The 288358-nt window shown below is 43.4% G+C and overlaps 7 protein-coding genes, 1 non-coding gene and 1 pseudogene across 18 annotated transcripts; 3 read left to right on the top strand and 6 right to left on the bottom strand.

The window, feature by feature from the left end:
• Positions 1–18624: 18624 nt before the first annotated feature.
• hsd11b2 (hydroxysteroid (11-beta) dehydrogenase 2) lies at positions 18625–45715 on the top strand. Its single transcript, XM_086297691.1, has 5 exons — positions 18625–19141; positions 35771–35983; positions 38902–39087; positions 40180–40317; positions 42788–45715. Exons 1-5 carry the CDS (start codon positions 18862–18864, stop codon positions 43189–43191), a joined length of 1221 nt encoding a protein of 406 aa, XP_086153817.1. The 5' UTR covers positions 18625–18861; the 3' UTR covers positions 43192–45715.
• Positions 45716–59510: 13795 nt separating this feature from the next.
• Positions 59511–59582, bottom strand: trnaq-cug (transfer RNA glutamine (anticodon CUG)). Its single transcript has one exon. It is a non-coding gene; the product is annotated as a tRNA-Gln (tRNA).
• Positions 59583–62525: 2943 nt separating this feature from the next.
• On the bottom strand, positions 62526–70440 carry LOC147338522 (calcium and integrin-binding family member 2-like). 3 transcript variants are annotated; one of them, XR_015130128.1, is made up of 7 exons: positions 70280–70440; positions 67805–68101; positions 67502–67536; positions 66023–66134; positions 65751–65898; positions 63758–65148; positions 62526–63216 (listed from the first exon to the last, which is right to left on the bottom strand). XR_015130128.1 is itself a non-coding variant. In XM_086298156.1 (7 exons), the coding sequence occupies exons 2-7, from the start codon at positions 67853–67855 to the stop codon at positions 63195–63197; spliced, it is 564 nt and encodes a 187-aa protein (XP_086154282.1). In that variant the 5' UTR covers positions 67856–68101; positions 70280–70439; the 3' UTR covers positions 62526–63194. The 3 variants fall into 3 exon arrangements, 2 of the variants coding, with proteins under 2 accessions (XP_086154282.1, XP_086154156.1); XM_086298156.1 differs by having other exon boundaries at positions 64953–65148; positions 70280–70439; XM_086298030.1 differs by having other exon boundaries at positions 62526–65148.
• LOC147338521 (isocitrate dehydrogenase [NAD] subunit alpha, mitochondrial-like) lies at positions 69090–77756 on the top strand. The gene is made up of 11 exons (XM_086297742.1): positions 69090–69230; positions 70354–70419; positions 70599–70682; positions 71272–71386; positions 71478–71665; positions 74104–74237; positions 74908–75010; positions 75304–75368; positions 75453–75537; positions 76314–76466; positions 77312–77756. Exons 1-11 carry the CDS (start codon positions 69204–69206, stop codon positions 77393–77395), a joined length of 1104 nt encoding a protein of 367 aa, XP_086153868.1. The 5' UTR covers positions 69090–69203; the 3' UTR covers positions 77396–77756.
• Positions 77757–79807: 2051 nt separating this feature from the next.
• On the top strand, positions 79808–94958 carry LOC147338520 (ras-related protein Rab-8B). The gene is made up of 8 exons (XM_086297907.1): positions 79808–80109; positions 88408–88468; positions 88604–88664; positions 89211–89288; positions 90653–90742; positions 91019–91084; positions 91169–91219; positions 91440–94958. The coding sequence occupies exons 1-8, from the start codon at positions 79986–79988 to the stop codon at positions 91527–91529; spliced, it is 621 nt and encodes a 206-aa protein (XP_086154033.1). The 5' UTR covers positions 79808–79985; the 3' UTR covers positions 91530–94958.
• Positions 94959–95427: 469 nt separating this feature from the next.
• On the bottom strand, positions 95428–177100 carry plekhg4 (pleckstrin homology and RhoGEF domain containing G4). Its single transcript, XM_086297586.1, has 26 exons — positions 177097–177100; positions 176838–176855; positions 129541–129623; positions 120520–120717; positions 115993–118873; positions 112326–112493; positions 112019–112142; positions 111849–111942; positions 110535–110621; positions 110334–110450; positions 109684–109782; positions 108687–108974; positions 107683–107805; positions 107374–107565; positions 99319–100208; positions 98991–99240; positions 98752–98841; positions 98436–98660; positions 97541–97711; positions 97277–97457; positions 97087–97203; positions 96859–97000; positions 96687–96787; positions 96409–96563; positions 96202–96260; positions 95428–95695 (listed from the first exon to the last, which is right to left on the bottom strand). The coding sequence occupies exons 1-25, from the start codon at positions 177098–177100 to the stop codon at positions 96213–96215; spliced, it is 6846 nt and encodes a 2281-aa protein (XP_086153712.1). The 3' UTR covers positions 95428–95695; positions 96202–96212.
• Positions 177101–179186: 2086 nt separating this feature from the next.
• slc9a5 (solute carrier family 9 member A5) lies at positions 179187–199941 on the bottom strand. Of its 2 annotated transcripts, none has more exons than XM_086297537.1 (16): positions 199394–199941; positions 196122–196424; positions 195003–195166; positions 192758–192836; positions 192506–192683; positions 192068–192288; positions 191457–191659; positions 189716–189805; positions 189565–189635; positions 189344–189470; positions 187056–187147; positions 186780–186906; positions 186434–186583; positions 184632–184701; positions 184341–184466; positions 179187–183572 (listed from the first exon to the last, which is right to left on the bottom strand). In XM_086297537.1, exons 1-16 carry the CDS (start codon positions 199746–199748, stop codon positions 182956–182958), a joined length of 2973 nt encoding a protein of 990 aa, XP_086153663.1. In that variant the 5' UTR covers positions 199749–199941; the 3' UTR covers positions 179187–182955. The 2 variants fall into 2 exon arrangements, with proteins under 2 accessions (XP_086153663.1, XP_086153716.1); XM_086297590.1 differs by lacking the exon at positions 199394–199941 and adding an exon at positions 196519–196779.
• A 2808-nt stretch (positions 199942–202749) lies between these two features.
• On the bottom strand, positions 202750–254960 carry fhod1 (formin homology 2 domain containing 1). 7 transcript variants are annotated; one of them, XM_086296693.1, is made up of 28 exons: positions 254734–254960; positions 243127–243233; positions 240315–240379; positions 225372–225439; positions 222818–222923; positions 221824–221918; positions 221637–221748; positions 221354–221448; positions 221133–221276; positions 220153–220622; positions 218714–218821; positions 218062–218151; positions 217264–217290; positions 216755–216805; positions 214104–214261; positions 213892–213948; positions 213647–213784; positions 213359–213525; positions 212110–212709; positions 211474–211629; positions 211192–211374; positions 210926–211045; positions 209038–209199; positions 208768–208958; positions 208439–208631; positions 207595–207772; positions 206666–206842; positions 202750–205177 (listed from the first exon to the last, which is right to left on the bottom strand). In XM_086296693.1, the coding sequence occupies exons 1-28, from the start codon at positions 254902–254904 to the stop codon at positions 205092–205094; spliced, it is 4275 nt and encodes a 1424-aa protein (XP_086152819.1). In that variant the 5' UTR covers positions 254905–254960; the 3' UTR covers positions 202750–205091. The 7 variants fall into 7 exon arrangements, with proteins under 7 accessions (XP_086152819.1, XP_086152907.1, XP_086153081.1 ...); XM_086296781.1 differs by lacking the exon at positions 217264–217290; XM_086296955.1 differs by lacking the exon at positions 218714–218821.
• A 3420-nt stretch (positions 254961–258380) lies between these two features.
• Positions 258381–264659, bottom strand: LOC147338516 (protein NLRC3-like; annotated as a pseudogene). Its single transcript, XR_015130035.1, has 6 exons — positions 264449–264659; positions 262558–264340; positions 261537–261710; positions 260687–260860; positions 258826–259151; positions 258381–258606 (listed from the first exon to the last, which is right to left on the bottom strand). The product of XR_015130035.1 is annotated as a protein NLRC3-like (transcript).
• Positions 264660–288358: the final 23699 nt, after the last annotated feature.

Below are 288358 nucleotides of genomic sequence, written 5' to 3'. Positions count from 1 at the left end.
AATAAAATCAGCTTGGGAAAAGGAATTAGGGTCAGACATTCATAATGATATCTGGACTAAAGGGCTACGTTATGTTAATTCCTGCTCTATCAACGCCCGACATAGATTCATTCAGTTTAAAATTTTGCACAGATTGCACTACTCGAAGACCAGATTACATCGGATATTTCCTGAAACGTCACCCATCTGTGATAAATGTCAATGTGCAGAAGCTGATCTGCTTCACAGTTTTGTAATGTGTACCAAATTACAAAGTTTTTGGGCTTCAGTTTTTTCTTTTTTTTTCCAAACTTTTTGATGTGCAGTTAGACCCCGACCCCATTTTGATTTTTATTGGACTATCGGGACAATCTAAAAAACTTAAGAGCACACAGATTCCCCTCCTGTCCTATGGCCTGATGTGTGCAAAGAGACTGACTCTCCTCCTATGGAAGGGAAAAGAAGTGCCCTCCTTTAAAGTCTGGATTTCAGTACTGACAGATCATCTGGAGAGGATCCACCACATTATAAATGACAAACTGGAGGACTTCGATCAGATTTGGAGGCCGCTCATTGAGCACCTGGAAACTATGAACAAATGAGAGCTATTATGTGGACTTCATCATTGCTTAAAATAAGCTGATAGCACTCTGGGATAAGGGAAGGGTGTAGGGAGGAGGGGTTTGTTTGTTTGTTTGTTTGTTTGTTTGTTTGTTTGTTTGTTTGTTTGGTTGGTTGGTTGGTTGGTTGGTTGGTTGGTTGGTTGGTTGGTTGGTTGTTTGTTTGGTTGTTTTTTTGACCGCCCTTTTTGGTGCGTTTTGTTTTTTCCTGTTTTTGTTTTTGGGTTGGGGTTTTTTTTTTGTTGTTCACTTTGTTTTTCCCCTTTTCTTGATGACAAAACTGTAAAAAGGAAGCAATGTCAGTCTATGGGACAATTTGTGATTGTTATTTGTGCTTCACAATAAAAATATTTGAAGACGAAAAAAAACTGTCTGTGGGAAGAGACAAATTATATCAGGAAGAAACAAACTGGAGACAAAGAAAGGTGTTTACACTCGTAGTTTATCCAGTTTTGCATGTCTTGAGGCTTTTGGGGGGGGGGGGGGGGTGTAGGAGAACAACATGTTCTTGATCTTTGGTAGGATATCCTTTGAGAAGAAACTGCTTTTGCTAATTTTTCTGATTCTGGTTCAAAGATGAGCACTGTATTGCACAAGTAAGCTTTTTTATTGGGGGAGGCGACCAGCAAAGTGTTAAACAGTTTGTCTGATATACCATGACAAACATATTTCTACACAGCAAAATCTCCAGTGTTAAATTAACACTAGAGAGTGTCTATATGGGTCCACACCTCTGAGTGTTAAATTAACACTTTTGACAGTGTTATATGTTTAAAAGTAACCTAGTCAGTTTTGAAGATTAATAATGGCTAACACTGAGCAGTGCTGGTATTCTAACACTGGAAAATAACTCAAAATGTTAGAAATATTCCAGTGTTAGAAAATCAGCACTGCTCAGTGTTAGTCTTTGTTAATCTTCAAAACTGACTAGGTTACTTTTAAACATATAACACTGTCAAAAGTGTTAATTTAACACTCAACAGTGTTGTATTTAACACTCAGAGGTGTGGACCCATATAGACACTCTCTAGTGTTAATTTAACACTGGAGATTTTGCTGTGTAGATATGAGAGCTACACTATCCTAAGTGAGATGGATCAGAGCAGGTTTTTACCAGAATCTTTCAATTAATCATGTTACACAAGATCCCAACATGATGCAAACTTGTGCCAAAGACTTCAAAGGCACCAGAAGGTTTGGCAACTCAGCCCTATGGGAAACCCCTTGATTGCCTCTGAGTGGTCCAGATGTCGGGTGAACAATGTTTCACAAAAACTTTGGGAGACCTTTTATTTCTTTCTCTTTTCATTTTTATTTTTTTGTGCTTCCAGAATAAAAGTTGAAGCTCTAAGCATAATATTTTGTGCATAATTTATAGAAAAAAGCAGAATCGTGTGACGCTGTATGCATGCACATGAAAATACATGAGGATTTGGGAGGTTAAATCCCAAGTCATGATCTGATTGTGTAAACTGAATTTAATTGGCTTGTGTGTTATGTAAAAACAAAAACAGCTAGGGGAATGCTCACATGCCGATCAAAGGCTGAGAGTGGTTGCTCCGATTGCAGCTCTTTGAGACCTCATCCAGCGAGCCTGTTATCAGTGAAAAGACAGAAAAGTTCCTCTGTGCTCACACGAGGTGGTGCCATCGATAATGGTGACAATAGGAGCTGCTGATCTGGTTGCAGCATCGCAGACTTGTGGGACTGGGACAAAGACGCAGGAAAGTACAGAAAAGCAGCTGGGAACAGAAAAAATGGAAAAACGGACCGAGCGTTAGTGAAGAAGAAAACTGCCAGAAACAAAGAGCATTATTAAATTCAAGCAACATAAAAATAGGGGCTCACATCATCATATTTAAGCACTTTAAATGTGACAAAAGCATGGAGAAAATGTACTTGAACACAGCCACTGTGACTTCAGAATATTTTTACCTTTATGCTGATTGCAAGCTTGATTTTCTGGAGCCACAGTTTACCATATTTGGACACGAGGGTGGTGTGGGAAGCTATCACTTAACAGATACATGCTAATGAGACATCCAGTTTCATCAGATGCTTGCTGTGTCTCCCCATTATGCTCAACGTGGCTGTAGCAGAGGCACAGTCAAGAGACACTGGTTTGTGATCCTTTGTGTTCTGTTTTTGTTTTTTTTCTACTCACGTTGTAGGTTTCAGTGCCTAAAACTATATAATTAGGGTTAGAAAAAGATAAGAGCTTAGGTAATGATGCTCACTGGAAAGCAACAACCTGGGAGTTGCTCTCTCGGAACTGAGAGTACCTGAGAGCACGGCCCCAACTTTAATCTTTAACTAAATCCAAACCGATGATCATGAAGGGGGAAATCAACAAAGATCAACATTGTGTGGTGTTTTACTCTTTCTTTGAAGCCAGCCTCAGTTTCACACTTGTTTTAATGCCCAACTTCCTACACACCTTTATGTCTGTTAGAACATTAAAGCATTTCTCAAAGTCTCCCAGCGTCTCATTTAGGAGTCCACAAACAGGGATTTATGTGGTTCATACACTGAGTCATAACTGTGGTTAAGAAAGATGGTAGTTTGAGTAACACCAGAGCTTCCTCGTTTGCTCACTTTTCCCTGTAAAATCACAGCAACAAACCACACAGTGACCTGATTGTAAGATGACCCTCGTTTCTAACATCTGTTTTAGAGCAAAATGAAGGAAATAGTTTGACTCCTGCATATAATCATTAATAATCTCTGGATCACGTCCTCTCCTTCCAAGCTCATTGCCTGTGACAGCTGTAATTCTTCTGCTTCGTTTTTGCAGCTGTTCTTTACAGAAAATCCTTATCTGTCATAAAATGAAAGAAAATACAGAGAAGCTAACACCGATACATTACAAACTGAGTAATTTAAATACTTTTAATTTGAAAGCAGAAAACTCCCACCAATGCCTGTGAATTATATACTTATGTACTTGTATTTTTTCATACAAGCCATAAAGGAGCCATTTCCAGCTTTTGGCTTGACAAGGATTCAGCAATGCTTTGACAAAGTGTTGAAAATACTGTCTTGATTTAGAAAAAAAAAAAAAAAAAAAAAAAAAAAAGAAAATACTGTCTTGAAACAGACTGAAAATAGTGAGGTTAGGTAAGAGTTAGTTAAATTCTGCATTTGCAGGTTGGAGCACAGTTGGAAGGTTGTTGGAGGATAAGTCACCTGACCTTTAATACCAGTGCCCCAAGTTCAAGTCACATTGCAGTTTTTTCATAAATCCTTCTCTTGTTTTTTTAAATATGTTACTAATTACAAATGTCCCACTTGGTTATGTTTAGCCATTAAAAACTGCTTGGTTCAAGTGAGGCATGAAAAGCTCTTGAAGAGGTTTACAAAAGTATTCTGTCTTGGATTGTGTGTCTTTTTTAAAATATCTGTTTGGGCAACTTCTGTAATGGTTAAGAGTAATTCTTGGTCTTTAGATTCTTTGGGATGTGTTGTTATTTAAGATGCTGGTATCAGTAAAACAGTGTGTAGTGAAGAAATAAATATCATCTTCAATTTGAGCCAGTGAGTAAAATGCTTTATGATGTCCAGCAGCTCTCTTTGGTCTCAGTGTCCCATTTCAGCATTAGATCGTTCCTCTAATCTCCCAAGCATTTGTTTTATCACCCTGTTTAATCAAGATCTAATCTTCTGGAAGAGTCTGGAGCTCTGAAACTCTCCGATCGACGTACACCATAACAGCCAGCCGCGCCTAGGCCTGTATTTAGGCAGTTGTCCAAAATTAAATTGGATTCTAGGAACTGCTGACCGGCTGAAGACCTGAAGTTTTTTGTTTTTGGCAGCCTGGTCTTGGCCAGAAAATGGCAGGCTGTACTGGGTTTCTTTTATTCACAGAGAGTTCGAGGCATGTTTGGCACAACAAGCTACAATCAGACCCAGCTCGACCAGGCGGAGGAAAGCCGTTTTTTCTGGAAGTCTACTGTGGAACAAGTGCACTGTGGGACAGACAGAACTTTATTGCATAAGAGAAGATTTTTATCTAATTACACTCCAAGAACAATTTTTGTAGCCCCATGCTGCTCAGGCGAACTTTAGGTTAACCTTCAACTGGGAATCTCAAAGGAAACAAAGAACCAAAACTGGATGGGAACCCTATGAATATGAAGCTACTGATCAGGAGATTATTTCCATTTGATGAATGTTTAAATGTCTGGACCCAGACCCAGCCTCACTCTGTGGGGCTGTGTATTCACATCATGCGGTACCTAAAGAGCTTCATGGCTTTGACATCATCGTCACCAAAGTGATGAAGGCAGGTGCCGGTCATTTCAACACACTTATCAAGTGCTAACAACACAAAACAGAAACACACAAGTGGTAGTTACAGGCCAACTAGTGGATGTAGTGCAGCTTTCAATAGTTAAACACTGAGATATATCTGTTTGATAGAGCACAAAGCTAAAAACACTCCAAATTACTTAAAAGTTCACATGAATTTGTCTCTCGTGCAGCAGCAACAAGCCCCATGGATGATCTTCCTACAATGATACAACAATAAGACACAGCAGGTACGTCTCAGGTGAAATTATGAATTGTACCATTATCCCTGAAACTAAAGCTGCAGAGGGGGATCTTAGCAGAACAGGGAGCAGCTCACTGACAGAATTATGGAATAAAACCACCCAATTCATCAGATTTTTTTCAAATGAATATGACTCCATGATTTGCTTTTTTGTTGTTGTTTTAAATTATTTGTTTGGGAGTGTGAACATATTGTACCAGCTGCTTCACTTTAGCTGTCTCTAGACTTCAGTCTCTCAGCTAGGTGTGCCTGACCAGCACTGAAGTTGGTCTAATGGGGGCGTGTGGTATTTCAAAGCAATGAAACGGTGCACAACAGCGCAGCTTTGACTCCTGCATAATCTACAAAGGAATCTGTGTGTGTTTAAAATAAAAACAAACCAAAGTGTCCTCAAACAAATAAAACTCAACTAAAATTAACTCAAAGATAATCAAACTTGTCATGCTTGACTGCCTCCAACTGTGTCAAAGGCAACAAGCAATAGGTGGCTGAAGGTGAGGCTTGCAACAAACTTGCACAAAGGCAAATAGAGAGATAGCCGAATATGTTTTGGGTTTTTAAAAATGTTAGCAGTTAGCTCGCAAGCTTTCTGACTTAACTTGATTGATTTTTGCAGGAAATTCGAGAGTTAAAAACAGAAATAAGGAGCTTTTTTAATATTGTAAAATATATGGATGAAAATAAGAAAGCAGAATAAAATAACAGGATAAAAACAAAGTTTAATTGTGGTCAGACGTTTACATTCATTCATCATGACCATGAATGTCAATATTTTTAAAGATTTTAATGTGTTCTTTGAACTGTTGTATTTCCATAAATATGTACAATAAATTTGTACATTTACTTAATCTTTTAGTTAATGGTGCTAAATATTCCACATTGTCTATTAACTTGACAAGTCCAGTGTTTATTAACTTCTCGTTAATAAGCAACTGAAAATACCAAGATTACCAGTTCCAACAATTACACATAAGTACAAATTATTTTGATGTGTCACTAGTTCGCCAAGGTCAAACTGTCACCATTAGATGTAAGACAATTTGTTAGCATGTTCGAGAACAACTCAGGAACCACCAAGGCTCAAGTCTGCTATGAACGTGAACCCGCTAGTTTTATATCTCCATGGACTGAGAGGGTGCCAGCCAAGGAAGAAACCCCCTGTTTAAAAGTCAACACTTTCAAGCATGACTGAAATTTGCAGCTGTCCACATGGACAAGTCAAATGCTTTCTTGAGACAAGTTTGATTGTCATGTGAGACAAAGACTGAGCTGTCTGGCCACAATGATAAGAGGTTTGTTTGGAGGAGTAAAGATACCGTATCAGTTGTCAAGCATGATGGTGGTAGAGTCATGCTCTGGGGTTGTTTTGCTGCCAGAGGTGCTGGTACATTGTACAAAGTGGATGGAATAATGAGATCACCTCCTAATTCTTCCATTTCACTTCAGATCAACAGCTAGGTGGTTGAAATTTGGACACAGTTGGGAGTTTCAGCAATAAATCCAAAAACGTTCCCAAAGCTCTGTCCTCAGTTTGTCTTCCCGTTCTTAAGGATGTTTTCTTGACAGCCACGTTTCCACTGAGACCCTTTATGATGGCACTTCAGTGGATGGATCGACTGAAGGGCTAGATATACAGTTGCAGTCAGAAGTTCACATACACTCATCATCAACGTGAATGTTATGACAGTTTGGGGGTTTACGTGGTTTATTTGAACTGGTTTTTGGTTTTTCTTGGTGGAGTGATTGTACAGATGTACAATATGATTTTACATCATACTGCAAAATGACTTTAAAAAACAAACTTCACAGAAAAAGTATGAAAATATCAACTTTAAGGTGTATAAACACTCTCACCGTGGACACTGGTATATATTATACAGTTGTGGGAAAAATAAAGTACACCCTCGTTTTTATTGTAAGGTTTTATATACCAGGATGTAACTAAGGACCTGGCCACCTCAAAGTCACTGAGTCCACCTTGAACTTCAGCTGTCAGACAGCTAAAGCTGGGACCAAACTGGGTCATGCCATAGGGCAATGACCCCAGGCACAGCATAAAATCTCCAACGGAATGGCAGAAAAAGAAGAGAATCAATGTGCTGCAATTACTAGGGGTGCAACGATACACAAAATTCACGGTTCGGTTCAGTTCGATACTTTGGTGTCACGGTTCGATATTTTTTCGATACAAAAAAAAGTTCATGCTTTTTTAATTTGTCATTTATTAAAATTATAAATATATATTTTAACTCAAAAGTACAGTTTTAAAATTTAATGTTGCTGAAACAACAAAGGGATAAAAACATAAATCTATCTGATCGAGAAATCGCTCATCTTTGGAAAAGAGAGTTTACTACAGAGAAATGTCTCTTTCCAAAATAAAAGCTATACTATATGCTTCTTCTGGGCTATATTCTCAGCAGCATATTAAACATATCAGGTCCCCATAAGGAGAATCATGTGCTAACGGCTGTCTAAATGACTCGGGTAAAGTTTGTAGCATGCGTGCTTGTTGTTTTTTTCTGCTTCCACTTGTCTTTGCACGAGGATGATGTCGGAGTAAATGTGCAGTCATATTCGTTGTGTTCCCACTAGTGCTGTCAGCGTTAATCTCATTAAAATGACTTTAATGCCATAACGTGGCAAATCTCCATTAATGAGCTACCGCGGATCGTCCCGTGCGTGGGGCTGGACGGCGTCAACACGTTAACAAGCTAACTGCGCTAATGCACTAGTTCCCACCCATGTAATTGAGCATTGTGTGGCACATCCGACATACTGTTTTACTTTTGTCCATGACGCGCTTACCTTCAGGGTCATACGTCACATGAAGACCAAAATAGGTCCAAACGCCAGATCTGAATGAGGGTGGGAGAGGTTCAATTTGCCATGTTGCAACGAGCTTAGCTTCTGTCTCGCTAGCTTGCGCTGCGCTCATTAGATCTGTGCTCGACAGTGCAGCCTAGGCGGAGTAGTCGAACGCAGATCCACTGAGCTCTCAACACAGACAGCATCGTCAGAAGAAAAGTTGATAAAATAAATTAAAAATGTTGTATTGTTCGATACATATGCGCACCGAACCGAAAGCACTGTATCGAACGGTTCAATATCGATACAAGTATTGTTGCACCCCTAGCAATTACCCAGTCAAAGTCCAGACTGCAACTTGATTGAAATGCTTTGCCAGGACCTTCAGAGAGTTGTGCATAAACAAAAGCCTGCAAACCTCAATGAACCCAAGCCTGCTGTAAAGAAGAGTGGACTAAAATTCCTCCACAACAAGAGGAGACAGATAAAGTCACAGAGAAAAGCATTACTTGAGAGTTATTGCTACTGAAGTCGGTTACAGTGCAAAAATTTTGATCATGGGTTATCATTAGTTTCACAAACTCTAATAAGGACTAGATTATTTTCTAGTAATTGACAGAGGGTGAACTCTCTTTTCACTATGATGTTTGCCTCTTTCGGTTCTGTTTTGGACAGCTGGAAGCTCAGTGGTGCAGCGCTGAGAATTTAACATTACAGTTACTCAACTCCTCATTGCAGCGACAGGCTTTCATTATATTTGGGGTTTAAAACCTCGTGTGTGTTGAGTTTTACAGCACACCATATATGATTTAACATGACATGATCTATGGGTAGAGTTTGAGCTCAACATGAAGCATTTGAGAGGACGACTTAAAAAGATTTTGACTCAGTGTGAATTCAACCAACAAGCCTTGGTAATATTAGTGCCTTGCTTTGTGCACAGTAACCTTCCCCTGACCCAAAAGCCCTTTGAATCAGTGTTGATGTCTCAAGAAAGAGGTTGGTTCAGAATGTCCAGATTATACGAATACTTTTCAGGGAAAGATTATGATTTGCAGGATTCGTGGCTTGGAGGCGTTGTGTTTTTGTAGGAACAGCACAGTCAGTGGGGGTTTGGAGCCACTGCTGAAGAACAACATGCAGCGGAACTAAAGCTGAATGAATCTGATTCATTTGGGAACAATAAACAATTGAGAGTGCTCTGATGATGGAGAGGTTATCAGGACTCAGCTGAGCGAGAAGAGAACAGCACGTGAAGACAAAGTGTTCTGACAGAGAAAAAAAGAAAATGGGGATTCCCTTTTGTCAAGCATGTCAGTCACACACAGGGAAACAACTGTTATTCTCATTAATCCCAAAGATATTTAGGTTTTTAAGAGAGTAATGACCAGCAAATATCAGCCCAGCTTTAAATATTATCTGTTTATAACAGTGAATGCTATAATTACAATATTAAAATAATAAAAACCAAACCAAACAATAAGAACTGGAGAATATTTCAGGAAAGAGTGAAAGTGGGGTTTTTTCCTAATGTCACCTGGATGCTGACTCTTCGTTAAAGTGGAACATCATGGGAGTTCTGGCTGTTCCACCTTCAGTTACCAATTTACTTGCCGTCCCTGAACAGAGCTGACGGGCCCCTGAGGACATCAGATAAAAGTGACTTCAAGATCGCACGTGACATGATAGATGATAGTGGCCTCTGGAAGGAATGTTTTACTGGAGGTCGGTCATAAAAAATTACTCCTAGGAGAGATTTTGGATCTCAGTGACATCTGGGCCGAGTACACACTGAGGGCCGAGACTTTAGCTTAGATTATGTGCATCTGCGCATTTACCGACTATGTAACCTGTGACACTGATTGTAATTGCACTTTATATTTCCAAATTTGTAACGCACTGGGGTTTGCTACGGCTTGTGAAGGTTATATTGTCAGTTTGAATATAAAACCTTGTCTTGTCCTGATGTGTGATTCCAGACGTGAGCTGGACCTGAGGTGGGAAGTAACAAACACTTCTTTACTGTAGTTAAGTACAATTTTCAGGTATCTGTACTTTACTTGAGTAAGTTTTTTTCTGACTACTTTTTACTTTTACTCCCTACATTTTTAAACAAACATCTGTACTTTTCATCTGTACTTTTAAACTGATTTCATTCTAAACAGAAATACATGTCTGCCAGTGCTGTTCATTTATTAATTATGACGTGTGATTCTTTTCCCCACACTGAACTGTTATAACCAGGTTAGTTTTCCCCACCTGCTGAATCCACTTTAACCCCTGGATGTAATTTTTCTTCACATTCTAGCTGAGTATAATAAAAATGTAAAAAAGTTAGACTAACGTTTTTATTCCTGTCTACTGATAATATTTTATCATTGTGTTAACACAGCCCAAGGTTCAGTTAGCTTTGCACAAAAACAGAAACGTCCTCCAAACAGCTACTATTTACTTTCTTACTTTGAGTACATTTCAGGGCCTGTACTTTTTTACTTTTACTTGAGTAAAGACGTTGAATCAGTACTTCAACTTTTACTGGAGTAGTTTTGAACAGTAGAATTTGTACTTCTACTTGAGTATACAGGGAGTGCAGAATTATTAGGCAAATGAGTATTTTGTCCACATCATCCTCTTCATGCATGTTGTCTTACTCCAAGCTGTATAGGCTCGAAAGCCTACTACCAATTAAGCATATTAGGTGATGTGCATCTCTGTAATGAGAAGGGGTGTGGTCTAATGACATCAACACCCTATATCAGGTGTGCATAATTATTAGGCAACGTCCTTTCCTTTGGCAAAATGGGTCAAAAGAAGGACTTGACAGGCTCAGAAAAGTCAAAAATAGTGAGATATCTTGCAGAGGGATGCAGCAGTCTCAAAATTGCAAAGCTTCTGAAGCGTGATCATCAAACAATCAAGCGTTTCATTCAAAATAGTCAACAGGGTCGCAAGAAGCGTGTGGAAAAACCAAGGCGCCAAATAACTGCCCATGAACTGAGAAAAGTCAAGCGTGCAGCTGCCAAGATGCCACTTGCCACCAGTTCGGCCATATTTCAGAGCTGCAACATCACTGGAGTGCCCAAAAGCACAAGGTGTGCAATACTCAGAGACATGGCCAAGGTAAGAAAGGCTGAAAGACGACCACCACTGAACAAGACACACAAGCTGAAACGTCAAGACTGGGCCAAGAAATATCTCAAGACTGATTTTTCTAAGGTTTTATGGACTGATGAAATGAGAGTGAGTCTTGATGGGCCAGATGGATGGGCCCGTGGCTGGATTGGTAAAGGGCAGAGAGCTCCAGTCCGACTCAGACGCCAGCAAGGTGGAGGTGGAGTACTGGTTTGGGCTGGTATCATCAAAGATGAGCTTGTGGGGCCTTTTCGGGTTGAGGATGGAGTCAAGCTCAACTCCCAGTCCTACTGCCAGTTTCTGGAAGACACCTTCTTCAAGCAGTGGTACAGGAAGAAGTCTGCATCCTTCAAGAAAACATGATTTTAATGCAGGACAATGCTCCATCACACGCGTCCAAGTACTCCACAGCGTGGCTGCAAGAAAGGGTATAAAAGAAGAGAAACTAATGACATGGCCTCCTTGTTCACCTGATCTGAACCCCATTGAGAACCTGTGGTCCATCATCAAATGTGAGATTTACAAGGAGGGAAAACAGTACACCTCTCTGAACAGTGTCTGGGAGGCTGTGGTTGCTGCTGCACGCAATGTTGATGGTGAACAGATCAAAACACTGACAGAATCCATGGATGGCAGGCTTTTGAGTGTCCTTGCAAAGAAAGGTGGCTATATTGGTCGCTGATTTGTTTTTGTTTTGTTTTTGAATGTCAGAAATGTTTATTTGTGAATGTGGAGATGTTATATTGGTTTCACTGGTAAAAATAAATAATTGAAATGGGTATATATTTGTTTTTTGTTAAGTTGCCTAATAATTATGCACAGTAATAGTCACCTGCACACACAGATATCCCCCTAAAATAGCTCAAACTAAAACCAAACTAAAAACTACTTCCAAAAACATTCAGCTTTGATATTAATGAGTTTTTTGGGTTCATTGAGAACATGGTTGTTGTTCAATAATAAAATTATTCCTCAAAAATACAACTTGCCTAATAATTCTGCACTCCCTGTAGAATGTCTGTACTTTTTGCCAACTCTGCCAAAAAGGCAGTAAAAGAGCTGATGATCCTCTCAAATGTGCATCCTTAGCCAACATAAAGGACAAGTTAGCCACCTTAATGTGATAAAAGAAAGACTGTGCTGTACTCCAGTACATCTGCCTACAGCAGGATACCTTCACTGTTTTCACTATTTATCTTGAAAACTGTTTAGATTCCTACTCACAACTGCTGCTCAGCAGATATCGACCCACATCATGGATCAATTCGCCAGATCAGGAACATGCAGCTGTGAATGCAGAGAAGAATCAGTACAAATGGGGGAGAGAAAAAGACACAAAGTTAAAGGTCACAGATTCTGCTAATTTTTTTCTTGGCCTCTACTAGAGTAACCTTGCTTGGTTCCCAGTTCAGGATAACCTTTATAATATATTTTATAGCCTCTCAGTTTATTCTGTCTTGTGGCCTCCTGCTTGGGACGTGCTCAGGATGCCTGTCTCACCTAAAACTTGGACTAAAATCTGTGACATGTCTGTTTCCATCTAATATATAAGTTAGTTGCAAGCATTAAGAAACATAATCACAGAGAAAATTGTTAAGTTTAGTTCTTTAATGCTCACCACTACCCACACAGTGGATATTCATCAGCAATAAGTCACTGTGGTGTCTGGGCAGCTGTCAGTGCTTTAGAGATTACATTTCTAATTCAGTAGATCGTCTTCTCTAGTAGAGCTCTGTTGCAGTGTGGTGGTAGATATACCACCACACTGTTGTTTTGAGCCTGAACATGAGGCTTCGTGGCCAGAAAGACACCAGACTGATCCTTTAAAGCTGCAGTGAGGTAGTGCGATCAGTTTAAGTAGTGGCTCGACCCCTGCAAGAACGTGTTATCCTCCAAACTGAAGTTTAGTCTGACTTAACAACTGATCACTGTCAAACATCCCGTGAGATTTTTCAAAGATCGTCAAGTTTTTTTGTTTGTTTGGTGTTTTCCTTTGGTAAAGTACAGTACATATCACTCTTTGGGTTTCAGTTCTGACATCAATTTAGCTTTTAATTTACATTTATAAACAGTGACCAGCACCTGGAAAATAAAGTCTTTTAATAGATAGCTTTAAAATGTTACTGGAAGCCCATAAAAAAGCGTCCATCAGCAGACCATCGGATTGGTTCCAGCACTGCCCCTAATTAGGAGCTGGGTCCTACCCAAGAGTTTGTGCTCGCCCTAGCATGTCCAGGCTCCAGTTTTTGCAAAGCTTCTTGTGACAATTTTAACTGTTGATGGTGCCTTACACAACACAAAGTAAATAGAACTAAACAGATAGGAGGAACAAACTGCAGCTTCACCAAGGTGACCCGACATCCTCTTATCTGTCGGTCAAGTTCCTGCAGTGCCTCTCCTGTCTTTAATCTTGCAGGTTGCAGGACATCCAGTTGAAACCGGCGGTCACGGTGTGAGTGGAAAAGCTGATCTGCAACACGTGGAGAAAGGCTCCTCGGCCCCTCCGGGGTGTGATACGTGTCAAACAGCACTGAGATTAAGGGAAGGGGGTTAGAGCTGCAGTGTGACCGTGCAGCTCAGCAGGCATGTTCGCAGCGGCGGGTAATCGTGTCAGACAGGTGACAAGACTTGCTGTGAACTGTTGACCTGAACCCGATGCTGCTCACGCCAAAGTCACAGAGGAGAAGGAGAAAAGAAGCAGGAACAGGGTTATTAGTGCTGAGACAATGGGCCTCGCTCTCAAACAGTGTGTACGACTGCTTTTCCTTACCTCAATCTGTTGCAGTACGCTGCAACCAAAGTTAGAGCTACCTTAGCAGCTTCCATATTTGTACCCAGAATGATTCATGTTTGGATATTTTACAAAATGGTAACATTTATGTTACAGTTTTTCAAAGCAACAATAAAAAATGCTTGTGAGTTTAAGTAAACAGCAATGAAGAAAGGTTTCATGCATTTACCACAGTGATCATAGCTCACATTTAAATGTTTGTCATATAAAATTAATATTCAGAGAACAATCAATTCTTGTTGGATTTTATCGCTTCCCCTCTGGTTTCAGAGAAACATCCCACATCTGGGTGTTTTTTTCTGTTCTCGTGGGGAGTTTCTCAACTCATGCTGACACATTAGGTGCTTTTTGTCCTCCAACCTCCTTCCTTCTTTTTCGTTGGTCTCTAATTCTCTTTTTGATGTCAAACCTTCTTTTGTTGATCTGAGCCACAGTCCCAGGGGGCAGGCAGCCTTCACCACCTTGATTATTCCAGCACTGGACTACTTCTGGCTTCAGCTTTTGTTTGACACTGATTTTTCAGACTTTTTCAGAACACATCAAATACATCACAGCTGTCACAGTGATGCACACACTAAGGTAAATGAATTTACTCAAACAGAGAAATGAGCTTGGACTGACTGCTAACGCTGGACACATACAACCAACAAATACATTTTCGATTAAAAATCATACTCGGTGTGTACCTTTAATTAATCTCGCTTAATCTACAGTTTTGTGTGTGAACAAGGTAAGAATATTTCACATCAGTGTCTCTGAACTAACCTTTTGTGCTTAAAGGTCCACAGGGACCTTTGCCCTATGTCCAGGGAAGACATAAGGAACACTGGAAAGATTTATTTACATTTTGGCTGAGGTGTAGTCATGTTTGAGAAGAATGCAGCTCATGAAGAGCAGTTTGCTCAATCCTCCTAATCCTGAATGTCCTCTCAGCCTGTCACAGTACTTTGTTTAGTCCCTGATTAATTTGGCCCACAGCAATTGAACTCTGAAGGTTTTAATACCAAAAGCAAACAAAAGCAACTCTCAAAACATTAGCTGTCCACAATACAGAGTACAGCATGTTAATACTTGCTGAGATTTGAAAGCTCCAAAAAGTCCAAAGTGCAGCGTTCAGTGGAACAGCAACGGGTCTGCTTTGTGGTCTCAGTTCACCGTTACCCGCCTGTGCACAGATCAAAAGTCTACTGACTGCCTCTGAAGTCATCTGATACACCAGTCTTGAATGAAGTCTTGGTTTTCAAGTATATAAGCACTTAAAAAGAGAACAGCAGACTAATCCTGAGTCACCCTCTCTGCGCGCAGGACTTGATGAGATGCTGGAAAGCTTCCTCTGAGAGTCTGCTCAGGGTCCACATGATTCATCATCTCTTTCGTGCACATCGACGGTTTGCTCTGTTACTTCACAGTAAGGAGTTCCTGGGTTCAAAGCTGAGCTGTGTAAAGTTTTCATGACCTCCATCTGTGTAAGATGTTATCAAAAACATGCTAAATGCCCTTGACGTTTTGAGCTGCCCCCCTACAGATGCCAACCTACGCTTCCATCCATCTTTGTTCTTAACTGCTTGTTCCATTTGGGGGAGGATGGAGCGATCCCAGCATGTCCGACATTGAGTGGGACTATGATGGTTTGGCTTTGACCATAGGACAAATGTGTTTTATCTGAGTACCACTTCTCTTCTCTCAGGTGTTGTGTCAGTTAGCCGTCTTCAGGTTTTTTCTTTTTGAGCTGTTAACTTTTGTAAATTAGAGCCAAATGAAATGTGGGACATAGGATAGAATCCAATACAGTCCTGCATGAAGTGGAAAAGCTAACGATCCTAACTTAGAGTTGCAGGGGGGCTGAAAGCTAATCCAGCTGTAATAGGATGAGATGTGGGCTGCACCTGTCCACCATGGGGCCGACGCAAAGTCAGACACACTCACTCTGACATCACAGGCTCAGGGAGGAATACGAACTTCACACAGAGATGGAAATGCTGACCGAGGGGCTTCTAGCTGTCAGGCGACTGCACTGAAAAACTGAAACTCTTTAGAAACAGCCTGGATGTTATCAGAAGGTTTCTCGTAAACATGATGTGCAGAGGCAGGTCTGTTCCCTGCAGCACTTTTATGGTGAGAAACATGAAAGACCACCTAAGGCCAGCAGCACCTGCTGTTTGTGGAGAAAGTAAATTTACTGTTGACTTTTCCATAAATTCTTGGAAGCAGCAGCTCACCTGAGATGACGCGTGCCATCGTGCTGTCTTTAAAACGTTTACAGGTCCAACAGGTTCTGGAAGAATACAATAATAAGCTTTATTTATAAAGATCACAAAGTGATTTACAGCATGTCCAGATAAAACAAATCAGCACAATAAAACCTGATAAAAATCAAACTTCTAAAGGCGTGGAAAACAAATAACCAAATTTCCCATCATCCTGTTCTCATATCAAATTCGTCTTCCTGAATTCTAGCTAATATTGTGATAAATAACCAAAACAAAACAAGTCTGATCGTAGAAATGTTACACAAGAATTTAAAAAGTGGCTACTCAGCATGTTAGATGTGAACACACGTGGGTTCAGAGAAGACCTAAACCGCTTTGATCAGATTAAAAGAAAAAGCAAAGACAAACCTAGAGCTCCGAGACCAGCCCCGTCTCGTACAAATAACAAACCAAATTATTTGATGTCTTTCAGCAACACATTTATTCCTGTGTGTGCATGTTCAGTCCTTGAATGAGGTCCCTTGGCTGCAGCCCTGACACTGATGTGTAATTTACAGTTGTAGAAATAATGGATGAATTCATGTCAGCGTCCATCAGAGTACTTTCTTGGAAATGTATCACTTCTTTTTCAGAAATCATGAGCACAGTTGTCTGGAAATTAGTGTTACCCAATGCAATATACAAATGAAATCAATGACAGCATAAAAAGGGAAGCTTGATGGAAAAGAGAACAAAGTTAGTGTGAGCCGAAATAGTAAATTATGTAGAATTTGGCTCTTTGGAGCCAAAACAGAAGGAAATAAAAGAAAAGCTTCAGCATGCACTCTTTAGTGATGTTAGCTAAACAGCAAAAATTGCAACTTGTACTTTCCAGTTCTTATTCTATAAGTAATTTGGCCTCACTGGCCAGATTTAAACTGTGAGAATTTAGACTTTAGAGTAAACCCTGAAAAGACGTCATCAAATCCAGCTTGTCACTTCTTTTAATGTTCAAGCCTCTCGCCCCTGCAGTCAAAGCTCATCCCAGCTGTGTGTGGACTTGTTCTCCGAGTGTGCGATGGGATTTTCTGGCTTCTCCTGCTGTCAAAAACATACCAGGTTAACGCTCCTGTCAAAGTGGCGTCCTCACTCTGAGCCATCCTCAGATCAGCGGCTCTGAGTGCTTCTGCATTTTTTCAAATGATATAGGTTAAAGGCTTGGTTGGAGTTAGACAAAGGACAAAATACACTTTATTTTCTTTCAGCTCATCATTAAGAGCCAAACGTCAAACAAATGCAACGGCGCAAGAGTTAAGGGGTCGGCATTTGGCTGTTGCTCAACAGCTGTTAATCAGAGAACAGCCCAGCTCCTCTCTTTGTCCCTGGCTGGGAGTGTCAAGCACCAAATTGAAATGAGTCGAGAAAGTTGTTTCTGAGCCAAGTTTCAGTCAGAAGAAAGCCCAACAGTTCCAAGTCTCCTTTGTCTGGTCAATCTCAGCCGGCGCAACTGGAGCAGGTCGCGTTAACTGTTCGATGAGCAAACGTCGACCCATAAAAAGGAATATCCTGCATCCATTACTCAAAGGTATATAGGCATCATTACAGTGCAAATACAAATACAGCGATGCAAAGAACTTAAAGGAGACGAGAGAGGTGCAGGGGGGTGCTGGTGCTTGTTTGAAGGTTTCGATTTTTAAAAAAGAAAATGTGTTTTTTGCATGATGTGCGGCAGTGTGACAAAGTAACTCCAACTGGAGCTTTTGTGTTGACCTTTAAGAGTGCAGTGCAGTCGTTATTGACGTCACTAAATTCGATTCATCAATACACTAATCGGTAATCTGTCTCAGTCTTCTGATGAGCTCCATGTGGCGCTGTAATGACCTCATACAAATTTCAACATAAAGTTCAAGCACAAAAGTTCATTCTTAAACCACTGAGCCCAACATAAGGTCTGCTTACTGGTTTTTCCTGAACACCGGGCGCTCAGAGCTCTGGAATTGGGATTTTATTTGTTTGTCTTTTTTTTAAACAGTGAATGAGATTTTAATGCAAGCTGTCAGTCGAACAAAGGACTCAGTCTGTCCGCTGAGTGAAAACCTTGTATCTCCACTTCTGGCAGCTTTCCTGCTTTCAGATCAGCTGCTGCACAAGTCAAAGTCACATTCTGACCTGTGAAACTCATAAAAACATTATCAGTAGAAACAGAGAAGTCATATAAGACATGACGTTTCCCGCGCCGTGTGTGTGTGTGTCAGGTTTGTGCTTTGTTTTTATTTTTATGTTAATATTGCATAAAAACTTTGATAAATGATCAGGTAATTCACACTCATGATTGTTCTTGAGCCAAACTTGCTCTCTCAGTGTGTGTGTGTGTGTGTGTGTGTGTGTGTGTGTGTGTGTGTGTGTGTGTGTGTGTGTGTGTGTGTGTGTGTGTGTGTGTGTGTGTGTGCACGCGCGTGTGTGGGCTGCAGATTAGATGCAGGGCTACAGCCTTTAGTCCCTCCTCCTTCCCCTGCAGATCTCTATATATACAGTGAGTGAGAGAAGCAGCCGAAGAGCTCTGTACCGGCTGCTCGTCAGAACACAGAGTGTGAGAGGGAGTGTGTACAGCAGAGAGGGAGAGCAACAAATAGACACACACTCAGACTGAGTTACTATCTGACAGAGGGGACAGCACGCTCTTGTTTCTTTAAACTTCAAACTTGCAGCTGCAGGAAAGAAGGACAGACAGGTAAAAATTAGGCAGACAGGTAGAACAGGTGAAAAAGCCACTCATACTCTCCTTCAGTGATGGAAGACTACACTCTCCCCTTCTGGATTTACCTGGCCATTGTGACTGTGTTCATCGGCGGAGCCATGAAGAAGATCTTGGCGTCCCACCTGAACACCACCTCCACCGTGGTGGCCTGGCTGGGGGCCACCGTGCTGGTGGAGAGGCTGTGGGCGTTCTGCCTACCGGCCATGCTGCTCCCGGTGCTATTTGGCATCACCTTCTGCATCTACTATGCAACCAAGACCAGCCAGCCACGAGCCATGCTGCCTGCCCACGGCAAAGCCGTAATCATCACAGGTAAGAGGAGGCACTGCCCACTCATTCGGGTGTTTTATCGACACTAGAAATCAGACGTTTGTGTATTTATTCTGGGTTGGGTCTTATTTTCACAACAGTGTGTGTATGCAGTCTTTTTAGTTGTTGTCAGTTGTGCACTTTAGGTGAAATCCTCCTAATTTCTCCTCAATGATAAGGGTTTCTGTCAGATTTAGGATCCTGGGTGTCGGGAAGATGGGGAACTGGTTGCTCCAAAAGCATGAAAACCAACAATCTTTGCTTGAAAACAAGCAAACTTTGTAAATTTCTGAAAAGTGCATCATCAGATTTTGCTCAAACTTGTTTTGAGTTTATCAACGTATCTATCAGCAGGAGCATGTAATTTAAGATATGCTTATTTTACCCCGAGAAAAATCTGTCCTGAAATTACAGTACATCGGTGTTCTCTGTCTAAAATAAACCTCAAGCTGGCAGGAATCCCAAAGCTTATAAAGATCCCTGATCCTGTAATTTGCAGTTAGAATTTCATGCAAGCATGCAAAAGCAGAGCAGAAAAATATTAAATGCAGCCTTAAAACTTAATATTATACTGTTTTCAACAGAGCCTCTGAGGGGAAGGGTAGAGGCGAGCAGGCTTTCAGAGGTGAAAAGGAGAAGTTTTGTAATCTTTAGTGTGACTGTAAATGATCACAGACGTGGTGAGGTCCCGGTGTACTGAGCCCTCTTTAAAAACCATTCGAATCACCGCTCGGATCAAGGAGGTGATCTGATCCCAAAGGAAAACAGTGTGTGTTGGCTCTCTGTTTGTGTGTGTGACAGGGAATAAACTTTATGCACAATGGGCGCCTGCAGGGAGGGGGTGGGGGAGTGTGGTGGTCAAATGGGATTTCCCTTCACAATAAAAGTCAGCGTATAAGGGAAACGTCAGCGGTGTGTTTGCTGATCACAGATGACTGTTTTTGCTGCGCTCTCTGTTATCTGAGCACTGTGGAGTGAGTCTAATAGAAGACTTATATTCATGGGTTTGTGTGTGTGTGTGTGTGTGTGTGTGTGTGTGTGTGTGTGTGGGCTGACCTCCGTCTCCATGCAGCCTTAATCACACTTTTGTTGCCTGACATCCAGCTGGCCCAGGTCTCTTTGTGTCATAGTTAACGAGATAATCAGATCTACAGATTAATGCGTCACTTTAATCACACCACGCTTTGCTTTTGTGTAACTGTACTCTCCTGTAATCTCCGTAGAAGCACACATATAGTGGAAACTTTCCCAAACTGCTCCTCAGGTAACCCTGAAAGGTAGGAAACAGCCGTTACTGTGGAGACAGAAAGACGCTCAGCCGTTGTGTTAAATTACCTGTTGCTTCCCTGTAAATGTCAAACACAGATCACATTAAAAAATATAATGAAATCTGCCTTGATCTACTGAGAGGGTGTTCATTGTTATTCATTAGTCCTTACCTGTTGTTTTCTTAATTTATTACTTGTTTAGTTCTCCTAGCTTCACATTTGGAGAAGTTAAGCTCAGAAAATAGGCGCGAAGTTTCTTAATTTGGAGCCCAAGTTCTATCGACCAATCACATCCGAGCAGATAAAAAGTGCGTGTGGAGAAAAAACAAGAGGTCACATTTGCAATTTCATAACAGTGACAATGGTAAGTCTCGATAGCAGCCAGTGACATTCACTGCCATCCATCTAATTTCTTTCTAAATAATTATAGGGTGTGTTTATTTTTTATAGCTCACTTGATTAGATTCTATCAAGGCATAAAGTTAAAGGTGTGTCTCTTCTAAGTGCCTGCTGAGCTTTCTTAATATTTGACTGACTGTGTTGGAGCCTATGGAGAATTTTAATGCAGTTATCCCCTGGCTTACATAATAACCTGACACTCCAGCCTCTGGCAGTCACTTTTGGCTGCAAACACTTAAGCTTCAAAACCAGACTTCACAGTGGCTACGGTCACTTTTTACAAACAGCTACTGTAATGATAATTTCCCATGACACACAGTTTCTGAGATTTTTTGACATATAAAAAACAGGCTATTACCAACGCACATATTTCCTGTAAGGCAGCACGGTGGTTAGCACTGTTGCCGCACAGCAAGAAGGTCCTGAGTTCAATTCCACCATCAGGCCGGGGTCTTTCTGTGTGGACTTTGCATGTGTTTGTGTGGGTTCCCTCCGGGTACTCCGGCTTCCTCCCACCGTCCAAAGACATGCAGCTTGTGGGGATAGGTTAATTGGATAATTGCCACTAGGTGTGAATGTCAGTGCGAATGGTTGTCTGTCCCTGTGTGTTGGCCCTGCGACAGACTGGCGACCTGTCCAGGGTGTACCCCGCCTCTCACCCTATGACAGCTGGGATAGGCTCCAGCGCCCCCCGCGACCCTGAAAAGGACAAGCGGAAGCGAATGGATGGATGGATGTTTCCTGTAAGCTGCGCACGATCAAAAACCCAAATACTGGAGCAATTACATAAATACACACAGGTAAAATGCGTCTTGGGAGGTTTTCTGTGTATTTTTCAAACAAATAAAAGTTATGTTAATTATTATCATCCCAAACAAAGTGAAATGTCATTCAGCTGCACAGGATTGGCCCGTATTTCCTGTTATATTTTCTTGCTTTGTGGGGATGTCAGTTTGTTTGCAAACACCTTTACACTTTGAACAAAGGTGTGGTCCAGATCTCTGCCACTCACCTCCCACACAGGAAGGAGTGCTCCTTTGAACGGGAGGAAAAAAATCTAGGTTAAACAAATAAAGCCGTTCACGTTCACGCATTAAACTGCACCGGCACCAGTGAGTATAACACATCACACAGCATCCATCAAGCAGCAGACAGATGTTAGAAAAACAGATGTTAGCCATAAACTGGTCTCGGTGTCAGTCAGTCCACTTCTCTCGTTAAGAGTGAAATGTCTGGATGAACTGGCACAACGTTTGTCTCCAGTATTACTTACCCTACAGGCACAAATGATGGTAGGATACTGGAGGAGCAGAAGTCTGCATGAACAAACTCAAATGAGACGACACCTTTAGGGTGAAAGGATGATGGGGTATTAAACAGCAATAGCAGGAGCAATGAGATGAACTAAAACAATACTCTGACTACTCACCAAAAGACTACCTCTAATAGCAATGAAACAGCCAAAACTCTTAAACCAATTAGTTGGTCTGTGGATTTAATAGATCAATGAATAAAATATTACGTGTTCCTCTAACAGCTAAAAAGTCAGATTCTCACGTCTGTACTAGTCTGATTGTACACATCCGCCATGGCACAGATTCAAAGTAATCCCAAACCAGAACAAACATATCCTGCAGACTAAGCGGTCTGACACCGGAGCTGTAGGGCTTCAGGAGATGGTCTGTTGACATGGCAAGACATAAATCCCTAAGACACACACGAGCATGCATGAAGATCACCACAGCACACATGGCCTTTACAAGATACAGCCTCACATCTTTGCACACCAACCACGTTATCCTACTATCAAGTACTTCACGCAGATACGGTGCGGAGCTTTATTTGAGATCTGATTACAGCCTGAAAGCTCTCTCACTTACGTGGCCCTTTGAACATTGGCTTCAACCCAGTGGAAGGGGAAATATCTACGAGGAGATTTAAAGCTGGTCCAGATCCCAGATCTCAACCAACAGATCGTTCTTAATTGGCTCTGCCGAAAACTGTTAGGGTCAACGTTTGGTCATTTTGGAAATAAGAGCAGAGGGTGGAACAAAAGGCTGCAGTAAACCTCTTAGAAAGCAAGTTGATTTGTTCTAAACAGAGCCACATTCTTCAAAGGATGAGGGCTGAAGTCACAGGGCTCGGTGACTGGGCAGCGCTGCAGGTTGATGTCCTGCCAACGTGTTAAGGAAACCTCTCAGAGCCTTTAGACTCTTTCAGAGGGAGGGAAGGGAGTCATGGTCAGAACTGCTGATGACGGACACCTTAAGATGGTAAGTTGATGAGAATCTAAGGTTTTCTAAAACGCCTGCAGTAGTCTCCTGCAGGAGATGGCCTAGACCAGGGGTGGGCAATTCCAGGCGTCGAGGGCCGGTACCCGGCAGGTTTTAGATCTCACCTTGGGTCAACACACCTGAATCACATGATTCATTCGTTACCAGGCCTCTAGAGAACTTCAGGACATGTTGAGGAGCTAATTTAGCCATTTAAATCAGCTGTGTTGGTTCAAGGACACATCTAAAATCTGCAGGGACAGCGGCCCTCGTGGCCTGGAGTTGCCCACCCCTGGCCTAGACAAATCCCAGTCCTCTACTAAGTCCAAAGCACCATCTTGCCAGAAGCCCACCAAAATGTAATGGTTTCTTTCATTGCTCGGGCTTCGTCTCTCCAAGTCTGATGAAATTTGATCCTGTTGACAGACAAACACAGCTAAAAACAAACTTGGTTCTGTTAGACACATTTGTATCAGAAGCATGAATGTCTAAACTACACATTTCATCAAACCACTTTCTCCACGTTGAAACAGCTGCGTTCAGTAACTAACAATCAAAATATTTCTGTAGCAAAACCTACATTACATCTATAATCCCTTAACTGTGAGTAATCAGATTTTCTTCCTTCTACTTATTCGATCTCAAATCAAATCAAATCAAATCACTTTTTATTGTCACATCACATGTGCAGGCACACTGGCACAGCACATGCGAGTGAAATTCTTGTGTGCGAGCCCCACAAGCAACAGAGATGTGCAAACACAACAACACAAACGAGCAAAATACAAGAATGGCCAACCTGAAACTAATAAATATATGTACAATATATAATAGTGTATGCATTTCTGGATGTGTATACTAAATATTTTCCTACGTGTGTGTGTGTGTGTGTGTGTGTGTGTGTGTGTGTGTGTGTATACACATTTTTACAAATTAAATAGTAAAAAAATAAAATAAAATAATAATAATAATAATAATAATAATAAAATATATAAAATATACAGAGTTGAATATGTGCAAAACAAGTGGCATTTATATACAGTGTGGAGTGCATAATGTTGAATGTTGATCTTTGCTCTTTTGTATGCCCGTCTTCTTTCATCATTTTATTCATGTTTTTCTCTCTCGTTCTCTGTATTTACTCAATTGTGCTCCATTTTCCTTCATTGTTTTCCATTTCTACATTTTACTTCCTTGTTTCATAGTGCTGTTTCCCTTTTTTGGAATATTTTTCACTTTCCTTTCCCATTTGACTCGTGCACTTTCTTATGCTTCCACCCCTCGTTTCTCCTCCCTCATCTCAGTCACTCGGTTCAACAGAAAGTTCATCAGAGTTCACCTTTTCATAAACGCAGACTCAGAGTTCACCTCATGTCGTAGTCAAGAGTTTTAAAAGTTTTAAAAACTGTTTGCAGCTGCATCCGGGGTGAAGTCTTGTGTAATACGCCTCTGCTTATTAACAGTCTAGAAACCGAGGCTTTGTTATTCAAAGGTTTGATTCTGCAAGCTTTGCAGTCTTGACCTCTGCTTACAGTTGGACAATTGCATTGATGAAGCAATGGCAACCTTCATCATGTCCTCACGTCGAGTTCACGCACAGAAAACTTTTCTTTCACGCAGTCAGGCAAATAATAGCAGGATATTAGAAAACATTGCTCAATGTTTGCACCAAAAGCATTTTGTTCATAAAAACACCACAGAAGGCAAGGAGTGAAAAAACCGTGTTCACTGATTCCACATCAACAGGAACAGTAAGTGAAACGTGGAGTCTCATTGTCAGCTTGGTCAGCAGAAACCTGTGATCCAACCAAAATGTCTTCAAACCCAGAAAGCTAAATCATAGATTTAAACTGTAGTGCAGTTTCCAGACAAATTCAATTTCTCAAGCTGAATCTTGATAAGATGACATGGAATATTTTCATTTGTAAACATGCAACCCTAGAATTTCATCTTGGATCCTTAAAACCTCTCTGTGAATCATAACAGAAGTATGCTTTAGACCTTTTAGTCCAAAAAGTCTAAAAGAAGATTGGAAACCACTGCATTCTCCCAAATGGTCCATAGAACTTCATAAAATACCCTTAAACATCTCTACAACCTCTGCGGAGACACCAATCATATTTCTCGTTTGCTCGTCCTAGAAGCTCCTGTGAGTTTCTTGAACTCTCGTGGTTACATTCCTGGGTTATTCCCTGTGTTAACGATGAAGTTCTCTGAACACAGATATTAGGTGTGAATGTGATATTACGACAGTTCTGATCACTTCCAGGTGTATCTCACAGCTGATTTATAGACCCCCATGACCTTCCAAGTCCAGCAAAAGGGAGAAATAGAAATCCTCAGACACATTTCTTTCACACCTCTTTAAACTTTTTCATAAAGCTCTAAACACTAAGCGATGGCTCACATTTCGTAGTTCAGCACAAACATTGGCTGTCACCCTTTTTCACTAACAGTGTTGTAACATCACAATCCTGACTTTTTCATCCCACATCTGTAACTTTTTGGGGTCATTTTTTAACCTCGTTTGATTGATGGCAGTCTTTGTATCCTATAACGTTTTCTGTCTGCAGGGTGTTATATTAACCAAAGGAGATTCCCCAGTACAGGAAAAATTGCCTTGGTAATCAAAGAAAAACGTTTTTCTTTCCCTTTTCCCCTTGATTAAAAGGGGAAAACAGTTGGAGGGTTTTTGGGGGGGTTTGTTTCTTTTTACAAAGACATATTATTACTTCTCTCCAAACCACAGGGTTAAGTTTAGGATTGCGAGCTGGTGTTGGGGTCTTCACTGATGATCACTTAGACCTCAGACTTCATGAGTGATTCGTGGTATTTTTGTCTTTTTCTTGGGAAGAACATTTGCCACACACTGTGCAAGTTTAATATCAACAAATTAAAATTTTAGTGGTTTTATGTGAGTTAGCTCTCCTGTCGGTGGCAGTTTCTGCATGTGCGGATGGAGCTGATGAATGCAGTTATTTAGGTCTCTACAAAGTGTCTTTTCGACCTTATTCATATTTGTTCTTCTCTGTCTCTGCACACATTGTTTTCTTAACCTCAGGAGCCTCTCAGAGCCTCAGCCATAAATTGCAGCGCTGCTCCCCTTTAGACCTGGAGCCTCTTTTCTGCAATACCGCAGTCACATATTCACCTCAAAACCTCTGACCACAAACACAAACATTTTTTTATTCCTACGTATTCGTTTTTGCCCTGATCATATCTCAAACGGTGTCACTACCTTGACGTATGAATCATGACAAAGCAAACCAAACAAACCATCTCAAATACGTTTTCCACCACAGCATGGTGCAACAAACAACAGGACTTATTGTTTCTGTAAATGTGGTTTCTCCTGTCGCTGTCCTTTAGCCATCAACCAAGAATCTGCAGCTCCCGGGGAACCTGAAGATGAATAGGATCATACGACGATTTGAGCGGACATATCAAATTAATTGTGTTATGTAAGGGGAAGGGGATCAGGGTCAGGCAAACTTGTTTGTTCTTTGATGTGGCTAACACAGAAAGTGTTAAGCTGGGCTCAGCTTTTTCAGCACTGTGATGACGTGGTGAATTTTTCATTAGTCAGGCTTCCGCGTCTGCAGTCACACACTCGGTATACCGAGGATAGACCAGCGCATTAACAGGCGTGCTTTTCTTCTCTGCTCTTTGAGATGAAAATGCTCTTTAGGGGGGAAAACAAATTGGATGAATTCAGAATTTCACCAAAAAACAACAAAGATGAAGTACTTTAAATCTGCACACAGTATAGTTCCTTTTGAGACCCTCGGCTGTGTGTGGTGGCCCTTTGACTCAAGACTCAAGAGCTGGTCTCCTGGCCTTATGTCAATTTTGTTTGAGTCTGAGAGCTAAAAGACATCACAGCATGAAACCGGCTCCCCCTCCCCACATTCCCCTCTGTTATCAGATATCAAGCTGCTCACAATAACAAAGCACAGCTCAAAATATCCTGGCAGTTGAACAGCAAGTGGAACTCAGCAGAAAGCGTTTGCAGCTATGAATCAGGTGTTTCTGCAGCGTGGAGCAGAGCTGAGGTATTTATTTCACTCTCACTCAGCGGCTTTTTTCTCAGGACGTGACTCTGGAAATCCTCCAAGGACACGGATAGAAACAACTTGCCAACGCCTCGACACTCTCGCCAGCAGAGCTCTTTCAGACACCCGCTGCACAAAAGAACAAACAGAACAGCGAGTACCGCTGTGGATCAGGTTGTAGGACCAGGACTTCTGGGAAACTGGGCGAGCTGCGGGGTACGTGACAGATCCCCACGGTGGCTGTTTCTGAGGGACACTGCAGTCCTGCTGGAGGAACATATGTGGGTGTGTGAACACAACGGCTCTGCGGTTGGTTCCTCATAAAGTTTGAGGAAAAATAACAGCTCGCTCCACTGATCAGGGAATGAAGGAATTCAGGAATCTGTTAATTATTATTGACTAATTACTTAGTTTAAAAATGCAGTGAAACAGTTCCAAGAGCGTCTGAGACCGCATGCCTCTGCCAAGGCTGAAAACTCCTTTCACACCATGCATGTGTTAATGCCTAATCTTAGCCCAGATAACAGTAAGATTATTGTGTAATGATTAGGTTCACGCATTAACAAAGAACTTTGTGTTTGAGTCGATCTTTTGTCAGATTCTGTTCGAAATGAAAACTCTGCATTTGTGAGCTACACCTGAAGGACTGGATGGAGGAAGTGCAGAGTGCAATGCTGTGACACCAGAAACCAGGTTCACACCCAGACTCTTGCCTGTGGCTGAGCCAACAAAAGCTCTTTTGTGCAGGTTTAGGTACTTTTCAGGACCTGAAACAGGATCTGAGCAGAACCAGGAAGCCGTCATAATGCTGCAGGTAGTACAGGTGGAGCCTGGAGTCAGGAACAGACTGTCAGACACAAGACATGAAAACTTATCCCTAACCTGGCAGCGGTGTCTCACACGTGTTTCTCTGTAAGCGTCTGAGTGGTCATTTTGCCTGTTTTGTAATGTTTTGTGTTTCCAACAAGAACAGTTAACAGATGAAGGTTCTGGTTCGGGGGCCATGAGCTGCGTGACTAGAGTCCCAGATTAGATATTGTGCTAGAACACTGTGTGATATTTTGCTGAAAGTATCATGTATTTATAACATAGGTATATATGATTTATATAAAGCAACTTTTTGGAGTCAAAGTCACATAAACCAAAACCAGTGTTTGCTTTCTTTTTTTCTTCAGAGGCAAAGACAAGTGCATCTCGTTTTCTTTTTCGTTGGCTCTGCAGCTTGACGTTAACAGTAAAAGAGAGATACTCCCATACAGCTTATGACAAAATTTGATCCGAAGTGATTGATGGCCCTAATCTTTTTTTTTTTTTTTTTTTTTTTTTTTTTTTTTTCTAAATGACATCAGAAACAGCAGTATGCGACATTACGTGATGGCAGAGCTTCAGTTCATCCTTTGTCATTTTTTTTTTTTTTTTTTTTTTTTTTAATAAATAGGACAGGGGGAATGAATGAGAGAGAGAGGGGGAGAGAAAGAAAGAAAACCAAAGGGGAGAAGAGATGGTGAGAAGGGGGGGGAAGAGAGACAAAAAAAAAAAAAAAAAACTCCTGGGTCACCTGTATGGAGAAAAAAAACAAACAAACAAACAAACAAAAACAAACAGAGGAGACAGCAAACAACAAAGAGCAACATAATAATAGAGAAAACAAAGCACCATCACAATAAACTAGCTAGTCATAGATATCAGTATTTACTAAGTAATAAACGATATTGTGCAGCACGCAAGATAGACAGCGCACAGTGTGCTTTGAGGCAGCAGCCAAGAAAGCTTTAGTCCGCGTCTGTGAATACCCATGTGTGCATACCTGTGTGGATCAGCATGCTTGCATTCCAAAGGTTTCTCCATGTAATGATCTGCTAGGGAGTGTGGGGGGGCCACAGCCCCGTCCTCCAGGGTGTGAAGCAGGTGTGGAGGAGATCAAAACTCCAGACATCCAGAGGCCCCCAGAACACAAGAGACCATGGAAGACCAACAGAGGGGCAGCCGCGCCACTGTCCCAGTAAGAGCTGAGGAGAGTCCCAGATGAGGGCTCGCCCAGCAGCCGCGGAGCAGAAGTCAGGGGGAGTTGCAGTGACGCGCCCGTGAGCTCCGCCGGCCCCCAGCTGCGCCTGAGTGACCGAGCCCTAGGCCGAGAGGCCGGGGGCACCCCACCTCCAAAGGGGCCCGAGCGAGCCCCAGGCCCCAGGCCCCGACAAGCGGCCGCCAAGGAGTGAGCCGGTGTGTACCCGGACGCCCACCCCCAGACACAAAGAACCACCAACACACCGACACCTGAGGGAGTCCGCCACCGGCAGGGGAAGTGGTGGTGGGTGGAGATAGGCCTCCAAACCTTGGAGGGCCTGAGGTGTCCCCAGAGAGGTGGCGTCTGATACCCAACCTGACATATAGACACAGACATACAGGCACACACAGACACAAACATCCATTCCCACCCTCATGCTCTCATATGCACTCACTCCACACTCAACCAACGTGGAGACAGACATAAAGAGACGCTGTACACACAATCACACTCCCCAAGCGTACTCTACAAACCGGGTCTAGGTACCCTTGCCCCTGGAGGGGGGAATTGCACCCAGACCCAGGTGGTGTTACCCTTTTCCCTGCGGTGGGGAGAGGCAGACCACCCCGACTCCGCAGCAGCAGGGAGGCCCCACACCCCAGACCGCAGTCGGACGGCCAACTCCTCCTACTAGCCCTCCCGCTCCAGCAGGCCGCAGAGAATGGGGGTGGGAGAAGACTCCAAACCTCCCTCCACCCGCTCATTGTAGTGTTGATGCATATGTGTTCTAAGGTGCAATTAAAACCCAGGAGGGCATGGAGCTACCTGCCAGAGAGCAGCAGGTAAGCGCTGGCCCTAATCATAACCTTTTGACCTCCCCCCTCCGGAAGCGCGCCATCTGTCGCTAAGCGTGTCGAATTGCATCCTGAGAAGGGAGGGGGGAAACCTCCGGAAGCGCGCCATCTGTTGTTGGGGAAAAAAAAGTTTTTAGAGGGAGGGAGTGCAGCGGGGGAGGAGAATAAAAAAGCAGAGAGGTGGAGTCCGTCACAATTTCTAAGGCACAGACGCAAGATGGATTTCCTTCTGCAGCCCAGCAGCGTTCCTGTGTCCGATGAGATCTGCTCTCCCAAAGAAGAAGGCTTTGAATATGACATATTCAAATACAGCATATTTACTATGGAAGGCCTCGATCCGGACCTTATGACCCTACCGGAAATACTCCGGAAGTGTCTAGTCATTTTCAGACCTGATGCGTCATGTTCCCTAAGCATGAGGGGAGGGGTATGGTTCCTGAAGCACAGCGGTGATGCAGCAGATGATTCTGTGATGTATAGAGAGACAGAGCGGCAGTTAGTTTTCCGCAAACTCATAGTTTGAATTCTGTTTCGATATTATGACAATTTTCTCTGTTTTTTACAATAGCGGATGTAATTTTACTTTCTTAAGCTGCACCGGCGTTTGTAATGGGAATAAAGAGTGACTTCCTGTAGAGATTTCAATAGTATTTTATTTTCCTATAATACAGACGCTGTAAAAATCCTTTAAGATACACCATAGCTTGTGATGAAAAGAAGAACTTTCTATCCGCTTGTAACCTACAGGCTGCCTATGTGTAAAAAATGAATAAATATCCCTTAGTGAATACTACTTTTCCTTTTGAGAGACTGAAAAACAAACCATAATTGCCGCGACAGGCGATCTTGTTTCACACACACACACACACACACACACACACACACACACACACACACACACACACACACACACACACACACCGCGGGTCAAGGAGGAGTGAGACAGCAGATATCAGTTTTTTCTCAATGCTTATAACCTATAACGCGCCCCCCAAAAAATATTATTATTATTATTAAAACATCTATATGAGGTAGCTTTTGCACAGCCTGCTCCTTGGTAGAGTTTTTTTCTTCATTACTTTTACAATGGGTTTTCTCAATAGACAGAAAATGATGACGCTGAGGAGTCAACAGCCGATATTATCATTGCTTGTAACCCGGTAAATAATTTCGTACATCTCCCTATAAAATAAGCCTTAGTGGAAAAAAGCTCATATTCGAATAAGTTTATTCCCCTCTGTGGGGAAAGAGTTTTTTTCCTCAGAGTCAACCATGAGGCGAGTTTTGTCAACAGGAGACGAGCAAGAATAACTGTTGCCCATAAAGTAAAACAAATATCCGCCTCAAAGTCGTATTTTTTTTATTTTTTTTTCTCTAAATGACATCAGAAACAGCAGTATGCGACATTACGTGATGGCAGAGCTTCAGTTCATCCTTTGTCATTTTTTTTTTTTTTTTTTTAACAAATAGGACAGGGGGAATGAATGAGAGAAAGAGGGGGAGAGAAAGAAAGAAAACCAAAGGGGAGAAGAGACGGTGAGAAGGGGGGGGAAGAGAGAGAAAAAAAAAAAAAAAGAACTCCTGGGTCACCTCCACTTTTGATAAAGATCACGCCACCTGTTTATTTCTAAAGAAATTAAGCATCTTTATTAAGCTCTTATTTATAAAAGTCTACACAATAATAGACACCGTGTGCTCTGTGACATTACAGTCTTCTACTTCTGCTTCCATCGGTTTGCATTTTAAACTCCCGGCCTTTCAGTTTGTTATGAACGACTTTATATCACAAAATGTTAGAAATATAAAGTGAACCATGCGACTTTTTTTTTTATTTTCTGTTTGATGGAAGGACTTAAGACACGAGTTATTTAAACAATTCTAAATGACAGTGTGATGGCCATAGCACTTTATGTGGGCCAAATGTGTTAAGGATAATGTTTATCAATGTAAAATTGCAAAGAACTTGTGGATAGATTATAACATTTTGTAAACAGTTACCTCAGAAGCTGTACTGGTAGATCTATGTATGTAAGGTAAAACTATCCACAGTACTTCCACTTAAGTAGCTAAACACATAAAGTCACCCTTACCAATAATCCGCTGCTCCTTGAAAAAGTAGCGCAAACAGACAACTGACTGAGCAATGATAAGTAGAGCTACCCGAGGCCGAGACTCAAGCAGAAGAAATTAAAAGTTGTTGTTTTTGTGGCTCGAAAAATTAAAGAAAGTATGTTTAATAATTCAACAAGACCCGCACCTTCAACACATGTACATTCAAATTCTGGTACAGGCTCAACATTGCTGCTGTTCAATAGTTTTTATCCGTTCGAAAAAAGTCATTTTACGGCTTTAATGTTTCCAGCTGATAAGGAGAATGAGTGCATTTCAAATGAGCGTCCGAAGGCTTTAAACATCTGCTTTGTCTGTAACGACAGTATCAAACTACAGAGCATTGTTTTTACTAAAATTCAACATTTTCAGATGAAAATTTGGCTGCTTTTTGTTTTTCCACTGTAACACCCACCTCATCGCCATTTTTAGGATATTCTTGGTGATCCCATTTTTTTCATATTTATGCTTTTGGCACTGAGGGTATCTAATACGCATGTTGTCGCTGTGTTTTGTACTACCAGCTGCGAGGGCTCTGCTTTTGCTTTGAGCAGTCTGTTTTTATTTTGTCTCGTGACTGTGTGTGTGTGGTTTTTTTTTTTTTTTTTTTTTTTTTCTTTTTCAAACGAGATCCTCGTCAGTTTGATTTTGTTACCACAAACTTTGTGTGAAGTTCACAACAGAGGTAAAGAGATTTAAACACCCCAGTTTAAGGAGGCAGGCAGGGGTTGGACCACCTGCACAGGACGGGTGAAGCAGAGAGTGTCGGGGGAGATGTGCAACAGAAGCAGAGGGAACATTTTACAAGATGATAAATGGCACATTTAGGTGATTAAGGATTTGTTGACAAGATTAAAAGACACGTCCGTCAGAGTTCAACAACATTACAGTTTGATTAAATAAAAAGTTTTTAAACTACACAAGGGTCATTTTCTCCTCTGATAGTAAGCATATTAAACATGTCAAGAAAGAAAGAGTATAAAGAAAATAGTAAATGTGTGTCTAATTAAACTCTTCCTGTGAACCTTATATCATCCTTTAATATGTTTGGTGTTACAAACTTGAAGAAGCACAGAAAAGATCATCAGACATGAATCTAATCAGTTTTCAGCCTTCATTCATATTGAAAAGTTGAAATCTTCCCTGCTAGACCCAAGTGCAGCGTTTAACACCGTCGGCCAGAACATTTTATTACAGCTATTATTAAATGGAGAGTCCTCTTCACACACTGAGGTTAATTAAGAAGCTCCACAGGCTTCTGTGCAAAGACCAGTTTTGTTTACATTATACGCGCTTTAGAAGGCATAGCATAGCATACATTTTCACTGCTATGCATATGATACCCACTTTTATTGGTTAAACTGCCGGGATGTCTTAGACGCATAATGAGCTTTAATTTTCTGCTTCTAAGTTCAGATAGAACTAAGGTTATTGTAACGGGGCGTAAAAATCTTAGAAACACTGTGGCTAACAAGATCCTTACTCTGGATGGCATCGCCTTGAGCCGCCTGTTGTAGTGATTTGGCACATTATAAGTAAAATTGAAACATACAATCCCATAGCACAACATCAACATTTATTTATATACAAAAATAAAAATGCTTTTTCAGAAAAGAATTGTAACTTCACAATTCATCACCGATTACGTGGGTACATTTTTTTTTTTTTTTAAATGCACTATATGTAGAATACATTGTTTGGTAAAATGCTGGTTACACGTTCTAAGAATGAAAAAATCAGTCTGTCAGAGAAAAAATTAGCAGCCCCCTTTGTAAAACTCTGCGACCAACCGTAGCTGTCTGATTTTCACCATGTCCAACCCTACCAGATTGTGGTATGCCTCGGCGATGGCGTCAAAGACTTTCCTTTCCGATTTCAGTTCGTGCAAGAGAGTTTCCGCCACCATGCAGACTTTGACGTCGTCCATTTTGATGTGGCGAGCAATCAGCAGCCGATGAATGGATGGAATGAAACGAGGGGTGAGGAGTCTTTTTCTGATGCTGTAATAATTTTCAGCGTAAAAGTCATCCTCCAACACTCGCGAACACTCGTGCTGTTTCTGGTGGGGTTGATCGGACATACAACCGTTGCATGTGTCAGTGAGGTACTTGTTGATTACGAGGTTGACAAGATGATACACAGCAGTTTTCACGATATCGATGAACAAAGAAGATGCCCAACCGTCAAGCTCGTCCGCTTGCTGCTGCTTTTCCAAGGGTCGATAGTAACCGGACGTGTCAGGTAATATTGTGCCCTCGTCCGCAGAACTTTCCTCCTCCTCCACAGGGTGGCGCAGGGCTGTAGAGGCCATACTTCTCTCTGTTTTTGAGCTAAAAAATAAATAAATAAATAAAGGTTTGAAGGAATGAGACAGCGGTCTTCTTTTTAAATAACAGAAGAGGGCGTGGTCTGGAAGTGGGTTGATCTTAAAGGGTGCGGGTAGGTGTGGCAGCTATTTTCAAAAACCGTAGAGTTGGCCACTGCGTCTCTAGCAGCTGTAACTTTGGAAAAGAACAGTAATTCCCATCTGTTGGGCTTGAAATTCTCCATGAAAATGGCATCTTCCAGCCCTTCTGCTCAATCAACCATCAGAGTGACAGAACTCGGTACATATTTGGTACTTGGTACCAGGGATACTGAGCAATCTTTAGTCTCTGAAGATTGTGAGATTCATAATGTTCCCGATGATGCTGACATCGTGCTTTAAATGTAGTTCTCCTGTGCTGACTGAAACGTGCATGTTTACAGCATTTAACGTGCAAGAAACTAGTCTTGCACAGTGGGATAATGGAGTGACAGGGTTCATCACAGTTGAAAACAGCTGTCCGTGTGCACAGGCCATCCTGAGATCCTAAAAAGATTTTCAGATTTTCAGAAGAAAGAACACGTTGCTCTTAGCAATACTGTCTAGAACATTTCTTGCTCCACCTCTTCTTCAACCCTGTCTGTTCCCTGCACGACTCCAGCCAGACATACAAAAAACCACAAAAGAAATCCTACTGAGTCCACATCACACACATGCACACGCAGCCTCACACACAAGAACACAAATACCATAAAACATCCATGCACGCATGCACGTACGAACTATTTACTCAATCCTGCAAGAGGAGTGTAGGATTTAAATGTATGTATGTAATTTAAATTTGTATAAGCTGTAGATGTTTTGTTTTGTTTTTTTTGGTTTGTGGCGACGACTACACGACAAAAAAAAAGTTGTATGAGTCAGTGGAGGGGGCCCTCCGTGTTCTGGTTACCAGCACCGACCTTTGCAGTGAGCAGCTTCGGTTACGTGCAGCCCGAGTTTTTTCACCCGCGCTGAGGACAAAAGAAAAAAAAAAAAAAAAGAAGTTCTGTAAACTTGCATCTCCGATAGTTCCCTCACAATAAAAGCATCAAGCTGAATCACCATTTCAAAGCTTTTAACTTGAAGTAAGAAACGCCGGAAATGTCTCGTCGGCATTCACAATAGCGCTGAGACGTAAACAGTCCTTCACAATTCGACACGCTTAGCGACAGATGGCGCGCTTCCGGAGGGGGGAGGGGGGAGGTCAAAAGGTTATGATTAGGGCCATCAATCACTTCGGATCAAATTTTGTCATAAGCTGTATGGGAGTATCTCTCTAGTAAAGAGACATGAACTTGAAAAAAATGCTCGCTCTGTCCCTGCAGGCTGCGACTCTGGCTTTGGGAATGCAACGGCTAAACATCTGGACTCCCTGGGCTTTGAAGTGTTCGCCACAGTGTTGGATCTGAATGGAGACGGAGCCAAGGAGCTGCAGAGGACCTGCTCACACCGCCTCACCCTCCTCCAGGTGGACATCACCCAGCCACAACAAGTGCAACAGGCCTTGCTGGACACCAAAGCCAAACTGGGGCTCAAAGGTAAAGACGAACTGCTTTTTCTGAGTCTGTTCATACCAGACAAACCAGCTAGGATTAGGCTTAATGGATTTAATGGAGCTACCGCCACATTTATCAAGTGTTTCAGGGTCACAAGTTAGGATGATCGCGTGTTCTTATGACTGCGGTTTGAGATGTAACATTTAAATCTCAGCACGAGTTTGACATCTGAAATGGCTCGTGTAGTCTTCTCCAAACTGTACTCTGTTTTAGAAGTAGATCCAAAGAAAACAGGAATGATGCCAAGTTTTACTTTTAATATATTTTATATGGTTCAAAGTATGTTTGACAAAGGACAGATTATTTATTGAACTTAAAAGCTGAAATAAAACTTTTGAACCCCATAAAAAGAACAAATCTCTGCAGTCCAGATGTCGATAGAGCATAAAAAATAATCTCTGAGTATCTTTCTGGATTTCGTTTGAAATGTTCTGACGAAATCGTCAGCAGCTTCAAGTACATCTTCACCTGTTGACCTGTTATCATCAAAAGTCTTGGGTATTAAAAAAATACAAAGAACTAAACTTCAAAGCGGCTCCATCAACATTAGCAACACTAAATTAGTGACATCTTGACTGCAGGGAGCTGAGTGATTATGAATGAAGTCACCGGGCAGTTAAGGGTTAAACAAAACTGGAACAGGAAGGAGTTCAGAAAAACAACAGCAATCTGCAGGGAACAGGTGTATGTGGGGTTTACCGCAGCGAGGTGGCCTGTCAGTTAACTTGTGACTTGACACGCCGGTGTGATAAAGTTTAATCACCTGCTGAGCTTCTGGTGAACTTCACAAGATCAAGGTTCGAAGGGAGAGAGATTTATGAGCACCGGTAAATGCTGGACTGCTCCTTTAAATGGTCGGCTGATTCTGCACAGCGTGCTGGTTCAGAGCGTGCAGCGATGCACAGGAATGTGTGGTGGAGTTTGTCCAACAGCCTTCTAGGAAATCACAGTGGCAGAGGAGGCGCTCAGGCAGCAAAACCACTGCAAATGGCTCGGACTGCTTTGCGAGTGGAGGACTGTTCGAGAGGTGTCGTGCAGGTGTCTCATATTTCACACACAGATATCAGAGTGTTGATTCAGTCTGTGATTGGCTCAGCCCTGCAGCACCCACTGGCTTTGTAATTAGACATCTTAGACCGCTGGCTTCATGTCCCAGTCATTTAAGGATACACACAGTGTGTGTGCGTGTGTGGATGTAATAAAATATCTGGAAGGAAAGGTCACTTAAACACACGCTGGAACTGCGCGTGTGGTTTATGTCCTTGCATGAGTGTGCACTTTTTTACTCGTGTTGTTGGGACATGGATTTGGCCACAGTCACACTGTAAGGATTCGCCTCCCTGCGAGACATAAATCATGAAACTGTTGTGTGGTTTGCTTGGAGATTTCTAAGAGCGGATTCAGAAAAAGATTCAGAAAGAATCCCCTCTTGCTTTATTTTAATTGAAGATCAATCGAGTTGTAGTTTTTCCATAAAATTTCCCAGCTATGAGAAAATAAAAACATACTTTTAGAAAATCCTGCAAATCTATTAAATGTCTCATTTAGAAACGAATTCTTTGTTCTGGCACCAAACGCCCATCTGCTGCATTCTGTTTGCTTGAATTGCCATTAAGATGTCCTGAAGCTCATTGGACAAAGTTTAGAAGGCTACACACCTGATTATGCAATAAAACATTGATAAGCAGAGATTATGGTGAGGATAAAACACTCTATTTAAAGCCTCAAGTGTTCCCAGAAGCCAAAGAAAAGAAAGCTGGAGTGCCTCTTCATAGATCTGGCTATCAGACAAAACTAGTGATTGAGCAAGATAGTCCTTGACCAGGGAGGGAACCCAAAGATCACTCCAAGAGAGGGCTCTGTGGGGATGTCTGCCTTACATAAGGACTCTTAGAGTGGTAATAAGTGTTCATTAATAACCACAAAGACACATTAAGGTTGCCTTTCACAATAAAATTCTTTACTGCAGCTTATTTCAAGCAGCTTCGGTTTTACAATTTTAGTTTTATCCGAAGGTCACCTCCAGTTCCAGTTCACAGAACATGAACTGCTGCCTTCTGGTTTGGAAACTTTATGTTTGACCTTTTTACCGCTGACCCAGAGTCAAAGTTTGGCCTGTTGTTTGCCTGCTTATCATTCATCAGCTCAGACCTAAACAAAGTTCCCACAGCGGCCCCCGAAACAAACACTGTGATTCTGGGACAGCCGCTTCAGATGAGGACGAGTGAGGCTTATTTACACCAGCAGAGCGAGAGAGAGAGTTGTTGGTGTACTACAGCTGAATGTGTTGGCAGTCTGAGGGTCTGCGGAACAAATGTTACATAAAAGTTCTGAGAAAACACACCAGGCCTCCACATGTTCGCTGTGAATCCAAGAGATCAATCAAAAGTACTCAGACTCTCACCACAGAAGAAACATGGTCCATCATTAGAAAAGTAATGACTTATTTATTCAAATATACCCAAATTCTTCAAAAGTAAGGTACAGAAGATGATTTAAATTTTAAAGTTCTGTCAGTCAGCTCGATAATTAAAACTAAAACAATTAGAATGGTTCACATTATTTCACAGTATTTGTGCGCAAATATGTGTGTAAAATACAAAATAGCATCAAATACTTGGAGTGCAATTACCTTAAGTTTCACTTAAGTAGCAAGAAATAATACTAAAGTCAAACTCTTTATTCATTTGAATACCAAAGGTCAGCATCTACTAAAAAAGATTTTTCACAATCAAATCCGAAACGCTGTAATTAATTAAATGTATCCTGTCATGTCAGTAACTATTAAATTCGCCTTTTTGTTGTCCTCTGGCCATCTGTTTTACCATTAGTGCTTTCATGTGTCTGTGTCAACACACCACATTTCCTAACCTCTGCCGTGCGTTGGTTTGTCTTTGCAGGTCTGTGGGCTTTGGTGAATAACGCCGGCGTGTGTGTGAACTTCGGAGAAGTCGAGCTGTCGCTGATGTCCAACTACCGTGGGTGCATGGAGGTCAATTTCTTCGGCACGCTGAGCATCACCAAGGCCTTCTTGCCGCTGCTGCGACAGACCAAGGGACGCATTGTGACCATCTCCAGTCCCGCCGGTGTGTGTCTGAGACGTTCACACACACACACATACAAAGATGCTGTGATAAATCTTACGTGAGTGCTCCAAAGTGAGTGAGCCACACTTAAACTGTTGCCTTCAAACAGCCAAAGCAAACAAACAGCGCTGCTGCCGGCCGTTTGTCCAACTCGACTCTGTCATCATGCCAAAACACCACAGTGCAACCAAATCAATCAGAAAGGTTCATCCCCAGGTGCAGTTAATGAGCTCAGCAGCTTCCACTGACATCTGCTGTTGGTTAGACTGTAAGACAGAGTTTAACATTTTCTCTGTATGTGGTGAGGTGGAAAGGGAACAGTTCATGCTCTGGGCCCTAAAAACACTAAACACATCTGCAGAAGATATATATCGTCCTCTTTCTTAGACTCACATTGTTACATCTAACACAGAAATGAATAACCAGGATATCCAAGAGTGGACTTAATGAGACTAATATATGCTGTTATAACAAAGCTAATTTGGCTACTGTGCCTACGGAAGAAATGTTATAGTTAATTTTGACCATAATGTACAAATTTATTTAAGAATTTCTTCCCTGATCAGCTTTTTGCATTTTGTTGATTCAGTTTAATAAAAATTCCACTAGTTACATTTTCTTAGTTTAGTTTTTTATGTCAAATTTTTAGTCCAGTTGGATCCAGCAAAGTGAACTGATGTGGTTCTTTGACCACAACTCAGAAGCAAGACCCACTTTTTTCATTTTTTCATCTGGTAGATCTGTAACTTGAATCACAAGTTACTTTGATGGTTTGTTTATTATGTCTTATGAGCACTGTTGTGAGAAAGGCTGGAGGGTTTTCTGAATTAGTACCTGAGTAAGTGCAGGCGTTGCGCACCAGTGGATGAATACTCTGACAAATTAACCTGCGTAAGTTAGTTCAAGTGAAGGTTTAAAAAACAGGAAGGAAAGAAAGCACTTTAGGGCTCATTTGGTCTGGTTCTGTGGGTGAAGGCAGCTGCACAGCAGCAGAACAAACAAAGAAGAAAATGACCAATTCTTTTGTAGAGTATTTAGCCTTAATCTTACTACATGAAAGAGGTCATGCTGACGCTTTACCCGTGCTTCTAGGTGACCAGCCATTTCCCTGCCTGGCAGCATATGGAGCATCTAAAGCAGCTCTGAACCTCATCACTGAGACTCTGAGACATGAGCTGGAGCCCTGGGGAGTCCAAGTGTCCACCATCCTGCCATCCTCATACAGGACAGGTACCAGTACCAAACAGTACCCTGGACACCTCAACTCACCACAGTTTACAGAGGAATGAGCAGAGATTTGAGGTCAAACAGAGTAGTTGGGTCATTGGCTGCATTCAGTCAATTAAAAACCTGCATGAATGATTTATGTCATGCTGGTATTCGGACCTACTAAGGCACAATAGTCAACGGAAACAAATTGTTATTTTTATATGAAATGTGATAAGATGTAGGAGTTCCACAAGGCTCAATCAACGGTCATCCAATATTTTCATTTTCCAGTTAGAAGCTTTAATCAAACGAAATAAATCTGTTGTTACTGCATTATAAAACTAGACACGGGAAACTAAAAGAAACTTTATTTGACACTTTTTTAAGTTAAACTGTAGTATTTTTAATAGCTTCGTTTAATGGTACCAACCAGAGAATTAGATTTATTCACTGTTTTCAAAACCAACTCGTACTATTCACATCACTTCATATTCTTATCAAATAATTTTCTGTAATATTGACAGACCAAGAAATCTGTAAAAAACTAAAGTAAAAAATTTTTAAAAACTGTTCCACATTCTGGTTCAAAAAGTAAAAGTGATGAGTGGAATATGAAAACATTTGTTTGGCTGCCAAACCTTCCAGAGAAGATGACAAGTTGTGACGAAGGGCTCGCTAAGCGCTGAGGTGAGATGTAGAAATAAGCTTAAGATTTTTATTAATTCGGATCCATCGGGAATAAACTGCACTCCTCATCCTGCAGGAGTTGTACACTGTGGTTTGGCCTCATGTCAAACACAATGACAGCCCTCCTGCTGAGGAAAGTACGCTCGTGATGAGAAACACATGTGTGATGGACCATCTGTTTTCACACACGCACACACTCAGCGCTGACTTGGGATTTCGAAACTCTTCGGGGATGGATGGATATGATTAGAGGGAGGGAGGGAGCATGCCTCAGTAATTCACTTTGTCCTGCAGTTGCTGTGCTCAGGAGACAGATCAACATAACAACTCAACAACCTGATTATGTTGAAATGTAGAGACAATATCTAACTCACAATCACGGGCCAGTGATGGAGTAAGTACTTGCATAATTTACTTTAGGAAAATTAGCAGTAACGCATTAAAGTACTGACAATAAAAAAGTCCCTGAAGTATTAAAAGTTCTGACTGTGCAATAGAGTATATTATACTATCAGTGCATTATTCTCTTCTGACTCAGAGTCTGTTGTAACCTGAGATGCAAAATTGCAGAAACTGGGAGAAAATAAACACCTGAGCATCAACCAATAGACGCATTGCTCCATGCAATTAAATTACGCTTTCTAATCTTTAGCAGTCTTAATGACTTTGTAAAGGGATCTAATTCAATGTTATGTCAAAGCTATTTATCATTTTTTCATAAACATTTAAAAAGCATGAAATATCTAATTTTCTTCCTATGCTTCTATAAGAAATTGACAAATCTTAAATAAATTGTTTGGCAGTAGCAAAAAGCAAGTTGCAACTTGTACATAATCATCAGCATAGAAAGTGCATTTTGGAAAATAAAAATTAAATACTTAAATGCTGCTAGTAGGACTGTTAATATTGATCTAAACCACACAAACGCTGATTATTTTTTTCATTATTTATATGATTTGAAAAACAGTGTGATTATCTGTCTCAAAGGCCTTTACAAACCAGTGAAGACTGCAGTAAAAGAAAGTTAGTCTCCTCCAGGAAAACCCCTCGTTAATAGCTTACCAGTGTTTGCCAGGCAGTGATGGGATCAGCTTTAACCCTAAACTCTAAATTACTTTTGTACACTTTATTATCACACATTAGAGTGAAATGTGTTTCTTATTGGTCTGAAGGTAAAAGAAAATCTTTAAACAGTGAAAAAAGCTTTTAAAAGTCCACTTGCACTCAGCTGTAATAAAAACAGGTTGTAATGTTTACCACTGCAGTGTGACCAAAACTATTCTAGTCCTCCTGGGTCCTCACAAAAACAATAAAAGCAAACAGCAGCTTCAAACAGGAAAACGTAGGACAGCAAAAGAACCACAGAGAGGAGTTCCCATCACGCCGGCTGTGGTGATGACAGGGATGTAAACACCGAGCTGGCTCACTTTCCATCTGTTTACTCTTTAATCCTGAAGAAACAGGTTTGCATTTAAGCTTCTTATCCCACTCTTCAACTTGAACTTTCCAAGACCTGCTGACACCATGTTCAACAGTTAAACAGCCAGTCCGCAGCTGAGTCAAGGCTCACACTGAGGCAGTGAAGTGTCAAAAGCTGCTGATTCTGTGCAGGCAGCTACAGCCGTCCCTTTTGTTGAAATTAAACCTGCATGTGAAGCAGAGATGCTGATTCTAAACCTAAAAAACTACACACCGAAGGCCTAAAATGGATTTTCACTTTAAATGTCGAAGTTAAAAAGCAAGCAATATTGGGGTTTGGTGTCATTGATGTTGCTATGGTAACACTGCCCTCTTCTGTCTGCAGCTCAGTCCAGTAACTCCGCCTACTGGGAGAAACAGCACAAGCATCTGCTGCAGAATCTGTCCCCGGCGTTGCTTGAGGACTACGGTGAGGAGTACGTGACCGAGACCAAGGATCTGTTCCAGACCTTTGCCAAACACACCACCACCAACCTCCAGCCTGTTGTTGACACCATCGTGCAGGCGCTGCTGGCTCCGCAGCCTCAGCCGCGTTACTTTGCAGGCTCTGGCTTGAGCCTCATGTACTTCCTCCACACCTACTTTCCTTACAGCATGAGCAACAACTTTCTGAAGAAAAGGTTTTTGAAGAAGAATGTGATCCCGCGCGCTCTGAGGAAGCAGTCAGCCTTTGATCTGAACCTCAGCCTTCATAACAACAACAATGAGGAGAAGCTACAGCAGATGTGAGACAGTCAACACAGAGGGTATTATCCTGCAGATAGAGGACCACTTCTGTAACACACTCATAGAGCTGTCGTTTTATGTTTTTTAAAATGTTGAAGGGAACATTGAGATGCACCAAAATGGTTTCTGTTTGTCTCTGTAATGTCTGGCCTGCATGGGGAGGTCAGGGGGTGGGGTTCGGCAGATGCAACCACAGGCCAATCACGGGACACCTTCACCTCTGCCAGCTGTACTGAATAAACACCGGAAGGATCACACTGATGTCATGTGCCTTTATCACATAGAAAGCAGCTTTGCAGGTGGAAGCAAACACTACAGCAGCTCATTAAACCAACACCAGCACAGCCATACAAAAATATCGTTTGCAGAAAGATATCAATTTTTATCACCTACATCATATTAAATTATTTAGCTTCATAATCATAATAAAAAGTTAATTTTCTATCAACCCATCAACAGTCAGTGTGATTCTTAGATTGAGACTAAGCTAGATGACATAAAATCTACTGACTCAGCACGACTCGTCCCGTGTTGAATCAAATTATATGCCTGATTCAAAGACTGCAGATTATTATAAATTCTCAAAAACCCCAGCAACAACAGTTTTCTTGCTGTCTAAAGGAGCTTTTACTGACTATCGCTCTGGAGTTTAACAAATCAAACACTGGTCTGGTCCATCTCCGGATGTCAGGTCTGGCCCCACACTGATTCGACTGATGCTGCTACCTGAACCTGATGTTCAGCCAAAATTAACGCACAAAAAAAAGAGCCAAATCTGACATTTGTGTCCGGGCCAGAGCAACATCACAGCTGAGTCAAGCCACCTGTGAGCATCTTAAAGCAGCAAGTTACAAAGTCAAAGTTAAAAATCTAAGGGAAACCTCAGATCTGTAACTCAAATCTCGTCCGGCCAGCTCCACGTTTATATTCAGTACAGAAACTGGTAGAATGAGAACACACCTGCTGAATACTGTGTCTTTGCTCAACAGAGTCAACTGACAACAAGTCAGAGGCCCTTATTAGAAGCAGATTTCATTATTTGCAGGCCCTCATTTATGGTTCCTGATGTTCCATCGTCTCTAAGTCGCCTCTGTCAGTGCGCCCCAGGGTGGCTGTGGTTATAATGTAGCTTGCCATCACCAGTGTGCGAATGTGTGTGTGAATGGGTGGATGACTGGATATGTAAAGCGCTTTGGGGTCCTTAGGGACTAGTAAGGCGCTATATAAATACAGGCCATTTACCATTTACCATCTAAGTCATAAACACTTTTTAGTGAGGCACAAAGAACTGCGTCACAGTAAATTCATTACATACATGAATCGTTAGTCATGGCACAGTCAGGAATCATTTGGGATTTTTGCATTAAATAACAGCGTGTAGAAATACTGAATGAAACTTTTGTCTAATTTTTGCTAAAATCTTTGGCCTTCTGTGAAAAAACAAAAGAAAAAAGGAGTAAAAAGGGAACAAACAGTGAAATGAGCTGCTGCAGTGCTGCGTCCATCCACCTGCATCAGAGAGAAACATATTCTTCTTCAGGTATTTAAAGACTTTACTTACACTTGTGATCTCTGGGGTCCGGGTATTTTCTGCAGGAAGCAAATTGAGGCAAAATAATTTCAAAACAAAATCACGCTTTCAGTTTGACGTATTTTGGTTTCATTTTATATGCAAAACCAAAACACAGTGACTTTATTATCTGATTTTGGCTTGAGAAGTTTGCTCATCAACGCCAAACATGGTTATCAGACTTCCTGTTTGCATTTCGCCTTCGAAATAAAAGCACAACTAACTCTGGTGATGAATGTAGATAGTTGAGCTTAAACTTAATTTTGATCTTTTTAGCCTCTGAAATCCAGATGATCCAGCTACATTTTGGTTCTTGACAGTGAGCCACAGACACGTTTCTGTTATTCTCATGGAAACTAGAAAGAAACATGCTGTTTTCTCGCAGGACAGCCTGCTGGTTTCTCTCACTAAATGCCGACTTCATCTTCAGGATCTTTGTTTCTTCACCCTGTGTCGTCATTGTCTCTTTGATTAAATGTATAAACATGGATCAATAAATCATGTAGCAGTTTTTTTCTGCTGTTGTAAATGCAACAATTCAAACCTCAAAACTTTATACAACACATGTACAGAGCAGATATGGTATTATATGCTGGGGTGTTGCTATGAGTCATGCAGACACTACATAGCTAAAAAACAAACTTTTGTGCACATGTTCAGGGTGTTGTGTTTCTGTGGTTGGAAACAGCCTGTCTCTCATCAGACTCACCTCCAAAAACATCCCCGAGTTTTTTCATTTTGTGTTTTTTGTTCTGTCTATTTGTGTGTTTGTTTTGTTTCTCAGCCCATTTCGAATCAAACTATTTATGGCATCTTTTCTTTTATCACCATTCAAATTGTGACTTTGTTTCTTTTTATAAAAAAATTTTAAGAAAACTAAAAATAAAAAAAACATGATGTAAAACGTTCACTTGGTTGATTCTGTAATAGAAATAAAGTTGGCTTTTCAGACTTCTACCTTTGCGGCGATTTGTGAATTTGTGTAGAAATATGAAGATATCCCCTCTAGAACAGTACACAGTGGTCCCTCCCTATATCACGACGGTGCAATTTTCTCTGTTTTTTTGGTTAGGTTTGGGAGTTGTTGTTTTTTTTACAGCGCATTGTGCTCTGCGTCCTGATTGGCTGTAGACCATTTTCAATCAATCTCGTGCTGTGTCTCCTGTACAGTACAGAATGCGTTCAGCTTGTCAAATTTACATAAATCTTTGCCAGCAGAAGACAACAAACATAACGGTGTCGACGTCAAAGGATTATAAGGCACATTAAGCGAAACAAAACTGTCAGATAATTCAAACTTAACTTCCTCTACTTCCATACCATTAATAATAATGGATTGGATTTATATAGCGCGTTTCAAGGCACCCAAAGCGCTTTACAATGCCACTATTCATTCACTCTCACATTCACACACTGGTGGAGGCAGCTACAGTTGTAGCCACAGCTGCCCTGGGGCAGACTGACAGAAGCGAGGCTGCCATATCGGTGTGTTGGTGGTTCTTTGTGTCTGGGGGTGGGCGTCCGGGTACACACCGGCTCACTCCTTGGCGGCCGCTTGTCGGGGCCTGGGGCCTGGGGCCTGGGGCTCGCTCGGGCCCCTTTGGAGGTGGGGTGCCCCCGGCCTCTCGGCCTGGGGCTCGGTCACTCAGGCACAGCTGGGGGCCGGCGGAGCTCACGGGCGCGTCACTGCAACTCCCCCTGACTTCTGCTCCGCGGCTGCTGGGCGAGCCCTCATCTGAGACTCTCCTCAGCTCTTACTGGAACAGTGGCGCGGCTGCCCCTCTGTTGGTCTTCCATGGTCTCTTGTGTTCTGGGGGCCTCTGGATGTCTGGAGTTTTGATCTCCTCCATACCCACTTCACACCCTGGAGGACGGGGCTGTGGCCCCCCCACACTCCCTAGCAGATCATTACATGGAGAAACCTTTGGAATGCAAGCATGCTGATCCACACAGGTATGCACACATGGGTATTCACAGACGCGGACTAAAGCTTTCTTGGCTGCTACCTCAAAGCACACTGTGCGCTGTCTATCTTGCGTGCTGCACAATATCGTTTATTATTTAGTAAATATTGATATCTATGACTAGCTAGTTTATTGTGATGGTGCTTTGTTTTCTCTATTATTATGTTGCTCTTTGTTGTTTGCTGTCTCCTCTGTTTGTTTTTTTTGTTTGTTTGTTTTTTTCTCCATACAGGTGACCCAGGAGTTTTTTTTTTCTCTCTCTCTTCCCCCCCCCCCTTCTCACCGTCTCTTCTCCCCTTTGGTTTTCTTTCTTTCTCTCCCCCTCTTTCTCTCATTCATTCCCCCTGTCCTATTTATTAAAAAAAAAAAAAAAAAAAAAAAAATGACAAAGGATGAACTGAAGCTCTGCCATCACGTAATGTCGCATACTGCTGTTTCTGATGTCATTTAGAAAAAAAAAAAAAAAAAAAGGAAGCGAGGCTGCCATATCGCACCATCGGCCAACACCAGTAGGCGGTAGGGTGAAGTGTCTTGCCCAAGGACACAACGACCAGGACAGAGAGCTCGGGGATCGAACCGGCGACCTTCCGGGTACAGATACGCTTCCCAACCCCCTGAGCCACGGTTGCCCCATTGATTCATTAATGTTGAATTCTCTTGCAGCTGATCTATTCCCATGTTCTGGACCTGAAAACAGGGTTTTTCTACGAAGGTTTGATCTTTGAGAGTTTAAACAAGAAAGAAAAGTGTGGAAATGTCGATGCCTGTCTAAGAAAAGTGTATAAAGTGTGTAGAGAGGGGTTTTACAGCCTTAAAACATCTATAATAATTGTAAAAAAAATAAAGTTCCCTACTTCACCTATCGCGGGTTATTTTTAGAACGTAACACTCGCGATAAACGAGGGACCGCTGTATATAAAAAGTGCAACTTAGAGTGACTTGTTGTGGTTTTCACTCTGTACACTACCACAGTAGACCTGACTGAAGTGCAGACTTATAGCTTCAACTCAAGAGTTTGACAAAAGTATTGCATGAACTGTTGTCTCTCATTTTAAAGCCTCAAAATTAATTGGACAACTGGCTGACAGGCAGGTTCATGGCCAGGTGAGGTCTGTTCACTCATTATTTCATGACAAATTAAGGAGATAAATATCTAGAGTTTATTTCAAGTTGAACTTCATATCAGTGATGCACGTGTAGGAGGCCATCATTAGGCTGACAAACCTAAATAAAGCTATCAGAGAGATAGCAAAAAAATGTAGGAGTGTTCAAATCAACAGTCTGATACATTCCTAAAAAGAAGGAGTGCAGGAAACTCAACAACACCAAAAGTCCTCAGATGTACATGGGGATGTACAATAGCTGATAATGGGCCCAAGACATTTCTTATGAGACTAACAGTCTTAGTCGCTAAAAATGATAATGTCAAGTTTGTCATGGTTTAGTTTGAGAAAGTTCAAAGACATCCAGCAATTAATATTGTTAAGAAAATCTGAACCTTTCTGCAATGTGCTATCAGCACATGGTTTTAGACAGAGGTAGAACTGTGTATCATCTGCATAAGAGTGATAGGAAATTTGGTGTTTCTGAAAAATAGAGCCTAATGGGAGCATGTATAAGGAGAATAAGACGGGGCCCAGAATAGAGCCCTGAGGTATTCCACAAGTAAGTGTAGCAGGGGAAGAGTTTTGTTGCCCTGCATCAAGGAGTTCTGCTCTCTAAGTAAGAGGCAAACCATTTTAGAGCAGAACCTTGGATGCCGACGCACGTCTTCAAACGGTTTCATAGGATTGTGTGATCAACAGTGCTGCACTCAGGTCTAAAAGAATTAAAACAGTACTTTTCCAGAGTCAGCAGGGTAAAGGTCCTTTCGCACATAAAAATTAGATGTAAAGGATTTGTAAACAGCTGAATTCTGTCATTATTAACATTTTACACAACCTCCTAATTTTTTTTCATCCATGGTGAAAGATCTACCGTGACATCAAACGAACCCTGGTACGTGTTTGACGGCGCTGACAGTAATATTTGTCTATATTCTGTCCCCTGCGTGCGTGGTTCTGGTACACGAAGTGACAGATAGCTAAACATATGCCGTAAGCACTGAAAGCGTTGAATGATGAGTCAGGCGTGAAAGTAAAGTTGAGGGCTGTTTACTTGTTTGTCTTCATCAACGTACAACTTACAGTGATTTCCCAGAACTTGTGAAACTACAAAAAATACAAAAAGAAATATGCTCAATAAAGAATTATGTATTTGCTTCACATAGCGAACAGATCTAGGCATTTATATATACATCTCTCCAAATATGCATAAAATCAATAAAATATACAACACTCACTACTTATAAAGATGAAACACAATTCAAACTTACAAACAAAGCTTCTCCATGGCATAACACAGGTGGATGCTTAAGGATTAAACAGGGAGACTTCTGGTACGCCTCATTGTGCTAATCCTAATACTAGAATGGCTTCCTGCATTACCCCACTCATGTGACTGTAAACATCCAATAGGAAACTCTTCCTGTATCACCCCACTCATGTGACTCTAAACATCCAATAGGAATACAAGCCAAACCACATAAAAATTCACTTGACCGCAGTCTCCAAGCTAACCACTAGGAGATGCTAAAATTCTCAATGTGCACATAACATTACACTCCCCGCCTGGTATTGAACACAATACCACTATCAATTTCTTAGCAGTTCAATCAGCTAAAGAAAACAGCACATTGACTGTCCATGGTAGATAATCAGATAGACAAAAGTACCACTACTTCGGTTACTGGTCTAAAGAAGGTCTTAATGGTACCTCCTTTCGTGACCCTCAGGTCTAGTTTCCTGACCTTTCCATCGCTGTCTGGGTAAGCCTTGGTGACAAGAGCCATTGGCCACTGATTTCTTTTTACCTGAGGGTCTTTGAGCAACACCAAGTCCCCTTCCTTGACATTGGGCTGACTATTTTGCCACTTGCTTCGATTTTGAAGAGTAGAGAGATATTCTCGCCTCCATCTCTCCCAAAATGTATTAGCCAAGTGCTGAACACGTTTCCACTGCTGACGATACATATCTGTAGCTTCAAATGATCCTGGAGGAGCAAGAGGGGTGCAGACCTTCTGTGTCAAGATCATTGCTGGAGTCAGAAGAAACGGTGAATCTGGATCACTTGAGATGGGAGCAAGAGGCCTTGCATTTATTATCGCTCCTACTTCAGCCATAAGGGTCGAAAGCACTTCATGAGTGAGATGCGAGGGACTGATCTGAGAAAGCATAGAGTCAAGAATCCGTCTCGAAACCCCAATCATTCTTTCCCATACTCCTCCCATATGGGAAGAATGAGGTGGGTTGAACAGCCATGTGCATCCTTCCTCACTGAGGTACCTTGAGATATCGGTTTCATCCCGTAGGAGAATTTGAAGTTCTCTGCAAGCCCCCTTAAAGTTTGTGCCACAGTCAGAGCGGATCATCTTCACAGGACCACGCATAGCAAAGAACCGCCGTAGAGCATTAATGAAGCTCGATGTGTCCATTGACTCTATGAGCTCGATATGTACAGCACGAACACTTAAACACATGAAGAGTACTGCCCACCTTTTAGAGTTTGCGGCACCACCTCGGGTGCGACGGGTGGAGACATTCCAGGGACCGAATACATCCAGGCCCACATTTGTAAATGGAGGTTCAGTGCTAAGACGATCAGGTGGAAGATTTGCCATCTTTTGCTCTGCGGGTCTACCACGAAGTCTGTTGCATGTAACACACTTGTGCAGGTTTCTGGAGATACATTTCTTTGCCCCTACAATCCAGATGCCAGCCGTGCGGATAGCTCCCTCAGTAAAAACTCTGCCTTGATGGTGAACCCGCTCATGGTAGTAGTTTACAAGTAGAGTAGCTATGTGGCTGCGGCCAGGAATGATGAGAGGATGCTTTTCATGTGTCTCGATTGAAGCATGCTGGAGCCGCCCACCAACTCTTAAAAGTTTGCTATCATCAAGAATTGGGCTGAGCTTCCTCAGAGGACTGCTTTTGGGAATTACTTCGCCTTTCTCCAAACAAGACACTTCCACTTGGTATGTCTCCTTTTGTACACATCCAATAATGGTATGCCTTGCTTGCGACAGTGTATCCATTTTGTGTGGCTTCAAACAGTGATGCCAACCTTTGCAGTCTTGCCCATTGCTATCCTTCTCAGACCTGAAGGATTGGACGATGTGGATTAGGGAGGCCACAGCTCTGACAAGGGGTTGCCACATGGAGAATCTTTCAAATCGATGCGACCCCATACTCCTATGGGGGTTTGCAACAGTAGTAATGTGGCTTCTGACCTCTGTATCAGAGTCTGGATCAATGAGGTCATAGGATGTTTCTTTACCTGAGTCTATGTCCCCAGAACGTCTCAGAAAACGTGGACCTGTAAGCCAGTTGGTGCTTAAGAGACGAGCTGGATGCACTGACCTGGTGGCAACATCTGCAGGGTTTTCATCAGTGTGGACATATTGCCATTGTTCAGGGCATGAGAACTTCCTTATCCGTTCCACTCTGTTGCTGACATACACATAAAATCTCCTGCTTTCATTGTAAATATACCCCAGCACCACCTTGCTGTCAGTATAGAACTTCAGACTATCAAGACTAACGTCCAGCTCTTTCACAAGCAGCTCAGCAATTTCCACTGCCAGAACAGCAGCACCTAATTCCAGCCTGGGAATAGTGTGGAATGGCACGGGGGCTAACTTGGCTTTCCCCATTATGAAACCTACATGACATTTACCTTCCACATCTTCCACTTTGAGATATGCCACAGCCGCAATGGCTTTGGTGGAAGCATCCGAGAAGATATGGATCTCTGTACGTTGTGCAGTGGACAGGGACGTAGCAATGTAGGCTCGGGAGATTGCAAACTGTTCCAAATCCTGCAGTGAATCCCTCCAGGTAATCCACTCTGTTGCCTTTTCAGACGGGAGGGGAGCATCCCAGTCACTACTGTCACGAGTGAGCTGCCGCAACAAGAGCTTTCCATGAATAGTAACGGGAGCTACGAGACCAAGTGGATCAAACAAACTATTGATAGTTGCAAGAACTCCTCTTCGGGTGAATGGCTTCTCGCTCTTGGCAACACGGAATGTAAAAGTGTCATTCACAAGGTCCCAGCTTAATCCAAGACTTCGCTGCAAAGGAGGTGAATCTTTGTCCAGGTCGAGATTTTTCAAGTCTTTTGCATGATCTGTTGATGGGAAAGCCTGCATGACAGTTAGGCAATTGGATGCTATTTTATGAAGTCTCAAGTTGGAGATGGCAAGCATGCCTTGGGCTGCCTTGAGAAGACTGATAGCTGCTGTTGCAGATGGCAGTGACTTGAGTGCATCATCAACGTAGAAGTTCCTGTGTATGAACTCCTTTGCCTCCTCCCCAAACTCGCCCTCTCCATGTAAAGCTGCTCTCCGAAGCCCATAAGTAGCCACAGCTGGAGAGGGGCGGTTGCCAAACACATGGACTCTCATACGATATTCCACAACTTCCTTCGTGATGTCATTGTCTTTAAACCACAGAAATCTGAGGAAGTTCCTGTGGTCTTCCCTGACAACAAAGCTGTGAAACATCTGCTCAATATCTGCTGTGATGGCTACCTGTTCATGCCTAAACCGCATTAGGACTCCCAGCAGAGTGTTATTTAAGTCTGGCTCTGTCAACAGCACATCGTTCAAGGAGATGCCAAGATAAGGAGCGCTTGAATCAAACACAACTCGGATCTGGCCAGGCTTGCGTGGATGATAGACGCCAAAACTGGGAAGGTACCAGCATTCATCTCCATCGTTGAGTGCTGGAGCTGGTTCAGCATGATCTCGATCAAAGATATTCTGCATGAAAGCCAGAAAATGTCTCCTCATCTCAGGTTTCCTTTCTAGAGTTTTGCAGAGACTGGTGAAACGAGTCAGAGCTTGTCCTCTGTTGTTAGGCAGCCGTGGTCTTGGCATGCGAAAGGGAAGGGGAGCTACCCAACTGTTAGCATCATCTATGAACATCTCATTATTCATCAACTGAATGAACCGTTTGTCCTCAATAGATGGGGCAACTTCATTGTCATTCTCTGTTCTTTCGAAGATTTTGTTGCCAAGTAAATGATCATCAGAGTTCTGAAACAGGCTGTCCAGAGGATGAAAGTGTGACAGGGTTTGAGAGTTGAGAGGTCTTATGCCTGTCCTTGTTGTAAGCTTCTCTTTCACAACTAGGTGGTTGGGACATGGACTGAAATGAGAGTGACGCCCATTCTCCAGAACGTTAGTCCGGTAGACATTAACTGCTTTCGGCTTGTGAGCTGCACCCAAACAGACGTCTCCAACTACGACCCAGCCAAGGTCCAGTCTTTGGGCATAGGGTGCATTATTGGGCCCGTTGCGTTGGTCTCTCACTTTATGGACTTGTAACACATCCCGACCCAGCAGAAGGAGAATTTGCGCATTTGGATCAAGTTCAGGGATGAGATGAGTGATAGACTTTAGGTGTGGGTGGTGTTTGACTACATCAGGAGTAGGTATCTCCGATCTATCATCTGGGATATGGCTACACTCAATAAGTGTGGGAAGAGGAATGCTGAGACGTCCATCCAATGGCTGAGCAACAAATCCAACTCCTCTTCGGCCAGATAACTCAGTGACTCCCGCACATGTGCGCAGCGTGTAGGGAGAATCGCTACCCTTGAGGCCAAACAGGTCGAAGAATTTGGACCGAGCAAGAGACCTATTGCTCTGGTCATCAAGTACGGCATAGACTTTTATAGATCTTTCTGGTTGTCCTCTAGGATGCACTTTTATGAGACAGATTTTAGAGCAAGAGCGGGAGTTATTGGCAATTCCACACACTTCTGTGCATTTGGAGATTATGTCAGGAGAAGCCGCTTCATCTTCCTCCCCGCCATGCTCATCCTCAGGGTCTTTGACAGCCCATGGAGCTGGTCCTGGATGAAGTGCTGTGACGTGCTTGTCACTGTTACACTCTTTACAGTGAATAATTGTTTTGCAGTCTTTAGCAACGTGTTCAGTTGAGGAGCAGCATCTGAAACAAACTCCACTATCTCGCAGGAACGTTTTGCGTTCATCCAGTGTCTTAGCTCGGAAGCCCCTACACCGCTTGAGAGGGTGGGGTTTTTTGTGAATCGGACACTGTCTGTCCACATCCAACTTACTGCTAGCTGACTCTGTGGGCTTGATGGCAGATGTTGATGTAATCTCTGTTTTGCTGGATGAGACGTGGTTCCTGGAATGCGTGTACCTTTTAGGTGAGTTTTCTGGTTTCACTGTCGTCATCCCAAATGAGCTAAATGCAAAACTTGGATCATTACGAGTGCGGGCTTCTTTGCAGACAAAGTCAGTGAAGAATGAGAATGGTGGAAACTGGCCTTGGTTTTGCAGCTTGTACGCACTGCCTTGTGTCATCCATTTTTCTTGAAGGCCATACGGCAGTTTCTCCACTATTGGTTTAATGCCGCGAGAGGTATCCAGATAGGCGAGCCCAGGCAAACAACCTTCTAACTTTGCTGACCCCAACTCCCTTAACAAGTCACCAAGCTCTCTCAGGTTGAGAGGGTCCCTGTTGCTGATCTTAGGAAATCTCTCCAGTTTGTCCAGCAGAGCTTTCTCAATTATTTCAGGAGACCCGTAGTTCTCTTCAAGTCGCATCCACGCCATCCTGAGCCCTGCAGCGGGGTCATTGACATGAACAGCTCTGATTCTCCTGACTTGCTCAGATGATTGAGGACCTAACCATCTAGTGAGAAGGTCGAGCTCTTCATTGCAGGTGAGTTTTAGCCCTTCAATGATGTTCATGAAGGTAGACTTCCAGCCCCAATAATTCTCTGGACGATCATCAAACTTTGTCATCCCGGATGTCACAAGTTCCCGGCGAGCCATGTATACAGCAAAGTCATTAATGCCGGTATGGTTCAGAGCAGAGGGCTGCGCTGCTTGCATTCTAAGAGGATGTGTGTGTGGTTGAGGTTCCTGCAGGGGGGTGACACTACATGGATAAATCCCAGGGTAATTCTGAGCAGATGGATGCTTCATACCATTTTCTTCAAAGGTAGTATGGCTCTTGACACGAGCTGGAGTGGAGCTCAGTCCATCAATGGCTGTACGAATGGGATTCAGTTCGTTGTCCTGGAGTGGTGGCGCATGAGAGAAATCGCGTGGCCGACTGGAGGTGATATGGGACTCAAGGCCGGGCAACGACAGCTGACTAGAGTGCATTCTTGAGTGACACTCAACATAATCATTTGTTCTTTTTTCTGTGGAGTCAGGGGGAATTCCTATGATGTCCGCTGCCCTGAGATCTTGTTTAGAGCCGAGTTCTGCTACGGCTGATTCCAAAACCTCCGCCTCAGCTAAAGCCGCTGCAACTTCTTTCTCTTGCTTCAGTGTGGCCAGAGCAGCCTCCATGCGTGCCTCTTCTACTCTCAACTGGGCTTTTTCCACCATGAGTTCAGTTTCTTTTTTGACAAAGGTGGAGCGAGCACGCACTGCTTCAGCTCTTGCACGTGCTTTAGCAGCTGCTAGGCTGGCAGAAGACTTGCAGGAGCTGTTAGAAGAACTAGCAACAGATCTGGTCACATATGACTTCACAGATGTTCTTGGAGAGCTAGTCTTCTGTTGATCTTCTGTATCTGGCTTATTGTCCATGATGACTATTCGGCATGCAAGGTACAACTAAACAAGGCAGGAAGACTAATGAGCGTTAGCGGTCTCTGCTATCCAGACTTGCTGTATTATCCCTGGTGTGATGCTGTTTTTTCACTATTCTGTCCCCTGCGTGCGTGGTTCTGGTACACGAAGTGACAGATAGCTAAACATATGCCGTAAGCACTGAAAGCGTTGAATGATGAGTCAGGCGTGAAAGTAAAGTTGAGGGCTGTTTACTTGTTTGTCTTCATCAACGTACAACTTACAGTGATTTCCCAGAACTTGTGAAACTACAAAAAATACAAAAAGAAATATGCTCAATAAAGAATTATGTATTTGCTTCACATAGCGAACAGATCTAGGCATTTATATATACATCTCTCCAAATATGCATAAAATCAATAAAATATACAACACTCACTACTTATAAAGATGAAACACAATTCAAACTTACAAACAAAGCTTCTCCATGGCATAACACAGGTGGATGCTTAAGGATTAAACAGGGAGACTTCTGGTACGCCTCATTGTGCTAATCCTAATACTAGAATGGCTTCCTGCATTACCCCACTCATGTGACTGTAAACATCCAATAGGAAACTCTTCCTGTATCACCCCACTCATGTGACTCTAAACATCCAATAGGAATACAAGCCAAACCACATAAAAATTCACTTGACCGCAGTCTCCAAGCTAACCACTAGGAGATGCTAAAATTCTCAATGTGCACATAACATTACAGTCTAACTTTTCTGCGCCGTGTTAACACCTCAGCCCAGTCCAACACATCGGTGATGATCCAAATCCAGGTTTTTTGCAAAGAATCACTGCTGCAGATTTATGATCTGCTGGAAGCACCGAAGCCAGCAGAGCCCAGACTGTAAGAGCAGCACACATGTTCAAACACATGAAGTGAGAATGAGCAATGTCTAGATTTTTGGTTTCTTGTAAACGACAGAAGAAGAAGGAGTCGGGCTCAGGTTTGTGAGTCTCAAAGCTTTGTCCCTCGAAGCTGTAGCCACATTTCACTTTGTACTTCTGATATTCATCCCTTACGTTACATTTTTTTTAGCTTTTACACTGCACACATTAAACCGTCTCCTTTTGCATACCAGGGAAACCATATGCTCTGCACTGTGCACTCTTTTTATTTATTTTTGCCAAACGGCTCTTTTGTAAGCTCATTATGACCTCCTCAGTCTGACCTGCAGCTCTATTAAATAGGCCTTTCTCTCCTCTAGGCTGATAAGGTGATTTCGCTTCAGCTCTTAGACTGCTGACAGACTGCTGAGAGCGGACGGTTTGTCCAGTTAGAACTGATTTCCTGCTGATAAATCCAGAGCATGAACTCCTGCATAAATCACCGATGAGGTAACATCAAGGTCGTGTTCAGGTCAGGTTGACCTTGTCCATCCATTCTGCCAGGACTGCAACCCTCTGTGTCATTCCTGCTTTGTTTCCACTAATGAAGGCGATTTAATGAGGACATTAGGCGTTTTAATGAGGAACTAAGACTTTAAATCTATGATCTGATAAACAGAGAGGATCACCCACAGTCTGGCTCAATCTGGACCTCCAAACATCTGACTGGTGGCCCGAATCCTCACCACTATACAAAGTGAGGGGTCATGTTCAGTTTAAGGGGCAAATAAGGGACAGCAGCTTGAGACATCACTGCTTCTCATTTACAATGTTTAAAATAATGAGCCGTTAACCATGAGAGACATGTGGAACATCAAACATCCCTGCTTTGTTTCTGTGCACATTCTCTTACATTGTGTGGGATGTGTGCTGAGCCCCCTCCTCTTCACTCTGCTGACCCATGACTGCACTCCATCATACAGCTCCAACCTCTTCATCAAGTTTGCGGACGACACAACGGTGGTGGGTCTCATTAGCAACAGGGATGAGACCGACTACAGAAGTGAGGTGAGACGCCTGGCCACGTGGTGTGCTGACAACAATCTCTCTCTGAATGTGGAGAAGACGAAGGAGATTGTTGTGGACTTCAGGAGAATGCACACCCAACATGCTCCTCTGACCATTGACGGAGCGTCTGTGGAGAGAGTGAGCAGCACCAAGTTCTTGGGTGTGCACATCACAGAGGATCTCTCCTGGACGTACAACACCACAGCACTGGCCAAGAAATCACAGCAGCGTCTCTTCTTTCTCCGCAAACTAAGAAGAGCAGGAGCACCAGCCCCCATCATGTACACTTTCTACAGAGGCACCATCGAGAGCATCCTGTCGAGCTGCATCACTGTGTGGTTTGGAGCCTGCAATGCGTCCTGTCATAGAACCCTCCAACGCATAGTGAGAGCTGCAGAGAGGATCATTGGTGTCTCTCTCCCCTCCCTCCAGGACATTTACAGCACCCGTCTCACTAAAAAAGCCCTTTGCATAGCGGCTGATCCCACGCACCCAATGCAAAGCTTCTTCAAGCTGCTGCCGTCGGGGAGGAGACTGCGGAGTCTCCAGGCCAGGACCAGCAGGCTGAAGGACAGCTTCATCCATCAGGCTGTCAGGAAGCTTAACTCCCTCCCGATTCTGCCCCCTCTCTCCTCCACGGTCTCACTGAACTCTGTCACACACACACAAACACACACACTCTCTGACTCACTCACTGGCCTGCACCAGTTACCAGTCACTTTGTGGAGCATTGGACTGCCATTACCTCACAAGACTTTGTTGTTACACTTTCTCTTACCGTACACTACTAAATCTCCATTTGCACTATTTGCCTATTTGCACTACTCTGCCTGGTTTACACTCAATGTCACTTACCCATTATATTGTATATTGTATAGCTTTCTTGTTATATGTAAAATTGTATTTATTTAAATTTTTACTTTTTAATTATTTTACTTGCATTTTTAATCACTTTTATATTTAAATATATTTAAATGTTCATTTGCTATTTATCTAGGGATTGAGAGTAACGCAATTTCTATTCTCTGTATGTCCTGTACATGTGGCAGAATCAACAAATAAAGTTGACTTTGACTTTGACTTTTACTGTGTAAAACTCTTGAGCCACACTTCACTTCTTTATCTTTTGCTTCCAAGGAGCCAGACCCGTCAACAGTTTGGACACACCTTCTCATTTTGTTTATTTTTGTGTTTATTTTTATTGCTTTCTACATTGTAGATACATACTGATGATATCAAATATATGAAGCAAGAATTATGTAGCAAAGAAAAAAACTGATAAATAACTCTAAATAAGTCTTTTAGATTCCTGAACCACCCTTAGCTTTGTTGACAGCGCTGCAAACCCTTGGCCTTTTCTCAATGAGCTCCATGATGTAGTCACCTGAAATGGTTCTCACTTCACAGACGCCTTATCACCCACTCACATCCTGGGCCTTTTGACCTCAGTAAATCACACGGCAGGGTGGGACTAGGTTTCACAATGGGTTCACCCGAAACCTTGTCTGATTGTGACCGACACCCATTTTCACACCTTGGCTTGGGTGATTAGGCAGAGGAACAGTGGGGGTCCATGATCCTCTTGGAGACACTCCCATAGGGCTTAAAATCTGGGACTCTCCACCAATTGCTTTTAGGACTGAAGGAGCTTCTCAGATGATCCACCATGCAACATCATCTGGAAAAACCTGACAGAAAACAACTTCTTTTTTTTTAACCATTTTTCAGTGTTTGGGACAAGGACTCCAAACACAGTGCCAGTGCAGTAAAAGCATTCTTGGATATAAAAACAGACAATGGAACATTATCAGTCATGGATTAGCCTCCCCAGAACCTGAAGCTCAACATTATCAAAGCAGTGCGGGATTCAACAAGCCTGTAAATCTATTCCTGAATAAGATTTTTTTTAAATGCTTAACAGAGTTAAGGTTGTGTTGAAGAATAAAGATGGTCATAGAAACCGGACTGCTGCATTTACATTTATATTTGCTCTTTTCAATAAACCACTGCATGTATTTCTTGTATTTCATATCAAAAAGTAAAGATATGAGGTATGAATGTCACCTGGTCCTATGACACTTGCGCACAGGGCTGCGCTTCTACTAACTGCTGTGACTTTATTCAGTCAATTTTATTTTTTATACTTGATGGATTTATTCCTGTGTATCAGGAGAAAAATGAGGGCAGGTTCCACCGAGATTTGAACTCGGATCGCTGGATTCAGAGTCCAGAGTGCTAACCATTACACCATGGAACCACGTGCTTACATCGTCGGAAATTTCATTATTTAAAAGTCGAACAGACATGACCTCCCCGATATGATTTATGTAAGCTGTTGGGAGGATTTTTTTCGCTGTACAACGATCCGTTTATTTACATACGAATCGTCTATAGATTTCATGTTAAAACCTCAAATCTAGCATCGCCTCTGACGTCACATCCCCCGGATTTTGGACGTAAAGGTTGTATATACAACTGTGAAACGTATTAGTTCCCGGGTCCATCAGCACGGTGGATAAAATCTGACAAAACAAACGAACGAACATGGTTTTGCGACCACACCGGTCACTAATAGTTCGGTCAGTGCTTATTTAATCGTTTTACTGTTTCAGTACAGAAACGTTTGTCAGTAAATCCACCACTCGCCACCAGGTGTCAGTGTAACACAGCAGAACAACTACCTGCAAACAATAAACGGCACAACACAGCCAGCACGGTGTGGAAGGTATCTGTTAGTCATCATTTTTCTTCTTCTTTATATTATTATGTTGTTGATCCGTGGAGTATTTTATTTTATTGCAAATTATTTTTGTCACTTTCTGAGGATGAATTCAACTCCATGTGTTCACTGCTGATTGCACACACGTGATTGCTAAAAACTAGAAGCACTGCTGGATGAATTGTTCTGTGGATGAATTGTGAGTTGGATGTGAAGCGCAGCTCCTGCTAAAATTCTACTGACCTCAGATCAACACTGGTCTCATGTTTCTGTCAGTGAAAACAGGTCGATGTTGTTGCTATCTGCTGATCATCAGCTGCTGTTTCATCCTGCCAACACGTCGATGCTCCTCAGCTTCAGTTACACAACAATCTAATATCACACACTCTCCTCTGTGGTTATTTAAAGTCTGGCAGCGTGTAGTCTGCAGACTTTACCTGCTTCACCTCCAGCATAGACACCACATGGACAACAAAAGCACCTTACTGGTGATAATCCATGTGTATGCGTCCTGTTAGTTTTGAGGTATACTTACAGACTCGGTTTGATTTCAGATGAGTACAGTGATTAGAACTGCGACCTCAGAGCAAGATGGTTCTTTGCTCTCAGGTCCTGGTACCTGCTCTCCGTCTGTTCTCCCACAGTCCTGGCACACCTTCACGGGTTTTTCAAAAGGGAAAAAAAAAAATCACACTGATAACAAAGAAGTCTTAAGTTGTCTGACCTTGGTGTGAATTTGCTGAGACGTCCACTCCTTTGTGATTGTGTTAATGCACAACGGCAAAATGTCAAAACCTCTGCTTTTATAGAGTTGCTCTAATTTATAGATGATCAGCTAAGTGCATTTGATTAGCAGCATCTTAATTCCAATGGAAGCAGTATGTTTGCTTAGTTTTACACATGACTGCATAGAGTCCTGTTAAAACGTGCCTTTTCACAGGACTGTACTATAAAATAGAAATAAATTCATGTTGTCTCAGCAGGTTGTATTGAAAAACATGATGACAATTTACCCACAAAAATGTTCCTTTGATTTTTTAATGTTTTGTTTTTTAAGTGTTTGAGTTCAAATTAGTTGTTAGTCTGAGGGCATCGGTCAACGATTCAAATTAGAGTGCTACTAAAGTGCTACTACTGCAGCTCCACCTGCTGACACACTAACATTACTGACTTCCTGTTTATTGTTGTTGTGACTCTTCTGACTCAGTATGCTAACCTCACGTTTCTCCACCATCACTGCAGAGAGAGAAACCTCGTTTGGCAAAAATCGACATTTAATCTTTTTGTTATTCTGGTTGAGATTAGCATATGCTGCATAGATCATTACAGACTGGTGGCCTTGCGGGGTGCTCATCCTGCCCTGCGTGCAGTGTGCTGTACCTGTAAATGTCAGGTGTGTCCTGGTGGAGGTTGTGTAATCCAGCAGATGAAGGCTGCTGTGCTGCAGCAGCAGGAACGCCGTGTCTTCACCACAGTTGGCTGCTCATGATAATCAGGACGGATGTGCCTCTGCAGCCTGAACTGAACAGCAGCTGCAGGAGGAGGCGCTTCAGCTTATTCACACCACCCAGAGTTCAAACTCACAGCCAGCTGACTGTACTGTGAAGGAGAGGTGAACTCATCTTGTACCTTCTAGTTTCCCAGTAATTCCAGGCCTCTTAGTACAGACGGATGTCTGAAGCTCCGTCTTTACACATCTATTTCTTATTACTTGAATCACTACAGCCGACTCTGACCCCACAGTTTACAGGAGACCACTAGCAGCTACGCTAACTGATCTGTAGACTGGATCACGTCTCTAGAGGTTAGAACAGGAGTAGTCATTCCTCTATTGTTAGACATGACTGGGTACAGATAATGCAAATGATTCCAGCCAGTAATTCCTCTTGGCTGCTTTTCTGCAGTCCTCGTTCAGAATTTTAGGGGAAAAATCTTTTGAAGACATTTGAGCTGGGTGAACTAGAAGGAAAGTTATAAATAGATTTGTGATAAAATGATTTTTGTGGGGTTTGAATCTTTCGGTGGATTAGCAGAGTATTTAAATCAAAAGTGATAAGTTTGAGATAACGTGTTATCTGCAGGCTCTAAAAGTGTAACGACTGAACGGCCCATCCAAACTGCAGCTCCTCCACCTCCTCCCCCAGCATGACAGTGCTCCCTGTAACCAACAGCCCAGTGAGAGTCCTACTAGGTGAAACTATGCAGTATTGTAAATCATTTCTCATATAAATTGTGCATTAAGAGAAAGGCTTACAGTGAAAGGTGCTTTGAAGTGTCTTCCTGTAGCAGAGCAAACCTTCAGACCTTCAAAGCTGCAGACCAACAGCATTCCTGGACCTCCTCCTGTTCTTCCTCTAGACACTTGATGGTACAAACCAATGTTAAGACCTGATGTGTTTAGCTGCAGGATGAGGAACAGCTCGCGCCCTCGCCTGAACCTGGATCGGTTTTCTCAGACAAGAAGCCTCGTGAAGCATCGAGTGACAGAACAACCTTTTATTTGATTCTAGCCATAAAATATTTTGTCTTGAAAGAGTGAAAGCTGTCATATCAAGTTAGTAGGAGGCAGGAAAAAGTTTTATCAAAGCCAGGAGTACAGGTGAGATGACAGAGAGAGCCCTTCCATCAACTGAGCTACAGTTTACTATGATTGTCGTTATGCACCAGAATGCTTCACTAAACCAGATGTACAAATTCACCAGCTAGAAGCAATTTACAACATGCACTTTATGGAGAAAGATTGCATAGCTCCTCACTGTTTTGCCCTTTAAAGATGTGCTTTTAAAAAGAATCCAGTTTTGGATGAGGCCTTTCTGAAAAGCACTAAATTCAGAAAAGCCCTGTTCTGTATCCACTGCGGCGCCGTCCTCACAGATGTTTCTCAGAAAATCGGAAACGTCCACAGGGGAGAAGAAAGTCAGCCCTGTCTAAGCTGAGTTCAAACTCCATCCCAGAGAGAGGCTTCATGCAGTAACCGTATCCCCTCTGGAATGACTGCGTGATCGAGACAGTCCAGGTCTCAGGATCTTTCAGGAAAGAAGACTCCCCGCCGGCAGTAGAAAGGACAGGCACTGAGTCGAGCTGGGTCCGAGGTTCAGGTGGAATCGGGGTCGAAGAGAGACGTCTTTCCTCTGCAGGATCTCAGCTGCCTCATATTCGTATGTGGAAATTGCTGAAGACACAAAGCAAGCAGATGTGGGTGACTTCTAGGACTGACTGAATCATCATTAACTGTTTGAACCTCTCAGGCTGTAACTGGATGAAACTGTGAAATTTAGCCTCGTTGTATCAACTGCAGGATGGTAATGGTGCATCTCAGTTGCTGTCAGGAGTCTGTTTTTACTCTTTAAATTAAAACTCTGACAATTATCTTTGCATGTAATGTTTCATAGGATTCACCTCCAGGGCAGAGCGACTGGAAAACATGCTCATGGAAAACATGCTCACTTTGAGCTGCCTCAAACTACTTTACAATGTCGGGTAAATACCCCACAGTGCTACAGAGAAAACTTCCACAATTAGACGACCCCCTATGAGCAAGTACTTGGTGACAATGGGAAGGAAAAAGTCCCTTTTAACAAGAAGAAAACTCTAGCAGAACCGGGCTCAGGGAGGGCCGGCCGGTTGGGGGTCCGCAGCAGGTGCTGCAGAGTCTGTTGTAAGCAGACATAAATGACTGGACGAGCGTAAATGCTGCTATCTGTGCGCCGCACCTTGCAGACGCGCGTTCACGCCGACGTTTATGACAGTCGAGCTGCTCGGCTTTGTGACGTCAGATTAACTGGCCGACCGTAACCAGGGTGACGCGGGAGGTGATGTACCTGCTAGTAAAAACATAATGGCTTTCCAGCTTTCTCTTTTTACAGTTTAACTGCTTCTGTTGCCATAGTAACACCAACCCTTGAGCCCAGTTTCCAGCTATTATCTCTGAGCGGCGGTGCAGTGTGATAGACAAATTAATGACTGAACTCAATGACTTGATAAATGCACCCTCCTCCTCCTCACTCTACTCTTCTTCCCCTTGTCTCTCCCTTCACCCCTCCTCTGTGCTCACTGTGGGACACTGTGATGGATTGCCAGCAGTAAAACTCGTGGGTTTTATCTCTGCAGCTTTATGCAGAGCAGCAGAAGACTCAGCAGCCTGAGTGAGAAAATCTCACAGCCAGGATCAGGACCTGGATCAGGACCTGGATCAGGACCTGGATCAGGACCTGGATCACAACCATCCTCTGTCCTTTCAGGAGACATCCCGCCGGCAGCTTCACGGTGAAGCTTCTCATTGATTTGATGCTGTCCCTTCATGCAGCCCCTCAGTTCAGCCTCAATCGTGAAACAACTGATGTGTGTTGAGCAGCAGATCAAACAAGAACTACAAATATCTTCCAGCGCACAGTAAGACTCATTTAGTAAGTTTGACACCGCTGCATTAGTGGGAGGATCATACTGAGCCGCAGCACAGTCTGTACGGCTGACTGTGAATTAAAAGGCTAAAATAGTGTGTGCCTTTGTGGTGGATGGATGAAAACTGTTGATAACCCTGCAGATCATCGTGTTTTAGTGATACTGCCAGCAGAACAGAAGAAAACTGACCCTAAAGCATATTTTCCTCCAAAAAATGCTGCTTCAAGAGCAGAGAGCACAGAGCTGATGTGTTATGTGACATTATTGTGATGAGCTGGCAACAGCACCCCATGACAGCCTGGAGGGGAAATATAAGAAACAGTCAGACAACAGTCTGAGCAGCAAAAAACACTTTGGACCGATTCCAAACACAGAAATTAAGGATTAAAAAACCAATCACATACTTTTCTAACTTCGCGCTGTCACTGTGGAGGTTTGTGGGAGAGGAGCAGCCACGTCTCTGCCTTACTTTAAAAAATGAACACATAACAGAAGAGATGACGGTACCTCAGAAAGTCAGGAGCCTTGGAGATCATGTTCTCAAAGTCGGCGAATGAGAGCTTGTTGTCTCCGTCGAGGTCAGCCTCCTCGATGGCTTTGTCACACACCAGCGTGACCTCCTCGGGCGTCAGCTCCCCTTTGGTCAGCTTGTTCAGGGTCTTCTCCAGGTCCTCCTTACAGATGAAGTTGTCCCTGTTAAAGTCTGGACCAGATCCCCAACGAGACGACTCAGTACTGGGCTGCCACAAAAACCTGAACTTATTCTACGAATAATCTCCATGTAATCAACAGTAATAACTGCAAATAATGAAATCATTTTGTAAACTATACATTTTCTTAGACTTTATTTAGATTTTTCATATATTATTTTGAGACCATTTAAATCTATTTAGACATTTAATGTTAATTTAGTGACATTTAATTAATATTTAGAAGAATAATTTTTAGACTAATAATAATTATTTAAATTTTTTGATTATTTTGAATGATAATTCTTTTATTCACATATTTTTGGCCATTTTATTTACATTTAGGAGAGATTTGTGTATATTAAATTTTTAGTTTCTTTTAATATTTTTAGAAATTATAATAATCATTTTCCAGGAATTAATAATTTTCTCTTAATTATATACTTACGAAGTTGAAATAATTAATTAAAATAATCTTTTATATAGTCATGCTATTTTTGTTTAAATCGGGAAAACAGCACTTATTCTGAAGCGAGTACTCGCCGAGGCACATTGCTGCCACAGGTGTGTCATCTCAGACCCAACCCGAGCTTCTCCACCTGAAGGCGCACGTTACCGTATATCTTGAAGGCGTAAATGGTCTTGAGCTCTCTGGGTGAAGCTTCGCAGAGGGCAGAAAACATATCGATGAAGTCGCTGAAGCTCAGGTTCCCCTGTCCGTCCTCGGAGAACGTCTCCACGATTCTCTCTCTAAACGGGTTTTCCTGTCAGCACAGACGCAAAACATCACACAGTTGAACATAACGGCCAACAAAAACCGGGATGTGAGACACATTTGTTTTAAAGTCTTGCATCAGCCAGCAGAATTTTGACCTGTACAAACTGTACCTTCAGTTCAGGCATGGTGACGATGAGCGTCATCGGGACTTTGATGTCGGGGTTGTTGGTGTAGTCCAGCGGCACTAAATGTGGCGCCAGCTCACGATATCGAGCGTGTAACCTGCAGCACATTAGAGCAAAGTCAGCAGTTTACACAGGAGTCTAATACATTCACTTTAATAACACTTTACATTCAGGATCCCAAATTTCAGACTGATGAGAGAAAAGCAACAAGTTTCCATCAGTCAGTCAGTGATCAAAGCCTTCCTAACAAAATGATGCAACCTTAAGATAAAAGCTGCTGGAACAAGGAAGGAGAATCTGAAACACGCCGACGCTGTCCGTCTGTAGCTGTAAAGTGTTTGTCTGAGCGACTCCAATCTGCTCATTTCCACCTCTAGAGTTTCAGTCTTGACCTTTATTTATCCCACCCAGGGACTGTTTCTTGAAGGTCACCCCCTCTCATGCCATTTTCTTCTGATTGGTCAACTCGCAGAAGCCTGCTGAAGGGCAGCATCCAGACTTTTTGAGCTTTACTGGCACCAAATGATGGAATCAAAGCATTCAGAGCAATCTGAAGTTTGAGTGTTTGGCTCACAGGGATTTCCTTTAGATACGTTTACTCATTATTTTTCTAAACTGTGCAGGTTTAATATGAAGGTCTAACTCTGGGTCATGTGACAGGAAATACAGGAACGGTGAATCAGCCTACGTTACAAGTCATCTTAAAATAAGTTAAAAAATCCAGTTTTGATGTTTGAAATCAGCTCAGTTAATCTCACTTCAGTCTACTGAACAGTTTCACCTCATACTATGAAAACAGGTGGAGCTGCAGGTCCTGGAGGTGCATAGGTGTGGGTGGAAATTTTGCACAAATTTTTTTCCCAGCATTTTTGTTTCTTCACAACGTCATGACTACACGAGATCTTTCCAGTGCTGAAAAACTCATTTAAGCTCTGTTTAAAGCATGCAACCCAAATCCACTTTAAGCCCACTCAAGTGTCACAATCTGAAGCTAAAATGTGTTTTTTGTTTGGTACAATTCTTCCTGTAACCTTTTCTGAGCATTAGTAACATCCACTTTGATGTAGAGGAACAGAAATACCATCTGTACCATGGATGTTTGATCTGTTTCTAATTACTTATTGGAGAAAACTTCAAAAAGTGCATTTTGAGTAAACTTTGAAGGGTCGTATCACCATGCAGGACAGGTGTGTGAAGCATATAAAGTGTTTCCTTTTGTGCTTCGTTAAAATGAGTCAATCAGCTATTAAAATATACTCCAAGCGCGCTGCGTTCAGTGTGAGTTTAGTAGATCCCAGTACAGTAAAGCCAATCATCAAAACCATTGTGTAAACACATCGCGCCTACAATACACAGCAGGAAAAATAGCCGAGCTGCAGTCGTTCCTCTCCCTCAGTGAGTGATGAAGGTGTAGATTCAAAAAGAAAAGAAGACCAGCAGACTTTCGCCGTGCGCCACACTCACCGCAGGATTTCCTTCCGGGTGAAGAAGGTGCAGTCCTGGGAACAAACAGAGAGACGAAGAAAGTGAGTCAGAGCGGCCAGTCCTCAGGGAGGATCTGCTTTCACCATCAGTCAGCATCTTCACCACTACCACCACCACCATCATCATCATCATCCAGTGCAGCAGGATGCAGAGCCAATCAGCAACAGGAGGCAGATCTGATGTGGTCTGCGTTCTGCTGAGCCATGAAGGCAGACACCTCTCCACCTTTCACGCCTCTCTGAAGGACATCCAGCTGTCCGCCTCCATCCTGCCCCCCCTCACCTGATACGCCTCCAGCTGTTCCTCGGTGAAGGTTGTCTGCTTGTTGCCCATCTTGGCCGGCGGATCCTCCCATCACACAGCTGCATCACACTCTGAGCTGGCTTTGCATCCGGCAGCAGGTCTGCGCACAGCCGGGACATCCACTCTTCTGATCCGGGTCTCAGTCTGCGAGCCTGATGCTGCTGCTGCTGCTGGTCCCAACGCGGAGGAAAACAGGATTGTGACGCCTCAGAGGACAGGAGGAGGAGGTGCAGGCATCACAGTGCTGCTTTCAGCTGCTGCTTGGAAAACCATGAACTGTAAATGCAGGAAGAAATTCTGGAATTACATCATTAGATTAGTCTGTACGATGACTTTATCAGAATGTTTGTTTATTTTTTGTTTTGTTTATTTTTATGTTAAATAAATTACTTTTTATAACTTTACATCCATCTTTCTTTATTTCAACCACACATTTCTTCGATCTGCTTTCCAGCTTGGGTTCAATCAGCGTAAAAGTTGTAAAACCCATTTTCTTTTTCAACTGATTTTTCATGTATTGTTTGTTTCTTTTCCTTTTATAATAATAAAGTTATGCTAAAATAAATACAGAAATGTATGTTTGCAGATTTTCTTTCTCGAGATGAATGTTAGACTGGCTGTTCTGTGCCATCAGATCTCAGACATCATTTGAACACTAAGCCACAGCTCTGAGCTTAGAGCCACAGGTTCTAAGCTCACAGTAAACAAAGTAAAGTCAATAACAAAAGTGCACGCACACGAGTCTGAGTGTTTTTTTTGCATGCAGGTCTAGAAATTAAAGCTCTGACAGTGGACATCAAGTGTTGGGTAGAGCAGGAGCAGTGGCTCTTTCTCAAAATATAAACCTCAGAATCAAAAAACTACTCAGACACCAGGGGGTAAGTGATGTACACAGGTGTATTTTTCAAATGACATAAATCAAATTCTCTTGTTTCACACAAACATACATTTTGTCCAATAAATAAGTAAAGAAATAAAACTAAGTGAGCAACAAAAAAAAGATATAATAAATAGACATGGCAACCACTAAAAAAAACCAGCCTAATTACAGCAAATAAAAAAACAAAAAAGAAGTGAACAAACTTTTAATATGTTCTAATCACGGTGATGACTGGAGAGTAGCGCCCTTTTGCCTTGTTTGTGTAGATTCGGATCTTCCTAATTGCTCCTGAAGGCAGCACTAATTCTGATGGTGGTGCAGCGTCCAGCAGGTGGCGCCAAAAACAGCCTGTGGCGCCAATGACTCGTACAGCCACAAAACTCTCTCGGAGTGAGTCATCTTGCTCGCACAGGATCTTTATCCCGGCTGGTTTTCGGCAGCAGCTCGGAGTGAGTCATCTCTTCCACAGACGATCTCGGAGAGCTCTTCCTGTGCAGAATGGCAGGCAACGCGTGGAGGTCACTGGTAAGAAGCACCGTGTTTATTCCCGGTTTTAGACCACCAAAGCTCTGTGTGTTACAGATGAACGGGGCTGTGTGTGTGTCCTGAAGCCTGTGTTTGTGACTTTGTCTGTCTTTACGCGCTCTCCGCGTGTTTTTTCGGGCTGATGTACCTTGGTTAGCTCTTAGCCAGGAACCCACGTCCTTCACGTGAACGGAAGCTTCTGGAGCTGACGGAGACGTTTACCCTCGTCTCACCTGTCTAATACAACTTTGACTTTACATATTCCCCTCCGCCAACCTCAATCTGGTTACCTTGACAATACGTCGACCTGTCCCGCTATTTCTGCTCTTTAGTTCTCTGTGATCCCCAAATCCATACTAGAGTGACGGAGAAACCAACGTCAGCCTCCGTTTAAATTTGCACGAATTTAAGCTCAGTTTAGAGTTTAGATGGAATCATTAGATCGTAGAAGTTAGTTGAAAACATTTCACGAAAAGTGGATATCCTCTGATAACTTCTGCATACATGAAATTCAACATGTAGCTAGTTCATGGTAGACTCAAACTAGGTGTGGCTGCTGAGAAATGTTTGCTTTAACTAATGTGGAGACGAACACCAGACTCCCTTTTTAAATAAAGCAATTTACCTTAAACTCGTACTATGATTAAATTCCAGGTCCCGTTTTAACTGACGGAAAAGATGTCAAATAATGTGAGGCTCCTGAGATAAACTCGGCATTGAAAAAAGTCACCGTAATGTAATAGGCAGTAAAAAATGTGAGAGATATACTACATTATCCAAAAATAATCAGCATACAAAGGATCTACAAAACAGAACAGCGGAAGTGGTGGTAATAATTTTCTCCCTTCTTGTAATTTGTTACTGATGCTTGAATTTAGCCCTAGAACTTAAAGTTTGTACATATAAGCTCCTCAAGTCATTTTTAAATGTTATAATATGAATTATTAGGAGTGTTTCAAGCCTCAGCAGCAAATAATCAAGGTGATTCTTTGCAGTTTTGTTTTACACATCAACAGCAAGTGTTTTCAAACAGCTGAACACAGACTAACCATCATGATCAGGTTGTTTTTGAGCTGCTTTGGTGTGTTTTGTGTTGAGTTGACCTTTACGTCGTCTCTTCCAGCTGACCCAGGCAGTGGGGGTGGCGGTCAGAAAACCGGCTCTGGCTTCAGCCTCCTTTTCAAGAGGGGTGAGTAGATCCACCTCTGCCTTCCTGGGATGCAATCAAAGAGATGCTTTTCGCTTCACAACTCCCAGAAAATCCATTTATAAATAACAGGAAATGTTTTACATGAAAGCAGACACCTTGATCTCGGCTGGACTGTGATCTGCTCCAGCTGTCTGAGTTGTGTCTCTCTGTCTCTGCAGGTGAAGACAGTCACCATGATTCCCGGTGATGGAATCGGTCCAGAGATCTCCGCTGCTGTCATGAAGATCTTTGAAGCAGCAAAGGCAAGTTTGATCAGACTTTAGAGGCCAAATCTGGAAAATGATCTCACCTGAGTCCTCTCAGAGTCAGTGGATTTTTGGAACAGTAACTTTAACATATTTAATAAAGCCATGAAAAAATGTACTTTAATGCTGTGGGTATTTTCTGAGTTATAAGCACCTCGAAGTACATAGCTGGTGCGTTCTAATTTGCCTTGTTTTTTCCACCATTTTTCATCTCTCGTAACTTCTTTAGTTCTTTGTACCCTTCAAGGGTTACCCAAAATACACTTTTTATTTAAGTTTTCTCGAGTAAATGATCAGAATATAGAGCAAACCTTCAGGGGATCCATGCACTTTTCTGTTCCTCTGTGTCGAAGTCCAGGTCTCGAGGCCTGGACTTTGACACCCCTGCGTTAGAGCATTTTGATAAATCTTTAGTGTGTTTTCAGCCCTGAAAATTTCATGTGATATCACCTTTTCTTATAAAGTTATGTGAGCTCAACGTGCTGGAAATAAATAAATACAAAGCACTGCTGGCTATTCTAAGAGGGTCAGGTGGGAGGCACTGATTGGTTTTGGATCAGTTTCTAAATAGAATTTTCCTCTGAAGGCTCCAATCACGTGGGAGGAGAGGAACGTGACGGCGATAAAGGGACCTGGCGGCAGATGGATGATCCCTCCTGACGCCAAAGAGTCCATGGACCGGAGCAAGATCGGTCTGAAAGGTCTGCACGTGTCCGTTACCTTTAGACAGATTTCCTGGAAGATTCCTGCTCGTCAGTGTTTTTTGTTTTTTACATTTTTTTTCTCCATCAGGACCCCTGAAGACACCCATCGCTGCAGGTCACCCCTCCATGAACCTGCTGCTCAGGAAGACCTTTGACCTGTACGCAAACGTGAGGCCCTGCGTCTCCATCGAGGGCTACAAGACTCCGTACACCGATGTCAACCTGGTCACCATCCGGGAGAACACGGAGGGCGAGTACAGCGGCATCGAACACATGGTGAGTGAACGGAGGCCGAGTGTGCGACAGCTCCAAGCTGAGAGGGTTACAGCGGGCTGTCCTGAGTAATCCTGACAGCTGTGTGAAAGCAGCCGTCACAGGCGATGCACAAACTGCAGACAGAGAGGAGTTCTGCTTAATTTTCTGACACAGTATGTGAAACGTTTGGTAGTGCATTTGTTTAAAGTGCTTCATTTTGTTCTGTTTTTATTTGTGGACTGTGCCAGAGCAGCTTTGCATGATTCACATTTCAAAATAAGCCTCACTTATTCTACACAGTGGGCCTTGCTGCTGCTGTGGTTCATGGAAACAAGCTGTTTTAGCTCCTCCCCTTGTAAGTCAGCTTCCTTCCGATTGGTTGCCCCTCAAAAACAGTGTTTGAACAACAGGTGGGTGGGGCTTCTTTGCCTCAGATAACCATATTAGGGATTTCCTCTGTTGCTGACATCATTCAGAGCCAGGAGTAGAAAAAACTGTGTGAGGTCTTTTGGATCACGGGGGTTACTGTAGGTACACTGAGCTCATTATTAGAAGCTTTGGCCGTTTTTAAGGTGAACATCCACCACTGTTCATCAACAGCTAGCAAGTTTACACTTATTAAGGCTGTGCACCCTGCCAGGATTATCCACACCTGTTCATTTAGGAGCTGCATGGCATCCTTTTGTCCTTCAGCCTGTCAGGGTTTTTTTCTGTATTCAAACAAAAATAATCACCAATGAGCAAATGTGTGCAGGAATCTGTCACAGTGACTGTTGTCCAGTTCTTTAGCGTGTGAGTCAGGATGCTGCTGGAAGCTGTTAGCAGGTGTTGTTATCTGTGTTAACTGGTTGGTCTACCTGCCTCCTCACCTGTTCCCTGCAGGTCAGCTAGCAGCTGCAGGCAGGACGCTCTGCTCCTGTTCGTCTCTCCTGGTAAGAAGGAGGAAGCGGCGCCAGAGTCGTATTCACAGAGCACCTCGTTCCACCTCTGATAGATTCACTTTCATCCCAAAGACACAAACTAAGGACCTGAGACTGTTTCACATTCTGCTCACTGTGCTGCAGACATGATGAGCATGCTAACTATCATCCTGCACTGAGCAGCTCCCTTATTCAGACTGTGGATCCAGGTCTTTAATTCTCTGGACTCCTGATTGGACAGTTAGTTTCTTATGCTGATTAGATCCTTTGATATTTGTTATCAACTCAAGTTTAAAGCACAATCCTCTGAACCTTCAAATATTTCTGCTTCGTTTCAGCCTGTTCTGCTCTCCTTCACCTTTGTAAACATTTGGGCATAGACACACCATAGACAGGTGAATGGAAAGCACAGCAGGCTGAAATAAAGCGGAATGGTCCTTTAAATCTTCTTGGTGCTTCTGGATGTTTTGTGAATACGGCAGAACCACTGCCAGCTTCCTGAAGCTCACCTGTTCACCCACACATTCCCGACGTGGATCCGTCTGCACTCACACTGTCAGCTCAGATCTGGAGACGGTGTTAGCACGAAGCCCAGCAGCAGGGAGAACCTGTTAGCATGAACGCTGGTGTCCGTGTTCAAAGAACGAGGCATCCGAGCAGATCTTCCAGCTGGCAGTGAACGTGTGTGTGTGTGTAAAGTCTCACATCCATCCCCTGGGAACCTCCACCTGTTCTCCGTCTGGTGATTCGTGTCGCCCCTCCTCCTTGTCTCAACTTTTACCCACAGCTGACCTCAGGATGGACTAATAACTGCAGCAGCTGAAACTCTGTAAGGTCAAACCTTATTTGAGAACAAGTTTAACTTGGTAAAGACCTCGAATCTCATGGAAAAGATGTTTGCTAGTGTCCTAGAGGTCTGAAACCTCCCCTTGTATATATCTGATTAATTATGTCCCCAAAACGATGCTTTTATATCTTTGAAAGATTAGGCCTCCCCTCCCTGTGTGCGTCACATACCTCTTGTTTCCTAATCTGGAAACTGTTCCATGTATTTCCACAGAAAAGCTGTGGAGAAGCTTTTTCTGCACCGGCACGGCACCGAAACCTTGACTGAGCACAAAGGTTGAAGCAGCACAGGCTGCAGTTACAGGCTGCAGGAGGGTCTGTTACACTAATTTTCCTCTGCCTGAATTGCAGGGTCTCCTCGACTTCCTGTTTTAAAACGCAGCGTTTAAATCGATCGAACCAGCTGTAACCTTCTATTTTTTGCTCCGTTACCTATTGGCTAACGCAGCAGACACGCTTCCTGTTGCGTGCATGTGTGTGGAGGCAGGAGGATCCACTATTAGAATTACCCCGTTTTCCACTGATTTCCACTAGTTTGCCAGATGTGTATTCAGCCACATCCATCTTTTCCTTCTGTGTTTCTGGTAATAGGTGCAGTCTCTTGCGTCCCTCCACAGTTTGATTGTTGATTCGATTGTGTTCTGTCCAGCTGTGAGTAACTTCAGTGCGTTTCTTATCTTTTTGTTGCCGTAGATCGTCGACGGTGTTGTTCAGAGCATCAAACTGATCACCGAGAACGCTAGCAGACGCATCGCTGAGTACGCCTTCGAGTACGCCAGGAACAACAAAAGAACGAGCGTGACCGCCGTCCACAAAGCCAACATCATGTGAGTGCAGCCCATCGCCCTGTGTGTCAGTCAGTGAGACCGGAATGTTTAGTCCTCGTGTGCCGAGGAAGAACAAATTCAGAAAACTGATCAGGCAACTCATTTATTCACCAGTGTAAGGTTTGACTTCCTAATCATCAGTAACTGCCAACAAAAGCACTTTATTAGCAGGAAAGAAATGGAGGTGAGGTAGATTCATCCAGTCGGAGGCCCATGGGAGATGGACCAATCCCAAAGTCCATCTCACATGGACAGTGGGCAGCCTGCCTCCAGCGAGGGTTACCACCTGTTGATAGTCAGTCCACAGGTTACTGAGTTTCAGCTTTTAGGACGGGGCACAAGTGCACCTCTGTAAAGGAAAGGGGTCGATTAGAGATAACATACAGAAAGAAGGAGAGTGGAAATAAATGAACAAAGAATAGTTGTTGAAAGCCAAAATCCAAGTAATCACTCCACCTTAGCTTGCACGTCTGAGGGAGAGGAGTGATTAGAGGACTTATTTAATCGAATTACTTCAAACAGTTTGGGGGTTATTATTTATGTTTCCTTTAAATAAAATGTCACCCATGTTTTGTCACTCACACACTCAGACTCTGTCCCTGTCAGGCGTCGTGTTCCCCCGCAGTGCAGATGTTGTGTTGCTGTTGTGTAACTCCGACTCTGTTTGCAGGCGGATGTCAGACGGTCTCTTTCTGAGAAAGTGCCGCGAGGTGGCTGAAAACTACAAAGACATCAAGTTTACCGAGATGTACCTCGACACAGTGTGCCTCAATGTGAGTCCGCCAAACAGTTCAGCAGCCAGATGTTCTGCAGCTGTTTCACAGTCTGCATTTAATGTGTTTACCTCATTAATCCAGACAGTGAAATAATTATGTTTAATGAGTGTGTTCAGAGCTGGATGGACGTGGGGGTTAATTTCAGTATTCAGTAGTATTGCTTTTCCAGAATTCTGACTTTTTTCTCAGAAAGAAAGAAAGATGTGCCCACTTTTTGTTTAGTTTTGTTTCCAGTGGCCCTTATCCTCTTCCGTACTTTCCTGACATGTCCCGATGCTTGTGTTTTCCAGATGGTCCAGGATCCAACCCAGTTTGACGTCCTGGTGATGCCCAACCTGTACGGAGACATCCTGAGGTCAGTGAATTATTCGCTCTGAAACCTGTGTTGCCAATCAGAGGCTGTGATTGGAAGTGCTGAGGTCATGTGACTGTGTTTCAGCGATCTGTGCGCTGGTCTGATCGGAGGCCTCGGCGTCACTCCCAGCGGGAACATCGGCGCCAACGGAGTCGCCATATTCGAATCGGTTTGTATGGCGTTGTCTTTTTTAGTGCCGTGCAGCTTCATCTGAGTTTTGATACTTCATCTGTTTTTATTGTGCTTCATACACTGAGTACTTTACTCTTCATGCTGTAGTTTTACTGCACTTGCTTGTTGTTCTGCACAAAAAGCATGTACAATCTTTAAAAGCAGATGCTTTAAAAAGATTAAATATTCTTTTCTGATCTTCTGTAATTTGTTATATGATGTCAGGTGTTCTTAGTCTTTCAACCAATGAGGCAAATGACTCCCTGGGAACAAAAGCTCCATTCCCAGGGATTCATTTACTGCTGGTAGAAGTAGAAATTTAGGGAGGGGGCTCTCACCCCAGAGATGTCACTGTGGTCATTTGGGAATGAGTTTGAGAGTCTGTGCAGTTGCCTGAGTTGTAACCTTACTGTGGACACACACAGTCGTGTCCTTAAAGAGACAGGAGCTACTGAAAATGTCAGTAAAGGGATGAATAAGGATTTAATCTGAACTGTGAATTATGCAGAGCTGCTCCGGTCGAGCCCTGGGGTGAAGTAATGTTGAGCTCCACCTCGACCTGGTACACAGAAAAATCCCATCAGTAAAACTCTTTAAAAGATATTTTTCCCACAAAACTGAATGCTTGGATTGAACTTGTAACAGGCAGTTTTACAGTGTAATTATCTGAGTGTTAACCAGTCCTGTAATCCTGTGACCAAACGTCTGTAATCAGGAGACCTGCAGATTTATTGTTGTTTTGCTGACAAACTAAAATGAATGTTTGTGCTGCAGGTCCACGGCACCGCCCCTGACATCGCCGGCATGGACCTGGCGAACCCCACTGCCCTGTTACTGAGTGCTGTCATGATGCTGCGTCACATGGGTCTGCATGACCATGCCGACAAGATCCAGACGGCCTGTTTTGACACCATCAGAGACAAGAAGGTGAGGCTGAAGTCTCTCCTTGGAGGGCTCCAGTATTTTTGTTCCTTTAAGTCGAAGTTTCAAACAATGAAAGCAGCGTGTCTGTAACTCATTGTGCCAAAAGCTCCGACTGATCCAAACACTGAATTTTTACTCTTGGTTTTGGATGATGACAAAGAAAGGGGAGTGTCTTAGCAGCCCCACCCACCTACCTTCTATTTATGACGGGCAGCCAATCACGAGCAAGGTGGCCTGAAAAGCTCGAGAGAAAGCAGAGAAGCTTAAACGGCATGTATCAGGCGATCTGGTTGGTTTCATCGACGCCCAGAATAAATAGGATTATTTTCAGTTGTGAATCGTCCAAAGCCACTCTAGTGGAGTCTGAGAACCTCTGCTAATGTCATTAATAACAGCTGGAATGATATTGAGGACACCTGAAATGCTCTCAGAGAGAAGCTGCAGTTACTCCAGGACCGCCAGGAAAAAATCTTACACTTACTTTCAGTTGTGCATTCTGGAGGACGACCTCCTTAAAATCACACTTTGTATGATCTTTTTTCTAATGGTTTGTCACACTCCTGTATCTTGGAGCGAAGCAGACGGGAAACATGACACTCTGCTGACAGGGCTGCTTTTAATCTGAGTGGAGGCTGCTGGATACTTCCTGTTGAGCTCTTCTGAGATGACAGTTGATACATTGTTACGCCTTAGGAGGCTTATTCAACAGAAGTCAGTTTGAGCACCACCCAGTGGCTGTGGATGGGTCTGCACTTTAGTCCAGGCTGGCTGTCAGCAGCACCACCTGCTGGTTGGAGCAGATTCCTGTGAAATAAGAGCTGCTGCTCACTGATGTGTTTGTGTTTCAGGTTCTGACGAAGGACCTGGGAGGAAGTGCAAAGTGCTCTGAGTTCACAGCTGAGATCTGCCGTCGTGTCCAGGATCTGGGCTGAAGCTGCAGGGGAGAGGCCGCTGTTGGAGGCTCCCCCCCCCCGCCCGCCCACCTATCCTGCTGACTCGTCATATCTCTCTGGAGCTGCTGGCTGTGGAGGGGTGGGGCTTCTGCAGCAAGATCTTGAGTCCTTAACATTCACAGCAAGCGTAACGCACAAGTTTCACCAAGAAGCATGAGATGAGCGTTTCTTACTGTAATATCAGATGAATGACGGTATCAGTGCTTCGTTCCATTCGCATATTCTTTATCGTATTTTTGTAACAGTAGTACTGCGGGTAAAAGGTCCTCTTATTTATTGTTTCCACTTCCTGTTACTGCTTTATTCACTCACCCGGATATATAAAAATTCTACAAAGAAAGGTCTCTCCTCTGTTTTGTTTTTCTTTTGCACCTCAGACACTTGGACTCAAACATGCAGCTTTAATGCTTCAAGTTTAGCATCTGCTCTTAACACTCGTTTTTATTTGAAATTATTCAGAAACAGTTTAGCGTATCCTGTTAAAGTCAGAGTGGAACACTGAGCAAACCATCAGGAAACATGGCAGCACCAGAGAGAGGTTCTACTTAACTTCAATAAAGGTGCTTTTTGTAATTACTCTCAATTGGGCTAAATTTCCTAAAGAGGCTTTCTCCCAAGGCCATCACTGCAAACAAGAATGTCCTCATTATGACCTTGTTAAATCAATGCTATGTTGAGTCATTACGACATCTTGTCGTTCAAACTGGGATTATACATTTTAGCATTATTATTACCCAGAGTTGAGATCATTTAATAACCTTGCCCAATTAACCTAAATGAATTGTAAGAGAAATGGCTATAACTCTATGTATTGACCTTTTAAACAATACCAGTTTAAGAGGGGGGGGGGCAGGATCAGCAGCAGCATCAAGAAACTGTTTATTTAAAAACAGAAACCTGTCTTCACTCTTTTCCATACTTTGACCACTTTGTTAGGTACACGTTCTACAGTCTTAATATCCCAGTCCCTGGATTTCTACCAAAAATACTGCTGTCATCGCTCTAAACCAAAGTTGCTGGGCCCCAAATAAGGACAGAAGGGTCACTGCTAAAAATCCAGCTGTGATGAATCGCCATCGCTCCACTGAGACTGTTTCTGATGAGACTTTATCAGAAACAGTATGTGGATCAACTGGAGGGCCAGATGGCTCAAGACTTTTGCAGAGTGGGTGGAGCAGCTTTAATCCAACAACAGGAAGAAACTGAAACTGAACAGAAATAAGTCATGAACATGAAAATGAAACAAGACCTAACCTTGTGATGGAGTCAGTCTGAAAGTCCAGAGACGTTAGAATCATGATCCATTAGCAAGCACATAATTCATGTTTATAATAATAAACTAAACAGAAACCAATATAAATAATAATATTTATAATTATCACCCTTTCCCTCCCTGCAAATTACGTCATGTGACCCCGCCCCTATTTCCTGGCTGCGTCAAATTGCGGCATACAAACGGGAAAAAGAGCAGTTTTACTTTCAAAATATTATTTGTTTTTACCTGCAGAGCGCAGTGATCGAAATGAAAACTAAACTTTTGAAAACAAAATATAAAAATGTAGATAATTGTGAGTTATTTAATTTAAAACACGAATAACAGAAACATGTTGGAGATTATGTTAAAAAAGGAGCTCAAAACCACTGTATAAAGTCACGGTAAATAATGAATAAAATTAATTAAATAATAAATATCAAACTGAAAAAGAAACAATTTACACATATAATATTTTTATATTTTTCATAAATATTCATAATTTGTTTTTAGAAATCCATAAATATAGAGATCAAAATAAACTTTTATATTCGCTGAATTTCAAGGGTAGTCTTTCACATGGAGCTGTTACACGCATCGTAAATGTTTTTGTGTTAGTACAATGCACACTGCAGATTTGCTTTATTATATCATTTAATTATGTCACAGTCAACACTTAAAAACATTTTTATTACTTAGTTGTAAAGCACATACAAATTGTTTAGAGGCAGAGGGATACAAACGAAAAAAAATTTAAATAGCAAAAATACTTACTATATTATTATTATATAATATTCGGATGAGAGGTGAAACGTCTTCAAGCAACTTAAAGAAGTCCAGACGCTTTTCTTTGCAAGCTCCTTTGATTACTATATTAATTCATTACATTTAGAATAAAGAAATAAATAACCATTACTCTATTTTACTATCATAAACCCCTGCACACACCTATTTGCAAACTACTACTACTACTAAATAATAATAATAATAATAATAATAATAATTACCTATGATGTTGTTTCTGTTCCAGACTTTATACGTGTGAAATGTTATAATTACTAACGATCATCAATAACGGAGCACGCTGGGAGAGGCTGGCCTTATTGTGAAAAAAAGGGACCGGATGTGGGCGGGGTAGATTCAGGCTAGCTTGCAGCCGGAGCGCTTCCTGCTGCTTGTCGCTGCTCTCAGAGTGGAACCAACACGAAACCAGCGCTCCCAGTGAAGCCAGTCCGCCCAGCAGAAAGGGAGCAGGCCGCAGGTTCCCCGTGAACTCACCGGGACACACGGACGGACCGACGGACGAACGGCGGGAAAATGGCGAAGACGTACGACTACCTGTTCAAGCTGCTGCTCATCGGGGACAGCGGCGTCGGCAAGACCTGCCTGCTGTTCCGGTTCAGCGAGGACGCCTTCAACACCACCTTCATCTCCACCATCGGTGAGTCTTCTCCTCATCACCCTCTTCCCGGTGTACCGGCCGAACGGAGGGCTAGCTCCAGGCCACAAGCTAACTGACCGGAAAAGTGAAAGTGTTCGGGTGGGGTGGTGTGGAGCATGTGACCTCTGACCCCTCAGAAACATACAGTAGTTGTGAAGTGATGTATCTGTTAACTAATTAGTGATCGAGTATCACTTAATGGAGCATTCCCACGGTTTTTCCCATCCAGTTACTAATACTTATTATCATCAATATCATAAGCAATACTGTCATCAATAATATCAGCGCACGTGTCTAACAAACTCACAATCAGTGTGGTTAAAAACAACTTTATTTAACTTTAGAAAAGAAAAGAAACTCAGATGTTACGAAACGTGTTCTAAATCAAAGGGATTTTTAAGAAGATCCACTAGAATTTTTGTTTGTTTGTTTGTTTTTAAAATGTGGACAAACTTCTAATAGAGTCCGCCTCAGTTTGCTTTGGTTAATCATTTTGTATGACCTTACTGAACAATTTTAAAGGAAAAATAATAATAACACAAATAGAGAGAACATTTTACCAAACAAAATGAAACTAGTAAACTGACTGAGACCAAACCAAGTGGAGAAATAAAGTAAATACAATTTGAAAATATGAAACTACAAAATTATAATAACTCTGGTTGGACCTATTTTTCATTTACTTTTTTAACATATTGTAAAAAGTAATCATCGCCTACGAAACCAAACTGAAGCTGATGAAAATGTATTTTTTTTGTGATGAGCCCAGAGAAGTACGTCTTTTGTCCACTTATACAAAGTTTTTGATTTCTTTCAATAAACCCTAACTTTACTTTGAGGGGAAAAAATGTTTTGTTTCACTGACAGAAATCACAGCTCATACTTCATGAATCTGATTATTAATTAGACAAAATTTTGCTTTCATAAATCTTCATTTTCAAACAGACATTTTTAGATGAAGTCTAACAGTACTATTTTATTTTTTTTTGAGTAATGCCAAAATCAGAGAGTAAAAGAATAAACGATTCAAAATATTTTTACAGAGTGTAGTTATCCTAAGAATTGTACTTTTAGTTTCCTTTTTGTATACACTATGTGCAGATACCACTGTATTGGGCTCTACGTTTTAGAGCTGATGATGTACATCTGAATGTACAATCATAAAAAGAGTCAAAAATGTACAAAATAGTCATGATTTATTTACGTTTTTTGTAATTATTGTCATTATTTTAATAATTGTCTGTTCTGTCTCCAAAAAATAATAGAAGTAGAATATGTGCCTTTGGGCTCTACATCCTGGGATGAACAGCTGGATAAAATAACAGCTGGACAAAGCAGATCCATGCGATGCTCTCAGATATCTCAGCTTTGGTTTGAAACTTGATGCCACTGGCAGAAAGGCTGCTTCACAGAGAAGAGCGTGCAGTTTGAAACATTAGAAAGATGGCACTGAGTTGCATCATGGGAAATGTAGGCTCCCCTTTTTGTGGTCTAACAGTGAGGATGTGTCCAGCTGTGTTGCTCAGATATAAACCTTCCTGTAGTTAATCTCACAGCAGAGAGTCGGAAACGACAGCAGGAATTGTGACGATCAAATGTGGATGAAAACACGACGGAAACGTCTGTTAATTTATTAGTTTTGTCGATTTTTTTTTTTAATGGAACTTTTATGAGAAAGATTACTAACTTGTAATTCCCTGTTGTTGTGTTTGATTTATTTATATTACTTTTTAGATTTCTTCTTCATATAATGGCAGTAATAAAGCTCCTTTTTTAAATTTGGAGATGGTCGTGAAAAGCAGGTGGATGGAAACAGATCAGCTGCAGCTTTACTGATTTCCTGATCTTTAGTGAAGCAGTGGAGCTAATTAACATCAAAAAGTCCATCGATAAATTGCAGTAAGCAGCTGCATCAGGAAGCAGCTGTGCTGACGTTTATCTGGAGGAAGATGTTCTTACATGAGGCTCATATGACGTCACCAGGGTCATATGAGGCCCTGGTGACGTCTCACATTGAGCAGGATGCAGTTTAGGCCTTCTGTCTTTGTGTGGACCCTGACCGGGACCCTGAATCCTAAAGGTCCTCACAGAGATAGAGAAGCAAGACTGTGTGTGTGTGTGTGTGTGTGTGTGTGTGTGTGTGTGTGTGTGTGTGTGTGTGTGTGTGTGTGTGTGTGTTTCCGGTGCGTCAGCGGAGTGTGTCGCTCTGCTGTCTTCCTGGTGGAAACAGGAAGTGGGAGCTGTCTTCTTCTATCTGTCGGCGAGTGTTTAAGTAGTAGGGGGTGTGTTTGTGTCTTTGGTATCACAGTGAGGACATTTTTGGTGGTTCTTCAGGCTCTCCCCACAAGGTCTGAGGATTCAGAGTAAAATCAAATATAAGTGAGTGGTTATACAGAGGCTTAAGAACGTGTGTGCGTGCGCGCGCGCGCGCGCGTGTGTGTGGGATGGGAGACTGAACTGATAGAAGCTTTTATTTTGGGGAAAAAAGAAACAAAAGATTGAGGTCATCAAACTGGCTAAAGAGTTAGGTTATTGCTACTCCTATTTATTACTGATTATTTCCTTAACTTGTTTGGTTATTAAACTGCCAGAAAAAGTCTATGTGACGACTTTACATCCCTCAAAACCTCAAAGATTTTCAGCGGACACTCAAAGAGAGCAGCAAAAATGTGTCACGACAGAAGCAGGAAGTTCCTGAGGCCAGAAATATGACGCAGGATTTGGCGAGGTGACGTCGGGTTTAAGTGTGTTGGAGATGGTTCATTAGTGGGTGATGATGTCACATTTTTACTTTGTCCTGGTGGATCTGCACTGACCTGACTTCACCTGTTCGTCTTTAACTTGGAAGTAATAAACATTAAACGGCAGGTAATTTGCTTCATAGCTGACTGAGTGGATGCACAGCTCCGGATCTCTACAATTAAAGTATTTTTACATTATGTCAAAGTATTTGCTGCATTAGCAAAATGAGATACAATTACAGCCGAATCTGATTACCGCATTTATCAGGGTGTCAAATACATGGCTGGGGGCCAGAGCTGGATCGTCAAAAGCTCCGATTGGGCCCCTTGGATGGCTGTGGAAAGTGTGAAACTGGAAGGAGGGCATAAATTTGGCCACAGCTGATGAGGTGTGAGCCTCTGCAGGTCACTGTGTTTAAAGCTGTAGGATGAGTCAGGTGTTACTGGTTTGAATTCTGGTTTTATTTTTGTTCTTTTATTTTTTTGCTCCCTGACAGTTTAACATCAGTCACATTTTAACACAGCTTTCCTTCAAGGCTTTAAATAAACTTTATTTATACAGCCTGTTTCCTGTCACGCTGAGCACTGAAAGATATTTGCTCTGCAGGCCAGCTTCTCAGATTCATAAAGCAGTTTATCTCTCACGCTCTTTGTTATGTGTTTCATTACAGTTTTGTCATCGGCCGCTCTGCTGCCAGTAGACCTGTCCATGTTTCTGATTGGTCAGAATTGGTTAGATTGTTGAAGTCTAGGCTGATTCATCGAGCTGGTAACATCTTTAGCCTGATTGCTGATCTCAGGTTGCTTCATAGTGCGGGCATTCGATTGGTTAGCTATTATCTGAACAGCTGATTGGTGGGTGGACTCTCCTCACAGCTGAGCGTGAGCTGCTGAGCTCTCTGCCGTCTCATTATCTCGGTGTCGCCCTGATTTATTTATTTGATTTGTAAACTGAGGGGTTATTGTCTGTAAATTTCAGGCTTTCCACACAGCGACAACCCTGGTTTTTACAGTGGCACCTGAAGGTGTCATCTTCCTCTCACGGCGCTCCACTCTCTGCTGGGTTGTTCCCAGTTCATTTGCCGGAGCTGCATGAATGTTACATGAGCTCCCACAATCCTCTGCTGCGGCGTTTGGACAGAGGACGCTCTGTGGCTGCTCTGTCAGAGGTCTCGTGAGAGTCAGCTGACCTCTGAGCATGTGTGAGTGTATCTGGCTCTGTGAGGGCCACTTTTGAGGAAGTTGTATTAAAGAGCTGTTTTGAGGGGTCCAGACCTGGTACTAGAGCTCATAGGTCAAAGGTCACCTGCTGCTGCATACAGCAGCTACTCTTTGTGGGATTGCCAGTTACAGTCTTGGATCAATATATAGTTACTGCCTGTATCACAAATTTGACATCACATCCTTTTTCAGGCTGCATGGAAGTGAATTTTAATTGGCTGGAAACGTCATGTGACCACGCTGTAAACTGGTTAAACACAGAAAGTTTTTTTATTAATGCATCTGAAGACTGAACAATAAAAAGTGCACAGAGTGATTGATGATCAGCACTGCCAAAATAACAAAGAAGAAGAAATGAAAACTGTTATTATAGTGATGGAGTCTGGTACAGCCAGTGTGCTTGTCTGTGATGTAAATATGAAGTAGGAGCAGTAAAAACAGGTACGAGCAGAAGCACAAAGGGGGGTTTATGGTGATATTTAGAAGTATTGCTCACTATGATGTGGAGGATTGTCATGTGTGTGTACATACGTTTTTCATCATGCACACAGGAAGGCAGGAAGAAGGTATTAAATGTTATAAAAGGCAGTGATGTTGTGTTTAAGTGCTGCTTTGTGCTGAGTATTTAAACACTGACACTGAGTTACTGGTTTCCTCAGCTCTGATGCAGGCTGTGTGTGTTTGTGCGTGTGCATTCTTCGTGTTGTGTGGACATAAGACTTTACATGTTCTCACCGTGAGGACTTACTTTCCTACTGAGGACACAAAATAAAACCACCACGATGTAAATGTGAGCGCAAATGCTTAGAGTAGGAGCAGGAAATGAACGTGAGTCAACGTGATGTGTGTGTGTGTGTGTATGTGTGTGTGTGTGTGTGGTATTCATCTTCCTGTTTTTATTTCAGTGAGTGAGCGGTCGCAGACTTCTATAAAGCTCAAACAATGAGCTGATTGTCAGGTTGGTTAGTTAATTGACAAAAACACTCTGAGTTTGTTCTGTAGTTGTTGTGTTTGAGGCAGAAACTTTGCTTCTCATTGTTTTAAAAGGTAATTTTTAACCTCTCTGTCAGAATCGAAGGCATGTGGGCCAAATCCAGACATTCACAAGTTTGAGTCACTTTAGGTTTCTTAAACCCGGCTGTAGGTGCGACTGGCACAGGGATGCAACCGAACTGAGCGAGCTGGCTAACAGCAGGCAGGCTGAAGCTGTGACGGCAGCCTACATGTTTTAGTCAGCAGACAGAAAAGTTTTAAAGTCACAGACGAGAAACTGAAGCTTCAGAAAGCAGCTGAACTGAAAAGAGTCACAACAGAATTGTACCTTCGCTTAAGCTAAAGCTCCACTTTGCAGAGCGTTAAAGGCAAGTTTCAGGGCGGAAGGCCCGGCTGTTTGAAAAACTACAGGGTCAAAGGTCTTTCACTTTTCTTAATTAAATGTTACAAAGGCTAAGGAGCTATTTTGGACTAGTTGAGAGTTTCATGTGTTTCTAAAGCAGCACACAGAGCTTTTCGATTAAATTTAAGCATGTCTGTAAAATATATTTGTCTGAATGTTTTTGCTGGTCGTCTTCTGCTCTTTGGCGAGTCTGTATATTTCAGTGTTTGTCTCTTTTCTGGAGTTTTTGTCCTTTTCTTTGATCATTTTGTGTCTTTTGTAACTTTGGCCATTTTGCATCTTTTTTTCTGGTTTTGTTTCACTCTTAGACAGTTTTGTCTTTTTGCAGTTTCCTTTTTTATTTGGCAGTTCTTCATTATTTTGGGGGTTTTGTTAAAGCTTTAAATACATGTTAATTCTTACTTCCAAAGAAATAAACAGTCTGTAATTCTTCTGGTAGTTTCATTTTAATGGACAGACTTGAAAGATATAAATTGATTTGCATGTCATATTGAGTGAAATAAGTAGTTGATCCCCTACACACCAGCCAGAACTCTGGCTCCTACAACCAATCAATCAGTCACTCAATCACAGACACTCCTGATCTCGTTATGGATATAAACTACACCACCGCTCTACCACCGCGGGCGAGAGCTGTCAAAGGACGTCAGGTACAGGATTGTAGATCTAAACAAGGCTGTAATGCGCTCGGGGAGAAGATGACAGCTGTTGGTGCAATTATTTGTAAATGGTAGAAATATAAAATGACCGTCAGTTGTCCTCAGGAGCTCTATGCGAGGTCTTGCCTCATTGGGTCAGGATGATTATGAGAAAAGTGGTGGATCAGCCCAAAACTACAGGAGCAGCTTGTTAATGCTCTGAAAGCAGTTTGGACCACAGACACCAAGAGCACCATTGATAACACTCTCTGCCATAATGGAGTGAAATGGATGTTTGTCAGAGAACGTAAATGATTCAGAGAAGGGTTGGAGAAAGTGCTGTGGTCGGGTGAAACCAAGGTTGAGCTCTTTGGAATCGGCTGCATCCGCCGTGTTGGAGGAAGAGAAATGCTGAGTACGACCTTTCCCTCTCCTCTCCTTCCCTCAGCCACAACACTGAGGATGGGTTGTTGGTGGGTCTTCCAGCATGACAATGATTCAAAACACACCACCAAGGCAACACAGGAGTTAACAGCATGGAGTGGGCTAACACGAGCCCACTCTAAAGTCTCATCTGACAATGATCAGCTGATGCCTGGGGGACTGTGACATTACTGTTTTGCTTCTTAAAGCAGAATGCTCGATTTATCAGCAGCAGACGAAACTGTTAGCTGCAGCATTATGTTGTGGGTGGAGATGGCGGAGGTCAGTGACCTCGTCCGCTGCATGTTTCCGTAACAGGCAGCAGAAAATGTTTCACTTCCTGGTGAGAGAATAGAAAGAGCTGCTGAAGAATGGAGGGAAGAGGAGAGGTTTAGTCTGAGCCGAAGAAGAGAAGCAAAGAGGAAATCAGCTGACTCATTTTCTGCCTTTGCTCACATTAAATTCAGTTCTCTACTTCCTACATCAGTGGATTCATAAGAGGAGAGATTGAGAAAGACGGCACATGGAGGCATCACTTTGATGGTTGATCATGTTGTAAGCACAGCCACAGCTCCAGCGCTAACATCCCAAAATAAGAAAAGTTGACACCTTTATAAACAGTTAATGTGCCGATGTGTTGCCTTTACGACGCATGGCAACGAAACAAAACACAGCATACACCAAAACCACAACAGGAAGAACTGATGAGTTACAACCTAATAACAGACTCTTCTAGTGTGCCACGATAAAAGAATGTAACACTCTAATAATCAGGCCCGTTGTGACCAGCGATGATACTCAGCGCAGAGAATAAACGTGAGCCGTGTGAGTCTTTACAAAGTGTTGAAACCTGCCCGTGTTCTTCTTCTCTAAAAGGAAACAGAGTAGCGTTTCATTTTTCTGTTTTTGGGGGGAGGGTGGGAGCTTTATTTTGGCGGGTCTGTGCTGCTCTCTTGAATGTTTGGCTCCTCGGTCGTGCGCCTCCTGTTGGTGGCTTTGTGCCACTCTTTGCTGGATTTCTTTGTATTTTATTGGTGGGGTTTTTTTTGTTGCTCTTTGGTTGTCTTTTGAGACAATGAAGTCATTAATTGAGAATGTGATGAAAGTTCACTTCTAGCAGGGCTCAGTCCTATCAGTCCAAGACAAAGTTAGTAATTTAACAGTGGGGGAAATAAAAATATTACCTGCTCTCTGCTTAAATCAGCACATCCTTCAAACATGAGACACTTAACCATAGAACGGGTCCATAAGAGCCAGGATGGTTTCATCAGTCATTCACTTCTTGTGTCATTAGTTGTAAGATCAATGAATGAATGAATGAAATCAGTTGCAGCTGATGGTGAAGTGGCGTGAGGAGGGAGGGGTTTGGTTAGAGCTGTAGCCCAGGGATTTGAACCAGCAGCCCAAACAGCTGTGAGCAGGAGGAACCCGAGCTGTCAGGGCTTCACATCCGCAGCTTCTTGGAAGCATTTCTTCTGCTCAGGCAGGAAGAAGTGTTTTTAAAAATATCTTCGACTTCCTCTTTGACCAGGCAGGCACAAACCCAGTCAGCTGACAGATTTAAGACGCAGAAGAGAAACAAACACGCCTCAGCGTTTGTTTTAACCACATGGCCCTGCTAGCAGGGCTTCCTCTGCATCAGACCGCAGTTTTTAAAAGCATAAAACTCCTGCACTCACTGACAGCCGCTTTTATCTTAACTGTTCATTATTCCATCAGTCCTGCTTTTCTGAGTCTGTCGTTGGGCAGAGAATAAGACGGAGTGAGCCCGAGCGCTCTCTGCGTCTGCTCGTGATCGTTGCTATGACGCTTTGGCGTCTCTGGAGCTGTAAATATGTTTGTGTCCGGAGCTTGAAGCTGACCGTTGTTTCTCTTTCAGGAATCGACTTCAAAATCCGAACAATCGAGTTGGATGGAAAGAAAATCAAACTGCAGATCTGGTGAGTGCCACTCTCTGCTCCAACGTCCGTGTGTGAGCTTTGAGAGGAGATGAACCTGAAATCAGGTGTTTTGTTGTGTGGATATTTTTAATGAGCCTCTCAGTGCGGGTGTGTAACAGTGGCTTCTTCCTGCAGGGACACAGCAGGTCAGGAGAGGTTCAGGACCATCACAACGGCCTATTATAGAGGAGCCATGGTAAGACACACCCCCTTCCTGTTACCCCTCTGCTGATGCACAGGTAACGTGTCGGTCACCAGTGAAACAAGCAAGAAAACCTTTATTTATACAGCAAATTTTATTCCAGCTGAAGCACAAACAAACAAAAGGCAATGATAACAGGAAAGACACATTCAAGCTAATCCATAAAGAAATAGAAACCAACAATAGATGAGTAAAACAATAAAAACATGACACCAATAGAAATAAAATGGAAAAACTTGTGAAGCTCAGCATTAGTCCAAATTAAAACCTAAAGTTTAAAACCATTAGAAAAGAAATAACATGATAACTGAGACCATGACTCAATTATCTACTTTAGTTGGATTTAAACTCTGATAATGTGGGAGCACACCTGTACACCTGATTTGCTTCAGTGCCAGGTGATTGGTTGAGACCAGCCACAACCAGGAGGCCTGAGCTGGTTCACATCATGCAGGGCCTTGTTAAAACAAGCTGGTCCTGACCTCAGCAATCAGCTTGCACTTCCTGTGCTGATGTCATTTCCTGTCTTGTGTTCATTAGGGCATCATGCTGGTGTATGACATCACCAACGAGAAGTCCTTCGACAACATCAAGAACTGGATTCGCAATATCGAGGAGGTAGGCCACGCCCCTTTGATGTCACGTGACTTTTGTTATTTTCAGAGCTCACATTGTTCAGTTGGATTTGAAGAGGTCTTCAGGTGAACTCCACACCTGCTCCCGAAGAAATGCTTGTATGACGTCATCACAGAGTCATGTGATCTGTTATATAATGAGACAGATGCTCTCCATCAGATCCGGCTGAGCTTGAGCTGTTTTTGCAACAAAGAATGGGGGAAAATTTCAGTCTCTAGATGCACACCCCAAAAGACTTGCAGCTGTGATTGCAGCGAAAGATGGCTCTACAAAGTAAGGACTCAGGGGAGCTGAATACAGATGCCACACTTTTCAGATTTTTATTTGCTTAAAATTTTGAAAACCATGTTATATTTGTACCACTTCACAATTATGTGCTGCTTTGTGTTGGTTTATCATAGAAAATCTCACCACGTTTGTGGATGTAAGATGACAAAAGAGTATGAATACTTTTTCAAGGCACTGCATAAAGGTTAGGGTGTAATTATATGGAAGCCCGTTTCCGCCACTAAATAAAAACAAAACAGCTAGTATCCATAACTTCGACTTATTAACTCGAAATTTTGAGTTAATAAGTCGAAATTTAGTAAGTAGTTTAGTAAGTACGCCATCCTTTAAGATGGTTGGAAGATGTGACACCCTCATGACTCATTTCTGGACATCAGACCTGCTGAGCTCTCGTTCCTTATGATGTGTGACAGAAGATAAGATCGGTGTTAGTACCGTTACTCGCGCTCACTCTGCAGGGTGACGGAATACGACCGTGTGCGTTCACTTCCACATTACACATCAATTCCAGCTGTAATCAATACTCAGTAATCAGATATTGAGATCCGTGATGAACAGCTGCAGTTATCTCCTGTTTGAGAGGCTGTGGTGTAGGCCCTCCTCACAAACACAGCACACAGAAATGCTCTAAATCCATCAGTTTGCTTTGAGTGTATGTGGTAGAAATGTGCAAACCTGACACGTGTTCAATTTCCATCACTTATCGAGGTCTTTGTGGCAGAGATGCCAAGACCTCCGTCTCCCCGGTCGCCTCCTGCAGCTCTTCTGGGGGGACACCGAGGCGTCCCAACCAGCAGAGAGATGTGATCTGTTTTCTATCCAGTGAATTCTTCTCAGAAAAACAAGAATTCACATTTTTGAGATCACACTTTTTTTTTTGTTCAAGGATGCAACTAAATAACTTTAATTTATAAATAAAAATTTATTTTCTTGTAAAGCAGTACATTTGAAAATTGAAGGATAACAACAATAATAATTATACTTTAGCGTTAAAAACATGGTGGATTAATCCGTGTGTGTGTGTGTGTGTGTGTGTGTGTGTGTGTGTGTGTTTTCAGCATGCCTCTGCAGACGTGGAGAAAATGGTTCTGGGAAACAAGTGCGACATGAACGACAAGAGACAAGTGTCCAAGGAGAGAGGAGAGAAGGTCTGAGCCGATCCCTGCAGAGAGCAGGACTCATTCGATCAAACTGAGTGAAAGCAGGAAACCTCCAGGAGATGATATCATCTTATTATTATGCATTTAGGAGCAGACGAGATTTTTACTCTTTGCTTTGCTTCAGGGATTCATTTGCTGACAGTTAGAAACGCTTCACACTGATTTCAGCCTTAATGAGAGAAAACGCTTCTGAACTTATGCTTTAAATGTCACTTCAACCTTTTCTTCTACCTGGGTGTAATCCCTTTCTCTTTGGTTTTCCAGCTCGCCATCGACTACGGGATCAAGTTCCTGGAAACAAGCGCCAAGTCCAGTATCAACGTGGAGGAGGTGAGTCCTGATCCCGATCCGCCGTCTCCTCCGTCAGTCCCGTGCACACGAGGCGACTAATTTCTGTCCCGTTTCCCTTCACAGGGCTTCTACACGCTCGCCCGAGACATCATGGCCAGGCTCAACAGGAAAATGGTGAGTTGAGCAGATTGAGGTCTGCGGAGGCGGCGCTCCGACTCGAGCAGCTGGCTCCAGATATGTAAATGACTTTATCAGCTGAACATGCAGGGGATGAACGTGCCGCTAAAATTAAAGACTGAGTTGGTCACCGTGAGCAGGAGATTGTTAATCGCCATAATCAGCCCCGCTGTGTTCTTATAACTGATGTGACCTTTGACCTCCTTTCTTCCTGCAGAACGACAACAACCCGTCAGGTGGAGGTGGGCCCGTCAAGATCACGGAGCCCCGCTCCAAGAAGAGCCTGTTCAGGTGTTCGCTGCTGTAGGCGGAGCCTCAGCTCAGACCTCCTCCTCCTGCAGCAGGAGCTGAGGAACAACCTGTGGACAGTTTAGAAGCCTGCTGTGACTCCTCCTCCTTTTCTTCTTCTTCTTCTGTTTTCTTGTTGTCTGCTGTCAGCTCAGCAGTTGGAGGCTGAGCCAACGCAGCATCTCAGTGTTTGTTGCAGCGAGAACACGGAGGCGACGATGATGATGATGGCGATGAAGGACAAGGCCGATGACTGTTTGTACCAAAGTGGGTGGGGCTGTGGCTCCGCCCTCTCCTCTGATTTTACGCGTTGAGGATGAAGCATTTAAGGATCAGACATGTAGCAGACTCTTGCAGAGGCTTCAGTCCGACTCTTACAGCAACTGACCAATCACAGACCAGCAGCCTGGACTACGAAGCAGGTAACCAAGGATACGAGGTGCGATTAAAGAGTTCAGCCAGGCGGTAACATTCAGTCCTGAGTCAGTGGGAGTCTAAGAGGTCAGGCGTGGACATCAGCAGCTCCACAATCACCCGCGATGACGGCTGGATCTCGCTCGGGTCTCTGTTCTGTCGGCATCTACAAATCCATCCGTCAGGCTCTCACTTCCTGCCTCCCTCACTCATGAACGCACTTCTCCGATGGGGCAGCAACTCATTCCCAAAGAGTCTTCGACCAAATTCAAATCAGAATCAATGTTTTCCATTTTTTAATTTTTATTTTTTTTAATAAACACCGTAACTGAACTTTCCGATCGCACCTCGTATGTCTCATCTTGATCTAATCGTGAAAAGTGGGAACACGGTGGTTGTGAAGCCAAACCAGGTTTTCTGAATCTCTGTGCACAGGTTTACAGCCTCGTGCACCGCCGTCACAAACCCCAAAACCTGGTTAAACCTGAGGTCTCTAAGCCCAGGTCCTGCTTCGTGGTTCAGGCCTGTGTCAGATCGCTTCAGCTAATCTCCTGCACGCCGCCTAAAAATAAGCTGAACTACAGGAACTTACCTGATGTTGGTTATCAGAGGCAAACTGTGCAGGACCTTTGAAAACGTCCTGAAATGTGCAGCTTTGTATTTTAGGAAACTTTGCAGGAAATCAGCTGAAAAAATTAAAATAAATATATATAAAAAATATAAATATATATAAAAATGTATAAAATCATTTTCATTTCAATCTTGAATTTCCAACTCAAACAGTAAGTAAAAGCCCAGTAAGATCGGCGGGCTTCGAACAGACGAGTGGAAATCATAAAAATATTATCGAGTTTTAAATTTTGTGTTCACTAAAATGTCTTAACCTTCATGTGACCTCCAGCCTTCATTTCCTTTCAGAGTTTATTTTAACTAAACAGAACTAATAGTTTTATATTTTATCTTTTTTTTAATGCATCTTTAGTTAATTCTGTTCCTTTAAAACGTCTCTGTGATAAATATGTATGAAAGCAGAGAAAGTCCCTGCGAAGCAGCTTTTTCTTCTCTGTTCAAAGACGCGAAGAAGCTTCTGTTTTTACTTTTGATGCTTTTCTGTGTTTTTGTATTTAGTCGTTTAATAGCACACGTGCTACTTTTATTTTGTACGTTTTCAAAGGAACTGTACAACCTGCGCTTTTATTTTGAAGTGTTTTATTTTCATGTGCAGCTGCTGGTGTTAGATTTCCTCTTTCTGACTCCCGATCGGTTCATTGGCTGAAACTATATATTTATTATCGTAAAAGATGTGATTGACAACAACGATTGATTAAATTCGATGAGCACGGCGTGGAAACGTAAAGTCAAACTTTTAGTTTCCTGCAGTTTTCTCTGAAAAGCTGTTTCCGCGGAAGGAGCTCGAGCTCTTAAATTTTTGCAGCCGATATTCTGCGATAACTTTGACCGTCACGACTATCCCAAAACACCCCAAACAACGGCGGGAAGCAAGATGGAAACACGGGATATAAACTGAAGCTACTTTCAGCTATTTGGAAAGTCCTCGAATTCATATAATCCCTCCTGACTGTTTCCGTGAAGGCAGAGTGAAAACGGAAAGATTTTGTGACGTCTGTCCTGAGCCCGCCAAAAACGAGTGAGGCGCGTTGCCGTTGGTCGTTTTTGTCTGGCTTTAGATGGGTTTCTAGTTTTACAAATATCGTGAAGTATATCAGAAGCAGTGTGTTTTTTATATATTCAAGTACTTCATAAAGACCCTACAATAACAGAAAGCGCCTGTGTGCAAGTGGTGACAGTGGGAAGGAAAAACATCTTTTTAACAGGAAGTACCCTCCAGCAGAACCAGGCTGAGAAAAGACAGCCACCGGTGCCGGTTTAAGTGATTAAATATCCCATTTTTGTCTGAAATATGTCTGTACTCGTTTTTACTGGAGCCTGGTGAGATGCAAGGTGGTATCAGCAAACTTGGCTTACCCCCCTGAGCACTGTACATGTGTACTGAACTGAACAGATCCTGCAGCTCAAAGCCTGCAGGATCTGTTCCTCCAGTTCCTTCGGAGGAAAAATACTTTCAGTGATTTAGCTTCTGGAAAATTCCTAAAAATTGAATTTTGGCTTGATCCCGAGTTCAGCGGGAACAGACGCTCAGCAGCTGCAGATGAAGCCCGTGTGCAGAAATCAGTGTTACAGCACGTTTGTTTACAGCAGTGCTTTTATTTTACTCCGCTCGGCTTCCTGTCACAGCCACAGACTGTAAATAAAGATGGATGACATGCCGCCTCTTCCTCAGAGTATCCGCCATTCTGGTTTAATGCGGAATAATTCTGACCTCAATCAGAGAAGCTGCCAATCACGGCCACAGACATCAGTTTAAAGCACGCAATCAAAAAACAGTAAGAATGTACTTGGAGGGGGCGGGGTTTGTGACCTGTGTACCACGTTTCCTCACTTCCTGTCATCCATCTTTATGTCCAGTCCGAACGTCTTAAAGATTAATGAAGAGCTGAAGGAGGCGTGCTCGACGTGTTTTTGTACTTTTCAGCACTTTGTAATTCGCTATGCAAAAACCACTTTTTCCTTTTATCAGGAGTTTGTGTTACTGTGCTCTGATTGGTCACACAGGTCGTCAGACGCATCGATGTGTTTGTCAGAGGTCATACTTTTAGTAGGAAACGAGTTTATTTTAAATGTGACTTTCAGATTAAAAGCCTTGTCACTTCAGCACATGGAAAGACGGATGGTTTTAATAAAGTTTTATATTTGGGATTTTGGTGTCGGCTGGGATTGAAAGTTACTGATGAGGGTGAAACAGATGAAGGCTCTGAGGAGGAGCTGGATGTTTTCTTTTTTTAATCTGAATCAAAGAAAAGGGCTGCAGACCAGAGGCTCTTAATGTGAAATTCACAAGACTGATTCAGTAGGTTTCGGTGACCTCTGACCCCATCAGTGTCTTCCGTTTGCTCTGAGATGATTGGAGCGTCGTCGCTGCTTCAGCTGATGAACAATAAACAACTTTCTACCATCTGGTTTGTTTTTCATCTTTAATCGCTCAGCTGCTGCAGCGAGGAGAGGATGCCTCGGGTTCACTGAGGTGATCCGGGCTGAGGCTGAAATGATTTCTCCTACAGCTGTTTGAAACACTCGCCTGACCTCAACGTGTGCAGGACATGTTGGGTTATGTGATGATGAAACTTTGGTGATGCTTATTTAAAATGAGTTTTTACACTACATGTGTAACAGGTACAGTAATTTACTTTTACAGGTGGTAAATGAGATCCTATAGGTGTAACTCTGCATGTCACAGTACGATCAGAAGAGAGGTGCTGTATGATTCTTAAAGTTCACTGGAAAAACAAAAGTCGACATCATCATGAGCTGCCTGATGAGGCTGTTGTGCTGTTGTCTCCGTATTATTCCGTAAAACCTAAAAAGAAATGAATGTGTTTGGCTCCAGGTCAGCTGATCTCCGAGAGAACACAGAACAGGAAGCATGTGAACAAACTCAGTTTATTATTCAAGTAAAAAGTGGCAGCAGACGCTCAGCTGAGGGTTTATTTACACACATGTACAGACACAAACCTGCCATCCTCACAGCACGCCGGCCCGCCCGCAGACTGACCCTGGGTCAGCATGACAAACGGACGCGGCGGCGAGGAGACGAACTCAAACTGTCCTTATTTACAACAGAAATGAAAGCAGCTGTCCGACGTCCGGGTCAAACAGGAGGAAACGCAGAACTGCAGCAGGAAGCAGATGAACCTGCGCGCACACACAGACGGATTTAAGGTATGTATGGAGGTCTCGCGCATCACCTCAGAGACATGAGACTGGGGTCATCAGACCAAACAGAGACCAGTCGGTGACCTCCAGCAGACGCTGAAATCGTGTTGTACTCGTTTATATTTTTACCTGGTGATCAGTGTTTTCTTGGGGGCGGGGCTTAGATTAATGCAGATTACTTAAAGGCGACCATCCTGAGCTCACTTAGTCTCTGATCTGTTGCGAACTCATTGTTATAGCTTTTGCTTCATGGGTCAGCCTTTACGTCTGCCTGCCTGTCTTTAGAAAGACTCGCATGGTTAAAGTTATCATTAACAGTTTGCTCGGGTTGTATGCCTTTTTTTCTTTTGTTTCCCTTTTTGATTTTTATTCTCATACTTTGCTTTCCCGCTTATTTTCTGCAATAACCCAAAAAGCCGTCAGGGTTTGCCCATTTCCAGTTTTCCCCCCAAACACAATCCCTCTGTGAGGACCTGCAGACTTACAGGAACGTCATTCAGGCGAGCTGATCACACGATGGTTGCCGGGCTGATGACTGCAGCTGCTTTCTGAGGACAGACGGAGAACACCATCAACCAAACATTTATAAACTCAGAGAAATTCCCAGAGAATCACCGAGCCGCTCGGAGAGATGACAAACATATTTAAAAATGCTCTAACTCCGCCTCCTTCATGGCGCTGTCTGCACTCACAGCTGAAATGTACGGGCTGTTGAGGTGCTGTTTGCTGGGGGAAGAGGGGGAGGGCTCCTCGGGCAGCGCTTCCTGGAGGTGGGAGGACACGCAGCCGCTGTCGGAGCCAGTAGAGCCGGAGAGGCAGCGAGACGACGAACCTGAACTCTCAGTGGCTGAAGACAGAAAAAAGAAAAAGAAACTGCAGTCAGGCGTTAAAGTGAAGAGGCTGGAGGATTGGGACGAAGATTACTCAAACCTAATCTGAGACTCATGAGTTTAGGTGTGTGCTGACGTACTCATGGAGGGCTGGCTGCTGGTCTCGTGCTCCTGCTCGTCTTCCTCGATGCACGAAGCGCTGAAGGAGCTCTGAGTGGTGGGAGGAGGGGGGATGCTCTGACTGCAGGAGGGAGAGGAGGATGTTATAAAACCAGCACAAGAACCTTTGACAGCAGGACAGGTAAGTCTCACCTGTACATGTGCAGATTGAGCGGTCCCAGCAGGCTGGCTGAAGACGGGCCTAATGCTGCAGGGTCAGAGGTCACCGTTCCCCTTTTAAAAGGATTCGAATGGTCGAAGACGGAGACGGCGATGGACGCCCGCGTTCTGGCACCTGAAGGACCCAATCACCGTTTTACTTTTTGATCATCAGTAACTAACGAGCTAATTGGTGAATTCTAGTGAAAGTCTGAGCGGCACCTCTGCTCTTCATCATGTAGTGAACGGCTCGGTCGCTGATGGCCGCGTCGCTCGGCTGGATGTCCAAGAACGGTTTGTTGCCCACGCCCATCGACACCATCTCCTTCAAACGCATCTCTGCTGGCAGAAAGACAAACGGGTGAGTTGATCTCCGACACCGACGCTCTCCTGAACGCTCCGCCATCCGCACCTTTGTTCCTCGTGGCCTGGGTCCACAGGATTCGGGCGATGTCGTTTGTCCAGGCGTGTTTTGCGTCCGTCGTTGTCGCCTGAAGGATGAAGGTCTGATTCTTGGATGTCCTCCTCCTGAACCAGATCTCAAACTTCAGCCCGCTGTCCCCCGTCGACTCTGTCAGACCAACGTCCGCCGTCTGCAGCACAGGCACACGTTTTCTGCTCAGAAAATTCCTCGCCTCACGGTTGGCGTGGGCTCGCCTGCTCTTGGAGAGCTTACCTTGAAGGAGTGTTTGTAGATGAAGACGTCCAGCCCTCCCTCCATCTTCTTAGGTTTACTGAAGAGGACGAGCTCCTCGAACAGGAAGATGCGACGCTGACATTTCCTCCTCCCACTCCAGACAGTGAACTCGTCCTGCCGGATCAGCTGACCCTGCTCCTTCAGGTTCACCTGCAGGCAGAAGAAGAGCTGATTGGGTTTAATTCCTAAGAGTAGCCGATTTAATTATGTTCATAAGGTCCATCGAAACTTAATTTAAGACGTTGTAGACTTGGGCACGAACGATGACGCTAAAACAGGATTATAAGAAAGTAAAAGACCGTAAAAGCGGCTCTGCTGAGGCTCATGGGACACAGCCCTTAGTTTGGTAATCTGAACACAAAGGAATGGCTGGTCAGGCTTTTTGGAGGCTACCCCCAGCCTCACAGGGAGCTGCAGTCTGCTGGAGGAAGCCTCTGAACTGGCTTCTGGAGTATTTCACAGCATATATGGAAAATAGTTTCTGATACTGTTACGCTGTTTAACTTAAAAGAGCAGAAAACACAAAGAGGGAGCTTTTAACGACACGGTCCGATTTAAACGTCTCACCTTGAGCTCCGTCTTTATCATGAAACCCACAAACACAAACCTCCCATCTTACTGTGGTAATCATGTCCATCAAGGCGGTCGTGTGATTGGTTTTTAGTTGGACTACTAAAAAAGTTTTTCAGGATTTTGGATCCAGAAATTTTTAGGAGACCATCATCAAGGATTTTGAAACAAGTGATCAGTTCCAGAAGTTCTGCTCCTTGAATTTGATTCATGTGTGATGTGGAGGGGACTTTCACCTCAGATCAATATTTCTGGTGAGTCTAGAACACGAGTTTCACCTGAGCTCAGATCAGGCTACACTTACGTCACAGTCTCGAATGGCGTCCATGGCCAACAGGTCGTTTCCATGGCGAAGCTGGAACTTGACCATATTGGTGGCAGACTGCAGTGCCGTAAGCTCCGCCTCTTGTGCCACGCCCACCTCCTTCATGAGGTCAGTGAGGAGCAGCGCGTATTTGCTCATCCTCTGAACGGGCTTCAGCAGGTAGGAGGACAGGTCCATCTTATCGCCCAGCTCCAGCTGCTTCCTCTGCAGGAACGAGGGGGGCAGGGGTTAGTGCGAGTACAAATATGAGGTCACATGAAGGTCAAAGGTCAGAGGTGGTGGTTGTAGTTCTCACTCTGAAGAAGGAGTGTCCGTGATTCGCCAGAAGAGCGTCAGACTTGGGTTTGTTCTTGCTGTAAAGAGCGTACAGACCGAACTGCTCCTGCTGTTCAACACAAACAACAAACACATTCACACAGAGTACATATGAAGAGTGTGTGTGTGTGTGTGTGTGTGTGTGTGTGTGTGTGTGTGTGTGTGTGTGTGTGTGTGTGTGTGTGTGTGTGTGTGTGTGTGTGTGTGTCCGTCCCCTACGTGTCTGAGGAAGCAGTGTGGCACTCTGAGCGGATGCTTCGAGCAGGCCTCCAGCTCCTTCAGGAAAAACTGGCTGTGGAAGTCGAGGAGTTTCTCCAGGTTGCCGAAGACGACAGTGCGTTTCCCCCTGAGATCCTGCGGGAGGTCTGCTCGGTCCATCTCAGGGAAGTAGTGATGTATGATGTAACGCAGTGAGCGGACGTACTCGCGCTCCGTGTTCACCATCTCCTCCACAATGTGACGCAGCTTGCTGCACACACACACACACACAGATGTCAGCAGAGAAGTGTCAGTCTACAAATTCAGTCTGAGAACCAGGATTACCCACCTGCTCCTGGGTCGGGGTTCTCCGGTGGGTGTGCTGGGTGTCCCGGGGCTATGTGGCCCCTGTCCTCCCCAGCTGTGAGAAGGCGTCCTGGGGCAGAGCGTGCGGTCTGCTGCCTCAGTGCTGCTGACCTCCAGACCACGGATGAACACACCCGTGTTTCCTCTGCGCACTGGCTCGCTGAGGGCGCGAGCAGACGGGCTGTAGCGCGACGTCTCCGGGGTGGCGGGGCAGTCGAAACTCTGAGTCTTCCTGAGCTGCTGTCGTCTGCAGGAGAAGGAAGAGGAGGAAGAGGAGAGGGAGAAGGAAGACGACGATGGAGTGAAGCAGGGAGAAGAATCCAGGCGGGGGAGTCTGGGACTGCAGGAAGTGATATCCACACGGTCTGAGGACTCGTCTGAGGAGGAGCTGCGAAAAAGTCGCCGGAGGAGCGGCGTGTGCTGCGGGGTGGGAGGGGAGGCGGAGCCAGCAGGGGTGGAGGTAATGGAAAGAACCGAGGAGGCATTTGTTTTCTCCTCTGGCAGGCGGGAGGAGAGCCAGAGTCCTGACAGAGACTTCCTGGAGGAGATGGAGCTCCTGCTGGTGGCAGAGTCAGAGCGGCGCCTGTGGGCGGAGTCACGCGTCTTGAGTGCTGCCTCCATCTTCCTGTCAAACATCTTCTTGGTCTCTTGACACTTTGACCAAGCGAAGCTCCACTGACGAAGGCCTCGCTCGCCCCGCAGTTCACCCGCAGCCACCTTCATTTCCTGAAAACAGGCGTCTGAGATTGGTGGGTGCAGACGCTGGTAGTCCTCCAGGCAGCCAATCACAGCTTGGCATTTGTCTGGCAGTGTGCAGTCCTCCATACTGATCCCAGCTAGGTGACGCATACCCTGCAGCGCCCAGCCATAAGCCTGCAGAGAGAGAGGGGAGAGTCACATGGAGAGCCGATGGAAAGGCGCCATTCCACTTCCTGTTAAAATGACTGCAGTTTAGCTGAAGTACAGCAGGGGGCGCTCAGGAGAAAGTCAGACAGCATCAAAAATCTGTCAGAAATTAAATAAGACGACTAACTAAAAACAAAAAAACCCAAACAATCAGCAGTCACACTGTAGTGCGTGCTCATTGGTTGGTTAAGGACAATAGAAAACACTCTCAGTGGCACCCTGTTCAAAATGATAACTAAACATCAGAACCAGAGCTAAAGCCCAGCAGGAACTTTGTGTCCAGCTGGTTGTGATGGATGAAGGAAACGCTCTCTGAGGCTGCTGCTCGCCCGACGCTTCAAATCAACATTTACAGACGCTGTGACACCCCAGCGCTCAGAGGTGTTTTACTATAACATGAAAAACAATCTGAAACTCAAATATCATCGTTTAAAAAATTCAAAGAGCAGAAGATCTATTTTGTCCAGATGACATGACCTTTGACCCTAGACAGCAGCCCACTGAAGAAATTTTTTTTTTTTTCTTCGTTTTAATAAATTCAAAAGCAAAAAGACTGAAAAAAGAAAAAGGCAGGAAGTGATGGGGTTACTTTAGCTGGTTATGATGGGAACATTTTAAGTTTCCCCAATCAAGTTGAACACCCACCTTTTCCCCGCCCACTTTTTTTTTTTGCTAGGGTCACACACAAAGATGCCATGGTGCAGGTCCTCTTCTCACATGGAGGAGGTCCTAAAGGGCCCGCACTAAAACAGCTGATGTAACATGTAAACTTTTAAACCATCTCTCTGAGAAGACGTTTTCCTCGTTTGTTGTCAAAGTGATGATGTTTCCTGGTCCAAGCCGTTCCAGCTTTTCCTTTAAAGCGAGCAGAACTCTGACCCGACACTGAAACATTCAGGGCGTCTCCGTTTTTTCTGTCTGTTCGGACAAACAACAAGAACAGACCGACAATGACGTCACTCTGCAAGTGTGTAGTCAGAGAGCTTTGAAGTGTGAGCTCGTGTTTGTGTGCGCACCACGAAGGAGTCGACCGCCAATCTCCTTTTTGCTGAAGGCTGGAGGGGGAGGAGAGTGTGTGTGTGTGTGTGTGTGTGTGTGGTAAATTAAAGACCAGAGGCCTCCTGCTTCTCCACTGAAGAATGACTGAATGAGTCTTTACCTTCCTGACATGCAGCTAACATATTACTTCACCACTAAAACAGCAGGAGACACACACGCACACAAGGTCATGTGCAGGTTATTCCAAACTTTTCAAGGCCTGGAGAGGGAAAGTTCAGCAGCACTGACAGCGGGTTGGGTTTGGGCAGGGTGTGGCCAGCAGAGGGCGCTGGAAGCACAGCAGGGTGAGGGTTCACTGTGAGGGTGCAGACACCCTCTTCAGTGCCTGCTGAAAGAAAACAACCCACCAGCATCGCAGAACACTGAGGAGCAGCTCTGACACTTCAGTCTCGGCTGATTTGGTGACAGCGGCGATGGTTTGAGTCTAAACGTGCAAAGCACAGAGGTTTGTGGCACAACAATCATCTGCTGCACGCCTGCCTGAGAAGGTGGAGGTGTGCTCCAACATCTATCTCTACCTACACCAACTCTTCAATCAGTCTTCCCAGAAAGGCTCAAAGAGGAGAAAGTGGTCCAAAAACAGACGGATGTGTCAGTTAATATTTCATTAGATAAGGTCTAATAATAATCCATTCAGACGTCTTCATGAGGTCGACGTAAACAACCAAGGCGGTGACACAGATATGATCCGACAGGACGTGCTAACAATGAAACCATATGGACATCGATGTGGCAGGAGGCTACCGGGTCAGCGCTCTCCAGACCGATTAGCTGCTGATGTGTCCTGATCGCTGCAGCCGCTCACTTCCCACATGCACAAAGGTGTGTGTGTGTGTGTGTGTGTGTGTGTGTGTGTGTGTGTGTGTGTGTGTGTGTGTGTGTGTGTGTGTGTGTGTGTGTGTGTGAGAGAGAGAGGATCGTCACAGCAGTCCTTTATTGTAACTGTACTCTTTATCTTCGATTCTACAACACAACAACTGTGGGTACATTTTAGTTGTCAGCCAGGTTTAATCATTTTATTAAGATCTGATTGGACCACTTTAAATGAAGATGACTTGGGGTGTTTTCAGAGGACCTTTTTATAATGAATAGTTTACCTGCAGAGACCGTGGCAGACAGTGGTTGGACTGTGGAAATGACCAATGTAGATCTCAATATTCTGACTGTATAAAAAGCTTTTCATGAACCCAGATGCTGTGTGTCTTTGGACTATTTCAGCAGCAACAGGCTGGAATGTCTTCCACATGTAGCACACAGCAGGCGCTACTCTGTGGTTTAGGTAGAGAAACACCTGGTCGAGCGTGCAGGAGGCAGCACACATGATGGCCGGCCGTTAGCAGTGATTGTCTGGGACGGTTAGCATTAGCTGCCAGGTTAAAGACTGGAGAATTAACGGTTGGAAACTTGAACACGCGCAGCTTCTTTGGACCAAGTTGTGGGCTGCTGTGCATGTACCATTATTACCAAAGGCTGACCCTCCCTCTACTGGAGGTCTCTTCCTGTTAAAAGAGTGTTCTTCCTCCCTATCATCACCAAGTACTGCTCACAGAGCCCAGTGATCACATGAGCCTCTCTAATATTTAGGATCTTTACACTTCAATATGAAGGTCCTTCAGATAAGTGTTGTAAACTGTTCATATAATAATATGAGGAACAGATTGTTCCTTTGTTTTCGTCTACTTTCATTATTTTAGCATCGTTCACATCGATTTATAAAGTAAGGCTGAAGAAATGTACTGCTTTCCAAGTAAGGAAGCTTTGGATCCAGCGTTACTGGACCATTTCCACTTCACAAACCTGACAACATTTGCTTTTAATCTATTTTCAGGCCTCCGACAATCAATGATCAGAACAGATGCCGATTACGTTTCCGTCGATCAATAAATTGATTATTCGGCCGATTGTTTCAGCTCGCCTCTGGATGTTTCCAAACAAGAGAGGGAGTGAAAACGTGGGGCAGAGAAGAGGAGGACTCTAATTAAAATAACATGTGGTTGTTATGGTGCTGCAGAGGGGGGAGGCAGGAGGGGGAGGAGGGATAAACAGGAGCACACGGGCTGTGGTTTTGGGGACAGTGGCCCTGCAGGACTCCAGGCCTGGAGCCAGTCAACCAAAGAGGAGGAGGGGAAACAGAGGGAGGGCGGAGGAGGCCAAAACCCTCCAAACCATATAAAAGGAGGGGGTAGGGCTCCTTTCCTCCTCCTTCAGAGGAGTAGTGGTGAACCTACTTCAAACGGTTCTGCGGTTCCTGGAGGAGAGCGTTTTGTCTTCAAACTCTTGTTGATGTGAAAGAAGTCTTTTGTTTCACTTTGTTTCTTCACTCTTTGCTCCGTTTCTATATTCTGTGCTTTTATTCTGAAGTCTTCATATAAAAGGAAGAAATGTCAAACAAGGCAGAATCCTCCAATACCAGTGTTTTTATGCCCCGACGTCAGAAACAGCTGTGCCCAGAGCTGTCGTGTTTTCAGGTGTCCATTTGTCCCATTCTTGAGATACTTAAACATGGCAAAAAAAATTACTTGAACTCGAAGATGGAGGGTAAGATTTTCATGGTCAAAGGTCACTGTGAGCTCACAATATTCAAGAATTCAGACACTACCTGACAAACTGTCACACATCGTTTTCGGTGCAAAACGGAAAACTTAAAAACATAAAACTGACAGATGCTGTATCCTGTCCAGATCAGAGGAAACTGATCTCCTTCCTTTCAATATAAAATCACTTATTATAAAAACACATCTACTGCTGCCAGAACGCAGTCGGAGGAACTGATCCGAGGAGGTGTCGACGGTTTGGATCACAGCAGGTACCGACGAGGTTCAGAATGAACCCAATACTGTGTTCGAGTGGTGCGTATTAAATAAATGAGCTGACACATGACCAGATCTGGTGTATCGCCATCCGAGAAGAAACTAGGCAACGTGGTGAAACTATTCTGAAAACGAGCCCACGTGGAGCTGCTAGCGCCTGGCCAAACCTCGCTGCTGTGCTAAAAGCTGTTATTTTTAAAGATTCTTAAAGAGGTAACGGGTGAACTGGAAATGGATCAAAATTATAGAATTCATCATTTTTCCCCAATATCTAATCACGATTAAGTGATTTTACCAAAAATATTTAAAAATAAGTAAATACAAGAAAAAACAAATGTTTTCTCCGAATGCTGCTCATCCCTTCTGAAGAGAAAACTTGGTATGAATCAAACTGATTTTGGAGACTGAGCTCTGATAGCTGTGGTGGAGCAGCTGGTTTACTGACTGGAAGGTTAAAGTTTCTTTACTGGCTCCTTGAAATGAAATGACAGTGTGTGTAGGTACAGCAGAATAAACCCGTAGCCTGAGATTGCTCCCTTTATCGTCCACCTATGAGCACAGAGCGCTCTGCCAGCTGTTGGAGTTTTTTCCTGCCACTCAGCTGTGAACAATGTGGACACGACAAAGCGGAAAAGGGAATGATGCTGCCGCTGTGACTGCTGTGAAATGGAGCAGACAGCCAGTTTTGTATTTGCTAATACCCATTTCCTTTCCTTTCCTGCAGACTCTAGCTGGAGTCTCCGTCCCCAAAACGCATGACAAGCAAAATTACCTCCGACACACCATCATCGAAACAGACAGCAACCCTGTGTTGCTTTATATGCAAAAAACACGAGTCAGGGTGGGAATGTCACTGAGCCGCAGCAACATGACAACATGCGTGATCTGGAAACGACACGATAACATCTGCAGCAGGTAAACTGGTAACACACACACACGCGCGCAGAAAGAGAGCGAGCAACAAGCAGCGAGAGCAGCTTCAAAGATCTCTCTGCAGTCAAAGTGACGCCAAGTTAACATCAAACGGCTGAAAAACTGCCACACACACACACACGTGCTGATAAAACTTCTCCAAAGCAAACCTCAGCTGTGTGTGTTTTTAAAAAAACAACAACAAAAAACAGTAAGAAGTGTGTATCGTACCTGTGTGTTCAGCTGAAGCTCTGAAGCCTGAGTGATTCGCGCAGAGAGCAGCATCCTGACCACACACACACACACACACACACACACACACACAGTGACCCCCCCAAACTTCATCAATGGGCTGAATGGCAGATGGGCGGTCCCAGGAGGAGAGGAGGGGGGGCATCACCACGGCGACAAAGACTTTGTGGTGAAAGGAATGAAAGGGGGATGGAAAGAAAACTTGGCACCGGAGTGATACCTGGACCGACCACACACACACACACACACACACACACGCACGCACACACACGCTTCATTCCTGTCTGTGTGTGTCAGGTCAGTACTGCCTGCTTAGTGTATCAGAGAGGAAACTTCAGCACACTCTGTGGTTGGTGTTGTGCAGAATTTGGTGGCGTGACTAAAGCATCCGAACAAACTTCACTGGTGAAAGTTTAAACATCGGTCTGAAACACGTGCCTGCCGACCGGCCGAGCCCACCACTGAGTGAGGCGGCTCGGATCCCCACAGGCTGATGTTTTCACCCACAGAGCAGACATGTCAGGACAGGACAGGAAGTGAGGCTTGAAAAGACTTCCACACAATGAAAAATAATCTTCTTGTCATCGCAATTTCAATTTTTGTTTTCCCCAAATAGAAATCTTCTATGTCTATGTTGCATTTCAACAGAGAGGCTGTTTCTCTCCTTTGGTTTAGTTCAACTTTGCAGCAAACCGAGCGAGTAAAAATGTGTCGGTCCGTCATGTTCATTCGCACGAGCTTATGAGCTATAGCAAAAACCATAATTACTTTGTTGGTAATTGTACGCTTGATTTCTGTACCAACTTATCATGAAGTGTCTTTTTACAGGGAATTTGGGATCATCCTTTCGAAAAACAAATGAAACAAATGAAATGAAAGACAAAGGTCTACGGACGCGCGAGGTCGTCAGAAGGGACTTTGGATGAGCGGCTGTTTTTTTGAAGAGGCAGCAGGAGGCCCAGCAGCTGCTGCACCTCGGGAGATGATATAGAAAATATAGTTTGTTGCAGGAATGTGGACCATGTAACTTCTTCGGGCTAAGTGTGGCTGGGACCCAATGTGTGTGTGTGTGTGTGTGTGTGTGTGTGTGTGTGTGTGTGTGTGTGTGTGTGTGTGTGTGTGTGTGTGGTGGGATCTGGACAGATCAACTGGATTCTTGATTTTTCAGTTGTCACAGGACTTGTTGCCGCCCCACGTGGAGGAGTTTAAGTATCTCAGGGTCTTTTTCATGAGTGAGAGACTGACAGACTAGATTGGGGTGGTGTCTGTAGTGATGTGGACGCTGTACCGATCTGTTGTGGAGAAGAGGGTAAAAGCAAAGCTGTCGATTTACCGGTCGATCTACGGCCCTGTCCTCATCCTACGCTGTGTACGTCCTAATATGACACGAGTCTGAATCTTTTCTGAAAGAAAACCGAAAGTGCGCCGGAGTTCACACCGTGTCGCTCTTGGTTATGATGTGAACAACGATCGAAGAAACTTTTGTGGTCGGTGCGTTTGTTTTTATAGGATGTCTGAGGGACAACTTCAACTATTTCATGACTGAATTTCAAGAATCTGCACATTATAAAAATATCAGCATGACATAAAAACACAAACAAACCTACAAGACAGAGTCATGTGGACAAAGACCATCACCCCCCTCACACCCCTTTACAAAGAGTCCAGTACACAAAGCAATATTGACACTCTCTCCCCCCTCTTCATCCTCCTGGCCTCAATACAAGCTGTCAGTTTCACTGCAGGGAGACGATATGAGGAGGAGGAGGAGAGACACGACAAACCAGCTGCTCCGATCCACATTCAGCTGTTTTACATGCAGCTAAAATTAGATTTCTGAAGATGGATTAGAAGCTGCTCAGACAGAGCTGACAGGCTTCTCAGATGGTTTAAACCGAGAGACAGTAAAACATGAAAAATCAGAGCACAGCTGGAGCTATAATCAGAAAGAGCAGCAAGTACTGTTCACAACACTGAAATTCACTTTAGCTAATCTCAGAAAGCACCAGATTAAATATAGATTTACACATTTAGATGACTGTGAGGCTCAAACTGCCATTAAAAACCGATCCGATGAGCCACAGCTTCAGTGACTGTACCTGATCTAAGAAGCCGTAGAGTCGGACGGCCCGCTCGATGTTCTGCCCGGTACTGCTGACCCGCTGAGTGAAATCCTGCAGCTGAGCCCAGAAGGAGTGAACTTTGTCCTCGTAAATGTGGAGGTCAGCGGACGGCACGTCGTCCCGGCGCTCCAGCCGAGACAGCAGCTCCTTCCCTCGTTTACACTGGTCCTGCACACAGAGGAAACAGACCTCATCCTCTGTGGGGACCAGTCCTCAGTATGGGCTAAAAGAAATGTTTGAACGAGTGAGAGAGAGAGTGTGTGTGTGTGTGTGTGTGTGTCGTACGTATGCCGTTGTGCAGAAGTCCTTGTAGTCCTGCTGTTTTTCATTCAGAAGCACCAGAGAGTCTGCCGGCTCTTCCAGACTCTTCAGACGAACTTCACCAACCTCCTGTAGCCACGTCTTCACCTGACACACACACACACACACACACACTTCTTAAAAAACCAAACAGAACTCCAGTCGACACTTTTTTTTTTATGGTTACGAAGTCAAAGAATGACAGAAAAACAAAAAATAAGGCTAAGAAAGGAAAAAGAGAACCAATCAATGCTGCAGCTCTGTCAGCTCGTCTATGCCTGAGGGCCAAATGTCTGACAGTTCATCCACACCCACAAGCAGCAAATCACTCACATATGGATCTACTTTAACCTGAATTACCCATTTATGAAATCCATATATCATCTAATGTTTATTCATTTTCCTAATCATTCATTTGTGAGTGTGCTCAGGGAGGGAAGTGTTTCATCCTGTCAAAGCTTCAGAAGACGAACTCGTTCCAGTTTAACTCCAAACACATAATTGGTGTTTTTCTGTTGATGGTTATTGATCTGATATTAATCTGATGTTATCAGGTAATAATTCGATTGCTTACAGCTTAGAGCGCATATTTCCAAACATGCCTCCATTTCACAAAAAAGATGTAGTAAGTTAAAACCTCCCTACATCTGACAACCACAACTCCACTTTAGTTTTTTCCTCCTACTGACAAGATACAAGACACCAGAGTTCAGGTTAAAAAAAGAAAAACATCTGAAAATTATATTTTTTTAATGTATTTATTGTGCATTACTTCTTTTGGCCTACTTGCAGTACCTTCACAGCACACCAGGGGGCTGCTGTCCACACTTTGATCACTGGCTAAGAGCGTAACCAAGGAAACAAAGGAGGTGGGAGTGTCTCAGTGTCACTTAGAGTCACGGTTCATCATGAAGTCAACTCCTCACATTAAGACGACACTGATGTAAATGTCAGTATGAACGATGCATACTGAGCGTGCTCAGACTGACCTCGCTGAAACCTTGCTCCAGGTTCCTGAAGTCTGCGATGAAGTTCAGCTCCTGCGTTTTGGAGTTGGACAGCATCACCAGGCGGTGGAGCAGCTCGTCCACCTGCTCGTACAGAGCCGACACTGACTCCACCGCCGCCCGCTGGTCCACCGCCACGCCGACGCTGCTCTCCTCCCTGCGCAGCCACGCCAGCGAGGCGCCGCCCTCCTGCTGGAGCTGCACCAATCGGCTGTCTGCGAGGATGCTGCACATCACTGCCCTGTAGCGGGACAGCAGCAGCTCGGCATCCTGGCAAAGACAGAGAGGTTTGAGCAGGTGTCTGAACCTTTATGTGAGAACAGAGCAAAACCACAAACTGTTCAAGTGAATAAAAACACGCAGAGTGAATTTTAATACTTGTGAAGGGATCAACAGCCTCCTGTTGAAACTGTTCATGTTTTCAATGAGCCCAACTTTTAGACCTCATTTCCAGTTTTATATTAAACCCAATTTGTATAACATAAGAACAGGAAATGATAAACTTTACAAAAGTTTTGAAAAAGTTCTGGAATAGCACCGTGAATTTGGTCAGAGTGCCATTTGCCCAGAAAGGATTAGGAGCACGAGACAGTCTTTCAGTCATCCAATCAGATATCTTAAAAAGACGACTGTATCTCAAACTCCAAGCAGGGAAGATGGTTCAGAGTTCAACTGACTGAGTTGTAGTCCTTAGCTCTCCTAAAGACTACAACCTCCCCCCGATTGTTCTTATATAACTAACAAATTTGTTGTTAATTGGACAGATTTAGGTTCCTAAAGTAAAAATACTGGCTACCCCTCAGCAGACACACCTATGGTATCAATTTGAAGCTCCTCTGCTGCCTCACTCTCGCATGTACAAACTAAGGTGTCCACGCGCACCCGGCTGGCGGGGTAATCACAGTACCCCGTCGGCCTTTTACAGGTGAGGAGTAGACACAGATCTAGCACTCTCTTTCCATGCCGTGTGTGTTTTTACCTCAGCGGTGTTCGGTAAAGGTGTGGATTGCAGCGCGTTGATGCTCTTCTGCAGCAGGCTGATGACGTCCTCACACTGACGGGTCAGCTGCTCCAGTCTCTGAGGGACAAACACACATTTTCATTGTGTGAATCGTTTCCAAAGCCGCACACTTAAACTCACTTATGAAAGAAGAAAAGAAGCTTTAAATAGTCAACTGGAAGGTGAATAAAACCTTCCACTCTACGATACAAACCTCATGTCATTAGCACCCCAGGAATGTGGGACAACCTGTCCAATTATTTTTTAATGAAGCATGCAACGTTTCAGCTGCAGAAAAGCAAAGAGGAGCTGTGAAAGTCCAGAATCAGACATGCCTCACCTGCACCAGCGAGCAGGGATTAACCTGTGCTGACTGATTTGGGTTTGTCGTGACACTGAGACGTCTGTCCAACACGCATCAGTACAAACATGGAATAATAGTCTGAGTCTTATACTCATGTAGGTGAAACAGTTTTCTGATGACTACAAATCATCGAAACACTTAAGAAAGGTTTGACATTGTTCTAACAAACAGACTTCACCGCGTTCGTGTGTTTCACTGTTACACGTCTGCCTTGTTGTTTCTTTTTGACTGTTCATTTTAATCTGTGTGCGAGTTTTACACTGACCAATCTGAAGCTGACCCAGCTGCTCTGACTGAAGATGAAGGATCCTCCAAACTCCACGGGAAGCTGTCGGAGCTCCACGTGTTTCTGGACAGACTTTGGAGAGCTCAGCACCTCCACCTGCACAACAGAAACATCAACGCACACTTTAAAACATACATTCACACAAAGGTGTTTGTGAGCAGCTGCGGTGTAAAGTGTTACCTGTGTAGCTGCAGGTTTGTCCACACGCAGAGATGAGTCCTTGTTAGCAAGGATCAAAACACCGTGGATGGAGACTGGTGTGTCCTCCTGCGCGCACGCACACACGCGCACACACACACACACACACACACACACACACACACACACACACACACACACACACACACACACACACACACACACACACACACACACACACAAGTTGTTCATGTATTTAGAACAAGAACCAATTGACCACATTTTCAGAGAAAACCACTAAAAACAGAATTAAACTAATAAAATGCATCAGGAAACAAAACCGTTCTTAAAACGGGGCTAAAAACTGGAGTCTGGTTGATTTTCAGGTTGTTAGTCTGCTGGGGGTCGAGCTTTTCAGATGTTCTGCTTTCAGGATTTAAAGTTTGATTAATGCTAATAAATTCAGATAGAAATAGCCTGTGAGTCACTGAACCCATATATTAAAGAAAAGCACTGGTAGACAAAGAGTGCTGTTGTTGATGCGTTATACTCACGACCTCTGACCTCTCTGGGTTCAGTCTGTCAGTGAAACCAGCTGACTGGAACTATACAAAGCTGTGTGTGGACTTGTTTCTAATCCATAAACGATAAATTTCAAAAGCAGCAGCAGAGCAGTCCTCCAACCACCGCAGTTTGTAACTAACGCCCCCTGTTGGTCACTGACCAATCAGAGCACATCATTAAGGAGCTCAGTTGGCCTCTGTAACCACACTTCTCTCTTCCTAAGTTTTCCAGTGAGGTGGAGATAAAGTTTACGGGGAAAAAAACTTCTTTTTTTTAAACTAACTGACTGTCCCCTCGTTCCTGAAGGTCACTGACGATGTTCAGACCTGGATGCCAGAGGGGAGGACAGGGTAAGGATCCATAATCCATTTCCTGTTTGACCAGAAACTAAAAAACTGTGGCTGCACAGAAACCTACAGCTTCAACTTTGATACTTTAAACAGAAACAAGAAATCATGATTGAAAATGTAAAAAACATTCTCAGATTCATGGTCGATCAGAGATAAGAAGGACGACATATTCTGCTCTCTACAAATGTTTCTCCACTATTCACGTTCTGCATGTATTCCTCATCAGGAGCAGCTGCATCATTGTTTTAATAGGAGCTGAGATGCTGTCTCTCACGAGTGCATGTTTCTCTAAATGACTCCTGGAGAATAAAACGACTCTGAGGGGCTGAAACATGAGAGAGACTCCAGAATTAGTAAAGCCACCTTTTCTCGCACGCGCTCAGTCTGCAGCTCCACAGCACAGAGCTCCTGTCTCCAGGTAGCTCAATCATAACCAACTCACCTGCAGCGACCTGAGGGCGGAGTACAGGGCGGGAGAGGGAGCAGCTCCACGGGCATCCACCAACACCGTCAGCCCCGAAGCTAGCACCTCCTTCCTGTTCCATGAAAGAAGTGATATCAGAGGGTGGACAGCACAGAGACCTGGGTAACAACAGTAACAGAGGAGTGTACCTGAGGGTGGAGGTGTAGTAAAGGAGGAGGCGGGGCAGCTCAGTGCTGTCACAGTCCAGGTGGGACCACACGGGGCTCGTGGTGGAGACGGTAAGCAGCGCTCGCCCACCTTTGTCTCTGGTTCCTGCAGGAAGACGCAGCAACTTCATTTACACACAGAAACAATGACTCCAACTCTGAAGTTCAGTCTCTGCTCCACCTGCCCAACTTTATAAACCTCAGGCTGGAGCTTCTGACTGCCCTGATCTTAGTCTAGTCGGGTCTGAGGCCTGAAACTGGTTGGTACATGACGTTTGTGTTTTCTCACCAGGCAGACAAACAGCTCCAGACCTCAGCAGCATACTGTACAGTCTGGACTGGGAGGACTGGGTGACAGGCTGGACTACCCTTGGAACAGCTGCTGGTTGTTCTGTCGGATTCGAACCAGCAGCCAGAGCAACCTCTGACTGGGCAGGACGCAGCTCACTGCAGAGGCCTGTGAAGAGATGCCGAAATGAACCTGTGTTACTTACAGTGTACTGACACAGCAGGCCTGTGAGGCCCAGTTTTCATGTATGACACAGATAATGGACATGTTCTCACAACTAGAAATACTGTGCTGCTGGGGTTCTCTCACAGATGCAAAAAAAAGAAAGAAAGACCATTTATAGTCCAATCTGGCCATCAAGGACATTTTCATTCTGAGATTCAGCTCCGCCGGGTCATGCCTGCTAAATTTCAGGGCTGCGGTTAATGTAGAACTTTAACCGTTAACCTCAAAATGGCAAAACAGCTAAGAACCAGACAAAAGTGTCCTCACTGTCAAGGTCTCCACGTCTGAGGACACAAATACAACAGTGCACGCACGCACGCACGCACGCACACACACACTGCCTGAAGACTTTAAACCACGAGTGTCAAACTCCTTCACCGTCCACAAAGAGCTGAATTTGATCTCAAGCACAACCAAAATCATTCCCTTCTTCAGTTTTCAGTTTTTTGTTCACTTAAGTCAAGATGTTGTAAATAAGCTGAAACTGAAGTGACGTACGCCCCTCACCTCACTCCTTTAACATTTAACAGAAGGTATCATCTCTTTTTTTTTTCCTCTTTTTTCTCATTTAGTGAACTCGAAGAAAAGCAGATGATAAACAGTCTGTAACATCTTAAGATAAACAACAAACTCCAGCAGCAGATCTCAGTTTTTCCACACTACTGGACAGGCATGGAGGCTTCACCTGTAGAGTTTCTAAATCCACAAAACTAGAAATGCCTTCATCTTTCATAGACTATCGCTGGCGTCACTGCAACAGGAACAGCAGGGGATTTTATTGACCAATAAAGTAATTCATAATTTTACACTTTTTTTAAAGCCATCTATTAGGTCCCACTGGATGATATAATTTTGATTTTAAATAAAGAGAGAATGTTTTCAGTTAATTCTCAGAGTCCAAGGCTTCATCAGGGTTTCACAAAGTGCAAGTCAGTCGCAGGTGGGAAACAACTAGGGCTGGGCCATATTATACCGTTCACGGTAATACCGGTATAATGTTAGGCAACGATAGGAAAATGAAATATCGCGATAGAATGGGAGTAAAACGCGCATGCGCAGTGCCTTTGTTTTCATACGCACATGGCCGATTGTTGAGTGAAACAGATGAACCAGAATTGGTTTGTAAAAATGGTGCAACTTCCGTGATGTGGAACTGGTTTGGTGTTTGTCCGTCAGATACACGACAAAGCACATTTTTTTGCAGAACATGCAAGCGGCCGTTGTTATTGTCATATTTGTCGGACTAAGATGCTCTTAAATCTGGGAGTAATCTGGGTCCTAAACTCCGTATGCTTCAGGTCAAACAACACTGCAGCATCACTTAGAGTTAAAAACTGTCTAAATTCTTTCATCTTTAATAAAACGATCAGCATTGCTGCTTTACCAGGTGTAACTATAAAGTTTAACTTCCAGGCATCCATGAAAACAAAAGTTATTACATTTAACGGAGTTAGAAGTTAGCAGGAAGCTAGCGGAAGTTAGCTCGCTAGTTTCGCTAGTTACCTAAGCATGATATAGCATGTTCTGACTGAGAGATTTCTGAAAAAAATCAAACGTACAGCTCTGCTATCACTTCCAACATAAATGAAGACAGGAAACTAAACAGCAGTGACGTTTGTAGGGTTACTGAAGTTGGGCTAGTTGGTATATAATGATGTGCTACGTGATCGCTAGCGACACAGCTATGTTAGCATAACATAAACAGTGAAGCTGGAGGACGAACACTAACACTTTTCCACTTATAAAAGTTAACGTGAAGGTTCTTCATGGTTAGAGACAAATGCAATCGCATGGCAGGATGCTGTAAACGGACCAAACTTCAGTCAGGAGAACAACTGAGATAATCCATCCACAATACGAGGTTAGTCATTAATATACTGCAACAACATGGGAATAGAGCAGCTGCCAGAGAATTCAACATTAATGAATCAATGGTACAGAAGTGGAGGAAGCAAGAAGAATGAGTTTAATAAAGTTAGATTTATCTGACTGCTTTGTTTCGCTTAATGTGCCTTATAATCCCGTGCACCTTACGGTCCAAAAAATGCGTACTGCACACTGCAGTTTAATGTTGCAAAGCACCTCTTTTTAACTTCAGTGGATATTATACGTGGTTATGCTCAGGATATGTCAGCCCATTTCTACTGGAAATGCCTTTTGGTTAAACTTTCAGCAAGGAATTTGCATTTGCACTGTTACATTTTTATAAAGCTTTAATGTACATAAAAACCAGCTTCTTGTTTAAGTGAAAATAAATGGAAGGTTGTCTTTTTGCGCTAGTAATGTTGTGGAGTTGTATTTTGTCTCGCATCAATTATATCGTCGGTTATATCGTTATCGCAAATTTTCAAATATATATCGTGATAAATATTTTTGGCCATATCGCCCTGCTCTAGAAACAACCCCTGTGCTGTGGGGTATAACCCACAGGGGGTGCTATAATGAAAAGCAGAAAAGTGTACAAATATTAAAAGTGTGGAAAAACTTAAGTACAATAATATAAATATAAATAAATCATGCAGCTACTAAACAAAACAAAACAAAGTTTTCATGACGTTCATGTCTGAACTAACCAAATTGACCAAACTCAAATTACAAAACAAAATAAATCTATAGAGCAAAAAAGTTACGTGCTGATACACACAGACAACGTAGACTCCCTGACACGCACTCTCACCAAACCTAACATGAAGACAGAGGATCTCAGCAGTTCCTGTGGTTATGCTTCCTCTGCATGAGATCTATCCAGGCTTCCGTGATTTTGTTCAGTAAACAAATATATCACCTGTGCATCCTTACTCAGTATGTTACTGTCAAGTGTTGGAGCCTATAAGGCAGCGCTCAGGGCAGCAGAAACTGACCTCTTACTGTTTTAGGTATTCTGGGTGATTTGTTTATATTACGATGCACAGAGTCGTTTTTTAGTTCAAAAGCTTGAGGTCATCAAGACTCTGCTGCATCTGAACACATCGTGATAAATCTGCATATTTTACTATTTGTTAAACAACCGGAGGGATGAGACGTTCAGCTTTCTCTGAACTGAAAGACACTGCAGAGAATTCCCCTTAATGGAGCCTGGAGCGAGAGCACAAGGCACACAACTTCCTGTCTGCTCTTGGGTAACAGAGGCAGAGCAGGCCGAAAAAAAAAGTGAATGGTCCTTTAAATGATCAACGCAGTCGTGTGAAATGTGAGATTTTATAGAAAAAACTGAAAACCTGACACAGACTCGTTCACAAGCTGCTCCTGCAGCCACACAGGTGAGTTAAAACAGGAGGTGAAGTCGAGGGTAGTTTTAGTGAAAGAGATGCAAAGGAAGAACCACTCAGCCAATGAGGAGGAGGAGGATGTGATAAAGGAGGAGAAAGAGTGAGTCTGATGGTCTGTGGGAGGAAAAGCAGGAGAGGAAAATGTACTGAGGAGGAGAAACGGGTTCATGTACCTTCAGTGTGACACTCTGAAGCTCCAGCAGCCTCCTCACAGCTCCACCGCTCCTCTTCTTTTTGGACTTCCTGTCCACTGTTGGACTCCTCAGCTTTTGTCGGAAGCAAGTTTTGATGTGCTGCTGGTGTGGAGACGCAGTGCAGTGTTTTACACTCCTCCGCATTATTCTCACCAGTACTGGATTGATCAGATTCTTCTGTGGGTCCCTGAAGTGCACTGCTTTCAGAATAAAAGTCATCGCAATGTGCTTTGTTTTTAGAATAAGAGTCCCCAGGGTCAGGCGTACTTTCAGAATATGTGCTTGCTAAGTGAGAGTCTTCTGTATTATTTTCAGAAGAGCTCTGAGGTTGTGTTTCTTTTTCAGAATTAAAAGTTCCTTGATGTGTTTGCAGTGTGTTGCTTTCACAATAAGAGTCCCTGTGTTGTGTTAGATGTGTGCTGTTTTCAGAAAACAAATCCTTGATCTGCTTGTATCCTGTGCTGGGCCCTTCAGAGCATGTGTGCTGTGTCTGTTTTTCAGAATAAGAGTCCTTGTAATATGGTTCTGTTGCTGTTTTTTCAAAATAACAGCACTCAGTGTGACGCTGTTTATTTTTTTCTGAGTCAGCGTGTCGTTCTCTCGCTGTACTTTCAGAATAATAGTCCGCAAAGTGCGTTTCTGGTGCTGTGTTTTCAGAATACGAGCCCTCAGTGTCTGTTTCTTTTATGTTGCTTTCAGAATAAGAGTCTCTTGCCATCTCTTGCTTGTTATTTTCAGAATTAAAGTCACTGGAGTCTGTCTGTTTAGTGTCACTTTCAGAATAAGAGTCTTTGTAATGTGCTTCTCGTACTGTGTTTTCAGAATGAGAGTCCACCGAGTATGTTTCTAGTACTGTGTTTTCAGAATAAGAGTCCTGAATGTGTGGTTGTTTGTTATTTTCAGGATAACAGTCCTCGCAACGTGACTCTGTAGCTATGTTTTCAAAATAAGACTGCTCAGATTTACTTTGTGGTTTGTTGCTTTCAAAATAAGAGTCAACAGCGTGTGCACGCTGTGTGGCATTTTCAGGATATAAGGTTTCTGAGTCTACGTTTTTTATGTTTTCCGAATAGTCCACAGAGTGCGTTTCTGGTGCTGTGTTTTCAGAATAAGAGTGCTCAGTGTGTAGTGGTTGTTTGTTATTTTCAGGATAACAGTCCTTGCAATATGATTCTGTAGCTATTCTTTCAGAATAAGATTCCTCAGAATGTATTTGTGTTTTGCAATTTTCAAAGCAAGAGTTACTGGAGTGCGATTGCTGTGCATCACTTTCAGAATTTGAGGTTTTTACTGGTTTTATGTTTTCAGAATAAGACTCCTCGTAGTATGGTTCTGTAGTTTTGCTTTCAGAATAAGAGCCCTGCCAGTGTTTCTGTTTTGTGTTATTTTCAGAATAAGAGTCTTTATAATCTGTTTCTGTTACCGAGTCGATGGAGTGTGCTTGTTGTGTGTTATTTTTTAAATAAAAGTTTTCAGATTGCTTTTGTTGTGCGTTACTTTCAAAATAAGAGTCTTTATCTGTGTGAACCTCTCCACATCCCTTTTCTTCTTCTGTCTCTCCTCCTCTTGCATCTTCTGTCACCATTTCCTCATCCTCATTTCTTTCTTTACTTTGTTGCACAATCACAACCTGTATCTCCTCCTCGACCTCTACTTCCTCTGGGCCTTCTTCTACCTCATCTTCTCCATCTTCATTCAACTCGTCTTCTCCATCTCCCTCTGTATCTTCACTTTCAGCTTCCTCCTCATCACTTGGGAACTCTTCCTCCTTTGGCACCTCCTCTTCTTCCTCAGCAGCTGAAATTACAGCTTCCTCCTTGTTACTTTGCTCCTCCCCCCCCTCCTCCACGCTCATTTCTGTGCAGGTTTCAGGTTTAGTGTTCAGATTTGTGCCTGTGTCAGTACCTTTTGTTTCTTCCGATTCACAGATGGATGTTCCTGTGACTTCAGGAGGGGCAGAGGAGGAGAAAGGGGTCGGGACCACAGCTTCACGGTGGTCCTGGTGGATGCTCTCTTCCATGAGCCTGCAGGTTGCATCCTCACAGGGCTGCGGGAAGTTGCTGTGTGCGTGAGCAGTGAGTGTGGAAGCAGCAGAGTGTATGTTGGTGGTTTGAGGAGTGTGTGCGGTAGCAGCAGACAGTGTGTGTGTGGTGGTATGTGTACTTGTCCTGGCTCGGTGCTGCAGGCTGATGGACTGGGTTAAAGAGCCTTTCTGTGGGGAGAAGCGAGGAAGCGGGAGCTCCGTCAGCTCCACGTACTCCCCCTCCGAGTCCTCGCCCCCGCTATTTGCTGGTGATTGGTCGGTTTTAGGCGAAGATGGGAGGTGCTTCACATCACTTGAAGAGGTTGCTTCTCTGTTGTTGTCAGATGATGTCTTGATTGCCACATCTTTGCCCTTAATGGAGGAGTCCTGGTCCTCCTTCGGAGCAGCACAGGGCCGACTGATGAATTGTGGGTAGACCAGATCCTCCCAGGGGACCCTAAAGACGTCTCCGTGGGCGGAGAGGAGGCAGCGCTCCAACCTGGATGCTCCGCGCTGCTCCCTCTCCCTGTTGACGGAGTCTAACCAGGCCATGCTAAAGAGCGACTGCAGAGCTACGCCAGACACCTCCTGCTGCTCCACATGATGGCTGCCGGCCGACTTGCTGCACAGGAGCAGGCGCGGTTTTAACGGGATGTCGCCCCTCCAGGAGGCCCTGTGTGCTCGAGGAGGGGGTGGGGCTGCAGAAGGAGAAACCAGCAGGTAGAAGTCTCCTGGACGGAGGAGGCGTGGGTCCAGATGACTGAGCTGAATGACTACCTTCTCGTGGATGCACAAAGGCCAGCCTTCATGACGAAACAGGAAACCACAGTACTGCAGCTGAGGAGAGAAGAGAGCATCCCAGTCAAGACAGAGCGTCATTAAAATCCTGGTTCTGAAGAATATCATCTGTATGGGTGCAAACTAACACCTTCTCCAAATATTGGAACAGAGCAACCACAGAGATTCAATTAAATCTGAGTAAAGTTCCCACCTGATCCCCTCAGAATCAGCTGATTTATCTCTTACAATAACTTTAATCTCTTTAAAGAAATCATGCAAAAGTTTACCTTCATTGTCAAATAACTTGCCCTAAAAGCACACGGGTATAAGTTGCCACTACATCTCTCCATGTGTAACAATGCAAAGCTAAAATCTTGCTAACTTTCAGCATCAGTATCACAGGATACATCATAGTTTTAATAGCAAAACCTGCACTAATTTAACATCTATGGCATAGAGCAGGGGTGTCCAACATGAGGAGCACAGACTCCAACCTGTCCCACTGGAGCATGTTGGAAAAGGTGAAGAAGAGGATAAATTTTGGAATTTCTTTCTTTAATGAAGCGAAATTCCTTTAACAGGTAGAAAAACACATAATTCTGAAATTGCAATGTGTAGTCAAACGTCTTTTCACTGCCACACACAAGAGATTCACTGATCCGACCCACTTAAGATGAAAGTGGGCTCCATGTGGCCCAGGTTGTAAAATCAACTGGACATCCCTGGCACGGAGGAACAGAAACGAGCACTGGAGCATGGAGGGCAGGTGGCTGGTCAAAACACTCCAACAGCTCCATTTTAAAACTTGTGAATTTCACTGTGAAATGAAGAAACCACACTGTTGTATATAACAGTCTCAACATGATGATCAAACAACTTTAGGCCCTGAAGATTTTCAAAGTTCGTGAAGGACACAGAGGATCCACGGATGATCTGTCTGCAGGTTGTTGCACCATCTCCTGTTCAGCTTGTGACAATTTTCTCTGGCGTAAGATGCCACGTCCCTTTTATTTGGTTTACTAAACTTTAGAGGGGAAACTAAAAGTTCTGCATCTTCATCCGCTATTCAGATCATGCAGTGATCCTGAGACTTCCTTTAAACCCACTCCTCTGTATTCTGAGGGCCTGTGACTTGGAACATTTTGCATAGCCTCATTAACAAAAGTGAAAAAATACAAAAAGTGAAAAAACACAAAAGCTTATTTTGAAGGGCAGGTACTGGTTGATCTGTCATTAATATTTTTTAACAAGAGAACAGTGCTTAAAAGTCCATGTTTGGCAGCTGTGGCACATCTGTATCCACTTAGGCTGCTGTAGCTGCTCAGTTAATGAGTCCCTCAAACAGTCTGACATCTTTCTGTTCATTTACAGTCAAAAGTTGCATCACGAAGAAAAACACGCAAACTAGAGAGCAGCAGAGCCTCCCCAAATCTGACGGGACGTGAACGCCCAGCAGCGAGCACGTGAGCTTTGGAGTCGAACACGTACGACAGGCAGGAACAGACACGAATATTCTGTGAGTCGTTTGATTCAGAAACAGTGATAATCTGTGCAGAGATTCCTGTCTGTTCTTGTGTTCACCATCCAAGCTGATGTAACAACAGACTACAGCAGAGGGAATCCACAACAAACAGACACTGAGCGTAAGTTAAGGACGCTTAAAGGTGTGACGAGATTACGCGGGGAAATGCAGAGATACTCACACAGGCATCCTGCTGGAGGTTTTGTAAGAACTGCTTTGCCGGCAGCAGGAAGTGGAGGAGGTAGCGGAGGCCGTCTCCTCGGTAACAGCGCTCCACAACGCTGAGGACCTGACAGAGGACAGTTGGGGATGTGGCTTGGAAGGGTGGGTAGAGGGCTGCCAGAGCCGACTGGATGCACCGGTCCAAAGATTCAGAGTCCTGCAAAGAGTATGAGACGTTTTACTTCAAAGGTAATTTATTTCAGCTGGCAAATCTAAGAGCTCTGCTACACTTTAACAGATGCCACAAATGAGAGTTTCACATTTTCAGATCCCAAAAAAAAAAAATCAGACACACTACAGAAGAACCTTTAAACACACAAGGTTTCAATCTTCTTTAATCTGAGCTTCAGACGACACGATAACATCTCAACTGTGGATTGAAGTTGAGAGCTGGTAACAAATTGTCATCACCATCTGAATTTTATGCCTCTGTGCTTATCAAACAATCAATGCTGGCATGTTTTCCTGAAAGGTGGAGATTGCAAAACAGCAATGTCAAACTCACTTGTCAAACTCACTACCCTGCGTTAAGAGACGGATAATAAAACAGTTGCGCTGACGCTGAAAACAATGTGCAGGCCTAATTCTTTCCAAGTTTACTTTTACTGTGCGCTGTACAGTACAGTATCTGATGCAGACTGACTGTTTTGTTTATTTGTTAGTTTAAGGAAGTCCTCTCTGGCTCCTCTGTCCTGATTTTATCATACTGCTGATAAAAGACGTCTCTCAACCAAATCACTCTATAATGAGCCGCTCAGACCAACAAAAGGTGCTTTCATGGTATTAAAGAATAATCAGTTTCAGCTCATGTGGCCTTAATGCTGGGCTGTGTGTCACAATCAGCAGTAGAACAGCCCAAACTGCAGAGGATACAGGAGAGAACATGTGAGTGTGTGTCTGCAGAACATCCAGCTGTTGTCTTTAAAAACGCCACACCTCTGCATCACATTCCAGAACAGACAACAGCTCCTCTGTTCCCATCTGTTCAGACTGATCAAAGGGACTGATCGGATCGCCTCGGAGACCACAGCAGCTTCCTCTCCCGCTATGACCACACGTCATGCGAGTGTGCTGCACCTCCACAGTCAGCTGTCGTGTGTCCGTAAAGCTGCTCTCACACTCATGTGCTTCCAATTGACACATTTGATTAATGTTTAAGGCCAAGCACAGAAGGCAGGCCCTGGAGGTGTGGCTGGGAGGCCCCGTCTGCAGCGGTAACTGGATCCACTGGTCTGGAAGTAGCGGCGACTGGTCAGGTAAAAATATCCGCACCCCGTCTGGCTCCAGACAGCCCTCTGAGGTGCGTGCGTCCATGCCTCCTCTTTAATTCAACATGTCTAACATTCCAGGCAGAAGCACACTGACTGGCAGCTCCACCCTCAGCGTCGGCTTCACTCACACAGACAAATAAGCTCAGTTTTCCTCCTTTTCCTGTCGTTAACGATCCAGGAGCAGCAGGTCGCCGCTGTGCAGCACCTGAGAAGCACCTGCAGCTACAAACCAGCAAGGAAGCGATAAGAAAATCTAATTTTCAACCAAGTCTTCACCGTGAAGAGGAAGTAACACAACAGAGACCATTAAAGATCTGCAGTGGACAGTTATCGGCATTCAGTTTTAAATATTAAAAAAGAAAACCCTTTTCATATTTTCCTGTGTTTTTAGCACCGCCAGGAAGGACGTTTCTATGGAAATAAAGGTGACGCTAACACAGCTCAACACACCAACACACCAGGGTAAAGTGTGGTGGGATGGAGTGCCAAGTGTCAGAAAAATAAAGGAAAAAGAGGTTTTGGCATGAGTTGAATGAAACCTGCCACGGCCTCTCTTTTTTTTCTTCTTTTAATTGTTTCATGTCAAATGTCTTGCTTTCATAGTCGCTGGAAACCAGGATTGTAACCAAGATTACATTTTGATGAATTGCACAATTATACAGAACTATGCACAGCGTCACTGGAGAGTGGTTTGGGGTGGAGCGCGTTCTTGAATGAACAGTGTAATAGTTCCAGATAGCTGAAATGCCCATCCCTGATAATTAACTGTATTTATAATGAAGTTAAAAACAGGTTTACCAAGTGCTTTACAGCTATACATCCAAGCAAAGTTAAACAAACGCAGCACATTATAAAACAGAAAATACAGAAACTCAGTAATCGAGACTGATACATAACTTGTCGTAAAATACATAAAAAGCTGTTTTATAAGCTTTAAAAGTGGATACGAGGGCAGCTCGTGTGATTATCAGCTGAAGCTTGAAGTGGAGTCTGTCTGTCGCCTGGCCTTCGGGACCAAAGGCAACAGCTGGTCCGAGTCTACAAGGAGGCATGCGAGTTTAATATAAGACTGGGGTTGGGCAACTAATTTTAATGTCATGAGCGATTTTGGCATCCGATGGTTATGAAAACAAGATAATTGCTACAAAAGCTCTCCCTCTCCGGTTTATTTTTGGCATTTTAAGTCTTTATTTGACAGCATTGTGTAGCGAGAGGAAGATACAGAGAGAGGGGGAGGGGCAGCCCGGTGCTGCCCAAGTCCAGTCCAAACCCACGTCCAAAACCATCCTCACCTCCATCCATCCTTATCCTGTCTGAGCAGGACGTTCCAGATATCTCCTCCCAATAATGTTTTCCAGTTCTTCCCAGGGCATCCAAGTTGCTCCCAGACTAGACAAGATATGTAATCTCTCATGAATTGAAGGTCAATCCCGTTGTTTACTCCCAGTTGGGGATGTTTGGAAAATTTAAGGCTGAGCTCAGTTTGGCTGCTTTTGTCCACCACAGCTCACGAGCACAGTTGAAGGCCGGAACAAAGATCAACTGGCTCCACTTTCTCTTCCCCACAACAGTCTGGTACAATGCCTCATGCTACCTCTACTTACCCATGTCATGCTCCACCATCTCTAGAGATATCTGCACTCCCTTGGTTGGTGCAGCAACGTTCCTCGATTCCCAGAAGGAGCAATCCACCATTTTCCAAGAGAGAAATGTGGCCTCTGACTGAGAGGTGCTGACCCTTATAGCAGTCACTTCTCACTTTGCTACAAACCGCCACATTGCAAGATCAAAGTCACATCCTGATGAACACGTCTTTCATTCACATTTCACTTAAAGTTCTAAATGCTTCGTGTAAAACACGTTCTTAAGTGAAAGCTGCTTCTTGTTTAAGTTTGTGAATACTCAGATTCAAGTACTGACCCAAATAAGCGCATGACTCCTGCTGTAATCAAGCAGTTTTAACATAAATCAGTTGAGATCGTCTCTGGTAGCAGTGCAGGGAGGGGGAAAATGGGAGACATGCTCGCCGTTCTCAGCTGCACACTTCGGCACATTCTGTTGATGATTTCTGGGACCGTTACAGAAATCCAGATCACTGCAGATAACAGCATGACAGAGTTTGTGCATCATCCATGGTCTCTGTGATAAAGGACGCCTTCAGTGTGTCTTCATACTAAACTGATACCATCAGTCACACCGAGTTGCGAAAGAAAATCTACCTTCATCTGTCCTCCAGAGGGCAGAACTCACGAGGCAGGTGCCTTCAGGCGCCAGCATTAAACGACTGGAGACTTACAGGTGACAGTTGTTTAAGTCACAAAAGCTTATGTCATGATTTTTAATGCACCAGCATCTTTTTCTATTGAATGTAAGCACAACATCGGCAGTGAACTCAAGTCCAAGTTCAGTTTAAAGACAACCAGTGTTGACTAAATCATGGATATAATCCTGACAACATAGGTTATTCCTAATTTGCTAATAAATTCATAATAGTTTAATCAGAAAGATGTAAAAACTACAAATATGACAGAATGTGTAACTGAGTGTTTGTGTTTTCTTTTTCACAGCGCAGACAGATGGTGATGTAAGACAGCACCACGATCAACATCAGAGTCTTATTTATCTGCTGTATGAGTCTCAGATGCAGAGATTACGTCACTGCATCACAGCAAAAAAATAAATAAAATAAATTGAACATTATTTTCTGTTTTTCTAAGCAGCTTCTTTAGCGTTTAAATTCTCCTTATTTGACTTTGTCCTGACTGTAAAGTTTGACGCTTCTGTTTATCGCTGTATTTGCGCCGTATTCAAAGCGCCCACAGACCTGTTGAACTGACCCTGCGGTGATGTCACTAACAGTTTCCAGTTGTGTCGTCCTGCTCAGCCAGCGTTCCCCTTCAGCCTCGGCTGAATATTCTGGATGTGAATCAGGCGACAACTGGCAGCCAAATGCAACACTGAGGCCAATATTAGCAGCAGGATATCAGATGACAGCTGGTGCAGGGGGACAGGGGACCGGGGGGGGATTTTTGTGCTGCTGAAAAGCACCGCGGCAGGTTGTGGACGATCATGAGTTTAAAGTGCTGATGCAAACAGAGACCGATCGTAAACACAGCAGCGCTCCAAAAGTTACAACCGGAGTGAAAATAAATGGGCACTGATGGACGTCTCTGCTGACGTGACACTGACACAAAGCTGGCAGCTTCATCAACGACAGAAATTTACAGATTCATCGCTGCACCGCCAAACTTCAGATCGTTTTGTAAACCGTGGACAGTTCGTATTTACGACATTCATATCTTATACTGTCTATGGCCTACAAGTAAGAAAGCACTGTGAAAATACAGCATGCATATGTAAGAGCTATTTGAAAATGTGAAATATAGACATTCTTAACTCATCATAATAAGGCCAGTATGTTAACGTATGTTTAGATCATCTTCTCTGAGGTGCGATGAGCTAATGGTCTCTCCTTTTCTGCATTAGGACTCTTAATATGCATTAATACGTGTTTCAAGAACCAGAAAACCTCAGTGACACAGTCCAGGAGGAGTAAACCCATTAAACATACTTCACATCTTTTATGTTGCGGATATAAACTGTAAACCTACTCTGTTGTGTAACGGCATGAAAAGACTGTAGGAATCACGATGTATATAAAAGCGAGGATTACAGTATTAAGACTGCAGCTCAGGCTTGCTTTGAGAGGGTGAGGAGGATGATGGGAGGGGGCCGCATCAAAGCAGGCTGAGAGAGGTTCCCATGGGAGAAAGAGAGAGGCCACCCACTCTGAATAATAACTTCATTATCCTCAACACACCAGAGTCCTGTGATAAAAACACTGCTTTTACTTTCATTCAGATTTACAGAGTTTCAGTCAGTTCGGCCTCTAATCCGGAGTGCAGCAACAGAAGAGTCTCACTCCTGAGATCACTTCACAACGTAAACACACCAATTAGGAGGAGGTCAGAGGTCAAACCAGTGGGTTTAAGCTCCTTCCTGTGTTGCGCCTCAGGCTGAGCAGTGATATGGATTCAGTGTCAGTGTGAAGAAACAGAAAAACAAGCAGAAATATTGGAGGTCAAAGCCTAAAATAATTGGGCCGACGTTGGACTGAAAGTGAAATTCTGGAGTTTAAGACAAGATTTAAACAAATTGTTTGCCGTCTGACTCACGAGCTGCAGGTGTGTAGGAACAGTGGAGAGATCAAACAGGCAAAGTAAACAGAGATAACTCTGTTACTGAGCTTACTGTACTGAGATTATTTTGGTATTGTGAACCGGAACGGGAGGGACCAGACAAACCTGATCAGCATACCTCATGCGTTTCACCACCCCTTTGGATAACACCACGCTACCAAGACAGAGGACAGTGTGTCTGTACAACAGAGACCACGACCAGCTGGAACTGGAGTCCAAAGCTGGTCGCATGAAGAAAAACCACAGGAGCTCTATTACTGCAGATATAGGAACTGAAGGAAAGACATCAACTACCAGGCGTCATTTTACTGACAACCAGCCAATCGCTGGGCTTCACGTTCTTTATAGAGCACACTATAAGTCACTATAAATAACCCACTGTCAATGGCAACAGCATGTAAGCAAGCCAGTAAACATAAACCTGCAGGCAATATGTGGACCAATAAGGAATATTTACACTTAACCAATCATGTGATGCCCCCTCAAGTTTAACAGCTTGTTAGTGACCAAACAGAGTAAGGGAAAAACGATGAGTGGATAGTCTGGTGACCTGTTCAGAGCATGCCCTGCCTCTCACAGTGTGACAGCCCTGAACATATGGCAACAATGGCTGGATGGATAAATATTACACCTACATTATTGTATGCTTAATGTTAAGCAGCTATCTGCAACCAGATGGTCCACGGTTGTTGGGAAATGCCAAAAATCTGTTATTCTCGGTCTGATCTCTTGTTAACAGTATTAGAGTGATATCTCTGATACAAGTAGTGGAAATTAGCTTTCTCCGAAAGGTGAATGGGCTCTGCCTTAGCGATCGGGTGAGCAGTTCAGTCATTCGGGAGGCGTTCAGGGAAGGGCCACCACTCCTCCACATCAAAAGGAGAGGACTAAGCCCGTCACCTCCTGGGTAAGGTGTTCCGGCCAGGCATGTGCTGCCAGTAGGAAGCCCCGGAGTGAAACCAAGGCAATTTGGAGAGCTAACATTTATAGGCTGGCCTCGGAAAGGCTCAACGTTATCGTTAGAAGGAGATGGTGAGATGGAAGTCTGGGCTTCCCTACTGCCCCCACGACCTGACTTTAGATAAGAGGAAGAAAATGGCGGGATGATTTATTGTTTTAGATTTGAACTTTTATTGAAATGGTTGGCATGAACTTTTGAACAGCCTGCATCATTCTCAGTGCACAGCACAAAGCACCATACTTTTCCGTCGCAATGTTTTAGTTTTTCAGATGTTAATTTAACACATTTTAATAATACGTCAACATCTTTTGTTGTAACATGTTTTCAAATCATTTTTAACATTTACGACTGCTCGTCATCTGTCTGGACTATAATGTTGATAATGCACAATGTGAGGTGCCGCACAGTTAAGCAGCATGATTCATTATTGAAAAATGTGTTAAATATAGGGCTGCCACAAACGATTATTTTGATAGTCGACTAGTCACCGATTATTTTTGCGATTAGTCGACTAATCAGATCATCATCCATTGAACGTAAAACTGGCTTATTGCACCAGCAGCATCTGCTCTTATATAACTATCATTAGCTTACAGCTTTAAGTGTTTAAGGTATGTTTCTAATTACTGGAACTACGGAACTTCTATGGCTCTTCCGTTCGACAATCTCTCCGGCGTTGGAACCATCATCTGTTTTCTCTTCGGTCACGCTCGGTTGATTTTTCTAGTCGGCACACTCATTTCCTCCATTACCCGCTGGCTGCTTCCCAAACAAACACACATGCGGCTTGGCACTTGTGCTGTACGTAACAAGTCACGCGACGTGACGCTGCGGCTGTGATTGGTTCGGCTCTGCGCTACTTAATTTGGATTGGCTGACCTTTTTTTTTTTTTTTTTTTTTTTTTTTAAGAGGACAAGAGCGGCGAGGTCTATCGCGATAGCTTAATTTCTCTATCGAGTAAAAGTTATATCGCGATACATATCGTTATCGTTCTATCACCCAGCTCTACTGGTTGCTGTGAGACTTTTTTCTGTAGCTACTTCATACTATATTTGAAATGTCCATTCAACCATCACGTTATGCTTTGCTCTCATTCTTCAGATGTTACTCTTTCAGTTTCACTGTTGCTGTCAGTACTTGGTGCCATTTTTAAATGAGCATGTGGATGGAAGAGAAAAGGGCTCCTGTTTAATAATCAGGATGGAGCCTCTGAGATAAACTAATGTAATATCTCAGGTTCAGCTGGTTTTATGAATAGTTAGTGGCAGCCCGTGTCTCCCCTGAGGGTCATGATTCATCCTTCCAACTGTTCGGCTGACTGCTCAGCGGCAAACCAGTTCCTGTTGGGTGTGGAGGAGGAGGAGTCAGCGGCGTGCTGAAACTGTTCACATGTTTAAACAGCCCAGCCACAAAAGGGGGTCACGGTTCCACAAAGCAGAGGTCATGACTGTTTTAGTTACCAATCATGGTAACATGGCATGGGGAGGGAGGAGCTATATAGGCGAGGGACCCACAGGACATATGACCTTTTAACCCCCCCGTTCCAGAGACGTGAACAGTGACAGGCCAGCTGTCAGCTAAAGGAAAAGTAGAGATTTCTGACGGCACAGACCAATTCAACCAGCGACGGAGACGCGCTCAATCCAGATACTGAAAAAGCTGTACCTCATACCAGGCTCAGTCTGTCCAATCAAAGCAGTGATTGAGTAAAACACCCGATTAAGAAAACTGACCTCAAAGGTATCTTTAATGCTAGAGATTTTTCCCTTTCTCCTACATTTCCTTGCAGGGAAAAGCCTGATATGCACTTCTATTGGTCAAAGTCAGCCACATGTGAGGGGCGCAGAAAGGGAACATTGTGATGTTGATATATAAGAAAGCACGAGGTCTCTTAAGTCCTGCTTGCATCAAACAATGTTTTGTGCCACAATAATAAAGTCTATGAAATGATAATAAAAGGATGAAGTGATGTGCGCAGAGGGAAGTAATTATTTAATCCCTGTTGAATTTGTGAGTTTGTTCACTTACAAACTGAGTGAAGGTAACAACTGTTGCTCTCATTTTTTGGACATGGAACAAATAAAATGACCGTCAGTTGCCCTTAGTCTGGAGTATGGCTGGGCTATATCATACCGTTCACGGTAATACCGTTATAACGTTAGGCAACGATAAGAAAATGAAATATCGCGATAGAATATGGGTAAAACACGCATGCGCGGTGCCTTTGTTTTCATACGCACATGGCGGAAAAAGCATGGCGGTGACGCAGAATGAGAAGGGCGAAAGTGGACGGTTGTATGAAACGGATGAACCAGAACTGGTTTGTAAAAATGCTGCAACTTCAGTGGTGTGGAACTGGTTTGGCGTTCGTCCGTCAGATATGCACCAAAGCACTATTTTTGGTAGCGCATGCTAGCGGGCCGTCGTTATTACCGTGTTTTTCGGAAAATAAGGCACACTTAAAATCAATCCTTTGATTTTCTGAAAAAAAATCGACAGTGCCCCTTCCCGTGTGCCTTATGTATGAATTCTGGTTGTGCTTACTGACCTCGAATCTTACGTGGTACACAGCGCTCAGAAATCTGTCAAAACTGTACGTGTTGGCCTCCTTCACTGCATGCAAACAACACTCTGCACATAAAATAAAAAGATCCATATTCTCATATCTGCAGCTGTATTTGCACAAGACCACAGTTCAACAACAGCCTCATGCCACTCACATATTTATATCCATTTGATGTGGCTCCCTTACTCCGGACGAACACTATGAAACCTTCAGTGCAGATGGTTTCTGCAGAAACACACAGCCAACAGTTGATCACAACAAAAACACCCACACCACAGACACACACACACACGTCTGGCAGTTCATGTTGCCGATTGTGGCTGGGAGATAAAAATCAGATGCTATTTTCCTTCTCCTCTGTTGCGCTGCTGCGATGCGGCTAACCACAGGCGGCCCACCCTGATACAAAACACGCTGCTTTTGAAATCAGTGACGATCCTTAACAGAAAAACACCTCGACACGGTAAACTAGACAGATGTTTGATTGTCCCACAGGGATGTGCAGCCTCTGTCACTGTGGCTCCACATCCCTCATCACAGCACAGCGTCAGAGGTCTGTGAAGCCTTTTCAACAGCTTCATGTTATCTGATGACCTCTGGTGAAATGTGGAAATTACAAATGCAGACAACCTCTGTTTCCTTAACGATTACAAATCTAACAGGGCCTGCGGGTCACACAAGTCCCGTGTGAAAATAATAAAGCATGTCTGCATCGGGAAGCTCCACGGTGTCGTTTTTCATCTCCTGCTCCATTCATCAATATTTCCTTTAACCACAAACTGCCTTTTTCTCATTCAGAGACTTGTTTCTGTTTGCTGTGACCTGTTGCAGCTTGTTTAAAGTAGAAGACAATTAAAGTCTCCTCTGCCTGATTGTATCAGACAGATGAGACTTTAATTGTCTAATCTGCAAATGATGAGCAAGAATGAACAGAATGAGCATGCCTTTATTCTGAAAATCCCAGCTGTAAACTCATCATGAGAGGAAAACATGACAGATGAGACGACGTACCAGGCAGCGATCCACAGATAATAGGAAAGGAATGCTACAGATGCACATCCACAATCACACAGAGGAAATCAAAGCCCTCAGCCTCAGGCTCGGAGTCTGCTCAGGTATTCAAAGTCACCATCTAATTGGTAAAATGCCACTTGGTTACCACAGGTGAATATTTTAATCAACAGTGACTATTTGAATTATTTGATGGGATTTTCTGACAAATATAATAAGGCTTGCTGTGTGGTGCAGACAGTCCAAGAAGTCAGGTTCAATTCTTCAGAGGAAGTTCCAAAAGCCGATCGAGGCCTACTGCTGCTGCCGGAGTCCGACATGACTCAAAGTGGGAAGGCATCAGGAAGTTAACAGGAGGCAACAAGGGCCAAGAAAGCTGGTAATCAGCTACTGAAAAAGCAAATGCAGATCTGCCAGGTCGTCCACAGCACTCCAATCAAACTGGCATCAAAACAAAGCTTACTCCTAAGCACCGACAGCCAATGAGAGTCCCTCACGCCGACATCACAAGCTGAAACTTCTCTCAACACCTGTTAGCACTGCAAACAGATCTCACACCTGGGAAGAAGTTTTCCAGTTGGTCTGTTTCCAGTGACCTGGAACTCTGTTTTTACCTTCCATGCACTCAAAAAGCACGAAAGGTAAAAACACAAACGGAAATGCTGTTATGCAAGTGGATATGGGACCACCAGCCTAGAGTTTAACTCATACGCTCTGGACACCATTCAGGAAGGCTCCGTTTCAACATTTTGATCTCAATGGAGGAAAAAATAAAACTAGAGAACCGATACCAAGTCATGGAACCAAGCTGATTCTACTGCATGCCTTAGATTATCAGCTCTGTCAGCACTGGCAAGTTTTGTTTACTTTCCTCCACAGTTGTGCATTGCAAAATAATGATGTCATGAGCATATGCATTCATAGTTAAGCCTACCTGGTAATCCGTTTCCTCGCTGCCTTCAGACAGAGAATAATACACCTGCACTGACACTTTAAACCTGCACAGGGCTACTTTTTACCCATAGAAAATTCATTAGAGAAATCAATTACGGGATTGTGGTATCAATAAAATCTCATCAATCTTCTTTCTTGTGATTGTAGCACAAAGGAAGAGAAAAGAAGAAGAGGAAGACCTCAGGTTGTTCTCTGATGAAGCTGCAACTTAAAACTGACAGTCACAATCTGCCACAATAATAATAGCATAAAATGTCACAACAAAGTGACCGTGATGATCCCTCAGGTCAGACGCTGTCAGATTCATGGGAGGCAAACATGTCTGAAAGGGCCTTGTAATGAAATGCAGATTATCAGGAAATGTCTTCAGTTTGACTCTTCAGAACTAAAAGTGTGTTTGTATTGTAGTATACATTATTTAACTAGAGAAGAAGAAACAAAACTCAGACTAACAAAGCCTGAGCAACAAAACTAAACTGGAAGCAGCAAAGACGTGATATAAAATCAGCTAAAGTCAGCGAGGTCCTCGGCTTCAAAGCAAACACTCCTTTCACTTTGCTTTCACACTGCCTGTGGTCTTTGTTTCTGCCTCCTGTGGAGTTTTCACAGGAGTTCACACCTTCATGAGGCCAGGCAGCAGCTGAGCCACCATCCATCCCACATGAACACAAACCTTTCTCAAACCTGAAGGGGAACAAAAACGTCTCGGCGTCCGGCGCCACAGCGCTCAGACCGATAGCGTAGAGCCGTGACCTTGACACACAGAGTTTCTAAAACATGAGATTAGATTTGCAAGTTTCTCACAGCGAAGAGCTGACAGGCTGCTCAATAAGCTGAGCTCAGCTGGCTGAGTGGGGAGGACAAAAAGCCCAACTTCAAGGCCCTTTATAGGGGAAAGAGGTAATGGCCGGTCCCTGTGGGACACGATTTGATTTAAGGGCCGAGCTAAACTCAGACCATTGAGAGGATCAGAGGGGCTGCAGGGGTACTCGACGGGGGAAAGTCTAAAGCAAGAAACATCTTCTCCTCAAGAGGAGAAAATCAAAAAGCCAGAAAAACAGTGAGCTGTCCCAAGTACCTGCACACAGTCAGAGCGAAATATTTCAGTTCATCTTCAAACTCAGCCTGAGGTGACTTTTAACAACAGAAGCTGGTCTAGGAACTGGTGTGGACAACCGCATGAAACCTCATGGTTCATCTGTGTATCACATTACAAAACCCCAGTATCCCACATCAAAGGTGTTCCTCATGTTTGCTTCACATGCTAATTATTACTGCAGCAAACTGAGCCAAAACTGAAGCTCAACCTGCAGCATGATGAACACTGCTGCACCCTTAAACCCCAAACTACAGACAGGACATGAAGGAAGTCTGTCTGCAGGATGGGGCGGCTTACGTTCAAGTGCCAGCAGGTAGGACTGTAAACAGAAACAATGCAGATTAATTGAAAGCCTCTCTCTGATGCGCCGACAATATGTTTTCCCTCAAACGACCTTCAGTGAATTCTGAATGTGTTTCAACTCCAGTGCAGAGAAGCAGCAGATTTCTGAACTCCATTAATCTGCTACTGCAGATTTCTGCAGGTGCTTCCACCATCTTTGACTTTGTTAACTCAAAGATGCCTGCAACAAGCTGCCAACAGTTCTTCATAACACATTGACCCAAAACAGTTTCAGCCACATCTGTCCATCTTAAAGACAAATTATCACCTAGTCATAATTCTGTCACCTCAAAGGTAAAAAGTCACCAAACAAGTCCACAGATACATAATCTGAGTGGATTTAACCTGATATAACAGAGAAGAAACATATTAACAAAAAAAAAAAAAAACAACACAAAAGGGTTTTTTTTCTTTTGTAAATAACTTCACTGAACACAAGAATCCTCGACAAACCAGCTGGTTTAAATAAAGTCATGTAAGGAGTGGGTCTAGGACAGCCGTGAGACGTTTGCGCTCAGCATTAAAGCTGCAGCTACTGTAAATACCACCATAAACGCCTTCATGTGGGCTGTTTAAAGTTGCCCAGTTACAGACCAGAAAAGCAGTCATGCTCACTTTATCGCCTTCTGTTTACATTAAATTGGCGGAGGACTCAACTGATGCACCGATTGTAACTCCAACTCCTACGTTTACCTCTGTGCATGCTGCAGACTCATCTCTGCCTCAGCACTGTTATTCATCATTATACATACATAACATTATTATGACTGATTACATCTGTAATGCAGTTGAAGTCTGATTACACCAGTCTGACATTTATAAAAACAGGTTGTAAAAAGTCATTAAAAAGAAGTTTAAAAAGTTTGATACTTGATATACATTATCAAGTATCAAACATACATTCAATTTACCATTTAATTTTTTCTTAAAAGAAATTCCAACACATAGGATCCATATGAAAAAAAACAAAAAAACAAAACAAAAAACACCTACGATCATTCATAAGTGATAGCGAATATGAGACACAGGCCTAGAATCACCAGCTGCAGTCCAAAGTGGTGGAGTTGGAGTCTGTCAGGATGATCAGCATCCTCTCTGGGCAGCTGAATGATATCATGAACTGCCACGACAGCAACCTGCCACAGAGCCTTTAGAGAAAATGCACGACAAGAAAAAGCTGGGACCGGCTGCTCAGCTGTGACTGAACTTTTTAATCAAGTGTTGTTTGGATCCTGCATGATGAATGAAGATAATAAGATGAAGACAAAAATGCTAAAACGAGTAGGGAATTATAGTGCAGTGGACCACCCATGTAAAGTTTGTAAGTGGAAAACAATGAAATGGATCTAATATCCCACATGAGGGACCCTGAAGCTCTCTGCATGTGTGGCAGGATTCACCTCACACTGAAGTAGGTCAGAGAATTTATTGGCCTGGGGGGGAATCTTATTTTACGGGTGTTATATTCAGGTAGCGTGTTCTTCGGTGGAGGGGTGTTTTCCCAGACGGAGTTGAGGGTGAAGGGAGGGGGAAGAGGCTTCATGTTTCAGGCAGGCTGGGGCAGGAAGATGACAGGGTGCTGAGGTACGGTGAGGACCTGCAGGAACACTGGCTCTTTGTGCTGCCTCCTCCGAAGCGCATCGCCGCGGGTCCATCCCAACAACGCAGCACTCAACACCGCGGACGACGACCACTTCCTATCGCTGACGAGTCCCAAGAGATAAAAACATTTCCGGCTGAGCTGCAGCCTGCAGGTTCAAAGGCTGAGCTTTTTTCCTCTGACATCTGACCCGAGAGGCAGCGTGAAAAACAGCTTCCATCAGGCGGTGAAGTGAAGCCCACTGGGTCAGTGTGTTAAACCCGATACGCAAGATGAGCAGCCCGCTCATGGAAACCTCTTCCATCAAATCCTGTTTACTGGAAGCGGATTTCTTTAACCGTTTTAAGAAGTATTACCAAATCTCATGTCATGAAATCTTTTTTTTTTTTTTTTTTTTTTTTTTAAATCACCCAAACTAATTATCTTGAATTACACTGAGGCTTATCTGTGACATGTTTGTTGTAAGAATGTCAACGATCCATGACCACACCTTGTTTTCTGTCTGTAACCTCCATCAGTGCGAGTCCATTATCTGAGTGCCTCAAACATTCCTGCAGAGCTTCAAGGCTCTGTAAATCAGAGGCGTTTGGGCTTGTCAAGGGTCTGCTGGGTAAAAAGACGGTGTCGCAGGAAGAGCCTGAACACATCCGCTGATCTTTATATCTCAATTTAACCCGTGTGAGGTCCAAGGCATCAATGACGAGGAGTAACCCTAACCCCACTGTTTGAGAAAAATAAAAAGGCTTTTGGGGAAAAACTGAAATAATTTTTAGTGTGTGTGTTAACTAGGGCTGCCACGATTAGTCGACTAGTCACGATTATGTCGACTATTAAAATCGTCGACGACTAATTTAATAGTCGACGCATCGTTTGAAGCTTTGTAAGATCACAAAGGATGCAGGAATGAGTAGTAGGATTTAAGAGTGTAATAACGGACTGAAACAGAAGGTGGCAGCACTGCATGTACAAGGATGCCAGCTGCCGTTAAACCCCGAAGAAGAAGAAGCTGTGTCCCAGAATTCATAGCGCAACCCAGCGCAGTTGTCAACAATGGCGGCAGCTAGTTAGTTTTAACTTTACTCTTATTATTCTTTCTTGGTCACAATATAAACGTTTAACATATGTTCAGGCGAGAATGTAGCTGTGTAAACCTCAAATATCTGCTCAGTTTATCAGGACACCACATATTTTCAAAAGCGCTCCGACGTTTTCGGAGACGTATGTTACCCACTAGCTCGTTAGCTAGGCGGGGGCAAGGCTAACTAGAGCCGTGAGAACACCGGACTCCCGGCAAATCGTTTTCAAACCCACCGCCGTCTTTCGCTAGTCAGGTTAAACATATATGAGTCACTTAGATAACTTAAAAATGTTATTGTTTGGCTTTCTTTAGTATTTTATTTGTTCCTGAGTAAATCGGTTTGGCTGAGATTAAAGTTATAGTTTTTGCACAGCTAAAACTGTCAAGCAGACAGCTGATTATCAGAAGTGTGAGACGCTGGAGAATTTACTCCGGTGTCCTGTTATATTTTAGAAAGCAAGGAGTTTATTAAACTTCACCGAAACAATCTGCAAATTTCATTAAAAATTAATAAACTACCATCTTGTCTTTATTTTTAGTTAGCACATACCTTAAACACTTAAAGCTGTAAGCTAATGATAGTTATATAAGACCAGATGCTGCTGGTGCAATAAGCTGTACGCTGTACGTCCAATGGATGATGATCTGATTAGTCGACTAATCGCAAAAATAATCGGTGACTAGTCGACTATCAAAATAATCGTTTGTGGCAGCCCTAGTGTTAACGGGAACTTTTTCTTTTTTTGCCCCAAATGCTGGGTTGGTTTTCGGGGTTTGGATCAGGGGGTACTGAGCCCTCACCTTAAATCCAGTTAAATAAACACAGCTTATTCCACAGTTGCTCTGAGGAAAAGAGTACATTTATCTCTATCCTAACATCACGTGCAGACCGGCAGAGGTTATGTCAGGCTGTGTGTTGCTTCTGGCACTGTCAGAGCAGCAGTTTGTCAGATGAAAGCTGTGATGTGCTGAGATTAAATGTTTTTATCTTACAGAATAAAAATAATCAATGCAGGAATGTGTTGAATAATGTTAGGCGTTTCTGCTTATTTAATAGGCTGTTTATGGAGATGATGATAAGTGCGCATCACCAAAATCTCAAACACTGATTCGCATCACAGCATAGTGCCATTTGGGTCATCCCAGCAGGGGGTTGATCTGCTAATCACAGAGAGAGGACTGCAGGCCAGGGAGAAAGCAAACTGCTATAAACCCGGTTAGAAACGGGTCATTCATGAGGGACGTTACAGACCAGTATGATGAAACATGATGGCATAACATCACAGTCTGAGTCAGCTGCTGGGGTGAGGACAACTTCAGTTCAGAGACAGGAACACGGAGCAAAACATCTGGAAAACTGACCAAAGATGGCTGTGCTGCGACTGTAGTGTAATTGAAGTGTTTTCTGAGTGATTTTCTGCTTTAAAAACAGTTGAGCAGGACAACCTCCTGTCTGGTGGACTCCTGGTTCTAACTCCTGCAGAACCTTTATGGTTCCCCAACATGCCTGAGCACGTGTTCTTCAGCCTCGCAATATTTCACCTTTGTGTCAAACACACCCAATCACACTCCTCCATGGCAACAACATTTCATCTCTGCTCAGGTGTGTGTGTGATTCAGCCTCCAAAATGTGACTCACTGAAACAACAGCCACACACTTATTTATCTCCATTGTTACCAAGTTGCACTGTGGCAATCGGAGCAGACTGGACATGAGATCCAGGGCCTTATTTTCAAGCCTTCTGGTCATGAAGAGTGACCAATCAGGGCTTTTACTGGATTAAAATGGACCTTTGAAGGGTGACTTATTACGACTGGTCCACATACAGCCAAGGCTGTGTCACATTACCTCACAGAAATCTGTGTATTTTTAGATATTTCATTTAAAATAAATAAAAATCATATATATATATATATATATATATATATATATATATATAATTTTATTATTTTATTTAATCCTCAGGTAAAATAGTAGGAAAAGGGGCAAGACCTCCAGCGGGAGCCAACATCTCTGAAGTCTAACAATGAAGCACTGAAAGCCCGCAAAGCATTTCAGTCCATAATAAATCACGATCATTAATTTTGAGTTAATCCAAGCTTCGACAGATGACATTTTACTCAGCAGCTTCTCCTCTAAGACTTACAAACCACAAACAAATCCCAGTGAACCTGATATAAAGCCACTGAATTATAATGCGATTGGAGGAGGAACCCTGCATTCATGCAGACAAGCTTTTAACACCTTTTTTAACACCACTTCATTTACTTCACTGCTGCAGGAAAGCAGGAAGCTCTTAACTCCCTGAAAGAAAGGACTTCTTTAACGTGAAAGTCTTCAGGTTTTGATAAACTAAACTTTTTTACCCTCTGACTTTTGTTCCAGGCATTTTGTTCAGGCAAAGCGATCTGTTTATTACACTTTAATAAAACTGGAAAAACAGGAATGTTGTACAATTTTCTGGCCAGCAGTGAGAAACCTCACAGTGTACAGTGTAATAAGAGCTCACGGGAAAGACAGAGATATCTGTGGCAAACAGTTTTGTGTTGTTACACTTCTTTTCTTTTTACACTTCCCAGGCACTGGGATGTACTGCAGGGAGGGACGCTGCTGTGGCTCTTTGGGAACAAACTGAAGGTCAAACCAACACTGTGAACTTTCACTAAAACTTTGTCTCGCCTTCTTCTGAGTGTGATAAAATGTGCTCCTCGGGTCTGATGTTAGTTAATGAGCCCAGAGTGAACTAAACTACAAAAACACTACAGGTACAAATTTAAGTGTTCTACCATAAAATAAATGATAACCACTCTTCTGTTCACCCCCATATTAAAGCCATCTTTACACACAGACTACAACGTTTCTATAGCATGACACAAACAGGCAGTCAGTTAAATCCATTACGAGGCAGAGATGTTTTTGTGCCATTGCCATCCTGATGTTAGGTGTGACACTAGCTGTGACAAATGAGGGGTAGACAGTGAAGCCGCATGCTTACTGGCTAACGTGTGACTTTAAGTCATTAACCAATGAGCACCACCTGGATAATCCTCCTTCCTAACTGTGAAGGGGCTTCCACACAGGAAGTGAGTCACTAGTAGTGAGTCACTTTGCAGCTCACTCTTTGTTGCTAGCAAGATATTCCTGCAATTTATCTAATCACTTTGTGTTGTGTGGATTGATGGATCGATAGAGCTTGATATAATCTTCATAGCAATGATGAAAATGTATTTTATTTCAAATAATATAATATAATGCATGCATAATGCAAATAAAATTGGTCCTAGCATAGAACCCTGTGGTACTCCATAATTATTCTTGTGTGTGAGGAGGACTCCCATTTACAGTAAGTTTAAGACGTTGTGGCCTTAATGATCTTACTTTGGTAAAAGTCCATCTGATGCTAAATAGTCATAACTGACAGCAATAATAAAACTACAAATCTACTAACAGCTCAGTAAGAAAACCAAACTAGGTTTAAAGCCTATAAGGAAATCCTGAGAGGTGACGCACTGACCACAGGACCAAAACAAACAACCGATTTCAGGAGGAGCTGAGGGACAAAACAGGAGTACAATCCAAACCAGCATCATGACAGCCCACAACATCTAAATGCATTAAACATCACCACATTTTACATTTAACCCCAGGTTTCTCTGAAGGCTAGAGAAAAGCCCTCACGTTATTGCAGCTCTTCATTAAAGACACACAAAGGTCCTGGTATACATAATTTTGGGGGGGTTGTTTGTTTTTTGGTTTTTTATGGAAACCTTCAACCACAAACTGACACTTAAAAACTTTAAAATAAAGATCTGAGAGTTTGGAAAAACACAAGAGGGTGAAGACAGGGACTCCAACTAAATGTGCATCCAAAAAAGCCATTACTGCTGCTTTTATTTACTGCACTTTAGCTGTCTTTGTGAACTGTTACATACTCGTTTTATTGCATTTGTTTTGCTTTTTCAATCATGGACATTTTAAACTGCTGAACCAACAGATGATTCTGCTTTTCTCTGTTTTGCTGCGAGTCTGAACTCAGAACTCAAGAGGTTTGAATTTAGAGGTTTATTTGAGCTGAACACAGACTCTGCTCCAAACCACACACACACAAACACACTCACACACACTCACTGCAAGGACTTTTTAACTGACTGAAAACACACACACACACACACACACACACACACACACACACACACACACACACACACACACACACACACACACACACACACACCATGTGCTGCAGACTGCTGTTGGAGACTGAGTGTGTGATCTTACCATGTTTGCAGTGTGCTGTCAGTCGCTGTGTATTCCAGTTTAAGACCATTTTAGCTCCTCTCTTCCCGTCTGTCTGTCTGTGTGCCGTGTGTCTCGCCTCCGGTGAGGTCTGATTCACTGCAACTCTCAGTCTAGCCTCTCACATGTTAAGCCCCGCCCACCAGCTGCCAATCATGCATCTCTGGATCCTCCCCCTGCCCTCCTCACCTCACCTCTCTGTCACTCTCTGCTGGCAGAACTTAAGGTACATCAACAAGATTCAAGTTACAAATACTGCAAATAAATAATTTAAATACCAAACAAAGTTAATCCAGTTTCATCACAACCTGCAGAATAAAACCCAGGAAAACCCAACAAGGAGCAGGTGAGGACAGATCCTCTGTCAGGGGAAATCTTGATAGCTCCGAGCAGGTTTATTTTTCTGTATTGTGTTCCTGAGACTTAAAACAGTTTGATTCAAAGAAGCCGTTCTAAACAATTCCAGCTCATTTTAACTTCCCACACAGTAAAACATGATTTTTAGTGCTGTGTCAATGTGACTTGGACCTTCCTCAGAATGTGACAGGCCTGTTTTCCAGTATTACCAGCTATAAACACAGCACACCGATCCGATAAGACAGTGATAACTGTAACACAATATACCAAGCTAACTTTATCTCTTTTAATTTCTTTAGAGTGGACGTGTGTCGTTTTTTTCCCCACTTTAAAACTCTGATAATACAAACAGACGCAGTTTGTTCTAAAGTCTTCTCTTTGTTCTGTATCAGGAAAAAGCTGGTGTCGTTTATCAGCCCCAACTCCATTATGATCAGTTCGGTTTTACTGATAATGGCAGAAACCAACCTTCAGCCTTCATGTATCATTTTACTTCGCACTGAAGAATGATACTGACATTCCTAAGCTGGGCTCTGTATTTGTATTCAGTTACTTGTTTGTCCTGATTTGTCCTTATTTTTGTCTCGTGTCTCTTCATGTTCTGTCCTTGAGGCAAAAAAAAAATAAAAATTAAAGGACCTCTTTGTTAAATAAAAGTTTAAAAAAGGTCAATTTTGTTGTGAACAGACATGAAGCAAAGCCCCTGTGAAAAGACTTTCCACTTGTAGCCTTTTGAGCAAAGCCTTTCCCCAGCAAAGAATAGTCACCCAAATCTTATTAAAAAGACTCAGTTTGGTTAATTACTGCATTACTCTAATCACATTACATTTTCCACTCGTGCACTAAAGTAACAAAAGTTACCTATTCAGACACACATTAAGGATGCACTGGGATAACCAGGAGTTCAGCATCTTGCGGCACAGACCGGAGGAAGTGTGGATCAAACTTTCCGACTAACAGACGTCCAACAGCCGCCCCTAAGCTTACAGCACAGTTCCCAGGTGGTCTATGAGCGAGTGCTAAACAGGCAACATCCCACTTTGGTTCCAAGATCAGATAAGATCGAGTGTGCTCAGGATGCCCAAAATTATATTCATATGTTGAATACAGTAAGCCAAGACGGACAATATGCACACTCATTTTCTCAGACGTTGTAGAACGTTTGAGTAACAATGCAAAGAATTTCAGTTACACACACACACACACACACACACACACACACACACACACACACACACACACACACACACGAAAAGATTTGTTTTAGTTCCACCAGCAGGTCAAAGTGTCCACAATGAAAACAACAGACATGCTATTTGTTTTCATGTAAACCCAGAGAAAATGTGTCCAAGAACACGGACGATCAATAAATGCTCTGAAATATTCGGCTGATTTATCAGTCCTGTGATTAATCCTTTTGCTCTCCAGTCTCCTCAAATTTTGGGATGTCTAGTGTTTCTGACAAGTATTCACTGAAATCAGGTATAAAACAGCTGCAGATGAGTCCATCGGCTGACTCCAAGCAGTAACCGAGGGACGCTTGCATCAAAAGTCCTGAAGGATCGTTTTTGGCTCCTGCTGCCACCGAGGCTGAATGTGGTCACTGTTAAAAACATCTGCCTTGTGAATGCACAGTAATGGCTGAACTGAAGGGCACTAGAGGCCTCTGCTGAATCCATTACTGCCCTAACAAGTCCCACATGTGACGCCGCACTGCTAACAGTTTGCCGGCTGGGAACAAAGACCCATACAGAACTGTACTGACTCCCACAGCCTCCAGTCTGAAACAAGTTGATGGTCACAGCTGGAGACAAACAGCTGCTGCTATCATCACAGCAGAGAGACCTCTGAGTTTGGGGTCGGGGGTCAGAGATAATGTATGGCAGTGGGCTAGTGAGATGCTGAAATGGGCCAATGCCTGAAGCAGAGTTCCTGCTGATATAGGTCACCTGATGACAGCTCAGACTGGACCAGAAACCAGCTGATGGTGACAGCGATGAAGGGTTTTCCCAAAGTTCTCAAAGCTCGAGAAGATTAATGCGAGTCATTTTTGCAGTTTCTAAGATGTTAAAGTGACTAAGCCGGTCATGAATGTCACACGATTCAGTTTGATAGTCAGAGAAAATGGAAACACAAAGCCTAAAGCTTGTTTTTAGTGCCTGATATTAGACTCCTGCACAGTGCTCAAACTGTTCACTGAAGCTGGACTCCACAGAGAAGCTGATGCACCACTGAGACCAGCATAGGGTCGAGGGGTTTGTGCTGGTTTCCAGGGTGCTGCTGGGAGTCTGTCTGTGGTTTCCAGGAGCTGCAGAGAAAAACTGCTTTCAGAGCGTCCGTGTGTAGAAAACAGAGACAAACTGGCAAGGTCACAATGGCTGAGGCTCTGAAAGGATGACATGGAGTCCCCCCACCACCAACACTACTACCCGGACGTTTATGATGGGAACACTGGGGACTCTGCCAGGGTCTCCTCGAATTCCCAGCTCTCCCTTCAAATTAGAATTGTGGCGATTGAAGATCTGCTTGTGTCATTCATCATGTATAATCGCAGGCAAATGAAAAACAAAAGACAGAGATGCCAGAGCAGAACCAGCAACGGGCTTTATTTTTAACCTTTCAGTAAAAGAAAAAGTCATCCTTTACTTTGAGGTAACTTTTAAATAATTTGATCCAATCAGAGAACGGTACCCACCTGTTTGTTCTGAGCAGCATTTCCCTACATACAGACTTTACTTGCTCACTCTTATTTTGAAAGTTGGTAACCAGCCAGCCCTACCCTTTCCAGTGTTTCCCACCAGCAGGCTGATCAGGTTGCTGTTGTGACAGTCTGATATCATTCAGCTGCTCTCCAGAAGATTTTTCTTTACTCGTAGATTAAAAGAGTGCAGCTGGAGACCATAGTTCAGGTTCGGTCTACTCCTACTTAACCTCCAGAGAACAGGTTCGCCTGCTGAGCAGAATACAGTCTACCATCACTACCTGGATCTGGAGTCCATCCATGAACTGACTGAAGAAGCAGTTGAATATTGATCCTCTAGTTATTGTGTGCATATGATTTATTTACACATAAATACACTACAAAAGTTTCCTGTTGACTAATATACTACTCATTTAAACTGGAGAGAAAAGGAAGAAAGAGAAAACAGTTAAAACTGAAGAAAAGGACAAGGTTTACCACCACAAACTATTTCTGCAGGAAACACAAGATCATAACATATCCGAAAGGTGCGCAGGTGGAGGATACAAGCATCTATGCTCTATTAGCCCCACCTTTTTTATAAATGATGAGGGATTTAGGCAGGTCTCACACATATCCCGTTTCCCTGTGTCTTGGAGGAGTATTGCTCAGTTATCTGCTAACAACACAGATCAGGAGACGTGTCAGGATCTGGGGGGCTCCTCTTCTAAACAAATGCCTGAGGGGGGAACAAAACCCCCTCTCAGCCCCTGTTACATAAATGTTCCTGCAGCTTCACTTGTTCTCTCATGTCTGAATAAATGCAGGAACTTCTTTTATGTGAAAGTCCTGGCGGCGATGTGACCTGTAATGTTTCTGCTGCAGCACACAGAGACAGTCAGCGTGAGTCATTCACAGCACAGCAGGCCCCTGTTTAGCAGCTCTGACAGCCCCTCTTATGACCAGAGGCCAAATATCACCAAGTGCCGTGTCTCTACCTAAAATGAACATGAATGTAATCGACACCTGGGTTTTACCAGCAAGTGAGAACAAACGGTTAGGAAACTATAAGGAGGAAAATCTGTGAAAGATTTAAATTTGGGAGGGACCACTTTTAAAAACCGACACACGGTCCACAGTAGGGCTGCGACGATTAGTCGGCTAGTCACGATTACGTCGACTATCAAAATCGTCGACGACTGATTTAATAGTCGACGCGTCGTTTGAAGCTTTGTAAGATCCCAAAAGACGCAGGAATAAGTAGTAGGATTTAAGAGTGTAATAACGGACTTAAACAGAAGATGGCAGCACTGCGTGTACAAGGATGCCAGCTGCCGTTAAACCCCGAAGAAGAAGAAGCAGCTCTGTCCCAGAATTCATAGCGCAGCCCAGCTCAGTTTCCAACAATGGCGGCAGCTACTTAGTTTTAATATTACTCTTATTATTCTTTCTGGGTCACAAAATAAACGTTTAACATATTTTCAAGCGAGAATGTAGCTGTGTAAACCTCAAATATCTGCTCAGTTTATCAAGACACCACATATTTTCAAAAGCGCTCCGACGTTTTCGGAGACGTCTGTTACCCACTAGCTCGATAGCTAGCCGGGGGCTAGGCTCACTAGAGCCGGTGAGAACACCGGACTCCCGGCAAATCGTTTTCAAACCCACTGCCGTCTTTCGCTACTCAGGTTAAACATGATATATAAGTCACTTAGATAACTTAAACATGTTATTGTTTGGCTTTTTTAGTATTTTATTTGTTCCTGAGTAAATCGGTTTGGCTGAGATTAAAGTTATAGTTTTTACACAGCTGAATAAACGTCAAGCAGACAGCTGATTATCAGAAGTGTGAGATGCTGGAGAATTTACTCCGGTGTCCTGTAATATTTTAGATAGCAAGGAGTTTATTAAACTTCACCGAGACAATCTGCAAATTTCATTAAAAATTAATAAACTACCATCTTGTCTTTATTTTTAGTTAGCACATACCTTAAACACTTAAAGCTGTAAGCTAATGATAGTCATATAAGAGCAGATGCTGCTGGTGCAATAAGCTGTACGTTTTATGTTCAATGGATGATGATCTGATTAGTCGACTAATCGCAAAAATAATCTGTGACTAGTCGACTATCAAAATAATTGTTTGCGGCAGCCCTAGTCCACAGGAACACTTTCACTGAGTCTCCTCAATGGTGTGGTGCTCGTTCAACTTGATATTTTCATTGTCAGGGAATGGATGAAGAGGCAAGGAAGCAAACAGGAAAAACAGGAAGTCGGTGTATCTGGTTAACCGTTAAATGTTGTCTCTCGGTTGCCTCGGGATGTTAAAGTCCACGAGGACAGCCTGACCTTGAAGGTCAAATCCATGGTGCATAACCTGATGAATTGCCATAGCTGGAAACGCAGTTTTCATAGCCAGAAATGTCCTTCACAGGACATTATAATTATAGTTGTGGGCCACAAGTTTGCCTCTCTTTCGTCCACTTTTGTCTCTAAACAACGTTACTTGGCCTCGCCTCTCCTTCACTGAACACAACTCCCCCTCCTCCCCCATCGCTTCACCTGCAGGCAGCCACAAGATGGACACGGCAAATCTCCGTTAACAAGTTACTGCGCATCGCCCCGTGCGTGGGGCTGGACGGCGTCAACGTGCTAATGAGCTAACCACGCTAACGGCATGCACGGCCTGAAATCCTTTCATTTTCTCAAAAATTGACAGCGCACCTTATGTATGAATTCTGATGTGCTTGATGACTGCGAACCGATTTTATGTGGAACACGGTGCTCAGCAATCTGTCAAAAAATGTTTCAGTACAACTTTGGTAAGCTACGGAGCTGCACCGCTTGATGGATTGTCGGAGCATTACGGCTACCGAGGAGCCTCGCGGAGTGATACGTACTGTGCTTCAACGTAATATTACCCTACTGTGTGTGTATAAGGACCATAAATGGCACCTGTTAAGAGACATGGTTACGAAGCGGATTTCAAACTCCAGGCTGTCAGTCACGAACTTGGGAACAGAGCAGCTGTGAAATCTGTCTTTGTTATTATGCTCAGCGTCTTTTAGTTTACATTTTGACTGCACAATTGTGAGCTCTTTGTTATGCACAAAACCAACATAGTTTTCTCTTATTTATGGAGCATTATTATTTAATAAATGCTCATAATTTATTTTTGAGTAGTTTTTTTCATGTACATCTATGCTGTATGTTAATAAAAGTGCCCGTGTGACATCTGGGACACAGCTTTGACTAAGAACTCTTTTTGTTCTTACCTTGTGGCTTTAAAAAAAATATCGAGATATATATCTTATATCGCCATCCAGCTAAAAAAATATCGAGATATGAATTTTGGGTCATATCGCCCAGCCCTACCTTCAGGCTTAAGGACAGGAAGCGGCACACAAGACTGACTCACTGGTGGTTTATGCACCAGGCAGGAGAAACCTCACATCTGTGACGCCTCAAATCAAGACTAGTTCAAGTCTGCAGTGATGTGCAAAAACAAAGATGCTTTAGTGGAGTTTCAGAGTAAAAAGACAGTTCAAGATCATCATAACTGGCCCTCTTTAATAACCAACACTAAAATGAAGAGGTATAACATGAAACAACAGTGACACAATTCCACTTTAATTTTAAACTGCACGCATGACCACACCGTGGCCCGGACACAGGAACCGTTATACGCCTACTCCTGCTTACACTTACACAGTCACATTGTTACCGGGCCACACGCCTTCCAGCACACCCTCTCACCTGAGACAAACAGGTGAGCTCAGCAGACCTGCACATGAGCACACAGAGCATCAGTCAGCGTCAGTGACTCATGACCGCAGAGTACACAGCTAAATAAGACTGCATGAATGGGTGTAGAAGCTTTCACTGGATTAGTTGAGACAACATGAACGGGTCAGCAGACGTGGATCAAACAGCTCCACCTCGGGCTTCAACACATTCCTCAGCACTGAAAAAGGTCCTGCACCCCATTCCTCATATTCAACAAAATAAGAATCCACAGTTTTTTCACATTAAGAAAATTTGTGGTTTTCACCTTTGACCAAAGGGAAGAAAACTGTGCAAGAAACTGTCTTCATCCTTTGGTTTACCCAAACCTAAATATATTTACGTATTTATCAAATGGGCAGAAGTGGCAGTAAAATGCAGACTTAAATTAGATACCAATCAAGGACCAACCATGTTAAAAACACTCTCCAAACACTGATTTCGAGCCAGGAAAAGACTAATCGCGGTTATTGACATCAGTCCGAGTCAGACTCCAAGGCATAAAACAGCAGACTGAAGGACTCGAGTGTTGTAGCTTAAGTCTAAACAAACATTTTGCTGGCTGTGCTTTTAATACACGTACAGTAACTGGAGCTCCATCACCTGTGAGTAATTCAGTGCCGACCCATTAACCGTGACCCTGACCCTGTGTATGTGTGCTCGGCTGAAGAATGGTGGTCCACACAATAACAGACAGCTGCTTCAGCACATAATGAGGTTTCTGTGATGGAGACAGTTGATGAATGTTTCCAATGTGACAAACAAACACACCCGATGGAAGGAGAACAAAAGGAAGATTAATGTGAATCCTGTTCAAACACTCCTGTTTCCATCAGGGTTAAATGAATCCTGTTTACCTTCCACATCCCACTCGGCTCCACAGGGCCTGCAGCGCTCAGTCGAACGCTCACAGAAGACGCAGTGCTCACGTGACTGCACAGCATACGGTTTTATTATGTTTTCCTTCAGGCTGTTGCATGAAAATGACATGTTTCTCCAGTTTAAAATCTCATCAGTCACTCACTGAGCTCTGACTCCAGAGCCCCAGCTGCACAAACAGGCCTCAGATTATATTTGCACATTATATTTGCTCCTCTGACATTTTTAAAACCAATTTAAAACCAATTTCAGCTCTTTAGCCTTTCGCTTTAAAAAAAAAAAAAAAAAAAAAGAAAGAACTAACATTTGTTTTATGTCATTTAGCGTGTTCTCTTACTCATTTAGCTGTGCACCACTCAGGTGAACATCTGTTTATTTGAAATGTGAATTTTATCTGTTTACTTTTGCTCATCCGAATTTGAGAGTAAAATATTACTTATTTTATTTAAATTTTCCCTCATTTGAAGTTTTTTTGCAGTTTTGATTTGAGATTAGTTTTCACCTTGATATCCATTTTCTTATACAGTATGTCTTATTTTATATTATTGAAGTACATGCCCTTTTATTAAGCTTTTTATTGTCTTAACTGCTGTGACTAAGGATTTTCCAACTTAAAAAAAAGAATATTGTGTATTTGTTTATTTATTTATTTTAGCAAAAAGCTTTCAACAAAATAAACGTTTTCCATTAGAGCTGTCAGGAGGTTAAAGGACACTCAAACATAACTTTGGGTAATTGTTTTCTTATTTTTATGTCTTTCAGGATCATATGCCACCTACTCGTGGGGAGTAGGTGATGAAAAAAAACTGATCAAAAATCCACAAAGAACATTAAAATTATAAAAGGCAAAACCCTGCAAAGTTGCAAAAAGGTCACCTGATTAATGCAGCAGAAAATCATTAATCTGGTGATTTAGTCCAAAGAGTGGTAAGATAAATATTTGAATTCAAGCTAACTATTTCATGACAGAGCGTGCTCTCAGTGCTCCTGTTTATTTTTTAGGTGATGGCTACACACTAGACCTCTAATATTTAAATATCTTCAGTTTGTCACAGATCAAATTCAAATTAATTTGACTGATTGAACAAGTATTCTTGGTGTGTGGTTATAACTGCAGCAGTAGAATCAAATTCATATAACCAACATTTATATAAATCACCTAATGTATACATGCACATTCCTGGGACAAAGCCAAGTTGTTTGCAGGTTACTCAGTTATTTCGGTAACCTGTGGCTTAACAAGCTGCACATATAAAACCTTTTCCCCCCGCACAGAAGCTATGATGCACTTAAAACATACGGTAAATAAAAGATGACTGATTTCTTACGGTTCAACAAAGAAAAGAGCTTCTGATTCCTTACATGATGACACAAAGCATTATGGGTGCACAGAGAAGGGGAGGAGGTGCTCTGAGGCTTCTGAGGAGGAAATCAAAGGAAGCTGCAGCAGCATGAGTGCAGACTGAAGTTAATATCCGGTTAGTTAGTGAGCGGGTCAGGTAAACTCAAACTATTCAACATACTCATCATGTGTGCAGCAGATCAAACAAAGAGCAGGAGCAGCTCTGCAGCATCTGTGAACATGGTTACTTTTCAACTGATGTAAAGCTAATGATCAATTTGCCCCCAGAGTCAGAGGAGGAGCAGGAAGACAGTTTCCTGTCTGAGAGACTCATTGATTTATACATTAAACACTGACACAGGGGGTCCGTGGGGGTCCGTGGGGGTCTTCAGAGCATTTGAAGTTTGGATACACAGGCCTACTTTTTAATACAGGCCAGGACAAAGAGAAACCTCCAGACTTTTCCCTCATTAGTGGGAGCAGGAGGTGAAGTGAAGGTCGTGGGTGTGACTCGCACTTCATTATACAGCTCAGTGCACATGAAGTGGGGGGGGGGGGGGGGGGGGGGGGAGGAGGAGGAGGACACCACGGCTAGTATCCAGACAAACCAAAGGCCTGTATACAAATGAACACAGCTTTCAGGTTTCTGCTTTTCCTTCTCGTCTCTCATATAGATAGATCGATAGATCTCGATAGATATATATGGATAGTTCTAGTTCCTGTGTGAAACTGTGGGGATCAACAACTGTAAATATATTATTACAAAGAATGAGCCAATCACAATATTAACAAGCCTGGTTACTATGATCACATTGAGCCAATGAAAGTACTAACAAAAAAAAGGCAAATATTTTAATCTGTTTTCCTAATTTATCATTCCTGCAGCTAAAGACTGCATGAAGTTAAGAGTTTATATATCATGAGACTGTGTGGAATTTTAGCTCTCCGTCACAAAAGCTGTCAGTGTTAAAGTATTACGTACACTTTGAGTCCGTGGATGCTGCCTGTAAACAAAAATGTGAATTTTTCAAACATTTATTTGGGAAAAATGAGGCAGAACGCGTCACAACGTCTTGAGACATGACTACCAGACACCTAAACTTAAACAAAGAAATGCCTAACTGAAGTTGTTAGATGATGTGACGGTTTGGGGATATTGCAATCATCACACATGGAAGTATTTTTGTCTTCAACCATCAGCTACACTTTTTTTCTTTTTCTTCTTCTTAAATCAGTCTGCAGAAAACTGTTATACTTAAATCAAATAAAAGAATAAAGAATAATAATTTAAATAATGATATCTAAGACTATAGTCTGACTTCCAGCAGTCAGGTTTCCTCTCAGATACTGTGTGTGACACATGAGGCTGGCCAGATAAGATCAGTATCTGCTAAAGGCTACGTCCACACGTACACGGGTATTTTTAAAAACGGAGATTTTACGTTTTCGTTTTAAAAAATAAAAATTGCATGAAATGCGCTTGCAGGAACAAAAACATAATATTCCAGAAGCTTTGCCGATCCGATCAGATGTTCGTAACACTTCCCACATTGAAAAAGACGTCAACACGAACTATCGCATTTCCTGCCTGAAACCGGAAGTGACGTCATTTTCGCGGAAAATGTAGTTTTTTTACTTGTAGGCCTTAAAAGCCTATACTGGTGTTTTCATAAGTCATGTTTGACTTTTCTGAATGGTTTCTGGGATGCTTAGAACTCGAATTGCACTGCTGGAAATAGTTTATTTTGATGCACATGCTGTTTTCTTTGCAAATTTGCATCATAGGATTGTTTTTTTGTTTTTCCTGCAGTATATAAAAATTGCTGTGTCTCCAAAATAAAACTATGAAGACACTCAAAATAAATTTCCTGTTGTTGTAAACTATTTTTTGCAACTTTTTTGTATTTAAAGTTTTGAGGGATAAACCTCTTAAATTTCTCCAAGAAATATATGTAAAAAAACAAAAACGATTTTCAATTTTTTTGTAGTTTGTTGCACTTTTTTGCAATTAATGTAGTTACTATGGACTTAATGCATACATATTATTAAAATATGGGCTATAACAGTTGTATTGATGTATAGCAACTTGAAATGCTCCCACAAATGGCACTACAACATGTAAAAAAAAAAAATAATATAAGCTCTGCCGGACTTGGTTCTATGGTAGGTCTTAAAGGGTTAAATAAATATCGTCAAATAATCGTGATCTCAATTTCAGTGAAAATAATCGTGATTATCATTTTTGCCATAATCGAGCAGCCCTAAATGTCACAGCCTCAAAGACACCAGTACAAAAAAAATAAACACAAAAAACTGCCTTCTACTTATATTTCGTGTATCAGAGAATTCACATTTGTCAACAATTTACAATACAGCTGACGACTAAAAGCATAATTCCCCTATGCTTAAACAGAACTTCACTGTATTTTATTTGAAATTAGAATGGAATTATGCAATTAATAACTACAATAAGGAGGGAACGAGTAGGGCTGGGCCATGTCATACCGTTCACGGTAATACCGGTATAACGTTAGGCAATGATAAGAAAATGAAATATTGCGATAGAATATGGGTAAAACGTAAGTAAGTAAAATTTTATTTATATAGCACCTTTCAAGATAAAATCACAAAGTGCTTTACAGAGGCAGAAAACAGACAAAACAAAATAAAATCAACCAAAAGCAAGTTTAAACAGATACATTTTTAACTGCTTTTTAAAAGACGTGACTGAGTCCACAGATCTCAAACTCAAAGGGAGCGAATTCCAGAGTCTGGGAGCCGCTGATACAAACACTCTGTCACCTTCTGTTTTTAACCTTGTATGCGGGACAACCAGCAACCCCTGGTCACAAGACCTCAGGGGCCTGCTGGGGTGATAAGGAAGAAGAAGATCACTTATGTAAGTTCGAGCTACACCGTGCAGGGCCCTATAAGTCATGATTATGATCTTAAAATAGACCCTGAACTTGACAGGGAGCCAATGCAGTTGAATCAGCAGGGGAGTGGCATGGGAGAATTTGTGATGCTTTATCAGAAGCCTAGCCGCAGCATTTTGAACACCCTGCAGTCGTTCCAGGGAGGCATTACTTAAGCAAGTAAACAAGGAATTACAATATCTAAGCGAGATGAAACAAAAGCATGAATAATCATTTCCAATTCGGAACGTGACACAATGGGACTCAGCGATATTTCTTAAATGGTAAAAACAAGAGTGAACCAAAGATTTGACGTGTGTGTCCAGCATCAGAGCTGGATCAAGTGTAACACCAAGGTTCCTAATGGAGGATTTAATATAAGAAGCAAGAGGGCCTCGATTTTTAACCACGAGGGGAACAAATTTCTCAGGAGCAAAGACAATGACGTCCGTTTTATCAGCATTTAGTTGAAGGTAATTACCAGCCATCCAATCTGCAGGACTGCAAGATTTGGAGCTTAGAAACATCAGGTGGCCTAAAAGAGATCTATAGCTGAATATCATCTGCATAACAATGATATGAAATATCAGAGAAAGAGCTAAGAAGTTGCAGAAGAGGGAGTAAATACAACAAAAAACAATAACGGTTCCAAGACAGAGCCCTGAGGCACCCCAAAGGCAAGAGAGCTGACAGAGGATCTGAACTTAGAGGTAGCCACAGAGAAAGATCGAGTTGACAAATAGGATTTAAACCATTCCAATGCGGTACCCGATACATATATTAAACCACTGGGTGGGTGTAACAAAATAAGATGATCAACAGTGTCAAACGTGCATATGCAGTGCCTTTGTTTTCATACACATATGGCGGAAAAAGCATGGTGGCGACGGAGAATGAGAAGGGCGAAAGAGGATCGTTGTATGAAACATATGAACCAGAATTGGTTTGTAAAAAATGTGCAACCTCAGTGGTGTGGAACTGGTTTGGCTTTCGTCCGTGAGATATGCACCAAAGAACAATTTTTGAAAGCAATGCATGCAAGTGAGCCGTCATTATTACCGTGTTTTTTGGAAAGTCGCTCTTAAAATCCTTTGATTTTCTGAAAAATCGACAGTGCCCCTTATAATCCGGTGTGCCTTATGTATGAATTCTGGTTGTGCTTACTGACCTCGAACCGATTTTATGCGGAACACTGCGCTCAGAAATCTGTCAAAAAATGTTTTAGTACGACTTTGGTAAGCTACGAAGCCGCACCACTTGATGGACTGTCGGAGCATTGCGGGTACCGTAGTCAGGAACCTCGCGGAGTGATTGCACTGTTGAATTTTTATATAGTTTTAATGCACATAAAAACAGCTGCTTGTTTAAGTGAAAATACATTGATATTTTGGTGGGGTTTTTTGTACTAATAAAGTTGCGAAGTTGTAAAGTATTTTGTCTCGCGTCAATTATATCGTCAGTTATATTGTTATCGCAAATTTTCGAATATATATCGTGATAAATATTTTTGGCCATGAAATCACTTTATTTTTAAAAACCTCAGTTACAAACTGAAGAAAACCAGGAAACACATGGTCAGCCTGCAAAGTTGTGCTCTCTGATCCATCACCTCAGCAGCTCTTTAATCAGCACACACACACACACACACACACACACACACACACACACACACACACACACACACACACACAGGCAAGCACCCACCTGCAGCAGCTTTGCAGCCTCCAGCCAATTACCCCACTCACATTTTTTAACCGCCTCAGTGAGAATTGCTGTGTGCTTCTAACTTTGTGGAGACTTGTGTGAGATGTGATAAATTTGTAACTACAGTTATTCCAGCCCCCACTTTGAGATCTTCAGAGGGCTGTTTGAAGGTTCATCTCAGGGTAAGTTGATGCATTTAGTGAATAAAGGTCTTAGAAAAAATGTTTAACAAGAGCGTGTTTGACTTTTCCTGAAACTGTATTACGGCTTCAGCGTCTGTAAAGAGGAGAGACCAGAGATTGAGGTGCAGATCATCAGTCAGCCTCACACACACCACACAGAAATCCTACAGGAGAGGGCGGTTTGCCTCTGATCCAACATCAGATGGCAGAAACCATTACTGCCACTTCTGTGAGCCAATGAACCAGTGAAACCGACACAACGCTGATGTGCTGTGGATGCATATGAGTTTTATCTTGAGTTTAAAAAAATAATAATAATAATATGAGTAAGGAAGGAGCTTTGGTGATGAAGTGGTATGGAGCTCTGGTTAGAGGAAGTTGCACTAATCAATGTGGGACGCGATCACAGTGCGAATGAGGACAGCAGTACTGAGCTTGGAAAGAAAGCGTGCCATCAAGCATGACACTGAAAGCTGGAGTTTGGTGGCACTGAGGAGAACCTCGGATTTTATCACTGCTCAGTTTGAGAAAGTTTTGGAGTAGATTGATACTAAATATGACAGATCCCTAGGGAACACCTGTAGGGATTTGAAAATGTTGAGACGAATTAACCGTTTGGCTCATGGTCTTCTTACTCCTTTGTTTGTTTCTTCTTCTGTTTATTATAATCATGATGTGGTGAACAGCAGCGTTGTGGCATCTTATATGCGAGGTTGCTTTGAGCCATGGATTTAGGGATTGTAATATAAAACAAATGAGACACACATTCATCATACAGTCTTTGAAGATTTCCCCCAGTTTTCCTCAAACTGAATTATCTGCTGCTCTCCGTCTTGAATCGTTTTGTCTTGCTGGCCTTTAGTGTGAGCGCAAACTCACATGTCATGTTACGTGTGTCATAGCAGTGTGGCTATGAAGCTTTTTAATTTCAAAGCACTTTCAATCCCAGCAGTAAATGCCATCTTATTTGCAGACAGGCTGATGCATCAGTGCATTCCTGTTAAACAATTAAAGCTAACTCCCAAGCAATAACAACTAAAACCAGTCGTGCACTTTAGATGCCCTAAATCTAATCTGTAATCACAGTAAGAGCTTGAATCCAAGCAACCGCAAATAAAAACTGGCCAGCCCCCGAGGTGGAGGACGGGGTTGCACTCAACCTCCATTTTGGCTCCTACATGAGGCTGCAGAGCTAATCTCTGCCTGCAATTCTCGGACTGTTCGCGCTGAACGTCTGACACCTCGAACAGCTTCTCCAAAACCACACACTTTCATTTCTGCACCACAGGACAGCAGCTGGATAAAACACAAGCTGCACATCAAAGTGGAAGAAAAGCAGAATATAATAAAGTCAACAAATCAAGATTTGATTTAAAGGCTTTTCCCTTTTTACTCAGTCTGGAATCACTTATGGAAGCTTCTCTCTTCCATCAACATCAATGTTAATGTTGTTTTATGGCTCATAAAAGCTGCACAACACATTTGTTTCTGCTCCAGTTGGACAGGAGAAAAAAAGAAAAAAAAAAGACCCAACAGACTGCAACACAACAGTGAAATCAGCTGTGAAAACTCTTCACACGCACCGCTGGTCACACAAATTAGCACTTTTACCTGTATGGAAAACATCTCTTGCAAAACTTGCCTGACATTCCAGGAATTCCCAGAGCCATAAACTTTGGAGTAAACAGATGTTTTCTTTCAGTTCTTTTCCATTTTGTTCACTGTATTTATCACAGGGAGGGCGACTGATGGCTCCATCTGCCTCGATTCAGGTTTAAACAGTCTTTTAATGTCAACCAGAACAGAAAACATCAACAATTTTACCTGAAAGGGAGGATCTGACATACGTTCCATCAGAAAGAGAGAATTTCATCTGTTTTTACTCATCTGTGGATATATTCAGACATTCTGCAAACAAAGATGAGACTGTAACCGTTCAGCTGTGCTATTCACATATTTCAAACAACATTAAAAACAATCTTTTCCCTTTTTTTGATTGTGAATAAAGCCATCTTGCAGCACACCGACTGGAACTGCAGAACTCCTGGGAGAAGCACGAAAAAGCTGCAGATAAAGCCAGCACAGTGTGCAGAAACAGCAGGAGAAGAAGCAGGCTGACAGCTGAAAGGCACTCACTCACCCTGTGTTTGCAGCACGACGCCCACTCTCCTGCTCTCAGGACAAAGTTAATCCAAACTGAAACTCAAAAACACTCCAGATCTTGAGAGAGTAGCTGAGCTGTGACAGCAGAGCTAGCAGAGCCAGCGAAGCTCCATGCATGTGTTCGCAGAGAAGCTGCCTGACAAAAATCAAGCCTGCAGGCTCATCCAGCTCCACCCCCGGCTCTCTCCCCTCTCTCCCCCTTCTCCATTTGAAGCATGCGAGTCTCTATCAGATTCTCTGGATTTACCAAACAGCTGATAACACACACACACACACACACACACACACACGGCCTGAAGGTGCTGGCAGCAGTTAAGAGGACATTCTTGGGACAGTAAATCAAACCTTTAAATAGTACAGCCGAATGCTGCTGAACACCAACACAGAGGGAGAGCTCAAAGAGGCAGCACAGGATTCACACCACAGCTGCTACAAACGGCTGGATGTGTGAGAGTTTTACAACAAATGAACAAACACATTAAAGCCAAATAAATTCCCACTTTACTGATCCAGACCATCAGCTCCAGGTACATCACCATGCTCAGGCTCTACAGCATGGCTATTCAACTAAGAAGTTAGTTGGGCCAGATTTTCAAACCGAGGAATTTATCTGGGCCAGATATTTTTTTGCAGCCAGTAAGCAGCAGATCATGATCAATTTCAAACCCACACAATTGTATTGAAAAACAAGTAATTTTTTTTTATTCCTTTTTCCCCTGTTAATCTGGTGACCTCACAAATGCACACCAAAAGGTCCATTTAAAAAAGGGGAGCTATAACTAAACTATTTTTTTTGCACATTTGAAATAATAAAAAATACATTTTGATAATTCCCTTTCAAATTAAAATAAATATTTTGCTGACCACTCACTTTTCCTGCCATGGATGGAGCCCCATCCGTCACAAGTATACAGACACGCTTCATATCCAGACCATTTTCCTCAAAAAGAGCTGAAATCTTCTCAAACATTATTTCGCCAGCTGTGTGTCCCTCTAACGGTAGCAAGCCGAGCAATTTCCCATCCAAAAAAAACGGACATATATGCACAACTGTGCATTATCAGTTCTGTCTGTGAACCCATCTCCTGCTATAGATATTACATCAGTTTTCCTCAGGTCATCTAACAGCATTTCAAACTCGTTTGACGCCAGAACTTCATCTCTACGAACTGTCTGACAGGGGTACGTTTTTTATAGCAGATGTCACACTTACTTTAATTTTTTCGTCACTTATCACCGCATCCACCACAGCCAGCATGCAGTATTTCACTGTTTCAGAATCTGTGAAAGGCCTTTTCTTCTTCGCCAAGAAGCAAACATGAAGGAAAGCTGCTGCAACTCTCTCTTGGACTGTACAGGACCCTCACCATGGTAGTACAACTCCGGTTGTAAGATTATTAAACTCGCAGTTAAACTGTACTTTTGCAGCCCTCTCCTGAGATTGCTCTGGAAAGTTTGTGTAGAAAGTCTGGTGTTTGTCATTGTGGTGCCTTCGTAAGTACAGCAACACACTCACTGCAAATTAAACACATTGGTTTGGCATTTGGATTTGGCGGTAAAATGAATAAGTATTTGTCAGTCCAGGCAGGGTTCATTGTCAATTTTGCGCTTTTGGACTGAGAAAGACATGCTGTTGTCGCATCATATATTACAATGATTGTTTAATATGTTTACATCACAGTGCATTGTGGGTTAAATATTGCTAGGCTACTAGGAGTGTTGCATTCATAGTCTACACTACGCTGTAGGAATTTTTAATTTTTTAAAAATTAATTTTTTGCGTTTTCTCTGTGTTTCTGCCAGGACCACAGGCAGGGCCACTCACAGGTTGCTTCTGGGCCGCATTGGACCCGCGGGCCACCATTTGAATAGGCTTGCTCTACAGCCATGAGATACAAGTTGAATTCAGACCATTTTGATCCTTCAGCATTTTTCTGTAGTGACCATAAAACTGCAGCTTTACCTCATGATCCAAAATAAGCAAAATAACAAATAAACAACTTATCAAAGAAGCAATTTTAAACTTTATCTTCAGGCACTTCGCTACAAGTAGCCGGTCAAAAATAACAAAACAGAAAAAAACAAAAACAAAACACACATCATATGTTCCCATTTCATTATATTAATCAATGAAAATACCAAAGATAGTACAGCTTGACATAAAATAGTATTTCTCCAGAGATTTATAAAATTTTCCAACATTTCTAGACATTACTAAACATGTTTTAAATTCTTGCAGACTGGTGGGAATTCACAAAACAAAAATATTTGAAACCACCTGAATCTTTAAAAGGAAGGGAAGGGCTACACTGAAATGTTAGGGCATTTAATTATTACTAGATTTACTCTAATGAAAGCTGCAGAATCAGGATTTTCTGGGCGAGTGAAGCCAACAGGATCGTTTTTAGAAGGAAAAGTGATTATTTTCAAATCTGTGCTCAGCTATTTTAGAAACTTCACAGTGTTGTGAGCTATTTAAGCGCCCCGAGGGCTCACACATCTGAGGAGAACAGAAAGAAAAACACTCAAACTCGCACCGAGGTGTTTTCATTTCATCAGGCAGCAGCTGCGAGGGATACGGTCAAAAATTCAGTCTGCCGTGTGCGGCGAGAACAAACCGAAATGTTAGACATTCCTGCAGTCCTCGGTCCTGCTACCGTCAGCATCCGGCTGCCTTCATCTTTATAGAAATGAAGCAGCACGACTCGTCATCATCGCCACACAACATTCGGTCCTGAACACTTTGCCACAGAGCTGCTTAGACTCACGATTTTACTCCCTCTGATTACATAGTGCATGATTTTTAATTATAAAATTGCAAATAAATGAATTAGCTTTAATATATTTGTTTATCAAATGGCTGTAATTACAGTAAATAATAGAAACCATGCATTGACATCTGTTATGTAAGGGTTTGCTTTAACTCTATGCAGATCAATCCAGTCTGCGCCTTTTAGAAGAAAAAAAAAAAAAAAGTATTTCTAACAGAAATGCTCTCAGTACATAAATGAAGGCGCTGTATCTGAGCTATTAAAGTAAGATTTCAAACAATATACATCAATAAATCTCATAAATCACCAGTTTGATTGTCACAAATATCATTTTTGGGGCTGCTGAACTTGACTAAACTGTCATAAGGAGAGAGGCGGGGTACACCCTGGGCAGGTCGCCAGTCTATAGTAGGGCTGGGCCTAGGGGTGGGCGATATAAACGATATACGGTAGAAACGATATAAATTTGGCCAACGATAGAGATTTTGACTATACCGCTCTATTGCGACAGCGCATGTTGATGATGTCATCAAGCTGCGCCTGTTTTGGTCGAAAGCATCGCAGCGGCTAAAACCATTATCATCTGCAAATTATGCCGGGCGACAGTCACAGCAAAGAGATGAAGCACTTTTGACTTCCGTAACATTGATTCATTAATGTTGAATTCTCTCGCAGCTGTTCTATTCCCATGTTGTTGCAGTATATTAATAACTAACCTTGTATTGTGGATGAATAATCTCATTTGTTGTCCTGACTTAAGTTTGGCCCGTGTATAGCATCCTGCTATGCGATTGCGTTTGTCCTTGACCACCAGAATCCCTCACGTTAACTTTTATCGAGTGGAAAAAAGGTTAGCATTTATCCTCCAGCTTCACTGTGCTAATGTTATGGTAACATAGCTGTGTCGCTAGCAATCACGTAGCACAACATTATATACCAGGTAGTCCAACTTCAGTAACCCTGCAAACGCCACTGCTGTTTAGTTTTCTGTCTTTATTTATGTTGGAAGTGATAACAGAGCTGTACGTTTGAATTAGTTTCAAAAATCTCTCAGTCAGAACATGGTATGTGATGTTTAGGTGGAAACTAGTGAGCTAACTTCCGGTTAACTTCTAACTCCGTTAAATTTAATAACTTCTGTTTTCATGGATGCCTGGATGTTAAACTTAATTGTTACACCTGCTAAAGCAGCAACGCTGATGATTTTATTAAAGATGAAAGAATTCAGACCGTTTTTAACTCTCAGTGTTCGTTTGACTTTGGGACCTGAAGAAGACGGAGTTTTGGACCCAGATTTCTCCGTGAAGCTCCTCACTACAGCAGCCGTAATGCTCTGACAATCCATCAAAACATTTTTTAACAGATTTCTGCAGCCAAAATCGGTTCGAGGTAAGTAAGCACAACCAGAATTCATACATAAAGCACACTCTCGATTTTTGAGAAAATTATATCGCGATATGGATTTTAGGCCATATCGCCCAGCATTAGCTGGGCCATATTATACCGTTAACGGTAATACCGGTACAAGGTAACGATAAGAAAATGAAATATTGCGATAGAATATGGGTAAAACACGCATGCGCAGTGCCTTTGTTTTCATACGCACATGACCGAAAAAGGCAACGGAGAATAAGAAGGGGGAAAGAGGACTGTTGAGTGAAACGGATGAACCAGAACTGGTTTGTAAAAAATGGTGCAACTTCACTGGTGTGAGTTTGTCCGTCAGATACACATAAAAGCACATTTTTTTGTAGAACATGCAAGCGGGCCCTCGTTATTGCCGTATTTGTCGGACTAAGGTTCTCGTTAATCTGGGTGTAATCAGGGTCCAAAACCCCGTCCCTTCAGGTCCCAAAGTTAAACGATCACTGCAGCATCACTGAGAGTTAAAAACTGTGTAAATTCTTTCATTCTTAATAAAACGATCAGCGTTGCTGCTTTACAAGGTGTAACTATGAAGATTAACATCCAGGCATCTATGAAAACAGAATTTATTACATTTAACGGAGTTAGAAGTTAGCAGGAAGTTAGCGCAAGTTAGCTCGCTAATTACGCTAGTTACCTAAGCATGACATAGCATGTTCTGACTGAGAGATTTCTGAAAAAAATCAAACGTACAGCTCTGCTATCACTTCCAACATAAATGAAGACAGGAAACTAAACAGCAGTGACGTTTGTAGGGTTACTGAAGTTGGGCTAGCTGGTATATAATGATGTGCTACGTGATCGCTAGCAACACAGCTATGTTAGCATAATATAAACAGTGAAGCTGGAGGATGAACGCAAGCACTTTTCCACTCGATAAAAGTTAACTTGAAGCTTCCTGGTGGTCAGGAACAAATGCAATCGCATGGCAGGATGCTGTAAACGGACCAAACTTCAGTCAGGAGAACAACTGAGATAATCCATCCACAATAGAAGGTTAGTCATTAATATACTGCAACAACATGGGAATAGAGCAGCTGTGATAGAATACAGCATTAATGAATCAATGGTACAGAAGTGGAGGAAGCACGAAGAATGAGTTGAATAAAGTTTGATTTATCTGACTGCTTTGTTTCGCTTAATGTGCCTTATAATCCCGTGCACCTTATGGTCCAAAAAAATACGTATTTGACTTTTTTATTTGGCACACTGCAGTATAATGTTGCAAAGCACCTCTTTTTAACTTCAGTGGATAATTATATGTGGTTATGCTCAGGATATTTCTACTGGAAATGCCTTTTGGTTAAACTTTCAGCAAGGAATTTGCATTTGCACTGTTAAATGTTTATATAGCTTTAATGCACATAAATAACAGCAGCTTGTTTAAGTGAAAATAAATGGATAGGGTTTTTTGTGCAAGTTGTGGAGTTGTATTTTGTCTCACAGAAATTATATCGTCAGTTATATTGTTATCGCAAATTTTCAAATATATATCGTGATATATTTTTTTGGCCATATTACCCTGCTCTAGTCTATAGTAGGGCTTCTTTTTTTAACTCAATAAATAAATAGAGTCAATACCAACCAAAATAAAAATACCTGCATGTATACAGAAGTAAATCCCAGTATTTGCACGCGAGTTTACGTGGTCCTCTGCATATGTGAGCTCAGTCTCCAGATGGGTTTAAAACAACAGAAGCAGAACTTCTTTAATCACAAAAATCAGGTGCTGTTGTGAAACTGAAGCATGACAGTAATCATATGAGCACTGACGGAGACAAAAACTGAATAGATAGAAACAAAAATGCAACAGGATACAGGGATGCATCCTCTGTCCTGAGGGTTATTGTTGTCTCCACTAACGCTAAGTGGCAGGTGGTCCTCCTTTAACCTTAAGAGGGTCTTTAGTGGTCTCACAGGGACCCCGCGGTGTCTCCGGGGAAAAGACACGAGGGGAAATCAGATCAAATGAATAAAAAGCAGCACAGGGAGCTCGGTAATGAGCGCATGTTGTAGGTCACAGCTGTGTTCTGCTGCAGTGACTGAGTTAAACACTCTGAGCCTCACAGTGATGCTCAGACCAAAAACAAAAAAAGGACACAAAACTAACGACAACAGAAGCATCAACTGAAACATCTCAGGGTTTCCACCAGAAAAGATGGAAGCTTCAACCAGCATCACAGGCAATTTAGTGTTGCACACAGTCAGTGCAAGTCTACCAACCTCTGTAATGTTATAAAAACAAGATGAAGACAGCCTATTCCGGCCAGAGATTAGAGTTATTGGACTATTTTAAACATTTTTACACAAGATTTAAGATTGAATAAACTAGAACTTATGTATTCAGTAGTTCAGTAATGTCTTAAATAACCCTTTTCTTCGCCACATGAGGCAAACCGGAGTATTCCTGCAAATAAATATTTCTGATGCCTCTTTTCCTCAAAAGTGCTCCCGTGAGGACTTGGTGGGTCAAGCACAGTCAAAAAGCAGCATGTGGAACCACCGCTCACATAAAGACTGCAGCTTGTAGCTCTTCTATCTAAAGCCCAGCAGAAGTTGACGTAGACCAGAGGCAACGCTGGGCTTCTAATGGACTCACAGCCAAATGCCAGGCACAGTTCAGATAGGAAGATCCAACTTAAATTTAAACATACAAACACCACCTTCATAACAGACTCAGCAGACCCAGACTGGATGAATACATCAAAGGATTAAAGGTTGCAAAGTGCGGACGCACTTCACCAAACACAAAGAAGCAGCTGTGAACTCTGTGGGAGTGTATTCACGTTAAAGAAGCCTGATGTTTAAATATAGCAACAGTCACCATAGCAGGTGTATATCAGACTGGATCGGCGACAGCAAGATTTATGAGCAACGGCTTTTATCTTCCCCTTTCAACTGTATTTACAGCAGGATAATCCTTTAGTGGGTGATGTTCTGTCTGTGGAGACTCGGTCCTCCAGGAAGGAAGCTGCCTGCAGTGTGTTCTCATTTACTGACAACACTCAGACCTCCATGAGACAAAAGCAGCAGCCAGGGTATCAATAACCAGGCACAGGATATCTGCCAATCAAATACTGACATATCAACCTAAGCACCAAAGTTGGTTTTTTGTTGGTTTTTTAGAAGAAACAGTTAGCCCCCAGTTAGCGCATCATTATATGTCAACTAGCCCAATTTCACAAACTTTCTTTCAAACATAGCTGGTATTTAGTTTTATGTTTTTATTTATAGCCAAAGTTATAAGGACTATATGAATTTTTACAGAAATACTTCAGCCAGAACATGGAACATCATCTTTAGCTGTAAACAAGCCAACTTCCTCTTTTTCATAGACACCTGTACTATAAAAGGCACAGTCAGTTGTTTTGTGTTAATTTAATAGAAATTATTGTACTTAGAAAAATACACTGATGAGTGTGTAATTATGTCTTGCAAAAATGGATGCATTCTCATGAACTCCAATTGAACTCCATTGAAAAATCAATCAGAGCAACCTATCACATTGTTGCATTTAATGAATTAAGTTTTTGGCATGTTCTAAGACTTTTTCCCCCAATAATTAAATCCAAGCTGTAAGAACCTGTGAATCAACAGGTGGCCGTGGGTTACTTTCATTTAAAATCTTTTTTTCCACGTGGTTGACAGAAAATCAAAGTGTTTGTCACCAACTCTGCTTCATGCTTTGTGTGAGGAATGTGAGGATTCAGCCAAACGGAGTATGAATAAAGAAACATTAACAGGAGGAGGAAGAGGTGGAGTTGATCAAATAAACCCTGCAGCGCTGGCAGAACCAGTGATTAATGACTGCTGGCAGGAGAGTCGGTTTGACTTTCTGTTCAATAAATATAATGACAGCATTAACAAGGCTGGAAGAATGGAAGCAACTTTTGGATCCATTATTGATGGGAGGAGCCCACACAACAGCAACTATTACAGATAAACACAAGTACTACTAAGTACTGGGACTATAAATCATTTTGGTCAATACCGAGATGCTCCTTATTTTACACGCTTAGACTTTTGCTTTGAAACAGTTACTGCAGATTTCCCTGAATCCAAAGTATAATTTAACTGAAGACACTAAATGAACTGTGTCTTTTTAAAGAGTTACAAAAGTAAAGTAAAGAAACTGTAAATGAAACTATACAATTTCTTTTTTTTACCTGATTAAAGTTGAAAGTCATGCAGGATCATTTTCAACAAATACTCCAATTAATCCAATTTAACAGACATCTGTGTATGATGGTGGGATTGTGAGACATCAACAGGCAGATATTGTTTTTGAGTGGATGCTCCAGACGTTGTGGAGCTCTCCTGGTTGACATGCCTTCAGAAAACTGAGTTTCTCTTTTTCAAGATGGAGGACCACAGGGTGTGTTCCAGCTTCAAAGGGATTGCTATCCAGGCAAACGTCGAAGTCAATCTGGCTGTGGAACACTGGACCAGCTCTTTATCTCAGTTTGCCCAAACAGTGAACTTGGCTTCAGCCAATTCCTGCTGCGGGTTTTCAGGAGTAATATCAGGCTGTTGCTGCAGGTTATTTGCTCCCTTGACAATCATAGTGACAGTTTTTCCTTCTGGCAATAAGTCAACCTGTTTCCATGGAGCGTTGACATCATCAGGTCTGCCCTGTGTCAGTGATGTTTTGGTGCAGCCAAGGGGCAGAAGATGTGCAGTTCAGTTGTTTCAGGGTCTACTGCATTATCTCCTTTTCGTAGGTGATATACTGATAACATGACCAGCTGACACTGAACCACCTGTGATGACAATGAGTCTGAGGACATGGTCAGGTGTTTACTTGAAACCACAAATCCTTTAATCTAGTTCATAATTTCTACTTATGAAAATCAGCAAAGAAACAGATTAAAGAAGCAGGCTAATGTTATGATTTTAACACTTTACTTCTTCGCTGATATCAATCCACCCAAGTCAGCTAATTAAGGTGGAATGAATCTTTTACTGCTGTACGAGAAGAGATAACTGAGATTCCACTCTTGGAGATGGTGGGAAATAAACGCCTTCTCTTATCTTATACTTGCACTGTTTAAGTGTATGAAGTGGGCAACAGTCCCGAGTAAAGTACCATTACAGTTCATATAGCACTCCACTGTTCACGTCAAAGCGAACACTGCCTCGATGACGCTCCTTCAAACCCCATCTCCTTCCTGTTGGCAGTAAAAAGGCTCCCTGCCGCCGCTCTTTTCTTGCAGCGACTGCATATTTTGTCCTGCTGGTCTGTTGTGGTGAGCAGCTTCAGTTCAGTCCTGAACCCCGGCCTTGAAGAGGCCTCTGTGGAGTCTGCCTTGAATCCAAAGCTTTTATGTGTTGGCCAGGCTTCCCCGGAGGGCTCCTTAAAGGCAACACTTTAGCCTGACTGCAGCTTCAATGGCCTCAAAACGGCCCTCTTTTCATGTGACTGCTGAATATGGAGAGAAAAGGAAGAGGGGCAGGAGGGTGAACCGGGTCAGCTTGCTTCACAATCAGTGGCTTAAACCGCCCAGTCCCAGCTCCATTTATAAAGACTCCTAAATATAAAAGCAGTCTCCAAAAGTCAGCAAGGGTTTTCTGTTGTCTCACATACTGCACTTTTCAAAATCGTTTGAACACAATTACACTATAAACCTCAGTAACTGTAAGAAGGGCCGACATCGACTACCAACCGAAACTTAGCTTTATACCACTAAAAGCAGACTAAGTAAGGAAGCCCCACAACTGTAGGCAACCTTTAACGATCTTTCCACAGGCTTTGTTATAACTTGTACGTCTTTTAGATCTTGTTGACCAAAGGTTTTCCCTCCTCTTTCCTGACTCAGCACGAACCAAACTGAGTGATTTTAGGCTCTCTGGGAGTGGAAAAGGTGCACTGCTGCAAAGGAAAAAGCCTGGGCTTGATTTATAATCGCAGACAGCGAAGGCGAGGGGTGAAACTGACTATAAAACCACATGTTGGTTAGTTAACTGTCAATCACAAGCTGTTAGCCACCGAGCTTACCTCCTACTGAGTAAACCCCCAATCTGACTCTAAAAATGGTTGTAATTTATGAATTTCAACATTTATTGAAGTCATATTTAAAATTAACTTCAAGATTTAATTAACTGAACATCTTACAGGGTCACCCAGCTAATCACTCAGCCCTAAAAGAAACTTTTATCAGTCATAAAACAAAATCTTGTGTTCAAAGAGTTTTTCTTACAGGAATTTTGAGAGCGGGTTCTTTGAGTTACTCTGGTTATTAATCCTGGACATGCAACTAAACAACTACATTTGATAACTACATTAGTGTAACACCTCTGAACCTGGTGATAGATAGATATTTCTCTCGTTATGCAATCACACTGCGTTTCATACGTGTGAACAAACACAATGGCATGCAGAGCAGTTTGGACGGGGCGTCCAGCGTGCAGTCACATGTAAAGTGGTGATTATCCAAATAGGCCTGCCTCGGTGGGCCCGTTCTGTGCCCTGTTGTATAATTACTGGTGCCGTGAGAGCTGAGAGGCACAGAGACATCTACAGGATGACAACAAATCTATAAAACAGTACATCTCTCTGCTCTGAGCTGTCCGAGTGACAAAACAGCTCATCGGAGAAGAATGTGAGCAGGTTTTCCACCTCGCAGAACAATTTCACACAGCCAATGAGGAGCAGGGCCAGGCTTGGAGCTAAGCCCTCATAGAATAGCTTCATTCTTGGCCGGCTGGTCCTGGTTCTGTTTCCAAAGAAAGGCAAGGACCTCCCAACTGGGCAGCCACATTCCCCTGTGGCTGAAGGATGGATTACTGACACATTATTTTTACTAACCGGAATAATCGCTGCTCCTTATGTAAAGGAAGACTCACTTACAGCTGCCATCAGATAGTAAATCTAACAATGAATAGTGCCATCTTTAAAGCTATTCTCCATGCACTGCATTTGAATAAACTATTACATAACTTTAGTAGGTCTACTTCTTCAGAAGAGTGTTTTTATTTTAGCTTTTGTGTGGCGAGCACGGCAAATGAATTAGTGTAACTATGGAGCAGGTATCTGTCCACTTTGGTTCACATATTACGGCGGGATAAATCATTTATTGCTGTATGAGGATACGTCCCACCAGTGAAGCCTTTCTGTTCTCTTCATGCTGGAAGTGGCTGTCTCATCAGCAGCAGTTATGCTGTGTCGTTTTTATTGTTTCAGCCACACACTGTACATGAAGGAGGGCGGCTGACAATCATCCCACTCTTAATGAGCCATCAGTTTATGTCAATGGCAGCGATCACAGCCTGGTCAGAGCAGGACTAGCAGTTCTCCTACTACTCTCTTACAGCTGCAACTTCTGATTGGCTCAAGAGGTGCTCAGCAAAGAAATTTTCCTCCTGGCTCCACTAGATTGTTTGATAAGGCACAGAAGGCTAAGCATAATATTTATAACATCAATCAATTTAATTCCATTTTAAAGAAGAGAAGAAGTGAGCAATTTTGGAATATCAAATATATTCAATATCAACTACACAGGTTACAATCATGTCAATCCACCTGTGTTTTAGTACTGACATATGATGTGATACACATGTGCACACATCACATTTCTGAGGTTTTACTCTAGTATTACTATCTGGAGGCAGTGAGATATAACATTACAGGGATGTTCTAGGACAGCGACAACATCTGGATAAACAGGTACAGTTACTCAAACTTAAAACAAAGACCGCAATGTCCCATAACTCAGGCCAACAAGACACGCCCAGCATCTCCTGCAGACAGTCCACGTCTTCATTGCTTCATTGCGCAGAAGTAAATCATTATTACACTACTGCAGTGTGTTTCTCTTGTTATGGATAAATACTTGGTTAACCTCCTAGGACCTGGCGTCCACATATGTGGACATCACATTTTGGGTTATTTAGACCAAAATACTCAATTTTGCTCTACAAGGGCCTGATATCCTCTTACGAGGCAGCACAGTGGTTAGCACTGTTGGCGCACAGCAAGAAGGTCCTGAGTTCAATTCCACCACCAGGCCAGGGTCAGGACCCAATCAGCCCAAATATCAAAGAGAAATTAAAGATGCATGCCATGGAAGAGTTCGGGTCTTAGGAGGTTAAAGTTCATGATTTCCTATCATTTTTCACCACTTCTTTTCACAGAGAGACATTTTGAGCCATATAAGGTAAAAATGTACAATCTGAGTGGATCTCTAAAAGTTGATTCTGTTCATGAACAGAATCAACTTCTGGAGATTTACTTACCTGGATGACTGAGCATGCATCAAGATGAAATCTGAGTGGATGATGACATTTTTATTTTCCAGACTTTTAAAGAATACATCACAAACAGCAGCTGAGATATCAGTGGGCTCACACTATGCATGTCACAGGCCGTGTGCATAAGATTTCAGAAAAGAAGATATGAGTGTGGGAGCTGAAGCGGCTCCATCAGAGAGTCTGAGCGGGCGTGTCCTCCTCATTATACACCCAGCTTCCTCAATCTGCTGTTTACAGCTGGCCGGCTGTCTGACAAAACTAACAATTAGCCTCAGATTTACACCCACCAAGCCAGGTGAGACTGCAGGCTTCATAAACAACTACATCCACTTAGCTGCTGAGTAGGCACGGGGAAAGGCAAGCAGGGTTACCCCGCTGACCTGCAACACATAAACATCCATCTCCTCGCCTGCTGGGTAAGGAGGGTCTTATACGCTGCTTCGAGCCCAGGCCTGCAGCTCAGCCGAGCACGGAGTCAGAGCGACGGTCCTGCATACACAGAGCCGTCAGTAATGACAGCACTCTGCTCTCTTCAATTACAATGCATGAATCATCACTTCCTTCAGCCTCAAGCTCTCTCATTAAAACTTTCTACATGTCTAAACACCCAGCCAGGCTTTATATACACAACACCAGGACTATGACATAACAGTGTCAGGCATCTTTATAAACCGGGGCTGAAGCAGGAATCTAGCTTTAATTTATCATTCACCTGGATAACTCTCAGCAATATTTATAAGCATGCATTACTCCAATATTAGGATTCCACAGATCAGGTGTTGGTGACCACATGCTGATTAATCATGTTCGGTTCTACACCGTTCTGTGTTTACTTCACCCAACAGCAGGGTGGCAGCAGTCTGGAGGTTGTTCCCACGTGCTGCACCAGCAGCTTTTCTTTGGTTTTTGGAAGTAAAGGAAGTTTTTTTTTTTTTTTTACTTCCTTAATAAAAACCAAGGGGATAAATTCCTTTATTCAGGAACACTGTACATGTTAGAACCTGTTACTAACAAAGTGATAATAAAGTAACGTGATATTTAATCCCAGTATATTATTACCTATGTTGTCAATACAAAAGTGAGAGTAAGAAACAGTTTGAGCTCAATCTACTGACCCTGAAGGAAAAGTCAAGTGCGACATGATTTTTTAAATCTTGATACAGTATTTTCTATATGTTGATGACACACACCACACTAGTCAGTTTTCATAAATCATAGCACAGCACTGTTCTATGTCAGCCAAGTTGATCTTCAACAGGTTCTTCTCCGTATATCACGGTGAACACACCGTCTTTGCTCTGCTCACCCAGACTCAACACTGGGAGAAAAACTGAGCAGGAAACCTGATTTGTGACAAGGTGTTTAAAACTTTCTCTTTTGTTGTTCTGCTGTCTGATGCAGCAGAATCACTGCCTGCCAGGAAGGCGTCCATCGGCCTGCTGAGGTGTTGGTATGTGCTTTCCCTGGGGCTCAGGCCTTACTAGACTGTTGGAGAAGCCTGATGGAGGGCGAGGCTGTGATTCACAGGATAAACTCTGAGCAACAGCAGCAGCTGAGAGGTTAAAGGAGACGCAGATCTGAGAGCAGTTGTTGTAAAACAGATGTGTCATGCTCCAAGTCTGCGAAACAGGTGGGGTTTCCATTACAGCCCAACTTCCACCTCAGAGACTAAAGCTGCAGAGATAAATGCTGAGGGCTGCTTGTTTTCTTTTAATCATCAGCTGACAGCAGCTGAAGGAGGATTTTTTTTTCCCTTTTTAAACCAAATGCATATCGCGTGAGGTCACTGAAGCCCCCGTGACAGGATAAATCAACAGCAGGACACTTGAAAAGATACGAGGACGAATGACTGTTCTGGAGGTCACTTAAGAAGGAGAGGACAAACGGCTGCTGTGTGCCAAACACAAACACAGTGAACAGGAGCATGTGATTCTTCTTCCTCAGATACAAAGAGGTAAAACAGGCAGAGACACTGAAGGATATAAAAAGACTGGAAGACAGTAAATGTTAAAAATGCCAAAGACATGGAATCAGATCCAAACTACATTTGGCAGTGGGTGGGAATCTGACTCTAATCACACTCTTACCTGTGAAATCATTCACCTTGTCCCCACCCCCCAAACACACCTGTACATTTCATAGCATGCAGATGTTTGAGCATGAACTTGACTGAGCTGAAAGTGTCAATTATCTGAGACTACAGTGAGGCAATTCAGTATCAATCTCATAGTATTAATAACCTTAATTTGATGCATGAATGAGGATATGAGCCAAAAATGAGTAAAAACAAAATGAGCCATCATCAGTAACCTTGAGCATTGGTGATCCCCAACATCAACAAACACATGCAGCCCTACTCCACGAACAGCTAGCATCTGTGGCTAATAATGAAACGATTTCATGAATGTGGGAGCAATCCAGCAAACAAACAAACAAACGTGTCCGGCAGCTTTTGCAATCAGAATTATGACCTAAATGCACTGTGATGCCAAACAAGATCAGCTCTGTAAATTCTCTATAGGCTCCCCTTGTTCAGGGTTTATCTGTACATTTCTTCATTTCCATTTGTGCCATTTCAGTTATTACATGGTTATAGTTATACGTGGTATCCAGTAGGGGTGCAACGATATTCGTATTGATATTGAACCGTTCGATACAGTGCTTTCGGTTCGGTACGCATATGTATCGAACAATACAAAATTTGTAATTTATTTTATCAACTTTCCTTCTGACGATGCTGTCTGTGTTGAGCGCTCAGGGAATCTGCGTTCGACTACTCCGCCTAGGGTCGACAGTGCAGCCTAGGCGGAGTAGTCGAACGCAGATTCACTGAGCGCTCAACACAGACAGCATCGTCAGAAGGAAGAGCGCAGGGCAAGCTAGCGAGACAGAAGTTAAGCTCTCCTTACAACATGGACCTCCCCCACCCTCATTCAGATCTGGCGTTTGGAATTATTTTGGTTTTCATGTGACGTATGACCCTGAAGGTAAGCGAGTCATGGACAAAAGTAAAACAGTATGTTGGATGTGCCATGCAATGCTCAATTACATGGGTGGGAACTAGTGTGTTAGCGCAGTTAGCTCGTTAACGTGTTGGCCGTCTAGCCCCATGCACGGGGCGATCGGCGGTAGCTCGTTAACGGAGATTTGCCGTGTTGTGGCGTTAAGGTCATTTCAACGAGATTAACCTGAAAGCACTAGCGGGAACACAACGAATATGACTGCACATTTACGCCGACATCATCCTAGTGCAAAGACAAGTGGAAGCAGAAAAAAACAAGCAAGCATGCTACTAACTTTAGCCGAGTCATTTAGACAGCTGTTTAATATGCTGCTGAGAATATAGCCCAGAAGAAGCGGATAGTATAGCTTTTATTTTGGAAAGAGCCATTTCTCTGTAATAAACTCTCTTTTCCAAAGATGAGTGATTCCTCAATCAGATACAGGGCTTGCAATATCGCTAGCCCAAGTCCCGGGGCTAGCGATTTTTTCAGTCGGGGTACCAAAATCTATCTCTGCCCTGCCCGTCGGGCTATTGTAGGAAGGGAAAATATATGTCAATGCTTTTGCATTCTTTCGGAAATGTAGCTGGGTAATTATGTCATTGGCATCGGTGAGCCACTGTCAATATGTGACATATTGAAATCGCGTTTGAATTTGCGCTTGTTTTTTTGCTTTCACTTTGCAATCGTGCAAACTGTGTATAGAGAGCGACAGCACTGATCTGTGAGTGATGATAATTTGCGCACCAATTCCTCTGACATCGTCTTATTAATCGTTAGCTTACTATGCAAACATGACAAGTGAAATCTCCCGCAGCTTAAACATGTGAGAGGTTGATCGCAGAGAATCGCTGAACTTATGTGAGTGTGCGTGTAAAAGTAGCAGGATTTATATTTGACTACGATGACCTGGATGACTGAGAACCTTCACAGACAGATATATATTTTAGTTCTGCTGAGCCAAATAAGACAGGTCAGGGTGAAGAAGTGACAGCCAAAGAAAAGTTCACCACAAAACGGAGAAGTTATGACAAATCAGACTATAAGGCAAAAAGAAAGTGCAGCTTTATGGTTTCATGGACAAAAGAATTTCTGTGGCTGCAATATGACGAGCTAAATAACCAGGGCTGCACATAAGTGGTCCGCAGGTGCGCATTTGCTGTCAAAATAAAAAACACGCACAAGGGTTAGGGTTAAATTTAAAAACTGTAATTTTGAGTTAAAATATATATTTATAATTTTAATAAATGACAAATTAAAAAGGCATGAACATTTTTTTTGTATCGAAAAAATATCGAACCGTGACACCAAAGTATCGAACCGACCGAACCGTGAATTTTGTGTATCGTTGCACCCCTAGTATCCAGTATAACAATGGCTATGGCAGGACAGTCTGAATCTGAGGTATACACTACAGAAAGAAAGAAAATGAGGCCGGCCAGCAGGGTAATGCTGTAAACACTTTCCTGATGAGTTTATAGTCTCGGTCGCCGGTTTACAGTCTTACTGAATCCAACTGGATGTTTGTTTTGTACATTCTGGCCTCTGCTAGTGCTCAGAGGACAATAAAGGATGATTGGGGATGATTTACTGTGAGACTGACAGTCCCTCAATTTCTCTGTCAGATCACTCGTCTTTGATTACATAACATAAAGATGGCAGAGGAGGCCAAGTTTTCACTCCTGGACAACACAAAGCGATACGTGATGTCGCTGTAACTATGTCCATCTTTAATTTAATGTCTCTGATGTGAGCGTGACAGTTTTGTAAATGTTAGAGCAATAATCACAGTGAAATGCTACAGATGTACACAGATGCTGAACAACAGAAGAATCCAGACTGAGAGACAGTGACTCTTAAGGTTCCCCCTGTGATGAGTCCAAATGTCTGCAAGTGTCTGTCAGCTGTTTAGACTCTGAAGGCTTCTCCTGGTTTGTGGGTCACATTCAAAAACATTTATCTGGCTCTGAATTCAGCCCAGAATTAAACTAAATAAACCTTTCATTATAATATAAACAGAATGCCCATCCTTCACCTTTCTGTTTGAAATACTCCAAAATATTGACAAAGAGGCACATCGACGTTTGTCACATGGATTTCTTTCTTTTCCAACTACCAACTATAGTGGAACTGAAATGTGCAGCACTTAACAACAATAAAAAGAAAAAGAAAATCATACTTTCTGATAGAGACGAAGGTGAGCAGCAACTCTTCAGAGGCAGGAAAACATTACAGTTGGTGGATAATGAAAACAGTTTTATTAATCCTTAATCACAGATATAAGGCCTTTAAACTGCTGTACACTCACAGGGCTTTCCTGCTTGGAACGGGTGTTTGATGGTGTCAACAGTCTCCCTGTTATTTGTGGCTAGTAATAAAGAGATTGCACATAAAGCCCACATATACAAAACACTTAGCTGTGATCCATCTTTGGCAATTATTGTAAATATTACAAGAATCACTTTCGGTGTCACACAGAATGCAAGGGGTTAAAATGAAACGGTGAAATCTGACCGATTTACAACTTAAAGCACTCATAAATATTGTGTTTTACATCTGATTGCCTCAAGGCCTTAATACATCCTCCACACGATGCACTTGAACATATAAAAATGATGAGCACCTCTTTCATTGACTTTGGAGTGTTTTATCAACCTTTTTACATCTGTGGTGTTCCTGGTCATAAGTTACCGCCATAGGAAATGAATGGGAATCCACTCAACAACCACAGCCCCCCCTCCAGCCACCCCCCACCGGCCCCTGACCGGCCCACTGAAGGACCAAATGAAAGACCCACTTTACGACCTACTGAACAACCCACTAAGCAACCCATTGATCCACCCACTGAACTGAATTAAGTGGTGAAAAATGTTTGTTGTGCTAATTTAAGACCTGTTAAAACAGAATGGTCAATTTTGACCGGAAGACTAAAGTAAGGGGGTGGGGTGCACAGAATTGGAGGGTTAAATATTAAAAAGCTGAAGAACATCATTATTAGTTGACTACTGATAAAAAAAATGCTAGTTTTCATCTTTGCTGTCTCTAGTAAACTTTTTTCTCATAAATTTATGACCTATAAATCCCCCCCAAAAAAAAAATCGCACATAAACAAACTGAAAAAAGCAGACCTACGCTTGAGACAGGTTAAATCCTACCATTAAAACCACCTGTACCATCTGCACTCATTTTGGACCTTAGACAGTACAAAAGTTGGACTCAAAACATAAACAATGCAGCTAAGCTGTCCAAGTTACAGCTGATCTGCAGTTTTATGTGACATTATGAATATTTTTGGTATATTATTTGTATCTACCAGGTATCACAATTAACAGCCAAAGCAACTGTTCCTTAACCACCCAACTCGGGCTGCTTAATTAATCGAATTTTAATCACGATTACGATCTGGGCTTTCAACGATCATTAAAAATGACTGAGCCGATTATTAGCCCCTCCCTCATTTATCCGCGACACCTTAAAGGCCGGTCCGTGAAAATATTGTCGGGCATAAACCGGTCCGTGGCGCAAAAAAGGTTGGAGACCGCTGATTAAGAGGACCCGAGGGAAGCTCGGAAAGCTAAGCAGAAGTTATTTGGAGAGTGACTGCCGTTGGTTGAAAAGAGAGTTTAAAAAAAAACTTCAGTGGTGTTGCACACTATTTTATATTATTTTTTTAAAGTCATTGTTAACCCTTTAAAGCCGGTCAGAGCAGCACGCTCCGTTTTGCGTAACTATTTTTAAATCCCTGTAGAACCTGAACCGTGTAAGCTAGCGCAATAATTTGTTTTGCATATGAAACCGGAGGAGTTGTACTTACATCTTATGCCATCAGCTTGTCCTCGGTCACGGTTTCCTTCCACATATAGCTTTGCAAAAATTGCATAAAAAGCGCTTGCAGGAACAAAAACATAATATTCCAGAAACACGCTTTGCCGATCCGATCAGCTGTTCGTAACACTTCCCACAGTAAAATGATGCACCTGCTGTTTTCTTTGCAAATTTGCATCATAGGATTGTTTTTTGTTTTTCCTGCAGTATATAAAAATTGGTGTATCTCCAAAATAAAACTATGAAGACACTCAAAATAAATTTCCTGTTGTTGTAAACTATTTTTTGCAACTTTATTGTATTTAAAGTTTTGAGGGATAAGCCTCTTAAATTTCTCCAAGTAGAAATATATGTAAACAAAACAAAAGCGATTTTCAATTTTTTTTGTAGTTTATTGCACTTTTTTGCAATTTATGTAATTACTATGGACTTAATGCATACATATTATTAAAATATGGGCTATAACAGTTGTATTGATGTATAGCAACTTGAAATGCTCCCACAAATGGCACTACAGCATGTAAAAAAATAATAATAATAATATAAGCTCTGGTGGACTTGGTTCCATAGTAGGTCTTAAAGGGTTAAATAAATATCGTCAAATAATCGTGATCTCAATTTCAGTGAAAATAATCGTGATTATCATTTTTGCCATAATCGAGCAGCCCTACACCCAACTTCCCAAAGTTCAACGTGCTCCTCCTAACTGTAGGGAGTAATTACAGCCAGTCGTCCACCCACTAAACACTGTTCCTACAGTATGTTTAAGGCGCAGGGCGTGCTGCTGCAGAGCTCACAGTTACACAACATGCAGCTCGAGGCTAAACTCTGGAAAGACATAATGAAAATCAGACAGGTTTACTGAAGGAGCTGAAAGTTACATCTGCAGGCCATCATAGAGCACAGAAAACTACAACTGAATACCGTCACACACAATCATCAGGCCCTGAAGGCAAAACTGTTACTTCCAAACACACCGCTAATGACTGTTATCCAACTTTAACCTGACATGGTATAAGATAGTGACACACACTGTCAATCCTGAGATCAAATCCAGAAGTTAGTGAAGAGACTTGATTATAAAAGGACTTAAAGTTTAAGCATTCAATAAAATAAAATGTCAGGAGTTTGTTTTTGTCTTTTATGAGAGAGACTAAATCCCTGCATGGCTTCCAAAAGTCCATTTACTGCTACAAGTATCAATGACAAAAGTTGTATAATTACCTATATTATTCATAACTAAATTTATTTTTTAAAATTAAAACAAAACAAAACATAAATTCAGACTTGTGAAAGCTTTATTCCATTTCTTAAAACTAAAGAGAGAGAGGCGCACGAGGCTAATTTCAGCTTAAAGGAAGCTAGCAAGAGTTAGCCAAACCGCCAAATACGTTAAACAACCGTTTGAATTACGAACTTCCGGTCAGGACTCTATCAGGCAGAAAACACAAAAATCTTCACCTCACCGCCACTGAGGAGCTGTCTCCATATTTAAGGACATACCCATCCTCCATTTAGGCTAACAAATTAGCTAACAGGTGTGGCTAATGTCAGGGAGTCAGGTTCAGCTTGAAACCGACCCTGGTGCGCGGTATCCGGTTGTGTGTGTGTGTCCACACTCACCACTGTTTGGAGTTCTTCCTTCAGCCAGGATTCAGGAACACTTGTCCTGCTTCAGCGCTTCATCACAAATCATCCTTCCAAATATATCCACAGGAGACCTACTTTCACCCCTTCACCTGCATGGCGTCTGCACTGTGCGTGCTCGCTCCACAGCGCCCTCTGCAGTCACGCAGCGTGCTGTGCTGAGCTGCATGTTTCAAGTAAAGGAAGAGCCAGGGTACAAACAGCTAAATTCAAATACCATGCACACTGTGCTTACTCATGCTACTCTCCATGAACTGTAGGAGGTATGACACAAAGTGGTTAGCGTACAGTACCACAGACACTGGTTGTATTTATTTTTTATTTGTAGTTTTCTATAAGGGTGTAAGAGGTCAGACTGAATTGGTCTGTTCAGGTCCTCAGGCTATATTTTGTATCTATTTAATGTCAAACAAGCAACAGCAGAAACTTTTCATTTATCAGTTTCATGAACTCGCTCATTGTTAAAGGGGAAAGAGCAACGATTCATTTGGTAAGGCATTACTGTTCATAGACAAGGTGAAGGAGCAGTGCTGATCAGTTCACCTGATATGTCTGAGAAAACACTCATTAATCTCTACCAAAGACAGATTTTCACTTTAAATTGGATGAAACAAGAGGTCATATGTCATATCAAGCTCATGTTAAAATAATAAAGAAAGCCTGCTTTACATGATGAGACTTTTCTGCTTATTTAAAGTAGGGAATAGTTTTGATGGATATAAAAAGTAAGACTGTGTTGAAAAACACAACAATTCTGTTTAAGGCACTGCTTATTTAAATAGTTTTGTGAATTTTGTGAAATCGGCTGATATTTTCTGTTTGACTTTGTAAAAAGTTTGAATTCATTTTTATGTTCGTTCAACTCAAATTCAAATTTGAACTTTTCCTTTTTAGGCTGCAGGACTGAATAAAAACAAGCTGTTCTAACTTTAAATTTCACATTTTTTAATTTCATCTGTTTGTAGTTTTTGCTGCACGTTAAATGACGTCTGCAGAGGTGAACTACAAAGCGAGCTGCATTCAGAGATAATCTGATTATCAGTCTCCTCGTCAAGACCTTGTTTGTGTACATACCAGCAGATCTGGCAGCAAATCAGGAACAACAAAAGTAAAGAGAAATATTTGTACAGTTTCAGCACGGCCAGATGAATGCATGTCGGTTCTTGTTTCAACATGATGCATACAGTACGTGCTGTAAGGCTTTGTTCAGAAGCACTGATACCATACAGCTCAACGGGTTTACATTTACACACAGCCCCTGGCTTGTTACAGCTATAACAAGCCAGGTATTTAACTTGGTAAATACCTGGCTCTGGTATTTAACTCTGACGCTTTTAAATGTTGAAAATACTCCTGAACCTTCTGAAATTAACTAAAGTTGTCGGCCCAATCTGAAGAAACAAAAACTATGAGTTTAACTGCCAAAAATATCTACTGTGTATTGTCCTGAAGAGATACCGACAGAAGCTAAAGAAGGGCTGAACTGTACTATGAGTGTAATACGGGTTTGTACCACAAGATGGTGCTGTGAGTGAACACAGCTTTATTTTAAATGGAAGGTCAGGAGAAGGGTTAAATTGAGCTGAAACAATAATTAAATCTGATTGGAAGTTTCATACAAAGTACGAATGAGTTCATTTTCATGTGCTGCAGTCTAGCACACACTCTGTCTGCCAGCTTAGGGTATGTAGCTGTATTTTCCAGAGAGGGGATGTTTGCCTTCTTTGCATCCATCATAGTAAAAGTCCTGCAAATGAAAAATCCTTCACAAGACCAGAGGTATTCTAAACCTACCGAGCGACATTAATGATGAAAATGTCAGAAGTGAAAAACTTCCCAGAGTATCAAATGTTTTACTGCTGTAACTGAAACCAGCAGAAAGAACATAAAGCACTGAAACTCTGGGGTGGAGCCGACTTTTAGTCCAGTACTGCACCGTTTGAGAACACTTCAAATTATGTTTACTTTACTAACATTTATTTTAGTGATGTCTGATATTCTGAAGGAGAACTGTAAAATAAATGTCAAGTAAAAATATAACATTTCGTCTTAAATGAGATGGAGCAGAAGGATAAAGTAGCATAAATTACTGTGTATTATAGTATTTCTGTGCACTGCTAAGGTACATTACAGTGTACAGGTGTAGTTTAAAAACATCTGTCCACTGATTGGTGGTTGCATTCTGAGGGCGTTTTAGGTTCTGTTACTCTGCACAGGTCTTGAGTAACAGTATCAGACGTAATGAAGCAAGTTTCCCTCAGACATTAAAAGTAAAGCATCAAAAGAGTAAAGCAGGTAGAATAAAGAAGCACGGAGACAGGTGGGCTCATTCAGAAAAACACTCCTCACATTTATTGACTCTTGGATCTCTGGGCCGAAGCCAAAGCTAACACACATTTGGCACAAAGACAGACACGATTCATTGGATTTTTCCAAACAACGGCCCGAATCACAGGCCTAACAGACGAAGACCTGCCGCTGTGCAGAACGTTCCCCTGTCTCAGAGATTCAGGCATCACTGCGGCAATGATCGACTGGACACGGCGAGGTCATCCCCTCGCATCCACCGCATCAGCTCCAGGTTCAAGTATGTTTACAGTGCGAAGACCTCTCTACAAGCAGCGACATGTTTCCTGTTATCACGGCTGCACCACGAGGCGACAGCAGAGACGAAGCAGATCACAGCAGCCTGCTGCAGCCACTCAGCGTGCACTTAATTCAGGTCTTTGCACTTCAGTTATTTACACATGCGCTGCTACTTTGTGTTAGCTTTTTCAAGGGGTAGCTTCAGCCTAACATGCAACGAGGAAGGAAAAAGAACAGAAGAAAGACCAAAATGTCTGGTTTGTGCTTGGGATGCCAACTTTACCTGTGTGAAGTTACAAAAACAGGATGCCACAAAAAATATGTATCGGTCGTTTTAAAGCAAAGCTGATTAATTTTTGAATCAAAATATTACAGGATTCTGAGATGTTCTCAGGCGCTTTGTTTTAAACGAAGGACAAAATAAAAATGTGTCAGTTCAGCGAGCTGGAACAGGCGTTGGCGTGTTTACTGAGGTTGAGATGTTGACATTTCTGTGAGTCAGGTGGCTTTGCAAAGACTTTTATTTACTCTGAATGTCTTAAATCCTGCACTCTAGTAAAATGAAAAACCTAACAGCAGCTATACTGTTAGGCAGGGAGTTTCAACTTAAAGATCAATAAACTGAAAATGAAAATTCTTTGGAAAATAAAGAAACTGTAACCTTCTTCCATCCTGCAGCTTCCTGTGTGACACTCACAGAGTTTTATAATTAGCTCACTCCGGCTGAAATGTTTTGAAGTGCAGGTCAAAGATTGATGTCCCTTCTGGGTCTGAAAAGTGAAGCCAGTGCAGAGCGTATTATTTCTAATGGCCAGCAGGGGGCGTCTCCTCTAATTGTAAAAACAAAACCCTATATTTGGATTTGTATGTATATGATTATTCTATATTTATTTCCTGATGAGTGCATCGTCTAAAACTCTGGTTTCAAGTTTTACTGAATACAACACGATGTTCATTTTGGAAATTATGGTCCCCTTTAAACTAAAACAGAGGATAAAGCCGGCTATGATTTACGGCACAGCTCTCTTGCGACTGTCAGAGCCACCTCAGCCCGAGGCTTCAAACACGATGCTGTCTTTTATATACAGTCTATGAAGCATCAGCACTGTGGAGAACAGTGAGATCTCATGTCAGTTTTTTGTTCTGTGTGCTTTCTGGATCGAGAGGCCGACGGGACTTTGAGGGTGAAGCTGAGCGGCTGCAGATGCTGCAGATTTGTGATCGGCTGACAGAGTAAAAGCAGCTCGATGAGACGTTAAGGCAAAAAAACATTCTTTGGCAAAACAAGAGAAAACTAAAGAAACATCACACAAACATGTTTGCCTGCTGGTGGGATAAGAACGTGCGGACGGCCCGGAGACTGTTGTCCACCTCTACACACACACACGCACAAACACGCACACACACACGCACACACACACACACGCACACACACACACACACACACACACACAGAGAGAAACACATGCAGTAAGACATGAACACTGAATCAACACACAGCTGAACACAGACACGACAGAGTAAGGCAGTTACAGACGGACGCACGCCATAGATATGTTCATTATGCTTGTTATTACACACTTTGGTCATTTAAAATAAACTATTCTGTAGATTTTATATGTCTGCAGTTTTACAAAATACATTTTCAGATTTTTACGGTTTACGAGCAGCTTTGACAGAATAAATACACACATTCAGATTCGGAGCAAAGCAAAGAACTCTGTCAGAAAAGCTTCTATCAGCTCAGGTTAAAGGGTGGCAGCAGGTGGAGGCCTTAACACTAGCATCCCCTCTGTGCAGCAGCGCCCCCTGCTGCTGTCTGCAGTTGGGTTTTACAATCTGCACCAGAAAATTTGCCTCAACCAGCAACTGATTAAAGGACATTTAAAGGGAAAAACAACCTCTGAATTTGTGAAGGTATTTGATTAGTAACAAATCAACATTAAACAGGTAAAATCAGGCCCAAGTCAGCAGCTGCAGAGAGGGGTTTGAATGCACTTTGCTACAACCAAGGACCAAGGATTATTTTTATTGTTTTATTCATAATCTGTGATTATATTGCACTCACTATGTCACTTATAACTCCTTCACTTTGTAATAAACTACATAAAATATGAAATTGTCCTCCAACTTGTAATCAAATGGACTTTGTTAATGTCCATCTGCAGCAAGAATATGCTGATACGTGATTACGTAGTCATAAATTGCAGATTTGATCAATAACACACAGATTTTCCTACGCAGACCTACAGCAGAGCAGCAGCGAGACTGAGAGCTGATTCTGTCCATGAGGCCACACAGAGATCAGACGGTTCACGTACAGACTCAAACAGACAGTGAAAGGATCAACTAAAGAAGTTTGTCTGCAGGACTTTCTGACAGAAAGACAAAGGCCACTTTGACTTCACGGCCCTGGTCGTGCTTTTAAAGTTACTTATAACTCTCTCCCTGTTTGCCATCCACTCTCAGACATCAGGATAAATAAAGCTGGCAAACATGTTTATGAGAGAGAAGAGCTGACAGGAAGCTGCATATTTAATCTTTACTAGAACGCTGATGTTTAAGGTGCCTCGGTTTTATGCCCACTGTGAGGACATCCATCTGTGGTGCTAGCGGTAGAGCTTTGTCTGATAATCACTGGGTTGGCAGGTTGATTCTAGGCTTGAGTCCCTCCGGATGGTGAACAGATAGTTAGTGTTTTGTGGCCTCTCCACTTTTAAAATGAATCAGAAAGCCTTGAAGGGAAACTTCTCTTGGCTCTGGACTTAGATGTTGATTAGCCTGCCACTAAAAATAGCTCCAAATAAATACACTATGTCCTCCTGTTTATCTGATAAAACTACAGAGAGCTTTCTGAAGGAATTACCAAACCTTTTCAGAAAGCTTTAAGGCTTCAGCACTGGGCTCAGAGCTGAGAGCCGCAGACTGAGAAGAAACGATCCTGATGAAACAGCAGCAGGAACTCAGCTAATTCACTCAATCATGTCCAAAAACTACAACCACGTGGAGCTTTGGAGTACCATCAGTCTGACCCCTTTACCCTGCTTTGAGGTCAAAAGACAAAACTCTGCATTTTTGAGGAAAATGAAAAGGCTAAAGAAGCGGAGACAGGAAGCTGAAAGCCACGAGAGACACATAAACACACAGCTGCTTTGAGTCTGAACATGAGATCTGATAAAATCTGTAACATCACACCGTTCACCTGCCTAACAGTCACCTGAATCTGAACACCTGTCTGCACCTGTGTCGGCTGGTGACGCGCAGATCAAAAGCAGCAGGTGACCTCTGACCTCTGCAGGTTGGTCACATGGAGCTCAGGCTACAGGAGAGAAGATCGGACCTGCTAAGAGGTGCAGCTGTGGGAGGATGGATGATGAGCTAGTTTCCTATTGGACGGCCTAACAGGAAGCACATCACCTGATGTCTGTGAGTATCCTGAAGCTGCTGATTGGTGGAGTCCAGCCCTGCTCTGCAGGTGGCTGATGTTCCACTGATCTGGCATCTGCTGTTACAGTTGGGTGGGGCCTCTGCTGTGAGGCTCAGGAGGGGGCGATGTCACCAGGCTCCTCAGGTACACACAGGGGGTCCTCCTCCTCCCAGAGCCAGGGGTGGAGCTAGGTGGCGGAGGTGGAGGCGGCAATGGCCCGGGGGGCTTCAGGGAAGACATGAGCGGCTGCATCTCCGCAGCCACTCCCCCTTCCACGTCCTCTTCTTCTTCCTCCTCCTCCTTCTTCTTGTCTGGGAAGAGGAACGAGCCCTGAGACACCTGAGGTCCGATGGAGAAAGTGCTGCCCGCTGCGCTGCCGGGTGGCGTGTAGGAAGCTGGGCGGGGTCCACCCAGCCTGAAGAGGGCGCTCACCCGTGGGTGGATGGGCTCAGCAGGGGCCGGTGGGGAAGAGATGCTCTCCAGAGAGGAGATGCTCTGGTTCCAGGCCTGCTGGAGGTCCACTGGGATGATCTTTGTGGCCTCCAAAGACACGCAGGGGGGAGGCGAGCCCAGACTGCCTTTCCACGGCAAATGACTGTCCTCACTGGTTGGTGAGGAGGGTGCGGGTGGTGGTGAGGGCGGTGCAGGTGGTGGTGGTGGTAGTAGCGGAATTTGACACCCTTCCAGAGCTGCTGGCACTGAAGGATGAGACACAACAGGGGGATAGTTACTGAGCAGCGAGGCTTGAAAGACTTAAAGGTTCACACTCTAAGAAAAGGAGGAGATTCTGATTCTGCTTTTAGTTAGTCATGTGACTTTAATCAGACGTTCACCTCAGGGACTGCAAATCAAAGATGGATGTAGCTTCTGGATCCAATAAGTAAAGCCAAGACTGAAGTGCCCAAAATCTGCAGTCTTCCTAGCAGCCAGCAGGGGGCGACCCCTCTGTTTTCTACAAGAAGTCTGGCTCAGTTAAAGTCTATGAGAACATGTCCCTAAAACTCACTTAATCTGTTAGCTCAGTAAACACTTCCTGATCACTTCACAGCTTTATTTGCCTGTTCAGTTCATTTTGTGAATGCAACATGATTTTAATTTTGTAATTTATGGTCCAAGGGCCGCTGTCCTGCAGGTTTTAGATGTGTCCTTGGTCCAACACAGCTGATTTAAATGTCTAAATGACCTCCTCAACATGTCTTGTAATGTCCTGGTAATGAAATAATCATTTGATTCAGTTGTGTTGACCCAGGGTGAGATCTAAAACCTGCAGGACACCGGCCCTTGAGGCCTGGAGTTGCCCACCCCTGCTTTAAAGCATGTCTTCCTTCGGATTAATAAGTTGCTACATTATGAGCTTACTGTGTCCCTCTGTCTGCCACTCCACTCCTCACTTATTACATCCAGATTCACACACACAAGAGAGTTTGAGGTCCACTGAGTTTTTGAGTGACACAGTGACGTTTTACCCGATTTGGGTCGCTGCTTTGGCGTCTCGGCCTTCCGAGCTATGAAGGTGATCCCGACGTCTTCGTCTTTCTCTGGATCTGAATGTTCAGCTTTGTCCTCCGTCTCCACGGGAACAACCACCGGATCTGAACACAAAGACAGAGAATCACGTGTGCTGATAGGTGGAGACATTAAAATCCTCTCTGATGGCAGAGGAATCTTTCCTTAGACGTTCAGAGCAGATGTGTGGATGCGTTGGTAAGTAGAAAGAGCCCGCTGAGGCTGCAGCGCGCTCTCTTTATTTGCGTTACCTTTGTCCTGCCAGCTGACGTTACGTCTGGGTTTATCGCTGCCGTCCTCCTTGACGTCGGATCCTCGCCGCTGTTGAAAGGGGAGAGAGCAAACGTAGTGAGCCACAACAGGAAGCAGCCGGCCTTCAATCAGCAGTCCTTCGTGACAGACAGCGGTAAAAGCCTCTGCGCTGTAATCCACCAACCGTTTCACAGTCTCAAATGTCATGTTACAGTTAAACAGACTGACGCAGGGATCCATGTGCACGTTTAGACATCTTTGTGAGGACAGAAAATTGGATTGCTACTATACTTGTGGGGACAAAGTGCCCGTCCCCACAAGTTTAAGACTCAAAATCTCTTTAAAACCTTTAAACGTTGTCTCTCTCTTTCATCTTCCAGCTGCGTCACTCAGTATGAAACGTTTACAAAAGTCTAAAATATAGATTTCCTTGGACCCGTCCAACGACCGATCCACCACGTGTCCATAGTAATCTGCGGACCGCACCGTGTCATTTAGAGGGCTGTTAGTGGTAAAATGGGATTCTTTGTGAAAACAGGTTCACTCCAGAATGTCTTTTTCTTTCTTTGTTTTTAAGAAATAATCCAGTCATTTTCTGTCCGTCTGGTTCTTTCTGTTTACTGAGCTTTCCGCACAGGTAGTCCGCTGCATCATGCCTGCATAAATAAAGCTGAATGAATAACTCGCACCTCCATAATCAGCTTCGCCCACACGACACAAACAGAGAAATTTCGCCATCCAGCTGATCCGTCAGCCTCTCTGTGATATTATGGACCTGAGCTGGAAACTAGCAGGACTTTACTGAGCTTACAGAAGATATACACCCAATAAAAATGCTCGATTTGGAGCAACGGTGAGAACAGATGCAGGTACTGCATGATGTGCACTTTAAGTCCCAAAACAAGCCCAGTGAGAGCAGAGCAAAGCCAAGCTTTAAACAACTGATGGGGTGATCGTGGCTCAAGAGTTGGGAGTTCGCCTTGTAATCGGAAGGTTATGGTTCTCGGTCGTTGTGTCCTTGGGCAAGACGCTTCACCAGTTGCCTACTGGTGGTGGTCAGAGGGCCCGGTGGCGCCAGTGTTCGGCAGCCTCGCCTCTGTCAGTGCGCCCCAGGGTGGCTGTGGCTACAACGTAGCTGCCATCACCAGTGTGTGAATGTGTGTGTGGATGACTGGATGTGTAAAGCGCTATACAAATACAGGCCATTTACCATAACCGATCAGTGCACAATGAGACTCACTCATTTCACAACACAATGACACTGTTTGTCTTCATAATCTTTACGCATAAAAATTTTGCTGTGACACCAAAGGAAACATTTTCCAGCTACAGTACAGTAGATGTAGAAGTAGAAACACTTTATGAAGTACATCTACTGTACTGTATTTTCCTCCATCATCATCATCATCATCATCAGGAGTCATCTGATCGTTCCAGATCCATTCAGTCCAAACAGAGCAGGTCATGGGTTTTCTCTTGATTTAAAAAAAAATACATTGTTCAGAGCATGCTCAGAAAAGTGATTCTTAATCTCAAGCATTTCACTTCCTGGTTCATTAAAGGTGAAAAAAAAAATCCCAACCAAACTAGACAACCGCAAAAACCAGTCTGTAACGACAGCTGTTATTTCAGCATCACAATCATTCTGTTTAACAAGAAAGACCGAGGACCCTGGGACCGACTAAATCCTGGAACAGTCTAAAAGCTGTTCCTAAAAAACTGGCGTCTGGTGCACTAAGCAGAACTTTATGTTTTCTCTGGACTTTGGTTAAAGCTTGTTTCGGTGACTGATGCGTCTCACCTTTTTCAGGCTGCGTTCCTTCTTGTGGCGTTTGTATCGGGTGGATTTGAAGGTCTCCATGCGGCTCCTCATGTTCCTCTGAAACACCTCCCGGTCCTGGCGCTCCTGCTCCCCCAGCGGCATGAAGTGACGACTGTAGTGGGACTGATACTGAACACAGAGGACACCAGCCTCAGCCTCACGCACTCAAACACATTTCATTTCCCAGTGAGACCTGCTCCCCTGTCCTGATCTTCTTTAAAGATCTCAATAATGACTTTAAAGACCCTGAAACATCTTGAGTGCCCTCCAACACAATCTCCACAACTTTAAGAAACCTTGGGGCTCCAAGAAGGGAAAAACTTACCCGTCTCCTGGGTTTGTACAGGTTTCCAGCGAGGACATGGTGCGTCTCCATGTCCTCCTCCACTTTGGCTCCAGGAATGTTATCGATGACCTGGAGGTCCAGACACACACCGCTGCCGTTCTCACGTCTGGAACAGACAAACATCAGCGAGCATTCAGGCCAGTCAGAACTGAAAAGCTCACAAAGAGTTTGATAATTCACTTATCAAAGGGCACAGGGTGAAACCTGAAACTTTTATGAGTCCGGCAGGGCAGATTTTGCAGTCATGTGACTCACAGATAGTTTGTGACGTTGGTGACTTCGGGGAACGAGGCTCTGCTGGCCATCGAGGGCAGAGACAGTCTGGCTGAGGTCAGGACGTTCCCACCCTACACACACACACACACACACACACACACACACACACACACACACACACTCTTCAAAACATGTCTTACTGCAGGTGCACTACTTGCAAATCACCTGGTGGTACAGTTTGGTGGTTCAAACGAAGCGGTGACCTCCACAAAATCAAATGAAACCAACAGCGAAGCACCAAAACTTGCAGTTCCTTTAATGACCACCAGAGGCCCCAGCACTCAGTCAGTCATAAACAGTATTCAATCTGAGACCCTCCTCATTTGTTACAACCCACAGTTAATGTTATTGTAAACATTTTTGTGGTTTTCTGACAGGCAAAGGGACATTTCACCCTGAAGTCAAATTAACAGGAGCCACCTGAGGAATTCCAAGCATGTCCCACTGGGAGGAAGCTCCAGGGTAGACCCAGAGTGGATATTCCCACCTGTTGTGCTGTTTATCCATCAAACTAAAAGTCTGTTTCCAGAAATGCTGACCTGGTTTCTAAGAAGTTTTCTATAGGAAAAATGATAAAGTTACTGAATTTTTAAATGCTGTGTATGGATTTTTAGCGGTGGAGATTTTTGTGCTCTCCTAAAAACATATGATGGATCGTCATATAATAAAAAGGCTGTCTCGATGTGAAGCAGCGTTCTGCTTCATGAAACGTTCCTGTTTTCCTCATAAATCTGGTCCAGGGGTTTTCCTCGTCTCAGCTGGTGGGCTGATAAATAAAACTCACCTCTGCTCTGACTCTAATGTCGGCCTCACGGGGGGACTGAGCGTTAGCCTGGAGGCCCCTCACTGTGTTTCAGGCTGATTTATTAAAACGCTCAGCTTGTGCAGGTGCGGGTCAGACTGTTTGTGTTTCACTCTGCTGACCAGGAAAGTTCACAGTCGTGAAAGGAGACGCCAACAAGTCCAAAATCAGAGCCAGCTCAGTCTGAGAACACTGAGACAGAATTTAAAGGAAGGACCTTAAAACTGGAAAATTTTCAAAGCCATAAAAGAGACGATTTCATGTCTTTTCACAGGCAATTTATCTCCAAAGGTGGGAAACTCTTTTGTCAGAGAGGTCAGTGTAGTTATTCTTCTTCTTCTTTCAGCTGGTTCCTTCAGGGGTCACCACAGCAGATCATCTGCCTCCATGTCACACATTCCCAGCATCCTCTTCTGTCACACCCACGCTCTGCACATCCTCCTCCTCTGAAGTCTTCCTCTTTTCCTCCTGCCTGTTAGCTCCATCTCCATCCTCCTTATATATCGCTCTCCCTGCTCTGCCTCTGTCTCTGATGTACTCATTTATAATCCTGGTCCAGCTCGGCCTCCATCTCCAAACCACACATCACAGCAGGTCTCACTGCCATCCTGTAAACCTTCGCTTTCACACTTGCTGCTGTCTTCTGTCACAACTCAACTCTGACACTCGTCTCCACCCACTCCACCCTGCCTGTACTCTCTTCTTCACCTCTCTCAAGCACCGTCCTCTCTGTTAATCACAGCGTTAAACTAGAACAGGAAATTTTTTTTATAAAAAAGCAAGTAGAGCAGAATGAAATAAAACAGAATAATACAAAATATAGTGTGTCAATAAGTAAAAGCTAAATAAAATAATACAATGAAAGATAACATTCCTGAATGAAATAAAAGTTCATAGAAAAAAAATCATTTTCTAAATATTTTCAAATTATATTTTCAAAGTAAAAACAAATGATGCTGTTTTCTTAATGCGTCTGGATTTGTACGAACTGATGCTCAGGGATCGACGAGTCTCTGTCATATTTTGAATGTTTCTAAAGTGTCGTCTTCCTCCTACACACAGCAAACCTCTGTCAGCTTCACACTGAAGCCTACTGACTCTAATTCTTGGTTTAGTTCTCCACCTGGTGGCTTTCAGAGGAACTGACAGAGACGGGACGTCATCGCTCATCGGTCCATGAAATATGCAAGTCACTGTCAGCAGAGAGGGATTATACCTCGTCGTTTACGGGCACGTGTGTGGTTCTCTTTATGAATCTGGTCCCTTTCATTTTCATTTTCTGAAAGTTTTCAGTGTTGGCAAAACCAAAAGCCATAACTGACTTTCATACATGTTATTGATATAAAACTACGATAGATGTAAAGCTGACACGCTTTAAAACTCTCTCGATGTGACAGTGAAGGACTTGCTGGCTGCTTTCCTTCTTTACACTTAATGTTAGTAATGCTTGGATGGTTTTTCCGACCTGGTCGATGACGCTGATGGCGTCTCTGATGTTGATCTTCTGATAAGCCTCCCACAGTTCACTCTTCCTGTAGACGGACTTCCTCAGCAGCAGCTTACTCAGGTAGTTCTTGTCAAACTGCTCCCACCTGAGCTCAGACAGGGCGACAGGTATGAAACACTTTGTCTCTGCAGCTTCCTCTGATGTTGCTGTAACATTGCAGTGATGTCGGGGACACTCACTTGTCTCTCCAGTGGTGATATCCCTGCAGTCCTGCGATGTCCTCCACCGCAGTCAGAATGTGGTCGAAGGCCTGGAGACAAAACATTAATGAGAAGGGCGACGGTGAAGAAGGTGAAGAAGAAGAGGAAAGGGGGAAGAAAAAGAAGTCACCCTCTCGTGGATCTCCTCGTTGATGGTAGGCTTCCTGTTGGTGGCACGAGGAACTTTGAGCCACTTCACCAGCGGTTTGATGGTCAGACCCTGATGACGAGAGAAGAGTCTCAGAGAGCTTCTGGTCAAAAGTATGTGGACACCTCCCCCAGGACCTTCTCTATTGCTAAAGTCGTGATGGCACTTCCAGTCTAGCATTTTAATCTCAAAGAGACATTTACCATCGAGATGGCAGCAAACCCACCAAAACAGAGCCATCTATCTTCGCTGTACACACGTCTGAATCCATTAAAGGTGGATTTACCAGCACTGGATTCTCCTGTGATGGAAGATTTAGTGGAATTTTCTTTTGCTTTTCTAAATATTCCTGAGCCTTGTAGCAGTGTTTTTGCCTTCTGGTGCTTCTTTTTGTACATATTAGATGAATTTAATGTATACTTTATTGATCCCTGTGGGGAAATTCCTCTCTGGATTTAACCCATTCACTCTATATAAGTATAAGCACTGATTCTACGACATTACAGTGGAGCTAAAACTGGTGCAATGTAGCCCTGCCTCATGTCTCAGCCCCCCAGAAGACTCACAGCCTCTGAAGCAGTGTTCCAGTTTCTTCTACTGTTTCTCTAAAACAGCTCATGAACTTGAGAAGTGATTTGGTCATAATCCAGAGATGAGTCAGCGTTATCCACGTCTAAGTCACGTTTTCGTTATTATCTAAGTGATAAACCATCATCTGTTGCACTCAGACGGTAACTCATTAACAGAAGACATTTGTGGGAATCACCACCGTCTGCTGAGGTCCGTGATTCATGATGGGAATCAAAGGTCCTTCAGCCTCAACGTCAACTCATGACTTACACCAAAGTATACTCTTTCGATTTAGTGTTTAGAATAGAACAGAATAGACTAAACAGACGCTAACTCAGTTGGCTGCTTCTGATTCCAGGGGATCCTTTTAGCTGGAAATGCTTATTCTATCTAAATTAAGATGATATCAAACACATGCATGTGTGATTAACACCTAAGATGATGGAAGGATGAATCTGTGAGTCCTCCTAACAGCCTGAAGCAGACACAGTTAATGCTGGGTCCTCATTTTGATTGGTTGCTTTGCAGTTGACTCCGTTGGGTGACTTATAATGATGGTGAGAAGGCCTTAAATGGGTTTTTTTGGAACCCAAAAACAATTCCTGTTTGTTATCTGCAGAGGCTTCGAAGCACACTGAGTGCAGCATGAAGGACAGGGATGGTTGGACCTGCTGCTAAAGTCTGTTTCACTAAAACTTCCAAAAAATCCACGTAAGAAATAAGGTATCAGCCGAGTCCGACTTTCCTCCAATTTCCTCGATAATTTCACCACTGAATGTGAAATTAAAGGCCACTTTATAACATCGACAAACTCGTTTCTGTTTTTTTAAAACACTTAACTTGTGACAGATTCCAGGTCTGACACAGATCAACAAGCGAGTCAAATTTCAGTCAGTCAGCAGCCAGTTAGTGAGAAAAACAGAAAAATGGCTGAAGCGAACAGACGCTAATCGGTCAAATTTAAGGGGGGAGGGGAGCAGGGCAACCTCAGGTCGCTCTTTAGCCACGCCCCTGCTCCCATCTGTGCAGAATAGTGTAACTCACTGGTGTCAAACTAAATTTAATCTGTGTAAAAGTCACGGCGTGGGTCACCTGACCTCACTCGTTTGCTCGTCTGTCTTTCAGGGAGGGCGCTGAACGCCGTCATTCCTACCTGAAACATGACGGTGAAGAAGACAACCACGATCGTCGTTGCGACGAAGTAATCCTTGGCTTTGACTTGCTCGCCGTCTAGCAGTACCACCAGGGCGAACGCCACTGCTCCTCGAAGGCCGCCATATGACATCACCACCTGGTCAATCTTCTCCAGTGGCACGAGGCGGAAGCGGTTCAGGACCCAGGTCTGACCAACCACACCTGGAGAAGAAAGGACGACAGTTTCACCTTTGTGCTGCATGAAATATCTTAATTTAAGGGTGGAGAAGATTCGACATATTTTCTGGATTCAATTTAAATTCTGCGCGCCTCCTTTCAGCAGGGAGAGGTGGAGCAGGAGGGGGAAAAGCCTTAAAGGTTAAAAAGAAGGTTTTTCTCTGTCTGATACGAGTGTGACATTTGAGCGTGCTCAGTTAAAGATCAGCCATGCAAAAGGTCACCGCAGGAAAAGCAAACAGAAAAGGACAAAGCTGGTTTATTCCATCAGCGATCATCGAGCAGATGCTCCGTATTTTTCTGCTTTTCCGTGAAGCCGCCGTCTCCTCACACTCTGAAACATATCCTAGTAAGATGCTGAACTATTTTAAGACACGATGGAAACCGACTGACCGACAGCTCTGAAAATTAAGATGAAGACGAGGGTGCAGGACACCAGGCCCGTGTCCCAGGCCCACTTTGACTTGTCCACAGCTGAGATGCCCAGGAAGATGAAGATGATGGTCTCTGCGATGCTGGCCAGAGTCTTCATGGTGTACTTCACCGTGGTTCGAGACTTCTGGGAAATGTTGGCCTCCACATATTTGTTGGCCCCGATGCCACAAAAGGTCATGCTGAGATGTGACAAAAAGACAAAGTGAGACATGCTGTAAAACTTAAAATCAGACCAGAGTTGATACAAAAGATGGATGGAAATGTTTTTGTTTTTGCAACCAGAGAAGTCGCCATCTGCTGATGATCAGAAAGAATGCAGATTTGCGACACCTTAGACCCAGAACCCGCTCCATCTGTTGTACACTGGTAGTTCTGATTTATAGAGGATGGACTTACGACAGGATGGCGGACAGGGAGAAGAGCTCGGCGGTCAGGTAGGCCAAGTAGACCATCAGGAAGACGAGGAGCGGCTCGATGATCCGGACTTTCTTGGTGAAGCGAGTGATGAAGCCCAAGATGACGGCAAAGATCAGACCCACCATAGTCCCCCCGATACTGACGATGAGGAAGGAGGCTGCAGGAGAGGAGGAGGACGTAAGTCACAGGACTCAGGTTTAAGTCAAAGTTTGATCCTTTCTGTGGACTCACCGACTCCTTTGAAGTAATCTGCTGTCTGCACATTCTCTGCTCCCACTTCCACAAAGGAAATGTAGACTTTATATAAAACCTGCAGAACACAGACAGGTTTAGACTGTAGGTGTTTGGAGGTCTGAGCCCACGGACGGTCTAATGTTTAGTGATCTGCGTCTCGGGAAAATCAGTTAAAGTGCAGGTGCTTAATAGCACCACAAGGTGGAGCCTCATTCTTTTTTTGTTATTTGGAGCTGGAGCGCTCACAGGCTAACAGAGGTCATCATGTATGACCAGGCAGCAACCTTTGACCCCGGGGCTGATAAATGAAGCCATCATGAGGTGATAAAAACTGTAGTTCCTTGAGTGGCCACTTGAGGCTGACTTCAAAAAGAGTCATTCCCCCAACAAACGGTTTCCATTTATAGCTAATTATTTTGTTTTGTTGTTTTTTGTATCTCACCTGTATAGATTTTGTTCACATTTAAGGACTGGCAGCCTCAGCCGGCGGTTCTCTGCTCAGCCTCACCTCAACTTAATTAAGTTTTTAATATACTCAGTGTCTCAGCAGTGTGGAGGTTCACACGTATTGCTTCACACGCAAAAGATTCCAGATTTGAAAGCAGGAGGTGACACAGAGCAGCCTCAGGGGTCACAGGCTGCTGCACTCCGAGTGTCAGCCCCGTGGGAAGGTTGTGTCAGGTGGGGCACGTGCTGCAAAAAATCTGCTCCCAATTATTGCAGCTTCATTTTCTGCGGCTTCCCTTTGGGAAACCTCTCAAGAAGTCTGTGCTGCAGTTTCTGTGATTTAAACCCTAATACAATCAAGATGAAGAAACATGTTGTTGCTGTTCTGTTCACTGCCAGGTCACCTCTGTACGGTGCATTTTTGAACGTACTGCCCAACACTAGTGATAACCAGCTGGATATCAGCTCACTTCACTGGGTTATATTGCTTTCTTTTTTATTGTCCTGCAGTGGAAACCCCCTCCCTGCTTTTCAAACACTGATTTCATGTCCTCTGCTCTCTAAGCTGATTCACACAGTATGAATCTCCACTTTATACCCACAAATAATCATTTCACAGCAGGAATTCCAGGCATTCTTACTGTTTACAGGACCTTAATGTGCTGCGTGACAACAGTAAATTATGGCGTGCGGCTTCGGGGAAGCATGCAGCACTCAGCTGAGCCTGAACAGTAATAACTGTGATGTGAAGCGATTGAGCAGCAGTAGTGAGCGGCCAGCCTGAGAAAATGAACTCCTTCCTTCGTCCTGTGCTTGCAGGTCATGGCTGCAGTGCTCCCACACTTTGGATTTTTCCATTTCTTGGTGGGATTAGCTCAGATTCGGAGTGCTGCTGAGGATTAGACAGTTGCAGTGTTAATCTTCTCACAACTGATTAATCTCAGCTTTCTCAAACAGTAAATGTGAGAAAATGTGAAGGTTCTGCTCTTCTGTCCTGGTCCGTGTTCATCACGCAGCTCTGCTGCTCCGATTCACCAGATTCTGTCTCTTCTCTGTCTCTCTTGATGTGGAGTAACATCGTAAATCAGCGGACCTGCTGCCGCTCAGACCGGCACCAGCACCCACACTCGACCTTTCACTGCCACCATCACTTCATACAAATGCAACAAGTGAAGTATGAAGGAAACGATATGTTCGCACAAACACGGCCCACAGTGCGTCCTTGTGTGCTAGTCATTGTTGACCTTGTAAGCCGCTCTGTTGCCACAGCAACACACCTGACATGATGAGGCATGTGTGAGAGCGTATGTGTGTGTGTGTGTGTGTGCAGCTCTGCCTTAACATATCATGTGTTTCTGTGCTGGTTTTACACCTACTGTGGGGACGTACGTCTGTTTGCTCAATTGCTCAATTTTAAGATGTGTTTTGAACAGGAAAATACTGTGTGGAGATGCACGTGTGTGTTGTTTATTTTTTATTGTAATTTAAGTTAGAAAATATGACCTTTGATATCAAGAACTGTTTTGCAAATGTGTCAGCAGAGATTTCACAGACTAAAAAGAAAGAAAAACACATACATACAGAAAATAAGTTTACACATGTATCAGAGTTTCTGGTGATATAATCATGATATAAAAACTTGTATTATTATTGGAGTCTTTCAGGATTGGGTGATAAGTTACAATTTTAACACCATCAGTAACAATAACCAGCTGGTGATTGTTATTGACGCATGTGTGCGTGCCACTTTCCATCCCCCGTCCCTTGTGCCTGACGGACTGTGTGTGGTTCTCACCACGGTGACGGCGTCGTTGACCAGTGACTCTCCAAACACGATGATGAAGAGCGTTTCATTGACGTGAACCTCCTCGAACACGGCCAGCACCGCCACGGGGTCGACGGCTGAGATCAAGGCGCCGAACAGCAGGAAGTCCAACATTTCGGCCTGCACGTGCTCATCTGCAGGGACACGCGGGAAATATGAAGAGACGGGACAACACAACAATAACAGGAAGTTTCCAGTTTTAAACGAAGCAACTTTAACATTTTAAAGGAAATTATTCTGCGCCACTGGTTCTCAGATGGTCGGCGAACTCTGTCAGTACTGTGTTTGCAATGATTACGAAATCTATCACAAACCAGTGAAGACAACAGAGAGTTCAGAAGAGAGTGCAGGTAGGGTGGAGTGGGTGGAGATGAGTGTCGGGGGTGATTTGTGACAAAAGGATAGCAGCAAGAGTGAAAGAGGAAGACCTCAGAGAGAACATGCAGGGGGCTGGTGTGACAGAGGAGGAGACGGAGGCAGGTGAGCTTCTGTGGGGAAGGAGAGGTGATATGTGTTCGTTTATTCGCTGTCATATATAAATCGTGCTCAAGAGTAGGAAGCATAACCACGACCATGATATACATGACCAAAGTAAGTAATGAGGTCAGCACACGTCTAAAAAAACCTGTGAGAAACGAAGAGTTAAAGGAAGAGGAGGTACAGCGGCTCGTTTCAGACAGAGGATGGACCGGAGGGACACACCGAAGCCCAACATGACAACATAAATAAGGACTATGTTGAAATTTGGATTACGGAAAGCTGCTCTCACTGAGTCCAGAAAATAACAATAAAGGTGGAAATGAGCACCATGAATCTCCTTTAGAGGCACTTAATGTACTGTAAATTTACTGCTGTGTGTTTGTCCTGAACAAATGCTGTTCGCTGGCACATTTAACTCAAATTTATTCACAAGTTATTTCTGTTTCCTGGAAAGAGGCGCTGCCTTAAAGACTAAACTCAGAGAACAACAAACTGATTGCTGTAAAGAGCTCGGATTGAGGGCAGACTATAAATTTACACAGAGGTGGGGCTATGCAGGACTGCAGATGCACACCTGTGACCTATGACCCCTGCACCCACAGCACTGACCTATGAACCCCAGCAGTTTGGCAGCGTACAGGGAGAACCCAGTGCAGAAGGCGTTCCACAGCGTTCCCACCACAGCGTATGTCAGGATGGCTCCCAGGTTGTCGAAGAAGAGCCTGGCCGGCATGAAGTATCCGGCATCACCCACGATGGTCGGCAGCAGGAAGAGGAAGAAGAGGCTGGGCTCTAGCTGGTATAGCTGCTTCTTATTGGCTATGAGGACGACCCCGCCCAGGACCAGACCCAGCAGAATCAGCATGCAGCTCTCTGGGACCACGGTGGTGAAGCGCTGGGAGAAGTGGAACACTGCAGGACAAGATGCACCGATTACAAAACAAGGCATGAAAAAGTTTGCATGACTTCGTTAAGTTTAATTATTTATCTGCTTTTCTTAATTTACCTTCTCTACCTTCTGTTTCCTGCAACAGCTCCTCTTTGTTCCTTCTGCTACTAAATCCTATGTCAGCTCTATTTTTCTCCACCTGCTTGGCTCCACAAACATCTGACTCTGCAGCTCCTGACTCGTGCTTCATTTTAGTCAGGTCTGCAGGTGTGAACACGGACATGTGTCGCACGTGTGCTGAGATGTGAGGAAGCAATTATTTGCTCTCTGAATTGTTGATATTTTTGCATTTGATGAAACACATAAACAAAAATCAGCGCTGCCATTGTAGCCTTGGACATGCAGTTAGGAATCCATCAAGGCCTGCGGTGAGTCACAACAAGACACACACACACACACACACACACGCTGGTGATGCTCCTCATAAATCAGGACACAGGGAAAAAACATCAAAGCCTGAACGAACATACTGTGTGCGTCTGTTTCCATGATGATTCATTTACACCAATCAGAAGGCTCTGCTCCATCAGCCAGGGCTGGATCACCATCCAGACAAACTGGGAGTCAGAGGAGCCTCTGTGCATTCAATGAACACATTTAATAAACTATAATTAACAAATAAAATGTAATAAAATAACAATGCAGCCCATAAATGTTGAGTAAAGAAAGAGCTCGTTGTCTGATCAACATCAGTCTGAAATAAAATCCTAGATTTTGGTGCTTGACGCTTCATTGCTTGTTTCAAGAGAAGCATGTTTAATATTTGCCTTGTACAGTAGTACACACACACACACACACACACACACACACACACACACACACACACACACACACACACACACACACACACACACACACAGCCGAACCACCTACACACCAGACGCACAGCGAGGACAAAAAACACTGAGAACATTCAGCTGCTCAACATGACGTCCAGACATGGCCATTTATACACCACACATCCAAAGCAGCTCTGAAAACAGAGACTGACAGCGTCTGAGTCTGATTCCTCAGAGCTGCAGAGCTCCACCATTAAAACTCATCCCTGAGGCTTGTCTAAGGAGCTTGGAAAGAAAAGCGTCTGGACTTCTTTAGGTTAGGTCCAGCTTTTCTTTCCAAGCTCCTTAGACTACGATGACCTGGATGACTGAGAACCTTCACAGACATCGCTGAGGCTTCATCACCATCAAGCTACACACATACGGTGGTTTATTCTGACTCACTGCAACATGAATCGCCCCTCTGCCAAATAAAATCTAGAGCAACAAACACTGATTCATCCACTGCAGAAAATAGTCCCCAAAATGGTCTATTAACTCCTAAATGATAGTGAACAGTCTCTTAAAGAAATGACTGAGCCTAAAGTTTATATATCTGTTATGGAGGTTTGACTTTTGAAGATCAAAAGCTTAAAAGTTTTAGCTTTAAGAATGTTAAAAGACACCAGGAAAGAGCACATTTGTCTGAGACCGTCTTCAGTGTCGGATTAACCCACCCGTGGCGCTCTGTGAGCCTGGAAGAATCTCACAGTGACAGGAAACGGGGAATTTAACAGTAGATGCTTGTGTTCGGCTTTAACAACAGGAAGAACACGCAAGAGATCACCAGACCTGCTGATTTATGTCTAAATGATCTGAATGTGTGCAGCCAGCTAGAACAGAGCCACAGTGTGTGTCTGTGTGCACGCATGTGTGTGTCACTAACATTACCACATTAGTAAGCAGTATGTATAGCATGTGCGTATTATTGTCTTGCAGTGCAGTGACTCACCAGCAGCTTGGGAAGTATTTATGTCAACAGGTATTCCTCATGTTGTGGGGACTTAAATGTGCAATCATGCTATGGGGACGAGTCATTTTAACAGGGACGAAAGCGTCAAATTTTTAAGGTGAATGGAGCATTTAATGTTCGAGATTGTCTCCAGGAAGTGAATGAGAGTCATGGAAACATGGCTGTGTGTGTGTGTACCTGTTCAGACGTCTTTGTGAGGACCAAAAATTGGAACCTTACTATACTTATGGGGACCAACAGTCTTAGAAATCCAACCTTTATTAAAAATGTACACAGAAGAAGAACATTTCATATGCAACCAAAATCTTAAAAAGCTCAGTTATTTTAGTTTGTACAGATGCCATTTGATTAAACTTGGTCTTTTATCGAGTTGTTCAGCATGTACAGTGACTGATAAAGATTTCATAGGAGAACTGTGAGGCTAAAACCAGCAGTTAGTTCTTCCTCCTTATCTAAAACTCCAATCATTACTTTCAAACTCAGAAAATATTTTAAACTCTTGTTTCGTCGATTACAAAAGTGTTCATTATCAGAGAAAACTATAAAAGAAGGAAATTATCCCAAGCTGAGTAGGAGACCCCACTGGGGCATACTGCTAAAATAGCGTGGTCACTTGTTGGTTAATATTATTAGTAAAATATTACAATTATTGGCAGTTATAAGTGTCTTCGTTTTAAAAAAGAAAATATTTGTTACTTATTTTTTCAACCATTTAATGAATTAAGCCATCAGCTCAAAGTCACCATCAGTAATGAGCCTAATTCTTCTTTTAAAGTTGTTCTAAAAACCCTGGTAACAATCAAACAAAAAAAAAAAATCTTTTACTTTTGCTTTTCTCTACCATTTTTTAAAATTATTATTATTATTTTGGTAGCTGACAATAATCAGGGTTAGAAACATCACCAATGATTTAGACATCAGTGTTTACTATATCAAAAATGGGGTGGGTTCGGGGGGCCCAGCAGGAACTTTGTGGCCCGTGGCTCCGCAGCAGGTGAGTCCGGCAGTGGCTGCAGCCATTCCCTGACTCTCATTAATAAACTTCCAGTCTGGTTCCAGCTGCAGTAAGGAGACCAGTGAAGTTCCAGTCTGTGTACTGGTGCTGGGAAACAAACACACACAAACACACACACACACTTACATATCTTGGCCACGCTGGCCACCAGTAGCCAGATGGCGATGATGTACGGGGTCTGGACGTAGCTCCACTCCCACTGGACCACCCGGTACCCGCCGCCGTGATGATGATCATGCTCCCCTGCGTCTTCCTCCTTTCCGGTGCCGGTCGGCTCCTCTGCAGCGGACCGGGCCAAGGCGACGCCGGGCGCCCCGTATTCCGCCCCGGGCTGCGGGAGGAGGAGCGGCGGGGCGGAGGGAGAGGCGGGGACCGGTGGAGAGAAGCCGAGCCCCGGCCCCCGGAGCGGCGGAGCGCCCGTCCCGGGCAGGTCGGCGGCGGCGGCCGGCAGCAGGAGCAGCATCAGTCCGAGCGGCAGCATCTCGTCCCCGGAGCTCAGCGGGCGGACATCCTCCGAGTCTTTATATACACACCGGGACACGGAGAGGACGCGGAGCGAGGCCGGGAGCCGGTTTACAACATCAACAACACACACGCGCGCGCATGGACCCACGCTCACATACACTCAGACTCCGGTAAGACACGGAGGAGGGGACACCGGAGCCGGCATGTGACCCGCCCAGTCCCCCTTTAAAGAGACGGAGACACTGCAGGTGAAGCTCTCCTGCTGACTGACTCACAGCTGATGCTCGGTACCGATCGGCTATGACGTCACACATCAATACTGCTCGGCGTGACGTCAGATTTTCAGTTCATTGACATGTTTGAACTTTGCAAACATCTGGTGATTGTAACTGCTCCTTCTTTGGGAGGATTACTGAGGAGGAGCCATGTTTCTGGAGAAACATGGTGAAGGGGCAGAGCCAGCTTGGGGGGGGGGGGGGGGGACCACTGAATGAGAAGACATGAGGTCACATCTGGGTCATTCTCCAGCAGAAGGAAAAACTATATGAAGATTTAATAAATGTATGAACAGCTGTGATCATCTTGTAAAACCAGAACATGAACAAGTTAAACTACAGTCCTCACCCAAAACAGCACAGTGTAAAGCAGGCTCATGATTAAATGACAGCCTCCTGAAACAGACTGTATATAGAAGATGGGAGTGATAATCGTGTCAACTCGCTGGTCAGTAAAGTCCAAGGAGTAGATGCGACTCGGGCACACTGCTATGGAGGACCACAAGAGCCGCACACATGGAAATAAAGAATTCTGTGCTTAAATAAATTGTACAATAAATTATGCATTTGTAAATTCACTATTTACAGAATTCTTTATTTCCATGTGTGTGGCTCTTGTGGTCGTCCATACGCCGCACCCTGCATAGCAGGAGCTTTTTCACAATGAGGCCGCCACAACCTGAGGCACTAATTAAAGCAGAGAACGAGAGTGTTCACCCGAGCCGTAGCTAAAAGCCTGGACCCGAGCTGGAAGGGAAAGACTCTCGCCCCATTTAAAAGAAAACAAAAAGCAGTGGTCAGTCTGAGAAAATAAGTAGAATTTTATCATTTTTCCATTTCACACAATACAGTGGAAATACACAAAACCTCCACACAGAGCAGGGATGTCAAACTCGTTTTACATCACGGGCCTGGTTTGGGCTTTAAATGGCCCAGACCAGTGAAGCTTCTCTGTCTGGGAATGCAAAAAAGTTTAACTGCACATTTAATTCCCGCAATATCTTAATATAAGGAAGAAAAAAAAGAAAAGAAATGCATACCACTCAGTTTTGCTACAAGATAAAGAAATCTGTCAGCACGAGTCTTTGGGCTTAAAAGTAAAATTACAGAAAAGTTTCTGGGAGCTCACCGAAACCTGTTAATGATTGTCGATGAAATATTTTGTAGTATTGTAGTAAACCCCCCAAACAAACAGACTGTAAAACCTGCAAAATATAGTTCAAAACCCAAAGTTTATGTCCTTCTTCAGTCTTTGCTGGGCCGATTCTGCCCCCCGGGCTTTATGTTTCACACCACTGAAGTAGAGATTGAAGAGGGGTGGAGATTAAAAAATACTTTGAACTTTCAGACGTTTTCATACCAGGAACAGAAACCAATCAATCGCGGCTGATACAAGAGAAAACATTTTATTCATTACAACCATGAAACTTGGGTTAGACCATACACACATCAGGAAAGTGTTTAATGAGGTTTTAAATCACCAGATTAAAGAATCTGTTTCCCCTCAGGCTTCTTTTTGTAACCTCAGTTTCTTTAACACACAAGCTTTGGCTGTCCATCTTCTATCTACAGTCTTTGGTTTGCAGCTTCATATTGCTGCTGTTAAGGTTCAAAATTGAGGAGGGAGAGTACAAACCAGAAGCTCTTGGTCAAACAATGATTTTTAATGAATACACACGTGTGGGAAGACAACTCTGTACGCAGACAGCAATTTATCTTCAACTTAATCAAAGCATAAACAGATTTTTATAGCATCAGGGTTTGATTTACTGACGCCCCTTCATACGTCACAGACAGGATATATACATACGTCAAATCAACACCACAATGACTTTTAAGACAGAACATCATCTTCTATTTTCATGGCCGGCACTTCCTTTCTACCTTTCAGTTCCTCTTTCTTGCCGAGATGACAAGGACGGTTCCTCTTTTACCGAGACACTTTCGCAGTTCCAATCCAGACATGACTAATCTCTCTCTCCTCTAAATAAATCTAACTCATGTGTGTGTGTCACGACCTCACATGCTCTCTGTGTCACCTCTTCACCTGTTGCACTTCTGACCTTTCACTAGACCAGAGGCTCACTGAGACTATGTGTATGTCTTCTACTAAATAAATGTTTTAACCAAGAACCTCTACTAAAACCTTAATATGAAATGACCTGATATATAAGTGTTTTGTAAGCATGTATTGCAATTCCTTCTATGTTCTAGTTTTCCCTCAGCATGTATCACCTGAACAGTCACGTCAGTGAAGCTTAAGACCTTTAAAGAACCTGAACATCAACTCAAATAAGCACAGATATGCATTGTGTACACAATAGTTATAACTGCATCTGAAATACAAAATTAACATCATCATAAACATCTTAAGGCCATCTTAAAGCTATCTGTTACATTGTTAAAGCAATGATCATACTGCAGATTATATTATTAATGCAATGGTAATAATGATGATTATTTAACAATAGCAGTAAAATAATTTCCCTGCTCCACACTGCATTGTTGAATGCGTCATTCCAGCGTGCTGAAAACCCACAGAGGCTGCTGTAAGTGTTGGAGAGCAGCTGTTTAGCATGCAGAGTGGAAAAGGAAGGCGTTGCTTTAATCTGTGGGAAATGAAGGGTGTGGAGCCACTGCAGGTGTAGTGGGTGGATGTCCAGTGGAAGAATATAACATGAGGCACGAGGAACGTGACAATATTGTTGTGTGGAGTGAATGAACAGACTGCAAACACGTCTCTCTTCTTAAAAATCTTTATTAATTATACAAGCGACACATTCAACCATCCATTTAATATTTTTATAAAATGTTCGTCTTGCTCTTTAAGTTAAAACAAAGTCGTCATCTGTTTGTGAATGAAAAAAAAAAAAAAAAATGTGAAGAAGCTTTTCACACAAACTGACCTGAAGTCAGCCGCAGAAAGAAACCATAAAAACACCTCAGAGTGCCAAAAACACCAAGACCGACGCACACTGTTAGTCCCTGTAATCACACACACACACACACACACACACACACACACACACACACACACACACGTTTGTACCACGTAAGTGATTTTAGGTTTTAATCCAACTTTTTTTTTTAACATGTGTGATTAAAATTTTCCAAACTGAGCATTAATCGGTTTGAAGACCACGCCTCCACGAGGGCCCGAGTCCGTGTGACCACGCCTTCCAGTCCGTGCCATGTGTTTTGACCTGATGAGCCCACGTTCACCTTGAATTTAAATAAAACTATACAACTGTCAAGTTTTTAAACAGACCACCTTTGTGCTGTTTGTGACGCTGCAACAGCAAACTCTGCAAACTCTTCAACTCTGTGCAGGTCGGAGTGCAATTCAGCTTCAGGATGACAAATCTAACAAGAATCTGACCTTTTATTTGCAACGTATTCCTCAGATAATCCTCAGAACAGCCACTAAATGGACCCTGCTGTTTGATAATTATGTCAGCTGAGCTTTCTATGAAGTACATTTGCCTCCAAATCCATCAAACACACTTTCACTTACTTAGGAAAACAGGTTTAAAATTGTAATTTTATTATGATATTTTCTAAAGTCTCACAGTCTCCGGGTTTAAAGTTAAAACAGACCAGTTAATGAGCTAAACGTGAGGATATTTCACACACTTCAATAAGTTAAATATATTCACCAGCCTGTCGTTTCTATTGAATTTTAAAGTTTACCCTCTGAGGGAGGAAACTCGCAGCCATTTCTGCTGAACTCTCAGACTCTTCCTGATCCTTCGCTGACAGTTTTTGGCTGTGAAATAAAGAATTTGAGGCCATCCAGTAACGAACCTTTAACAGAAGAGTCCATCCTGTGGAATACAACAGTAAAAATAAAGCTTAGCTTTGCATAAAAACTGGACATGCAGAGAACTGGAGCCTGGATCACCTGACAGCAGCGGTAAAGCCCACCAATTAAAAATGTTTTATGTGCCGGATGACTTCTTTCCCTCGATTTCATTTTTGAGGACGGGCGTTTGGACGTGGCCAGTAAAACTAACTCGGACTGCTCCCATGCCAGTTTCACTCATGATGTCATGTTCAGACTCAAGCGCATCATCTCACTGTTCTCTCTGGCATTAAATCTGCATCCACCTTTGCAGACGTGCTCCGAAACTACACACTGTTGTGGCTCCCTTATTATATACTTTTTAAACTTAAATTTAGGAAAAGTTCATATTAAGAACAGCTGTGAAATTTTATTCCCAGTTTATAATTTAAGGAGCGAAACTGTTCCTTCACATCGCTGATGGTCTGTTTACACGCGCTCTAAAGATTATGGTAACACTCCAGTCCAGCAGGTGGCGGTAACGCAGAAGACTGAACAACAAAAATGAGCAGGTACAAGCGACGCGTGTCGGAGAGGCCATGCTCGACTTAAAGCAAACACACAGACTATAAACTGGGGACTTCCCAAAGTTATCTTAAAGTCAGTGAAAATGTAACAAAATACCAAAAGTTTCAATTTAAACTAATCACCAAAAAAACCCAGAAACAACTTTCAAAACAACAAACCGCCGGCCTTCTAAAACAGCCGGGGTGGCGTGCCCGAGCGTGCCACGTGTTCAAAACCCAGAAACTGTTTTGAGATCTCGATGAGCTCGAGCCGAGAGTCAGACAGGAAGAGACACACAGACAGTGACACTTCAGAGCCAGCGGCGATTCAAGTTAAAACAAACATGGGAGCAGTTCGAGAGGTCGAAGGCTTTGCTGTGCTTCTGCTCGCATTTCATTTATCCGACTCTCACACTTTCAGTTCTGGACGGACACCTGACAACGACACCTTAAACTCATTTCTCAGTAAGACCGCAGCTCTGCGTCCAGATTTCCTCGTGAGCATCTAAATGTTTCAAAGCTGCAGGAAACCAGTAAAAATCTGTCACGCGGGAAAAATTCTTCTCACAACTATTTCTACAGCAAAGTGTCCGAACAGCTGCGGCAGATGTGCCGGTGGAGGAGTCTCCAAATGCAGAGCGCACGTCTCCCGACGTCTGCTGGAGCCGCTCAGCTGGTCTGGGTTCAGTCTCTGTAATCAATAGTTCGCCGATTTATCGATCAGCTGCAGTCGCAGCTCAGACTCTGTCTCCTGCCGTCTTGTTGTTGAGTCCCAGAGCCTGAACCACGTCCACACTGAGGCCGCTCTTCAGAGTCCTCCTCACTGAAACACACAGAAACAACGTCAGCATTACAGGAAGCTGGGGCTCAACTTTCTTCTTCATTGATTTTGATTCTTTTCACAAAACTCTTCAGAAAATCTTCAGCCCAAAAATAAAAAGTTTAAAATATCTCCTGCCTACGTCTTAGAACAGACCAAAGAGGAGGCTCGGGTGGACCAGCGACTCCCAGCTTCTGCCTGATAACAACTATTTTACTTGGAAGAAGAAAAAAAACCAGCCATTTATCTGCTCCTAGAAGAGAACGCTTCAGGAACTCGTTCCTACAGGTCTTCATAACACGTCTTTCTGTGCTATTCCACACATATTTCTCTATTATACCATCTTTCAGCCTTTTTCTCAGATTTATAGCGTAAATGTACTAATTACTCATGTAATCTGCACTAGTTTCTTGCACAGTGTCAGTTTTAGTCATGCAAATGTAAATAATCATCATCATCATCTCCTCGAATCTGAGAAGCCAGAAGCTGCAGATTTGTGAGTCTTTTGCTTTAAAACACCTCGTGAAGGTCAAACACTCCAAAAATGTTCCAATCAAAGATTGCAGTTTATCGCACTGCCGCCAAGTTACTTAGAAATGAGTCTGCAGCCTGCGAGCAGCAGTTCATCGTGTCCTGCGCTCAGCAGTAGGATGATGATGATTATCTGCTGCTGTGGACAGATTTACTGAGGAAGTGCAAACAGTGATATGAAGCTGCACAGATATCAGCTTGTTTTGGACACACAGCTGCTGTTGTGTCTCCACGCAGTCTGAACCAGACTGAAGCTCAGAGGACTCGACCTTCAGCAGGACGGGTCCCTAAACCTTAAATAACACAGCAGGGGAACGTGAGGGGCAGCCGCTTCCCCTCGCTCAGGTTTCGCTTTTCAGGTCGTCCTTTGGAAAGCAGCGTTGCGTTCGTCAGTTTAAACTGTGAGTGGAAAAAAGTGACTAAAGTAAAACAAAAAGAAGCTTTGAAGAATTCTCAAAAGCAAAAATTTAAACATGAGTGAAACCGTCTTCAGCTGTGTTTGACCAAAATCATAAAATTCACTAAAATTAAATAAACAAATACATAAACGTGAAAGATTTAAAAAAGAAAAAAAAGAAATGTGGTTTTTCTTCCGGGTGCCCCTCAGCAGGCTTCTGAAAGTTAGCCAGTTAGAAGAAAGCACGTATGGAGGGCGGAGCTTAAAGAGACAGGCGCTCATTTCAGACAGATGATGAACTACATGAGACTCATTTAAATGAAAATGCTGATTTTAAGCTAATAGACTGCTTTTGCAGAAATGCACCCTGGGAGTTGAAGTCACATAAAGCCTCGACTACACTCTGTTAGGGACGGCTGGAGACCCGAAGGCTCAGCAAAGCCAACACAGCCTAAATGCTCCGCCCACAAGTCTGCAAGGTCACAAAAAATTAGGCACGTCCTCGCACTCACCATCTGATGACGTCACAGGGAATCAATATTAAGAAGTAAATTCATACTCACGGGACTTCCTATTCAGTCGGGACCGCTTGCGGTTCTTGGGGCTGGACGATCTGCCGGAGGGATTCTGGGTAACAGACTTGACGAGTCGGTCCATGATCTCATCTGTGGCGTCGTCCTGGGAGCTCGTCTCGTCTTCTTTGGCTAAAGACATCTTGGGCGGCTCCACCCGGCCGAGACCTGAGGACCAGAACCGGAACATTAGCCACGAGCAGGAACGCGATAAGGAGCAGGGCGAGGGCGCCTGGGTGTTCCCATCCCCAGCTGCTCGAACTGGTTCAGAGTTTAGTAGTATTTATCCCAATTTTCTAACTTTCGGCTTAATTTCAGTGTGACGCAGCATCTGCCAGACTCACTAGACGTCCGAATATTTAACAGTAAAAACGAAATTAATTCAGAGCGTGCCGAAACAATCGCTCATTACGTTAGTTTATAAATGGAGTCATTATGTTGATGGAAATGTTCGGAAAAGAAAACTTTTTTTCATTTTAACCAACCAGAGTAACTCTGAATGAGCCCTGAAGGACGTTTCTACAGCGTCCGGTGGAGCGGCGCCGGCCGCTGATGGCTCTACTCAGATTTAAGCAAAAGAAAATGATTTCACTTTTTTCTCTGCAGCTCCAGCAGAGGTGAAAATATTCAATTTTTCATGCTTTCCAATAAAAAAGAAAAAGCTGATTTAGCGTGTCTGAGTTCAAATCACGACGCAGTCACATTTTTCTGCGTCCTCACTCCGATGACATCAAAATGTGGGGAATGTCGTGCTGCAGACCGGATCTCTATGTCTGATTTTACTGGTTGAACGCTCATTTCTAGCAAAAGCAGCACGAGCCTGACGGCCTTAAAGTTAAACTGATGCCGGAGGTGAACGTGGCGCTGACAGTCAGTTATTGTGGGAGTCGTGTGGAGGTGAAGAAAGCTGCTGGTCTTACTGCGGACGGCTCGGGAGCGCCTCAGGCCTCTCTGATCACAGTTCAGGGTGCTGCTGCGACTGATCAGCAGGTTCTTCATGTTCTCATGCTCCTCCTCCTGATCTTGGTCTGCCTCCGCTGCCATAGAAACGGGGGACGGGCTGTCCGGACGTGACACCGCCCCTGAAAACTTCTCCGTCTGAGCACGGGAGAAAGAGGATAAGCCCACTTTAGAATATAATATCTGTAAACAGTGATTTAATCTCTAGATTGTAAATGTTTTCTTTTATTCCTCTCTGTTCAACAGTGAATTCTGGTGGCATCCTCTAAGGATCGAAGAAGCGTCACAAACTGCAGTTCCTCGAGTGGCCACTGGAGGCATACTCCAAAAGTGAGTCACTCCCCATAGACTTCCATGTTAAAATATCCAACTTTACAGCAGAGTTAAACGCATTTACAGCCTGCTGCAGAAAAATGTTTTGGTCTGTGAAGCTGATTTCCTCCTTTGCAATAATCACACAGGCAGTAAACTGATTTATACCTCGTCCATTTGAATTTAATTAAAGCCTGAAGATGGAGGCGTGGCGGCTCTGATTGAGAGGTGTGTTTGCAGTGGTTTAAATTGTACTGAAAGATCATCCGAGAAGTTCAGTGAGATTCAACCATTATGTGAATCTGCTATTTAAAAACTACAAACCTGGGAAGCTAGAAGTCTGTGGGCTTTGGTGCCGTTCTCTAATTAATACAAATATTTGATATTCTATGTAGATAACGGTGTTAACTGATTGGCACTGGCTTAAATCAAGTAACTCAGATTTTGTGATTCTGTTGCCGCTGACCTCTGACATGCAGGGGAGAGTCTTACCTCGGTGATCATCTTTCCTCGCGTCTTGGTGCGCTCTCGGTGAACTGCGCGTTTCCGTTTGATGGTGAGCACTCGCTCTCTGGTGGTGCGATATTCCAGAGCGAACTCGCTGATGATCCGACAGAAATTTGTCACCTTGACGTCTCTGACCGAAGAAGACGGCTGACCCAGGAACAGCAGGAAGGAGTGGAACCTGGAGGAGGAGGTGGTCAGTGCATCATCGTGCCGAGGACAGTGTGTGTGTGTGTGTGTGTGTGTGTGTGTGTGTGTGTGTGTGTGTGTGTGTGTGTGTGTGTGTGTGTGTGTGCGCGCGCATGCTGATGTGTCACCTGTTGATGACTCTCCTGTGGACGACCTTCAGGATGATGATCCTCTGCGTGCAGTCCTTCAGGAAGTCCGTTAGTTTGTTCTTCAGCGCCGCTTTGGTTTCATGTTTGGCCACCACCTTCAGGTTGTCCCATGATGCTTTGCAGCGTCTCTCAAGCTGGACCAGGTTCTCCGATAGCAGCTCAAAGTCCACCTGGAGAAAAAAGTAAACTAGTCAGCACCGGGCGATTTTACATCAGGGCGGCGTGAAGGTGAGAAGGACTGAACTGTACTTTGGCCGAGCGGGTGATGGCGGGGATCTCAGAGTAGACGTCAGAGGATTCTGGGTAATTTTCCACCACCAGGTTACAGGTGTGATGAAGCAGAGACTGACGGTGAACCGTGTCCTTCACCTCCACCACTTTCTCCAGGTAACTCAGCTCAAAGCCTTTAGCCTGCGCACACACACGCACACACAGATTCAGAGGACGACGTTTGATCTCCGCCTGAAATCTCCAATCTTGACTCTTTGTTTAGAGGAATAACAAACTGGCCCTCGCTGTCAGAGATACGTTTGGATGTAAACAAAGCACCGTGCACGTGTTTGAGATTCTTACCCATCACAGAGGCGTCTCATTGGCCAGATCTAAGATCCCAGACGAACTACCGCTTGAAGACACGCAACCATGGTAACCAAACCCCACCCATGACATGATCCAAGTAATGATTAGCACATGTGAAAAGTACACTACACCCAGTAAAGTAAAGATACTTGAACTAATAGATCATCACCATCCAGCAGTGTCTGTTGTGACACAGGTCACTACTGCATTGCATTGTGGGATATTATATTACAACATTCCCACAGAAATAGCTTGGACGTGGTGTAGTGTCCAGCAAAACAGCCCTGCAGCGCTCTAACTGTTCTTTGTGACTTCAGCGAGGTCAAACAGCTGGGATCACTTCCTGGGATCTGTTTTTCTGACTCCACTGATTTATCAATGATAAATTAGTACATCAGAGGATTTGAATAAATACATATGTGCAGGCTTTTTAAAGGCCTGATTCAGAGTGCCAGCACGTGGAAATAAAGCTTAAATCAAGCTCTTTCAACCTGATTTTATCTCACTTTTAATAACGTGCAAATATATAAACACAAATGAAAGCTTCAGCCGAAAGTCCGTTTGAGAGCACAAACCTCCCTCTTGACACAGTACCGCAAAATCTGAGCTTTCCCTTTAGAAATGTAAAATGCTGCTGTGTATTTATTCTAGCTTGGTTTGCTAGTCTGTAACCTTTACAGTTTAAACTGTGCTGTCATGATGATGAGGAAGATGGCGACGACATCCTAACAGCGCCTTCAATCCCCTTCTGTTAGGGCAGCAAACACGATGCACAGCCTCTGGAACAGCCCTGCTGTGGTTTATGTTCAGTTCTCTTTGATGTGATAAAGTGAGGAGGACAGCAGCTGTTAGCAGACCTGCTGCTACATCCTTTTTAATCAGCCATTCAATATTTTAAGCCCTGGTTCATTTACTGTCACAGATCATAAAACTCTTCCTAAACACCGATGTATTCAGTTTTTATAAAGAAGTCGGGGAATAAACATCTGCTTCCATCTTCCTGTGAGTAACCGTGCATACAGCCTGTCTGTGAACAGCAGGGTGCAGTGAAGGAAACGTGAGGCTGTGGCTCTCGTGTTGTGTAGCAGCTGCTGTCGGCTCAGATTGAAGCACCGCTGACCTCCCTGCTGCTGACTGGCTGCAGTCAGAGTGCTGTCACATGTCGCTGAACCACCAGGGAAAAGTGTTTTTAACCTGACAACCACACTACTCTGTGCAGCAGCTGTTCAGTTTATTTGGATACGTCTGGAATATGTTATCACTGCCTGCTGCAGCAGTAAAATCCCTCATATGCAAGTATGTTTACTTTAATGACGTGTACAAACTGCACGTGAGTTTTTCTAACCATGGAGAGATTCACATTTCCTGCTGCGAGAGTTGAGTTTCTACACCTCTTGTCATGTGTGTGTTTGTCTATTTAGACAGCTTTGTGGGTACAGTTAGGATTGTGTTAGGGTGAGGCTGAGGGTTAGGCTGAGCGGCTAGGGAAAGCATTATGTCCTCACTAGGATATCAAACTAGAATGTGCGTGCGTGCGTGGGGTTGGGTCCCTCCTCACGTTGGAGCTGTTGAGGAAGTTTCCGATGGCGAGCAGCGTCGCCAGGATTCTCCTGAAGGTCTGATTGGAGGCGAGCTGCTCCATGCCGAGCTTCAGGTCAAACAGCGGTTCGGCTATCTCCTGCAGGGGCGACACAGTCACAGGCTCAGCATTGCAGTATAACAGCCTAACTATAATCAGATCCAGTTTTTCTGTAATCTTGCTGAGCTGAACTCAGGTGACTTTCAGGTGTAAATCTTCTAATGATCTGCAATCAGCTCGCTTACCTTCTCCAGAGCCTCGTAGTTCAGTTTGAAGGCCCAGAGCTGAAGGCGGGGGGTCAGGCCATTGATGGAGGCCAGGGTGAGCAGGAACTGCTCTGCTGTGCCCAGAGGGAGGTCGGGATTGGCGAGCTGAGCCTCCTGGATCTTCTGCTTCTCCTCCTCTGTGGGGGTCATGGTCAGGATCTTCTGCTCAGGACAGAGAGAGGGCCCATAGCGTTAAAGTTGAAGATGAAACAGCAGATGGATCAGACTGTGATCCGTCCGCACACAGGAAGTCACCCCTACCTCGATGCCCTCTTTGCTAATGGCGAACTCGTCGAAGCTGAGAATGGCCGACTTGATGACGTGGATCGCTGGCAGGACGGTCATACCGATGTTGATGGCGTTACTCCTCTTTGAGTCCAGAACCAGAATCTCAGTCTTCTTGGTCTCCGGTCCTTTCTGCACACAAGCGACATGTTAGAAACGCGACGAGTGCGACAGTTTTCCCGCTCAATAATTCCTCCTCCAGCTTTGGAAGAGAGCCGCTCGAGCGCGACTAGCAGTGTCAGCGCTTCCTGTGATGTCATAAAGTTACACAGTAACACTTCTTAACAATCATCACTTTTAATGGTAAACTGATAATTGGTTAAACTAAACACACTGATCATGTTCATTTTCTGTTTAGTATTCACTGCTTGTTTAATTTGTGGTTTGAGTTGAAACATTAAGTGTAAAAGTGAAGGGATTTTACAGCCCGCTGGAGCCCCCTGGTGGTCAAACTGTGGCAGACCGCTTTAAATGAGCTCGTATGTGTTTGACATTGGATACTCTTTCTGCAGCCCGCCTTTTTACAGCCTCTCGAGTGCATCTCATTTTGCTCTCTGTGGGTCTCAGGCAGGGTTTTAAGTTTTTTTTTAAGAGAATCTATCATCCACCCACCTTGGTTACAGGGAGCTCCTTGCCTTTGGACTCAAACAGATGCTCGAGGCGGGCGGTGTCCACCGCCACCTTATCCAGAGACGCCCAGACCGTCCCCCGACCGAAGCGACACTTCTTCGGTCCGTCTGCCTGCTTCAGCTCCTTCCAGAACAGCTTCACCGTCTTCTTCTTCTTCTGAGAGGCCTCAAGAAGAGGAGGAGGGGGGACACCTGGTGGAGGTGGAGGAGGAGGGGGTGCGAGGCCTCCTGGTGGAGGAGGTGGAGGAGGAGGGGGTGCAAGACCTCCCGGTAGAGGAGGTGGAGGAGGAGGGGGAGGAGCCCCCGGCATGCCAGGAGGGGGAGGAGGAGGGGGAGGGATTCCAGAGAGGGTGAAGGATGAAGCGGAGCTGTCGAAGGTGTCTATGTCCAGGACGTCGATGTCCTCCTCGTCCAGCAGGTCAGAAAAGTCCAGGTCCTTGATGCGTAGGGCGGCGGCGCTCGGCTGCAGCTGGTCCCAGGCGTCGTTGGAGCTGCCGGGGCCTAGCGGGGTCATCTGGGTGGTGTCCAGACTGGCGGCGTGCGCCTCGGTGTCGATGCTGCTCTGGTGCCGGATGTAACGCTTCTGATGGTGGATGGAGACACATTTATCAGCTTTACGTTCAACCTTCAAACTGCACACATGAGCCAAAACATGATGCGGCCCCGCAACTCCACCTGCTCTTTAGCACCAACGTGAAGCCAGCGGGCCTCAAACTGGAGCCACTGATGCAGGCGGGTGTGGGAGGGGCTACAACAAGAAAGCAGCACCACTTTAATAAAACAGAGGAGCTGCAGAAGCATGCTCTCTGTTATTATTGCATGTCATGACTTGTAGAATAAATTTCATGAACAGCAAACGCTGATTTGTTCTGCTCGCCATGAACGTCGTGTCTCAGAAATGACCTCAGCACTCGTTACAGGAACTCTGCTGAGCTCCTCACGACATTTCAGAGAATCTCTAGAGTCCTGTTGGAGAAGTTCAGCTCCTCACCTGAATGTTCTCATAGACCCAAGAAACTCTACTTATCCAGACCATCAGGTTTTGGCTCATGCCTGTACAGTAACTCGGTGCATCAACTAAAACCCGATTCACTTTAAAGATAGATGCAGATAAGTGACTAAAGAACGAAGGATAAACCGAGTACAGAAACACTGCTTTTAAAAACCTGCGGATCCGCAGAGAAGAAGAAGAAAAACATCTGCAGACAGAATAACGTCCTTCATGTTCTGACCTGTTCTTCAGCCAGTCGGGCTCGTGCCGCCTGCGTTGAGCCTTCCAGACTCTCCAGCTCTGCCCTGCGGGAGGCGCTGCTCTCGTTGGAGGTGGAGGACTCTGCCGAGCGCGCTTTGAAGCTGGACAGACGCTCAGTCACACGACCCCGAGCAGCCACATCGTCACCTGATGGGAAAGGGAACGAAATCACAAAAGAACAGAAGAACGTTTTTGCAACTTTATTTATTGTCATAATATTAATAAAGTCTGGGATGTGCAGCGAGCTGCAGAAAAGCGGCTCTCTCACCAGGCACGAAGCTCCTCTCTTCTTCATTGGTGTCTGCAGCTGCAGAGGGGCTCATGGGTCCCGTCTTTGAGTAGAGCATGTCGAGCATGAACTTTGTGTCGTTGGATAACGTGCTGCCCTGTCGCTGCACAAGCGGTGCTGCAGACAAAAACACTGGTTTTTAAGTTTATGCCAACAGACTGATTCAGGAGAAGATGTCCTGCAGTTCCTGTCTCTGCCTGTAGAGGGCAGCTGTAGGCTCTCACCTGGGTCATCCTGGGAGTCTGAATGTCCGTTTGTTTCCAAACTGCTTGATGTTGAGTCTGAACACACACACGAAGCAGAAGAGTGGCTGTCAGCTCACACATTCACTTAATCTGGAGTCACAGGAGCAGCATTAACACCATCACACAGTAACAGAACCACGTGTACATCAGGAGGCTGTGTGCAGCTCTCTGACTGTAATGTGAAGCTTTACCGTGACGTGACGGCACTTCGGCTGCGCCCTCGTCCGCTGTCCCCTCCAAAGTTGACGTTACGGCATCATCAAGTGAGGGCAACTTAATCTCGCTCAAGTCTTTAGTTTTTCGCTTCCTCTGCCACTGTTGGGCAGCCAGGATGCGCAGGAAGGAGTCTCTGAGAAAAGAGAGAGAGGAGAGGGGGGAAGGGATTAGACCTGATCCCAGACTTCGAGGCTGCTTTGAGGAGCCGGGAGGCAAACTCTGGACTTCTCGCGTCAAGTTAAAGAGGACCTTTTCAGTCTCTTCTCTTATTTCCCCGTCTTCTTCTGATCGTTGCACTTTTGGACGATCATATTAAACAAAGGTTTGGCCAAAGTTTCAAATAAATAGGTCAACATATTTAAAAGCTCAGGTGCTACTTATGGAGGTTTGCCAATCAGGAGGCAAATTTAAGTGGAAAAGGTCCCCCTTAAGTTACTTTAATACCGAATCATCGCAGTCAAACTGATCTCAGATTCATTTTTATTCTCAACTGCAAACCAAACCAGATTAAACACCAGCAATTAGACTCCACCCAGAGTTACAAAAGACAAAACCAAACCAAACTCAGGACCGGAGGACGCGGTCAGCCCCACCACCAGCAACACACCCCTCCCCCCACATCCGCAGCACTGAAACATCCCACCGGTGCAGATTTATGACTTTAATATGTCAGGATTTGGACGGACCGCTGAGCCGCGGAGCCAACAAACACACACAAACCCAAACACATAATTTTTATATGGTGTTTTTATTATTCAGTTGTTCTTGGCCACCAAAGAATCTCTTCTCATTTCAGCGTTCAGAGGTCCGCGCTAATTTAACATTTTCTAGTTAATTTTATGAAATGAGACGCTCTTTGGTCACATGAGGGGGTCAGTGTGGATGCATGGTAATCATAATGTGTCTGTTTGTGACAGCGTGCAGTTTCCTCATCGATGACTGGTTCTACAAAAAAAAAAAAAAAAAAAGAAAAAAAAAAAGCTGTGAGTAGGAGAGACTCACAAAACGATTGGTCCCAAAGTTGGAGCCGGCGATGGGCTCCTCTAAGAAAAGTCATATTTAGATAAAAGTGGAGCAGAAGCAGGAGACGCTTCTGAAAAGTCCAAACCACCTTCCAAACATAACCGACTGTGTTACTGCTGAAAACAGGGCCGTGTGGGCTGTTTTCTCACTCTTTGTGGTTGTTTTGCATCTTTTATCTGAGGTCACTTCGTACAGAGACACGGGGGTCCTTGGTTATCGCTGCCCATCCACGCCTGTAGTCACTTTGAAAGCATAAAGAGTATTTTGTAACGTTTCCGTAAAATGTGCAGAAACTTTGCATTAGTTACATATTCAGACAGAAATATTATTATATCATCTTTGATTAGTTTAAAGTCTTTAATAGTGGCAGAGATTTGGAGGCGTCTTAAGAGGTTTCTCTCAGCCAAGTGGAGAGAAACACTTCTTACGTGAGAAATTGTTTTTACACAAGTTTTAGCTGCAAGCATACTGAAAAGTATGCTATACCATGTATATCAATACACATGTAGTTAGCTTATTTGTACCAGTACAGTGCAGTACAGTGGAGTGGAGAGCGGTACTTTTGGAGATGGAGCGGGTCCAGGTCCGGGGGACCGCAGAGCTGCCGGGTTCGGCTCTGCGATCGACGATCTGGGCTTCACGTCTGTGTTTAGTGGCTGCAGCTGCCTCCCAAAAATCACACAGCTACATTTTTGCTTCACTTTATGAGTTTCTATTGTTCTGGTCTGAACCACAGGAGGACAACAGATCCAGACCAGGACCAGGACCAAGAGAAAACTACAGCAGGGTTTGTGTGCTGGGAAATAGATAATCTACATTTAGCACAGAGATACTGGAGGCTTTGCTTGTGCTTCTCATTTGTGTGAGACTTGAGCTGAGAACATTAGAGACGGCGTCACTTTGAGCTTCTTTGATCCGTTGCTGCACATCCTGCTGCAAAATGTGACCCCGCAGCAGCTAAAGACCCTGACATGCACACAGACTGCATGCAACATGTGACAATGCATGAATGCATCCAACGCATGTTTCCATGCTACATCCCGCTGCTACAAACAAGCTTCAGCTTTCTTTGAAGGAATCCATGTCCATCTACTCTGAGCGTTTCCTTTTACAGTGCTGCTTTCTCTCTTTGGTCAGTCGACACAGAACGGCAGCCATCGTTGGCTGAAAGATCACGACGAGACCGTGCACGGCGTCATTACACCGAACGACATCGGCACGATTCTTTCACGCCGGTCGCCTCGTTTGAAAACCCAAAATGACATAAAAGCAGCAGCCTTAAATCTGCATTAAGGGAGTTTAAATGTCACTCAGACAGCGTCATAACACACAACCCAACCCACTGAGGTGATGCAGTCCAACACACACACACACACACACACACACACACACACACACACACACACACACACACACACGGGTGAGTTACCGTCACTTTGAATCACATGAATTAATCACTTCCCGTTGACTCACCTTTACTCCAAACTACAAAGAGTCCTAAAGTTGATTTCAGTGATGACACACACAACCCAAACACAATCACCAGAGCCCGACAACCATCCCTGCAACTCCCAGCATGCAGTGGGGCTGCACCAGTACTTACTCAAACTTCCTCAGCACCGGCTTGTCCTGATTTACATTACAGTCAATTGGGCTGTAGAGACACAATACACATCTGAGCATGACACACGCACACACGCACACCAGCAGGCTTTCATCATCCTGTTCAGGCAGCAGTTGCATGCTGGTAACCGGCTACTTTAACGTAAAACCTGCTGACAGGTGCTCAGCTGCATAAAAACCCTTAAAGGAGCCCCTTCAAAGTCAGACTTCTGTATCTGTGGCCCAGCTTCTAACAATGAGACAATCCAGAGAATCACGTAAAAAAGCAGAAACCGAAACCAAACAAATAGAGCCTGAAAAGAAAAGTGTTCAGCACTGAGAGATGAATGAGGTCAGTTAAAGGTTCCCCTCCCTTATCGAAGCACCTGAATCCAGCCTGATGTACAAAAGTGTTACTAGTCAAAGACTCATTTTATGCAGCTGAACACCAGACTGACGACTACAGACACACAGGACGATGAGGAGGAGCAGGAGGAGACGTGTACTTACCAGAGGAGCTCCTCATCCTCCCCAGAGCTGGGAGAGGAATAAAAGGAGACGGGAAAAAAAAAAAAGGAGCAGGAATTTTGGAGGAGAGACAAACAGACAACACATTATAATGTTATAACTGAAAGAGGAAGTGCGCCGAGAGTAAAGAGTAATAACGGCGAGAGCGAAGACGCTGCGGCTGAACTTTTTACCGTCTGCAGCCCTTCTTACTGCATCGTCACAGTTTTTATCAAACTGAAAATCAGAGCCAAAAATCATCTTTGACAAAAAAAAACTAAAAGAAAAGGTAACGAGACAACAACAACTTAAACATGGAAGAAAAAGTTCAACTAAAATGATCCAAAAAGATAAAAACGTCAGATTTTAAAAGATCGCAATAAAGATGATAACAGATAAGATAAAGAAACAGTCCTAAAAAAGTATCGTTTTAGAAAGAAATAAAAACAACGTCAGGAAATTATCCAGGAAAACTGACATAATCCATCTCAAAATAATAATTACATTTTCCATAAAATTATCTGGATGCTCTATACACGGGATTGAACGGGAAAACATCAGCCAGGAATTTAAACACAGAATATAATCAAGTTTTTATAAAAGAAAAATAATGAAGGTCACAGATTAAAATAACCCACAAAGTTCCAGAGCAACGCTGGACCATTTAAAAGGCTAAACCTGATCCCTCCTGCAGTGATGACCCTGCACAGCGATGCCAGAGACGCGTGGTTTAACCGTCCGTTAAACAAACAAACAGAAAAAAACAGAGCGCCCCCCCCAAAAATCAACTGATTCACTTACTTCGCTTTAGTTTTGGGCTCCGTCTTGTTGTCGAGCTGCTGCAGATTCGACTGGGAATTCTCGCGCAGAGAGAGATCTGGCGAGGATGGACTGTAACACACACACACACAGAAGAGAGTGAGACTGCTTTAAAAACATTGCTCTCTGCCAGTTCATTCCACCACTGCTGTGTGTGTGTGTGTGTGTGTGTGTGTGTGTGTGTGGCTCCACGTCTGCAGCGACCATCAAGAAAATCAGTGCTACTGTCAGCGTCTGGCTGGTCAGTGAGGAACATGTGACCAGATGTTAGATGAACCCTTAATGAGTTCCTGTTACAGCAGGTTTTTCACAGAGCTGTGTGGACAGCAGAGTGGATGTGAGTAAGACTGAAAGCTAAAAGTTCAGCTACACCAGTTTACACAATAGTTGCCTTAAGCTTGTGTGGTATGAGAAATATACATGATAGTGAGAAACGCATGTTATTGGTCTGTGATTTTGCAACAAAACGTAAAATAAATAATGACAGTGATTGTGAATCCTAAAGGGACTGAAGGCATGGCAGCGGACAGAGTGCTGCAGGGAGCACGAGCATGACTGCAGAGTGTTTGTTAGTCGACAGCAGACAGGCAGGAGTCCTGGTTGCAGGTTTGAGGTCGGTCTCAGTGCTACAGACCTGCAGTCGGCCCGATGCTCCTCAGAGATGGAGCTGGTTTTGGAGAAGAACCTGGACTTCCTGCTTAGACCCAGAGACGACATGTGGTGGCTGAGGAAAGAGCGACTCCTAGTGGTCAAGATGCAGGACAGCACAGCGAGGGAGAGAGAGAGAGAGGGGGGAGGGAATCGGTGGTTAAATCAGAGACAGAACCGACACCAAGACACCCAGATGAGGGGGGAAAAAAAACAAAAAACCCCAAACAGAAAAAGAGCCCGAGATAAGAGGAAGAAAAAACATAACCAGAGGTGAGAGAAGGCGTCCACGGTGGTGTGATTTGTTGAAAATCACCACAACTGGAAAATCCTCCTGATTATTCTGCCATCATGACAATAATCACCTTTAAAAATATTTACACCCGTTTTTAAAATCAAACCAGTCACTTAACTAAAACAAGAAAACTTAGAATGTTTAGGCCAGCGGTGGGGATCTCCAGGCCTCGAGGGCCGGTGTCCTGCAGGTTTTAGATCTCACCCTGGGTCAGCACACCTCAATCACATGATTAGGCCTCTGGAGAACTTCAAGACATGTTGAGGAAGTCATTTAGACATTTAAATCAGCTGTGTTGGATCAAGGACACATCTAAAACCTGCAGGACACCGGCCCTCGAGGCCTGCAGTTTCTCCAGGCGGTGGTACATGTTCAAATAAGGACCACATGAAGAACAGGATGCAACGTTTCCCAGCAAAACATTCCTCTGCAGTGACAGGATCGCTGCTCCTCACGTCAGCTGTTTTCAGTGTTTCTGTTGTTATGGCTGATTGGTGTTTAGATTATAATATAGATCATGACGGTTTCACGAACTCGAACAAGTCTTGGTTGTGAACCCAGAATGACTGAAACCAGTTTCCCCTCTGGCTCTGCAATGACTAAAACACGACTAACATTCAACCTGCTGGCGTCCCTTTAAACGCCCGTTTCTGCAGAGGCCAAACACGAGCAGAAAGGTTTACCCGCTGAGGACAAACATTCCTGCTGATTGAACTCACAGAAAAGCTGCTTCCAAACAAAACACGCCCCCCGTCTTCCCCCCTCCTCGCTCCGTCTGTCGGGCTAAACTTGGTAAACTGAGCAGCGGGAGAAGGCGACGGCGCAGACCACAGCACCCGAGGGAGACGCAGTCTGACCGCTGCCTCCGATTAACAGCCGACACGGCGTTTGACCTGCAGGAGAGTCACGATTGCAGGAAGGACTTCAGGTCGTTTCCTCCCACAAACCTGCAGAAAAGCACGCTTGCACATCTGAACCTTCGCTACTGCCTCGATTTCAGGTTTCTACTTGGGCTCCGTTTAGCGAAACGTCTGGAGCTGTTGAATGTTATACTAGCTCTCACTGATTCGTCTAATTGATTATTAATGATCAGAATCAGGAGGTAAAGGTCACGAGCAGAGTGAACTCACGGGCTTGGCGGCGTTTTTGTTCCCTGCTCCGTGTCCACAGTGCCGTTGGGGGACATGTGGGGCGGCAGCGGAGATTCTGTCCGGGATCCGGACGGACTGGAGGAGGAGCTGCTGTGCTCGGAGGCCAGCGGGGACGAGGCCCTGCTGCCGAGACCTGCCGTGGGGCTCGGGGAGGAGATGACCGGGGAGACGGTGGGAGACGCAGCGGGGGAGACTGTGGGAGACGCAGCGGGGGAGGTGGCTGGTGACACTGAGGAGTTGACAGAAGATGACAAGAAGAGGGTAGGAGTGGTTGGGGCGGTGGAGGGAGATGAGGACGTGGGCGAGGTGCGGGCGTTGAGAAGATTCTGACTGGACAAGTGGCGGCGGCCCCTCGATCCATCCTGCTCGCCGGTCGCCAACTTTCGTCTCTCTTTACGTAGGAGGGGGGAGGAGTCATCCACCTCACCGTCTTCGTACTTCAGAGTATTCTGCACACACGCGCACACACACACACACACACACACACACACACACACACACACACACACACACACACACACAGAAAGACTGAGCATGCTCTAAGATCCCTCATATAAGGGGTAACAGAAGTCACATGACTGAATGATGATGGTGCTGGTTACAGACGTGCGGCTCATAAATCCAATGCTTCTCATATTAGCGCCATAAATCCTGCGATTGCTGCTCGTTACACACTGAAGCGGCATCACTGTGCACACACATCCTAAATCTCGCCGTATCAGCACTCAATGTTGGGATGTTGTGCAAAATGCAAATAAAGCCGAGATGGAGCCACGATTTTTTATTGATAACAGTAAATGTTTTTAAAGGTTGAACTACAGCAGGGCAGCTGTAGCACTCAGGACCTGCTGGCAGGGCGCTTTCACCGAGAGACTTTCACTGAAAAAGACGTCTGTTTGGAGGCAGCACGTGTTCCTCAAAAATGGAAATGTATTTAAATCCCCGTTTCTCGTCGTTACCTCGTATATGGTGAACTGCGTCCGCAGGTCTGGCTCCGTCCCCTTGTTGTTCATGTGTTTGCGGATGACGGCCTCCATCCCCAGCAGCTCCAGCTTGTCCGTCACATCGTAGAACGAGTCCTGGTCCGGGAGCGCCACCAGAGTCTGAGAAGCACACGGAGGAGTGAGTTTGTACTTCCCAACTTCTGACCTTCTCGCTTACATTTGGAAATTTTGCTTACCTTGTTGATGAGTGTCATGGCAAACACGAGCAGCTCCGTGTCGGCGCCGTTCCTCTCCTCCAGGACCTCCATCATATAACTCCATGGCTTCGCAGCTGCCAGACACACACAAAAACACGTGATCATCATACGGCTGAGCACCTGGTGAAGCTACCCACGTCACATTCAGGGCATCCGTCTAGGAAGAGGTGATAGGTCACATGGAGCAGCTAATGAGAGTAAACGTTACAGACACGTTATATGTGATCTTACATAAAACCATCATCTGCGTTTTTGTGCGCACCTCTCTGTCCAGCCACGGTGTTGACGGCTCTGATGAGCAGAGGACTGTTGGACTCCGAGTACTCCACGAAGACGATGAGCAGCTTCAGGGCAGTTTTCACCACCAGGCGAGACTAAAACAGAAAAACGTGTTGAGTGTTTGACCAGCAGGTGGCATCGCACCACTGCTCTGAGGTCCGAGGACTCACCGAACTTCCCGTCAGCGTGTACAGCCACTGCACCGTCTCGTTGTGGTTGATCACTCCGTTCATGCCGTCCACAAACAGCATGATCTGACTGAGAGCTGAGGACACACAGACAGATGGATGAGCGCTGGCGTTTCCACAGGAGGCTCCAGCAGCTGCAGACTATAATCTGTAGCGCTGACTCAGCTTTCTGTGGGTTTGCTGGACTTGTGAAGCTGAAGCTCCATTTGCATTCTGACCGAACACGAGAGCATGCGCCGATCTGAGCACGCGGCCCCAGGTCTGCGCTTCTGCGCTGGCGCCGTCGGCACGTTCCTAGCGAAAGCGCCAAGTTTCACTGCTGCCACTGTTTGCGTTCCTGTCATTTGGGTGAAATTGTGCCTGCCGGGCAGAAAGTGCTGCAGCTGACACAATAATTTACACATTTGTGCTTCTGGGCTTGTTTTTCCTTTTCCAGTTATACTAAAAGCTTCCAGCTGATCCAAAATGCTGTAATTCAAAGTAACCTCAGTAAGCTTTACAGCAAATCTCACCATTAAAAAACACAACACACATCTAAACTTTGCATCAACTGAACCAATATTCGAGTTCGTCTACTATAACCTTCTGATATTAAATTAAACTAAATCAATTTTCCTGTTAAACTGAAGCTGGTGTTAATGTTCGTGTGTCACTGTAGATCTAAACGCCCGAGCAGGTGGATTACCTGCAGGATTATGAGCTGCGTTAACTAAATAGTCCTACAGTTAAACACAAACCTTCACATCAGGCACGTTCACTGAGTGAATATCTGCTTCAGACAGGCTTCTCACAGATCTGTGTTCAGCCGTGTGACAGCTCAGGCACGATGAAGTTAGAGGAGCGTTTTTGGGATTTACAAATGCTTTTTCGCCTTATGTGATTGACCTCTGTGCTCTGAGCATCTCTGCGCACACGCAAACATTCAAAGGTTTCACAGCCTCCCTTTAATCCTCAGTCAGAGTCGGTGGAGTCTCACCTCTCAGGATGTAGTTCTGGTAGTTGTGGTCGGCCTCCGCCCCGACTTTAATGAAACACGTCAGCCCGTCAGAGGCCACGAACTCTGGAACCAGGTCTTTATCATCCTACAGACAGAAAAGACTCGTTTAGGAGACCGTTCCAGCCGGTGTTACAGAGACAGAGCTCCTGCTGCAGAGGCAGTCACACTGCAGCTTGTTTTTAATACTGAAGTGAAGTCAGACCTTTGTTCCCTGAGGTTAGCCTGCAAGGCAGCAGCTCCTCACAGGTAACAACAGCTCGCACAGACAGAAGCATGAAGCAACACATTAATATGTCAACAGTTAATCTCAAGAACTTCAGGCCAGTTTATGTGCTGACCTTCAGAGTCTGTCGTTTCACAGATATGGCTCATGTGACTTTTGTGCTGTATGTGTTTATATTATCTTTGCTGATGGATTAATATAGAAACAGGATGTCCCCGCAGCTGCTTCTCAGGGTGAAGCCAGTTTCTCATATAATCAAACTCATATAATAATCAAATATTTCCTCATATTTTGCCTTTAAAATGCCAGTGCTGCAGCGTGGGGAAGGCAAGTGTGGGAACGTGGTGCTGAAGTGTATTGTTATGCCTCGAAGTGGCCTCGAGCAGTAAGAAGCCACTCGCTGATGAACTTTGATCAGGAACACCAAACTCGGCTCCTGCAGTCACTTGTTTTCCTAACGTGTGCGTTCTTGTGAGTCTGACTTTGTGTCAGAGTCAGCTGCAGTTACAACATTCATGCCAACGGCCACTGAAGAAATCTGAAGACTGTCTCATAATTACCAGATATTACAGGAACCAGCAGCAGTGTGACCTGTGTGACCCATTTCCTTTAATCATGCAGGATAAACAGATCCGAGAGGGTTGTTCGAATTTTTGTTTGAAGCTTTAAACAGCTGGTTTGCATTTAAGACGTTTTTACATCATCGTAGCCAAAGACACTACATCAGGTGGCTGCCATTAATTATTTCCACTTTTAGAGGAGATTCTTTTTTCTAATGTTAATCAGAATAAACCTAAAAAAATCTACGTAGCAACCAGAGAAACTAAAACTACAGCCACAGAGCAAACAACAGGTGCAGGCGTCTCCCAGGCTCTAGCTCAGACTACTAGACTAGTCTCCAACCTTTTTTGCGCCACGGACCGGTTTATGCCCGACAATATTTTCATGGACCGGCCTTTAAGGTGTCACGGATAAATACAACAAAATAAAACTAGTACCGGTACCGAAAAAAATAAGATTTATTTATAACACACGTAAAAAGACCCAGGAAAACCCGAGTTACCGATAAAAACGATGACAAAAATAACGCTGAAAACCGATAAAAACCCTGAAAACCATACATTTCAGACCTGAGCCTCAACTCTCGCGGCCCGGTACCAAAGACTCACGGACCAGTACCGGTCCGAGGCCCGGGGGTTGGGGACCGCTGTACTAGACGAATGCAATCAAGACCTCAGCTGAAAAGTACAGTATTTTTTGGACTATAAGGCACATTAAGCGAAACAAAACAGTCAGTCAACTTTACTCAACTTGTTCTTTTTGCTTCTTTTACTTCTGTACCATTGATTCATTAATGCTGAATTCTCTGGCAGCTGCTCTGTTCCCATGTTGTTGCAGTATATGAATGACTAACCTCGTATTGTGGATGGATTATCTCAGTTGTTCTCCTGACTGAAGTTTGGTCCGTTTAAAGCATCCTGCCATGCGATTGCATTTGTCCCTAACCATCGGGAACCCTCGAGTTCACTTTTATCCAGTGGAAAAGCGTTAGTTCATCCTCCAGCTTCACTGCTTTATGTTATGCTAACATAGCTGTGTCGCGAGCGATCACGTAGCAACAGCAGCTAGCCCAACTTCAGTAACCCTACAAATGTCACTGCTGTTTAGTTTTCTGTCTTCATTTATGTTGGAAGTGATAACAGAGCTGTACGTTTGATTTTTTTCACAAATCTCTCAGTCAGAACATGCTATATCATGCTTAGGTGGAAGCTAGCGAGTTAACTTCCTGCCAACTTCTAACTCCATTAAATTGAATAAATTCTGTTTTCATGGATGCCTGGATGTTAAACTTAATTGTTACACCTGGTAAAGCAGCAACGCTGATCATTTTATTAAAGACAAAAGAAATTGCACAGGTTTTACCTTTCAGTGATGCTGCAGTGTTTTGGACTTGAAAGGACGGAGTTTAGGACCCAGATTACTCTGGGAGACTCCTGACTATGGTAGCTGTAGTGCTCTGACAATCCATCAAGCAGTGCAGCTTCGTAGCTTACCAAAGACTTACCAAAACATTTTTTGACAGATTGTTAAGCACCGTGTAGCACATAAAATCGGTTCTAGGTCAGTGAGCACAACCAGAATTCATACATAAGGTGCACCGGATTATAAGGCGCACTGTCGATTTTTGAGAAAATGAAAGGATTTTAAGTGCGCCTTATAGTGCGGACAACACGGTAAAATCATTTCACGTGAGTGTAAGCTGAGCTGTGCTTAAACGAGAAGTAAAGTTCTGACAGGTGAGCGTGTTACCTGGAAGAGCTGTTTGAGAGAGAAGAGGGACCGCCGGAGTTCTGGACCCTGGGAGTTGTAAAGTTTCTCTGAAACACAAGGACAGATGCAGGAAGTCACTTCATAACCAGTGGTGACATAAAAACGTCAATACTGTGGAAGTACCACAAGCCTGACTTCAAGTTTTAAGCACAGCACTTAGTACTTAACCTAACTTAACCTACAAAGCTTCCCTTAAACAGAGGATGGAGATGGGGGGGGCTAAAAACAACAATTTCCAGTTTTTTTTACACCCTACCACAGCCTCTGATTTTCTCAGTATCAATGGTATGTTTGAAATGTAGCCGTTCAGAAGAAAAGGCTCATTTCTGATGACACAACAGTTTAAGTGAATCTAAACCAAAATATCGTTCAAATATCATCAATTGCACAAAATCCTCAAACACTCCTTTTACTTTCATTTAAACACAGTGAATCTCTGCAGAGAGCTGAGCAGGAATGACTGATTTCCACTTAGATGAACATTAAGCGTCTTTACTGCTCTTAAACACAGACTACACCTGTGCAGGTGATGTGCACGTACAGATCTCTTTAATCCAGGAGGAGTGGTGCAGGTTTCTGAAATTTGAGTCAGGTCAGATCAGGACTCTCAGGTCCACGACAACACAAACACGAGCAATCAGAAAACAAACAAACCTGCAGTTCATCAAACAAACAGCAGGTGGTGCAAAGAAGCTACAGCAGAGGAGACCACACTCATTAAAAAGCTCAATTAAAATGTGCGTTTTCTGACTCCATTTCCACTGCTCAGTGCACCAACCACAAGCATCTTACAACCAGAATGAATGAGTGAGCCCCTGCAGTTTCAGTTGCATGCTCTGCCTTTAAGCACACTTTGGAATTTCTGTGTGAAACTTGACATTCTGCCCGTGTTAGCCAGTAACTGCTGTTTCAGTTGTAAACAGCACTCAGTCTATAGGAGTGAGCTTGCACTAGTCTCTGCTCAGTTTCATGGTCATGGTCGGTCAGCGACACTGTCATCCACCTGTATGCAAAGCTCCACCAAGGCTCAAATTTTCCTCCACGACAGATGCAAATGGCGTCAAAAAGCATCAAACTGATGTCTCACAATTTTTCGTTACCTTCTTCTGTGAATTTATGAAACTGTAACACAAAAATTAAAGATCAAAGTCAATATCTGGCTCTGAATCAGCTACAATGTAACCAAGACAGACTTCTCAGAAAATTTCATGCAAATCGCTTCATAATCCTAATTACAAACAAGCTGAACCAATCCCGTGTCCTCTTTGGTGACACCAATGACCCCATAAATCTGTGTTCTGACCTTGTTTTGGGGAGCCGGGAGAGGACTTCCTTTCTACTTTTTATTTATTTTTTTAATCTCCCATTAGATGGAGCCTTAGCTTTTTTCTTACAGCAGAACCACAATTAATATGTTCAGGTTTTACTGGTTTCCAGAGTCTGACTGGACCACTGCAGGTTGTGGAAACACTGCCCCCTGTCCTGCAGGCGGCCTCGTAACCACGTGTGAGCCTTCAGGCTCAGGCCTCTTGAGACTGGCACCAAAAATGAGTCAATCCCCACAGACTCCCAAAAAAATCCAACTTCAGCATTAAAAGGCATATTTATAGCCTGGTACAAAATAAATGCATAGTTTCCACTTTAATCACAACAGGACCTTTTTAAAAACACCTGTTTTGGTCAAATCTTAAATTTAAGGGCTTGGCTGCTTTGATTGTGCCGCCGTGATGATACAGGGAGCTCTAACTGCTACACCTCTGAACCGGGCCTCCACACCATGTTTTAGGAACAATTATCTGACAATAACTCTGCTTTCTGTTACAGCTCGTCTAAGAAGTTTGTGCTTTGGTCTCGCATGCACCTGAGAGCTGCGTGCATCTGTTATATACCAGTCAGACACTTTTGGTTGCAATGCGATTTGTGTGTCCACTCAGAGTACTGACCTTAAAGGTCAACACTGTCTGGGACATTAGAAACGTATCAGCATCGTGCTCAGAGACGTCTCCTCTATTCCTCAAGAGCTCTGGGAAATAATCTCAATCTGATGCTGAAGCTAAATAAACTGGAGACAGTTTGAGTGAAAGTAGAGAAACAGAACTGATTATAAGAGTTCATGAGAAACTGACTCTGGAACACAAATCAAAGCAAGGAAAAAAAAAAAAAAAAAGAGGGATATGAAACAGAAATAAATAGAAACACGCAGTAACCAGGGCCTATCGCAGAGGGAGGAAGTCACGGGAGGTGTACGTCGCTACAGCCACATAAACATAAATCACTCCTGAATGGCCCGCGATCACCAGCAGCCGCTCGTACACAAATACTGACTGATCGATTTTATACAAGTGTGATTGGCTGGCAGCTATGACATCTAACCAAAACAAGGAAGTTCAGTGTTTACACGTCAGACAGTTAAGAGCCTCTTTAATGATGAGGGATGTTTGCATGTTATCAAAACACAATCGTGCACAGAGTTCTCTTCAGACGGAGACGGATGTCAGGTGGACGAGCGTGGAGAGACACATTTCCTCCATCGCCCTCGGCGCTACAGTGACGCCAGCCCTGCAGAAATAACAGGGGCTTAATAGAAACTTGTGACGAACAGCTTTGCAGCCTGATGTTAAACGGCTGGAGAAATATTTCAGCGGACGGCGTGACATTTCTAAATCTGACAGAGCCATCCAGAAAAGCTGCTCGTCAGCACGATCAGAAGAAAGCGTCGCAGGAGCGATTCGCGACACCTGCAGGGAAAGTGAGGACACACACCTGCAACGGCCACTTTCATCGGTTTGCATCTGCACTGAGTTTGTACGATGTAATAGCCAGCCTGCAGTTGGCATGGCAACAATCACAACAACAAGACAGAGGATGTTGTGTGTTTGTTGCGAGTCCTGGTTTTAAGATGGTGACAGAGTTGACAGTGGGGTTTCCACCAGAAATATTATGAAGCTTTGAAAGCCTCTACCAGCTACCAGCACTACTTCGACTAAACTGCTTAATTTAAAGGTGAAAATCTGCTTTCAGTCACGCCCTGGAGGACGGGGCTGTGGCCCCCCCACACCCTCTAGCAGATCATTACATGAAGGAACCTTTTAAAAAAACAAAAAACAAGCACGTCCATGCTCACAGGTGTACACACGGGTGATCACACCCACAAACTACACCCTTTTTGGCTCCTACCTCAAAGCACACTGTGTTCTGTTGATCTTATGTGCTGCACAATAATGTTTAACATTTAGTATTTACTGTCATATTCCCATATATCATTGTGATGTTGTTTATTCTATTACTCTTGTTCTCTTCTGCTTGTTTTCTTTTTTCTTTCTCAGCAGGTGATCCAGGTGATTGATATATGCATTTTTTTTTCTCTGCCCGTTCTGTTGGTTTTTGTCTTTTGCCCTTCTCCCCCGTCCCTCTTCTCAGCTGTTTCTCTTTCCCTCTTTCTTTCTCCCCTTCTTTCCCCCAGTCAAGTCTGTCCCGTATTCAGTAAGTGAAAATAAAATAAACAATAAAAGGTGAATCAAATGGACCATTACGGCAAGGCTGGGATGGTCAGTTTGGTAAAGTAAATCCGTTGGGCATCTTTCTTTGCCTTTAGACAACAATTCTGAGGGCAAAAGAGCCAAACGGGACAGGCCAAAAATAAATAAATAAATAAATAAATAAATAAATAAATCCACTATGCAGGTGTCCAAAAGGCAAAAATGGCCACAAAATCTTGGACATGACTGTAATTCGGGCCTATTTTCTGTTGCAGATGCGTACAGATATAGAAGATAAACCTGAATGGTCACGCTCAGGGGGCATCTCTTATCTTAGCTCCTGTCTCTTTAAGGCGACACATGAAAAGCTCCAGCTGTTCTGATTGGTCAGCTGGTTACAGCATACTGTGACCCTGATTTCTTTAGGAGCTGCTGGTTGGTAACCAACGTGCACGATGATAGGAGAATCAGAGCCAGGACAAGTAACACCTCCTGTAGAAGTCCCTCTGTTACTCGGTCACCGATCTCTGATGGTTTGCAGTGGGATGATTTGTTCTTCCCCAAACTTTGCTCCTGTGTCTCACATTAAAGCTGCAGCTGGTGTGTTCGTCTTTCAGAGGCTCAACTGAAACTCCTCAGTGGGCAGAGGCGACTTATCATTTCAAACTAAATTACAGCTGACAGATGAATAGTTGGTGATATTTCAGACAAACAGAGTGAGGGAGATTACAGAGGTGCAGACACAGGCAGGCGGGGGGAGGGGGCCGCTGCTGGGTTCCTGTCAGCGGACACGAACACAAATAAAGCTCAATCTGAGGAGCTTTACCAACGTCCGCCCCGACGGCCTCCTGCAGCTCTGAGGCTTAAAACAAAGGCTCCAATCAGCCCAGAGTCAGTCTGCACATCTGGGATGACAAAGATGGAGCTGAATGGAAACAAGTCCTAAAATATTTCACAACCGCTCCAGTGTTTCACCACAGAGCCAAAAATAAAAAAGATGACGTCAGAGGGGTGAGTGTTCGCTTCACCACAGAGTCACAGGAGCCACTCTAGCTCCAGTTTGCTGAGGGAACCAATACTGGTCTAGCTCTCGAAGACTGGAGTTGGACACCCCTGCCCATCAATAATACAAAGAATAACCCAACAATCAAATAACCCCCTATGAGCAAAGACTCTGGTGACAGTGGGAATGAAAAACTCCCTTTTAACAGGAAGAAACCTCCAGCAGAACCAGGCTCAGGGAGGGGCGGGGCCATCTGAAGTGACTGGTTGGGGTGAGAGAAGGAAGACATGCTGTGGAACAGAGGCAGAGATGAATAATAACTGATGATTACATGCAGAGTGGTGTGTAAGCTCATAGAGTGAAAAAGAAACAGTGCATCATGGGAAGCCGCCAGCAGCCTACACATATTGCAGCATAAGTAAGGGAGGATTCAGGGTCACGTGATCCAGGCTGTGCTCTCACCTATGTGTGCGTTCAATACTTTTAATTATGTACTACAAATATTAGAAGATGTGTCATATTTTTAATGACTGGCTGAGGAAGACCATGAAAATCAGACGCCGCCCTGTGTCACAGCTCAGGCCCAACATGCTCCTGTACTTGATCCCACCAACAATATGTTAGCCTAATGCTGAAGAGGCAGAGTGGGGAGCAGCAGGCTGGAGGCGTACTAAGAGCATGAATCCTGAACTCAGAGAGTCAGCAGAGAAAGCCAGGCTTGTTTACTGACACAGCGAGCTGCAGTTCTGTAGCTCACATTAAGACTCAGGTAATATTCTGACCCGGGTCAGACTGGGCTGTCCGCCCTCTGGAAGCACTGCACTTCACCGCTGCAGACCATTAACATTAGCATCCTGGCGGGAAACATCTTAACCTGGTTCGGGAACAGCACCATGCAGGACAGACGAGCTCTACAGAGGGTTGTGCGGTCAGCTGAGCGCACCATCCGCTCCGAGCTCCCTGACCTGCACTCAATCTACAGCAGGCGGTGCTGGACCAAGGCCAGGAAGATGGTGAAGGACCTCAGCCATCCCAACAACAGACTGTTCTCTCTGCTGAGGTCAGGAAAGCGATTCCGCTCCCTGAAGACCAACACAGAGAGACTGAGGAGGAGCTTATTCATAGCCTTTCCTTTTTTTGTTTTCTTTAGGTCACGAGCAGTTGTCCAAGCATTTCACTACATATCGTACTGTGTATGACTGTGTACGTGACAAATAAAATTTGAATTTGAAATTTGAAGATAACCATCAGGCGGCTGCCTGCACAGTTACATGGAAACCCAAAATCAAACACGCGCAGTAAGAAAAATGTGGAAGACTCCGGCAACTTGAGTCAAATACAGTCCAACCGCCTCTCCCACAAAGCTGCAGTCACACCTGAGTGCAGTCACACCTGCAAGCCTCTACAGACTCGCTTACCCTGTCAGTGACCTTGAAACCTGCCCGGCGACACGAACAGGATCAACGGGAAGTCACAGCCCCTGGTCATTTTTCGCATTAGTATTCCCCCCCCCCCAACAACAACAACAACCAAGTAACTTAAGCCACACAACTTCCACCCAGAAAACACTTGACCTGTAATGTGCTGATCTCCGTTCCTGGCAGTAATAAATAACACTTTTAAGCAACGTTACTGTGGATCTACCCGACACGCAGCTGGTAGATCCACAGTCAGATATTTAAGGATGGGAAAAAAAAAGCAAAGCAGGCTGCAGGTTTTAATTATCTGTTCATTTAAAAAACTGGTCAGCTTTAGCTCCCAACAAACAACAAATACTTCCTGCAAATACTAACAGAAGAATACAACCCCGCCAAAATAAAGCCAACAATCAATGCCTTGCGATGATTGATGGGATGCATTTAATCCTGCTTATTTTCTCTACATTTCTATTTTTGGCACTCTGCTAGAATAACTTCATGACTGAGTTACAGCTAAAAATCCCAAAATATCATGGAGCCCGTTTGAGTAACCAGCAGTTTCTTTCTCTCACGTTTGCTCTGTTTACTATCCAGAATCAGTACTTAATATTTCCTTCTATTATGGAGCAAAAGTATTGATCTGTTATAGCAACAAGGAAGTGGTTCCACCTCTAATTATATCTTTCTACTTCCTGTCTGCACAGGAAATGAGGTTGTGTCCCGCTATATAGAGAGACATTTCCTGCCTGCACCTGTAGTTTATCACACATATAAACAGCTTTCCATCACATTTCTAACGTGATGAAGAGATGAAGGAGCGAACTGGAACAGTTCTCCTGCACTGACCTCAGATCAGCCCTTTAAACCTGCTGAGCTAACAAACAGCTACGACTTGTGAGCCATTTAATGCTGCATGCCATTTAGCTCCAAAGACTTTTGAAGGCGTTTTTAATCTGATGTGTGCAGTGGACACGGTCCTGCTTTGGACCTGAGTTTAAAGAACCGTTCAGTCTGCTGTATTCAGCTTTCGTGTGTATCTGCAACTGTTGCAGCGCTTCGATGTAACGAAGCACACGACATGCTGTGTATCAGGTGAAAACGTGTGAGCTCCTCGTAGCTTATCCAAGATTATTTGTTGTCACTGAGAACGTCAGCACCTGTTGACAGCAGCTCAAGATAAAACGCTTAAAGTTACTTCTGTCTCTCAGAGGACCGCGAGTCACTCAGACACCCATCTTTGACCCAAGATGGCCACCAGACAGCCACAGTTTCACTGCCGCGGCCGAGCATCGAGGAGGGAACGTGCCGGGATTATAGAGAGCTATAACTGCTCTATGATGCAGCGCAGACGCAGCTGCTGAAATTCCTCCGTCCTGACTGAACTCCCACACTTAGACTGCGTGAAGGGCAAAGGATTCATGTTGCTTTTCCACCAAGATCAGACCAACTCGTTCTGACAAACAGAAAATCATTTCAAGTCTGTTTCACCCTCACGCTGGCAGCAGGGAAATAAATAAACAGGTGAAATACAAAAAAAACAAAACAAAAAATAAATTAAAATCAGCTGACCCACTGGTTTGCTTACATCCGTCTGACCTGATGTGAAACTTACTGAGAACCTCAGACACATTTCAGCTCTTATTTTGTTGGATTTTATTTACAAAAAAAAAAAAAAAAAAAAAAAAAAAAAAAAAAAAAGCATTTTAAGAGTTGAATGTAAGAACTACAGAACCGTCTCACTGGATGTCTGTTGGTTTTTAGCTACAAACTATTCACATTGTTTTATATGATCGTGAGGTTTAGACTGAAACAGCAGACTGGAAACATTATTTACAACTTTATGAATCAAATTTAAGGTTTAATATTCTTGAAGTCTTTAAGAAGTCAGACATGTTAATATGAGGCCAAATCTGAAGCTTGATTTATAGCACTGCTTTAAATCTACAGTCCAGCCTGATGTGCAGATTCACAGAGACATCAGTGCAATGCAGACTGTAACTGTGGGTCTGTCTAGTAGTAATATGAACACGGTATAATGATAATGTAAAATGACTAAGTCTCTGTGGAACAAGCTGTAACTGACAGGCTTGCTGTCTGGTCTGTCCTGAAGTCCCGAATTTTACAAAACATATTCTATCATTTGGAAAAGTTCTTTTCATGTATTTGTGTGATTACGGCACTTTGGAGCAGAGGCAGTGTTGCAGTCTCCGGTTCACATCCCGTGCTCTTTCACATTAGCATGCTGGATTCCCTGCTGAGGCTCCAATTTGCTGTGCACCACGTCGGCTTTAGTAACTTCTCAAAAATGGCACATTTGGTTTGACGGTCATTCAGCAGTCCAGCTGAAGCAGTGAGTCGGGTCCCTTTCACAGAAGTTTGTCTTGTTTTTGTTTCCTTCAGCTGCTTTTGTTTGATTTTCTCTGTTTATTCCCTGGTAAATGTCACCTTCCTCCCTGTGAATCAGGCCCACTGAAGTGTTAATCAGTGCATCTGCATGAATGCGGATACAGCAGGCCGGAACCACGGATCTGAAGAACTGCATTCACTAACGACCATCAGAGTCTTCTTTGAGTCGAAGGAAACGTCAGACAGGCAGAGGGACACAATGGGAAGAGGTCAAACGGTGCTTTCGGTGTGTTGACGTTTTTCTCCGGCAGCAGCGAGCAGATGCAGCAGAGCATGAGCGATTCTTGTTCTGTGTAAATAAAGCTTGTTTACATCCGTCTGTCGGAGACAAAAACACATTTCTAGAGATTTATTTTTCAAGCGTTCCTCATAAATAAAGCCCATCAGACTGCAACAGCAGGGCCCTCGTTGAGCTGATTAACGAGCATGATAGCGATGACTGAAACAGAGGGACACTGGGAAGGATTCCTGTGTTTGTCCTGTGGAGACAGGAAGTGAGCTACATTATCTCAGCGTGGTATTTCCTGTTAGTGTGAGCGTTGCTAATTGAGTCCAAGCCCAAAAGGGAAGAAGCTAACTAAAATCTTCAAAAGCATAATTTACTATAAAAAGTATCAATATAAGCAAAGGCATGTGATCTCAGAGAAGCCATGATTGTAGTTTTCTCCTGACTGCATGGCGTGGAGCTCACGCTGAACACGATTCAAATAACTTTGCTTAAACTAGAAGAAAAGGATTTCCCCGAGAGACAATCAGCTCGTCAATCAGCTGGAAGGAGTCAAATAATTGTGTTTAGCTTCTTGAAAATAAGATTTAATGCTTTTTTGGTCCCACGTGACAGGTAACTGAACATTTTTGGGTTTTGGAAACAGGGACACGTTCCTAATTTTTTAACTTACCGGTAGTATAGACAAAAGATCCAACAAGGAAGTAAAGACGGGAGTTTAATGAATTTAATGGGCAAACTGAGATGATATCAGGCTAACATTCACTTCTGGGATGTTTTTAGCTTTGCAGATGTGAAGATTTGATGTTTTTCATTTGCCATTGTTTTTTCTGATGACTGGGTGGACTGAGTGGCACTTTATTCTATTTCTGACATCGACAAAGACTCTTTGCAAGAAGGAAACAATGGCTGGTTGCAAACCTCAGAGTATATTTAGAGCTGACACAGCCCAGACTCTGTTTGAAATGTACAATTATTATGAAATAAACATTTTATTTTTAAGTGACATATCTGCTGATTTTTTTCCCCCCTCTGAATCTTTGATGCTTTTTCATTTTCCTCTCACAAAGTCAAAGACGTCATCTTGGACTTTACAGAGAAGCAGTTTTAGAAGATTTGGTAATAAACAAAATGTGATCTGAACTCATGATCAGGAACGCCAAGTAAGTGTGTCAACATCCAAGCAGCCGCCACAAAGCAGGGAAGGAAGCACAGTCAGTGCATTATTGATGACATCATCACGCCGCGAGCCAACAGGACACACAGACAGACACACAGCATTGCTGGAAAAATGGCACTATGAGCTTCATGTAGAGTCTTGTCAGGATGTGACTTTAAGGTTCAGGTTGAGACAGGTGACCAAAAAGAAACACATACATGTTTTTACCTGCAAGTTTTACAGTAGTTGGCAAACTTAAACCTGAATCTGTGTCTAACCTAAACCCTGAAACCAGGTCTGAACCCTCCGAGGGTCCCAGTGGAAGGACGTGGCATCCTCGTAATGTGTTAATCTCCTCCTGTGGGCTTCAAACTGATCCCAGAACAGTCGTGTTGCAGTGCTATTTTACTTCATAAAGAAGCAGATAAAGAAATGGATCATTCTCAGTCTAATAAGACTGGTTCTACAGAGAGAAACAAAAGGTAAGCTCTGTGAGCTATCCGTCCTCGCTGGAGTGACAATCACAAACAAATCACAGCGAGGGTTCCAAGGAGTACACATTCTGGGAAATCCCCTCCGGAGCAGGAAGGGTGGGGTCATGCCAGGCAGCACGGGAAGGAGGAAGGGAATAAGTGGCTGACAGCGGGAACTCTGGGAAAGTTCAGCATTTCCCAGGAGAGGAGATTCTGACCAACTGAAGTCAGACCTCAGCAGCTACCAGAGAAACGGACACTGATCTCAACAAACAGTCTGAAGTCTGAAGCTGTTCACAGGATCCTGAGATTCAAAGACACACAATAACAAAGAGATGCATAACAATTAAAGAGACACAAACGGAAAAAGCTAAGTGTAGTTGATGAATCTCAGGGCTCCTCTGTGTCATTTAACAGCCACTGGATCCTCTGAGATCGTTTCACACTCAGCCTGCAGAACCTGATTGTTTCAAAAACGCCTTAAAGGAAATGAAAATGACAAATTTGGAGTCAGAATAATGCAAAACAAAGACAACAGAGAGACGCACTGGTCTTCTGAACAGAACTACTCCATCTACAGGTGGAAGCTTTTTGAAGAATGCATTTTAATGATGAGTTTATGGCAAAACACAGTGCCACTAAACACAGTTATGTGTAGTTTATGAGTGCGATTGTCTCAGGATGTCCTCTGGGTCATTTGACTGGAACACAGTCTCTCCCGTTTCTCACTCTGCCTGCAGAACTTTCCAGCATTGTTTCAAAACTCTTAAAGAAAATGAAAGCGAAGGCTTTCTACCTCCGGCTCCGTCCTTTCTGACGCTGGCGTGTCCAGCTGCTGCGAGCAGCAACACCACAGGCGCAGATAAGGGCAGAAAAGGGCTAAAAATAAAAACCCCAAAACCAGAGTGGAGCTTTGGTCTGCTGGGATGAAAACAGCTACAAACACAGAAGTGTTCAGTGAACCGCCGAGAGGCTCGGAAGACCATTTTAAACAACCATCGTGCCCAAAGCCAAGACGCAGTCAGCAACAATAAATAATCAGCCACACGCAGAGCAAGAGTGCAGATGAGGTGAATCCGCTCAGTTTGAGCTGCTTCACGTTGTCTGTATTCACTGGTGTACACCACTCTGGAAAGGTTTTAAGTAACAACCACAGGGAGGCTTTTAGACCGCGACGTGAACGCAAACACGCAACTAAATTTCCATTTACACCACATCAGGATCGAACTGTAGAAATAAATAATAATAATAATAATAATAAATTGCATTGATATAGCGCTTTTCGGGGCCCTCAAAGCGCTTTACAATACCACTATTCATTCACTCTCACATTCACACACTGGTGGAGGCAGCTACAGTTGTAGCCACAGCTGCCCTGGGGCAGACTGACAGAAGCGAGGCTGCCATATTGCACCATCGGCCCCTCTGACCATCACCAGTAGGCAACAGGTGAAGTGTCTTGCCAAAGGACACAACGGCCGAGCCGGGGATCGAACCGGCAACCTTCCGATTACAAGACGAGCGCCCAACTCTTTGACGATACCCACAGATTTATTTTACACAAACTGCTCTGGTGTATAAACAGACACTGTCCTCATTTTAACATGGACAACCCCCGCCTAATATGCATTTACTTCTTTGCATATACGTCATTCTCATATTGAAATATTGACGTCCGTAATATCGTCCTCAGGAAGTTCTCTTAAAGACAGTGGAGCCAAAACTGCTTATTTCAGACAGAATGAACTGATAGGTTCAGTATAAAATAAAGTTTTATTTTATTTTATTTATGAGTAGCAAAGTATGCAAAGCTACTATATACTAGTCAGCGACTAAAAATATAAAGCTGGAAACCGGGACAACGGGTCCCCAAATGTGTTCCTGACAGACAGACAGCAAATACAACAAAGTGACCAACAATAAAAGCAGGTGGTGCAGATCTCTTATACATGTCCTTATATGCCCTCATTTAATGTTCATGTTTCTTTTTTCCACTTGAAAACCAGAAAGTGAGAGCCAATCAGAAAGTTAATTTAAAGTGGGCGGGGCTAAACTGGCTCATTTCAGACAAAGGATGAACTCAGAGCAAGGCCCAATGTAAGATGATTAAGGAGGATTATGATCTGCGACTCATGCAGAGCTATTCTAGTAGGGCCCTCTAATAGCGTTACATAAATGACTTCCTGTTTGACTCACAATTAAACAACATGACTAAGAAGAAAAAGCCAGCTGGTGTCCAGAGATGAGACTCATTAACCTGCAGAACCCAGAGAGCCGGTCTTTAAACGATCAGCAGCAGGCTGAAGCACTTTAAACCGCGCTCTCCGTTTATAAACAACAACAAACAATAGAGTATAAATAGATCACTCAGCCTCTTTGTTTACAAACAATAAAAAGTTAAATATTTGCAGGCTCTGCCCCTCGCTGAGCTCCTCGGGGATTTCTGATGATTACCAGTCATGAGCCGGTCTATGAGCCGTTCAGCACGCAGCCACACCCAGCATGCACCTGCTGCAGCCCGGTGGCTGTGTTTGATTTGGATCCATCAGTGTGTGCACCGGATGGTGCGCTGGCAGCGATTAATTAGAGGAAGGCACAACAGTTTCTTTAAACTTATGCCAAGCTAATGCCTCAAAATGTGCCTTCCTTTACTCTGTGCTTGCCCCCCCACCACATCCTGATAGTCCGCGCCAGGTCGTCTTTAAGTCTGCGAGTAGGTGTGTCACTTCCATCACGGTGCTGACAGATGAGAAACCTTAAAGTTTAAAACTTATAATATCTGATAGCTTTGAGGAAAATAAAACAAACAGGTTTGATCATGCTGACCACCAACAGGAACAGCAGGCTTCATATTACAGGTCTCATGCTTAGGTCAGCTCCACGTGACTGTGGAGGTTTAAAACTGGTACAACAACACCCCTGACAGAGGTCAGAGGTCACAGAAGGAATATAACCAGACACGCAGTGAGTAGAGGAAACGAGAGCAAAGGGAAGCTTTTAGAGATGGCATGAAAAGGTAAATCAAAGGACAGGATGTACAGAAAGTGCTAATACTGCCGTGACTGATAACTGATTCACTTCACCTCGCGCTTTCCCAGTGAGCTCAGATGTAAACTGGTTTATGTGAAAACATTTAAATAAATCAGAGGGGTAGACTGATGTTCAACACAGCCAGGCTCTCCTTGTGTTAGCTGGCTCGACAAAACCTAAAATCATATTTGAGATAACGGTGCGATGATAGTGGTTATCATCTTTCTCTGCTAATCCCTGCATCCTGGGTGGCTGTAGCCCAGGAGGCGGAGCAGGTCATCTGCTAATCAGAAGGTTGGTGGGTTGATTTGATCCAGTCTGCGTGCCAAATATCCTTGGACAAGATACTAACCCAGAGTTACTACAAATGTGTGAATGTTAGATAGAAAGCACTGGCATAGAAAAAGTCTATAAAGAACATAAAAATAAAAATGTAACACTGCTGCAAATAAGACGAGAGGTTCATACTGCAGAAAATCATCAATCTGGTGATTACAGAGTTGCACAGAGCAGATAAAAAAAACCTTTTAATTCGAGGCAAACACTCCCACTGGTGACGGCTAAAACTTAATATTTAAATGGATCCAGTTTAAACTTGCTGTCCTGCAGCCTAATAAAGGAGATGACTGCACAGGTGTTCCTGATGGTTTCTGTGATTTCAGCAGCGTGAAAGCGATGAAGAGTTTAATTTTATGCACAGAATAAGTATCAGAACATTTAAATACTTCCTGCATCACCAACTCCGTACATGCACAGCTCACTGACAAGTTTGCAGTCTAAGTTTATAGCTGGTGCCATGTTAGTAAGGTACAGGTGAAATGGAAAGCCTGAAGATAACCTGATCCCAACCAGCTCCTGCATTCAGCGCGAGTTACCACAGGGATCTAAGACGGTAAAAACCACAGAAAGCTCCGACTTTAACCTCGCGATAGCATTACTCTCGCTTGTCAAATACACTCCTCGGGACTGAAACGAGACAAGCAGGAGCCACGACTTCATTCAGTTTCTGAAGATGAAATCGGCGATAAACGAGGCTGCTGTGAGGAAACCGCTGGATGAAATGAGTGATATCATCAGGAGATCCACAATATTTCCTAACATAGTCCTGACACTCTTCAACATGCCCGCGCTCCTCCTCCTGTTGTAAACGTAACCAGGACGAGTCCGGACAGGAGCTCGTCTTCTCAAGCCGATCCGTTTCCATGGAAACCTCAATGGGAGATTTTTTTCTGGTCTTAAAAATTCTGCAGAGTCAGACTTTAGTTGGAGCTCGCCTGAAGTGAGAAGAGTCATGCTAATCCTGTCTTACTCACATTCACAGCAGTGAGCTCCCTGTGGGGTCAGTCTGCAGGAAACTACATTTCCCAAAATGCACTTAAAACCATGAAGCTTTTAAAGACTTTCAGCCTTCCAGCAGCCTGCTCAGAGGACACCTCTGATCCCTGTAAACAAGCTTCAGAGGAGCTACTGCTAACCTTTCCCGATGTTCAGCACCTTCAACAAATAAAACAACAGCCGAGTAAAACTCTAAACCTGAGCTCCACTTCATGTGGAGAAAGTAACCGCTGTATTTTCTAAGCTGCAGACTCAGAGGGAGGAAATCCTCCCAGCTGAGTGCAACACGTCACCGTGGTGGAAGATGGCGAGAGTTTCCCCTGAGTCATCACTCCTGTGCTGCAGGAGAGGACGGAGGGAAAAAGTAAAGCAGAAGACTGAGGACATAATTACCCAGGATGGAGTGAACACGAACAGAGAGCTGAGTCCTCAGAATCAGGATGGGCTTCCTTCCTTTCCTGTGGAAAAATAAGAAACCGTTTGAGTTCAGAACAAAAAACAGTCACGACTCAGAGTTCAGGTTCAGTCAGAGCAGCCAGCTCCGTGACAGACATCTAACCAGATTAACTTTTGTGTAATCGAATCATCGTACGAGAGGGACATGGCACTCAAAGAGTCCCGAGTTGGCATATTTGAGAGAACACAGAGTCAGTAAAGACGATGGAAGAAGAACCTCCAAAGTGGGTTTTATCAGATCTGAGTGCAGTTTTCACAAAGACTTGCTTCTACAAGGAGTCCTGATCCACTGTCAGTGTGATCAGTGTGTGCAGACAGCTGGTCTGAGGTGATCCCAGAACAGCTAAGTTTCCACATACAGTCAGACTGCGGCATGCTGGGATTAGAGTATGGAAAGAACGACAGCATGAAGGTATGGAAAGAATGAGAGCGAGAAAGAAGGAGAAACGGGAGAAGGGAAGATGTAAAGGTGGGCGTGTTTGTCTGGAGGCTAAAAGAGGAATACGTTTTTCAGACGCTCTTACAGCATCACACAGAGTTTACACTGCTGGACACACACAGTCACCAAGCAGCTATAATGTGTTTCAGTTCCACATCACTGAAATGAATGTGATTCTTCACAGAAAGAAGATCCAGTCTGAGGCCTGGATTTGAACCCAGATACTCCAGCTTCCTCCCACAGTCCAAAGACCTGCATCAGGCTAGGAAGACCAACCATAGGTGTGCAGGGTTATCTGTGCACTTTAGTCCTGTGACAGACTGACCTGTCCAGGGTGTCCTGGGCCTCCTGCCCTGTGACAGCTATGATAGGCTCAACCGCCTCCTAACCCTGAATGGGATAAGTGGAAGAAAACTTATCCCACTAATTCTACTTCTTTTACTCCTTTTATGCATTATTTTGATTATTCATATTTCTATTACCTCTACCAAGGAAGTTGTGTTTTTGCTGCTCCTGTCTGTAGACACGAAGTTTTGATCGGTGACGAGCGGGGTCATGTTAACAATTGATTAAAAAAATGGCTTCCATCCCCCGAGGTCTTTGTGGTTAACTTCATGATTTATTGGCTGAAAATTGACGACAACTTACAAGCGTGCTGTCTGTTGGCAACATGTGAAAAGTATAAATTTAAAATATCACCTTCAAGGTCAACAGATGGATCCGAAGGTCAAAGCGATGATGCCATACAGAGTGATTTAAACCCATGTTTCTGACTCAGACAACGTTTACATGCATAGGGATTCTAAATATCACTCTGGACCTCTGAGCTTCAGATGTATATTTTAAAATTGTTATTATTTTTATATAAAATAAAATAGCAATCATCTTTAATAATTAAATTTAAAATGGTACTTCCTGTGATCTCACTTTCACATTTCACACCTGCCTTTTTTAACCCCCCAGAATGTTTTACACCTTTAAAGACAGTGTTGGCAAGAGTGTATAGTATATACAGCATAAGCTCAAATTATTCCAGTGCATCTTAGCTGATGTCACAATTGGGCATCATCGTTATACTCTGAGGCACGTACGTTTTCGGGCAGCCGGTCAGTATGAAGCCGCCGCCTGCAGCGAGCAAAGCGTTTAAAGCGCCCGACGACAAAAACTGTTTTCACTTATTTATCACTAAACGTTGTGGAGATACAGAAATTCTTTTATTGCTGCCATATAATCTGCATCATTATAACTGCATTGATAACATTCTTTACAGCATTATTTCATGTAATAATATTTCTCACAGTATTGATACTGCATTACAGTTGTTTATTGAAGATGTTCATATGAGGATCCTTCCATTATGTTAACTTTTATTACAAGTACGGTTGGAAGTATTTTATACACATTGCATATCTGTGCTTACTTTGAGTTGATGTTCGGTTCATTAAGGGTTTTAAGCTTCACTGGCGTGACTTTCCAGGTGATACATGCTGAGGGAAACTAGAACATAGAAGGATAACTGCAATGCATGCTTACAGTACATGTATATAATTTAGGAATGTGTCAGGCCTGAGGCCTTAACCCATTTGGAGTCTTACTATATTTTACTTTACTTGGCAACAGATGATCAGAGTCAATAATCAGCCTCAGAGATCCTGAGGGCTTGAAGTTTTATTACCTTGTATGGAAGGTGTTACAGAAAAGAGAAGTTCTATGTCTGCTTATAGCTATTAAAGACGTACAAGATGTACGATTAACTGTGACTAATGTCGCGTGTACCCCACTGCTTTATAAGTGTCCACCACATGCATTTTGGTCAGAAGACATATGTTGATGTTTTCTCCGGGCTGTTTGATTGCACTTTTCTGGGGCCTCCGTGGTTTGTGACACTGCTCTGCATTGATCGATTTCGCGACAACGTGTAAACAACTTTTACTAAACAATCAATGTTACACATGTACTATATGAACATAATTAAAATGAATAATAACAATAGTACTTTAAATTACATAAAGTGTATTATAATGAGTAATGGTAAACTACTATTGTTTTATAATAAGGATAAAAATGTGCTTTGTCTTTATTTTAACTTGGCTATTTTTCCCCATATAATTTTTTATTTTATTTTAATACTTGAGTATGTTGTTGACAGCGTTCGTCTTGGTCTGTGTGGGTCCAGTGCTTCTTTTCTCTGTTTGTGGGGTTACAAGGACGGCATGTCTCTGCATGACATGTTTGGCTGCAGTCATGTTCCCAATAAACACACACACACACACACACACACACACACACACACACACACGCTTTTCTTACGCCACATCTTCGTAGAAGCTCTCCAGCTCGTCTCGCTGCTCAGCCAGAGAAGAGTCCAGGTCCAGATAGTTTCCACTGGGAGACAGCTGGAGGGTGCAGTCTTCCAGCTGATGGACACACAGACAGAGACATATGTGAAGATCAAGTTTAACCAATGCTGAATCACGACAGAGCTCAGCTGTGAACAGATTTGTTTGTGTGTGAAAAGCCGAGGCAGAGCGAGGGACACCGATCTCTGGTGTCAGTAGAAACCGATCCTGCAGCCGCTGCTGCAAACAAACAAAACTGACTCGACCGGTTTAGCCGATGAGGTCTGTGGATCTTTGCCTCTATATTCATGTGGGAGAAAGTAATCTGCCCGGATACTGGCTAATCTGGATGAGTCTCACACTAAAGCTGCACCCAGATTTCTAAAGGATCATCCAGCCTCATAAAGCTGAAGACATTTTGAGATTTGGTAACTAATGCGAGGACACCTGCTGTCCGAATAAATCACAGACTGAAAACAGTCACATTTATGGCAAATACAACAAGATGCAACAATCCTCCAATATCAGGAGTCACACTTTATGCAAAAACTCACCAAAATTTAAGCCACCAACTTCAATTAGCTGATCAATAACAGCTTTTCTGGACGATTGATTCATGCATTTATTTACAGCACAGTGTAGGACAGCTGTAGATCCGATGCTTGGCTGCAACTTCTATTTTGTGTCAACTCTAAAGCCACAGGACAAGAAAAACTCCTGACGTTGATTTACTCCAGGATCACATCGATCCATGTTGTCCTGCGTCAGAGAGAAATGCCATTTATACTTCAATATATTTATTATATTCTTGTTAAAAACAATGGAGTCCCGGTGTATCAATGTAATGTAATGAGACAATGCTGTCAGATTCAACAGCGGCAGAAAACACTCGACTGTTGTGCCGATGCTTTAGCTCAAACAAATGCGATTCCTCCACCGTCGTTTCTGCACAACGCCCGATTTTACTGAATTTACATGACATGTAAATCTTCTGGCTGACTGGAAAAATAAAGACAAAGCGAATTATCAAGAATTAACCACGACCATTATAAAGCAGGACCGTATAACAACTCTATTGTACTTGTATATAAATAATTCATAACAATGGGCATCTCAGGACACTTTATATTATAGGAAGGTACCGATCCAACATCGTTCAACAGACGTAGTGGTTCAGTGGGAGAAACGTTTCATCACTGATCCGAGTGCTTTGTTCAGTCTCAGCTGACTGCAGGTTTCCAACCTTATAAACAGGACATTCGCACAATGACTGAAACCAGCCCCTCACTTGGCTCAGTGACGAAACGTTTCTCCCACTGAAAACGTTACGTCTGGATGAACAGAATCAACTTTTTGGGATTTATTTACCTGGATGATTGAGTACGCTTCAAGACATTATTCAACACAACTCCTTTACTTACGCGCCTAGAGGAGCGTAAGTAAAGGAGAGTTTAGGGCAGGGGTGGGCAATCTCAGTCCACGAGGGCCAGTGTCCCTGCAGGTTTTAGATGTGTCCTCGAACCAACACAGCAGATTTAAATGGCTAAATTAGCTCCTCAACATGTCCTGAAGTTCTCCAGAGGCCTGGTAACGAACTAATCCTGTGATTCAGGTGTGTTGACCCAAGGTGAGATCTAAAACCTGCAGGGACACCGGCCCTCGTGGACTGATATTGCCCACCCCTGGTTTAGCTTCCTATTCTACTTTTCATCACTAAGAACCACAAGAAAGCCCACAGTCTGAAACTGAACAGCCATGTAGGGAAATGTAGGAATAATATGACGCTAATAGGTCTTTAATATTACCGTTTCATAACTCACGAGTAGTTTTCCAGAATGTAAATGATAACATTAGAGACACGGGAGGTTTCTAATTTTTTATAGCAAGCAGTCATGCATATTTGTTTAATGTGTTTGTTGAAGGAGACACTGATTAAAGTGACTCAAAGGTTCCTTGCAGTGTTAACAGAGGCCAGTGTAATGCCATCAGATTAGTCAATGTGTTTCTGAGGTTAAATACAGTAACTTCAATTTAATCTGAGTTTAGCAGCAGGAAACAGGAGTCATCTCGCCCTTTGTCTTTAAAACATGACTGCAATTTAACTGACTCGTGTATCTGGTTGTATTGCTAAATATAACTAGGCATTACCTGCAGAACAATGGAAATGCACGCAGTGCTTTCATGTTATACATTCTTCCCTTTGGCAGTGAAAATAATTGGTCCCAGCACAGAACCCTGGGGAACTCCATGACTAACCTCTGAGTGAAGAAGGCGCGCCATCCAAATAACTTGGATTTTTATTATTGAAACTGGAACACATTCAGAAAAATCCATGTAATCTGTAATAAAACCGACTGCTTCATGCAAACAAAGTTGGTTTAGGCTGAGAGAAGCTAATTAGTAACCTTCGCTGCTGTAAATGTTTTACAGTCATTTCTAAAGCTGGAGCTGGTGTGTGACATTTGTGCTGTTGGATAATCGTACAGTTATTCAGCCGTCGTACCGTCAGCTGTAAAACATGAATGCTGCTCGCGTCAGACGTTATTCTTTTTATTTTAGAAATGGCTGTTTAACCCCTCCCTCCTTTTGTATCTGTGGTTTCTATACTTTCACTGATTTTATTTACATGTGACAGAAAGTTGCTTTAAAAAACCGATCCAACAGGTCACACACTCTCTGGGTTTTCTGGGGCAGTATGCAACAGGAATGTGTTTTTTACTCTCTCAAACAGTAAACAGGGTCTGATCCACATCAGCTTCATGTCTATTTATAGCCGCCCTGCTCGGCCTGGCAGCATGTTTGTAGCAGAGCCATGGCCAGGTACAATAATCAGTTATCAAACACATCAGGTCTGCTTTTGAGTGTCAGACTCTAGACCTGCAGGTCCACATTCTTCCTCTCCAACAACACAGATCCTTCCCGTCAGCCTGGAGCTGCACGGAGGAGGCGGAGGAGGCTCACCTCCACATTTTTAACTGATGGTGTAACTGCAGGTCACGTGGTTGTTCGTGGATTTACATTTTCTTCGCTATAATTTTCAGTAAGGATTTAAAGAAGACAGTGACCATAAAAGCAGCTCCAAACATCCCTCTGACTCAATCTGCACATTTTCAGGTTTAACTAATCTTACATCTGAGTCTACAAAAACCTTCCTTTTCTGTGAAAAGTTTGTTGAGTTTGCACTCACATTTTATACCGAGTAGTCTAAGGAGCTGGGGAAAAAAGCATCTGGACTGCTTTAAGTTTCTTGAAGACGTTTCATCCAAGAAGCTTCTTTAGTTCTAAAACCAATTGGTTGCAAATCCCAGATTATTAAGGCCTACTGGGAGTGTCCCTAAGAGGGTTGTTGACCGACTATTGATCATCTGAGTCAGGTGTGGAAATGGGTGTAGGTCATTATCAGCCAAGGTTTCAGGCTAACCCATAGTGAGACCACGCCCCACCCTGTCATGTGATCTATTGAGATCAAATGGCCCAGGATGCGAGTGGGCGTTAAGGTGTCTGGGAAGGATCTCAAAACTGGATTATAGATGGCACAGTGGGTGTCATAAGCCCCGCCCTCTGTTCAAAGATGGTTGTTCACAGTGGACATAGATGCTTCTTTCACTCCTCTTTCAAACCATCTGTCTTCTCTGTCCAAAATGTAAACATTGGTATCCTCAAAAGAGTGACCTTTGACCTTTATGTGCAAACTGAAGAAGCTGCTTCTCGCATGAGAGGTGAAATGTCTTCAAGAAACTTCAGTCCAGTCGCTTTTCTTTCCAAGCTCCTTAGATCACCAAGACCTGGATACTAAGAACCTTCAGACTGAGAGCTTTTCTAGTCTTACCGACCACTCAAGGCGCTTTAACACCAAGTCACATTTGAACCACAGAGCACATCTACCTCACATGGTAATCTAGAATCTCCAGTTAAGCTAACAAGTGTTTGGACCGTAGGAGGAAGCTGGAGTACAGACACAGGAAGCACACACCGACTCTCCATCTCACCAGGATTCTGCCCAAATAAAGGAGTTCGGCTGTGAGTGTTAGTATTTTACGGTGATCTCCATGAAGTGGGGACAAAATGGTTAAAAATGTTTTTTAACCTAACATCTTAGAGTGGACAGGAATGGCTTAAACACATACGCACGTTGTGGCGCCTTCCTCCTCCAACTTCCCCCCCCTCTTGGTCCTCATTGATTAGCATCCTATTGACCCACTGGGTCAAAATGTAGATGCTTCCGTTATGCAGAACTGTGTCATCACTGTATTTATTATTTTGCAAAACCAAACAGGAAAGGTTGAAGAACACTCCACCTTTTCTAATTTGAATCAGCTGGATTAGATGCCCTGCTACAAACTCTGAGGACAGAGACGGTAACCGTGCAAATGATTCACTCCGAGCACGAGTGTGTGTTCTTGGGCTGCACAATTAGTCAAATCTAAATCTCAATCACAATTTTGGCTTCCCACAATTAAACTAAATACTAAAAAGCGTGCTCTGACAGCTGTTCCCTTTTCCAGTCTGTATGAGTAACAAATGTTAAAAGACAGATTTACAACATCCTGTCAAAACAAACATCAAATGTCTGACACAGCAGGAAGTGAAGAGCTTGCCTCCTGAAGGGGATCATCATCCATTGTTTGGAATTACTTCAGATTTGGGGCAAGTGACGTTAACCTGGAAAGAATCACATACAAAGAGTGCTGCAGAGTTGTAACACAAATAACACACAACTGCCTGAAAACACAATGCAGTGGTTGCAAATGCGCCTCGTCCAACATCAGCTCGGACGAGTCTGTACAGTGCATCGGCCTATCAGCGCATCCATCCAGCTCCCACCAGCCAATCACATTTGACTTGATTCTAGATAAGAGTCCAGTAAACACGGGGAGTAACGAAGGCTTTGGGAAGACGTTGAGCTGATTGGACGCCTGATACGTTATCCTCTCTCTGTTCATTTGTGGCAACAGCTGACAGGGGAAATTAGAAGAGGCCCCTCAGCTGTTTTGTTCACATTCATCGTGCAGGTACAACAAATGGAGTGAAACCTTTACCAGGACACGCTCTCATGCCAGGTCAATAAACACCTCGTCTGTCTGCAAAGAAGTTCTAATTGACAGGAACGTACCATGACAGAAAAGTGAAAGTGGTGCCCGGATGACTTTGTGTTTTATTTCATTTATGAATTGTATTAGAGAAGTCGTCTGTCTGAACTGGTTTGGTTGAGGAGAAAGAGGAGAAGGCGAGACGTCACGCACTGCCTAAACTAAATGAAGTATTTCCAGTAATGACAAAACATATGTGGAGAATCTTGTGCCGTGTGTGCTGAATGCAAGACGGGACAAACTCAGACGGTTTCCCGCGACACTGTCCGGAGATCATGTGCAAACAGCTTTACATTCGATTTAAATAAACACTGCTGCTAATTTACTTTGATCCTCTTTAAAGCCGACACTGAGCGTATGAAACAAAACTCATCAACAGACTGTTTGTGCAACTGCTGCCTACAAATTTTAGGAAGGAAAAGCCTGTTCAGCTCTTATCAACACATTGCTCTTAGTATTACATCCGTCCATGCATCCATCCGAGCTTATCTGCTGTTTACAGGTCCCACCCTTTTCCTCCAAAAACCAGGCAGTGAAGCAGGAGGACAGCGATGAAATAGAACCAGCTTCGTGCAGCACAGCAGATGTAATGGCTGTGTACCATTCTCACTATCTCACTGAATCTATCAAGGAGGCGGGGAGCTGCCTCAGGTCGAGCCCTGGGGCAAGATGGGAACAATTAGGGGGTCAGTGGAGGAATGTAATCTATAGGGACCAGCGTTCTCTGGTGCTTATCTGATGCTCGAAATTCCAGCCGGGCTCCGGCCGCCTCGCGGCAGGCTGGTGTCGGGCTCACATGATGGCTATGAATCTTTGAAACAGAACTTCCTTTTTTAGAAAGTGAGAAATCAGCACTAGTGTTTCACAGAAACAGTGCAGAACATGTTCAAACAAAGACTGCTGAGCAATGATTGCTTCATCCTTCTTTTAATAACTGCAGAGGGAAAAAGAGCAAAATGTGACGTCAATAAGATGGATGAAGGCAAAACTTTAAATCATACCGCTGTAACTTTTCAACTATTAGCAATAATACATATCTGAAAGTCTGTACCTGGCAGCTCACACGGATATTTCTATTGTTTTTGTGCGCAGCGCTGTAACGTCTCACCTTCCAAACCCAAATCACTATTGAATGCTCGTAGTTACTGTAGTCTGATTACTGTCTAAAGCGGCACAGTTACATTTCTTCTACATTCTTTTGAGCATTAACGGAAACATGAGGAGTTTCTCAGTTTGAACAAGTGTGGCTCTAAAGCCTCCATCAGCTCCTAGAAGTTACGGGTCCCGTTTCCTTGTCTGCAGCTATGACCACGGTAGCTCGAGGCTGAAGCTTGTGAGAGCTTTTGATCGCTTGAGAGCTGGAAATTTTTCCTGGAAAACTACTTGTGCATTTATGGCAGTCGGGTTAAGACAGATGAGGGAACCATCAGTAAATTGCTCTTGTGACGCTGACTGGATGGACTAACCATTAAAACACATCTTCAGATATGTCATCGTCATGCTTCGGTTTCACTGTTAAAGCTGTGTTTGCACTGCAGGGACTAGGAGGCTTTGGAAGAGCTCAGTGTGTTTCCACTGCCGGGACTCTGTTCTTCACTGCAAAGAAACCGCTTTACAAAATAAATGTCTGAAGGAATTATTATCTTAAGGTTCTGGAACTTTTTGGGTCAGCCTTGCAGCTCGAAACGCTCCTGATTGGTGCTCACCACTATTATTAAAAATAAAAAATATGTAGTTGTTGCTAATGCGTTTGTTTACTATGCTGTGGCCTTAGAGCAGCATGCCAAACATGGACTGAAAATAAGGTGTAGTAGAGTCGTGCACAAAAATGACATGTGTGACTCATCTGGAGCACAAATGCAGAGAACTAAAGGCCAAAGGTGAACAAGGCTCCTGGGACTAAAGGTTGTGAGTACACTGGGTTTCATGGCAACTTCCATTCTTTTGTGTTAACACCAGATGAAACAAGGTCTAAATTAAGCGCCAAGTTTTACCTCCAAATAATTCCTGATCCAACTTTCTTTCATAAGTACATGCAGCTTCCTGCCAGGGCTTGCAGCTCTGAACATTTCTGACTGGTTCAGTTATTTGGAGTTTTTTCAACTATTTTTTCAAAGACCATTAAAAAAAAAAAAAAAAAAAAAAAAAAAATGCTAAAACTACAACATGGAGTTACAAAAGACAGATGGAAATGACCACACAGTCCAAGCTTCATTAGGCTGTAACAGTGAAGAAGAAATGCACGGGTACAGACAGTTGTGAGCAGCTCTTGGTGTGTGAAAATAATGCAACTTTAATTCAATTCCAATTAAATGCAGTGGAACTTTATATAGCATCAAACAACACCTCAAGGTGCTTTATTTTTAAAAGGTAAAGACCCTAAAACAATAGAGAGAAAACTGGCAACCCATTATGAGCACGCATTTGGCGACTGTGGGAAGGAAAAACTCCCTTTTAACAGGAAGAAACCATCAGCAGAACCGGGCTCAGGGTTCTGCTGCGAATAAAATACTTATTATAAATACCTGTGAAAAAAAAACCCTTTAAAAATTAAAGACAGAATGTGAAGGAAAAAGATGCTTGTTTATGTACAAGGCTGCACTTTAGTGTAATACCACTTTTCACCACAAGGTCGTAAAACGAGTGTATCTCTTTTAACCAAACACATAACTAAGAAGACATAAGGGTCTGGAAAAAAGGCTGCGCTAAAATAAATAAATAAATATTTGACTTGTAATAAACTCCTCCTGACAGTGGACTAATTAAAACGTGCAGAGTGTCATTACAAAAGGCAGCTTTAAAAACAGCCCTTGCTTTTCTTGATAAGTCAGGTAAATAATAACGTTCTCAAGGAGCTTTAGTACGAGTGAAATCAAAGATGGCAACTTTAGCTTCTTGGAAATTTTGTGGAAATTAGGTTCGTGTACAGCGGTTGTCATGAAAACCATCCAGCCTCAGAGAAATCGCTGCTCTGAAGTTAGCCTGTAAGTTTCCACAGCTTCATAATGCTACCTAATGTCAGACAGTCCCACAACACTGGCACCATCAGGGCTCACTGAATTATAACACTGCTGCTAATCTTCATTTAACAGGCTGCAATTAAAAGCTTCTTGTATTACAGCCCATCGTAAACTCTGTAGCCAAAAGTCATTTAGATGTTTCTGACAGTCGCCCATTAAAATTAACCTCATTTCATTTTGACGCTTAAACCAGACGCCGCTTTTGTCAGCAATGTTACGCAATCACTTTATTGTGCCGTGTACTTCAGACCATCAGAACTGTGGAATGTGTGCTTACATGTAACATGACTAACTGCAGTGTAACAGCATGCTGACATAATGCTGAGTGAGCCTGAGTGACATGACGCTGCAGTCACTTCCTGTTTGGAAAAACAGACTCCTTAGCACAAAGAAGCATCATTAGTCACCCAAGCAACAGGAAACAGGACCACGAAGCTTATTCCGCTTTTCCAAACAACGATGCATTAAATTCACCATTTTCAGCCACATTTTCAGCTCCCTGACAGAATGGACCATTGAGAAGCGGAGCAACACGACTTCTCACAATAATTTCATGAGGCAAAACTGCACATACATAGCTTCAAAGGGCAGGAAGACTACTTCTTCATTTTGAATCAATCCAGTTTTATTTATACAGTCCCTGTTCACAACAATCACCTGCAGACACTTCCCAGTGATACAAATGTTCAGAAGATCCAGTATGAGCAGCACTTTGTGACAGTGGGGAGGAAGAACTTCCTTTAAACAGGAAGAGACCCTTAAGGTCTGCCTCCCATTCTACTTTCAGAAAAGCAGGAACCACAAGTAAGCCTGCAGGCTGAATAATATTATTCTATGAGGTCTTTACAATATGACACGGCCTGATCATTCGGTTTGAGAGGGAAATACAGTGGGGCAAAAAAGTATTTAGTCAGCCACCGATTGTGCAAGTTCCCCCACTTAAAATGATGACAGAGGTCAGTAATTTGCACCAGAGGTACACTTCAACTGTGAGAGACAGAATGTGAAAAAAAAATCCATGAATTCACATGGTAGGATTTGTAAAGAATTTATTCGTAAATCAGGGTGGAAAATAAGTATTTGGTCACCTCAAACAAGGAAAATCTCTGGCTCTCACAGACCTGTAACGTCTTCTGTAAGAAGCTTTTCTGTCCCCCACTCGTTACCTGTATGAATGGCACCTGTTTGAACTCATCATCTGTATAAAAGACACCTGTCCACAGCCTCAAACAGTCAGACTCCAAACTCCGCCATGGCCAAGACCAAAGAGCTTTCGAAGGACACCAGGAAAAGTATTGTAGACCTGCACCAGACTGGGAAGAGTGAATCTACAATAGGCAAGCAGCTTGGTGTGAAAAAATCAACTGTGGGAGCAATCATCAGAAAATGGAAGACATACAAGACCACTGATAATCTCCCTCGATCTGGGGCTCCACGCAAGATCTCATCCCGTGGGGTCAAAATGATCATGAGAACGGTGAGCAAAGATCCCAGAACCACACGGGGGGACCTGGTGAATGACCTGCAGAGAGCTGGGACCAAAGTAACAAAGGTCACCATCAGTAACACACTACAACGGCAGGGAATCAAATCCCGCAGTGCCAGACGTGTTCTGCTGCTGAAGCCAGTGCATGTCCAGGCCCGTCTGAAGTTTGCCAGAGAGCACATGGATGATACAGCAGAGGATTGGGAGAATGTCATGTGGTCAGATGAAACCAAAGTAGAACTTTTTGGTATAAACTCAACTCGTCGTGTTTGGAGGAAGAAGAATACTGAGTTGCATCCCAAGAACACCATACCTACTGTGAAGCATGGGGGTGGAAACATCATGCTATGGGGCTGTTTTTCTGCCAAGGGGACAGGACGACTGATCCGTGTTAAGGACAGAATGAATGGGGCCATGTATCGTGAGATTTTGAGCCAAAACCTCCTTCCATCAGTGAGAACTTTGAAGATGAAACGAGGCTGGGTCTTCCAACATGACAATGATCCAAAACACACCGCCCGGGCAACAAAGGAGTGGCTCCGTAAGAAGCATTTGAAAGTCCTGGAGTGGCCTAGCCAGTCTCCAGACCTCAACCCCATAGAAAATCTGTGGCGGGAGTTGAAAGTCCGTGTTGCTCGGCGACAGCCCCAAAACATCACTGCTCTCGAGAAGATCTGCATGGAGGAATGGGCCAAAATACCAGCTACTGTGTGCAAACCTGGTAAAGACCTATAGTAAATGTTTGACCTCTGTTATTGCCAACAAAGGTTATGTTACAAAGTATTGAGTTGTATTTTTGTTATTGACCAAATACTTATTTTCCACCCTGATTTACCAATAAATTCTTTACAAATCCTACCATGTGGATTCATGGATTTTTTTTTTTCACATTCTGTCTCTCACAGTTGAAGTGTACCTCTGGTGCAAATTACTGACCTCTGTTATCATTTTAGGTGGGGGAACTTGCACAATCGGTGGCTGACTAAATACTTTTTTGCCCCACTGTAATAGGACACAAGTCCCCCCACAGCTTTCAGGCATTAAATGAAGATGACATAAAATGGTCTTTTTGATGAAAGACAAACGATTTGGTCTTAAACCCGTGATGAACACAGAGTCAGCAGGGTTCACCCTTTAGGGAAGATAACCAAGTGTACAAAATGTTGTTGACATTTCAGTCTGAGCGCACAGGGTGCTGAGTGTTTTGGTTTTTTCCTTTGAGACTTCCCGGTGGGGTCATTCAGGTCTACCTTCTGTCCCCGAAATAAACCTGGAGTTACAGTTCGTTAATTTAACCTTTTCCACTTAGCTTACCTTCACTGCACCTGCACTTATTCAGTTCCTAACCTTTCATCTTTCTGAAGGCACATTATGCAGTTTTATATTGCCTTCTGCCCCTTTTCCATCTCGATTAAACAGACGGCTTTATTTTGTCTCAGGGTGCTGCTGAATGCCTCTGCTGTGAAAATAACCCTGCAGTGACGTTAAGCCTTATTGATTATGTTCTGATCGATTCTGAATCCCTGACAGAGAAAGGGGGCTTGGGACTAAGGAAAAAGCTCTCACGTGGAAAATCAGACTGAAAAAAGAGAAACGGATATAAGTCTAATTAAAACGTTTTCTACTTTAATGAGGAGCAGGTCGATAAAGTCCTGTTTCTCTTACACTTGTATTGATTTCAGTATTAAATGTGTAAAAGGAATAACAGCTGCTATCCTGTTGAACGACTCGCGTTTCGGCTCCAACTCGGACGCACCAGGCTGTATGATTTTAAAGTCCGGTGTGTGTTTTTGGACTGCAGCAAACATCATAAACGCCTCTTTGACACCTGAAAACTGTCGCCTGCCTCGGATAATTCGAGGCATTTAAAACTTATTCCCACCCCAGCCTCTCTGTCCGGTCCGGTTTCGCAGGTTTCCCCGTAAAGGTTTAAGCTCCCCGGCAGGACTGGCGTTAACCAGGTAGTCCCGTCAGTGACCCACCTTCAGCGGCGGCTCCAGCAGCTTGTGGATCCCGGCGATCTGCTCGCTGAGCGGCAGGTTCTCTTCCAGGTTCACCGTCGGAGGTCTCCGAGGTTCGGGGAAGTTTGTGCAGATAAACGGATCCGAGTCCTCCAAGTACTGGACCCGGCAGACGATGGAGGCCATGGCCATGCGCCCGTGACCCGACTGCGGCTGTAAAAGTGCGAGCTGTCGGCGAAGGTCCGTCCTCCGCTGGAAGCAACTTTAAATGAGAGGAGAAAGTTTCAGCTCCAGATATAAAGCCGCCACACTCACTTCCGGCGCCTTCAAAGTAAAACTAAAGTGTAAAAGAAAAAGACATGATTCAAAAGAACACTTTATTGATGATGAGATTATTTCTTATTTATTTCTTATTTTCATCAGATCTGGATTAGGTTATAGGTCATATTTCTTAGTGCATATCAGTGAACTCACCCTCCAATCTGCTCAGATCACCCAAAGTTACCCTTATGAGATCACACTAAAAGACCACGTTTTTTTACTTAGATTGAGGCATTTGAATGGTACTTTTATTCTAATTAAAATTATACACAAAGGTCTGACAAAGTATACTTCAAGATAATCAGATAGCAATACAATACCCACTTCAGGAAAATCCTAATCTCAGTATTCACTGACCGTTAGTTGGACTAGTCACTGATAACTTGTGTTCTTGTTTGCAGCAAATGCTGCATTTTTTTATGCAGACTGGTGGTTTTTGGTGTCAACCAGAAAATAGTCCACCAGGCTGTGCCAGAGACCATCATAAGGTTTAGGATGTCACTGCGGGGTGGCACGCTCTCTGTGCGATTGGCTCAGTCTGTCATGAAAGTGATGGCGAGGACTGAACGTCTATGATCGGTCGGTATTTAGACAAGCACAGAGGTTCTGTCAGATTGATCACATGTCCTCTATGCTGAGTATGAGCCGAGTATTGGCTTCTGTATGTGGCAGAACATACGGTGAACTGCTTTTAAACTTCATTCATGTTAGTCAAGCTTTTCAGCAAGTTTTTAAAAGTTATCTGCACATTAAAAAATGTTTATTGATTCTTTGTGAAGGCAGGTTATGTGACAGAAGCTGAGCACATGTGGTATTGTAGTTTATGTTGGTTGCATATAAGAAAACATATGTAACCAATCAAACTGTCACGGGCAGAGCTGATGGATGAGCATGCAGCTCCTGGAGCCTCGGGGTGCAGTGTGTTAGGCTGCTAATCCAGATTTTGCGGCGAACTTTTATTTACTAACCGCTCCATCCTCACGAGGCCCGTCAGCAGAGCCGTTTGTTGATCAGCAGCGTCCTCTGGTGGATGACTGACTGTAGTACAAAGATTTTCAATGACACATTAATGCTTGTTGTTCTTCTAGCCAGCTTAAAGAGTGATGCCGAAAAGTGTCATTAGGAAATTAAAAAAATATACACCTGCAAACACCTGCGCTTTTTCTCTGTCATAAAAACTGCTTAAATCCCCACAAAGAACTTGGACTCACTTTCTTAACCCCTAGGGATACAGATGTATAAATGTTCAAATATCAAATACTTCAGCAAAAAAAAAAAAAAAAAAACATGACAGAAAAAATAAAAATAAAAGAAATATCCTTTCAGAATATTTCTTTTTACATTTCATGTGGCTGAAGTTAATGCAAAAAAATAAAAAAAAAATCAAAAAAAAATCAGAATACTTTATTAATCCCTAAGGAAATGATGTAAAGCTACACACAACCTACATATGCACACTGTCATAGTCAATCTGACATCCCAGGTATAATCTTACCATAATCATTGTAGCATAAATATGTATGTCTGTTCCCTAACTCCTGCTAGAGGCATCAATCAAGCTGGATTAAACTTTATCAACATCTATGAAGCTTTTAGGAATTATTTTTATGTCACTCACATGCTTACAAGTTATATAAATTATGTGCAGTAGCTGATCTTAAAACAAATGGCAACATTACATCTATGTTAAGCAGTTTTTAGCGCAATGGGACTTTGAGACAATTGTGACTAAATGTCAGACAGTGATGCTAACAGTGCCTGTAACCCATCCCTTTGTCTTATACAGTGAGTATGTAGATGAAGAGAAGAAGAACAATAAATACATGTTTATTATTCATTTATTTGCTGTTTATGAACATAAATTTTCATCACCTGATCATATACAGTATTATAATGAAAATAAAAGAAATAAATTATAAATGATCATACATGTCCATCTTTTTATACATGAGCAAAGCAAAGAAGCACTGCTGGCCTGGCAAACACACAGGGTGCTTCTTGTATGATACAATGATATCATGGGTATAATTACAGTTTATCCTTCCATGGTGGAGTTCACATGGTTGGCTCTACATTGTCTACATTTTGCACTGCAGCACTCATAGTTTTATGCGTTTCTTCCGTGACTGATGGGTGGAGCTCTACTTGACACACCACATCCCAGTAACATGGAACAGTGAGAGACTCTATGCACAAACTGCTGCTGCTTCGACCTCTGTGGATCTGTGGACTCAGTTCATCTTCTCTCAGCACATGCATTACCCCATTTACCAAAATGGCAGCCATCTGTGGAGAGAAAAAGAAACACTGAATAAGTGTTTATGTGCAGCACATCCAGTATAAAATACAGCAGAGGTTCAGATCTCTTCAGAGCAGCAGTGGAGAGGCTGTGCAGTGTAGCTAGCACTCTCTTAGTTCTTCATGTTAACATGTTGGTGTGAACATGCTGAGCTTGAGGCTCACAGACCTGCAGATGCTTTTAGCATCAAGTCTAATCAACTGAGCACCCCACAGGCTTCATTACTGCAGAAATTTGTTAGGGCCAGCAGCCCCCGGTGGCACCTCCTCTCTCCATGCTGGTCCTCGGGGATTCCATTGTCAGGAACGTGCGGATGAGGGGGGCGCTCACGCTGTCGTTCCCGGGAGCCACCGTTGTTGACATAGTGGACAGAATTCACAACATCCTGGCGTCCCACCCACAGGCCAACCGGCTCATCATCCACATCGGCACCAATGACATCCCCAAACAGCAATCTGAGCTGCTGAAGTTGGACTTCCTCCAACTCTTCAGTCTCCTTGGTCAGTTGCAGGTGAGTGCTTTTATCTCCGGGCCCACCCCCACAGAGGGATAGGCAGTTTCAGCCGGCTGCTCAGCCTTAACACCTGGCTTTCCTCTGCCTGTGTCTCCCACGGTGTGGGTTTTATTAACAATTTTGATGCCTTCTGGGAGAGGAGGCATCTTTTTGGGGCAGACGGGCTCCACCTCAACGCCTGGGGACGCTGTTTGCTGTACGCCAATTTGGCATTTGGCGTACAGCACTCCCGCACACGGCCCTGTCATTACCCCAAACTGACATTTCCTGCTGATCTGTCCACCACTGACTGATGTCCCCTGGTCCCAGTCCTATATTTGTTCCGCTTTTAACAGTAATACACAAAACTCTGGACTTGGACCTCTCTCGGACACAACAAAAGCAACTGTCTGGTTATCAACTTAAACACAAGACCACAGCAAGCTTCTGGTTGAATGTGACTGCTTGACATAAGTTATTATCACTGTTCTCCTCTCAGTTGTACTCATGAAAGCCTGCAGGTTTACAGGAAATGCCGAAGGGTTGATACTAACTTCAGTTCAGTGTTCCTGAAAACCGCGTGGACCGACTACCATCGTTTACTGACCTCAGAATCTCCAGTAAACAATGCGGACTCTTCATGAGATTAGACAGCTGCTTAACTCCTGAATCCTCCAGGATGTTGTGACCCAGGTCCAGATGTCTCAGATGGGAGGGGTTGGACTTCAAAGATGAGCCCAGATAAGAACAACTGGTTTCCGACAATTCACAGCCCCTTAATCTGAGTAAAGAATAAAATGTGGAGATAAAATAATTGATAATCCAACCAGATGTGTTAAGGTTCTAAATGTGCAGCTCAAGAATAATTATTCCTAACCAATAAGCTTTTTTTTTCTAGCTTTCTGTAATTATGGACTGTTATCTTATCAGCTTCTATCCACTTAATCCAGATGTCCTTACATAAGGATAATGGATGCAACAGATAAAAAAGTAAACTGACCTCAGAGTTTCAAGCCTACAGTGTGAACTCTCCACAAGGCTAGCAAGCTGTTTCACTCCTGAATCCTGCAGCTTGTTGTCACCCATGTCCAGACGTTTCAGATGGGAGGTGTTGGACTTCAGAGCTGAGACTTCATATCATATTCATCCTAGTGTACAACTAAAACATGGTGTCTAACCTCAGAGTCTCCAGTCTGCATTGTGGACTCTTGAGAAAACCACACAGGTGCTTCACTCCCGTCCAGAAGCTTCAGATAGGAGTGGATTGCATTCAGAGCTTCAGCCAGGGAAGAACAGCTGGTCCTTGACAAATTGCACCGAATCAGTCTGAATAAGAAAAAAAATTATATACATTAAAATCACAGATAATTTGATCCAGGGTTTTCAGGTTTTACATGTGCATATTTACAGCATTACTGTAGTGACCCAAATCAAACTCTTCATCAAATGGCCACTGAACCTTTATTATGCCAAGTACATTTTCCAAACTAAATTTGGAAGGAAGTGTATGAACAAACAAATAAAAGCTGGCTCTGGGTCAGTTCCATTCAAAGAAAATAAACAACATAGGCCCATAGGTCCCCAACTGGTTGTGGCAGATGGCCGCCCCTCCCTGAGCCTGGTTTCTTCCTGTTAAAAGGGAGTTCTTCCTTCCCACTCTTGCCAAAGAGCTTGCACAAAGGAGGTCATATGATTGTTGGGGTTTTCTCTGTTTTCTTTGTATTATTGTAGCGTCTTTACCTTACAATATAAAATTCTGCAAGGCAACTGTTGTTGTGATTTGCCTCTATATAAACAAACAAAATGGAACTGAATTGAACTGAATCAATTATGACTTAAAATTAGGGCATCCACTGTGTAAGACATTTTTTGCATTGCTCTTCTGAGTATTATTTGAAGTATCACAATAATAGTATACTGGGATGCCAACCTTGCAAGAGTATGGAAAAAAAGGAAAACAATAAAACAGTCGAGGTGACAAAGCTCAGTGTGTAAAGCAGTAGTATGAAAGGTCGTGAAAACAGACACTATACTGGCTGCAATGAACATCTTAAAGGAGTTTTTCATTAAAAAAAATATCAGGATTATGGCACCATAGCAGAAATGAAAAAGGAGATAAGGGATTATTCTGAAAGGGTGAATAAGCCAACCTGCAAATGTATTCAGCAGAAGATGAAATTACTTGTTGTTACCAAACAAAACTTATTATTTAATAACGTAATAATGTGTTTAACTTGTAGAGAAGATAACAAGTGTATAACATTGGGCTAGTAAAGCGAATACCCCTCAGAGAACACTAACAATAAATTTCTCAACCGCAGAGATAAGCTTGTAACAGTCACAATGGTGTGGTGTCTCTTTAAGACAATTTAAGGTCAGAAATATGCGCCACTGCCCTCTGTGGAGTATGAGAGCAATGTGCTAGCACGTGAGAGTGTGGACAGACACGGACTTTATATGTTTTACCCCTCTAACAATTTGCAACGTTACGGGTTGTAGAAACACTGTGCTTCATGTATGATAAACAGTAGCCGTTAGACTGGGCCTTGTAAGGTTGATTAAGAGAGTGTGCATTAAAGGACAAGCACTGTGGAATTCCCAGTACCAGTGTGGTCGTGAGTTTTTCTGACTGTCCTGCTAAGTGTTTCTACCTCTCCTCTCAACCACTGAGTACAACCCATGTTAGGCACAGTAATTAATTTAATTTGTACAGTGTGCTAATGAATGTTATAAACCTTCTTTATAAGCTCCTCTTTGAGGAGCAGACAGTCATTTGGACTTCAATACAAATAAAATGAAAATTAGTTTTTAGACAAAACTTTGAACAAATTCTGCAGACAGACCAAGATTTTGAATTTTACCTCAGAGTCTCCAGTCTACACTCCGGGCTTTCTAGAAAACCACACAGCTGCTTCACTCCTGAGTCCTGCAGCATGTTGTCACTCAGATCCAGATGTTTCAGATGTGATGGGTTGAACTTCAGAGCTGAGCCAAGAGATGCACAACTGAACTCTGACAACCTGCAGCCCTTCAATCTAAAGTAAGAATAACAAGAATCAAGAATCCAGTTATTGCACAAACATTTACATTTTTAATTGTGCAGTTCAGTATTACTATAAATAACCAGTAAGATTTCCATAAATGAGTAGAGTGACCTTGTCCTTTTGCAATTGTGGTTCAAACTCCTGAACAATAACTCATGTCAACACAGATCAACAAACATGCTGCTGTCCTCAGTCAAGTCTCATAGCAAAATTAGTATCAGCTCACACATAAAAGCTGTATATATTACATATGATATATGTAGGCATTTGTCAGGCTAAAAAAATCTATCAGAAAAATAGTAGAACCTTTAGGTGTGGCCACATTAACAATCTGATATATTGTTAAAAATGACATGATGCAATTTTCAGCTCAGCAATAGCAAAAATTCCTGGAAAACCACAGAAGAGTGGATACTGATAGAATTCTTTCCCTGGTGAAGAAGATATGACTCACAACATTTACCCAAGTCAAGAACATCCTCAAAGCGTATCTTTGTCAAAGTCTACACTCAAGAGATGCCTTCTATGTACAATGTACAAATAAAATTTACAACAGGGTGCAAACCACTGGTTATATTTAAGAACAGGAAGACCAGATTAGACTGCCATAACACACAAAACTTGGCCATTGGCCCAAATCTTATTAAACTAAAGTCTGTGACCTGACCTCAGGTGCTCCAGTCTACAGTTTGGATTCTCCAATGCAGCAGACAGATGCTTCACTCCGGAATCTTGCAGTTCATTGTAACTCAGGTCCAGCTGTGTGAGATGGGATGGGCTGGACTTCAGAGCTGAGGCCACAACTTCACAGTGAGTCTCTGAGAGTCTGCAGCCACAAAGTCTGTAAGGACAAACATTACCCTTTAGATCTACTTTACACATTTGATGACAGTTGAACATATCCCACTAACATGTCAGCTTATCTTCTTTCTTTTAATTATTTTAATAATTGTTTAGCTTTAATCTGCAGAAGGGACTTAAGTTGCATTCAGGCTGTGCACAGTTTGTTTACATGACCTGATTCTGCAATTGGCTCCAAAAAGTTATCATCTGGATCCAAATAACATTTTTACTGGCCACTGTGTTAATGTGATTTTTGTACTGGGTTACTCATTAAATAATTCCAGTTGTGAACGATTATCTTTGTTTGCTGCAAGAGTCATGTATAAATTTAGGATGGAATTTAAATGTTTTTCAGACCTTTGGTTAATGGTGTTCTCTGTGACAGACTTGTGCTTAGCATACACATGGATTCTTTCTTTTTAAACCACAGAAGTCATTTAGAGACTGGTGATGTAAACAAAGCATGTGAAATTGATAGTTAATATTAGATACTTACGTTCAAAGAGGGGAAATGGGTTACCATATGTTTTGTAGATAATCAAAATCTGATGATTTTTAAATACTTGTAGGATGCTGAAATAGACTAAGCTGATAGATGTTAATCTGTCTGTGAATGGCGCTGGAGGCCATTGATCAATGGTCATGACAATTAATGATCATGAAACTGACCTCATTGTTAGTCAGTGGTGTTATTTTGCTCATTGTGCAAATGTACTGTTTAGTACACTACGTCCAGATGGAATTCCCTTACCTGGATGATTATATCATCAGGACGATATAAAAAAAATGAACCTACTTTGAATTATACTGTCTGAATTGTTAATGTTAATCACATTTGGACTCACCCAGCCCTTTTACAGTTCCTCACAGCTGGGCTCAGTCTCCGTTTTCCTTTCTCTGATGCATTGTATTTCCTCAGATCCAACTCATCCCGAACCTCCTCTGACATCTGCAGCATGTAGGCCAAAGCTGAACAGTGGATGTCAGAGAGTTTCTTATCTGATCTGTTCTTTGACTTGAGGAACTCTTGGATCTCCTAATGGACAGAGATTTTTCATCTCCATCAAACAGTGAAAGATGTTAATGCTTCTGTCAGGAGACATTTCATCACTGTTCATCTCATTCAGATTGTTCATGACTATTTGAACATTTTTTAGACTGTTCTCCGTCCGACCCAGCAGACCTCCTAAGAGTCTCTGGTTGGACTCCAGAGAGAAGCCATGAAGGAAGCTAACAAACATGTCCAGGTGGCCATTTTTACTTTGAAGGGATTTTTTCATGACTCTCTGTAGAAAGACATCCATAGATGGGGAGCTGTTTTTGTATTCGCAATCTCTCTCCAGGAAGTCCTGGAGCACTTCTGTCTTTCTGTGGGTGAAACTGTAGAACAGATAGACTGCAGCCAGGAACTCTTGAATGCTCAGATGAACAAAGCAGTAGGCTGCTTTCTTGAAGATCTCACACTCTCGTTTGAAGATCTCTGTACAAACTCCAGAGTACACCGAGGCTTCTGTGACATCCAGCCCACACTGCTCCAGGTGTTCTTGGTAGAAAAGGATATTTCCTTTCTCCAGATGTTGAAACGCCAGCTTTCCCAGCTTCAGGAGAACTTCCTTGTCAGCCTCTGTCTGCTCCTGTGGACTCGTCTTATGTCCCTCGTGGTACTTGTTCTTCTTCCTTTTTGTCTGAACCAGCAGGAAGTATGAGTACATGTCAGTCAGGGTCTTGGGCAGCTCTCCTCTCTGCTCTGTAGTCAACATGTGCTCCAGAACTGTAGCAGGGATCCAGCACACATGATGTGGAGGCTCCTGGATGTCTTCATGTGGGAGATGATTCTGGACAGCTCTTCATCACTGAATCTCCTCCTGAAGTACTCCTCCTTCTGGGCATCAGTGAAGCCTCGTACTTCTGTTACCCTGTCAACACATGTAGGAGGGATCTGATTGGCTGCTGCAGGTCGGGAAGTTATCCAGACAAGAGCCGAGGGAAGCAGATTCCCCTGGATGAGGTTTGTCAGCAGCTGGCTGACTGATGACTTCTCTGTGACATCAGACAGCAGCTTCCTGTTGGTGAAATCCAATGAAAGTCTGCTTTCATCCAGGCCGTCAAAGATGAACAAAAGTTTACAGACAGCGAGCTTCTCTGCTGTGACCTTCTGTAATGTTGGATGGAAAACATGGAGCAGCTCCAGAAGACTGTACTGCTCATCTCTGATCAGGTTCAGCTCCCTGAATGAAAGCAGAACCACAACACTGACATGTTGGTTCTCCAAGCCCTCTGCCCAGTCCAGAGTGAACTTCTGCACTGAGAAGGTTTTTCCAACACCAGCGACGCCGTTCATCAGAACCCCTCTGATGGGTCTCTGTTGGTCAGGTAAGGCTTTAAAGATGTCGTGACACCTGACTGGAGTGTCATCAAGAGCCTCCATCTTGGAAGCTGTCTCCAGCTGCATCACCTCATGTTGGGTATGAACCTCTTCACTCTGTCCCTCTGTGATGTAGAGCTCAGTGTAGCTCCTGCTGAGGAGGGTTCTACTTCCTGTTTCATAACTTCCTTCAGTCACACGTTCGCATCTCCTCCTCAGACTGATCTTATGTTCATCTAAAACCTCCTGCAGACCAACATCTGCTGAAAGACAGAAAATCAATGAGACTAAAGAGAAAAAAAACTCCTACATAACACAAGAAGTCGAGTTTTCAGAAATGAGTCTATCAGCAGACAGATGTTCAATCGTACTTTGCACTTTGGGTTCACTGGCTGTCTGCCGTTTAGCTTCTGTTGTGGGGATTTTTCCACACTGGGGACAGAAGAAGTCTCCTGATGAAGCACACTGGTCCCAGTATGAACAGACACACTGTTTGCAGAACCAGTGTCCACAGCTGGTGAAGACCGGATTCTTCAGGACGTCCTGACACAAAGCACAGCAGGACAGCTGCTCCTCGAACATTGCTTGTCTTCTTCGCTCTGGACACAAACGAAAAATTATTCCATTTACTGATAAAATACATAGTCAAAAACAAAAGTTTAATACCAGCGCTGGCTTACAGGGAAAATATTGTTTTTTAAATAAAAACATAAAATGAAATTATAACAATAATAGTAACGTATAGACAGAGGGCTGGATCCTGTATCCTGGGTTTTGCTCTGTGCCTGGCACGTGTTCCTGTTACTGGACACTGGGGACAATTTTCAATGAGCAGATTTCATGTGCAGATAGATTCCTTCACTCTGAACAGAGCTGTACAGTAAAAGCTTTAAAAAGTGTTCATTCAGTCTGTAACCCAATCTCAGCATCACAGGAGCATGTGTTGTATTAATGATCCATCCAATCATCAAACACAGACACATGTTATAAAGAAGCTGAACGGACAAGGTAAGCGACTCATGTTGTAACTGACGTCAGACGCCAGAGATTTTGGTGGAAAATTAAAGCAAATGGTAGTTTAGATCTGAACAAATTCATTTAAGCTTCAGTATTACCAAATACACTTATCAATTGTCTTATAACTAACACTATTTGTCTAAATAATCTCCAACACCCTGGAGAACAACGAGGAGAGTTTAGAGACTCTCCAAGATTATATTGATCAGTGCTTTCAGGATCTCGTGATGAAGAAGACCCAGTGTGCAGCTTCCCCGGCCAAACCTGAGACGCCGTCGTCGAAAAGACAACGCCCGGCAGATTCCCCCGGCTCAACATCGCCAGCCGGCAAAGATATTGCCGACATACTGGAGTCAATCGACAAGCGATTGTCCAGTTTCGACGCAAGGCTGTCCTTGGTGGAGATTCTTCACCGAGAATTTAAATGCTTGCGAGAATCCCTGGAGTACAGCCAGCAGCAGGTGGAAACGCTTGCTGCTGAAAATGCCACGCTAAGGGAGTCGGTGAAATGTCTCACAGATAATGTTACCCAGCTCAATAGAGAAAATAAAAAAAATAAAAGAAACAGTTATCGATCTACAAGCTCGTAGCATGCGTGATAATCTGGTATTTTCTGGTATTCCAGAAGCTGCTGGAGAGGACGCGGAGACCACGGTAAAAAGCTTCATCAAAATCCACCTGAAGCTGCCGGAGGACACTGTGAAGAACATTGTCTTCGATCGGGTACATCGCCTCGGCCCCATTCGGGCTACGGCCGGGAGACCACGTCCTATCGTGGCCAAATTCGGCCACTTCAAACAAAAGCATCATGTGAAAAGCCGTGGCAGGGAATTAAAAGGAACGGACTTCAGCGTGAACGACCAGTTCCCCAAAGAGATCTTGGAACGACGCAGGGTCCTCTTCCCAATCCGACGCGGCTTCATCCAGAAGGGCTCCCGCGCTGTCATCGCTGTGGACCGGCTGTACGTGGACGGACAGCTCCACCGCGACCCCAACATCACTCCGTGGCTGTATTAACCTCACACCAGATAAGAATCAGCTACACCATTTCCCTATCCACTCACACTAACTTGCATTAACATCTGTTTAACTTACCAGCATCAAATCGCATCTTAAAGTGTGATTTCATAGCAGAATTAACACCGTCACTCTCCGTCAGTGATTTAATTGGAATGTTTACGTTTTGTTTTTGTTTTTTTTTCTTCTCGTTTTTTTTTTTTCCCTCTCTTTTCCCTCTCTTGGTTTTATGCTGCTCACCCCTGTCCTTGGTTTCTTTCTTTATTCCTTTCACTGCCTCGATCACCTGCTTCGACACTCATCCACAAACATCCTTTATTTCGACACATACACACCATGCGCTCAACGGCAGCACATTTTACTTCAGTCAGAAGTAAAATGTCGTTTAGGATACACACACTTAAGCCAAGCCTACTCATATTAGTAACTATGCATACACAAAGTCAGACTCAGGGAGCATCTCGCCACACATTTTTTCTCTCTCTCCTTCTCTTTATTTATGAACAAGTGACGTATTCTCTCCACCTGTCTAAGCGACGCACACAGCATACATCCCTAGTTATACACAAACATCTATGGGTACACTGAGGTTCATTACATGGAATATAAATGGAGCTGGCTCCAGAGTAAAGAGGTTAAAAATATTTAACCAACTCAAAAAACTACAGGCAGATGTTGTCCTTTTACAAGAGACCCACAGACCTCTTAGAGGTTCGAATGAACTTAAAACACCTGAGTTTCCTAATGTGTTCTCAGCTTGTTATAATTCTACACAAAGGGGAGTAGCAATTTTAATACATAAAAATATTAATTTCACAGTACTCGATACAGTTATAGATCCAGAGGGCAGATTCTTAATCATTAAACTATCTATACTTGATAAAAAGCTATGCATTGCAAGTGTATATGGTCCAAATGTTGATGATCCCTCATTCTTTCACGGTTTTTTCAGTGCACTCTCTGAACACTTAGATGGCACACTTGTTCTTGGAGGTGACCTCAACCTTGGACTAAATGAAGACATGGATAGGCTCAATACAGCGGGAACTCAGCGTAATTGGCAGTCCATAAATATAATCAAACAGTATATGAGCGACTTTGGTCTTTGCGATGCATGGCGCTCCCTTCACCTCACCAGTAAGGAATATACTTTTTTCTCGCATGTCCATCACTCCTACTCTCGTCTGGATTATTTTTTGGTCAGCAGCTCACTGCTGAACGACATTTCAGACACTGAGATTCATCCTATAGCTGTCAGCGATCATGGTCCTGTATCTTTAACACTAATGCACAAGAATAATACTACGCCAAGAAAAAACTGGAGATTTAATATATCACTACTTAAAGATGAAGACTTTATTAAATATTTTAAAAAAGAGTGGACTTCATATTTGGACTATAATGACACTCCCGAAACATCAGCTTCTGTTCTATGGGAAGCAGGGAAAGCTGTGATGAGAGGTAAAATAATTTCTTTCTCATCACATAAAAAGAAAAAAGAAAACAAAAATATTCAGGAATTAGAAAAAAACATCAAATCACTAGAAGAAGCCTACGCGTCCCACCAAGATCAGGAAACATTGAACAAAATACGCAAAACAAAACTAGAATTAAATGAGATAATTGATAAAAAAACAAAATTCTTAGTACAAAGACTACGCCTACAAAATTATGAACATGGTAATAAATCCGGTCAATTTCTAGCAAACCAGCTAAAAATAAATAAAGAAAAAACAACTATAGGTGCTGTTCAAGATTCATCTGGGAACACATTATATGACCCGATACAAATAAACAACATTTTCAGGGATTTCTATAAAACGTTGTATTCACCACAAATAAACCATCTAAAAAAGAAATTGATCAGTTTTTGGACAACATAACTCTTCCAAAATTATTGGACACTCAAGCAATGGCACTGGATTCACCACTGACACCAGGTGAACTCCAGGAAGCCCTGATAAGTATGCCCAATAATAAGGCTCCAGGTCCAGACGGCTTTCCTGCAGAATTCTACAAAGAATTCTGGTCGATTCTAGCACCAGTTTTCTACAGAACGTTGTTGGAAATTAAAGAAAAGCGCAGACTTCCATCAAATATGAATTCTGCCAACATTAGTCTCCTGCTAAAACCAGGCAAAGACCCTGTATATCCCTCAAGCTATCGTCCAATATCCCTTATAAATGCAGACCTTAAAATAATCTGCAAAGCTCTCTCAAAGAGACTGGAGAAAATAACCCCCCTCTTAATTCATCCTGACCAAACTGGTTTCATAAAAGGTAGGCACTCATCAACAAATACACGTAGATTACTTAATTTGATAGACTACTCATACAGTAAAAACCTAGAAACTACAATATTCTCTTTAGACGCAGAAAAAGCATTTGACAGAGTTAACTGGAAATTTCTATTTGCAACTTTACACAAATTTGGTTTTGGATCCTCTTTCATAAACTGGTTAAAAATATTATATAATTCCCCAACAGCTTGTGTTAGAACAAATGACCAGACATCCTCCAGCTTCTGTCTCTTGAGGGGCACCAGACAGGGATGCCCACTCTCCCCTTCACTGTTTGCAATTTTTATTGAACCACTAGCAGCAGCATTTAGACAGGCTACAACAATTAAGGGCATAAAATGCAAGAACGTGGAACATAAAATCAGCCTTTATGCGGATGATGTGTTACTCTTTCTCCAAAATTCACAAACCAATATCTCTGGGGTGATTGAATTGATAAACTCTTTTGCAAGAATATCAGATTACTCAATTAACTGGTCAAAATCTACAGTCCTACCGATTAATTGCTCCTTCCATAATTCCTCTTCTACACCACTGCAATCGGGAAATATAAAATATTTAGGTATTAATGTTTCTCCCAAGCTTGCAGATCTAACTAAATTAAACCATATCCCACTTTTAAAGAAGGTAGAAGATGATCTGGCTAGATGGAAATCTTTACCCATATCACTCATGGGAAGGGTCGCCACTATAAAAATGATGGTCTTACCAAAAATAAATTATTTATTCTCAATGATCCCAACTAAACCGCCACAAGATTGGTTCAGATCTCTAGATTCATGTATGTCCAAATTCCTTTGGAAAAATAAACCCCCACGTATAAGCTTAAAAACACTACAAAAGACCAAGGATAAAGGAGGACTAGAACTGCCTAACTTTCAGCACTACTTCTTAGCCAACAGGCTTCAGTTTATCTCAGGATGGCTAAAACACACCCTCTTAGATGAACCTTGGCTAGATGTAGAACAAGCACTTTGCAATAATCTAGAGATCTCAGACCTACCATTTATCAGCTCAAACATCCAACGACATGAATGCTTTAAAAGCATCAACATCAGCTCTTCTCTGACAGCATGGTGGGAGTTTCTAAAATTGACGGCGTCTTCATTAATCCCATGCAAACGTACACCTATCTGGAACAACCCTGACATATTACAAAACAATAATATGATAAACTTTTCAGATTGGAGTGATAAAGGAATCAAATATTTAGAACATATATTAGAAGGAACAGAATTTATTTCATTTGACGGACTAGTTACACAATATGGGATCAACAAGAAAAGATTTTTAGAATATCAACAAATTAAATCCATAGTAAATCCTGCCTTCACTGTTGTGATTGGTGTGGGGGTAGGGACAGGCTTAGGGCGTCGGGGGGTTCCCCGGAGGCATCTTCCTTGGGGGGCTCAACCCGGGGTAGCGGTCATGTCCGGTTAGGGGCTCTGTTGGCTCTCCGGTGACTGTTTCCTCGCGGCTGCGTGCAGCGGGGCTAGGGGAGGGTCTGTGCTGACGGACGTGGGTTACTGACCTGGTAGCCTGGCTGCCCCTGGGTGGGTCCGGGATGGGCGTGAGGTTCTGGGGGCGCTCCGTCTCTGGGCTGGGGCCCGGGCCGGGCCTCGGGGGCTTGGGTCCTGGTTGGTGTGTTGCCGGGGTTGTGGGCGGGTGGGTGCATGGGGGCCCAGCCCTGGAGCAGGGTGCCGCCGGTGCATCGAGCCACCTGTGGGGCTCTTCAACTGGTGGGGAAGATTGTCACATCTTGCAGGAGCTTTCCTCTCCTCAGGGGCTCTCTCTGCAGGAGGGGGAGATACAGGAGAGGTGGAGGAAGATCTCAGCCTGGGTGTTTATTGTCTTATGTAGTCTGGAAGAAGAGTGGATGGTGGGGTGGGTGCAGTTTTCTCTGTGGTGGGGTTGGGTGGACTGTCCCGGGCTCTGTGGGGCCGGGAGGCGCTGCTGCGCTGGGGCCCCGGTCTGGATGGGCCTGGGCCCCCTTTCCCTGGTGGGTCGCGGAGTATGGGGGTGCCTACTGGGGTCAGCGGGGGAGCTGGCCCCAGGGAGGGGTCACTTGCCCCTCCCCTCCTTCCCTCCCCATCTCCAGCTGCCTCCCTCTTCCCACTCCACCACAACCACCCACACATGCAGGACCTTGGAGTAGGGGTATGTCACCAGGGTGCAGAGGAGGCTACCCCCCCCCCCCCCCCCCCGTCCCCTTCTGGCTGCCTCTGCCTCAATTTTATCCCACAACTTAGACATTCACATTACTCACACTCGCATTACACATACATATAGGATCTTGGGGGTGGGCACGATACACGGAGTCCAAAGTACCATCAGGGTGTACACCCCACCCCTGGCGTCGTTGCCCACCTCTCAATGTTAAATACACTTAGTCATTGAGGGCTAGCAGGAGGGACCATGCGCTTACCTGCTGCTCTCTGGCAGGTAGCTCCATGCCCTCCTGGGTTTTAAATGCACCTTAGAACACACATGCATCAACACTACAATGAGCGGGTGGAGGGAGGTTTGGAGTCTTCTCTCACCCCCATTCTCTGCGACCTGCTGGAGCGGGGGGCTAGGAGGAGGAGTTGGCCGTCCGACTGCGGTCTGGAGTGTGGGGCCTCCCTGCTGCTGCGGAGTCGGGGCGGTCTGCTTCTCCCCACCGCAGGGAAAAGGGTAACACCACCTGGGTCTGGGTGCAGTTCCCCCCTCCAGGGGCAAGGGCACCTAGACCCGGTTCGTAGAGTACGCTTGGGGAGTGTGATCGTGTGTACAGCGTCTCTTTATGTCTGTCTCCACGTTGGTTGAGTGTGGAGTAAGAGCATATGAGAGCATGAGGGTGGGAATGGATGTTTGTATATGTGTGTGCCTGTATGTCTGTGTCTATATGTCAGGTTGGGTGTCAGGCGCCACCTCTCTGGGGACATCTTAGGCCCTCCAAGGTTTGGAGGCCTATCTCCCCCTACCACCACTTCCCCTGCCAGTGGCGGACTCCCTCAGACATCGGTGTGTTGGTGGTTCTTTGTGTCCGGGGATGGGCGTCCAGGTACACACCGGCTCACTCCTTGGCGGCCGCTTATCGGGGCCTGGAGCCTGGGGCTCGCTCGGGCCACTTCGGAGGTGGGGTGCCCCCGGCCTCTCGGCCTGGGGCTCGGTCACTCAGGCGCAGCTGGCTGCCGGCGGAGCTCACGGGCGCATCACTGCAACCCCCCCTGGCTTCTGCTCCGCGGCTGCTGAGTGAGCCCTCATCTGGGACTCTCCTCAGCTCTTTCTGGGACAGTGGTGCGGCTGCCCCTCTGTGGGTCTTCCTTGGTCTCTTGTGTTCTGGGGGCCTCTGGATGTCTGGAGTTTTGATCTCCTCCATACCTGCTTCATGCCCTGGAGGACGGGGCTGTGGCCCCCCCACACCCTCTAGCAGATCATTACATGAAGGAACCTTTAAAAAACAAAAAACAAGCGCGTCCATGCTCACAGGTGTACACACGGTTGATCACACCCACAAACTACACCCTTTTTGGCTCCTACCTCAAAGCACACTGTGTTCTGTTGATCTTATGTGCTGCACAATAATGTTTAACATTTAGTATTTACTGTCATATTCCCATATATCATTGTGATGTTGTTTATTCTATTACTCTTGTTCTCTTCTGCTTGTTTTCTTTTTTCTTTCTCAGCAGGTGACCCAGGTGATTGATATATGCATTTTTTTCTTCTTTTTTTTCCTGCTCATTCTGTTGGTTTTTGTCTTTTGCCCTTCTCCCCCGTCCCTCTTCTCAGCTGTTTCTCTTTCCCTCTTTCTTTCTCCCCTTCTTTCCCCCAGTCAAGTCTGTCCCGTATTCAGTAAGTGAAAATAAAATAAACAATAAAAGGTGAATCAAATGGACCATTATGGCAAAGCTGGGATGGTCAATTTGGTAAAGTAAATCCGTTGGGCATCTTTATTTGCCTTTAGACAACAATTCTGATGGCAAAAGAGCCAAACGGGACAGGCAAAAAAAAAAAAAAAAAAAAAAGAAGCTGAACATTCAGATGTCTCTGAAATCTGAGCAAATCAGGTGGCTGCATCCCAATTTTTTTCTTTAAAGTGAAAATTTTAATGCTAAAATGTATGTAAGAGACTAGATTTGAAAGAAAACATCTTCTATCCATCCATCCATCCATCCATCTTCTTCCGCTTATCCAGGGCCGGGTTGTGGGGGCAGCAGCCTAAGCAGAGAAGCCCAGACCTCCCTCTCCCCAGCCACCTCCTCCAGCTTATCTGGGGGAACACCAAGGCGTTCCCAGGCCAGCTGAGAGATATAATCTCTCCAGCGTGTCCTGGGTCTGCCCCGGGGCCTCCTCCTTGTGGGACATGCCTGGAACACCTCACCCAGGAGGCGCCCAGGAGGCATCCTTGTCAGATGCCCGAACCACCTCAGCTGGCTCCTTTCGATGTGGAGGAGCAGCGGCTCTACTCTGAGCCCCTCCCGGATGGCTAAGCTCCTCACCCTATCTCTAAGGGAGAGGCCAGCCACCCTTCGGAGGAAGCTCATTTCCACCGCTTGTATCCACAATCTCGTTCTTTCAGTCACTACCCACAGCTCATGACCATAGGTGAGGGTAGGGACGTAGATCGACCGGTAAATTGAGAGCTTCGTTTTTACGCTTGGCTGTCTCTTCACCACGACGGACCGGTACAGCGTCCACATCACTGCAGCCGCAGCACCGGCCCATCTGTTGATCTCTGGCTCCCTTCTCCCGTCACTCGTGAACAAGACCCTGAGATACTTAAACTCCTCCACTTGGGGCAGGAATTCATCTCTGACCCGGAGTGGGCACTCCACCCTTTTTCGGTTGAGGACAAGAAAACATCTTCAAGTTCCTGCTCTCTTTTCTTATGTGGCTAAAATGCAACCTAATTCAGACTTTACAGCTAAGACGTCAGCTGGTGACCTGGTGGCTGGTAAATGCATCAAAGGATGGTGTTGTTTAAGAGCCACTGATGGCTCACATTTATGTACCTTGTAAAAGTAGCCTTAATAAGATGTTGTTGTCAATAAGGACCACCATCGCTGTGAAATGCTCCCAGTTTTAATTCAGGATTATTTAAGTGTCACTGATCTAATATATCACTCAGGCAATCTTCCTCATAGATACATGCAGAACAAGTTGGTTTAAAGGAGAGACAGTCACTTACTTTATGTCTGATAGAGGTTCATTACTGAAGTTTAAAGGCACTCCTTTGGACCTATTACTCTTCATAGATAAACACTTGTACTGCTTACTGGAGACTCTGGTGGAGCCTCATCTTCCCCCAGATCACTCATCTCCAGTCAGTCTGAGAGGAAAACCAGCAAAGGTTCATTTTACAGAGACAGAAATGAAAAACACCAGAAAACCACGAGAAAAGTCGTGCATATTAATCTTTCATTGGTTTTATTTAATATTCACGTGTCCTAATTTGTCGTTGGAGAAATTGCAAATTTTTTCTTTTAGCTGAATGTTTAGTGGGTGGTGACGTCACTGCTGTTCGTAAAGGCCCTGCAGTATCAAAGATGAAATAAGGAAACTATATACCGTATATATATATATATATATATTTCATGTCACTTTATTATTTCTCAGATTATTCTATTATTCTATTCTAACACGGCATAAATAAATACACAATAACACTCACCTCGTTGTCCTTCTGTTGTGTAGACTGTAAAATAGAGTCTGAGCTCATAAACCCTTCACTTTCACTTTCAACCTAACATTACCCCGCCCCGAGACAACGTCACAGATGTGTGACATCAGCTTCTTACAGAGAGATGAGCGCCTGTATTCGACTGAATACTACAAAAATGAATCTAAATAAATAAGCGTGAAAGGATGATACTTGGCATCACACACAGACCTCAGACCTCCGTGATTCTACACACATAACCACAGCTGCTGATGCTGGATATAAAGTGTCACGGTGGTTAGCTGTGGTTTGCAGTAATGACCAACAGAATGTGAAGAATACGTGGAAATATGAGGATGAGCTGTTGCTGATGTGACAGGAAGCCAAGAAATGGGGAAACGTTTGTAACTCAGTCCAACAAACTCATTTATGAAGTGAAATATGCTGCAGCTGCTGTTTGCTGTAATAGTAGAGTAAAGTAAAGCTTTTGTGGATCTGAACATCGCCTACAATTCCAGGTGCTGCCATTTGGCCTGTCACTTGGACCAAGACTCAGGTGGTCTCATCAGGTGTAGGCTCCTCCCCCTTTACATCCTTCTGTTTTGAAAACAGTTACAAGCTGCTGTGGAATGTCAAAGCTAAAAATAAAAATTAAAAAACACTGGATACTGGCATATAAACTATATTAAATAAATTTCAAACAGAAAGAAGCACAAACGAGTGCAAACTACGCAGAGAACAGTATCTGTGCTCACTTTGCTGTTCTTTGTTTCTGTTGAACATCTGTCGATGGATTAGGCCTTCCACGGCTGGATGATCTCAGCCCAGTGAGTGTTGATCTAAAGATCACTCCCCCAGGAGCCACTTAATTAAAAAAAATATGTAATCAGTGAGTGAGAAGAGTCAGCTGATCCAGATTCGTCCCATTCATTCTGGAATTCTTCTGACTTTTCAGTCTATGTCTGAACCCTAACTTTATTACAGGCGTGTATGTATTTATAACCTGTTTATTATCACTGTAATCCATTGCACTGTGCATGTCTTTTATTGGTGTTTAATTCAAAAATGCTGTATTGTTTTTGTGTAACTGGGTGAAGCTTCTTTTGACGGCTTCCTTATTCACAAAGGGTCACCACAGTGTGCAGTTCCATATGTTTAAGCTGGATGACGCTGAGTTTGGGATCTTTCACTTTATAGGTGAACGTGTGAATCACTACAAATGACAAAGTTTAATCTTGTTTCTCTGTTTTTTAAAATTTTTATTATTCTGAGGATGCTGCTTTCTGATACCTTCTACAACATGTCTCAGTGCTCCAAAAGCAGCAAAATCTAAATAAATACAAAAATGTGAAAAAGTGGAGTTTGTGTTTGTTCCAGCAGGTGGCAGTGTTTCTGCACATTTCAGTGGTTGACAGCTTGCAGCGTGATTGCATAAGAAAAGTGATGAAACTGGTTGAAACACACACACACACACACACACACACACACACACACACACACACACACACACACACACACACAAGGACTTTGGTTATTTTAACTCGACTGTCAGTCAGTCAGTCACAGCAAGCAGTGACCCATGAAGGGACACTCACCTGGGTCTGAAAAACGTCCCCAGTGAAACTTGTTTCCAGACAACCTCTGCTCACATCTGTCCAGTCAGTGAAAACATCATTTGATCATATCATGGAGTGACTAGTTAGGAGGAGGACAGATGAGGAAATAAATAAGAATGAGAAATACTGTAAGTAGGAAGGGAAGCAAAAGACCAGAGTAAGGAAGGAATGAAGAGGTATGAAGGATGCAGTGAAGAGTATGAGGAGGTAAGGGAAGAAAATAATCAGAAAGGGGAAAGACGTATAAGAAATGGAAGGAAAGTAATGAGGACGAGGAGTTATTATGTAGAAGCTGGTCTATAAATAGTTGTGCTTTTTACCCTCCCCTGTTTCCTCTTCTCTCTCTCACTTAACTAACCTTTGACCTCTGAAACTAAAAAAGACAAACTGGCCCTGACAAATTGGCCTGTTGTGGTTTTGGCTCTGCGGTGCTGGTTACTAGCTCTGACTCCATCAGCACAGCTGTTTCTCATTGGCTGCTTCTTGCTGAATTTCTCTGAGCTCCTTCCAGCTACACTGCAACACACAGTCACACTGGGAATACACCAGTTCAGCCGCAGACCGGTGTACTGGTAATGCAGCACTCCCAGAGGATCAGGTTTCTCTGTCTCTTTGGGATATGCTTGTTTGTCTGTTCTGGTTCCCATTCTCTTTGTTTTCTGTGCTAAAATCAGCCAGGTGTGTTCAGGTGTGTTTCTGTCCAGTGTGGTGCACTGACAGAGGAGAGCTAACTGAGCTGCTCAGCTCACTGAACCTTCTACATCCAACATTTGGCTCCATTTTTTAGGAGGCAACAGTTAGATGTGAGAGAAATTTTTGTCTTTTATTAGTCAGTTACTCATTATTGATTTTGGGTAACCGAGCCTGTGGAGTGCACTCAGGGACAGGATGCAGCTTGCTACATAGAGAGAGCTGAGTGTAAAAGCAAAGCTCTCAATTTACCAGTCGATCTACGTCCCTACCCTCACCTATGGCCACGAGCTGTGGGTAGTGACCGAAAGAACGATATTGTGGATACAAGGAAATGAGCTTCCTCCGAAGGGTGGCTGGCCTCTCACTTAGAGATAGGGTGAGGAGTTCAGCCATCCGGGAGGGGCTCAGAGTAGAGCCACTGCTCCTCCACATCGAAAGGAGCCAGCTGAGGTGGTTTGGACATCTGACAAGGATGCCTCCTGGGTGCCTCCTGGGTGAGGTGTTCCAGGCATGTCCCACAAGGAGGAGGCCCCGGGGCAGACCCAGGACACGCTGGAGAGGTTATATCTCCCGGATAAGCTAGAGGAGGAGGCTGGGGAGAGGGAGGTCTGGGCTTCTCTGCTTAGGCTTCTGCCTCCGCGACCCAGCCCCGGATAAAGCGGAAGAAGATGGATGGATGGATGGAGAAACTAATCTAAAGGTTCACAGGAGAGTGTACGAAAGAGGCAGGAGAGGAGGATGAAGAAGGAAAAGAGCTGAGGAGAGTACGTTGTGTATAAACGTGATCCTCGAAATCTGTAGATGACTATCTTAAGATCTAAGTAAGACACGGACTTCGGGATGAGCCCGAAGCAGATCTGAGATGATGAAATTTACATTACTCATAACTTTGTGGTATTCTCTGAGTTTAAGCAATCAGCCTCAAAGCTCCACGTTGCAGTTTTTCACGGCCACTTTGAGGCATCTACTTTTTCTTCTTCCTCCAAAACAAGCCGTGAAAAAAGTTTAACAGTGTTCATTCCTGAACACCAAGAACGAGGCTGGTGTTGTGTTTAAAAAAAGGCACATTAAGAAAATGAAGTTAAATGGCCTCCTTGCAGGAGCCACTTTCATAATTGCGCTCCGTGATATGTACGTTGTGCGCTGCCGACTACTAACTGACCCCCCTGAGGTGCAACAATGACAGTGATCCACATACTGTTTTTATATCATCTCACCTCTGATCTGCGTTTCTGCTCTGTGATTGAAAACAATATCAGGCCTTCCCATGTGGAGTTTGCATGTTCTCCCCGTGTTCGCGTGGGTTCTCTCCGGGTACTCTGGCTTCCTCCCACCGTCCAAACACATGCAGCTAGTGGGGTTACGTTAATACATGATTCTAACTTGTCCACAGGTGTGATAGGAGTGTGACTGGTTGTCAGTGTTGGGGAGTAATGGAATACATGTTACGCGTTACGTATTTAAAATACAAAACATGAGTAACTGTATTCTGTTACAGTTACCATTTAAAAAGGTGATATTCAGAATACAGTTACTTTGTTGAAATAAATGGATTACACGGTGGTATTTTCTTGTTTCATATGTTAGGCTATTCCTCGCCAGTGGAAACAAAACAAAACACACATTAAAAGCCTCTAATGCCTGTGTCTCAGTCTCGTAGCCCATGCCACCTCTACTTGCAGCCGCATAATGACGTGAAGAAATATTTTTTTAAATTATTCACAAAAATAATTTGAAGGCAACAGGCAGAGTGTTACAGACATAGCCCTAAAGAATGTAGCCTCATGGGCAGTGTAGCCCAGTCGTAAGTAAGCTGTTAAGACTTGACTGTACACTTTTTTCGTGTTTTCCTCTGAAACAATACGTTTGGTTGGAGCAGCCTTTCAACGCCTCTCTCTGTCTCTCGTTAGCAAAGTTGACCCAGACAACAAAGCAAAGCTAGTTTTCGGTTATGAGCCCGACACGAACCCGACGTATTAGCCAGAGGTCCCTTTACTACGGTTTGGAGCCGCGGACCTGTTTTATTTACGCGCGGAATAGTTTTCTACACGAGATCGCTGCAAAAAGTGCAGCCTTACCTAATGTCCACCTACTGTTACTCATTTATATTAAGATTTAAACATCTAGTTGGTGTTGGTATGGAGAGTAACCTTCAGTAAAAGTAATAAATCACACAGCAATAGTACATTCATGTAGCTGTAAAAAGCATGACAATATATTAAGTAATCCAAAGTATTCAAAATACGTTACTTTCATTGAGTAACGTAACGGAATACGTTACAAAATACATTTTGGGGCATGTAATCTGTAATCTGTAGTGGGATACATTTTAAAAGTAACCTTCCCAGCACTGCTGGTTGTCTGTCTCTGTGTGTTAGAGACAGACTGGCGACCTGTCCAGGGTGTCCCCCGCCTCTCACCCTATTACAGGCTCCACCCCCTCCCGTGACCCTGACAAGGACAAGTGGAGGAGAAGGAGATATGTATCGTGTGTTAGCTCCAGAAACGTTTTCTTTCAGTCTTGGTTATTTTTTCTCATCTCCCTTTTAGTTCGTGCTCTTTTTTTTCTTCTTCTTCTTTTTAAAATATTGCGGGTAAAATTGTTTATTCTGTCAGAATCAGCCTGAGAAACGAAAATCTGCTAAAAAGTGCTGATTTGCATGTTTATGCAAAACAATGACTAATTACTAAACATTGTGGAACACCGTAAACTGTATTTTTATAGAGCTTCTACGTTTCGAGGTTGTTATAGCAGATGGAGTAATAGACGTAATTATACTGAAAAGTTTTTCTAATATTTTGCCCACTCCATTAACATAGAATAATGGGAGTTTATAACAAACGCAACTATTGTGTTTGGATTACACAACTGTACAGGTGTTCCTAATAAAGTGATCAGCGAGTGTAAATTCAGTGTTTGTGCAGTGATTTTCGGCCGGTGGGCACTGAAACGCTTCCTTGTGTATTGAAACTTTAATCTGTTGGTGCCGTCCGTGTTTGCTCAGCACGTCGGATTTGCTCACGGCATCACTGTTGTTTTTGGCAGCAGATTATCAGCTGCTGAACACTGAAGTGTCCTTAAACGCCCCACACATGGAATTTCATAACAGCTCCTGCTTGCCAAATCAACACAGAAGCATCAGAAAGTGACATAAACACAAACACACACTAAGCACAAAAAAGGAAAACCGACATGAACCCAACTGTAAATATTTCCATGCTGAATGTGGGGTTTTCAATATGAGAAGGGTCTTTGTTCAAAGTTTGAACACCACAGTTATTTATGTATGTTTTCAGTGCAGTTTGTCAATCAGCAAGAAAACTTCATGTTTAGGTGGAAAAAGGCGAGTCCATCGAAGTCTGGTCAGGACGCAGATCACTTTTTATTTTAAATAACTTCACAGCAGGGCAGTGGCGTTGGTGGACGAACGCACCCACCAAATACTTTTCTTATCATTAGTTTTATAAAACACTCCAGTCAACATTTTGACACTGATAATGCAGTAAAGGTTACCATGATTACTGACGAAGTTACTGCTTTGGGATTTTCCTGAAAGGCTTTTACAGCGTGACACATGACAGGAGCGGAAACTATCCAGCTGTGCATGAAGGACTGAAATGCTCCAAGTGGCCTGCAGGGGGCAACATCTATCCACCGTGTGCTTCGAGTCAGACACGAAACCATCACGTTTCAGCTGATACTGTGGGCTTTCCACTGTACCACTTTATCATTTAACATAATTACATTTAAATGCACTTCTTGTAAAAGTGCATTGAAAGCTTCATTCTGAAACGTTTTGGCTGTAACAGCAAGCGTTTGTTCTGCCATGTTTCCCATTTGAGGAGTAATATGAGAAGGAGCACCTCCTGGCTGTAGGAGATGGAAAGCTCCTGCCAGCCGTCTATAGTGATCCTCTAGTTGTTCACCCATCAAGAACCTAGTGTTGGTAAATGGTGCAACTCCTTAGATCATCATCATCATGTGTAATTTAGCTTTGTGTAATACTGAACGCTCTGAGGTAGTTGTTACTTAATTATGTTCAGGCAGGCTCTGAAATCTAACTCAGACACTGACCTCAGCACTAGCCCACATCAGCTGAGGGCTCCATGCAAACACTCCAAACGTAGACCCAACATATGGCACGCTATTAGAGCTGCTTTAGCCAGCCTATAGCTTTTACAGCTCTGCAAGCAACTCTTCAACCTACCGCCACTCCAACTCCTCCTTTCACGCTCTGTCATGTCAGCTGTCACCTCTTCTCAGCAGAGCCACACCATAAAATATAAATGAGTACAGATCGAAATGACATCCCAGTGGTCCTGACTGACGAGGCAACTCGAGCGCCAACATACAGAGTTATGCTCCAATATGGTGCTTTATTGAAATGACTGATTTTCTCAAATGACAGTGCTGTTGTGCATCTCTGCCTGCTCTTTCAGCCCTTACACACACCTGTTACCGCTGTTGGCTCCTGCCTAATATATCCATGTGTATCATATCAGCAAAGCACGAAGAGCTCAGAGCCTAGATGCCAGATTTTTACTGTATTCTGCTGCTGTGACAAATCAGCCATTCCACTCACAAGTTTCTGACTGAATTTGAAAGTTCCTGCAATGACTGCAGAGCTTGAGCGGAGTCTGCTGATGGTTCCATTGAGGTTCGAGCTCTCATTTAGGAACTATCTTTTGGGAGAATGCTCTGCATCGCTCCAGAAGGGTTTCACAGACATCATATAGTTACAAAACATGCTGGACTGAGCAGGCTTGAAACATGCTTTGGCTGTGTTAAACGAGTGTTTGGATTGGTGCGCCAGGACGGCTCAGAGCGATGGGGTCAGAGATCGCAGTGTTGAGAAAACTGATGCAAGAATCGAGATGCATGATAGATACAGAGCGGTCTCTGGTCAGCTTCTCTTTGCCTCGTCCTCTTGCAATCAGCTTCATTAACCTCCAGCATCCATTAGCCTGAGCCAGCAGTTTCAGCCAAATCACCCCACGAGCAAGAAACGACACATCAGCTCGCCAGCTGTTTCACAACTTCTGCATCAGCCTGGTTTCTAGAGAGAAGTTAAAAATACACACAGAATGATCAGATAAACGGACCAAGCACAGTCCAGCGTCATCTTATGCAAGCTGTGCTGAGCAGTGGGGAGGACAGGAGGAGTGATGGACAGCCTGCAAGCTCTGGAAGGACCCCCTCATAACGCACCCCCCTCCACCCACAGAGGCCCTGAGTGCTGAGGGGGACATTCAGTCCAAAATACCATCGTAAGCCTGTGAGCCATGTGGAAATGCATCCGTCCATTCACATGTTATTTTCTTAACCACTGTCCAATTCAGGCTCACGAGTTTGCTGGAGTCTATCGCAGCTGTAGAGCACTCAGGGTTAACAAACAGAGACAGGTAAACATTTGAGCTTACATTCACACCTGGAGTACCTGACAGGAACCAGGTGGCCAGTGGCTTTGAACCCAGAGGAGGGAACATGCTAACCACCTCACTTGGTCCTGGACCTCTGATCCAGAGTTTGGGTTTGCACCAAACATCTGACTTATGATTAATAATTATTCTCTGATTTGATTATAATCTCAGTCTTTGAATCGTTGATTTAGAGCAGCAGTCCCCAACCTTTTTTACGCCACGGACCGGTTTAATGTCAGACAATATTTTCACGGACCAGCCTTTAAGGTGTCACAACAAAATAAAACGATACGACCAAGACAAAAACGGTGGTATTTTTTAAATATAATAATAAACATGAATTCACTGTGTAATTGTGTAACTTTATTAGCAGCGTTTCAATAGTCCGTTGTTCTTATAACATAATAGAAGCTGTTCCAGTTCTCTAAATACTAAGGACAGGAGCCCCAATGCCTCCTTTATTACCTCCTTTAGCAAAGGATACACCGGAGCATCCTTTATGAAAGGAGAGGAGAAAATGCCGTCCGATAATTCAAAGTGGCACACATCATGTAAATGTTAATTATAAGTGCTTTTTCCATCATAACTGCAGAAATAAAAACTATGTCTTGTTGAGTTGCTGCCCATGAAGAACACAGTTCTATATACACTCGAGATTCTTTTCTAGATGAACTGATCAGTTCTGTAAAATAAGTAAATCAAGAATATCATAAATGTATTTTTAATTCATGTCAGTTGGATAAGTGATGGTTGGAGGGAATTTTGCGCACGGAGGATCCACTGATCACAGTAGGTATAAATATATAAAATCCTATTTAATTTTAGGACAATAACATGTATTTCATACTTTTGACTATCGAACAGATTTACTAACCTCAGGAAATCATTGTGATGTCATAGTGTGCCTCAGGAGGGAGCGTGAGGGAGAGCAGGGCAGGCCTGCTAGCCAAAATAATCCAGCTCAGGTTTCACACAAGTGTTTCTCTCTGAAAACAATTCAGATAAATGAGAGGAGGATGAAGCAAAATCAATCTGCTTTTAATATAAGAAGCAACTCTGCTGATAGAAATCAGGCCTCAGGTGCAGCGCAGGATTTAATCAGAGGATTGCAAACTGTTCCACCCTATAAACCTGAGATCTGTGTGGTGAGCTGACCCGTACAAAGCATTATTCACCATCAGATCCCGAGTCCTCCACGTGTTAGAGAAAACACTGTCACTGTGCCACGTGTGCAAATTTTAAATAGCACGTTGCAACATTCAGGCATTAAACTAACAGACTAACACGGATTCATTCATAGCTGCATTTCTGAGTACAGATATTCCACATTAATCCTTACAGATTCAGCAGAGGAAAGCCTGTCGCTGTGCGCACTGCTGAGAAAAAGAAGTGAATTTCTGCTCTGTATTCTCTTTTTTGAGAAGCAACCTGCGGGATTCACCTCTGAGCACTCAGCGAGAGGACTGAGTGCAGAGTCTCAGGACAGTTTCGATAACATTGTTGTCGTTCTGATAATATCTCCCTCTTCTAAAAGTACGCACTCCTAGTAGCAAATACCACAACAGGCAAAACAGGATTTTTTTTCATCGTCAGTTTGTGCAATTCGCAGTAAATTGTGAGCCACAGGCTTTTTAATTCACATTTGTGTGACTCGCTCTCCTGAAAGGGAAACTCTAACAAGTATATTTGCCACAAGGCCATCTGCACAAATACTCCTGCTCACAGCTTTCAGTCACAAACTGACACTGAGCCTCTCCGCTAAGTCAAAGAAGGCTTTTGGTAGACCCGGCCCTAAACCTCCCTTCTTCCTTAAATTTCCAACCTTTGGAACGAGGCGATGTTTTTCTCTGACTGTTCTCGTTTACATGACCTGTTTAAAACAACAGAGTTAGAACAGACTGTGGTGAAGTAAGATGTGGTGAAGAACTAAAAGAAATTACAGATAATTTTGGTTTAACACAAATGATCAGTGATCCCACTACAATAACAAATTGCTCTGGAACTCTAATAGACCTGGTGTTTTCTAACAAACTGGACAGAATGATAACAACATAGAACTTTTTGACTAGCTTGTCTGACCACAATGCAATATTCTTCTCTAGAAAGCTGACTAAAAAGCGACTGAGATGTGTCAGTAAAAGCATGAATATAAAAAAACCCATTTATTCCAAATAGTCAAGAACAACATTTAATGGCAGCTCTAAATAATTTTGATTGGACTAGCATACTATCCTATGATGACACTAATAAATGTTGTGATCTATTATACTCTGCTATTAAAGGGGTCTTGCCACAGTTTCAGAAAGACAGACACTTAAAGAAACGAGTTTATTCCTTGCTTTGGATTAATATGGAGTCTAAACAGCTTATGAGACTCAGAGACCAGTTACTTAAAAAATTGTTACAATCTGGATAAATGCTGATCGATTACATTTTATATCTCCAAGGAATAAAGTCACACAAACTTTGAGAAATTTTTTCATGACTGTAATTAATAGTGCCAAAGGAAACTGTAAGCTAATTTGGGAAAATATTAACAAACTCCTTGGTAACAGTAAGCATAATGCTGATAAAGACCTTGAACTTAAATTTGCCAATGAACTGGTATCAGAGCCTCTCAGCCTCGCTACTAAATTAAATGATTTTTTCCAAAGTACCATTAATGAAATTGCACAAATGTGTTCTAATTCTTGTGACCCTCAACAAAATATTGGGAATGCCGACACCAAAGAGGATGTTTCTTCTCAAGATTTAAAGTTCAATATTCAGAAAATTACAGAAAATGAGGTAGAAAATATAATCTCTAAATTAAGAAGTTCTAAAGCAAGGGATGAGTTTGGATTTGATACCAATTTCTTGAAGTATTATAAATCTTGTCTTTTGGTGCCTGTGACCCATCTTATTAATTTATCAATCACGCAGGCAGTCGTTCCTCTGAGTTGGAAGGTGGCAAAAGTTACACCAATTTATAAATCGGGTGATAAATCAGACCCTGCTAACTATCAACCTATTAGCATACTCCCTATCTTTTCAAAGATAGCAGAAAAGTGGGTTGCTAATTCTATCATTGAACATCTTAATCACTCCAATCCGGGTTTGCACCCTATGCAATTCAGATTTCTCACTCTTCATTCAACTGAAACGGCTGTCTGTGTTTCTGTTGAGAGAGTGAAATCTTACTTAGACAAGCGCAGTTATGTTGCGGCTGTTTTTCTTGATTTCAAGCGTGTGTTTGACACTGAATCATCTTAAGCTCTTGTCTAGACTGTCGACATTTAACTTTAGTAATCACACCGTTAAATGGATACAGTCTTATCTATCAGATAGAAAACAATGCGTGCAAATAAAGAATAGTAAGTCACCCTATCTTTACTGTGCACAAGGTGTCCCTCAGGGTTCAATTCTAGGCCCCCTGTTATTTTCACTTTATGTAAATGCCTTGCCCAATGTGTGCAAAAATGTGGACACGATTATGCATGCTGATGATACGGTAATTTTTGCGCAAGCCAAAACTGCTGCTGATGCAGCCCATCGGCTTTCATTGGCATTACATGATTTACAAACATGGCAGAATGACTCATGCCTGTGCCTTAATGTTAAAAAGACCGTATCAATGTTTTTTAGTAAACCTAAATCAACCGTGGCTGCAGTAAAAGTTTGCTTGGGTGCACAAGAACTAATTAATGTTGAGGAATTTAAGTGTTTGGGAGTGCTACTAGACTTTTAAATTATCCTTTAAAAACACGTTAAAAAAGTAGTGAAAACTGTGAATGTTAACATACAGAACTTTAGACATATCTGCACATTATTAACAGACACAGCAGCGATTACATTCCTGCACTCTATGATACTGGCTCATATTGAATACTACACGAGTTTTGCTGCTATTGGGCCAATCGAAGTGTGCTACAAAAGAGCATTGAAAGTATTAGATAAAAAACCTTTTTCACATCACCATTGTCAAATTTTCGATAAATACAAATTTCTAAATTTTACTAATTTCAAATTACTTAAATCTGCCTGTCTAATATACAAAGTTATACATGGTCTGGCGCCTCCACCAGTCAGTGATTTTATTAAACAAAAGTCCAGCAGTGTTGCCGGGTGTCGACTGACTCGAGCCACCGTTAGAGGTGATTGTGAACTGGCATTCAGACGGACCACCTTTTCACAGAATGCTCTGTCATATCAGGGAGTGAGCTTCTGGAAAAGTCTTCCACTGTCAGTGAGGGAAGTACAAGTCTCCTCATCTTTAAGAGTCACTTAAAAGGGCGGCTGAGGGACACACAAACATGTGATCATGTTTAATAATCATGTTTTATATTGGACGGGGAAAAGAGTTAGTGTATTACAAAAAGGGAAACAACTATTAGTGTAATGGGTCAGTGCAATATCAGGACTGTCATGGTCCGGGTGAGTAAGGGGTTTTTCCACTCCGCTGGGCTCCACCTTCAGGCAGAGACTCCAATCAGCTTCCACACCTGGTTCCAATCAAGTCACCAGCATATAAGACCAGCATTCACAACAGACCTCTGCCAGATTTTCTGCTAACTCACGTTAGTGCTAGGCCGCCAAGCCCTTGCGAGAGCCGTTAACTACTGCTTTTCTCCTCACCGTGTTTTCTTTGTCATAGGACCCACCTGACAGTCGCACTTCCCAAGCCAAACTACTCACATCTCTGCCTGAACGCTGGTTCTGTCATCTGGTTGCTTCCTTTCCATCATTGGACTACACCTGCCTGCCTCCCTGCCAAGTCCCTCACTCCAAGTATATTCTGGATCCTCTCTGGACGCTCCTCACCCGGAACCCCTTGGCCACCCCCTCCTTGCATGACACTTTAACCTGCAACGCGTAAGCCCTAACTACCATAGTCTAATCCTTCAGCTGTGATTCACTAGACTGCCACTGACTACTTGTCTCCTCTCATTATAGTGACTGCGTGCCTCCATCCAAGCCGCTGCCCCTTTTTCCATTCCCAGGATCCATCCATGAAATCTAGCACCTAGTCATAGCACTCAGAGTTTCATGTTCATAGTTTGGCCTCACAGTTCTCCGTTCATAGCATTCATAGTTTCCTGCTTTGTAAGGTAACTAGGCACTGTAAATAAAGCACTGTGTTCACGCCCAATTTGCCTCCCTCTGTGTCTGCATTTGAGTCCACACCCACAGCCTGGCCCTCTCGGCCCTAACAAGGACAGTCAGCGCATGTGCAATACTGTGCGTTATAATTGATGTGTTTCCGTTATTGTCATCTATATTGTCCTCTGTGTCCACTCTTCTTGTCATTGTTTGTTCTAGTATAATGTGATCACTGTTTTTGTCACATGACCTGTAAATAGTGTCTCTGTATGTTTTTACTAACTTGTGTTTAACACCAACCTGCCAGAGGGTCTGCGGATGGAAATTAGTCCAAGGCTATAATCTGGCATATTTACATTTCTTAAAATGTTAATTAATATGCATTGCCCCTCTTTATAAATAAAATAAAATAAAGATGCACACTTTGTAGTCTTCTGCACATTGTAGTGTTAACACAGCAGACATGCCGGTGTTCATTGCTAAGCACAGACTAGTGCAAAGCTGTTCCAGGTCTGTAGAACACCGACCTTCTCTTTTCCTAACTCCTTCTCAATTCTCCTACCCACCTTTCCTTGACCTCGGTGACGTTTTCATCAAGGCCAGAGAGATTAGGAAAAAGAGACAGCAAGGTGAGACGACACTACAGAGTGCACGAGGAGAGTGCGTTCCAAAAATCCGTCCCGTGTTCTCCTATTTACTTCCTGGCCCCATTTCTGTGTGTATTTCTTAACTTTGTTTCCAATAAAGCAATAAAGCCGTTTGCATCTGCAACCTGCGTCCCTCACGACGACCTGTGACAGTTTCCAGTTTGTTTACAGGCTGAATCTGGAAGTTTTGGCTGTGCACACTTTGATAGCTTTGAGCTTTTTCAACTTGTAATTTATAGCCGTGGCCACTTAACTAACCATTACATTTATTTGATTACTATTCAACCAAATGCTTACAGTTCTGGTATAATTCCAGCCTGGCCGCTCAGCACGATATCTGGGTGAGGCTCCAGTACTTCACAACACAGCTTAGACTCTTAAGCCCTTGGTAGCTAATTTCTAAGCTTCTTCAATTAAATTCAAATCAATTCGTACAGTGCCAGTTCAGTGCTTTGCACTGTAAGGGGAAGACACCATGTACAGTGATAAAGAGAAAACCAAAACCATCAATTGAGCCCCATTCAGCAAGCACTTGGCAACAGTGGGAAGAAAAAAACTCCACAAGATGACATGGTTATTTTTATGTGTGTGTTTGTGACAAGTGGAATTTCCATTATCTCTTTGACTGATGGCTGCTTTTGAATGAGCGCTGCTGCTGAACCATAGAGGACGCATTTTTCCATTGTGATGATGTAGAGAGTTCGCACCTATGATCTGTGATCAGATCTAAAAACAGGCAGGAAAAACACCGTGTCCGTTCACGCTTAAGATGAGTGCGGACCTGCTCTGGTCTGAGGCCAGGAATGCTCTGGCTGCAGGTTTAAAACAACACGCAGTGACAGACGGCA

The sequence above is a fragment of the Aulonocara sp. 'chitande type north' Nkhata Bay genome, linkage group LG1 (assembly GCF_057382095.1).
Source record: "Aulonocara sp. 'chitande type north' Nkhata Bay isolate Kocher_YH1m ecotype deep benthic linkage group LG1, A_spYH_male_GT1.1, whole genome shotgun sequence".
Lineage (NCBI taxonomy): Eukaryota > Metazoa > Chordata > Actinopteri > Cichliformes > Cichlidae > Aulonocara > Aulonocara sp. 'chitande type north' Nkhata Bay.
This window is presented reverse-complemented; position numbering and strand designations above follow the sequence as displayed.

Bases quoted from the DNA above. Each gene is read 5' to 3' on its own strand.
- hsd11b2 (XM_086297691.1), top strand. From the start codon at position 18,862: ATGGAAGACTACACTCTCCCCTTCTGGATTTACCTGGCCATTGTGACT. The intron at 19,142-35,770 runs GTAAGAGGAGGC...CTGTCCCTGCAG, and splicing joins CAAAGCCGTAATCATCACAG to GCTGCGACTCTGGCTTTGGG. The intron at 35,984-38,901 runs GTAAAGACGAAC...TTGTCTTTGCAG, and splicing joins AGCCAAACTGGGGCTCAAAG to GTCTGTGGGCTTTGGTGAAT.
- LOC147338521 (XM_086297742.1), top strand. From the start codon at position 69,204: ATGGCAGGCAACGCGTGGAGGTCACTG. The intron at 74,238-74,907 runs GTGAGTGCAGCC...CTCTGTTTGCAG, and splicing joins GTCCACAAAGCCAACATCAT to GCGGATGTCAGACGGTCTCT. The intron at 75,011-75,303 runs GTGAGTCCGCCA...TGTGTTTTCCAG, and splicing joins TCGACACAGTGTGCCTCAAT to ATGGTCCAGGATCCAACCCA.
- LOC147338522 (XM_086298030.1), bottom strand. From the start codon at position 67,855: ATGGGCAACAAGCAGACAACCTTCACCGAGGAACAGCTGGAGGCGTAT. The intron at 67,537-67,804 runs GTGAGGGGGGGC...GTTTGTTCCCAG, and splicing joins AACAGCTGGAGGCGTATCAG to GACTGCACCTTCTTCACCCG. The intron at 65,149-65,750 runs GTAACGTGCGCC...GATCTGGTCCAG, and splicing joins TTACGCCTTCAAGATATACG to ACTTTAACAGGGACAACTTC.
- plekhg4 (XM_086297586.1), bottom strand. The intron at 120,718-129,540 runs GTCAGTAAGCAC...TACTCTTTGCAG, and splicing joins TGTACCACGTAAGATTCGAG to GACTCTGAATCTTTGGACCG. The intron at 109,783-110,333 runs GTCAGTGTAAAA...TTTGTCCCTCAG, and splicing joins GCTGGGTCAGCTTCAGATTG to AGACTGGAGCAGCTGACCCG.
- slc9a5 (XM_086297537.1), bottom strand. From the start codon at position 199,748: ATGCTGCCGCTCGGACTGATGCTGCTCCTGCTGCCGGCCGCCGCCGCC. The intron at 192,684-192,757 runs GTGAGTCCACAG...CCTCTCCTGCAG, and splicing joins AGATTACTTCAAAGGAGTCG to CCTCCTTCCTCATCGTCAGT. The intron at 189,471-189,564 runs GTGAGTGTCCCC...GTCTGAGCTCAG, and splicing joins TATCACCACTGGAGAGACAA to GTGGGAGCAGTTTGACAAGA.
- LOC147338520 (XM_086297907.1), top strand. From the start codon at position 79,986: ATGGCGAAGACGTACGACTACCTGTTCAAGCTGCTGCTCATCGGGGAC. The intron at 88,665-89,210 runs GTAAGACACACC...TGTGTTCATTAG, and splicing joins CCTATTATAGAGGAGCCATG to GGCATCATGCTGGTGTATGA. The intron at 91,220-91,439 runs GTGAGTTGAGCA...TTCTTCCTGCAG, and splicing joins CCAGGCTCAACAGGAAAATG to AACGACAACAACCCGTCAGG.
- fhod1 (XM_086296693.1), bottom strand. From the start codon at position 254,904: ATGGCCATGGCCTCCATCGTCTGCCGGGTCCAGTACTTGGAGGACTCG. The intron at 208,959-209,037 runs GTACAGTTCAGT...TTTTTTCTCCAG, and splicing joins CCATCACCCGCTCGGCCAAA to GTGGACTTTGAGCTGCTATC. The intron at 206,843-207,594 runs GTAAGACCAGCA...TCTGGTCCTCAG, and splicing joins GCGCTCCCGAGCCGTCCGCA to GTCTCGGCCGGGTGGAGCCG.